This window comes from Phocoena sinus, chromosome 1, assembly GCF_008692025.1.
Source record: "Phocoena sinus isolate mPhoSin1 chromosome 1, mPhoSin1.pri, whole genome shotgun sequence".
In the NCBI taxonomy this organism is placed as follows: Eukaryota; Metazoa; Chordata; class Mammalia; order Artiodactyla; family Phocoenidae; genus Phocoena; species Phocoena sinus.
In genome coordinates, this window is record NC_045763.1 from 82,440,936 (window position 1) to 82,716,097 (window position 275,162).

Sequence of the window (275,162 nt, forward strand, 5' to 3'; positions counted from 1 at the left end):
GTACCTAAGGACAGCTGGCTGGATAAAAGGCTTTTCTCACCTACAAGGGAAAACCAAAGTCAGGTGTAGACTTTTCCTGAGGAAATTGTTTTGAGTCTTTGTAGCACACAAACTCGACTCTAAAAGCTCACATCCATAGAATATGGCCAAAATGATATTTTTCTAACTTTATATTTTCAATACAGAAAAGTTCAAAGAATAGTGCAATGAACATTCAAATAATTCTAACTAGATTCAACTCCAACATAATCTTAATATAAAATTTGAATAAAAATATTAACACCAAAAGAAAATCTTAATTAAGCATCCCCAGAATTCATAACTTTTAGTAGGGCTACTTCCTACCATATCTACCCTCTGGGTAAAGTATCTGTGATGTACAGGGAGATAATTAAACCAAGTAACTTACATAACATTGTTTTAACATTATAAACCAGTTAAAAGGTGGGAAATAGGAACTTTCCTGGTGGTGCAGTGGTTGGGAGTCTGCCTGCCGATGCAGGGGACACGGGTTCGTGCCCCGGTTGGGGAAGATCCCACATGCCGCGGAGCGGCTGGGCCCGTGAGCCGTGGCCGCTGAGCCTGCGCGTCCGGAGCCTGTGCTCCGCAACGGGAGAGGCCACGACAGTGAGACGCCCGCGTACCGCAAAAAAAATAAAGATGAGAAATACCTACTAAATACATACCAAGTGTAAATTTATTTTGCAAGTATATACCTTCTCTGGCAGCAATTACCCAAGACGGTTTTATCAAGAGCTCTGAGTTTGAGATGGTAAGACTCGTTTTATCTGCATATACAAAAGTGCTTGCTTTTTTTTTTTTTTTTTTTTTTTTTTTTACAACAGAAGGGAGTTGTCAAGCTCAGCTATGAAAACTGTTTTATTGCTCAGGTTCTTTAAGATTTAATATATGTGTTAATAGGGCGCAGCAGGATAGAGTGTATCTGTGTTAAACTTGTGTAGATGGCTCCATAACCAATTCCTGCCAACAGACCTAAAGGCTGAGAAAATGTCAAAGGAATATTATGTTGCATATAATAGACAAGCTACGTCTAAAGTCTGCCTATTCCTTATGTACAACACTAGCCAGAAAAACCCAGGCTCAGAATTTGTCAATCAAGATAATAACTCATTTTTTTGGTTGTTGACTATGAGTTCTTTCCCCATTTTATCTCATTGACTACAACAACCCTATGAGGTAGGCAGTGTTATTGTTATTACTCCTATTTTATGGGTGAGGAAACTGAAGCTGAGAGGTAACTTTGCCCAAAGTCACCCAGTTAGTTAACAGGATTCAAACCTAAGTGGATTTGATATTAAAGCCCAGATTTTTAACTCTGGTTACGCTACCCCACTATAATAAGCAAACAGACTAGATGGTCCTTTAATCAGGCTGGCTTTTTCAAAGACAGAATAAATGCTGCTCTTCTGCCAGGTATGGTCATGTCTGTGGAGGGAACAAGTCAGAAATACCTCTTGTTTATAAGGACCAGAGCTTGTGATTTCACAGCAATTGTTAAACAGCTCTAGAAATAAAGTCTTGGGTACTTTATTCTCTTTTATAAACTTTTATTGTTATATAATATATATATATATATAACATATATAAATATATATAAAAATATAGATAGATACAGTAAAAGTGCATAAATCTTAAGAGTATAGCTTGGCTAATTTTTACATAGATATACACTCAAGTCAAGATCTAGATTATTTTCAGGACCTCAGGTGCTATACTGAATTTGTATTTTTTAACCAGTTGTTTAAAGTGGGAGACCATTACTGAGCTCTGGTTAGAAATTGGCTTGGGAGCTACAAAAATCCAGGCCATTGACCATGGTCTGCAGAGTTAGGTAAAGTGAGCCTCCCATGGGCCTGCTCACATCTGGGTTGCCACTCCATCATCTTGCCTTGGAGATCATGTTCAAAGTGCCAAATCTAATGGCCTAAGTTTCTTCCAAAAGTTCATAGCAAAGAAGGTTTTATTGTTTTTGTTTTGCTTTCATGGAAAATATCAAACATATATAGATAGAATAGTAAAATGTACCCCATGTACCCATCACCCAGCTTCAACAGTAAATCTATGGCCTAACTTGTTTCATTTTATCATTTATCTCCCCATCCACTGCTCCCCTCCTCCACCTGACTATTTTGAAGTAAATCCCAAATATCATATCATTTCTTCTATAAACATTTCAGGACATCTCTCTAAAGAACAAGGACTCTACTTAGCAACAGTTTTGAGGCAAAGAAAAATTATAGATCTTTGCTTTTATAAGTAAGTGTCAGGTAGACATTCCAGATTTTGGTTGTTTCATCATTAATCCTATGAAGGTTTTCTTGGCCAACCAGTAGTTCTTGACAAATCATGTACTAGGAAAGTGATACCTTCATTTTCAGGAAAACTGGTTATGAGTTTTCTACATCCAAAGCAGTTTATGTAAAATTCACCTAATGATAAATTACCAGGTGTTTGAAAGCTCTCAGCCACCTTACTCTTGTCAGTGCACCAACCACCCTAATCTAATTCCTAGGTATTACAGCTCTATGACAAGGATGCTCTTAGTTAAGCCAGAGAAGAGAAAATTTTATATGTAATCCAGAGTATTCGTTCTAAGGGTGGTTAGCAGCATAATAATAATATATGTTATAACTACAACATATGATGCAAACTCTCAGATTAAAGAGGAATATTTCCCCCAAATTTATTCAATACTACGTTTCCATTTACAAAGAATATACATCTTCAGTTTCAATTAGCCTGTTCCCAAAAGTACACTCTGTAAGGAAAATGAATATCCTTTTATAGTACTAATGAGAATGTTAATTTGCCGAGGATAAATTGGCAATATGTGTCAGAAAAACGTATTTAAAATATACATACTCCCTGATGTGGGAATTCCACTTCTAGTAATATATCATAAGGAAGCAAAGATGTGTCACAACTTATTTTAAGCGGTTTCATGGCAATAATAGGGAACACATGCCCAATAACAGAACATTGGTCAAATAAATTAAAGAATGTTCATGTGATGTACAGCCATTAAAATATGTAGGAAAAGGTAAGTTTAAAAAATCAGGTCACATGACAATGTGTACATCTATTCCCAAGTTTGATAACTAACTAACTAACTAAATAAATAAACAAATAAGGAAAACGAGAGAAAAAGACAGAAAAATAAGAGGAGCAATCCAAGGGTCCCACTATCCCACGGATAGAATAGAAAGGAAATTATCACAGAGATCAGGACAATGTTTCCAAATCTAAAGGACATAAGTCTCCTTATTGAAAGGATCCAGTGGAGGCCCAACACAATGAAAGAAAAAAGGCCCTATATCATAGGATATCATTGTGAAATTTCAGAACCCCAAGATACTGGGGGACATCAGGCAGTCTGTATCATATTGCCCAAACTATCAATCAAATAGAATAAAAAAGAATAAAAACATTTTCAGACTAGTGACATCTCACAACATTTAACTCCCATGCACCTTCCTTGGGAGGTGACTGAAGGATGTAGTGTAATTTACCTAGAATTTTGGATTGATGATAAAGATGAGAAAAATTCCATCACTTACTAGCAATATGACCTCGGGTAAGTTACTTAAGCACTTTATGCCTTTATTTCCTCTGTAATGTGAAGATAATTATATTGTTGTGAGGATTAAATTACTTAATATATAAAAAGTACTTAGCTAAATGCAATGCTTTATCCTGGATTAGATCCTGGAATAGAAAAAAAGTACATTAAGTACATAAGTGGAAAAACTGGTGGGATCCGAATAAAGTCTGTAGTTTAGTTAAACCTATTGTACCATTTAAAATGTCTTATTTTGACAAATGTACTATAGTTATGTTAGACATAAGGGGAAGCTGGGTGAAAGGTATATGGGAACTGCACTATCTTTGCAACTGTACTGCAAATCTAAAATTATTCCAAAATAAAAGATTTATTGTAAAAAGAAGTATTCACCCCTACCTCACACCATATTCAAAATGGATCATCAACCAAAATGTAAGAGCTAAAACTATATAACTCCTTTATATAAAACTATAAATCGTAGTGACCTTGAATTAGGCAATAATTTCTTAGATGTGACACCAAAAGCACAAGCAACAAAAGAAAAAACAGACAAAATTGACTTCATCAAAATTAAACACTTTTATGCTTCAAAGGATACCATTAAGAAAGTGAAAAGATAGCTCATGGAATAGGAAAAAATGTTTGTAAACCATATATCTGATACGGGACTGGTATGCAGAGTATACAAAGTATTCTTACTAATTCAACAAATTAAAAAAACAAACAACCCAATTAAAAAATGGACAAGGGATTTAAATAGACACTTCCAAAGAACATATGAAAAGATGCTCAATATCACTAATCATTAGGGAAAAGCAAATCAAAACCACAGTTAGATACCACTCCACACCCAACTAGGATGCCTAAAATAAAAAGGACAGACAATAGTAAGTGTTGAGGATGTGGAGAAATTGGAACGCTCATACATTGTTGGTGGGATTGTAAAATATGTATGGTAGTTCCCCAAAATGTTAAACAGAGTTACCGTATGACCCAGAAATTCCACTCCTAAGTATACACCCAAGAGAACTGGAAACCTATGTTCACATACAAATGTGTACACAAATATTCAAAGCAGCACAATTCACAATAGCAAAGAGCTAGTAACAACCCACATGTTTATCAACTGATGAATGGATAAACAAAATATGGTATACTCATATACTGGAATATTATTCAGAAAAAAATAGTTGCCTACTAATAGTAGGGGCTGGGGAAAGAAGAGAATAGAAAGTGACCGCTAGTGGGTATGGGGTTTCCTTTTTGGAGTGATGAAAATATTCTGAAATTGATGTGAATATTCTAAAATTGGTGTGAACCATTATTACTAGTGGTGATGGTTGAACAACTGTGTATATACTAAAAGTTATGTAATTGTATACTTTAAAAGGCTAAATTTTTTTCAAAGTTTTTTTTTGATATGGACCATTTTTTAAATCTTTATTGAATTTGTTACAATATTGCTTCTGTTTTATTTTTTTATTTTTTTGGCCGTGAGGCATGTGGGACCAGGGATTGAACCCATACCCTGTGCACTGGAAGGTAAAGTCTTAACCACTGGATCGCCAGGGAAGTCTCAGGCTAAATTTTATGGTGTGTGAATTATATCACAATAAAGCTGTTATTTAAAAATAGTTATTGGCACAAAGTAAGTACTAGGTTTCCAAATATTTACTGCCTCTCCTTGGAGGAGTCTTAGTGGTGTGACTTAGCCAATGAAATGGCTAAGTGATATACATCAATGAAAATGATGTATATCACTTCCCAGCAGAAGATTTGGGAGCCAGCATATTGTTCACCATATCACTCTGCCTTAACAATCAACAATGTTCAAAATAGAAGTGGTGGGCTTCCCTGGTGGCGCAGTGGTTAAGAATCCACCTGCCAACGCAGGGGACACGGGTTCGAGTCCTGGTCCGGGAAGATCCCACTTGCCGCAGAGCAACTAAGCCCGTGCACCGCAACTACTGAGCCTGCACTCTAGAGCCCGTGAGTCACAATTACTGAGCCCGTGTGCCACAACTACTGAAGCCCGTGCCTAGAGCCTGTGCTCCACAACAAGAGAAGCCACCACAATGAGAAGCCCGCACACCGCAACGAAGAGTAGCTCCAGCTCGCTGCAACTAGAGAAAGCCCACGTGCAGCAATGAAGACCCAACACAGCTAAAAATAAAATAAATAAATTTTAAAAAAGAATAGAAGTGGCTTCATCAGCCTGGTTCCCAGAGTAAAAACGATGTAGGGCAGAACAGCAGCCAACTTTTGATGGACATGTAGCAGGAGTGAGACACGATGTTGTAAGCCATGAGATTCTAAGGTATGTGTTAATAACAACAACAAGTAGTATAATTACCACTACGGGCAGAAATTAGGAAACAGAGAGTGTTGGCCCATCACCTCAAACATATTTATGTGGAAATACCATGTAGATAGTGGAAGTAGAGAACTGGAGTGCAGATGAGAAGTCAGGGCAGGAGAAGGGACATTCAAATCCATGAATACTAACTGAGTGGCCTGTACTGGTTCTGGGGATTCAGAGATGCCACGCACTATCTCGCTGTTAGCTAACGTTGACTGAACACTTTCTATGTGCCAAGCCCTTCTGGGCTCTGGGCCTTGTGTTGTCTCCAGTCTCATCAAAGAGCAGTTTGGTGATGAATAAGAAGCTTCTCCAATTTTGACCCACAAATAATTCTATTTTAGAGAAATTAGTGAAGCAAATGAAAGGCTGTGGGATCTGTTTAAAATAGCTACAGAGTGTCAAGGGCTGTGAGCCAGACCAAACAACACACCTTCCTGCACACCCGACTTGGGCTTGTGATTACTCAAATCCCAGCACTGGCCTGGGGAGCTGCCTGCCAGGGACATCCCTCCACTGAGCACAACTGGAAGGCAGTTCGCCAGAATAGGGCAGAGCTGGACCTGGCCTGAGCTTTTGAACTAAGTTAACTGGGGGGAAATGCCTGACACTTTTCTTTATAACTTTATGCTGAACATCACGACTCCTCACTGTTGGGGTTTCCACCACGTCACCTGGCAGATTGCTTTTGCAGTTCTGGCAGCAGCTCAGTGGGCTGATGAGGCAGGGGAGAGGGACATGGCTCAGAGACTCCTTTAAGCTGAGCAGCTTAAGCCTGACCAGAAGCTTATCTGTAGAGAGAAGGCTGCAGAGACAAACATTTATTCATGCACCAAAGGTTTTAAAACTCTCTTTGTAAATGGAGTGTAGTTGGCCCAATCCTGAGCTCCAGTGAAGGGCACGAGGGTAGAAGCTGGACTTCGAGACATGCAAAATAGAAGGGACAATGCAGGGCTGTGGGGAATAGCTGTTGTCTCTTCTACCCACGGGGAAGAATCAGCCTGGTTGCGGTTAGGCAGGTCCACACACAGTTGTGCCTTGAAGACTGAAGTACAGCAAACACCAAGGAGGGGTCCCTACTCCAGACCTGGATGGGAGTGACAAAGATGATACAAGAGACAAGGAAAGCCTTTGCCTGGAGAGAAAGAAGAGTCCTTGGTAGGGGAGGAGACGAGATGCTATGACTTGATGGGCTGCCCTGGTCTGTCTGCTGTGGAGGGCTGTACGTAGTTGCTGCCTGTCCCACCCCCTGCGGCAGAGGCAGGGAACAGTTAGGCGCTCCCAGGTGCATCTCAACTGCCACAGCATCTCTCAGCCTTGGAGTCTCTCATGTGTACAGTATGCATTTCCTTTAAAAAAAAAAATCAGAGAAACAACATCTTGAAAGTCAACCAGTTTCTTTCCACCTGCCCTGCTCTCTCCTGTTAATGAGGACAGCCTCAGAAGAAGATCCCTTGCAGTCTCTGAAAAAGTGGCCAGCCCTGGGTGACAAAGCGGGGGCTGCTGTGGACACAGTAGTAGCTACTTTGTTAGAGTCAACTCAGGATACAAAAAGATTCTCTGGGCCTGAAATCCCACATGCTGGTTTATGATGCATCATTTCTAGACACCCTTGGTAAAATCTAGAGTGCAGAAGAGATGAAGCCATACACCCAGATCAGGAGACATTAGCACCTAGGTAAGAGCAAGTCATTGGGTAGGAGACAATGGGACTTACAGAACAGTTGTTGCAGGCATCACGGGCCCTGCCCTGGTGCAGGGTGGGGCTTTTGGATGGGCAGAGAGCAGAAAGCAGTATGAAGGAGGCCCTTCCACCAAGTTGGATGTGATCTCTGAATTCCGATGGCACTGTATCCATACCTTTGTATCTCTCATTCCATGTGTGAGGACAGGAGTTGGTCTGGTTCATCTTTGCCTCCTCAACAGTGCCTGGTGGGTGTCTTCCACCAAAGCAGTATTCAGTAATTAGAGGACTCCGGAGTCAGGCTGGCTGCACTGAGATTCCACTAGGTTTTCCATTGATATTCATATTTCACAGATGTTGTTTATCCCATTTTAATAGTGAATAAACTGAGGTACAGTGATTTATTCAACTGTTCATTCACTCATTCAACAAACATTTATTGTGAGCCAAGATACTGTCCTGAATACTGGGGAGAGAGACAAAAATCATAAAGCTTGCATTCTAGTGTGGGCAGACAAAAACAAATGATGATGTAAAATGCATAGACAGTTATCAATGCAATGGAGGAAAATAAAGCTGGGAATGGGCTTTTTAAAAGGGTCAGGAAAGGCCTCCTGTGCAGGTGATACTTGAGTAGAGAAGAGTAGTTAGGGAGCTAGTCTTGTGGGAATGTGGCAGAAGCCCATTCCAGGAAGGGCAAGGCCCCAGGAGTCTGGTGTACCAGCAGCAGCAAGGAAGCCATAAATTTCTGTGATTTGTCCAGGTTTCAACAACACTAAAGCTCGAGTCCCAGTCTAGTGCCAGAATTCTACACCTAAATAAACCTTTTTATTTCATGGACACTGCAAATTTTATAAGTCTTCAGGTATTAGGTTTTTTTTTTTTTTTTTTTTTAAACATCTTTATTGGGGTATAATTGCTTTACAATGGTGTGTTAGTTTCTGCTTTATAACAAAGTGAATCAGCTATACATATACATATGTTCCCATATGTCTTCCCTCTTGCGTCTCCCTCCCTCCCACTCTCCCCATCCCACCCTTCCAGGCTGTCACAAAGCACCGAGCTAATATCCCTGTGCCTTGCGGCTGCTTCCCCCCAGCTATCTACCTTACTACGTTTGTTAGTGTGTATATGTCCATGACTCTCTCTCGCCCTGTCAAAACTCACCCCTCCCCCTCCCCATACCCTCAAGTCCGTTCTCCAGTAGGTCTGCGTCTTTATTCCTATCTTACCCCTAGGTTCTTCATGACATTTTTTCCCCTTAAATTCCATATATATGTGTTAGCATACGGTATTTGTCTTTTTCTTTCTGACTTACTTCACTCTGTATGACAGACTCTAGGTCTATCCATCTCATTACAAATAGCTCAATTTCATTTCTTTTTAAGGCTGAGTAATATTCCATTGTGTATATGTGCCACATCTTCTTTATCCATTCATCTGATGATGGGCACTTAGGTTGTTTCCATGTCCTGGCTATTGTAAATAGAGCTGCAATGAACATTTTGGTACATGACTCTTTTTGAATTTTGGTTTTCTCAGGGTATATGCCAAGTAGTGGGATTGCTGGGTCATATGGTAATTCTATTTGTAGTTTTTTAAGGAACCTCCATACTGTTCTCCACAGTGGCTGAACCAATTCACATTCCCACCAGCAGTGCAAGAGTGTCCCCTTTTCTCCACACCCTCTCCAGCATTTATTGTTTCTAGATTTTTTGATGATGGCCATTCTGACTGGTGTGAGATGATATCTCATTGTAGTTTTGATTTGCATTTCTCTAATGATTAATGATGTTGAGCATTCTTTCATGTGTTTGTTGGCATTCTGTATATCTTCTTTGGAGAAATGTCTATTTAGGTCTTCTGCCCATTTTTGGATGGGGTTGTTTGTTTTTTTGTTATTGAGCTGCATGAGCTGCTTGTAAATTTTGGAGATTAATCCTTTGTCAGTTGCTTCATTTGCAAATGTTTTCTCCCATTCTGAGGGTTGTCTTTTGGTCTTGGTTATGGTTTCCTTTGCTGTGCAAAAGCTTTGAAGTTTCATTAGGTCCCATTTGTTTATTTTTGTTTTTATTTCCATTACTCTAGGAGGTGGGTCAGAAAGGATCTTGCTGTGATTTATGTCATAGAGTGTTCTTCCTATGTTTTCTTCTAAGAGTTTGATAGTTTCTGGCCTTACATTTAGGTCTTTAATCCATTTTGAGCTTATTTTTGTGTATGGTGTTAGGGAGTGATCTAATCTCATACTTTTACATGTACCTATCCAGTTTTCCCAGCACCATTTATTGAAGAGGCTGTCCTTTCTCCACTGTACATTCCTGCCTCCTTTATCAAAGATAAGGTGTCCATATGTGCGTGGGTTTATCTCTGGGCTTTCTATCCTGTTCCACTGATCTATCTTTCTGTTTTTGTGCCAGTACCATACTGTCTTGATTACTGTTGCTTTGTAATATAGTCTGAAGTCAGGGAGCCTTATTCCTCCAGCTCCTTTTTTCGTTCTCAAGATTGCTTTGGCTATTCGGGGTCTTTTGTGTTTCCATACAAATTGCAAAATTTTTTGTTCTAGTTCTGTGAAAAATGCCAGTGGTAGTTTGATAGGGATTGCATTGAATCTGTAGATTGCTTTGGGTAGTAGAGTCATTTTCACAATGTTGATTCTTCCCATCCAAGAACATGGTATATCTCTCCATCTATTTGTATCATCTTTAATTTCTTTCATCAGTGTCTTATAATTTTCTGCATACAGGTCTTTCGTATCCTTAGGTAGGTTTATTCCTAGATATTTTATTCTTTTTGTTGCAATGGTAAATGGGAGTGTTTTCTTGATTTCACTTTCAGATTTTTCATCATTAGTATATAGGAATGCCAGAGATTTCTGTGCATTAATTTTGTATCCTGCTACTTTACCAAATTCATTGATTAGCTCTAGTAGTTTTCTGGTAGCATCTTTAGGATTCTCTATGTATAGTATCATGTCATCTGCAAACAGTGACAGCTTTACTTCTTCTTTTCCGATTTGGATTCCTTTTATTTCCTTTTCTTCTCTGATTGCTGTGGCTAAAACTTCCAAAACTATGTTGAATAAGAGTGGTGAGAGTGGGCAACCTTGTCTTGTTCCTGATCTTAGTGGAAATGCTTTCAGTTTTTCACCATTGAGGATGATGTTTGCTGTGGGCTTGTCATATATGGCTTTTATTATGTTTAGGAAAGTTCCCTCTATGCCTAGTTTCTGGAGGGTTTTTATCATAAATGGGTGTTGAATTTTGTCGAAAGCTTTCTCTGCATCTATTGAGATGATCATATGGTTTTTCTCCTTCAATTTGTTAATATGGTTTATCACATTGATAGATTTGCGTATATTGAAGAATCCTTGCATTCCTGGAATAAACCCCACTTGATCATGGTGTATGATCCTTTTAATGTGCTGTTGGATTCTGTTTGCTAGTATTTTGTTGAGGATTTTTGCATCTATGTTCATCAGTGATATTGGCCTGTAGTTTTCTTTCTTTGTGACATCCTTGTCTGGTTTTGGTATCAAGGTGATGGTGGCTTCGTAGAAGGAATTTGGGAGTGTTCCTCCCTCTGCTATATTTTGGAAGAGTTTGAGAAGGATAGGTGTTAGCTCTTCTCTAAACGTTTGATAGAATTCACCTGTGAAGCCATCTGGTCCTGGGCTTTTGTTTGTTGGAAGGTTTTTAATCACAGTTTCAATTTCAGTGCTTGTGATTGGTCTGTTCATATTTTCTATTTCTTCCTGATTCAGTCTTGGCAGGTTGTGCATTTCTAAGAATTTGTCCATTTCTTCCAGATTGTCCATTTTATTGGCATAGAGTTGCTTGTAGTAATCTCTCATGATTTTTTGTATTTCTGCAGTGTCAGTTGTTACTTCTCCTTTTTCATTTCTAATTCTATTGATTTGAGTCTTCTCCCTTTTTTTCTTGATGAGTCTGGCTAGTGGTTTATCTATTTTGTTTATCTTCTCAAAGAACCAGCTTTTAGTTTTATTGATCTTTGCTATTGTTTCCTTCATTTCTTTTTCATTTATTTCTGATCTGATTTTTATGATTTCTTTCCTTCTGCTAGCTTTGGGGTTTTTTTGTTCTTCTTTCTCTAATTGCTTGAGGTGCAAGGTTAGGTTGTTTATTCGAGATGTTTCCTGCTTCTTAAGGTGGGCTTGTATTGCTATAAACTTCCACCTTAGAACTGCTTTTGCTGCATCCCATAGGTTTTGGGTCGTTGTGTCTCCATTGTCATTTGTTTCTAGGTATTTTTTGATTTCCTCTTTGATTTCTTCAGTGATCACTTCATTATTAAGTAGTGTATTGTTTAGCCTCCATGTGTTTGTATTTTTTAAAGATCTTTTCCTGTAATTGATATCTAGTCTCATGGCGTTGTGGTCGGAAAAGATACTTGATACAATTTCAGTTTTCTTAAATTTACCAAGGCTTGATTTGTGACCCAAGATATGATCTATCCTGGAGAATGTTCCATGAGCACTTGAGAAAAATGTGTATTCTGTTGTTTTTGGATGGAGTGTCCTATAAATATCAATTAAGTCCATCTTGTTTAATGTATCATTTAAAGCTTGTGTTTCCTTATTTATTTTCATTTTGGATGATCTGTCCATGGGTGAAAGTGGGGTGTTAAAGTCCCCTACTATGAATGTGTTACTGTTGATCCCCCCTTTTATGGTTGTTAGTATTTGCCTTATGTATTGAGGTGCTCCTATGTTGGGTGCATAAATATTTACAATTGTTATATCTTCTTCTTGGATCGATCCCTTGATCATTATGTAGTGTCCTTCTTTGTCCCTTTTAATAGTCCTTATTTTAAAGTCTATTTTGTCTGATATGAGAATTGCTACTCCAGCTTTCTTTTGGTTTCCATTTGCATGGAATATCTTTTTCCATCCCCTTACTTTCAGTCTGTATGTGTCTCTAGTTCTGAAGTGGGTCTCTTGTAGACAGCATATATAAGGGTCTTGTTTTTGTATCCATTCAGCCAATCTGTGTCTTTTGGTGGGAGCATTTAGTCCATTTACATTTAAGGTAATTATCGATATGTATGTTCCTATTTCCATTTTATATATTGTTTTGGGTTCGCTACTATAGGTCATTTCCTTCTCTTGTGTTTCGTGTCTAGAGAAGTTCCTTTAGCATTTGTTGTAAAGCTGGTTTGGTGGTGCTGAACTCTCTCAGCTTTTGCTTGTCTGTAAAGGTTTTAATTTCTCCATCAAATGTGAATGAGATCCTTGCTGGGTAGAGTAGTCTTGGTTGCAGGCTATTCTCCTTCATCACTTTCAGTATGTCCTGCCACTCCCTTCTGGCTTGTAGGGTTTCTGCTGAGAGATCAGCTGTTAACCTTATGGGGATTCCCTTGTGTGTTATTTGTTGTTTTTCCCTTGCTGCTTTTAATATGCTTTCTTTGTATTTAATTTTTGACAGTTTGATTAATATGTGTCTTGGCGTGTTTCTCCTTGTATTTATCCTGTATGGGACCCTCTGTGCTTCCTGGACTTGATTAACTATTTCCTTTCCCATATTAGGGAAGTTTTCAACTATAATCTCTTCAAATATTTTCTCAGTCCCTTTCTTTCTTTCTTCTTCTTCTGGAACCCCTATAATTCGAATGTTGGTGCGTTTCATGTTGTCCCAGAGGTCTCTGAGACTGTCCTCAGTTCTTTTCATTCTTTTTTCTTTATTCTGCTCTGCAGTAGTTATTTCCACTACTTTATCTTCCAGGTCACTTATCCGTTCTTCTGCCTCAGTTATTCTGCTATTGATCCTATCTAGAGTGATTTTAATTTCATTTATTGCATTGTTCATCGTTGCTTGTTTCATCTTTAGTTCTTGTAGGTCCTTGTTAACTGTTTCTTGCATTTTGTCCATTCTACTTCCAAGATTTCGGATCATCCTTACTATCATTATTCTGAATTCTTTTTCAGGTAGATTGCCTATTTCCTCTTCATTTGTTAGGTCTGGTGGGTTTTTATCTTGCTCCTTCATCTGCTGTGTGTTTTTCTGTCTTCTCATTTTGCTTATCTTACTGTGTTTGGGGTCTCCTTTTTGCAGGCTGCACTTTCGTAGTTCCCGTTGTTTTTGATGTCTGTCTCCAGTGGCTAAGGTTGTTTCAGTGGGTTGTGTAGGCTTCCTGGTGGAGGGGACTAGTGCCTGTGTTGTGCTGGATGAGGCTGGATCTTGTCTCTCTAGTGGGCAGGTTCACGTCTGGTGGTGTGTTTTGGGGTGTCTGTGGCCTTATTATGATTTTAGGCAGCCTCTCTGCTAATGGGTGGGGTTGTGTTCCTGTTTTGCTAGTTGTTTGGCATAGGTTGTCCAGCACTGTGGCTTGCTGGTCGTTGAGTGAAGCTGGGTGCTGGTGTTAAGATGGAGGTCTCTGGGATATTTCCACCGTTTAATATTATGTGGAGCTGGGAGGTCTCTTGTTGACCAGTGTCCTGAAGTTGGCTCTCCTACCTCAGAGGCAGAGCCCTGACTCCTGGCTGGAGCACCAAGAGCCTTTCATCCACACAGCTCAGAATAAAAGGGAGAAAAAGTAGGGAGAATTAGTAGAAGTATGAGTAAAGAAAGAAGGAAAGGAGGAAAGGAAGGAAGGAAGAAAGAAGCAAAGAAGGAAAGAAAGGAGGGAGGGAGGGAGGGAGGGAGGAAGGAAGGAAGGAGGGAAAGAAGGAAAAAAGACAGAAAGAAAGATGATACAGTAAAAATAAAATAAAGTATAATATAGTTATTGAATTAAAAAATATTTAGAAAAAAAAAAAAAAGGGACGGATAGAACCTTAGGACAAATGTTGGAAGCAAAGCTATACAGAGAAAATCTTACACAGAAGCATACCCATACACCTTCACAAAAAGAGGTAAAGGGGGAAAAATCATAAATCCTGCTCCCTGAGACCACCTCCTCAATTTGGGGTGATTCGTTGTCTAAAGGAGGGAAGGAAGGAAGGAAAGAAAGAAAGAACGAAGGTAAAGTATAATAAAGTTATTACAATTAAACTTAATTATTAAGAAAAAGAATTTTTTAAAAAAAGTCATGGACGGATAGAGCCCTAGGACAAATGGTGGAAGCAAGAGTATACAGACAGGATCTCACACAGAAGCATACACGTACACATTCACAAAAAGAGGAAAAGGGAAAAAAACCATAGATCTCGCTCCTAAATTCCACCTCTTCAATTTGGGATCATTCCTTGTCTATTCAGGTATTCCACAGATGCAGGGTATATCAAGTTGATTGTGGAGCTTTAATCCGCTGCTTCTGTGGCTGCTGGGAGAGATTTCCCTTTCTCTTCTTTGTTCTCACAGCTCACAGGAGCTCAGCTTTGGATTTGGCCCTGCCTCTGCGTGCAGGTCGCTGGAGGGCGTCTGTTTTTTCGCTCAGACAGGACGGGGCTAAAGGAGCCGCCGATCCGGGGCCTCCGGCTCACTCAGGCCGGGGGTTGGGGGATGGGGGTAGGAGGGGCACTACGTGCGGGGCGGGCCTGCGGCTGCAGAGGCAGCGTGACGTTGCGGCAGAGGCCGGCGTGATGTTGCACCAGCCTGAGACCCGCCGTGCGCACTCCCGGGGAAGTTGTCCCTGGATCCCGGGAACCTGGCAGTGGCGGGCTGCACAGGCTCCGCGGAAGAGGGGTGTGGAGAGTGACCTGTGCTCGCACACAGGCCCCTTGGTGGCGGCAGCAGCAGCCTTAGCGTCTCCCGCCCGTCTCTGGGGTCCGCGGTTTTAGCCGCGGCTCGCGCCCGTCTCTGGGGTTTGCGCTTTCAGCCGCGGCTCGTGCCCGTCTCGGGGGCTCGCGCCCTCAGCCGCGGCTCGCGCCCGTCTCTGGGGTTCGCGCTTTTAGCCGCGGCTCGCGCCCGTCTCTGGAGTTCCTTTAAGCAGCGCTCTTAAACCCCTCTCCTCGCGCACCAGGAAACAAAGAGGGAAGAAAAAGTCTCTTGCCTCTTCGGCCGGTGCAGGCTTTTCCCCGAACTCCCTCCCGGCTAGTCGTGGTGCACTAACCCCTTCAGGCTATGTTCAAGCCGCCAACCCCAGTCCTCTCCCTGAGCTCCGTCCAAAACCAAAACCCGAGCCTCAGCTCGCAGCCCCGCCCGCCCCGGCGGGTGAGCAGACAAGCCACTCGGGCTGGTGAGTGCCGGTCAGCACCGATCGTCTGTGCAGGAATCTCCCCGCTTTGCCCTCCGCACCCGTCGCTGTGCACTACTCCGCGGTCCCGAAACTCCCCCCTCTGCCTCCCGCAGTCTCCGCCCGCGGAGGGGCTTCCTAGTGTGTGGAAACCCTTCCTCCTTCACAGCTCCCTCCCACTGGTGCAGGTGCCGTCCCTATTCTTTTGTCTCTGTTTTTTCTTTTGCCCTACCCAGTTACGTGGGGAGTCTCCTGCCCCCTGGGAGGTCTGAGGTCCTCTGCCGGCCTTCAGCAGGAGCTCTGTAGGAGTTGCTCCACGCGCGGATGCATTCCTGGTGTATCCGTGGGGAGGAAGGCGATCTCCGCGTCTTACTCCTCCGCCATCTTCAAGGTCCCCCTCCGACCAGGTATTAGGTTTTTTTCCTTCTATATATCTTTACTTGAACATATTTAGTTTATAAGCTGACTCTAAGTTCTCAACATGCCTATTTTTAGAAAACTGTTTCAACCATTTAAAGAAAATTTATTTATTTGGCTTTGTCGGGTCTTAGTTGGGGCATTCGGAATCTTTCATTGCAGCGCTCAGGCTCTTTGTTGCAGCACACGGCCTCTCTCTAGTTGCGGTGCAAGGGTTTACTTGCCCTGCCCGTGGGATCTTAGTTCCCTGACCAGGGATTGAACCTGCGTCCCCTGCATTGGAAGGCGGATTCTTAACCACTGGCCCACCAAAGTCCCTATTTCAACCATTTTTAAGTGTACAATTTGGCAGCATCAAATCCATGCAGTGTTGTGCAACCATCACCACTATCCATTTCCAGAACTTTTTCATCATCCCAAACATAAGCTCTGTATCCATTAAACAATAACTTCCCTTTCTCCTACACCACTATCCCATGGTTAATGTCTACGTGTTAGACATGTACAGAAGTACAGAAATACTTGTGTTGATATATCTGTCTATAAATTTGCTATTCTAGGTACTTCAAATCAGTGGAATCACACTCTATGTCTGGTGTATTTCACTTAGCATTTTTCAAGGTTCATCCATGTTGTAGCATGTATCAGAATTTCATTCCAGGGAATTCCCTGGCAGTCCAGTGGTTAGGACTCAGTGCTTTCACTGCTGGGGCCCAGGTTCAGTCCCTGATGGGGGAACTAAGGTCCCACAAGCCGCATGGCGCGGCCAAAAAAAAAAGAAGAATTTCACTTCTTTTTATACTTGAATAATATTCCATTGTAGGTATATACCACATTTTATTTACCCAATCATCTGTTGATGGTCATTTGTTGTTTCCACCTTCTGGCTATTGTGAATAATGCTATTATGAACATTGTTGCACAAATATCTGAGTCCCTGTTTTCTTTTGAGTATGTATCTAGAAGTGGCATTGCTGGATCACATGGTAAGTCTATGGTTACCTTTTCTGAGGAACTGCAAAAACTTTTCCACAATGGCTGCACCATTTTACTTTCCCTGCAGCTATGGACAAGGGTTCCAATTTTCCCATATCCTTACCAACACTTGTTAGTGTGTGTATGTGTGTGTCTTAATAGCCATTCTAATAAGTGTGAAGAGGCACCTCACTGTGGTTCAGGTTTTACTTTTCTCACCAGCTACTAGAAACAAATTTGATATCCATCTTCAATAGATGTACATATTTTTAGTTTTAGCCCTAGTGGCTTTTTGGTTTTTGACTCACTTCTAAATATATACCAGAGATTCTCAACCAGGGGTGATTTTCATTCCAGTCCTCCCTACTTTTGGCAGCTAGAGACACAACTAACTGAAAGAGAGGGTGCTACTGGCATTTAGTGGGTAGAGCTCAGGAATGATGATAAACATCCTACAATGTACAGGACAGCCACTTGCAACAACTTGGCCCCAACTGTCAATAATGCCAAGGTAGGAAACCCTGGATTATAAATTACATTTTATACAATTGCATATATAATATATATATATACAATGAACTACTGCTTCTGAATTAAATGATTATTAACATTGTGATGATGCAGAAGGCATAACTTTCTTTTTATAATTACCTACGTATATTCAAATTATATATTTAAATATATTTATTGAATTAGTTGCTAGTTAATTTAATAACCTAAAACACAATGTGAGATGAAAATATTGCCATTACTATTTTCAAAAAATTACCATGTTACTGAAGGAAATAACAAATCCAGGTATTAGGCCTTTCATTAAACTGAAAAATATATACTAGGCTCTCTGTCTGGCACTAGTTTACATAGGTGGAACAGGTGGATATGGTCCCTGTACCCACGGAGCACAAGCCTTACTCATGAATATCTGATGTTAGGCCACACATTTTTAAACAGTTTTTTTTTTTGATGCCTATCCCCTTTTAAGTTGAATAGTTTAAGGAAACAGAAATTCTTATAAAATGGAAAACTTTAATTGTTTAAAGCAAAGGCACAAGTAAACATTTCAGGTTATCATACAATGTTACAATAAGAAATTCCAACAGTAAAATGAAATACATTATAATTTTGCATCTCTATAGTATATCTAATGTATTATTCTATCCTCTCTTTGGAGTGAAAAGAAGGGGTAGGTAGATCAATGGATTGATGTAAAAAGTTGGATTATAAATAGCATTCACTCCATTTTTAATCAGAAAATTTAATCTCAGTAGAATGAATTAAATTAAAATTAATTTTAAAAACTTACTGTTTCATTAACGACAGAGCAGCAATAATTTTCAGGCTAAAGCTCATTGTTTTCACAAAGTAAATCACTGATTTCATGAAATGTTAGCTGTTGACACTTGGTACTTACACAAAAATCAAGCTGGTCATAAAAGGGCTTTACTAACACACGATTCATACACTCATTTTACTTTAAATCTGAAAATTATAGTGCACTATGTAAAGATAAAGAAGAACGAGGAACCAAATCATTTCTTATGATGTCAGAAATAAAATACTTTAAAAGGTCTAGACCTTGTTTTCAATCAAAGGCACTATCTGGAGAGTAACAAGCTGCATTACATTCCAGAGCTAAGAAAAAGTTGTTTTTTCCTTCCCCAAATAGCCAACCAGTTAGTTAGGACTTGATGTCTCAATTAGTCATCAAACATTGAATGCTTAATATTGATCAATAAAAAGGGTAGAAATTGTGTAAAGTTACATCTTTGACTTATTTTTCCAGGAAGAAAAAATTTACCACTAATTTTTTAAAAGGCTGTTGAAATATTTTCTTGATCTTTAAGGCCTCTGTTTCATCACCTCAACGCAATTTCCATTTTATTCAGGTGACCTGTAGCCTCTCTCAGCATTTCAACCCAGGATGGCAATGACACCAGAGAGTAACTATCCCAAGGGAGTAAGTTATCCTATTACATCCTAGAGGCCAGGAAGATTTTAAACCCTTCTAAGGAGTATTTGAATCAAAGATCTTGAATGAGAAGATTGTCGTTTCTAGTTTTTCATTATCCAAATTACAAGAGTCTCAACAGAGTAAGGTTTACTTACCATGATTCTTTTAACAACTCATTCCTAACCAGAAACAGTACTTAGGAAATTCTTTAAGAATATCTTTCAAAGTTTAGAATTGAAACATGGTTCTAGAAAGATGTTCTTACTTTTAAAGTCAAATTATAACACTGACTCAGTGAAGCATAAAGCATAAACCTAAAGGTCAATCAATGATGCATGCTTTCAAGAACAGTGCTAGGATTCTGGTATTCTTTCCTTTCTTTCTCCATTTCCAAAGGCACAGATACCCTTCCAAATTTGTCTATGGCTTCGAAGACTTTGTAATCTAAAATAGCTGGCACACTCTCCATGTTGAATAGTTATAAGTACAGGATCCACCAGGAAATTTTAGGTTTCCAAACCATTAGCTCAACAGCAAAAGCAAATGGTTCAGTCTTCTACTTGAGACAAACTGAAGAGGTAAACCTACATTTTAGAGTATCTAAATTAAGGTCTGCAAACTTTCTCTAAAGGGACAGATAATAGATATTTTAAGCTACTCAACTTTGCTACTGTGGCACAAAAGCAGCCACAGACAAAATGCAAGTGAATAAGCATGGGTATGCGCCAATAAAACTTAGACACTGAAATTTGAATGTCATGATTTTCATGTGACACAAAATATTATTATTTTGATTTTTTCCTCAACTCTTTAAAAAGGTAAAAATCATTCTTAGCTTGTGGGTCACGTGAAAACAGGATGTTGGCTGGAACTGGCTCATGGGCTGGATCATTCGGATTTCTTGATGTGGGGGGTCAAAGCAATCATGTGGCCATGAATCACCTCATTTCACTTGGGCATCAACAGCCTCTAGACTGATAGCAATGAACCCCAAGAGAGAATCTCAAAGGCACCAGTCAGACAATTCTAGGAGTAGTATCTATGTTCATGAGCTGCGTAAAGCTTATGAGTGTTGATACTTGCATATCTATACATATAGATACATATCTATATAATATATTCAGGAAACAATTTAAATCAAACTTATTTAAATCACATTAACTGTCAGAAAAGCAGGGAATTGAGAAATTCATTAGCTGAGCCTTTTCAAATGCTTTGGTGTCAGAGCAATTTGGATTAAAATCTTGGCTCTGATCACTTACTAACTTGTGACCACAGGTAAATTACTTAACCACTAGAATTTAGCCTGGAGCTATGGAGACAATAGGCATGTTTTCAATCTTGTTTCTCAAGCAAAACGGCTATAAAGGGTTTGCTGGGAAACTCTGGTCTACAATGCACCATAAGCCTTAACTCCTTGGTTTAGACAGAAAACTATTTTTGTCTCTTCTGTTCCATTGTGTCATGTAATTTTTTTTTTCTCTGCATGCAACATATCGTGCAAAACTGTACCTCCATATTTATTGAATTCTACCTTCCTCTTATTCTTGAAGGTTATTTTTTTTTTTCCGTAGGCTGCTGTTGAAAATGAGAGTAGAAAGCATCCAGTCAACACATTTTTGTAGTCTTTCCATAGTACAGGTGTAGTTTGGGTGTTTCCTCTAATTTATCAATGAGAGGCATTCAGTTTTCTAGGGAAAAAAAGTCTAGATAATAAAGAATTGGTAGGAAAGGATTCTTATGGCTTGCTTTATCTATAGATTAGTAACTAGAGAATCTGAAGATAATGTTCATAGATTATTTGCAGATACAATTGCTGTGTATTGTGGACCTCAGTCCATTGATTAAATTATATTAAGTAGAATATTAGCACTAAGTAATGTGTGCTATTACCTCTCTAATCATGAAAAATTTATTAGTTACATACATATGAAGTAAAAGATTTCATCAATAGTGTCTTTGAACAAGCATCAGTTATGAATCTGCTAGTGTTGCATGCTAAGCAAAATTCTAAAGCTATTAAAATATTAGTGTTTGGTTTTATTTTCAATTTTCTTTTAACCTTTTACAGAGGTCCTTTTATAATGCTGAAGGCAGTCATCTTGCAACAGATACATTCTCCACATAAAATGTTCAATGTTGCATGGTGCAGATTTATAAATATGTACAAAAACCCACTATATTTGTAGTTAACTTACTACTCTGACTGGTAGGCAACATACAGAAGCATCAGGTGCACATAAAAATCTGAAATTAAAACAAAATTTAGAATTCTCAAGACAGATAACCATTAATTTGTGTTTATAAAATTATGTGAAAAAAAGGCTTTGCGTTTGGGAATTTTCAATGACCCATTAATAAAGCAATAATTTTAGTTGAAAAAAAAAATTCCCCAAACACAAAAAAACCAAGATAAATCAGATGTAAATCAGTCTTGGTCAAATGTGTGTAGACAGCCACCCTGAAAACAAACTGATAAACATAAATATACAATTTGTTCACTGAGCATAAAATATTGCACAAGAACAGTTTTGTCTGAAGAAAATTCAATTTTCCACAGTTCTGAACTTCAAAATGGTTCCCACATATAGATATAATTGCATTTTCTAAACAAGAAACATTAATATTTAGTAATACTGCTAGAACCTTATTTTTCCCATTAACCATATTCCACTCTACTTTATAGCAATGGTAAGTCAGTGGTGAAGATTTGGCAAAGATAAAAAGGCAGTTAAGATTGTAAAATATATATATTTATATATATATACATATGAAACAGATGTGTTCCAAAAACCCTTAGTCATGATAACTGATCCCTTAAAAAAATCCACAGTCTAGGTCACAGTGATGGTCAGACAGTGGTTGAGTACGACTCGCTTCTCAGGGGCCGCTCCTTTTGAACCACTTCACTGCTCTCTCTGGTCTTCAGCGCACTGTCTTCTGCTTCGCTTTCACTACCATCTGCCACAGTAGGGTCCAAAGACATCAGGCCAGATTTTCTGCGCAAAGGAAAACCAATGCCACTTTCCTGTAAGGAATTACCTATGAACTCTTCATCAGAGGAATGGAATGATTCATCATCTCCTATTAAATGGCTGACGATGTGGATTCCATCAAAAGGGGGTTGGCCGGAGAAGCCCCTCTGGCCTTTTAGGCACCTGAGCTGTTGAAACAAAATCCAAGTTAATATACTCAACTTGGGGAAATATACGCACTCCAAGAAAGCAAACATTTCATGTTTAAGTAAGAAGATACCCTGATCTTTTTCCATTTATGGATATAAATAGTAACTACCAATTTTTTAGTGACTCTCACCTGTTATGCAATGAGCAGATAACTTATTTTAATTGAATCACCACAACAGTCCTGTGTGGTTGATTTTATTATCTTCATTTTAGACATTAGGAAATAGAGACTCAAGTAGTGTAGCTTGCTGAGGACACATAGCTAATACCCAAGTTTAGATTCAAACGGAACCTTTGTTATACTAGAGATAACATGAACTCCATGTGCCCATCACTTAATTTCAACATCTAACACATCATGGACAATCTTGTTACAATATGCCTCTCTTGTTCCTGGATTATTTTGAGGTAAATCCCAGCCATCCTATCAGTTCACCTGCAAATATTTCAATGTACATCTGTAGAAGATATGGACTTAATAAAGACAATACTCTGAACTATCACACACACTGTCTTAGAGCATGTCTCCATAATTTTGTGAATGATGATAATGGTTTACAAATCAATAAAATTTGCTAGGAGTCTCCATCCTGTTACAATATCCTAAAGACCACCATACCACTATCACTCAATTAGGGCAGAAATGCTTCTTCCCACTATTGATATGTCCTTCTGTGTAGAGGGAAGGCCAGGGATGTATAGCATTTTTGCCTTCTCTCCCCTATTCCTCCCAGGGAGAAGGAGTGACTTCTTTCACCAGGGTTAGGGAAGAGGAATGGCACATATTGCTCAGCTCTTTTCCCTCTCTTTCCATCTTTGGGAACCAGGTTCTGTTTCTCTATCCCTGGAATTTTATAGGGCCATACCCTTGTGTGGGAAGGGCTATGCAGATCAAATGCCACCTATTACTCGGGGTGGGGGGGCAAGTCTGACAAATTCTAGAGTTCAGTATTGAAAAACCCATTGTTGCACACATCAAAACTACATTCTCCCAAACCAGTTTTATCAGTATTAAGGGTGATTTCTTTTCATCATCTGCCACTTCTTTGCCTAAATTCCCACAAATTCCCAAACCCACCACCATAGATACTACCACATCCACTATCATATAATTAAGACATCAGCTTCTCCTCAAGGGCTTATGTTTTAAATATAAAATTTAATTTTGATATCACCTGTTTAATTTCTCTCATACACCATGAATTTTCTCCTACGATAAAGTAGAAGAGTTAAAAAAAAAATCCAAAACAATAAAAACCATTAACTATCAAAATCTACCTTTATTATCAAGAATTTGCTAAAAATATACTCCATGTCTCTTGTCCTTATCATTACTATCAACCTGCAATTTTGTTTCTCCAGGACAAATTCCTGGTCACTATCTTTCGAATCTTGAGATAAAGACAATGTGAAATATTCAGGAAATATTACATACACTTTCAAAACTAACGGTTCTGAGAGTAAAGACATTACAGCTTTGCCATAACACCTCCTAGCTTTCCTGATAGACTTCCAGGAAGAAGTGAAGAAACGCTAGTACTTCCCTGTTGGTACGTGACAATGGGAAACAAGAGGGATGCTAGGACTCAACACAATGATGTCTGCCTCAGGTAAACCTTCAGCCACTAGGAAATTCCTGTGCCCTAGGCTAAGAGAACATCATAGTGAGGTACAATGTAACTTAAGTAAAACCTTCCTCTTTGGCATAGCAGAAGGGATACAAACTTGGATATAAACTTGGAGTTGAATCTTTAGGGAAAGGGCACAGAGCACCACAAAGACCTCTCTGTGGTTGTGATACACACTGCATTACTACAACTGCCACACTCTGATGCAACATCCTATCACCATATTGCAACACATGATTTAAAGCTCCAAGTGTAAAATTAAGTCAGTTGATTTCTTCCTTTTTCTTGTCCCCAAACCCTTTTTGAAGAAATAATATAGAGCACGTGTCTTCCTTCTTCCTGGCTATAAAGGAGGAGTATGGCAGAGGAACCACAACTTCCCAATTGTTTGGAAAGCTACAGCTTTTCTTTGCTCTACCAAAATTTATTGCAATTAAAACATTGTACCCTCATAACAAATGTAATAATCGACCTCAAATATTATATAAAGTGGATTACAGATTGAAGGGTCATTTATTCAATGTCAAAGGAGATGCAATTATTGCTTCTTTGAGAACTGCTAATGTAGAACAGCGAAGACATCGAGAAATTTTTTGGTGGAAAGAAGAAAACTGTGAAGGTAAGGGACGGTAAAACTGAAGCTATATCCTAGTTATCCCCTGGACCTAGGAGTGTGCATACTGGTTCTGAAAGGGAAGAGGCCTGTGGTAGGCCCTGAAGGTAGACATCTGGGCAAGGAATTCCAGGGTACTGAGTACGTAGAGTATGGTCTCAGAGGGGTTAGACTTCAGGTGCGATGTCCTCTGGGAGGGCATCCTGTGAAAAGGGGTTTGGCTGGGAGAGGACCAGAGCTGGGCCCTCTAAAGTGCTGTCTTGGTTGCCTGCATCTAAGAGCTGTACTGCTTACCCTTATTACTAGACTCTTGGGAACTAATTATATTTAAACAACAACAGAGACTTCCCTGGTGGTCCAGTGGTTAAGACGCTGTGCTTCCACTGCAGGGGGCATGGGTTTGATCCCTGGTTGGGGGGGAACTAGGATCCCGCATGCCGCATGGTGTGGCCAAATAAAAAGAAAGAAAGAAAAAAGAAAGAAAACAACAACAACAAAAAGCAGACAAGTAACCTTAACCCAACCCCCCTAGAAAAACTTTCAGGGATATTACCAATAACAAACTTAGATTAACATATCTCAAAACATGGCCCACTGATCATTAGCATTAGGATAACCAAGTATGCCTATTAAAAATGTAGAATCGCTCCCCAGATTTAAGGATCCCAAATATGGGGAGTAAAACCCCAGAAACTATATTTTTTACAAGCATCTCAGGAGACTTTGATGTATTCAGAGAATCACTGTGGCAGATCCTATGTTCAAACCAAATGGGGCTGACTCAAGAAAGGAGTTGATTTATTTGAAATACAACTATCAATTATGCAGGACAAAAGTGCTCCTGAACTATGAACATCTACCTGTTTGTGCCTGGTATACACAAATGGACACCATCTTTCAGCAGTACAACCAAGCTGTTCTGGGCCAATTCTACTACCTGGTGGTTGAAACAAGGAGCGGTCTGTTGAAACCTCTTTTCCTGAAACTTTCTTCTGGTCTAAGGGTAGAGTCTACAAATGTGTATGTTCAAAAAAGCTGAGTAATTTTGATGTACATCCTAGGATAAGGACCACTCTTTAGGCAATGTTTTTTTGTTTGGTTTTGTTTGACATCTTTTTTGGGTCAATCACAGGATAAAGAATCTGACAAAAGCTACTGCCTTTTGTCTTGAAAAGTATACATACATACTAGATGGAGCATACCCTTTTGAGGCTCACTGTCTTTCTAATTTTAGGTTAAAGACTATAGGAATATCTTCATGACACTGGGAACAGCAATGACAAAAACTTCAATTGTGAAATACACTCATATCGTGGAAAAGAAAAAAATGTATTATTTTTCTGGGTGAAATTAGACATAGGTTTTTAAAGTCAATGAATGTGCCTAGAAGTACTTTTGAGATTCACCAAGGAAAAAGAGGCACCAGGAGTCTCTGAATTGTATGTAAAGGGATTCAGGAATCTCTGGATTCCCCAAAGAAGAATATCAGCAGGACCATCCTACAATGATGGTCATAGTCAATGAATCCTACCCAGGCATTCAGAACTTCCTGTCAGATTTTTAAGTTCTTTAGTCTTTTTTATTTTTTTTATTTTTGGCTGCGTTGGGTCTTCGTTGCTGCGCGCCGGCTTTCTCTAGCTGTGGTGAGCAGGGGCTACTCTTCATTGTGGTGCGCGGGCTTCTCATTTCAGTGGCTTCCCTTGTTGCGGAGCATGGGCTCCAGGCATGTGGGCTCAGTAGTTGTGGCCCATGGGCTCTAGAGCACAGGCTCAGTAGTCGTGGCACACGGGCTTAGTTGCTCCGCGGCATGTGGGATCTTCCGGGGCCAGGGCTCGAACCCGTGTACCCTGCATTGGCAGGCAGATTCTTAACCACTGTGCCACCAAGGAAGTCCTTAAGTTCTTTAGTCTTAAAGTTTGAGTAGAGAGTAAAGTATTATCAGACATTTGAGGAAAGCATCTAAGAGAAACCAGAAAAAAAGAAACTAGAAGTTAACAGACTATCCGTGGAGAAGAAAACTTGATGCTGCATCCATGTAAAAAAAAAAAAAAAAGTGATATTCTAAAAAAGGGTCTTAGACATAAATTTCTCTGACCTGAAAGACATGTGCTTTGAAATTGAAAAAGCTGTCAAGTGCCCAGGACAATGGATGAAAGTAGACCTATACTACAGTACATCACAATGAAATTTCAGGACACTGGGAACAAAGAAAAGATAAAGTAGCCAGCCCAAAACAACAAGTTTTACATAAAAGATTAAGAATCAGAATGGTATCAGACAATTACAGCAATGCCTTCAAAATTCTGAGAAAAACATTTCTAACCTATATTTTTAAAAGTTGTAATTACCTTAAAATTTTTTTTTATACCCATACAAACTATCAATTAAATGTGAGGCTAAAAAATGAGTTAAAAGCTTAAAGGACTTGAACCGGAATCAGATAAATCCTTTTTATAGTTTATATTCCATCGTTTTTCTCCCCCTCCCCCACACCGAAAGGTAGGTGATATGCTCCACCAAAATGAAGTACACCAAGAAAGACATCCTTTTGTTTTTGATCCAGGAAAAAGGAAGTCTAATACAAAAGTGAGGCAAAAGGAATTCCTAGAATAATAAAAAAAGCTCCCAAGATGACATCTGTGCAGGAGGCCTCCAGGCAGTCAGACCTCTTTGAAGAAGAACAGCAGGCCAGAGGAAAGATTTCTTCAAGAAGGTGAAATTAGTAGTACACGTAAATTGTTCGAAAAGAAAAGATTAACACATAACAGGAGATTTACACTGTATTAGAGGAGAGTTACGCATAAGAGACCACACCAAGAAAATGAAAAAACTAAGACAATCATTTGAATAAATGTACGCAGATAAAATGATCACAATAAGACACTATTTCCATACAATTGAATGCTATTTGGCAATAAAAAGGAATGAAGTAGTGATATATGAACGAACCTCAAAAACATTAAGCTGAGTCAAAGAAGCCAAATATAAAAGACGACATATTGCATGATTCCATTTATATGAAATGTCCAGAACAGGCAAGTCTACAGAGACAGAAAGTAGATTAGTGGCTGCCTGCGACTAGGGAAGTGGGGGGAGGACAAAGGGAATGGCTGAAAATGGACATGAGGTTTCTTTCTGGGGTGATAGAAATATTCCAAAATTAGATTGTGGTTATGGTCACACAACTCTATAAATATACTAAGAGCTACTGAATTTTTCACTTAAAATGGAAGAACTTTATGATATGTAAATTATATCTCAATAAACCTGCTTAAAATAACTAGAGCCAGAAAAACAAACTCTCCCCAAAACATTATTTTTCAAACTTCCCTGATAAGACCATCTTGGAAATTTGTTAAAAATAAGATTTTCCAGGCCTGTCTTTGGTCTACACTCTAGAGGAGAGGCCTCTAGGGAAACAACTCAGGAGCTTTAACACACACACACACACACACACACACACATGAAATGTACCTTTCTTAGGAGTGGACCCCTTCCAAATCTTTGAGTAGGGTCCTGGTTTCTCTCCAAATGACTGAGCCTGTACCAGTAATTCTTTCTGGTTAGAAAATATCGCATGGTGTCACACACATTGGAAAGGTCCCATTAAAGAGATGAAGCGTGTACTAAAAGTATGGAGGCAAGAGAGAGGTCTGAAGAACTGTTAAACAGTTTAATATTAGGCTGCTAGGGGTGTTGGGCAGTGCAAATTGCTAAGTCAAAGAAGTCAATCTGAAAAGGCTAAATACTGTATGATTTCACCCATATAACATTTTGGAAAAGGCAAAATGATGGAGACAGTAAGTAGACCAGTGGTTGCTAGAGGTTCAAAGAGAGAGAAGGAAGAATAAATAGGTAGAGCACAAGAGATTGTTTGGCAGTGCAACGCTTCTGTATGATACTGTAATGGTAGATACAAGTCATCATACATTTGTAAAAACCCACAGAACGTATTGTACAACACAAAGAGTGCATCCTAAAGTAAATAAGGACTTTGGTTAATAATATATCATATATTAGCTTATGTATGACACTAACACAAGATGTGCATAGGGGAAACTGTGGAAAGGCATTGAGGGGGTGTACCTGTGCATTTTCTGATCAATTTTTCTGTAAGCCTAAGACTGTTCCCCAGAATAAATCTATCAATTAAAAAAAATGAGATGTTCTGTGGTATTCTTCTATGACCACAATGCTATAATATCAAAACTGCTTGAGAAAATTTTGAGAGTATGTTTGTTTCAAGGTAATGTTTAGGCTCATGTTCTTTAACAAGATAAAACACAGTAAAAAGCACACAGATTTTAAGTGTACAGGCTGATAAACTTTTACTTATGTATATGCCCATGTAACTACCATCTGGATCAAGATACAGAATGCTTCCAACACCCCAGGAGGCTTCCTTGTATCCCTTCTTCTCTGAGTGATAACCCTACATTCCCTCAAAGGCAGCCACTACTCTGACATCTATCACCATAAAATAGTATTGCCTGTTCTCAGACTTAATATAAAGAAACATGTGGTATGTACTCATTTGTGTCTGGCCCGTTACTCGACATTATGTTTGTGAGATTCATCTATGTTGGCATGTATAGCAGCTGTTCACTCTTTTTCAGTGCCACGTTGTATTCCACTATGTGAACATATCAAAATTTAACTATCCATTATAATGTTAAAGGCTTTCTGGGTTGTCTCCAGCCTACTGCATATAAGGCTGCTAGAAACATTCTTAAATATTTTTTTTTGGTGAATATAAGCACTCATTTCTCTTGAATATAATTGCTGGGTCATTGTGTTAAGCTCTAGTAAACTGCCAAGCCATTTTCCAAAGTGCTGTAACATAAGCTCTTTAATTTTTGCAAGAAAACTTTTGCCTTACCTTCTGCCAGGTTGGTCATTAAAGCAAATTAATGGTCCCTTAACGGATCATACTGATTAAATTCATTCCAGGTTCTTATTAGAAAATACAACACTGAATTTTCAGCTATCCAATCACATTAGCGAAGACATGGAATGTAAACTGGTGGTAGAAGTGTAAATCGGTAGAAGCACTTTTGAACATGGTTTGGCAGTATTTACTAAAGTTGACCATCTATCTACATACCCTACACCTAAAATAATCACAGGTTACAGTTTGCTTGGGACAAACTATTTTCATTCTCAAAAGTAGCCTGGTTTCAACGATAAATAATAAGTCACCCAGCAATTCCAATCTTAAGTATATGAACAATAGAAATAAGTATAATACACTAAAAAAATTTATAACAGGGTTCATAGCAATTTTATTCATAATAACCCCAAATGGAAATAACAGTAGAATGAGTAAATAAGTTATGGTATAGTCATATAATTGACACAATAGAGTAACAAAAATGAATGAACAATTACTGCTACATGGAACAACATAAATCTCACAGTACTGAGCAAAGGAAGCCAAACACAAAATAATTCATTCTGTATGATTTCATTAGTATAAGGTTAAAAACTAGGCAGTGAGTGGAAGAGTGACAAGGAGACGTTTGAAATGCTGGCAAGGTTCTAGTTCTTGACCTTGGTGGAAGGTTAAATGGGCATGTTCATTTTTGTGATAATTCATCAAGCTGGACACTTAGGATTTATGCATTTTTCTGTATATATCTTACACTTAAATTAAAATGTCTATTATTAAATAAAAGTCCAAGAACTAATTATTTTAACTGTTAGATTGAATCATATGATATTGTCATTTTTGTAAGTGAAAGTCAAGTATCAGCAATTTCATTTGGCTTAATTAACCTAATTTTTGGTTATTTTTGTATTATATGTATTCATGCAAACTGCCTCAAAATCTTTAGGGAACAAGGAGGGGTATAAATCTAAAAACAAACATTATCCACCATGCATATTAAGTTTCTTAGTTTCAATTATTTGTTTAGTTGTATCCCAAGACTAGGTGATCAATAAAGCCTCTCAAATATGCTTCCAAATTTATTTGTAGCTTGACCATTTTGATAATAAATTAGTTACATTCACCAGAACAAAACCCCCAAATAATCCTATAACAAAAAAATCAAAATTGCTTTTATTTTTGAAAGTATATTTTTGTTTTCCAGTATTATTTTGATATTAATACTTTAAAATATTAGCATTTTTACAAACCATTTTTATAACTTTTATAACATTTTAAATAAATCAACAGGCCTAAGTATATTCACACACACCTTAATATTGTAGTGATTCACACACACATGTATATTTGACTTTTTATTATTATTACTATTATTATTATTATTGGCTGTGCTGCACAGGCATGACGGATCTTAGTTCCCTGACCAGGAATCCAACCCTCACCCCGTCTAGTAGAAGCATGGAGTCTTTACCACTGGGCCGCCAGGGAAGTCCCTGAGTTTATATTAATAGATATGTTTTTTCCAAATGATATGATTTAACACTGGAATTAAATATTTAAAATCAGTACTGTCTGGAAAAATATGGAATGGTTGGTTGCTGTACATATATTTTACCTCTTGTTAGCTCCTGATGATGGGGATTATTTCTTAATCATTTTTGTATCCTAGAACTTAGCATTCTGACTTGACCAGAGTAGGCACCTAAGAATGTTGAAGAACTACACTGAAAAGACAGCAGGATTCTTGAAAAAACCCTGGGGTACTGATTATTCATCCTGTCCTTTTAAATGCTGAATGAGAATACTAATAAGCAGACAGATAAAAGTGCTAATATACAAAATCCAAATAATGTACTGTTTCTTACCTGATGTGGATTGCTTCATCATGTTATGCATTAAGAGACAGAGTAAAAAAAAAGTAAAAACATGTAGAATTTATTTAAATAATGCTTAAGACATTCCGATATACTCATTACAACTTAAAAAGTTAACAAAATCTTAACCTCTCACTATCAACAAAGAGTTTGGACTTAAGGATTTCTCTGCATGTATTAAGCAATGCTGACCCAAGAAAGTATTTAGTAATTAGAAAAGGAAAGTGATAAGCTAAGATATTATACAACTTATAAAGAATAAAGCACAAAATGCACTATAGGTAATAAGAAAACAGGAAACTGTCATGTTCATAGTCTGATGAACGTAGGTTTTGACAGGAAACAGCAGAGTTTCTAACTGTATGACAGTAAAAGTACAAACACTAAAAAAGAGTATTAAAAACTATTACAGTTGTTTCACAGAAAAGTTATATTAAAATTTTAAAGCAGGGAAAACCTGCAGGGGTGAATATTCTGAAGCCCCAAGGGACTTCATAATCATTAAGGATATAGAAGTATTTTCTGTAATTTTTCCTTAGTCTACTTCATTCGCTAAACAACTAAAGGTTAAGATAGAAGTTTCTTTTGTAAAACAGAGAAGTGTGATAGTTTTAGAGACATACAGCTTTTAAATATAACTTCTTAAGAAATAATAGGAAAATCTGTCCTAAGAAAACTTGATCATTTGGGCTAGTGACCATGTAAACAGAGGACACAACATGTTCTCTATGTGTTTCCTTTCTTTCTGCACATTATAGAACAGTGATAACTTGAAAAATGTTAGAGTTGATTTTATAGTTGATTTTAAAGAGACACAACAGGTTATTCTTCCTCCATTTTCAACATGTAGAGGTAACAGAATTAATAATGAACCCTTATATTTATATGATGCTTTACAGTTAAAACTGCTTCCATGTATATTATTTCAAGTTAAAAATTTTTCCCAGTGTGTATGCTTGGAGGTTGAATTGTGCAGGCAACTACTACTTTCTGAGATTCAGAAGAATAATAAGAAGGACTGCACTGAGTATTTTGAAAGACAATCAATCCACAACAAAGTGGAAAAAAGTCATCCACACACCAAAAAAACCCCTAACCAAATGAACTTTGATCGCTACTAGACAGGGTTTAAACCATTGAAGTGAGTCATGTGATACCAAGTGAACTGCAAAACAGTTGCAGTAAGTTTCCAAGACTGAGTCATATCAGATTATAAAAGCTCCTATTTGTACATTTGGGTTTGTATAATCAATCTTTGTAAAACACAGAGCTATAGCTTTTAAAGTTAAACGTAACATTTCTATAAGTGATGTATAATATATACATATATATATGGGCAGATGTACATAAAGTCCAATAACATAGATTTGTGTTTCTAAGTTATAAAGGCTTTACTCTTTTTTCCCAAAGTTTAATCAGTTATTTTGTTGGATTCCTTACAGAATAATTTTAATAGTTTTCCTTATTTTCAAAATTTAAAATAAATGTCAATGGGAAATAATACACTACATTTATTCTCAATTAAACACACAACAAAGATTAAAACTAACGATAACGTGCCCGTCTGGGTAGCTCAGCTGGTGCTGGGGACGGAGGTAGGCTCCCACCCTCTGCCCGCGAGCTCGGGCACAGCGGGCAGCCCGCCCGGCCTCCCACGGGCTGAGGGGGCGACACTCCCAGCTTTAGGTCCAGAAGAGAGTGGCATTCAGAACACAGGTCACTCGTTCAGACAACAGAGCCAGTGTAGACCAAGTCCTAAATGTGACAGGGAATGACCTAGGAAACTTTGGGTTTTTGAAGTCAATTCTTAATGTTCTATATTGTTAATATCTTGAAAATTTATTAAATGTTGAAAGCCTTATTACTATTTTCAGATCCTTTCAATAAACAGGCTTGTTTAAAAACAAAAACAAAAACACCCAAAAAACTAGCGATAAACATAGACAACAGCCAAAATTCAGTAATTACCTACAGTAATTAAAAATCAGATTAAGTTTAAAAATTCAAGAATTTTATTGAAATAATATAAAACAGACAATGCTGAAAATGTATTTGGTTTTAATATATGTAAATCATTTTTTAAAAACTGATAAAACACTTAAAATTAAAAAAATATAGATTCTATGTTAAATGTATAAAATGCAATAGTTAAAACTTACATTATTAGAAGCAAAGAAAAAAAGTACATATCCACATTAATAAGTGAAAAAGGAGAAAAGTAAGGTTTGGAACTGAAGAAATTTATACCGTGCATTTGTTACCAGAGAAGGAGAGAGGGGGAAGAAATAAAAGTCATTTACAAAGAACTCTTAATCTTTCTGTAGCACATACTTAGATTTATCCAGTACACTTGGGCAAACAAAATGAAACTGCCATTGCCCTCTTCCTGGCAGCTGACACATCCTGATAAAATTGAAACCATTAACATTATTTAGAAGGTACTCTAATGTCAATGGTGATGAGGTTAGGAATATATGAGGTTCTATGTAAATTTATGACCAATTACAGGAAATAAATCACTTCACACTTGTTTCACTCTGAACTTTTAAAGCTACATCAAAGTACCACGTACATTTCATATGATTTAACCTTTAGCTGGAGCACTGAAAAAAATTCAAACCTTTAGCAAAACATCCTCATAAAAACGAAGCATTTCTTTTCTATCTGGATTGAATTCTTAAGAGGAATTATTCTTCTCTAAAGCTAAACCATGGGTTTTATCAGTCCATCCAATCAACCAAATTTTGAATCATTTATCTGATAAGGGATTAGTGTCTAGAATATATAAAGAATTCTTACAACTCAATTATAAAAAGACTACCCAATTTGAACTGGGCAAAGGGTCTGAGCAGATATTTCTCTAAAGAAGATATAAATGGCCAATAAACATAGGGAAAGACGCTCAATATCATAAACCATCAGGAGAATACAAATCAAAACCAAAATGATATGACATTTACACTTACTAGGATAGCTATAAAAAAAAAGAGAGAATAACAAGTATTGGCAAAGATGTGAAGAAACTAGAACCCTCATAAACAGCCAGCGGGAATATACAATGGTGCAGCTTCTTTGGAAAACAGTATGGCAGTTCCTCAAATGGTTAAGCATAGAGTTACCACATGACCCAGCAATTTCATTACTAAGTATACATTCAAGACAAATGAAAATATGCTCACAAAGAAACCTGTACATAAATGCTTGCAGCAGCATTATTTATAATAGCCCCAAAGTGGGAACAACCCAAATGTCCATCAACTGATGCATAGGTAAATAAATTATGGTATATCCATATGAAGGAATATTATTAGGCAATAAGAAGGAATGAAGTACTGATACATGCTACTATTTACATGGATGAACTTTGAAAACATTATGCTAAGTACCAGAAACCAGTCACAGATGACCACATATTGTATAATTCCATTAAATGAAATGTCCAGAATAGGGAAATCAATAAAGACAGAAAGTAGATTACTGTTTGCCTAGAGCTGGGGGACGGGAACTTGGGGGAAATGAGGAGTGACTGCTAATGGGAATGTGATTAATTTTTGAGTGATAAAAATGTTCTGAAATTTATTGTGGTGATGACTGCACAACTCTGTGAATATATAAAAAACTACTGGATTGCACATTTTAAATGGGTGAACTGTACTGTATGTGAATTAAAGCTCAATAAAGCTGTTATATATATATAAATATATTAAATATCTACATCTATATCTATATTTACATATATATCAGATAGCCATTTTGTGGATATGTTTTCAATGGAGATATTGCCAGACTGAAAAGAAATAATTTTCTATTTAGGAAATGCAGAAATTTTAATTGATTAAAAAAATTCAACAACAATATTAACCTTTAACATCTAGTTTTTTTCTCAACAGAAAAAGAAATGATGGCTACCTTCTACAGTCTCATTTTAAACAGGCAGAAAATATTTGCAATAAAATGTTTAATCCTTTAGACTGAAGTTAAAGGAGATGAATGCATTTATAGTATTTATTTTCTTCAGAAACTAAAACTCCTGATGGAAAAATAATTTTAAATATATACTATATATATATGGCCACACACCCACACTATTTTATCACTGAACACAAAATAAACTTTCAAACAGACAAGGTTAGTATCCCTTTCTTCCTCATTCGGAGGTGCTCACAGGCTGCTTAGTTAAGATTGGGTACTTGCAAACCACATGATCTCACGAATGCTATCTTATGATATCACAGGTTCCTCACACTGACCACAACAACTTAAATCAGACAGGCAGGAAAGGAGCACTGAGTCTTTGACAAGTATTATTGGTATGACATTTTCAGCTGTTCAGCTTGTGGGGAGTGAAAATCTGATTATCTCACGTCCAACTGCATCTGTGAGATATGGTCCATGAAAAGCACATGATTTACTGCACTAAAGACTTCCAACCACAATGTAAAACTTAGTTTTTGTAAATCAGAGAGAGTTAGCTATTCATCTTTTATCGATTTTCCTTTAATCGACACAGTAAATTTATGGAGCACATTTTCAAATGTTCCTAGTTTGAAAAACTGTCAATACTATGTTACTGTTTCTTTTTTTTTTTTTGCGGTACGCGGGCCTCTCACTATTGTGGCCTCTCCCGTTGCAGAGCACAGGCTCCAGATGCGCAGGCTCAGTGGCCATGGCTCATGGGCCCAGCCGCTCTGCGGCACGTGGGATCTTTCCGGACCGGGGCACGAACCCGTATCCCCTGCATTGGCAGGCTGACTCTCAACCACTGTGCCACCAGGGAAGCCCTGTTACTGTTTCTTTTAAAAACTAGCATTTTAAAATTGAATTACGTGATGCAAAAAAAAAAGTTTTTAAAAATGACTGACTATATTTCAAAATCTTAGTGTAGTTGAAGAAACTGGACTAATACTTAAGAATAGAGCACTAAAAAACAAGTGTGAAGTACTGGATAGCTTGGTGAATAATAGCACAAGAATACCTAAATTAGATTGAAAAGATTCAAATTGGCTCTGAAATGCATCATTTGAACCAAGGCCTTAAAAGGAAAATAACTCATAATCAAGGAAGAAGATTGTATTTTATGGATTTCCTCTTGTTTGATTAAGCTTTACCCTCAGCCATCAGATCAATCTCTACAAATGATTTTTTCACTACCACACACTAAAAACAGACTGATCAGGGGAAGGCTCTCTCTGGTTTCAGAGGTGTCCCTCTTTACTGATTTCCCTCCTACTTTTTTAGCTGTTCCTTCCTTACTTGCTCTCTACTTGTCTCCAAACCTTTGCATATGATGGCTTCTCTACCTGAAATATCCTTCTACTTTCCTTTTCCTGGTTATCTTCTATTCTTCCTTCAATACAGAGTTTAGGCAGCCCCACGCCCAGAGGCTTCCTCACGTTTCTGGGCCGTGGTACCATACGGTTCTACCACAGCACTGCCCATACTGACTGACTCTCCCTACCAGTCTGAATTCCTTAACAATTGGGACTATGACTTTTCTACACCTAGCACAGGACTGGGATGGAAAGGACTTTAAAGATCATTTAGTATAACTGTTTTGGGATGTAGAAACTGAGGGAAAGCCTGAGGCATGCCTGGGAGCTAAAAGATGTCCAAATGTTCACTGAATGAATGTATGAAGTAAATTGGCATCCTAAGGTCACACAGTTAATCAGTGGCAGAACTAGGCCTACAATCCAGGATGACAGTTTCTCAACCACCTGCAGTAAGATGGAGAACAAAGACACAAAATTCAGAAACAAAACTAAACTTATCAAATGAAAAAACCCAAAGAACAACAAACAAAATCCGGAAATGCTATTAAGAACCTGATAAATTGCATGGGTATTTATTTTCCCCCTCTTCTCTATTTTATGAATGTGTTTAGCAGTAGTGACATGATAGTGAAGGAGAAAGTAAGAGGTGAAGAGTAGGGATAATCAGCTTTCAAATAAATGAAGGAAATTTAAAAACTGAATACTGAAGTCTTGAAACCTGAGTATAAGAGTAAATTCACTGGATTTCAAAATCATAGCTCATTTTGGTTGCCCCATATCAGGTTGAATGAAATCTTCAAGCACACCTTATTAGTATCATTCTAAATGTCAACAAGTAATACTGTAGTCGTGCTAAAACCTTATTGGTATCATACATATGATTGAAATGGCTTTAGGCATTTATATCTTATTTTCCTCATGTCTTAGATCTATTAAATCATTTCTATTAGATCTTAGATACTATTAGATGGCCTCTTCGTGGGAAGGCTGAAAGCAAGTCTCTTCCACCCCTACTGAATTAAATCTGTTTAAGAACTGCTGTAAGTAACTATAAAAACTATCACTCTAGGCTTTATAGTTAGCTCCATTTCCTTTAAAAAAATGCTTATTATCATCTACCTTTATTTCTCATAACCCAAGTGGTATTTGACATGCAGTTTCCCTTGAAGTGGTTTCTTGTGAGGTATGTTTCCAATCTAATAGTCATAAGAGTAATTGTTGGGACCATTTATTAAGCAATTTACAGATCAGTACAGTTGTCCCTCAGTGTCCAAGGGAGATTGGTTCCAGGACCCTATGGATACCAAAATCCACAGATGCTCAAGTCCCTCATAGAAAATGGTGTCGTATTTGCATATAACCTGTGCACATCCTCCTGTATAATTTAAGTAATCTCTAAATTAGCTATAATACCTAATACAATGTAAATGCTATGTAAATAGTTGTAAATACAATGTAAATACTATGTAAATAGTTGCATGTGTGACAAATTCAAGTTTTGCTTTTTGAAACTTTCTGGAATATTTCTTTTTCGAATATTTTCAATCTGAGGTTGGCGGGATCTGCGGATATGGAACCCGAGGATGGTGAGGGCCGACTATACTAATAAACACTGTTTCACTACCTTACATTTGAAAATCCAGCTATACTCATTTGATGTAAAGTACTATTAGTGCCAGAAAACGCAAAAATGCTCAAAGACTAATGGGTTTGTAAAGAAAAAAAAAGATACTGAAGCTAGCCTTAAAGAGCTCCCACTGGTCAAATTCAGGACAATCTGAACACCATGAGAACTAACTGAATCCATCAGTTTATGGTACTGCGTCAGGACTTTTGAAAGACTCTAAGAAATATAAGGTTGAATAAGACAACTTTTGCCATCAAGGAATGCACAGCTTAGCTTGCCCTGGAGGATCAAGGACAGTATAACAGTAACTAATTAAAATAAATGAAATTAAGTGCTGTGTTTGCTCCCATTTCTGAACTATCAAGTATTATCAGTACCAACCACATAGTCTTTATCAAATTAACTGTTCTGCTTCTTCCCATCAGACTGTAAATTCCTTGAGAGTAAGACTACACTGTACTTCCTATAGTGTCTGGCACAATATCAGAAAAAATTCCACCTGACACAGCTTAATATCCAAGTCTGACTTTACACTTCTAATGGGTTCTGTTCCTTGGCCAGTGTGATAATATCTCTTGAGGATGTTTACTTGGTCCTTAATTCTGAGTACTTGGTCCTTAATTCAGATCTAAAACCCTAGTTCTAGATTGCTTCTGTACTCTCTAAATTGGCTGCTCACCCAGAGTTTATCCTAGAAATCTCATTACAAACCCTTCTAGAGGCATGTCCTACTTCAGTCAATATTCCTAAGAGTCTTCTTTCCTTGGTATCTCATCTTTTCTACGTTCTAATTTCTTTTCCTGCCTTGTTTTCTTTTTTTCTTTAATTTATATTGGAGTATAGTTGATTTACAATGTTGTGTTAGTTTCAGGTGTATAGCAAATTGTTTTATATTTTTAATTTTTCTTTCCTAAGTGATTTCAAAGGTCTCTCCTACCAGACCTTTTTTTTTCATATTCTCATGATTCAACTCCAATTCCTTAATGAAATTACCATTATTAGAAACACATTTTTCATTGACAAATTAAAAAAATCTCTTTTTACCTACAGTAGGAACAGGATACACAGATGCATGTAATTAGGTAGAAAACACTCTTTTTATGAATGTAACATAAAACTAGAAAATGGTCTAAAAGTCTTGAATAAAAGTAAGGTATCCTGTGTGGGATTATTATAGATTTCTTTATATGAATGTGGTATCTCTTTTTGGAGGCAAAGAACGAATGGAAAGACATATATCCCTGGAGATTAAAAGAAAAATTAATCTAGAAACAATTGCTGGAAGTTTGGTCACCAGTTAAATATCAAACTCATATATATATATATATATATATTCCTATATATGTATCTCTGAAAATCATATATATATGATTTTCAGATTATTTTCCATTATAGGTTATTACAAGATATTGAGTATAGTTCCCTTTGCTATACAGTAGATCCCTGTTGTTACCTAGTGTATATATAGTAATGTGTATATGTTAATTCCAAACTCCTAATTTCTCTCCCCCTTTCCCCTTTGGTAACCGTAAGTTTGTTTTCTATGTCTGTGAGTCTATTTCAGTTTTGTAAGTAAGTTCATTTGTATCATTTTTTAAGATTCCACATATAAGTGATATCATATATTTGTCTTTCTCTAAATAACAGACTCTTGAAACAGAATGTATTGAATAGCTAAGCTAATTTATGTCCTTGAGTAAGCTTGTATTTCTTAAATAATATGTATATATAAAATTGGGTTGACTATTTTTACCTGGTTTCTAGAAATGTCAGATTTGGCTAAAAAATCTCAGTTGCCTCTGTTTTCAGAAAATCATCTAATATTTAAAAGCTAAGATTTTAGTGGTAACCACTGGAAACTGAAGCAGAATCTGAAGAGTCAAGTCCCCAGTCTCAGATCAAATAAAAGTTCAGATCCTGAAGCTGAAGGAAAAGTAAAGAATACTAAGTGAGAGTAAATTTCTACTATCTAGACACTGGGTTCTCATCTGAGAGAGGTAGTTAATTTTAATTCAGTTAAACATCTATGAAACTCCTACTCTATCTACCATGAGACAGCTAAATTGGTCGGCAGGACTGGTAGGGCAGTGGGATGTAGTAAATCAGAGGCCAGAGCTCCTGGGCAAGTAGTTCCGTCTCTGCCACCAAAGAGCTGTGCAACTTTGGGTAAGTCCCTTTAAGTCTTGGGCCCTCAGCTTCCTCATTTACCAAGTGAAAAACTAGATAAACTTTAAGAACATGCCTGGTTTAAAAAAAACATAAATCTGAAATCTCAGCTTTAAGTCTTTTACATAGTGATATTATTCCAGACATAAAATATTGTACAGTAATTTTTTTAATCTTATGACTTCAAATAAGATAAGCTGCTTACCGAAGATAAAATGGAACATATAAGAGAAACAGGAGTAATAACACTCATTTAAATAAGTCATTAAGAATCAATTTTTTTATCAGTAAATGGAGGTTGTAAGATTAAAAACCACTGCTAAATGTTTCATTCAAGGGCCTTAAACCAATTTTCATAGGAGTACAATTATAATCTCTCATTATCTACATAGGACCTTTTTTGGGGGCAGCAGAGAAAAAGAATTTACTTGCACTGAGGCTTGTGTGAGCTCCTGCATGGTACTTCACATTGTTCTAACTAGAGAAAGAACAAGTTGAAGAAAATAATTTCTTTTATTAAGAAGCTTCTACACTGAGAAACCTAGCACTTTTCACTGTAAAAACATACATGAAGGCTTAAAATTCCACGTTTTGAAAAATTTCTTAAACAATAACCTTAAAATTAAAATTCAATTATCAGGGCTTCCCTGGTGGCACAGTGGTTAAGAATCCGCCTGCCAATGCAGGGGACACAGGTTCAAGCCCTGGTCCGGGAAGACCCCACATGCCGCGGAGCAACTAAGCCTGTGCGCCACAAGTACTGAGCCTGCGTTCTAGAGCCCACGAGCCACAACTACTGAGCCCGTGTGCCACAACTACTGAAGCCCACGTGCCTAGAGCCCATGCTCCTTAACAAGAGAAGCCACCACAATGAGAAGCCCGCACACTGCAATGAACAGTAGCCCTTGTTCGCCGCAACTAGAGAAAGCCCGCACGCAGCAACAAAGACCCAGTGCAGCCAAAAATAAATAAATTAAAAAGTAGTTGTATTTCTAAAAAAGATAATTCAATTATCAACAGCCATCAGTACAAACAGAAAACACTATTTTTGATTCTTATTTCTGCCTCCAGATACAGATTGTTGTTATCAAAGCTGTTTGTAAGAATGTAAATTTTATTCTAGGTTACCACTCTGTAAACTAGGTAATATACTCAGAGCTTTGCAAGATTTAAAAGGAAACAAACGCTGGTAGAAACAGTAGCATAGAATAAGCATCCAGTTAAGAAAACAAAACCAAAATCATTCAGTTGGACAAAAAGAGGAAAAAATAGCTGCCAATACCTACAGAGCCAAATGACTTAAGTTCTTTTCTACCTTTATTCTGGTTTTAATGCCTAGATGAAAATCAATGTTTATTGAGTCTTTAAAAAGCTTCTTCTTCTTCTTTTTTTTTGTTTAAATTCAAGTTCAAGTGGTTTTATTAACTATTTTTAAACTGAAAAATACAGGGAAGAAAAAAAGACTCAAACAGTACCAAAGGGTCATCTGTCATTTGACTCTTAAAGATCCTTATTTCAAAAATTCTAGCTTGATAACAAAATGAGTATACATATTAAACATATTAAGAATGTTTAGGACATTAAAAATACAGCTTGGTAGATATTTAATTAAATCCATAGCTCAGGTATATATAAACAGAGTTATCAGAATTTAAAAACTTAAATATTACATGTATAAATATTTCCTAAGCAAAACTGCAGTAAGGGCTTTGTTTAGATTTCTTTTTATTTACTCAAACTCCTAATTTCATACTTGGCTAGAAGAAAAAAAAGAAGATTCTAGTGACATACGACGGCTTAACTTAAAAAACCTGCCTCCCCAACAAAGGAGACAGGAAGACAGAAGACCTTTTGGAAACCAGCACAATGTCTATCCTTCGAGAGAAAGTTGGTTCCACTTACCCGGATTGTACGTTGTTTAGAGCATCCTGTAATAGTTCTTTCTTTTTTTTTTTGTCCTGAAATAGCTAACAGTTCTCTAATTTCTTCATGAAGGAGGTGTTAGTAACCGTTCAGTGATAGACCATAGATCGATCCTTCTCAAGTTCTTTCATAAATCATCCACCGTTTTCTGATAAATGGTGAAAAATGATGACAAAACCTCTTTACATAAATTCATTCTTCAGATGGATCAGGGAAGTTTAAAAATCTAATTAAAACAACTATGCTGAAATGCTTCTTTCTTGAAAGTCTCCTTTTGGGGGGTTCCTATATCTTCACACTTCCCAGTTCCCCTCCTATCCCACTGGTGGTTTTAGTCTCCTTTGCTGGCTCTCTTGACCTTAAAGGTCAGGAGCCCACAAACTTGCTACTGGATCTCCTTCTCTTTATCTACGAATGCCATTTATATGCCAATGACTAGTAAACCTATTTTTCCGCCCTGACCTCTTTTTTAGAACCTCATACTCACATACCCATTGTCTACCTGCTATTTTCATTTTAATGTTTAACAGGAAATCTCAATCTTAACATAAACAAAACAAAGCTTTGGATCTTCTACCCTTCCCTAACCTCAGTAAGTGGCACCAACCATTCACTCAACTATGAAGCCAAAAATCTCTGGAGTCACTGACTGCACTCTCATGTCCCTCATACAATCCATCTGCAAATTCTCTGCCTCTAAAACATATCTCTAATACATGCACGTTGCTAAGATTTCCACTTCTGCCATCCTTCTAAGTCACCTTTGCTCTTACCTTGACTATTTTATTTTAACAGCCTCCTAATGAGCTTCCCTATTTCCATTCTTACTTTCCTACAATCAATTCACCATATAGCAGGCAGGGCAAATCAAATCACATCATTCTTTGCTTAAGACCATTACCACTCAACCAAGAATAAAACTCAAATGATTTATCCTGGCTTACAAAACACCGTATATGATTTGACTCTGTCTTCCTCTCTAATCTTACCTCATACCATTTTTTCCCGCCCTGTGCTACACTCCAGCCACATTAGTATGGTTTCTCAAAAAGTCCACTTCATTTTTGTCTAGGGTCTTTGTGCTAGGTGCTTCTTCTGCCAGGCATGATCTTTCCACTGCTTTTCACACATCAGGAAGCTTCTTAGCATTCCTATCACAACTTATATGTTATGTTATCAGCAAAGCCTTTCACAATCATTTCTTCATTAAAAACGTTTTCATGGAGTAACTACCACATGCCAATATTGTTCTGGATGCTGGGGGGAAGGTACCCAATCTTATTAGTAATTAGGGAAACACACATTAAAACCATAATGAGAATCCTCTTCACAGTCAGTGACTAAAATTAGATAAAGATTGACAATCCTACATGCTGATGAGGATGCAGAACAATAGAAACTATCTTTACTGCTCATGGGAGTATAAATAACAGTAATGTTCTTAAAAGGCCAAAATAGAAGTAATTCAAATATTCACGAACAGAATAGATAAACTGTGGTATATTTACACAAAGAAAAGTTACACAGCAATGAGAATGAATAACCTATAGATACATTTAAAAATAACATGGTTAAACTGCACAAACAACTTTGAGCAAAAGAAGACACCAAAGAAAATATACCATAAGAAGCCATTTATATAAAATTCAAAAACTTAAAACCACTGTATTAGAAGCTGATATTGTGGTTATTTTGGAGGAGGAGGTAGTAAGGAGAGGTTGTGACAGAATATGAATGGAGTTCTGGGGTCTATTTCTTGGACCGGATGGTGGTTACATGGGTGTGATTACCGTGATAATTTACTGAGCAACAAACTTGTCACCTGGGCACTTTTCTGTAAGTTTTACTTCTATAGAAAAGTTTTAAAACAGTTTGTGTTCTTTAGACTGTTCAGTTTTTATGATTATGAACCCATACTATTACAGAATGTTAAGGATAATAGCTGATGGACTCATACTAGAAGGTCTTCTTTATGAAAAGAGCCATGAAGAAACTGTTGTTTGGTCTTAGTATCAGGAATAGGTGTGACCTTGGACAAGTTATTTAGCCTTGGTGAGCCTATAATATGGGAATAATAATTTTCACAGGATAACTGTGAAGATTAAAATAATTATCCAAAAGATCTATACCTGGTTTAGCAACAACATAGAAAGCTTAATAAAAATGGGGAATACTTGCTTTACATTGAAAAGCTACTAAGTGAATAGAACTAGAATTACTTTTGTGAGACTTTATGGATATAAAGCACATTAAAAATATTTTATTAAGACATAAAAATTGAGCAAAGCTGTATAATGGGGAAATATTTTTTAGTATAAGTGAACTACCTTCAGTCTGGAATAAATTTACCTATTCCTAGAACATCCACTGGAACACATCACCATCAAGAACAAGTGAAAACATAAAATGTGTATTCCAAAAACATTTTCAAATCAGCTGTTTAGCGTGTATTTTCGCGTGAAACAATGCCGTAAATGGTAGCAAGGCTTCAAGGAACCCAGAGGAGCTTAGTCAACTGATAATTTGGGTGAACCATATGATTATACTTCTCAATATGTCAATACATAAATGAATTCTGAGTACATTTCCTTTGGCTTATAAATGAGATTAACTTTCTACCTCCTTCTATCTCCCTTTCCTGGTATTTAGAAAATATTCTTTGTCTTTAGTGGTCGGCAGCTGCAAGAAGACAGATCAGCATTGAAAAAGTAGATGGCTTATTCATTTCTGGAATCTACATTTTTGTTTTATGGCTCCGAATGAAATGTTCCTGATGTCCAATCTGCCTGAAAAAATTTCATTTTTCAAAACCCAGCCCAGATGCTGTTGCCATCTTATCCCTGTATGTTTCAAAGAAGGCTATATAGCATATGGTAGTTAAGTGCATGGATGGGCTTAAAGTTATATAATCTAACATTCTACCTCTATCACTGACTAGTGTATGACCATGGGGAGTTATTTAATACCCCAGAACCTCAGTTTTATGACAAGTAAAGCATGAATAATAATGATGCTACCTATTTCAGAGGACTGTTGTGAAGATTAAAAGAAATAAAGGAAGTATAATACTTAGTACAGTGTCTGACACAGAGCAGCTGTTGAATGAATGGTAGCTACTATAATGCTATACTTTTCATTATGTATTACAATTTGTTTATTTGTACGCCTATATCCTTTGTTAGACTGTGAGCCCCTTGAGGCTATGGATTGTGTTTCAATCTTCTTTCTCTTCAGTTCTAAACCCAGTGCCTAGTACAGAGTAGGTGATGTGAGGATAGATGGGTGAAAGGGCAGGAGGTGGGAAGATGGGATAACGAAAGCACTTAAATTGGGACCTTGGGTCTTTTCTATGTCTCCCATGAGGACAGAATGTAGGGTTAAGGGGAGGATTTAACCACAGCTCCTGCCAGGTCTGGGGCAGCAAGAGTTTCCACAGTGGCTTCTGTGAAGCTCTTGGCAGGGTAAAAGGCTTCAAATTAAAAGACTGCTATGGTAGGTAGGTAATACTAGGAGCAAAATTAGGTGGTGAGGGTAGGAATCGCAGGAGTTGGGAGTCATAGAAATCACATGGATGGATGACAGTAAGGTGCAGAAAGTGAAGATAAATCTCTATTTGCAATGTTAACAGAGAGAGCCCTTGTGGCTAGGTCAACTGCAGAATTTACTTACTGGATATATGCAGATTCATGTGTCAAGGAGGACAACACAGTTAAAATATTGTCATTAATTGACATTCTTAGGATTTTAAACATCGATGACATGTTTTCTAATCTAATGTCTCTGTAAGCAGCACAGAAAAGAACAGGCCAAACTGGATTAGATCCTGGCTCAACCATTTATTATTTGCATCATCTTGGGAAAAGTTACTTAATCACTGTGAGTCTGTTTCCACATCCATTCAACTGAGGATACCACCATCACATGGGATTATTATGAAGATGAGTAGTAATAAATATGAAGTATCTGACACAATGCTTGGCTGACAGACCAATGAATAGTATCTATTACTGTTATTTTATAGATTAACAATATATTCAGCCATTCATAAAAAATAACCTGCTTAATCCTCTTTACTATTTCATACAGCTAACTATGCTAAGTGGTCATAGCTGTTATAACATGTACAACATTGCTGTATCTTCAGGAAGATGAATCTACAAAGTTTGTCTCACTATTTCCTTCAATATTTAGAGAAGTACAAAGATCAGCTAACAAAGTGACTATTAACAGTCACATGCTCAAATACAACATTAACACTTAAAAGTCAATTCTTATGTTGAAAGCCAAAGATTCTGGCAAATTTTAGCATACAGACAAAAGTTAAGTTGGAGCAATTAGATTGACTTCAGTTATCTTTTTTTTTTTTACCACTGTGAAGTGCTATACACAAGAATGAAAAAAACACTAAAGAAGTGACAACTTGTTTAAACTTCTCAAGAACCTGGTCCAAAAAAGAGTAATTTTTTTTTTTTTTTTTTGCAGTACACGGGCCTCTCACTGTTGTGGCCTCTCCCGTTGCGGAGCACAGGCTCCGGACGTGCAGGCTCAGCGGCCATGGCTCACAGGCCTAGCCGCTCCGCGGCATGTGGGATCTTCCCGGACTGGGGCACGAACCCGTGTCCCCTGCATCGGCAGGCAGACTCCCAACCACTGCGCCACCAGGGAAGCCCAAAAAAGAGTAATTTTTATAGTAAGTTGACTACAACCATTTATCTCAGTTTAAACGTTCACTTGTTTTCACTTATCCTTTCTTTAGTTATAAAACTTTGAACAGGTGCATATATTAAAATCTGCTCAGAAAACATAATGAAAAGAAGTCTCCAACTGGAGACCTATAGTGGTTTCACATTATCTATAATAGTAAACTTAATCTCTTCTAGCTTTGAAGTTTCACCATAAGCTGGCTCTATTCAGTCTAACCTTATTTCCACAACGCAGTCGCGTTAATTCTTTTTTTACATAAATTTATTTTTTTATTTATTTATTTTTGGCTGTGTTGGGTCTTCGTTGCAGCATGTGGGCTTTCTCTAGTTGTGGCATGTAAGCGGGGGCTACTCTTTGTTGCGGCGCGCAGGTTTCTCACTGCGGTGGCTTCTCTTGTTGAGGAGCATGGGCTCTAGGAGCGTGGGCTTCAGTAGTTTGGCACGCGAGCTCAGCAGTTATGGCTCATGGGCTCTAGAGTGCAGGCTCAGCAGCTGTGGCGCACAGGCTTAGCTGCTCTGTGGCATACGGGCTTTTCCCGGACCAGGGCTCGAACCCGTGTCCCCTGTGTTGGTAGGTGGATTCTTAACCACTGAGCCACCAGGGAAGCCTAGTCACATTAATTCTTAGTCAAATCTGGCCTCCTCTAAACTCCCAACCCCATACCCACTCTCACCTCTGTGTGCTTGTGTGGTCCCCAGCTGTACTCATTCTCCTCTCTACTATGCTTTCTAACTGGGACTCGGTTAAGCCCAGGACTCTGGCCTATTCTGAATCACCTAATTAGCATCTTATCACAAACTGTTCTAGTTTTTAATTTGCACAATCTAGCTCTCTATTTTAACAGAAGAAACTTCTACCTGTTAAGTAATTTTCTTTTCATGTTTGCATAAGATAAAAGATTGCTTTCACAAGCCACAGAAAAAACCCTACCTACATTAAAGTTAAACCTCATAACTATTATATTTTCTGCCATTCCTGATGGGGAGAATATCATTATTTATTTATTTATTTATTTTTTGCAGTACGCGGGCCTCTCACTGTTGTGGCCTCTCCCACTGTGGAACACAGGCTCCAGACGCGCAGGCTCAGCGGCCATGGCTCATGGGCCCAGCCACTCCACGGCATGTGGGATCTTCCCAGACCGGGGCACGAACCCATGTCCCTTGCAGCGGCAGGCGGACTCTCAACCACTGTGCCACCAGGGATGCCCGAGAATATCATTATTTTTAGTTAAGGTACATTCCTTATCACTAGATGTCAAAATTATAAATGGGAGATTGCTTTATTTTAGTCATAATTTCGTTTGGGAAAATCTTTGAACATAAGGAATAATTCTTAGGGTTCTCAAAAGAATAAGGGTTTCTACAACATGCTTATTTGTAACTCGTTCTTTCATTCATGGCTACCAGATCAGAACAGATTATAAAAAATGCACACGAATAGGTAAAGATTATACATGATCCTGAATCCCTCAAATGTTATCAGAGCTGAAAATCAATATTTATAGGCATGACCTCCCAAATTTCAGGACAAATTAAATTAAACCACATCTAAGATTTATCATTTTTGTTAATGTTTTGTTTTTTCATTCAGATTTTACTTAGATTGACTGCCTCCAGGAGGTATTACCCAAAACACTTAGACTTTCACTGAAGAGTGTAATACCAGGAAAGGGTAATATCCAAACTTTTTCCTTTGAGGTTTAAATTAATTTAGTGAAGAAAATGAGTTTCTTTCTTAACAAATGAGGTTTATGTTACCCATTCAAATCTCATCACTGTGAATAAACATTATTATATAAATAATTCAAGGTAAGAAACACACTTTTCCATTCATGTTTAGCCAGATATTTATCATTAAAATAAAAAGGAAACTGACCTAGAGCCACATTAATAAAAAGTGTCTCTCTAATCAAAACACATTATTTTAAATAATTTAAATTACCTAGTATAGTATCTAGTAAAACTATCTGAAAATTTCATGAGCTGAATCTCACAGATTCAAGGCAGTGCCAGTTTAAAAAGTATTCAGATACTAAGAAATCTGTTAACTGATATTAGGCAAGTATCCTTTTTTGCAATCTCGGTAATACCGCTTGGGAAAAAGAAGAGTAAAAAAAACTTCCCTCTGTCCACAACGGTAAATACCACAAATCTACTATAGAAGTAAAAAGAAAATTTTCGTTTAATTTAAGTAACTTTGACACCTAGACAAACTACCTTTTCAGATCACAATAAACAAGTGAAATATTTGCCATACAAATATTAATTGATCATTTCAGATCATGATTAAAGAGGTTTAAGGAAAATAAATCCTCAATATTGGAACAGAAAAATTCATGTTAAAAAGAAGGTAATCTTCCAAAATATTATTATTAATCATAATTAAAGATTCACAGAAAATACTTACCATGAAAGAGTCAGTCATAAGCAATAATAAAGTGCTGTGTCAATACAGAGGAAGGAAGAAAGAAATATGTGAAGATCAAAATTTATCACTTACCTCATGATTCAGCTCTGCTATCTGATCTTTCAGTTCCCTAATGTACTGGTTAGAATCAGACTTGTTAAGCTGCCCTTGAAGCTTTCCTTCTTCTTTCTGTTTTGTGACAATACAACAAAGCAAAATCAAGAGACAATTTTCACAGCATATACTCGAACATTTGAAGATACAGGACAGCACAAGGGTATATCCTTTAATCGGCTAAATTCTGAACAAATCTATTCTCAAACTATTTCTGTACAATAATTAATAGTAAACTATATTGAATATTTCTAAATAGTGCTTATTATATTAATACAATTTATAAAATGTACCTTTTGAGAAACTCTTAGAAATCAATAATCAAATGGGTCTACTAGTGAAAAAAATTACCCTAGAATTCAGAAGCCATTTATCCAGTTATTTTGAGGGCAAATGCTTTTCTATCCGTTCTATAAGAGATTCAATGCTTAGCTGAGAAGGTTGTAAGCCTCCTACAGCTACACTACAAACCTGCTTTTGCTGGGGAACAGAGAAGGAAATAAAACAGGTTCTCCAAACCACTCTTAAAAGGGGAGAACAGGGCTTCCCTGGTGGCGCAGTGGTTGAGAGTCCGCCTGCCAGTGCAGGGGACATGGGTTCGTGCCCCGGTCCGGGAAGATCCCACATGCCGCAGAGCGGCTGGGCCCGTGAGCCATGGCCGCTGAGCCTGCGCGTCCGGAGCCTATGCTCCGCAACGGGAGAGGCCACAACAGTGAGAGGCCCGCGTACTGCAAAAAAAAAAAAAAAAAAAAGGGGAGAACAGCTCTGAATCTCTTCTGTTTAATTAGTTCAGGAATGTGATTAAAAGGTGCTCCAATCCTAAGAACTAGTTCTAGAATCATGCTGGGATCATTTTCCAGGGAAGTAGACTAGGAAGGGGAGGAGCTGCCTTTTTCTTATACCACCTGAAAACAAATGTACTTTGAAGGTAAAGAACTTATTAAAGAGTGAAAACAGGATTGTTTCTGTTATCTCCAGATTATTTGTTTAGGAAGTTGATGCTTAAAATGTTAAGAAGCTCTGATGCAGAAACATCTACTGAAACTACTCATGCCAGAAAAGTACCAATTCACTTTCAACAGTCATCACTCAGTTTCCTTCCATGGAGACAACCACTGTTGACAGTTTTTTTAGTGTAGTCTTTCCATGGTATTTTCTACATATATAATCAAACACACATGTATACCCACATATTTTTACTCATATTATCGACACTATACAAGCTGTTCTACACTTGCTATTATCTCTCAAGAATACAACTTGAAGATCATTCAATATCAGTATACATAGAGCAGAAAGATAATACATTTTGATTTGGAAGAGCTCTGAAGTTCCTGTAAAAGTTATCTTAGTGGTATCTAAATATTTATAGGTTTTTTAAAAGTGGTTTAAAAAGGTGCCTTAGGTTCTGTACAATTACCTTGTAATGGGTTGTAGTGAAGAGCATTTTCCAATGTGGAAAATGTTTCTTTCCACTCACAGTAAGAAGGGACCTTGGACATTATCCGGTTTGGACCTCTGAATGCAGCCAAATCCAGCCTCTACTTTTCTTCTACACACCTTCCCCTAACATCCTTGGCAGAAAGAAGAACTAGACAGAGCTGCTCCGGCAACAGAATGCCTCTGCAGAGTCAGGGCACCATGCCAACAGGATTGCTCTTCTGTGTTAAACTATCTTTGCCACCTTGATTTCATTCTTATGTACCCTTAGCGTGTTCTGCAAATCCTTTCATCAAGTTACTCCTATACATACCTTTTTTATTTTATTTTTTTCTTTTGGCAACCTGCCTTAAAAACCTTTTACTGGAATTTGGCCTGCTAAAGCAGTCTGATGTAACCAATGTTTGTATAGATTTAAAAGAAAAACTACTGTTTCTACAGGCTTTAAAACTTTTCTTATACATTTAAACACATGAATATCACATATAATCATCTAAGCAAAGAACTAACTTAACAATTACTATATTCCAAATATGCAGGGCTTCTTAAATATATACAAGAGACACCTTATGGTTTTCAGCCACATTCCCATATATATTTTTTTGCGGGGGGAGTTCGCGGGCCTCTCACTGTTGTGGCCTCTCCCGTTGCGGAGCACAGCCTCCGGACGCGCAGACTCAGTGGCCATGGCTCACGGGCCCAGCCGCTCCGCGGCATGTGGGATCTTCCCGGACCGGGGCACAAGCCCGTGTCCCCTGCATCGGCAGGCAGACTCTCAACCACTGCGCCACCAGGGAAGCCCCACATTCCCATATTTAAGAAAAAAATTTTTTTGAAGATTTAGTTAGAAGTATTAGTATGATGGCCAGAGAAATGATAGCAGAACCAATAGAACAGCAGGGATACCAAGTCAGGATCCTAATCAAACCATCTCTGAAGCCTTCCTTACCTGTTTTTTCAGGTATATGAACCAATAAAGTCTCTTTATTATTTAAACCAGTTCGAATATGGATTTGTCCCTTGCAACCAAAAAAAAAATAAAAGCTAACATATCTTGAGCACTTATTAGACCTTCACAATTGAGGTTCCCCACAGGAATTAAGCCCTAATGCCTAAAGCATCATTGTATGTAATGATTTAACTTACCCCCATGCATCTAAAATCGTACTAGCTATGTACCATCCTTAGAAGAATCGAGAAAATAGTTACTCAGTTTTCTGTAGGACTTAATTCTCTTGTGGAGCTGTGGTGGAGAAAGTCTGGGGCTTACAATGAGCTAGGAATTGTTCTAAGTCCTTTATACGTAATCATCACAACAACCCTGTGTAATAGGTATTATTTTTATTCATATTTCCTAGATAAGGAAACTTAAATGAAAGACTGAGTGAACTGTCTGTGTAAGAGTCACAGCAACAGTTGACACATTTTTCACCTTAAATTTACTGCACTATGAGAAATAATGAGAAATAATGAAACATGAACATGAGAAATAATGAAACAGAAGAGAATATATGGAAATCTATGCAAAGGATCACACAAATTAGCTTTCTTGGATTTGTTACAAAAATCTTTATGTATTTATTTCAGCCTCTGCTGATTTAAACGGTAATTGCAATATCAAAAGAATTAAAGATAAAATGCTATAGCAGGGACTTCCCTGATGGCGCAGTGGTTAAGAATCCGCCTGCCAATGCAGGGAACATAGGTTTGATCCCTGGTCTGGGAAGATCCCACATGCCACGAAGCAACTAAGCCAGGACGCCACAACTACTGCGCCTGCGCTCTAGGGCCCATGTGCCGCAACTACTGAGCCCGCGTGCTGCAATTACTGAAGCCTGCGCACCTAGAGCCCATGCTCCGCAACAAGAGAAGCCCGCCCACCGCAAGGAAGAGTAGCCCCCGCTGCCCACAACTAGAGAAAGCCTGCAAGCAGCAACAAAGACCCAATGCAGCCAAAAAAAAAAAAAAAACTATAGCAACTTGCATTTATGGCCCTAAGCTAATGACCCATATTATCAATTTACAGTTGTCCAATACCACTTACATGTACTTATACCTGCATCTTACTTTTAATCACTCAACTTTTTAAATGAAATATTTCAAAGGCACAGAATAAGAACAAAAGAGTATTATAATAAAGACTAATGAACCCACCACCCAAATTCAACCTGTTTCATAACCATCTCATTCTAAGATTTTCCCTGGCTCTAGACTTCCTCCGCCTTAGTCCTGTATATCTCAAAGATGGCAAAGATGATGTTAAGCAGAACGGATTAAGTAGTGAGTGCATGAGAGAAGGAAGAGAAGGAATAATGTAGGAAAAAAATTTTTGGAAGAAGAATAGTCATTGACGTAAATAAATGAAGCCTTTATTCTTATAGAAAGTACTTTCTAAATCCCATGTGTGACATGAGAAATGGCAGCAGAAATTTAGTAAGTAAATATACTTCCAAAACAGGGTAATTTGATAAGAATTACTCATTTTAACATGTGTTCAGCTGTCCTTTTTGATGGCTTTAAATTTTAGTCTAATTTTACTATCATGTCATACTAATTCCCTTGAAATGGTTGATTAAATGTAAAGTGCAATCCACTACTAGGGAGAAATCCTTCTGAATGAAATAAGCTAAATGTTTATGGTTTGGAATCAGACTTGGAGAAAGGTGATTTTAAATCAGGTCCCCAATAAAGGCAAAGGTCTTGAGGATTTTGAACACTGCATAGCAATATCATCATGTGGGATAACATAAAATTTTCAGGGCAAATAAAATGACAAAGTCCAAGGTAAGCTCTAATATTGTAGGAAAGAAGCTCAAGAACGCAGAAATGCTTTCGGTCTGAATGGCTGTAGAATGACCAGTAACAATAATTAATACCATTTCTTCCCTACAGGAAAACTTGCATGAAAAAAATGCTTGGCAAGATAGAAATCATTAAATCTGTTTTACAGAAAGCGATCAAGGGACTCCCCTGGTGGTGCAGTGGTTAAGAATCCGGCTGCCAATGCAGGGCACACAGGTTCCTTCCCTGATCCGGGAAGATCCCACATGCGGCGGAGCAACTAAGCTCGTGAGCCACAACTACTGAGCCTGCGCTCTAGAGCCCGTGAGGCACAACTACTGAGGCCGCGTGCCACAACTAATGAAGCCCACACACCTAGAGCCTGTGTTGCGCAACAAGAGAAGCCTCCGCGAGGAGCCCACACACCACAACGAAGAGTAGCCCCCGCTCGTCACAACTAGAGATAGCCCATGCGCAGCAACGAAGATCCAACGCAGCCAAAAATAAATAAATAAATTAAAAAAAAATTTTTTTTAAAGCGATCAAGTGACTCCAAAGATTTGTTTCTTCCAAAGGTGGGTCTTTGTAGGGTTTGGCTAAAAAGTTTGTTATAGCAGTTTGATTTCTTTGGAGGAAAGGTAGTGTTTAGTGAAAAACGGCAGTTAAGAAATTTCACAATAAAAAATGGAATGCTTTTAGCTTAGAAAAAAGACTCCTGAAAGATATTTGTGAAAATCAAAGAAGCCCTCTTAGATTTTATGACTAAAAAAATGGTGTTCTTTGAATTTCTATTAACTGCAGAAGAAAAGCAGAATTTCAAAGAGAAACACTTTATATGTTTGATCAAATCTAATTGCATGTAGTTGTTCTTTTTAGATTTAAATACAAAGGTTACTATTGGGTTTTTTTTTTTTTTGCAAAATTTTTCCAAACAAAAAGATTCTGATGCCCATCAAACCACTGTTTCTGTGGACAGACAGACAGATACCCCAATAAACAAACCACTGTTTCTGTGGACAGACAGACAGATACCCCAATAAACAACCTATAAGGCACACTGGCTAAACTGAAGAAAGAGGAAGGGTGATTAAGCAACTCCAGGCTCTAGCAGTGACCCCAGGAAAAGACAATTACCATCCTGGCACACTTGTCACACACTAGTAGCACACCAGTGTGACAGACACAACAGCTGGAAAGCTCTGCTTGGGGCATTTTGATTCAATAGTCTGCTTTAAAGGAATATAGCTGATATTTCAAAAATAGAAGTAAAAACTGAGAGATGTCCTAAATGCTATTTAATAAATTGAAATGTATAAAAATGACCTTTTATCTAAAAGTCTGTGATTTTTATGTTCTACAAATAGGGTCTCATTTAAATATGTTAATATAAAGCCTTTTAAGGATCCTTTTTAAATCTAAACACTGAGTAACTGTATATTTCTAACATCCCAAAATACAATTAACTATTATATTCTAATAAGGGGATATCAATTTAATTTCACTTCTGAGGCAGTTCATTCAATTTTCTAATGTTTAAGATTTTTTTGCAAGTAGTTTTATAGCTTTCTATTTTCAAGCAATGTCCACATGGTTCTTTCTGATAAGCAGGTGGGAAAATGTCAGCTACGCTAATAAATTTACCAGGAACCTGCATTTTCTTGAGGTTTTCTTTTGGTCCAGCTGATAACAAAAACAGATTGCCAGTTAACTGGTTTCCTAAGCAAAACTAATAAGGTAAGTCACAAACTTAAAGAGATCCAACATATAAACAATTTTGGCAATTGTCAGTAATTTCAGTGAACAGATCTTAAATATATCTTTTTTCACACAGCAAAAGAAACTATATCAAGAGAGCACAAAGTAACTTTATGAAAGTTTTAAATGCATATTTCACTCTTAGATCTATCTTTGAATGATTATTTTAGGAATTACCATTATGAAGTCTAAAATAATCTAATTCATATTAAGGCCTTAAGCCATGAGCTTTATGTATGAGCCTCTTAGTCAAAAGGTCATTAATAACTCTAGTTAATAATACGTAAGCTTAAGTGACTGGGGTAAAGTATGACAACTTTAACTTACTCTGACATGCATCAAAAATATAAGTGAGCTAGAATGGTGGATGGGTAAGTATCTGATAAAGCAACATTTAAAACATATATCAAAATATTAGTTTTAGAATGGAGGTGGTGAGTTTATGATGTTCACTATACAATTCTTTCAACTTCTGTATGTTTGAAATTTTTCATAATAAAATATGGGGAGGAAGTCATCAATACAAAACAATTAATTTCCTCTCCCTCCCCAGCCTGCTAAAAAGTAAGCACTTGGTCCACACTGTTCTTCATTTACATATGTGAAAAGACACATATCTACCAAAGGTTACTTAATGTTTCTTCATTTAAAAATCCATGTTTTGCTCTAGAATGGATACTACTTTCTTCACATTTTACTAAAAACTTAAGAAACTAAAAAGCAATATGATTAAATCATACAATTAGTACTTCATTAAAACAATATAATTTTGGAGCAGGCTAAATTATAGTTCATCTCTATATTTTGTAGTAGATTTTATGGTTGTTACCTCAAGATCCATTCTCTCTCCCTCATTATGTAGTGGTGACAGAATTGGAATTATCCTGATCCTTAACTCCACAGGTATGCCCTGATTGGTGGGGTTTAACTCAAACAAGATGATCACATCTATTTTGCACAGTGATTGGTTCAGGGGTTTCTCAAAGTGTGACACTCAAAAGTTTTGCTGGAAAGTATGGGGTACAGTTTCTTATTCTGGATATTACGATATGTGGGTATAAAGCTCACTGGTAAGCCATTTTAGCACAATAAAGAAAACCTCCTGAAGATAAAAATGACAAGGAGGGCTGAGCCTTAAGAATCATGGTTAAATACAACAAAATGGAGCTCAAACCAAACTTTTCACACCCTACTTCTGGACTTTTCAGGCATGTAAGCCAATAAATCCCCTTTATTATTTAAGCCATATTATTTATGCCATTAACAAATCCAGAATTGGGTTGCCTGCAATAAAAACATCCTAATAAATATTTTTAAAAATATGGCTAAGTAAATAAACACCATGATATAAAAAACATAATCTATGAAACGCTTAAAACAATGATTCCAAATGATGATTATGGAAAAAAAAAATCACTTTGGGAGTTTTGTAAACATATAGATTAAGAGAACCAATTTCTGACCTACTGAATTCTAAATGTCTGAGAATGGAGCTTGAAAATCAGTATACTTTGAAAGCTAAACAAGTGGTGATTCTGACATAACCAGTGTGACGTAAACTACACTTGAAACGCACTGGTTTGAACCATCTTTGAAAATTAACTATTTTTTTTAAACACAAATTCAAAATTCTATTTATATGCCAATTATAAAATGCTTAATTTTTACCCTATTTCTTAAGAATCTCTAATATTTTATGAGTTGACACTCATTACAGAATTTACTTAGTATAATTTTACATAAAAAAAGAGTTGTTTTTACAACTACCACAATGGTGAATGTGGTAAATGACCAAGACTGATAAACTTATCTACAAATAGTCGCTACATTTCCAGAGAGAATATATTTAAAAACAAAAATAGAGGAAAACTGTCAAGGGTTCTTTAATTTCTTTCAATTCTGCTATCAGTTTCACTTCACATTATTTCTGTGATAGTTTCAGCTGGTCAGTTCCCTGTTTGCAGAGGTTGGTTCAATTTTGAACTCAAATCCCTGTCTTGATTAACGCAGCTCTCAAACAGAAAATATGATTTAAAGTTTGGTAATGCATGATGAGGAACTAAATAAAATGTTTAGGATCTGAGAAAATTCCACATGTATGACCCCTATGACTGAAAACTAATTGTTCTAAAGAATGAAGAAAAACCAAAGATTTGGGGACCAACAAAATAATTCTTTTACAACTTAAAGTACCAATATTATGAGGAGATATGGCAATAAATAAGGCAAATATGGAGTCCAATTCTCTAAACTTTTTTTTATCAGGTAACAGACTGTTATAGCCCCAAAGCTATGTGCTTTAATATAACACATATAAATGTGTATAGAGGAATATTTTACTTAGAGCAGTGATTCGGTGTTCAACTACCTAGACGGTTGATTAACGACCTTCGGCATATACCTTCACCTGTTTTTGTCCCTGCAACATTTGGGAGCTCTAATCACAGAAAGGATGAGGTAGAGATGGACTGTGCTCAGGATATGTAAAATATTCTGTTGCCTGAATATTTTCAATCTGTTGATTGAAAAATCATAAATGCTGTGCTCAGCAGGAAATAAGTGAATTATGTATTTGTGTAAGTCACAGCAGAAAGTGGACATTTTAATTAGAAATACCTTCACCTACGTCTACTGTACTCCAACATACTATTTAAAAAGGTTGAACAATTAAGTATGGTAATGCATATCAAGCTAAAAGATTGAAGAGAAAACATGAAATGTTTACTGTATAGCTCTAAGCAGCATGTTTTTACATGTTATGTTGCAGCAAAACTGAGATAAATATGTTATTAAGTTGCTTTGAACAAGTGTTTGAGAGAAAAGTGTGGTTTAGCAGTGGACAACATTAAAAAATATTGTGGCAGTGAGAAAAGAGGAGGCAGGGGCCCTGGTTTGTTTAAATTCATGAATTAGCCTCATTTTAAAAGAGAAATTGTAATAGGCATGCCTAAGAGTCCATTCTTGTTTGTTTGTTTCTTTATCTATGTTTTTAAGGCTGGTTATAACTTACCCCTATCCTGCCACAGGAAGGACACTTCCTTAGACAGGAAGATAGCAGATTTTAAAAAGCTGTGTTTCAAGCCATAGACTTTTTAATGCTCTACACAACCAGATAATTTGCTTAGAGGGTTGTTTTTTTTTTTAAAAAGAATTTAACCAGTTAACACCCACTTAATATACTACATGTGTAGATGAAGGTAGCAGAAAGCACCCTATATGAAATATAAAAGCATCTAGTCTATCATTAACATCTTGCAAAATTTTTCTCTAGCTTTTTAATTTTTAAAATTTTCAAATCTACAGAAGAGCTGAAATAATAGTACAATACCCATATACCCCTTAGTTATAGTCACCAATTACTATTTTGCCACATTTGCTTTTGTTTTTCCTATTTGTGTATTTTCTGAAACATCTGAATGTAAATTGCAGATATGACATTTCACTACTATATATTTCAGCATGCATCTCCTAAAAGTAACCAAATGTCCTTACAACACCTAAATTAACAGTAATTTCACAGCATCATTAAACATGTACTTCCTATTCAAACTTTCCTAAAAGGGCCCAAAATGTTTTATTATTATCCACAATTGAACCAAGGTTCATGGTTACATTTGGTTATTATATCTCTTTAGCCTTTTTTAATCTAAAGTAGTACTTTTGCCTTTTTTCCCCATGATATTGTTGATATTTTAAGAGTCAAAGCTGAAATAGAAAAATTTCCCATTCGAACGAAAACAAGTACTGTTTTTCTTCCTTTTTTCAAATCAAACAGGTAACAGAGTAAAACTAATATAATGTATATTTAATGGTTGGTTGGGTCAAGGGAGTAAATATAGAAGACATGGGCACAGAAATTTAAATATCTGAAGCCAAAGACTCAGAATATTTATAGGAATATAGCATTTTATATATTACCCTTGTAAATATTTATTCTATTATTTATATGTATTTGGTAAAAGATAAACATTATAAATATTAGCAGTTATGATTTCTTGCCTCTTATTAATAGATTAACGTGTTTAACATTTCACTCCTATGAGGTCCAAAAACTCTATTTTTTTTTTACAGGCTCCTGATGCGCAGGCTCAGCAGCCATGGCTCACGGGCCCAGCTGCTCCGCGGCATGTGGGATCTTCCCGGACCGGGTCACGAACCCGCGTCCCCTGCATCGGCAGGCTGACTCTCAACCACTGTGCCACCAGGGAAGCCCAGAGCTCTCTATATTTAACATCACTTTAAACACACAAAACCCTTTGTAAAAATATTCTATAAAGTAGGTAGATGACTTTAAATTCTGGGAAAAGCATAGTGTTCATCACAAAGAAATCTCTAAGAAAGAGAAGACTTGTCATAAAAGAAAGCATAAAACAACCACTCATTAAGCTTTATCTTGCTCACTGAGAGAGTGCTCACAGCTGGAAAACTGTGTAACTGAAGAAAATGTGATTCACCTTCTGGAGAGGTGGAACTGTCGTATTTTAATACCCTTATACTCCATGTCATGGGGGCTATCATCTCAGTGAAAGATTTATCTCTATTTTTGTTTCTTGGTTTTGTTTTTTGTTTCTAATACCACAAACTTAAATTCCAAATAGGTACTCTTATGCACTGTAAAGCAGCTTCTGTCTCACTTGTTCCTTATGAGGAAAGGATATATGGTAATGTATCCCATTTACTAAGGATAAACATTGTTATGCCAGGCTGAGTAAACACCTGACAAACCCTTTGGGGGAGTACTGTCTTGGGAAACCCAAGACTTTCGAAGAATTAGTTACAAAAAGCCTTTCTAGATCTATGCAAACATCATTTCATCGCTTTGTCATTCTACTGCCCATCACTTTTATTTCTCTAGATTGTCTTCTCCCAGCTTGATGATGATTATGATCTAGGCCTGTTATTTCCATCCTCTGGATTCTTATCACCACTTCCTTCTCTTAGCCAGATTTTCTCCAGACTGACAGACTAATAATAAGCCCTCTCTTTTGGCCTGGTGCTTTACCTGATTATTGTCCTCACAGGTGGTTTGATCTAAGCACAGCCTGGCCTCAACAACACTAAAAGGTTAGACAGACTAGTGGCTTACCTGTCAAAGATCACATGGCTAGCCAGGGACAGAAACCAGATTTCATTCCTAGTGCCTTAATTGTAAGACAAATCACAACAGGATATGTGCTAGAATTATTTTCCCAAAATTGGTGTTGCTTATGTTACTCATTTATCTTTTTCTGGACCCTCTGTACAGAGTGTTAGTAAGCCAAAGTTGGGGAGTTCAGTCCTTAGCTGTCAAAATTTCTCATCTACCTTCCTTAGCATCAGATGACCATATACATGGCTCATTCACCTCATGGATAAAACATGTTTTTCTGTGCCCTGTTTAAAGAATCCATGCAGAGCTGATTTTGCCAAAAAGCATCTTTATCAACTTATTAGACTGTTAGAGTATTAAACCTTGATAGGGGGACTTTCCTGGAGGTCCAGTGGTTAAGAATTCGCCTTCCACTGCAGGGGGTATGGGTTGGGGAACTAAGATCCTGCATGCTGTGCAGCTCAGCGGAAAAACAAAACAAAACAAACAAACAAAAAGATAAATCAAAGACAGCCCATGTAAAGATAATATCAATAATACTTTATAAATTTCAAATTAGTAACTCATATATAAAATTAATTTCCTTTCCAACTATTTCAATGAGGTGGTCTGGTCTGGCTGTGATTAATACAGTAGAAAAAAATAGGAAAAATATTTTAATTGAAAGAAAAACATAAAGAGAGTAACAATCATTTCTATTCATACTCCTCAGAATTGATCAATGTTAACATCTTGGAATACATGCAGCCAGATTTTTTTTTAATAAAAGTAACTGTTTCTGTAAAATTATATATGTTTGCCTTAAGCAACTTGGACAGTGGTAAAAATACAAAAATGAAAATTAAACATTAAATATTAGCTAAAATTAATAGGAAAAGAAAGTACAGTGAATGCCAAGTGTTTCTTCAATATAAGAGAGGTAATTTCCTTTTTTTAAAAAAAAACCTCTAAATTTAAGGGATAACAAAAAAACATTAAGATGTTAGAAGTCTGCATTTTTATTACATGTTTTAAATGTATGTGGTATTGATTGACTATCTTGCTGGGATATGAGTGCATTTATACCTGCTTTCATATCCCCTCTCCCTCCACTTCCAGATTTTTGTTAGCTGTTATTTTTACACTGTCAAAGTTTATTTTAAAAAAACTCTCTCACTTGTAATCATTATTCCCATATTTGTTTAGTATTAGTTCTGTATTTAAACAGATTCAATATTTACCACCCGTCTTTTCAAATAGTGCCCTCATTTCATAGTTCTTTATTTTGACTTGTTTTAAGCTGGATTTCACTATCCAGTAATTTTTTCAAGATTATGAGAGTAGTATCCTAGCAATCTTTTCACACTGGAAAATGACAATCTATTTCTTCAAAATATCTGGATGACACATTGTTTAGCTATAACATTTTTGGGTCAGCCAAACTCAGAATGTTGTAGACTAGTACTAAGATAACTTTCTGTGGTGATGGAAATGTTCTCCATCTGCACTGTCTAATATGTTAGCTAGGAGCTACTGTGCAAAATGAGGCTATGACCACATTGGCTGGCTAGTGGCTATCATATTGTAGAGTGCAGCATAGCCATTGCTCTGTTGATTTCTGGCATTGAATATGCTGTGAGAAATCTGGAGGACAAGTCTTAATCTTCCCATACAACTTTGTAGGTAATTTGCTCTAAGTGTTTAAGGAGCATTCTGTGTCAAATTTTCCTAGAACAGTCACCTAGCCATGAGGTTTTCTTTTAATTTGCATCTTAGAATCTTCATTAATTTCAAGGACCTCTTCTTGCTTATTTTTGAATATATCTTCCTTCTATTTGTTGTGGGATACCAATTATTCTTAGTGTTAGATTATCTGTCTGTCATCCATAAGCATTAGCTAACATACTTGGTTTTCATTCTTAACCTCTATATTCATTGTGATTATTATCTCAAGCTTTTCTTCTATGCCAATATTCCAATTTTCAGCATTGTCCATTGAATAGGCTATTCTTTTGTGGTTTCTGCAATGGTGTATTGGGCTTCAATTTATTCCCTTAGTGGTACAATCCCCTCCTTCTTACCTCAGTGCACTTTTTAATTATCTTATCTTTTGATTTCTTAATTTTACTAAATTCACATTTAGTTGTTTTATAGTATGAAGTAATTGTAATTCCTCTTACCCTTGAATTACCTTTCTTCTTGGTTGGGATGTTTCTGAATAGTATTTCTTTCTCTTTTCTCTGCTATAATAATAGAAACCAAGTTGTTGTGCCATTTCTTCTCATCATGCTCATGGCTAGGTGACTGTCTAGATATTCTAAATGCTCTAATGATATGAGTTCCTTATTAACTCTCTTTCCATCATATTTAAAATCTATTTTCTGTGCCCTCCAAGCTCAAGTTTGTTCCCATATTTCTATGGCCTGAGGGACAGCAAGGGGAAAAGAAGAACCTGGTTAAACAGGGGCACTCTTTATTCTTCTGAGATTCTGTTAGATATTTTGTATTACCTAACTGGGGGCATACATGCCAAAACCTGGGTTTTAGGATTCAGATCATTTCCCAAATAGAGTGTGTTGTCCCAGGGCCTTCACTTTAGTTAAGATTCAGATGTTCACTTTCTAATCTCCTTCACTGGGTTGTTCCTTCTAGAAGTGTCTACAACTTCTCAGTCAGACAAACTCATTTTCCTTCTCTCCACATTTGGGATATGACTGAATCTTCCGGGGGTTTTGCTGACTTACCTATATATACAGCGTGGTGACATAGGAGAGAGGGAGATAGTTGAGGTTAGAAGCCAAGCCCTGCTAGGCCTCTCTGCTCTTAAATAGTTTATTTCTTTCCTTAACTGTCACTTTTAAAGTTTATTGCATTAGGGTAAGATCCTTTTCCTCTCAGGCTGCTTTTAGTGGGAAAGTATTTGCCTTTAAAAAGAAATTTACTATTTTGTTAGACGGTTAAGGTAGGAAATTATGGGATCAATTTCAGTCCACCTCTGGGGCAGCATTTAAACAAATGAATCTTTACACCTGATATTTATGTAATATTGTACATCAACTATACTTCAATAAAAAAAAGGTACTTTGAACCTACCTGTTCTTATGGCATAATAATATTAAATTCTCATGTACATGGCTGCCGCCTAAGATTCATTCAACAATTATTTTTTGATCACCTGTTACATGCCAGGCACAAGGCATACAGCAGTATGTAAGACAAACCAAGTTCTAATATATTACATGTGGGTGTGAGTTGATTTTTAAAGTGAAGGTAATTTCAGACACTAATAAGAACTACAAATAATATGGAACACAATGATGAAATAGAGAGTTACGGCATTAGGGTCCTACTTTATAAAGGTGGTCAGGGAAAATCTCTATGAGTTGGTGACTTTTTTTTTTTTTTTTTTGCGGTACGCGGGCCTCTCACTGTTGTGGCCTCTCCCATTGCGGAGCACAGGCTCTGGACGCGCAAGGCTCAGCAGCCGTGGCTCACGGGCCCAGCCGCTCCGCGGCACATGGGATCTTCCCAGACCGGGGCACGAACCCGTGTCCCCTGCATCGGCAGGCGGACTCTCAACCACTGCGCCACCAGGGAAGCCCGAGTTGGTGACTTTTAAGTTGAGATATAAATGATGAAAAGGAACGAGCCATGGGAAGATCAAGGAGCATAGCATTCCAAATGCAGGGAAGAGCAAGAGCAAAAGCCTGTAGGAATGAATGAGCTTTGGTTCTAGAAACAAAAATAAAGTTGGTGTTGCTAGAGCATGACATGAAGGGGAGTGTGGTTTACGATGCAGTCAGAGAAGTAGGCAGGAGCCAGACAACTCAAAGACTTTAAGGCCAGAGAAGGAGGGTGGCATTTTTGCTAGGTTGACCAAGTTTTCTACATTGCTGTTTTCCAATGATTCTTATTTCCATTCTAGCAATGGTTACCTCAAGTTATTTTAATGTACGCACATTAAAAAATTATAATGGTAATCATATAAATTCATATGGTATAAAAACTGAAGTTTCCCTTTCTCTTTTGCACCAAGCCCTTTATGCTCCCCAGAGGGAGCTTTGACAGGTATCACAGCAGACATCCCAATCTACTTAAACACATACACACACACATATACTTTTTAATATACACAAATGGAATTATCACTACATTCTATAATTTTTCCCATTATTATGTCTTGCAGATCTTTCTTTATTCTTTCTTAAAGATACAGACTTTTCCAAATATGGATCTACTATGGTTTAACCATTCTCCTAATAATGAGTAGTTATCCTTGTTTTTAAATAATAATGTTAGATTTATGCATCCATCTTAAGAAGTTATATAAAGAACACACACCAAAGCTAAAATAGACAAAAGGAAATAATAAAAGAACAGGAATAAAGCGGGAAAAAAAGTTGATTGTTAAAATTTGCAATTGTTTACTAGTACTGTGCTGGCCAGTGGTATTAGAAATATTGGCTACTGCAAGTACCATTGCTTTCTCCTTTCTTGAACACCCTACAGATGTCTAACATACCACCCAATTCTGAACTGAAACTTATCGTTAGTTATTAAACTTTTATATAGTAACTTTAGAATAGGAAATCAGTACTTAATATACTTTAACATTTTAAGCCTGACAAAGTAAAACTTAAAACATGGTTTACAAATAGACATCACACCCTTAAAGGAAATAACAGAAACAATTAGTAATCTCTCTGTGCGCTCTTCATAGAGATTTCAAAATAAATCTAAGGTTATACATAGGATGTGGGTTTTTCGCTGGGAGTAGTATTACAGAAGGTTTGTGGTATTAGAAGGGTCATGACACAATGCAGGTTGCTTAGTCTCAAATGCAAGTGTAAAGCTTACATTAAAAAAATATTTTAAATTACACCCACAGATGAGAAAATGTAACGAAAAGAGAGATTACGCTACAGAAAGATATATACAAGCTCTCTCTCTCCTTTGTAAAAGTTTAACTACTTTAGAGACCATTAAAAGGCATTATCTTGACTATTTTAAAGGTTAAATGATGCTTTTTTTCAAGGCTATATTATGAAACTATGTTCAACGGTCACAGAGGCAACCATATTAACTTGAGCAGCAGGAGCACAATTTCTAAGTTCTAATTTGATATTTCAATTAAAGCAAGCTATATTAAGCAAATTATGACTGCATATGAGATGACGATAGTAGCAGAAAACACAATGATTTGAGTAAGTCTGTGACAGTCGATAAGCAATCACCGTGATTAATCAACATAACCTTACTGAAACATCAATAGCAATCACTAAGCTTTAGTAAGTTTTTACTGATTTGTACTTTGCCTTAAGAAAAATTAATCAGAATAGTAAATGTGGTAAATGGTAGCCTCTCCATGACTTCAAGGTGACTCATTTGAAACATCTAAAACCAAATCGTACTCATATCACATACTATTGCTAAGTTTCTAAAACAGTTTCCTGTAATTTCAAGTCACAGACAAAAAGGTTTGACTATTCTTTATGTTTTAGTAACTAGAAAAAAAGTACATATAAATACTTTTAAGAAATAATAAGGTAAGTTGAAAAGTATGGAAGGGAGGAAATAAATCAAAATTTTTTCTCACTACTAAGACTGATTTAATTCCATTTCAGAAGAGAAGTACATCCCACACATCGTTAAAGTGATGTTTCTTACAGGATCAGCTAAATACACACATGATAAATCAGCATTTGTACAAGGTCCAAAAGCTAGAAAATATTTCTTATAAATCAGTTTAATTAAAAACAGATCAAATTTTGTGACCAATATTTAAAATTCTATCTAATTCCAGGGGTTCCTAAAAACCATGGAATTATATAAACTATTTTTTAATTTTTAAAAAAATTTTGTTGTTTTTTTTTTTTTTTTTTGGCCACGCCACACAGTTTGTGGGATCTTAGTTCCTTGACCAGGGATTGAACCCAGGCCCCTGGCAGTGAAAGTGTGGAGTCCTAGCCACTGAGCCACCAGGAAATTCCCATAAACTATTTTTTATAACAGACGTTTTCTCAAATAGTTAGATTTACAGAAAAATTGAGAGGATAAGAGTACTATATACTCCCTTGCACTGTTTCCCCTGTTAATAATATCTTCCATGTTGTTACAATTAATGAACTAATATCGATACATTGTTACTAACTAAAGTCCAAAGTTTATTCAGATTTTCTTAGGGTTTTTTTTTTTTTAAACCCAATGTTCTTTTTCTGTTCTAGGATCCTATGCAGGATACCACATTACATTTAGTTGTCATGTCTCCTTAGGTTTCTCTTGGCTGGGACAGTTTCTCAGACTTTCTATGTTTTTGATGACCCTGACAGCTTAGAGGAGTACTGGTCAGGTGTTTTGCCAGATGCCCTACTACTGAAATTTGTCTGATATTCTTCTCATAGTAAGAATGTGATTATGGGCTACTGGAAGACCACAGAGGTAAAGTGCCATTTTGTCACATCCTATCAAGAGTATATTACTAGCAGTGTGATTTACAACTGGTGATGCTGATTTGATCATCTGGGTGAGGTAGTGTTTGTCAGGTTTCTCCAAAAAAGTTACTTTTTTTCCTTACCCTTTCTATATTGGACCCCTTGGAAGGAAGTCACTGTGCACAGGCTACACTTAAAAGAATAGAAATTTATGCTTCCCTTCTGAAGGCAGAGTATCTACAAAAGTTATATGGAATTCTTCTGCATAGAGATTTATCTCTTCCTCCTCATTTATTAATTTATTCAATCATTATTGATATCAGTATGGATTCATGGATATTTATTTTATACCTTGAATTATAATCCACTACTATGTTAATTATTTTTTCCTATTTTAAATATTGTTCCACCTTTGGCCACTGGGAGCTTTTTCAGTTGGCTCCTCTCTGTCCCTTTAACATATTCCTGTTAATGTAGGGTTTCGTTTTGTTTTGTTTTGGAACACTTCCATACTTTCTGACACTGCAAGATACTCCAGGCTCATCTTGTATATTTCCTGTTCTAGTCCTGGAATCAGCTATTTCTCTTAGGAACCTTGGTTTCTGTTATTGGAGAATGGTATTAGAAACCAAAATCTGTGTGCTAGGTGTACATAAACTAATTTTTATTTTTATTTTGAAAAGTTTTTGGCCACGCCACATGGCTTGAGGGATCTTAGTTCCCCTACCAGGGACTGAACCCGGGCCATAGCAGTGAAAGTGCCAAGTCCTCACCACTGGACCACCAGGGAATTCTCTAAACTAATTTTAATAACACCAAGATGATCACTGGTAGCATGGTACTTTAAGGGTCTAACCTATCTTCACTAATTCTTTAGATACTATTATGGACTGGTCTTGAGTAAGTGAATGATATCCTTCATTCCTAGAGATAGCAAATTTAAAAACCTCTAGATACTTAATCTCTTTATATTTAACTGCATACTAAAGTTGGAGATCAGAGAATCATCTCTGAGCACTTCAGTAAAAAAAAAAAAAAAATTTTTTTTTAAAGTTTTTAATACCTAATGACTAGATAGCAAGCTGAGTAAAATATTCTGTATACCTAACTCCCTTTGTTGAGAATCAGCATTAAGACTAGATAAGATTATAGAAGTTATTTTTCTAATTTAAAAATGCTTAAAATTTTGAGAAAAATCATTAAAGAAAAATGAAAAATATTTTAATGTTTAAATAAGTTGCTCAAAACAGAAACCACTGTACTTAAAGGGGGAAAAAAAAGTCCTCCAAAAATAAGTTTGTTAGTCAAGAGGTGGCATATAAACTACCACCTGCTGTGAAACTATTAACAAATGAGCTCAGGAAATCAGAAAGCACAAACTGATCACAAAGCTTCATGCTAAACTCCATCCTTTAGTAATGTCATTGTAATTTTACATTATTAAAATTTTATTTGTTAAATGGTAAAGATTTTTATCACTTCCTCTCTATCTCTGTCAAAACTGCACACTGAGCTGGGCACACTGATTTAAATCTAACTCCCTCATTTTATGTCAGAACAGAATTTTGAGTGGGTGTTTCTTAAGCCAAGAGCGGTTGGGGTATTGCCCATCTGAGGCATCCCTAGAGGTTATCTGTTGGGCAAAGTAATGAAAATGGGTAAATGTTACTGGGTACCAGGAAAAGAACACAAAGTTGGATTTGCGTAGAACTAAACTGTTTTAAACTTAAAACTTTTCATTATTTATAACAAAGCAGCATTAACTTTATAGATGTGCTCAGCCCACAGAAGCTTTTAATATGGTTATGACAAATTAATATGTTTACCTTTATAAAAATCAAAACACAAACTCAATTCCAGGTTAAATATCACAAGGCTTGGGTTCAATTTTCATCTATTTTCCTCAACTAACTGAGCAAAAATTAACTTTTCTGTGTTTTGTTCCACTACTTGGAAAATGGAGAAAGTGTGATTTAGCATTAACGTAAAAATAAAGTCCTCAACTAATAAATAACATTTGGATCAATAGAATAAAGGTGGAAAATTCCACTAAGAGGAGGAGGAAACAATTTTTAACCACCATTTCCTCCCATCTAAATACTATGAATTCCTACAAGCATTTTTTTCTGAATCAAGTTCAAATGAATCCTTTTAATAGGTTTAAATGTCATCTAACTGATGACTCCTATGCTCAAAACCCTCCCATGACTTTCTACCTTACTCAGAGAAGGGCCAAAGTTCTTAGGCCCTATGTAATCTGCCCTATTTACCTCTCATACTTCCTCTAACTTCCTCTCTTACTCCACTCAGGGTCTCAGAGATGCCCCTGGCTTTAGGCCCTTTGTCCTTACTATTCCCTTATCAGGGTATTTCTACCACAAATCTGCATGAATCTTTGTTTAAATATCCCCTTCTAGCGAGCTTGCCTGACCACATTATTTAAAATAGCAATGGTTCCCTACGCTCAACACTCCAACCCTCTCCTTTTCCTACATTTTTCTCTCCGTTGTATTTATCATCTTCTAAATTACACACTATACGATTCATTTATTTTGTTCATCCTACTTCTTCCTCTACCATTAAGCTTGATGAGGAAAGGGACTTTTCGTGTGTTTTGTTCACTAATTCTTATAAAGTGTGTAGAGTAGTGACTAGCACATAGTAGGTACCCCGTAAGTATCTGTTGAATTGAAACTGATACCACATTTAAATTAATAATTTAATCTGTTCTTCACATCTAGGCTTTTAAATGAGAATGATTAAAATAATGTGAGATGGTATAAGAGAGATCTATAACAAAGGGGGTTAAACAGCAGAGACACAACAAAATTGGCTGGATTGGCATCATCAGGGAAGGCTGATCACAGCATGTCAAACTTAATCTGACCTTTGAAATGATAAGCAAGAACAAAGGAGGAGAGAAGAAAAACAGAGTGAATCTCAATGACATATTTAAAGAGTTCTTAACTAGTTTATTATGGCTCAAGCACAGGTATATGCTGGGAAAAGTGGGAAATGAAGCTAGAAAGGGAGGCAAGAATCAGAGCAGGAAGGGGCTCGTGAGTACAGCCAGAATTTGAACTGTGTCCCGAAAGCCATGGGAAGCTACTGAAAGATTTAAGTGAGGAAAAGGGAACCAGTAGTAACAAAGTTATAGGAGGCAGTTGATCTACCAAGAAAATCCATATAACTAACATGACAGTACCTGTAATACTAAAGAAAAAAACTTTCATTTTAATCCTGGGAAGAATTTAAGTTAGAGGGGGTTCTTAAACATACAACAAAATCTCATTTAAAAATCTTCTTTATGCTTCAGTTTCCTCCACTATAAAATGGGGATACTAACAATAATGTCATATGTAAAGATTAAATAAGTGAATATATTTAAATGGCTAATAGTACTGCCTGGCATGTTTTAAGTATTCAATGATGCTAGCTATTAATACTTTAATTATTAGTATTCTGGAAGAAATAAAGTTATAGATAATATGGTAAAACATGATAAATACATAAAAAATGAAGAGTAAGTTAAATAGGGCTTACACTGGACAGAAACAAGTTCAATCAAAAAAAAAAAAACCAGCCAAAACAATTCTTAATTTCCAGCTATATCTAATTCTTAGAAAGGGATAAATTCATTATCTGGGGTGGGTAAACACTATCTTGAAGGAAACTCAAAAGACTTTCTGCACTTTCCATTCTGGTTGTAATTTTTGGAAGCCCTTACAATGCTGAGTGTGATCTTTTATAAAAGGTCATTGATAAACTGATTTGCTGGAAACTAGTTAGGGAGGAAAGAACACTTGACACTTGCTTTCTCATTTAATACCAACTCTAAAGCAGATAACTTTAGGACCCTTAGTTTTGAACGAGTAAATTCAAAATCAGGTTAAATAACCTGTCAGACAAGACAGCTAATAAGTAGTTTGTCTTCAAAATCTACTCTCAACCAATCAACAAAATCTCTAGCAATTATAAGAAAACAGAAAGATAAAAGTTGTGACCACAGAGTTATTTAGGATTCTAAAATCCTCTTGTTCCCAATAATAATTAAATTTATTGACTTTCTATTCTGATCAGGGTATGTCATATATTTATTTTTGCAGGCTACTTATAGAAATTCCACTTAGCCTGAGCCATTCAATTAGCTTGTAAAGTATATGTACAGGTAGGAAGAAAAAAAATTCTCCTTTAAAAGACAACAATTGGCATCCTCTCACAGGTAATTAAAGCCATTAACACCAATAAATGTACATAAATTTTCAGAGGTTTAAATTCTACTCAATGATATTGCAAAGAAGGGACCCAGACTCAATCATTCCTTCTGTATAATGATAAATGCACTTAGGCAGAGTCTGAATTCATTTTATCCTTCCTAGTCAGTAGTGACCTAATGATAAAAAAAAATGCAAATTGATGCATGTGTGAATACAGTGATAATCTCTGAATTTAAAAAATTTGGGGCTTCCCTGGTGGCTCAGTGGTTGAGAGTCCGCTTGCCGATGCAGGGGACACAGGTTCGTGCCCCAGTCCGGGAAGATCCCACATGCCACGGAGCGGCTGGGCCCGTGAGCCATGGCCACTGAGCCTGCACGTCCGGAGCCTGTGCTCCGCAACGGGAGAGGCCACAGCAGTGAGAGGCCCGCGTACCGCCAAAAAAAAAAAAAAAAAAAAAAAATTGAATGCTCAAATTACATACATTAAAAATCACTTATTGTAAAAACAACAGATGAGCAAATTATTATATTAATTTCTTCAAATATAAATATTTGAATGATGGTTATATACTAAGCATTATATACCAACACTGAGAAATACAGCAACTGAATAAAACAGGCAAAAATTCCTCTCTTACGGAGCTTCCATTCTGGTGGGGGGATGTGGACAACAACAACAAACATGTATAATTTATGGCAAGAAATAACTGTTTTGAAGAAATATAAAGCAGCATAAGAGTACAGTGATTAGGATATGAATATTATTTTAGATAGAAATTTGGCCAAAGGAGCTTTATGTAAGAAAACAATAGAGATCTGAATGAAGTGAGATTATACAGTATTTGAAGTTCATAATGATAACTCTGAATTGTCAAAAAATATTAAAATGATATACATGATATATTTTTAAATATTTCATGGCACCTTGGAGTTCAACCTCTTAATTCTATTATAGGGGTATGATCTGCTCTAAATAAGTATTACAGTAGATGGTGACTAAAATCCATTAAGAAGTGTAATTCTGTTTGAGAAGGAGGAAACCTCAGCAATATAACTTTTACAAATAGTTCAGGAAAATGGCTAGAACCTGAAAGCTGTTACACTTTAAAAAAGGTTAAATTCACTCTGAGACACTAATATAAAACAGCTCCTCCAAAGATGGTGGGAAAGGCATTATTATAAAGAACATTAAGTATATTACAAATGTAGTTATCTCAGATTAACATGGGGAGGGTGGTGATTATGAACTTTAATCCAGACCTGAAAGTTTCAAGTTGACTGAAGGATCTTTGAAAATAAATTTAATAAACTTCAACCTCATAAGTATATCTACTACAGAATGCTACAGTGTGCATAAAAATGAGTATTTCCTCATCTAAATGAAACATTCACGAAAGTACAATTTTCATAACTACATTAAAAAAAGCAGGCTTTAATTTTATCAACAACTAATTACATAATTATGTAATTTATTAAATGAAGGGTTTGAAAGAATTTGGTTTGTGGGAAAAAGTTTTATTCACAAGAGAGCAGGAGTAATTGGAAGAGTTGGTCTGAAGAGATCTGAAGTACAAAAATATTTGACTGAGTTCTCCCCCTAGTGGAACTTGAAAATGATCTAAGATATTTCCATGAATAAAAATAACCTAAAATGTATTACTCTTACAATTGAAAAGGAGTTTCAGGTTTTAACAAAAGATCTATTTATGGATCTTAACCTGCATATAATAAATAAATGAATGAATGAAGTTTGAATCGTTAAGATGTTTACTGAAAACACATTTATCAAATGTCTTAATGGCAAACTAGCCATGGAGAACTCAGTAAAAGCAGAAATACCTAAAAAGCAGAGGACTAGGGGATACAGAAAAACACAGCAATTTTTTGAAGACATAATAGCATGTAGAATGATACAGAATTTTAAAAGAATATAGAAACTTTGTAAAGAGGGGTGTGTGTGTGTGTGTGTGTGTGTGTGTGTGTGTGTGTGTAGGAGGTGGGGAGAGAGGATGGGGTGGTAATGGTCAAAGAAGAGGCTAGAAATGCAAGTCTGGACAATAATGAAAAGATAAGGTTTTTATGTTTTAGAAAGAAAATTCTGGTGGCTCTGTGGAAGAGCTCAGGGTGGAGAAAAAGAAGCTGGACAGGAAGTTGTGACGTTCAGGTGGGGACGAAGGCAGATGAATGAAGGGAGTGGCAGGGGGGAATAGAAAGGCCATGAAAGATTTTTTTTAAAGTTTCTGAAATGAGTAAAATTACCTTTGATTTAGTTTTAGATTTACTCACGACTTTTATCTTTTGAAGAAATTGAAGAGTTGGACATGGTACTTTAATCTGTACGAATTATCAAGAATTATCTGAAGGCAAATCTATATGAGTAGGTGAGCAGGTGAAACGCTGGTAGGCATGTTAGCTAGCAGAAGCACTTTGTAAAAATAATTTGGTACTCCCAAGTGAAGTTGAAAGTTTGCATACGTAGCCTTGATAAATATGGCATAACGTTAAGAAAAGCATAAGTGAAGTTCCTACTAAGCTGAATAATTCAAGACGAGATGATACCACTGAACAAGCCTTGAGATACAAAAGAATAAAAACATTTTGGCTGGAATAGGAACACATTTGATTTTAAACGTGTTGAATTTGAAGGTCCTGTACAAGTTCCAGGAGGAGTTCTCTACTGTCCATTAAACATACTGGTCTACTGATCAAAAGACACAATACATTAAAAACAACAATGACAAATGACAAGTTACAAAGTGGGAGTAGCTATCTGTAAAACATAAAATCAACTTGGAAAGAACTACGCGTACATAAGAAAAAGATAATCCTAAAGAAAAGACATACACAAAAGACTTTAATAGGCACTTTATAAAAGATGAAATCCCAACTGCCAACCTCATTAGTAATCCAGCAAATACAAATTAAAACCATGATGAAATACCATTGCATACCCACCAGACTGGCACAAATTAAAGCTTCTGACACCACCAAGTGTTGGGGAGGATGTGGAACAACAGGACTTTCGTAGGCTGTGGTTGGCAGTTAAAGTGGTACAAACACTTTGGAAAATAAAACTGAAGATCTGCATGCTTTATGACCCAGCCATTCCACACCCTGGCATCATGCTACAGAAACGTGTGCACACGTAGTCAGTATAGTGTACAAGATTGCTTCCGATCTCAGCATTGTGTATAACAGTCCCAATCTGGAAATTTACAAATGACCACTAATATCAGAGTGGATATGTACACTGTGACATATTCATGAAATGGAACATGTTGCAACAATAAAAATCATGACTCATTAAAACAGTGCTGAACAAAGAAAGAAGAGAGACAAATGAAAATATTCAGCATGACTCTATACGAAATTCAGAAATAGGGAAAACTAAACTGTGTGGATGAGAGATGCATACAAAGATGACACCACTAAAAGGAAAAGCAGAGGAGTGACTGCTATAAAATTTGGGATAAGGGAAAAGGGTGTGATTGGGTAGACTTCTGGAATATAGGCAATATTCTGTATCTTGACCCAAGTAGTGGTTACATGGATACTGTTTTTATACATATTATAATGTAGCTTTGTTTTATGAACTTTTCTGTTTACTGTCTTCATAATTTTTTTTTTAAAGGTGTAAGATTATTGATTAGGGGAAACATGCTAGGATGGAGATAGATTAGAATTCATTGTTATACACTGAGTAGTTTTTAAAAAGCCAAAAAACTTGGATGCTCAGAGGAATACAAACACTCAGAACTGAGGAAAAAAAGACTGAAAACAAAGTTCAACAAGAAAGAAGAAGAGAGTCAAAAGAGGGTGGTGCTAGGAAAATTCTGCAGCCCACAGAATGAGAGGAAATATCTGCAAAAATATCTCTTTATATCTGATATGGGATTGACACTGAGAATATATAAGAAACTTCCACAACTCAACAACAACCCATTTAAAAACTGGGCAAAAGACTTGAACTGCCATTTCTCTGAAGAAGACATAATGCCAAATAAGCACAATGAAAAGATGGTCAACATTATTAATCATTAGAGAAACTCAAATCAAAACCACAATGAGATACCACTTCATATCCATTAAGATGGGTGTTAAAAAAAAAACAAACAACAGAAAATTAACAAGTATTGGTGAGGCTGTGGAAAAACTAGTCCCTGCGCATTGCTGGTGGGAATGTAAAATGGTGCAGCTGCTGTGGAAAACAGTATAACAATTCCTCAGAAAATTAAACATAGAATTACCACCTGATTCAGCAATTCCACTTCTGGGTATGAATGAAAACAGAAATGAAAACAAGGATTCAAACAGCTATTTGTACGCTCACATTCATAGCAGCATTATTCACAATAGCCAAAAGGCAGAAGCAATCTAAGTGTTCGTCAATGAATGAATAAACAAAACGTAGTATGCACACACAACAGAATATTATTCAGCCTTTAAAATGAAGGAAATTCTGACACATATTACAACATAAATGAACCTTGATGACGTTATGCTAAGTGAAATAAGCCAGTCGCAGAAAGACAAATATCCTATGATTTCATCAATACTTATATGATACTTAGAGTAGTCAAATTCAGAGACAGAAAGGACAATGGTGGTTTCCAGGGGTTGAGGAAAGAGGGGAATGGGGAGTTGTTTAATGGGTACAAAGTTTCAGTTTTGCAAGGTAAAGAGTTCTGGAAATTGGCTGCACAACAATGAGAATGCACTTAATGTCACAGACTGTATACATTAAAATTGTAAATTTTACAACAATACGTGAATTTTTACCACAATAGAAAAAAATGGACTTGGAAATGAATAAGTGTTGAAAATAGAAGCATAGTCATTAGGATGAAGACATAAGTCACTATTCAGGTGCAGAGGGAAGGGGAAATAACTGCATTATTTTTACATGTACTTTATTATTTTCATGTGTTACCTGGATTTCAAGCTCAGCAATGTGCTGCTGTAGTTCAGCCACAGCAGCTATGCTATCTGCTTCCCGGAGTCTCACAGCCATCACTTCTTCCTTGTTCTAGCGTGGTAAACAAACCAAACCAAAAATAAACCATATAATAAACCAAACCATTAATAAAACATAAACACTTGTAACATGCCTCAAATTTAGAAAGTGACAAATAAACCCATGATTAAATGAGAGAAAAAATGCCATTATATCCTGAACTTGGTATAAAAGGAAGAATAAATGTACAGAATAACATTCCATCTCACGGTAGTGGCCTCTCCCGCTGTGGAGCACAGGCTCCGGATGCGCAGGCTCAGCGGCCATGGCTCACGGGCCCAGCCGCTCCGCGGCATGTGGGATCTTCCCGGACTGGGGCACGAACCCGTGTCCCCTGCATCGGCAGGCACACTCTCAACCACTGCGCCACCAGGGAAGCCCTGCTCAAACTTTTAAACTAAAAGTTAACTTAATTAAAACTGGTGACTGTGAAAGCTGTTAATTTTTTAACCAAGAACAATTACTGAGAACTTTCAAACACGTAACTAGGACAACAGATTAACAGGGAATATAAAAACTAAGAGTATGATAGCTAGATAATATTTTTTAAATTACATTTTTTCTGAGGCCATGAAAGTTAATGAGTATTTACGTTATACTACATTTTTTCTGAGGCAATGAACTTTAATGAGTATTTACATTACACTACAAAGGAAAGTAACAGAAATTAGATTATATCATAATTCTAATCTTCCTAGGAAAAGCATAATATCAATTCTACCACTTCAATATTTCACAAACAAAAAGCTCTAAAATTGTATTCTACAATATCCATGCTAAATAATAATGATCCAGCAGTAACAAAATATGAAGAAAGACAGAGGAAAATGGGGTATACAAAAATATTTTGCTCCTTCATTAACTTCAGTTGAAATTTAGCAATCATTTAGTATCAAAAATGTGCATCATGGTGACCATAGGAGAAATTTAGCACCTGACAGTAATATAATATCAAAAATTTAAAAATACTAAATTTAGTAAAAATATAATAATTAAACTTTTAAATTAAAAAAATAGGGCTTCCTTGGTGGCACAGTGGTTGAGAGTCCGCCTGCCGATGCAGGGGACGTGGGTTCGAGCCGGTCCGGGAAGATCCCACATGCCGTGGAGCGGCTAGGCCCGTGAGCCATGGTCACTGAGCCTGCGCGTCCAGAGCCTGTGCTCCGCAACGGGAGAGGCCACAACAGTGAGAGGCCCGCGTACCACACACACACACACACACACAAAAATATATATATATTTTGCCGCGGAGCAACTAAGCTCGTGCACCGCAAGTACTGAGCCAGCACTCCAGAGCCCCCGCACCACAACCACTGAGCCCCCATACCACTACTGAAGCCCGTGCTCTTAGAGCCCGTGCTCCGCAACAAGAGAAGCCACCTCAACAAGAAGCCTGCACACCGCAACAAAGAGTAGCCCCTGCTCGCCGCAACTAAAGAAAACCTGCACGCAGCAACAAAGACCCAATGCAGCCAAAAATAAATAAATTTTAAAAATATATAAATATATATATCAATCTTATACTGGTACATCACTACAAGCAAATACTGCTTTAAATATTTTGCCATTTTGTACATGGCCAGAAAGTGTAGTCTCTGTACCCAGTGCTGTGATGGAAAGTGCTTAACGACCAGCTCTCAAGCAAGTGTGTGTACGTGTGCGTGTGTACACATGTGTTTGTATGTACATTTATTATATATTTTAATATAGACTGAAATAGAAGATGTATCATATACAACACACAGTTAATAAGATATATAATGCTATTATAAATTCTATGTAGTCAATATACTCTCAGAGAATGCTTTCACTAATTTTTGCAAAACTATTGTATCCATAGGTCATCTACCACTGAAAATGAGGAAAAGTGAAGTATGGATATGAACGTTGGTTAATTTTTGTTCAAGTTATCTATTCTGATAATAGAATTATTATCATTCTGATAACAGTAATCAAACACTGAAAGATGATTTCCTCAATATTTTTGTGCTATTCATAATGTAAAGACTAAAGATACAACAGATTTTTAAGCTTTAATCTGCATTAACAGTCTAGAGCAGGAGTCAAAAACTTTTCCTTAAAGGGCCAGATAGTAAATAATTTTAGACTTGTGGGTCGTACAGTCTATCACAACCACTCTATCTGCCACTGGAGTGTGAAAGTGGCCATATACAATATATAAATGAATGGGAAAGGTTGTATTCCAATAAAACTTTATTTACAAAAACAGGCAGCCAGACAGATTTGGGACATGGTCTATAGTTTGCCAACTTCTGGTCTTGATAATCCACAAAACAATAAATCAAGCCCTGATTTGTAGTTTGCCAATGTATGTGGTGTAAATACTCCCATCATGGCTCCTTTCAAGTTAACATAGCATTAGTGAACATTAATGAATATAACATGAGTAGCACACATTGGTATTTCCACTAAACAGATACAAATAGGTATAAATAATCTTAAAAGCACAGATAATAGTAAAATGTAAAAATAATTAGGAAATGATGACATTTGAGTATTTACTACCATAATTTGTCTAATCATGTTGAATAATTTAATTTTTAATATGGCTGTTTAACAAATTTGCCACTAAATTCCTGAAAATTTACTGGGGTGGCCAAAAAGTTCGTTCAGGTTTTTCCATAACATCTTGTAACAATCGGTTCTTGCAAGCCTTTACTAGCCAGCTCCAGCACACCTCTGTGTCTATGTTTAATAAAGTTCAAATCTCTTTCTGTCACTCTCTAACTTTAAACACTTTAATGGTACTCCACAGATCTTGAGATAACAGGTTCTTTTACTGGTGTCCAAGATTCTGTATGATTTGGCTCCCTATTTACTGCTCTAGCTTTATATCTCACCAGTATTCCTCACCACACACTTCCCTCCAACTAGAATGAACTTCCTCAGTTCAAGCAAAAAACCTATTGTTCCTTTTCACTTTTGCTCTTCACATGTGCTATTCCCTTTGTCTACTGAACTCTGCTGCCTTTCCTTGACTACTTCCTACATATCCTTAAGGTCTCAGCTTAATCATTCCTTAGTTAGCTTTGCTTGAACCATAACCGTAACACTAAATGCCCATTATAGTATTCTATATACCTCCTCAATCATAGCACTACTCATACTGCATTGTAACGGTGTGTTTGTCTATATCCTTTGCTAAGAGAAAGCCCCTTGAGGACAGTGATCTCTCTCCAACAGCCAGCACTACCTTGCAACCATGTGAGTGGGACACCTAAAAAACCTCATCCTTTAGCTTTAGCGAAGCCTTTAGATGACTGTAGCTTCATGAGACTCTCAATCATAACCACTTGATTAAACTGCTCCTGAATTTCTGATCCACAGAAACCCTAGGATATTAGTGGTTACTGCTATTTTAAGCCACTAAGTTTTAGAGGTAATTTGTTAAATAGCAATAGATAACTAATTATACTCTACAAATTTTAACATTGTATAAAAACATTATATCCATCAAGTAAAAAAACAAAAATCTGGGCATCAGTTTTCTCCCAATCTTCCCCCTCTCCAATCCAATCACCAAGTCTCTACAAAAATTACTGAACTGATCTACTCTGCTTTAGTACCACTGCCAACACCTGAGCCCAGGCTAGCAACTCTGTCTTGTATTCAATACTATTACCTGATGATCTCATATCAAATCCCTCTCCAACCCCGCCTCAAATCCATCTCCACACACAGTGGCACGTGTGTTCTTTTAAAAAATAATTACAGGGCTTCCCTGGTGGCGCAGTGGTTGAGAATCTGCCTGACAATGCAGGGACACGGGTTCGGGCCCTGGTCTGGGAAGATCCCACATGCCGTGAAGCAACTAAGCCCATGAGCCACAACTACTGAGCCTGCGCATCTGGAGCTTGTGCTCCGCAACAAGAGAGGCCGCACAGTGAGAGGCCCGCGCACCGCGATGAAGAGTGGCCCCCACTCGCCGCAACTAGAGAAAGCCCTCACACAGAAACGAAGACCTAACACAGCCAAAAATAAAATAAAATTTTAAAAAGCTAAAAACAACAAAAAAATTATATTAATCGCTACAAGCATTATCCCCTAATAAATGCTAAAATTAGTTGCTGAGGGACTTCCCTGGTGGCGCAGTGGTTAAGAATCCACCTGCCAATGCCAGGGACACAGGTTAGATCCCTGATCCGGGAAGATCCCACATGCCGCAGAGCAACTAACCCCGTGTGCCACAACTACTGAGCCTGTGTGCCAGAACTACTGAAGCCCACGTGCCTAGAGCCCATGCTCCATAACAAGAGAAGCCACCGCAATGAGAAGCCCATGCACCGCAACGAAGAATAGCCCCTGCTCGCCACACCTACAGAAAGCCCTCATGCAGCAACGAAGACCCAACGCAGCCATAAATAAAATGAAATAGAATTAGTTGCTGAAACCTTAAGGATATTTGCATAAACTCAAAATAGTTCCTCCAAATACTTATTATTGTCCAACTCTGGTGGTCTTAACACATGCCCACAAGTTCTTTGATACTCTTTCCTTCAGGAGTTGTGGCTCAATGCCCTTTCCCCCACTCAGACCATTGTCTAGGCTCAGTAACTTGTTTGTAAGGACAGAATATGAGGGGAAAAAGCTTTGTAGTAGAGAAAGCTGACAGATAACCAACTTAATCAAATGACCAAAGTTAACACCACTAGATGTAAGATATATCAAGACAGTATGTCCCTGATATGATGCACTGGGAAAAACACTTCATCTCTGTATACTTTCCTAAAATACATAACCTTGGTCAAAGCATGAGAAAACATATGACAATCCCAAACTGAAAGATTTCTACAAAATACCTCACAAGTATTCTTCAATAGTCAAAGTAATGAGAGATAAGAAAACACTGAGAAACTGTTGCAGCTCAAAGAAGAATGAGACACGATGGGGAAATCTAAATAAAATCTGTAATTTAGTAATAACATTATACCAATGTGCATTTCTTAGTACTGATAAATGCATCATGGTTATGTAATATGTTAAAATTAGGAGGGGCTGATTAAAGGGTATATGGGAACTCTGTACTATCTTTGCCACTTCACTGTAAACATAAAATTACTTCAAAATTAAAAGTAAAAAAACTGAAGCAAATATAGCAAATCAAAAAATATATCATGTTTCTTTCCTGCTTAAGACCTTTTTAGTGGCCTCCCACAGCATTTAATAGTAAAACTCAAACTTGTTACCAAGGCCTATAAAAATCTACCATAGTAAGAAGTGGAGTCCTAGCTTACCTCCCTGACTTTATCTCATTCAGCTCTGCATTATACATGAGACTCAGCAACCAAGTTCTTTCCTGCTTTTGGGTCTTGAACTCTGACCCTTTTCATGCAAAGATCTTCCTCCAACTCTTCATATGGCTGCTTCCTTCTTATTCTTCAGGTCCCAGCTCTGCTACCATCTCCTGGCATTCAATCTTAATTGCCACTTCCCCTAACCTCCCATTCTATAGTACATCATTACCAATGATCTTTCCTATTTTTTACTTATTGTCTCACGAAACATTATGCCCACTTTCTCCATTACAGTATCCCCAATGCCTACAAGAAAAACTGACAAATAGAAGACACCCAAATATTTGACAAATATGTAAGTACTGATAGATGCCATCATTCTTTAAAGTCTCATAATCTCACCTCTTCCCATCCCTATTTGAAAATCACTGTCTTAGAACATATAAATTATATCTATTTAAAATGAAAAGATTTGGTTACACAATTTGCAAGTAACATGATGAAGAAACTGGTACTATCATGCCCTGCAGGTCAAAGTACAAAATGATACAACCCTAAGCGGGGTAATTTGACAAAATCTATGAAAGTACAATTGACCAAACAATCAAATTTACAGCAATTCATCCTACAGGAATGTGTAGATATACTTCTATACATCTGAAATTATGTATGTACAAAGTTATTCACTATACACTGCTTGTAGTAGCAAAACACTGGGAACAACCCATGTGCTCATCAGTAAGGACCTAGTTAAGTATACTATAGTATACGCATGAAATGGAAAACAATGTACCTTAGTAACTAATGAGGAGATTCTTTAAGCACTGATAATTGAAAGCTCTACAAAACATACCACCAAAAAAAAAGCAAAAAGTAGAATATATTACTGTCTGCTAACTTTCACATAAGAAAGTGAGGAGAAGTATACACTTTTAATTGTATAAAAGTGTATATTTCTAAAAGTATACATTTTAAATTGTTAGTATCTGCCTAAAAGAAACTCTAAAAGAACTTATCAGAAAGTAATAAAAGCAGTTACTTGGGAAAAAAATAAAAGGGTATCTGGTAGGGTCAGGAAGAAACTAAAAGGGGAATGCTTTCATTTATATTTTAGTTTAAAAATATCGAAGCATTATGAAAAAATGTGTAAGTATTAAGCTACTAAAATTTATATGAGGGACTTCCCTGGTGGTCCAGTAGCTAAGACTCTGTGCTCCCAATGCAGGGGGCCCAGGTTCGAACCCTGGTCAGGGAACTAGATCCCACATGCTGCAACCAAAGAGCCCGCATGCCGCAGCGAAGATCCCGCATGTGGCAACGAAGACCCCGTGTGCAGCAACAAAGACCCAATGCAGCCAAATAAATAAATATTTAAAAAATAAATAAGCAAATAAAATGTATATGAAATATAAGCAAGAGGTTTATTTCTTCTTTTTTTCTTCCTATGATTATTCCATATATGCACAGTATTATAATCATAGTATAATACTTCACTCAGCTTTCCTCTTAACATTATTTATTACACAATTTTATGTTTGTATATGAATAGAGACTAGAAAATCTTTCTATAATCTTCAAATTTAGATTTATGTAGGAATCCTACAATCTTATTACTAAAATCCTGAGGGCCAGGTGTGTTACGGAATTTCAGATTTTTTAGACTTTCTAAGAGTAGTAAGGTGCATAAACCAAACATTAGTACTCTCCAGTGGGATCTGAGGCAGCATCCATAATGAAAGAGTATACTCAATGCTTAACACAATGAAGCAGTGAAGTATAAATACCCACACCAAGTGGGATAAATAAAAATTATAAATGCCTGTAAATTAATTCAAATCTGGTTTTGCTTCCAAATGGATTCGTGTGAAATTTATGAAAATGTTTAAATTTCAGTGTTTTGGATTTTCGTATTAGGGGTCTTAGACTTGTACTGTTTCATCTTTAAGTGGGAACATTCAAATTCAGTTAAAGAGGGAAAATAACACTAATATTAAAAACAGTATCCTGACATATTTTACATCAATGAAAATAATATGAGCTTTAATAATTACTTATCAGCAAATCACAAGCCATAATCATATAAAACTAAATGAAAATGAATCAGATTTATATAACTGAAGGACTAGTTCCCTTGAAAAAGTTAGGTTTGTTGCTGAATTGTTCCAACATGACAAAATAAAATATGTACACTTAACCAGAATGTACTAGATGCTAGGGTGACAATTAACACTGATCATTCTTGAAATCTGCAAAAGGCATTAAAAAGACTGAATATGTCAATATACACCTTAAACATGGGGGAGATCTCAGAGTCAGTATCTGTAACATACTTTACAAAGGTACTAATGAAAAGTTAAAACTAAATAAAATCTCATATCGGTTCTGAAAATTCTGAATCTGAGCCCATTACTTAGATAAATTCAAAGAAAACCATTATTTTCATCAGCAAACTCCCCAAATATTTATTTCCAAAGAATACTGTACTTTGATTAAAAGGTGCTAAGGCATTTGAGGAGCAATATTAAATCCAGTAACAGTGTTAACAACATGTTTAAAGGAAAACTTATACCAATAATAAAAAAGACTAAATTTAATTCTTTATTAAAAGTAAGTCAGCACAGACACTGTAGCACCAAAAAACTCAAACAGATAATTAGTATGATAAATCAAATTGATGTAACCTCATGTCACATCATTTTATTTTTAAATTAGTCTAGGGAATTCCCTGGCAGTCCAGTGGTTAGGATTTGGCACTTTCACTGCTGTGGCCCAGGTTCAATTCCTGGTCCAGGAACTAAGATCCCACAAGTTGCACGATGAGGCCAAAAATAAAAGCCTAGTCACATCCTTCAAGAGGGACTACTCTTATGTCAGTACAAACTTCAGTACTGCCTACAGATTTCTGTCAGTGTAAATTGTAAGAGCCATGCATATTTATTAGGATGTAATTTCATCTCTGGATTTCAGTGACACTGATAAACCACTCAAGCTTCACTCTTGGTTTTTAATGACACCAGAACAAGTTGATGGAATTACAGCTTTATATGTGCCATTGAAAGTCTTATTTCTTATCATAGAATAATAAGGCTGGAATCTTTAAAGGGCATCATTCCTACTATCTCACCATGGAAAGATGGATGTCTAGTTTATTTTTAAAATCCCATTACTTGTCCTCAGTAATCCATTCTAATGTTCACACCACAGTCTTCTCTTCAGTTACTTCACACACACACACACACAGTCCCTCTCCTTCCACCCCATTTCCCAACCTCCTCTTCCTCTCACCATTACTATATTGTAAATTTATTAAAGGAAAAAACGTCTACTTGCATTCAAAAACTTTTACACGTTTTACGAATCTAAACACTTCACAAAAAATTTAAAAACTGATTAAAATAGCAATGTGAAATGTACACAATTTTCCCAACCCACTGGTACACGCACACCTCTTTTGCTCTCTAGCCAGAAAACATATATTAATATTGACAGCCTGCCAATAAGGTACCAAAAAAAGCAGAGTTGCCCCAACCTTTCTAAATTACCTATCTTTTTGGTTGAGACATTAAAAGCTTCGGTTTTAAAGGGCTATGGGTAAAAAGAGATACCAATCTTCAACCACTTGGTTAACTTAATTTCCTGCACTGGCATTTAACCAAGTGGTTGAAAATGAAGTTTCCTGACTGAAATCCACCCAGAGCAAGATGAGCTAACCTGGCCTGAAAGCAACTGCCAAAGTAACTTCAGGAAAAGTAGGAAATAAGACTAGCTTTTTTTTGGTTTTATGATAATGTACTCAAATGATGAGACAAAAACAAAAAAAGTATTATTATATTGACAAAAACATAAACTTGCTAAATGATATATTTACCTTGCATTCAATCTCTGCTTGTTTGCGCTTTGCTTCACTTAATTGGGTAAGTAGCCCTTTGTTCTGTGCAGAAAGATACTGCACCTTCTCCTGTAGATTGATCACCTCTTGTTCTGCTCTTCGAAGATGATTACTATTGATCTGGTTCTAATAATTAAAAATATAAAAACTCAGAGTATAGATAAAAGGCCTGAAAAAATTTATAAATTTCTACCTACGCATATTATGCCTCAACAATATTCTTAATATTATTATTAGTTATAGGCCTATTTTATTCAACAAATAGTTAAATACATTAAAAAAACTATAAAACTGCTTTAAGAATCAAATCATCCAAAAGGATGCATAAGGTTCATATTAGAAATTCTCATTAGAGGTCCATTTACCATTTATACAATAAATATCTATAAACTATAAGGATGTTTACATAGAACTTGTAGGTATTAATTTCTGAAATAGGCAATATGGTATAAAATAGATGTGATACGATGAATTTAACTCCCTTTTCCAGTTCCCAAAAGAAAACACAGACTAATCAAAAGGTATCATCACCACTTACTGGACTGTAAACTTTTTAATGTCACAAAATATATCACATGAACTTCTACATTCCTAAAATATATATAGCACAGTCTGTTTTTATGGAGGATGGACTGGTTTTGAATTCTGGCTTGCTATTTGGTGAGTAAGTAAACTAGTTAATATCTAGTTTCTATTTCCTCATTTGAAAAATGTACATAAAAATACTATCTATTTCTCATTTGGTTATCTTTAGAATTAAACAAGATAATAATACATGTTAACAGAGCTTAATATATAGTAAGAACTCAATACATGCTAGCTGCTTAGTGTATTATAACTATAGGACATGATAAAAAAATAGATCTTTTATTTATTTTTATTGAAGTATATAGTTGATTTACAATGTAGTTTTAGTTTCTGGTGTACAGCAAAGTGACTCAGTTTTTTACATATGTATTCTTTTTCATATTCTTTTCTATTATGGTTTATTACAGCATATTGAATATAGTTCCCTGTGCTGTACAATAGGATCTTGTTATAGATCTTGAATTTACTGACACGAGGCAGTTTTCACATTCAGGATTGACCCAGCTTGAATTCTCTCAAAGCTAAATTATTCTATTAGAGGACTGAAAGAAACAGTATGGATTTTCATAACCAAAGACAGGCAAAATTAGGCTCTTCATTTAACCGTTCTTCAAACTTGGTCAAGTTAACTAATGCCATCAAATTATAGTACACTGATAGAACCATAGATATTACTGCTTGTCTTTTAAGGCTGTGTTTTGAGAATTATGTGAGAAAAGTTTATGGAAGGAGTTCTCACCTAATGCCTGAAATTTAAGACATTTAATAAATACCCAGTTGTTACTATTATTAAACCTATTCTATCTCACTCTATGAAGATGATCCTGCCTCCAGTTTTAATTTTAAAATCTGGATCATCCAATAGATTTAAGCTCTAAAACTTTCTACTACTTCCAGGTTTCTTCATCTTCACCACTCATCTTCCTGACTCACAGAAGAAATGCCTCCTTCCTAAGACCATCCTCTATGTCACCCCCTTCTTTCTCACTTTCAATCAATGAACACTGTCTACAAAATTAAGAGTGAACTTCTTAGTACTGTATTCAAAATGTTCCACAACCTCTTTTTACTGTCTTACCTCCTACCATTAAGACAAATAACTATACTACAGAGGGACACAACTTCAACATAAGCTGCAAAGAATTCCCACAGACAAAACTCCTCCCTACACCCCTGAATACCATTCCACGATCCAAAATTACAAAACAAAACACTCACACATAAACAAAATCCAAGAACTGACTATGAGTGAGAAATGGTAGACAAAAAAATAAATAAATAGCAAGAATAGATTTTTAAGAACTCTAGATAGTAAAATAATCACATAAGGGCTTTATACAAAATAGTTTATGTTTAAAATTATTAGACATAGACATAAAAAGAGGAAGCAAAAACATAAACAAAGAACAGGTCACTGTCAAAAAAGCATTCAGCAAATTTGAAAAATAACCAAATATAATTTTTAAAATTAACAGACACTGCTGTTAAAAATTCAATTATGTTGAGACACAGAAAAGAGAATAAGGGGGTATAAAATACACCTATTAGGTGTTTCAGGATAAAATATACCTAACAGGTGTTGCAGAAAAAAAAGTGAGACACGATGGCCTAAGAAGATGGTAATAGTTGGGAATCTTTTACAACAACAACTACATATGAATCTACAGCTCAGGAAGCACAACTAGTCCCAAACAGGATAAATATCAACATAAATAAAGCCTCATCAAAATACATTATAACAAAACTTATAAAATGCTAAAGAAAAGAAGAGGCAAATCAAGGGGAAAATTGAGTATCTGTGAAGGCGGAAAGTGAAATAACCAGCAGACATCTCAACAGGAAAAATTGGTAGTGCTTAAAAAAAAATTCATTCTATAAAAGTATACTCAGCTAACAACATACAAGAGTGAGAGAAAAGTACATTTATTTTAAGAAAGTGAGAGAGTTTACAACTCATGATCGAAACTGGAAAGAAACTGTTTGATAAAAGTAAGAAGAGAGCAAAAAATTGGCATGCAGGTAGACAAATCCACAGGAGTACTGACTCCATAAAACAATAATAATGCCTAGGAATTTGGAGATATAAAAAAATGTACAATAATCGTAAGATGTAAGAACAACACGTGGAGTTATTCTAAGGCCCTTATATAGTTTGGAAGAATGACAGAGATAATTACTAACTTTAGACTTTGTTCAGTCAGGCAAGCATTTTCTTCCTTTTTTTTTCCTTTAGGTAATAAACACTAATAGAAAAGAAAAGGAATTATAAAAGTCAAACTAATAGAAGGAGAAAGAAAACACTAAATCCAATAAAAAGCAAGAAAGGAAGAAAACACATAGAAAGAAAGAAGAAACAGAATACAAAATAAAATAATTTCAAATACATCATAATAAAGACTTTTTGGGCTTCCCTGGTGGCGCAGTGGTTGAGAATCTGCCTGCCAATGCAGGGGACACGGGTTCGAGCCCCGGTCTGGGAAGATCCCACATGCCGCGGAGCAACTAGACCCTTGAGCCACAAGTACTGAGCCTGCGCGTCTGGAGCTTGTGCTCCACAACAAGAGAGGCCGCGACAGTGAGAGGCCCGCGCACCGCGATGAAGAGTGGCCCCCACTCGCCGCAACTAGAGAGAGCCCTCGCACAGAAATGAAGACCCAATACAGCCATAAATAAATAAATAAAATTAAAAAAAAAGACTTTTGATTTCTGATTGGGGATATAGAGAATCAGAAAGAACATTGCTTCCACCTTTTCAATTAAAAAAAAAAAAAAGCCAGCCAAACTCTAAGTTCACAACTAATGTGGAACCCAGAGAGGTGAGGTCACAGGACAACCAACTAGCTCAAAATCTAAGAGACAGGGCAGATGCTGCTAGAAGCTGTTAAGAATAATTCAGCTAGAATAAACATTGAATTGGTGGAGCTCAAGTATGGGCTGGCTAGAGAGCATGGAGCCCGTGGGGAGAATAGAGTGCATAAACTCTTATACACTTTTCCCTCATGGACCCCAACAGGTACACACGAAAAAGACTGGTGGGAGTCCTGAGAAAGAGATCTCCATGGTACAGGCCGCAGGGAGGGGGAAAACAGCTGATATGTGAGGGGCACTAATCCTTGCTTATCTCCTCTACAGAACAAAAGGTTTAATCTGCTTGGAGCAGGGCAACAAATATTGTTGTCTCTGGGGCATGGGAAATATCAGTGCATCTGGGGAAGGGGCAGGACTATAGCTTGGGGGTAGGACAGGAGCACTAATGAGACCAAACACCCCAGATCCAGGGACATGATGCAGCCTAAGACTGAGGCTTTATCAGAACAATAGGGCAGAAGTGTTCTCTGACCCTCCAATTTCCTGCAACAAGTAACAGTGGAATACTGCTGGGGACCCTGAAGTACTGTATGAAGGGAAGACCTAAAGATATTAAGAAAACCCTTTGGCAAACCAACCCCTGATCTAAAAATAAGATATTGCTAGAGGAATCTGAAGCCCGTGGTGCAATGAGGGTAACCACAGAAACAACAAACCTCAAACCAGCCCAACTCCTGACTATATCAACTCAAATCCCCCACATTAAAGACCTAGTAGAAGGAAAGATGTACCCATTTCCAGGCAAGAAACTATTTACCTTAGTCTACTGCTCTACACAAGATACACATCTAGTTTTCAACAAAAAATTACACAGCATAGGAAAAGGTAAAAAACAAAACACTTCCAAGAGACAAAGTAATCAACAGAACCAGCCTCATATATGACACAGATATTGAAATTATCTGACAGGGAATTTAAAATAAGGGCTCTATGGGAAAGGTGAAAAATATGCAACATCAGATAGGTAATATCAGCAAAGAAATGAAAACTATAAGAATTAAACAGAAATACTAGAAGTAAAAAACACAGTTAACAGGTGTAAAGAATACCTTCAACAGCTCATCAGACAACTCACAAATTGGAGGAAAGAATCAGTGAACTTAGTGATAAATCAAGAGAAATATGTCAGTCAATAGAAACTGAAATACAAAGAGAAAAAATAATGGGAGGAAAAAGAGTAGAGCATCCAAGAGTTGCTGGACAACATCAAACAACCTAACATAAGTGTAAATGGAATCCCTGAAGAAGAGAGTGTGGGAGAAGAAATATGTGATGAAATAATGACCCAGAAATTTCCAAATTTCATGGCAGTCACAAATTCACAGGTCCCAGAAGCTCAAGAAAAAAACCAAAGCAAAAATCACATCAAGTCAAATTATATTTCCCTAGGAAACTGCCCATTTCATCTAAATACTCAAATTTCAAATGTATCACTTAAACTTGTTCAGAGTATGTTTTTAAAAAATATTTTCACTGGATCTATATTTATGTCCCTTTTTCTCATTCCTAGTAGTGTTTATTTGTGCCTTCTTTCTTTTCTTAAAAAGTCTTGAAGAAGTTTAGCACATCTTACAGCACCAGACTCAAGAAGAAACAGAAAACCTGAAAAGATCTATAACCCTTCAACAACTAGGATCAATAATTATTACACCCACAAAACAAAAACAAAAACCAAGACTGTTTAAAGGAATGAATTCCAGGGACTTCCCTGGTGGTCCAGTGATCTCGTGCTTCCACTGCAGGGGGCACAGGTTCAATCCCTGGTCGAGAAACTAAGATCCCACATACCGCCTGGCCCAAAAAAAAAAAGGAATGAATTCCAGCAAATATTCAAGTAATGGGTAATTTCAATCTTACATAAAACTTCTGAGAACAGAAAAAGTTAAATACAACCCAACTCATTCCCCCAGCTTACCTTGGTGCCAAAACCAGATAAGAGGCTCCCCCAAAAGGAAAATTATAGCACAATCTAATTTAGGTACAAAAAAATCTAAATTATGAAAAACCTGATTCCTGCAATGGGAATATGTTGTGTATGTCTCTGTTTGCATTCCATATTACAAACTTGTTCTTCAGTATTTTGATAACTGTACCTCAATATAACTGGTTTTCTTTGAAATCCTATGTAGTTTATGCATCAAAAAACATTATTTTGAGATGGAGTCCATAGGTTTCAGACTGCCAAAGGGGTTCATGGCACACAAAAAAGATAAGAACCCCTGTACTAAAGAAACTCTTAGAGATATACACAAGAAAACATGCAAGAATGCTCATAGCAGCCCTGTGTGTAATAGCAAAAATCGGTACGAAAAGGAAAGTGGCTCCATAAACCAAGGTATACTTATCAGGTGGACTTTTCTAAAAGTCATTAAAATGAAAGAACTGGAGCTACATGTATCAACAAGGACCTATCTCTTAATCTGGATGCTGGATACATAGGTGTTTGATGTAATATTCTTTAGATGACTAATACAGCATTAACATCACATGACACTATCTGTTTTTATTTTCCTCACTTTGCAATGAGAAAACTTCATGGATCATCACCAGTACATGCACTGACATTTAGGAGCCATGATCATTAGTCAGGCACAGTGCAAAATACACATTCCTTAGGAAGCCTTTCTCCAAACCACCAAGTTGCAATTAACTGTCCTGTCCTATTCTCCATAGCAATTTCTATCTAACTCTCTACTTACAAATTTCTGAATTATATATTGCTTCCAGTTTTACTGAGATATAATTAACATATAGCATTTATAAGTCTAAGGTGTACAGCATAATAACTTGACTTACATATATTGCGAAATGATTACCACAGTAAATTTAGTTAACCTTGATTATCTCACATAGTTAATTATATTAAATACAGTTTGTGCTTGCCTGATTTCTCAAGTGTAAGTTTTTTTTTTTTTTTTTTTTTTTTAAGTGTAAGATCTTTGATGGCTGCATACTGCTTTGTAGTCACAAGTTCCCAAAACCACATTTGCTGAGTTTGATCCATTCACCTATAGTCACTCTGAAATAAATCCTGAACACTGGCTTAAAAGTTGTGTTTGCATCTTTAATATCTATACTGGGATAAAATCTGATTATAAAAATAAAACTTACCACCACAAAGCTGGATTTCTACTTTTCATAATCTTACTGTTATTTTTATTTACAATGAACAATACAAGAAAATAACTCTGAACAATGTAAAACAAGATACGTTTAATCTAAAGGATTTACATATCCACATTACCATGTTCAAGTTGGGATAACCATTTCCATGTTCAAGTTGGGATAATCATTTTTTAAATATCTTCTATGTATTTTTAATTTTTTTATTAAGGCATAGTTGACATATTAGTTACAGGTATACAACGTAGTGACATATAAATGCCATATGGTATGGCATTTATATACACTGCAAATTGATCACCACAGTAAGTCTGATAACATCACTGTCCAAAGTTATTGCAATATTATTGACAATATTCCCTACACTGTATACTATATCTCCATGACAACTATTTTATAATTGGAAGTTTGTACCTTTTAATCCCCTTTACCTATTTCTACCAACCCCAATCCTTCACCCCTCTGATGAACATCAGTTTGTTCTCTCTATATATAAGTCTGTTTGGGATAATCATTTTGCAGTAAGTATACAGAATGATATATGAGTTAACTATGCCCCCTACTGACTGAATAAGTATTTTGAAAACTGAATAACATTACAGAGAATAAAGAATATAGTCCACACAGATGTACCACATAAAAACCAAATGTACCAAAGGTACTTTTATAATGTAAATGGGTTACATAAAAAGGACTTTGCAGATCTTAAGTCAAGCATATTTGAGATAAGATTTATTAGAGAAAATGGGACTTGAGAAGAAAGAAGTGTAATTTCGGAATTGACTGCTCAGAGTCACCACGCTACACAACTTTAGGAAGCATCATTCACATTATATTCTACATCAGTGGTTCTCAACCAGGGGCAATTTTGCCCCCCAGGGTACATTTGGCAATGTGTGGAGATGCTTTCGGCCATCACAATGTGGCAGGGGCGTGGTGCTGAGTAGAGGGTAGAGGGATATGGTAGTAGGTAGAGAGGCCAGGGATGCTGCTAAACATTACTACAATGCACAGGCCAGTCTCACAATAAAGAATTAACTGGTCCTGACTGTTAATATTGTTGAGGTTAAGAAATTTTACTCAACATGAGTATTCCCTTTCAGGTTGTACAACAATGAAACAAAGTCATATAGAGTTTTATGACTTGTTTAAACTTTGTTGAAAGAGTCAGAGAAGATATTAAATCTCTGCTGTCAAGGAATATACTTTTAGCCCTTTTTATCTGGGCTAGAAAACTGCAGTCTAGACAGTTTCATATGTCCACCTTTTGGCTCTGTTCTAAGGATGATACAATTTGTGCATAAACTTTTAATGGGCTAACAGTATTTTTTAAAGCTATTAGGCTTTCCCATTATACCTGTGTTTCCATTTCCATCATCCTTTGTTTTATTTCTCTTATTTCTGCCTGTGTTTCAGCTTCTCTAAGTCGAATGGTCATCAGTTCATCTTGTAACTCATTCACAGCATTTTTCTTAGGTGGGTCTTTCCATCTCCCAGTAGTACGAGCTAAGTGGCGCTGAAATACAAAAAAATTATATCGCAACAAATATTCCCAGTATTACAGTAAGAGTATTTCAGGACCAGTACTGTATAAGGCACTTTATATGAATCATTTTATTTAACCCCCAGAAAATCTTAAAAGTTAAACACTATTATTTTAAATATAGAGGTGAGAAAATGGAAATTGTGAGTAAGTAACTTCAGAAAGGTCACACAGCCAGTAAGTGGTAGATGTGCGATATAAACTCAGATATAGTTCAATTTTTTTTATACTGTGGATTAATTATTGTAAAGAATACATTTTTCACCCTAATTTTTTTCTGAGAGATTTTTACATTATTTTGTAATGAAATCCCAAGAAAAGGGGAAAATTGGGCCTTTCATGAATTAAGGAAACAATATTAGAAGTTGAGAGTAGTGTTCTCAAAATATCTGTGGTGAAGGACAGTTTTGTTTCATTTGTTTCTAATCTCTAATGCCACCTGATACTTCCTAAAAAAAAAAAAAAAAAGCCATGGCAACTTAAAGGACTAACTTCATTCTTTGCTAGATGCATCCCCCATCCCAAATTCATACCAAGATCACTATTCTGAAATGATGTGTAGTTTTTTTTTCTTCCTTCTCTCCCTTCTCTCTTATAGATTGCTTTGTTTTGTTTTATTGCTACTTATCAATAGTTTCCCTCATATGTGAATAAATTTGTGGGTGAATAAATCTGTGGGCATATAACTAACTGAATGTCTGTTTTATTTTGTGGGAAAACCATTTTCAAAAGAAGTTACAAATTCATAAACAAATTTATATTGGTGTCACCCTTCTGATGTTTCATACTGACCAATGAATTTAATATCAACAGGAGAAGAAATAAGTACTATATAAAGAAGTATTTTCTTTTAGTTCTTTAGAAAAAGTTACACAAATCACAATGGTATAACAACACAATAAAAATGACTTGATCTCTATTTTATCTTTTATTTACTTATAAGAATCAGAAAGGGAGAAAAAGCCTAAAGGTACTTTCAATTTATAAATGCTCTCAGTTTTGTATATTAAACAGGGTCTTTCTCACTTTAAACTCAGATCCTAGTGTTGGTCATTAACTACTTCAAATTCACACAAAATGGATATTCAGGTTTTACCTTTCTTTTTTAAAGCACACAAAATATTTTGATATACCTGCCAGTGTTCCTCTAAATCTTTGACTTGTTGTCTAAGTTCTTTTAAACCCGTAATAGCTTCTGCCTCTCTCAGTTTCACAGCAATGAGTTCCTCCTGAAGCCTTGCAATGTTATTCTCATCAGGAAACGAGTTGTTTCTCTAAAGCAAGAGAAAACTTAATTGGGGATTTTTTTTAATTTGAAGAATAAAATACAGCATATATAACAATAAAATACAACAAAATAATGAGCTGTTTTCTCCCATATGTAATTGTATTTAATTTTATTGAGATATAATTCACAAACCATAAAACTTACCCTTTTAATGAACACTAGTCAGTGGGTTTTGTTTTGTTTTGTTAATTAATTAATTATTTTATTTTTGGCTGTGTTGGATCTTCATTGCTGCACATGGGATTTCTCTAGTTGCAGCAAGTGGGGGCTACTCTTTGTTGCGGTGCGCAGGCTTCTCATTGCAGTGGCTTCTCTTGTTGCGGAGCATGGGCTCTAGGCATGCAGGTTTCAGTAGTTGCGGCGCGCAGGCTCAGTAATTGTGGTGCACAGGCTTAGTTGCTCTGCGGCATGTGGGATCCTCCTGGACCAGGGCTCAAACCCATGTCCTCTGCATTGGCAGGTAGATTCTTAACCACTGCACCACCAGGGAAGTCCCTAGTCAGTGGTTTTAAGAGTATTCACAGGGTTGTGCAATCAACATCACGAACTAATTTCAGAACATTTTAATCACCCCCAAAAGAAACCCTATACCATTAGCAGTCACTCTACTTTTCCCCTACCCCCAGCCCCTGGCAACCACTAATCTATGTCTCTATGAATTTGCCTATTCAGAATATTTCATATAAATGGAATCATAAAATACATGGCCTTTTATGACTAGCTTCTTTCACTTAGCATGTTTTCAAGTTTCATTTTTTTATTGCCAAATAATATTCCATGGTACAGATATACCACATTTTATTTACACGTTCATCAGTTGATGGAAATGTGGGTTGTTTCCACTTTGGGGTTACATGAATAACACTGCTATGAACATTTATGTAAAAGTTTTTGTGTGGATATATGTTTTTAACTCTCCTGAGTATATATGAAAGAACAGAGATGCTGGATCAGATGGTAATTCTAATATTTAACTTTTAAGAAATTGTCAAACTTTTCCAAAGCAGTTGCACGTTTTACATTCCCACCAGGAAGGTATAAGGGTAACTGTACTTAATGTTGAGGACACAGAAAGTCTAGCTCTGTTTTGTTTAATAAAATACTAATTATGGAGCAACAGGATTAAAAATGTTTTTCAATATGGCAGTGAACATACTAACCTCTGATTAGGACTACAAAGCATGAACATCATTTATGTTTTAAAGATTTATGGAAGAGAATAGTCCAAAATCTGTTTTGTTATGTTTTCTCAGCATATCATTTTGAAAGGGGAGTGTAAAACATCTGTACCTTAGTCACTATTTATATCAATATTCAAGAAATAAGCACCAAGGTGACCTAAATATTTGCTTCAAGGGTACAAGATTTAATCTCCTACCATGCTGAAAGACCCACCACAGGATATAGGGTTGCCATATTAAACTGCTCTGGGCAATGACCAAAGAATCCTAAATTAGGCTCTAGTAAAAGCTCCTTAGGTAAACTGAAGTACTGTTGAAATATCAAGTCCTGAGTCTATGAAATTTTCTATCTGAAATATTTCATGAAGATTTTAGCCCACAGAGATGATGGAATAAAGTTATTCTTGCCAACTACACATTTTTATGATGGACTTGAAATATTTTCTCAATTGAAAACCAGAAATTTACTGTATATGCATTAAAAAAAGTATCTTGCATGAAGAAATTAACCACAGGAAGCATGAAACCTTCCAATTTCCTTTCTACTCTGTAACATGAATACCAACAAAGCTACTTAAAAATTTATTTTTAAATTGGACCCAAGGACATTTCTTTCTACCAAATATTCAAAACTAAAAGATCCAGGTTCTTACCTAAATCAAGGAGCCCAGAATACTCTTAATTAGGCAATTTTTACAGCATTCTTGCCGGCTTTTTTCTCAGCAAACAGGAGAATAAGTTTTCCAAAAATAATATAAAAATAGCAAGTAGATTTCTAGCAAAATTATTCCACTATTGATTGTAGTTATACCCTATTCTAACAGTTAAGAACAATTTGAGGGTATCTTTCATGTCCATTATTTATGAGTTTTTGACTCAATGGCTAGATACTACCCAAGGGCCAAAGAAACAAACGCAACACAGAGCCCAAATCATCTATGATTTTATAAATGAGAAAACAGAGATTCAGAGTTTGTGATTTGGAACAGAGACTCTCAAGTCAGAGGGTTGTAAGAAACCTAAAATCATTTCTATTTCCACTACTAATCTGTTCTTTAATAACTTTGAAAAAAGGTAAGTTAGCTTCTGTAAGTACACCTCCAGCTAAGATCTTCCTATGTATTCGGAGGTGGTTTTTTTGCAGCTTGGAAAGCTGTAACAGTTACACTCAGATGAAATTTTCGCTGAAATGTTTATGTATTGGTCTATTTCTACACCTCTTGCAGATGAAGGTATTATAATATTTGAAGATGATGGTTAATTTCTTTTTTCTCTTTAAAAAAATTATTTTTACATGAAAACAAGGTATATTTGCAATGTGTTTCAATCAAAATATTCACTCCTATATCTCAGATCTACATATTTCAAAGTAAAAATGTTCACTTGTCAGCTGAAATTTCTGATTAGACCTAATATTTGTGTACTTTTGTGCTTAGTCAGAATGCAAATTTCACAGTGGATTTTTTTTTTGAAATTTACCTTTTATTTGGATAAAAGCAACATGATGTATTTATATACTATAGGGATAAAAATGGTAATTTTCATTTTTTAAAAAAACTACCAATGTGATTATGTTTTTAGTTCTTTTTACTTGTGTTTAGCACAGGCTTTAAACTAAAAAATACACTACGGTCTGGATTGACCCAAAAAGTATTCCATAAATTAACAAATATATGGCAAGTTTTTCATAGCTAAATCTAATTCTTCTAGAAGTTGTTGTCTTCTGTTTAATTACATTAATTGAAATGTGCTTAAGACAAATACTTTCAGCATATTTTATATACTAAAAAACAAAACAAAAAGGGTTAGTACTGGGCCAATGGCCAAGAGGCAATATTACTACCTTGTAGACTGTTACAGTTCAAGTTGTCCCACTTGCCCCACAATTTCAGAAACGAGAAGTCTGGGAGATACTGTACCAGCTGCATTTGGGTGATAGTCTAAATGCTGTAAGTACTATTCATCTTGACAATGGTTAATTTTTATCCCCTAAGTTTCTCTTCTCTGACACTTAAACATTATTCATATCAAAATTATCCTGGTTGTTTTCCTCTAAAAGGGCTCTAATCTCCATTTTTACCCTAAATATGGCAATTTGAGTAGTATGGCAACAACAAAGAATAAATGGGAATCATGTATTTTTTTCCTTTCCTCTCTTATAATACGTAAGATTTTTAATGTGCAAAAACACCAAGTCCAATTTCACTACTCAGTAAGTACTTAACAAGTATCTATCACATGTTCCATTCTAATTCGGGAATGAAAGCATTTATGTTGTTCTTACCTTTTCTATATCCAGAACTTTATCCTGCATTTCCTTTAGTGCACACTGAGACTCAGCTTCACTCAGTCGGGCTTGGACCAATTCCTTCTCTAGCTGTAGCACAAAATCTTCATTGTAGTTGGAACTGCATTTATGCTACAAGTTACAGACATACACTGAAATTTTTCATAAGTATGAACATGTATATATAATAAAAATAAGTGCAATTACACAATACAACTATTGAGGGCAACCAGACTGTAAAAGTTCCATCCACCTAATATTTCCAGCTTATCTCCTCCAATTAACTTTCCAATGAACAAAAAATTCCAGGTTTGATATCTATAAAGATGATCATATTATTGGGTGTTCATAATCAGTTATTACACTAACTGAATCCAATTTATAGGAGATAAATATGTCTTTTTATCTGTCCATCCATCCAGATACTAAGAATTTGTTCCAGCTCTATAGACCTGAACTGGACAACAGTGTAACGACCAGCCATATATGGTTACAGAGCACTTGAAATGTGGTAAGTCCAAATTAAGAAAAGTTTTCAGTGTAAAATACAAACTGGATTTTGAAGGTTTAGTGTGAAATAAAAAGGCAAAATATCTCAGTAATTTGTATACTGATTATATGTTGAAATAATATTTCAAATGTCGAGTTAAACAAAATATTAATTTAATCAAATAAAATTTTTATTATTTATTAATTTCATTAATTATTAATTACTCCTTTTAACATGGCATTTTAAAATGCATCTCTGGCTCACATTATATTACTATTAGACAGCACCATTACAGACTACAGAAGTACGTATTTACTGAAAATTCTATTTGAACCTAATAGAAATAAAAACAAAGCATCCACAATTAACGTGAACCATCCTAAATCCCGAAAGAATAAAAATGTATTTGCTGTCAGAAATGTAGATCTATTTAAATATACTCATGAAAATGACTGCTGGAAGCAAAGAAAAAGAAGATGCTGCATAAAGAAATTAGCCGTGGAAGCATGAAACCTTTCCATTTCCTTTCCTACTTTATACCAATACAGCTACTTTAGAAATCCCTTTTTTTAAACTAGTTTCTACACAAAGCTGTTCAAAACAGCAAAAAGATATTGAATTCACCATTATAAAAGACGTCCTAAAATAAACTATCACTTCACATTTAACTCACATAGTAAAAAAATAGCAACAACTCAAAATTCCAACATAGAGTCATAGGGAATAATCTCCCACTGAACTAGCACAAGTAAAGAATGGTTCCTTTTACTATTCAAGACATTAGGAACAAAATAGACATCAAATTAAAACTCTATTTAAAAACTATTAAATACTTAATTAAAACATATGGTACTCCCTTGCCCCAGTTACCCAAAAAGATATTTTTTAAAATGCACCATTCACTTATTAGGCAAATGAGAATTTTTTAATTCAGTGTACTACATGTTGTTTCTCCTAGTAATTTTCTGATACTATTAAAACAATATTTCAATACAAGAAGTACATCTGCAATAGGTATAACACCTTAGCAAATACTTACCTTACCAAATAGGAGAATGGCAATTTTGGAAAGACCACATCCAAAATGCAGGTGCCATAATTTTTGTTTAATTAGTCATAGTTACTTTATGAGTAATACTAGAATTTTTTGCTTTTAATCTAAAGCTCTATGTTACTTCACACTTATTTTCCAAGACTCTATCAGGAGAGCCCCAGGAGTACATCAAACCCAAATGGCCAAAATGAGAATGAAACCATTGATCTGGTATAATCCAACTGATCCAACCAAGTAAACAAAAAACTGTACTAATATTGGGAACAAATTTTTATCAATAAAATTTACAAAACTTCTAATCATCCTCTATTGTTAATGGGATACATTCTATAGTGTACATGCTATTTCTCTTCTCATATATCCCATTTGTTCCTCAACCCACTGCAAACTAGCTTTAGTCTTCATCCTTTGATGAAACTGCTCTAATCGCTAACAATATTAATACCCAATAAAATATAAAAACTCAATGGAAAGCCCTTTTGCTCAGCTCTTACCTTCACCAGAAGTCTATGGAATTTAAAACAACTGACAACTCAAAAACTTCTCCTCCCTCAGATTCTGAGGTATTACTGTTTCACGGTTCTACCTCATATCTTCTCTGTCTCCTCTGTCAGCTGAACTACTTAATTATAGGTATGTATGTCTACGTGTATCTGTGTGTGTATATGTCTGTGTGTATCAATCAGTAGGCCCCAGGGTTTCAATATTGTGTGTTTTTTCTCAATCTTCCTGTTAACTTTCTTATTTTGTAGATTCCTCCTATGTGATTTCATCCACTAATACAGTCTGTATAAAGACACTATCAGATACTGTGTACATGTAAATAGTAAAAAAAAAAAAAAAAAAAAAAAAAAGGAGGGAAAGAGGGACAGGAAGAGGGAGGAAGAAAGAACACAATAATGGAACTCTAGGGACAATAAATATATAGATATTGACAGATATACAGATACATAGAAAGCGATGACTCTCAAGTCCATATTCTCAGCTCTTTCTACTAAGCTACAGATTCATATTCACAACTTCCTACTGGTTTTGTTCATCTGTTTAGCCTCATACTCACCTCACATTCAACATGTCAAAACTGGACTCCCCATCTTTTCCTCCTCATGTATTTACTACTATATGCTAAGGATTCCACCATCTAACAACTGACCAAGTCAAAACTTCCCCTCTTATACTCAACCCATACCAAATCAATCACAAAGTCTTAGTAACTTGCACATCTCTTGAATTTGTCTGTTCCTTTCCATCTTCACAGTCATTGTTTTTATTTATGCTCTCACCTCTTTCTTTGAACCACCGCAATAGCCTTATATATCACCATCTGTTAATAGTGCTTACAGTGGGTATTATTTAATAGAGGCATACCTCATTTTATTGCTTCTCGCTTTATTGCACTTTGCAGATACAATTTTTACAAATTGTAAAGGTGTGTAGCAGCCCTACTTCAAGCAAGTTTATCAGTGCCATTTTTCCAACAATTTGCTCACTTCAAGTCAGTGTCACATTTTGGTAATTCTCACAATATTTCAAACTTTTTCATTATTATTATATTTGTTAGGATGATCTGTGACCAGTGACTTTTGGTGTTACTAATGTTGTTTGTGTTCTGACAGCTCCACAGACTGGCCATTCCCCCCATCCTTTTCCTCGGGCCTCCCTATTCCCTGAGATACAACACTACTGAAATCAGGCCATTTAATAAACCACAACGGCCTCCAAGTGTTCAAGAGAAAGAAGAGTTGCATGTCTCTCACTTTAAATCGAAAGGTAGAAATGATTAAATTTAGTGAGGAAGGCATGTCGAAAGCCAAGATAAGCCAAAAACTAGGGCTCTTGCACCGAACAGCCAAGTTGTGAATGTAAAGGAAAAATTCTTAAAGGAAAATTTTTTTTTTCTTTGCGGTACGCGGGCCTCTCACCACTGTGGCCTCTCCCGTTGCAGAGCACAGGCTCCGGACACGCAGGCTCAGCGGCCATGGCTCACGGGCCCAGCCGCTCCGCGGCATGTGGGATCTTCCCGGACCGGGGCACGAACCCGTGTCCCCTGCATCAGGAGGTGGACTCTCAACCACTGCGCCACCAGGAAAGCCCCGGAAAAGTTTTTAATGTTTTTTTTTGACAATGATCCTGACTTTTAAAAAATATTTATTTATTTTTGGCTGCGTTGGGTCTTCACTGAGGCACGCGGGATCTCTGTTGCGGCATGCGGGATCCTTTTGTTGCGGTGGGCTGGCTCTTCACTGCAGCACGTGGGCTTCTCTCTAGTTGTGGCGCGCAGGCTTCTCTCTAGTTGTGGCGTGTGGGTTTTCTCTCTTTAGTTGTGGCACACGGGCTTCAGAGCGCGTGGGCTCTGTAGTTTGCCGCATGTGGGGTCTCTACTTGAGGTGCGTGGACTCAGTAGTTCTGGAGCGTGGGCTTAGTTGCCCTGCAGCCTGTGGGATCTTAGTTCCCCAACCAGGGATTGAACCCGCGTCCCCTGCATTGAAAGGCGGATTCTGGACCACCAGGCAAGTCCCTCTTAAAGAAAATTAAAAGTGCTATTCCACTGAACACACAAATGATAAGAAAGCAAAACAGCCTTATTGCTGTTAATGGAAAAAATTTTAGTGGTCTGGATTAAAGATCAAACCAGTCACAACACTCCCTTAAGCCAAAGCCTTATCCAGACCAAGGCCCTAACTTTCTTCAGTTCTATGAAGGCTGAGAGAAGTGAGGAAGCTGCAGAAGAAAAGTTTGAAGCTAAAACAGATTGGTTCATGAGGTTTAAGGACAGAGGCCTTTTCCATAACATAAATGTGCAAGGTGAAGCAGTAAGTTCTAACGTAGAAGCTGCAGCAAGTAATCCAGAAGCCCTAGCTAAAGTCATTAATGAAGGCAGCTACATTAAACAACAGATTTTTGATGTAAATGAAACAGTCTTCTATTGGAAGAAAATGCCATCTAAAACTTTCACAGCTAGAAGAGAAGTCAATGCCTGGCTTCAAAACTTCAAAGAACAGGCTGATTTTCTTGTTAGGGGCTAATGAAGCTGGAAACTTGAAGCTGAAGCCAATGCTCACTTATCATTCTGAAAATCTTAGGGCCATTAAGAATTAGGCTAAAACTACTCTGCTTATGTTCTCTAAATGGTAACAAAGACTTGACGATAGCACATTTGTTTACAACATGGTTTATTGACTATTTTATGCCCACTGTTGAGACCTAATGCTCAGAAAAAGACTCCTTTCAAAATATTACTGCTCACTGACAATGTACCTGGTCACCCAAAAGCTCTGACGGAGATGTAAAATGAGATTAATGCTGTTTTCATGCCTGCTAAAACAATATCCATTTTGCAGCCCATGGATCAAGGAATAATTCCAACTTTCAAGTCTTCAAAAAATTTAAGAAATACATTTCGTAAGGCAATAGTTGCCATAAATAGCAATTCCTTAGATGGATCTGGGAAAAGTAAATTGAAAACCTTCTGGAAAGGATTCACCATTCTAGATGCCATTAAGAACATTCATGAGGGCTTCCCTGGTGGTGCAGTGGTTGAGAGTCCGCCTGCCGATGCAGGGGACACGGGTTTGTGCCCCGGTCCGGGAAGATCCCACATGCCATGGAGCGGCTGGGCCCATGAGCCATGGCCGCTGAGCCTGCACGTCCGGAGCCTGTGCTCCGCAACAGGAGAGGCCACAACAGTGAGAGGTCCGCGTACCGCCAAAAAAACCCAAAAAAACAAAACAAAACAAAAAGAACATTCATGATTCATGGGAAAAGGTTAAAATATCAATATTAACAGGAGCTTGGAAGAAGCTGATTCCAACCCTCATGGATGACGTGGAGAGGTTCAAGTCAGTGCGAGAAGTAACTGCAGATGTGAAAACAGCAAGAGAACTAGAATTAGAAGTGGAGCCTAAAGATGAGACTGAATTGCTGTATTCTTCTCTCGTCGTACTAATTGCCACTCTAATTAAATAATTTTCACAATATCTATCTCTATAAATACTATACAATCAATGCCAAGGATAGTGTGATTTACCACTGTATTGCCAGAATTAAACCGTACTTTTCATAGTAAGTGAGAAACCTTATTTGCTGAATCAATTAGCTAGTCAACTCTTGGTTTAAAAAACAACAACAGACCCCCCCCTCTATCATAAACCATATATTAAACAATGGGAGTGGAAATTCAATGCTGCAAAAATAACCCATAAGAATCTATTTGGGGGCTTCCCTGGTAGCGCAGTGGGTGAGGAGTCCGCCTGCCGATGCAGGGGACACGGGTTCGTGCCCCGGTCCAGGAAGATCCCACATGCCGCGGAGCGGCTGGGTCCGTGAGCCATGCCCGCTGAGCCTGCGCATCCGGAGCCTGTGCTCCACAATGGGAGAGGCCACAACAGTGAGAGGCCCGAGTACCGGAAAAAAAAAAAAAAAAAAAATCTATTTGTTTCAAAACGAAACAAAATTTGTAATAGTGTGGGGATATGGTACATTTCCACTGTTACATCCAAAGCATCTGAGAAAATGCCTGTACTATCAAAGAGTCCAGAATGATTCTATGCAAGACAATATTAAAGGAGAAAAAAACTTAAATAAAAAGTTGCTCTCCCACCCAGCATATGATCCCAAAAAAGATGTTTGTAATCCCCTCTACCACATGTTCCAATGAGTCTTTTTTTAAAAATCCAAGCAATATGGATGTACTATTTAAAGATTTGCCACACTAAACTTTTTTGAGAAATTGGGGGCTTTCCTGGTGGCACAGTGGTTAGGAATCCACCTGCCAATGCAGGGGACACAGGTTCCAGCCCCGGTCCAGGAAGATCCCAGATGCCGCGGAGCAACTAAGCCCGTGCGCCCCAACTACTGAGCCTAAGAGCCACTACTACTGAGCCTGCATGCCATAACTACTGAAGCCTGCATGCCTAGAGCCTGTGCTCTGCAATGAGAAGCCACCGCATTGAGAAGCCCACGCACCTCAACGAAGTGTAGCTCCCGCTCTCCGCAACTACAGAAAGCCCGTGCTCAGCAACGAAGACCCAACGCAGCCAAAAATAAATAAATTTATTTTTTAATTGGTATATCATTTTTAAATTATTTATTCCCAACATCTGAAAAATCACACACATCCTTTAAAAAGTGGAAGATTATCTCTGATTATTTATACACACAAACTGCAAGATAGTTTGATGAAGAAAATGTTAACAATTATTTCCACTAAAATGAATGTTCACTTATTATTTAAGCTGAAAAGAGATGATTATATATGAATATAAAACATTTAATCTTAGACTAAGGCCAAAATTAGTTTGGAAGAAAGCTTCTGTTCAGATTTCTAGGCATACTGAGAGCTTATGAAGCTTAATGTGTTAAGTCATCAGTCTAGTTTGGATTTTTAGGAAGATGTACATAAACTTACCAATAATTACAAATTAAATGGCTTTTTCTTGAAATGTCACCAAAGTAGAGTTTAAGAGTGGTTATAATGCAGGAAGAAATATTAAACATTAATTTCCATATTCATAAAGAAAAACAAACCCACTAGGTAAATCAGGTGTGGGGCAATTCTAAATGCTGCTTAACAAACACACTTTCTAAAATAAATTATCTAGACGATTTCACAACTTGCACTAATGGATAGTTTTTAGTTTATTAATGTTTATTCATGTGTTTAATCTAAGTAAGATTAGTTTTTATTCCTCATATCAAATCCTTGGTTCTTAAAAGTATCACATAATTATTTCATATTTTCTTCTAGAATTATAGGAAGAGGAAGGAAGATCGAAAGAAATCTTGCCTAGCCTCCTGTTAAGTACTTCCTGGTACAAAGGTCCCAACAACCTCAAAAGGCAGTCATTTCAGTGCTCAGCAGCTTTAAGTGTTACAGTCCTTCTTGTATATGCTGATCCTAGCCAACAAACTGCTGGACAACAATTACTTATTCAGGACACCTGAATGATAAGCAGTCAGGTATAGGGCAAAAAGTTTATAAATAGATTAAGCAAGACTCAGACAGTTGGTCTCATCAGGAAAAATCATCCAATATAAACACATCTGTGCCCCATCACACTCAAAAAGGACAAAGTCAGACATGCAACTGTATGAAATATCATTGGATCATTTCTACTTCTATGGGTTTCCTAGAAAAACTGGCATGCAACATGTATAACAAATACTTAAAGGGATAATTTAATCTCAATGCTTGGTTTATCTTGTGCTTAGTTTAATATCTATTATTTAATTTAAAATTACTAAATATAAGTAAATATTAAATTTTATTTAGTGTAAATACTAAATAATAAATTAACACAACATATTGTATAGCACAGGGAAATATAGCCATTACTTTGTAATAACTTTAAAGGAGTGTAAGCTCTGAATATATATGTTGTACACCCGAAACTAATATTGTAAATCAACTATACCTCAATTAAAAAAAATAACACGATCGTTTTTGAAAACCAGCAATATCAGGTTCAAAGTATCAAGAGCCAGCATAAAATGCAATGATGTGTTAAAGACAATTACTCAATGATTGAGTACTGCACAAATGCTTTTTAAAGCATATCAATACTCAAAATTTATTAAAAATAAAATTTACCTTTTAAAAACTGCTCCTCAGAAGTTTAATATATATCATTGTACCAATAGCATTAAAATCATTAAATATGATATGAAACATCAAAACAAACAAAAGCCCATGAGTCTGGAGTGATAGAAAAGTATTCATAGTGAGTAAGAGAGAGAGATTGAAGGGGAAAAAGAGAAAAGTCTCTTTTACAGAGGAACATTAGCTAACAGTGTAGAAAAAAATGAGAAAATATGAAAATCTCAATTTTGGAAACCCAATCAGAGAATGCTAAAACCATAGGTAAAAGGTGAATAGAGGGCAAGATATTTATTTGGTACAGAAGTATTTCCCAATGTATTACTTAATCGTTGCAAAGAAGAAACCATACCTTTACAAGGGAAAGGCTGTGTGGTAACCAAACTTAGCATGGTGATCAAACTCAGCAGCATCACTAATAGTGGGAACTTACATAATGTGATTCCTGATTTAAAGCACAGCATCATCTATAATTTAAATGTTAAAAATGTTTAACTGAATCTAGTTTACAGGAAATATGACCCCATGAGAAAGGAATCAGACAAATCCAGGATATGAGACAAGACAACTTGGTTACATCTGTAAAAAGTCAATGTCACCCCTAAACTGGCTTTTGTTTTTTCTATCTTTAGTCAGTCTAGACAGTTTTATCAACTTTATTGATGATTTATAAGAACCAGCATTTGATTTCACAGATTTTCTCTATTTTTGTTTTATACTGTTTTCAATTTCATTAATTTCTACTCTATTACTTGTTCCTTCTTGCTTTAGGTTGAATTTTCTCTTACATGTCTAGTTTCTTAAAGTAGAAGCTTAGATTGTTGGTTTGAGACTTATTTCCTTTCCTAATATAAGCATTCAATGCTATAGTATTTCCACTAAGCACTGCTTTAGGCAGATCTCACAAATTTTGATAATGTTGTGTCTTCATTTTCATTTAATTCAAAACACACTCTAATTTCCCTTGAGATGTTCTCTTTGACACAGGGGTAAAAATGTGTTGTTTAATTTCCAAATATTTTAGGGATTTCCCAGGTATCTATTATTAATTTCTAACTGCTGTTAGAGTCAAAGAAGATACTTCTTATGATTTCAGTTACTTTAAATTTGTCAACATTTATTTTATGGTCCAGAATATGTTCTATCTTTGTAAATGTTCCATGTGCCCTTAAAAATAACATGTATTCTGTTATTAGGTGAAGTGTTCCATAAATGCCAACCAGGCCAAGCTGGTTGGTCTTTGATATCCATTCCATAATGATTTTCCACTTACTTGTTTCACCAGTTACTGAGACTGGGGTATTAAAGACTCCAACTGTACCTGTGGATTTGTCCATGTCACTTTTCAGTTCTATCAGTTCAGCTTCATGCTCCCCTATCATTAGGAGCATACACATATTAGGAGACATATATTCCTAAATACATAACAATCCTAAGATTGTTATGTCTTCTTATGGAACTGACCATATTACCAACATGTAATGTACCGCTTTAGTCCAAGAAGTCTGAAGTCTACTTTATCTGATATTAATACAGTCACTCCAGCTTTCTTTTGCTTAGTGTTTGCATGGTATTTCTTATTTATCTTTTTACATTTTTTTCTAGTTGTAATTTAGTATACTGAAGACCACCTTGATCCTTTTCACTGTAGGAGTGTCACCCTCATTAGCTATCATACTATCCACATTCCCAATATTCATATAATAGCCTACTTGGCCTCTGTCACTTCCAGCCCTTTTAAGTGAGACCATCTCAGATTCACTGAGATTCTGGGAACAACCTTATTCCTAAGTAGAAGGACATAAAAAAAATAAATAAAATATAAAAATATGTCTGCTCTACTCTGGCACATTAACAGAGATGGCCTATCCTAACACCACATCTTCCCAAATTACGTAAATCACAGCTATGGATAATAGCCTCCATGTTCAACACTTGCCCAAGCTGCTCTCTCATTAGCCCACTAAACTCCTGATAATCCAAATTCTTGTCTCTTTTATGTCTTAAACTCCCTTGCCTTGGGCTACAGTTCCTATAGGGTATTCATCTGACAACCTACTGTAAGTCACTTCTGTAGTTGCCAACCTTGACCTGCTCTGCGCTACTCCACATTGCATTCTCCTTTTAGTATCAATGCAAACCACAATGCTGATTAAGACATGCCCAACTCCAGCCCTGAGGGCTCTTCCAATCCTCTCAGCCTCTTCATACAAGCTAGCTCACTTGCTTCTGGTCCTACCCTGACCTCAACCAATGGGTTTCAGCACTGGGATGTTATATGTTCTCCCTTATTTCTACCTTCTACCACAATTACTCAAACTAAATGCGTCATTTCCTTGAGCCATATACCCTTCAGTTCTGTAGCCTTCTTCTTTAGACAATTAGGCAAAATTCAAATAACACTTTTAAATGAACAATTCAGTGGCATTTAGGATATTCAGAATGTTGTACAACCACAAATTTTTATCTAGCTCTAAAACACTTCCATCAGTCCACAGTAAAACCTCTTAAGCAGTTTCTCACCCTTTTCCCATTCAACCTTCTGGCAACCACCAACCTCTGTTCTGTTTCTATGGATTTATCTATTATGGATATTTCATACAAATGGAATCATACAATATGTGATCTTTTGTGTCTGGCTTCTTTCACCTAGCTTAATGTTTTGGAGATTCATCCATATTATTCATAGCATGCATCAGTACTTCATTCCTTCTTATGGCTGAATATTTCATTGTATGTATATACCACAATTTGCCTATCTATTCTTCTGTTGATGAACTTTTGGGCTATGTCCACTCTTTTGTGAATGATGTTGCCACGAACATGTGTACACATACTTGTCTGAACATCAGTTTTCCATTCTTTTGGGCATACATCTAGGAATTGAACTGTGGGTCATATGATAATCCTATGTTTAAACTTCTGAGGAACCACCAGAGTGTTTTCCACAGTAGCTGACCATTTTATACTTCTACCAGCAATATACAAGGGTTTCAATTTCTCCATCTCCTTGCCAACACTCCTTTTCGTTTTTACTTATTATAGATATCCTAGTGAGTGTGGAAACCTCATAGTGGTTTTGATCTGCATTTCCCTAAAGCCTAATGATGTTGAGCATCCTTTCATATGTTTGTTGACATTTGTATATTTCTTTGGAGAAAGGTCTATTCGAGTCTTCTGCTTACTTAAAAAAAGTTTTATTGAAGTACAATTGACATATAACATTATATTAGTTTTTAGGTATACAGAATCATGATTCAGTATTTGCATATATCGTGAAATGATCACCACAATGTCTAGTTAATATCCATCATCATAGGTAGTTACAATCTTTTTTCTCGAGATGAGAACTTGCAGTATCTACCCTTTAGCAACTTTCAAAAAGGAAATACAGTTGCCTATTGTTAACTATAGTAACCATGCTGTACATTACATCCCCATGACTTATCTATAACTGGAAATTTTTACCTCTTGACCCCCTTAACCACAATTCACTCACCTTCCCATCTTTTGCAACCACCAATCTGTTCTCTGTATCTATGAGCTCGGTGGGGTTTGTTGTTTGTTTTTAGGTTCACGTATAAGTGGGTCATGTGATATGTGCCTTCTCTATCTGACTTATTTCATTTTGCCCAGCATAATTCCCTCAAGGTCCACCCATGTTGTTGCAAATGGCAAGATTTCATTCTTTTTATTGGCTGAATAATATTCCAGCATGTGCACTATGTGTGTGTGTATTCATGTGTATCATTTTCTTTAACCATTCATCCACTGGTGGACACTTAGGCTGTTTCCATGTCTTGGTTATGGTAAGTAATACTGCAATTCTCTGTTCATTTTTAAATTGAGTTGTTTGCCTTTTTGTTGAAAGAGTTCTTTATATATTCTGGATGCTAAACACTTAAATATGTGAGTTTCAAATATTTTCAACTCTGCAGGTTGCCCTTTCATTTTCTGGATAATGTCCTTTGATGCCCAAAAGGTTTAATTTTGAAGTCCAATTTATCTGTTTCTCGGTTGTTGTTGTTGCTGCTGCTCATCCTTTTGGTGTCAAAGAATCCATATCTAAGAATCCACTGCCAAAAATCTAAGCTCATGAAAATTTATCCTTACGTGTTTTAAAACCATAAAGATCACTGATCCATTTTGAGTAATTTTTTTATGTGGTGTGTGGTAGGAGTCAAAGCTCATTTTTTCACATGGTGATGTCCTGTTTTTCAAGAACCATTTGTTGAAGAGAATATTCTTCCTTATCAAATGGTCTTGGTACGCTTGCTGAAAATCAGGTGGCCATACATGTATGGGTTTATTTCTGAACTCTCAATTTCTATTTCATTGATCTATATGTCTATCCTGTTGCCAGTACCACACATAGAATTTGATTATTCTATCTTTGTAGTCAGTTTTCAAATTGGGAAATGTGAGTCCTCCAACTCTGTTCTTTTTCAAGATTGTTTTCACTATTTAGGGCTCCCTGTAATCCCATATGAATTTCAGGATCAGCTTTCCCATTTCTGTAAAAGACTGACCGGGTTGATAGAATTAAATCTATACATCATATTAGGTAGTGTTGACATCTTAACAATATGAAGTCTTCCAATACAAGAACATGAGATCTTTCCATTTACTTAAATTTCTTTATACCACCTCACACCTACTACTAGCTACTAGGATGGTTTTTAATAAAAACACAGTAAAGAAAAAAGAAAAGAAAAGAACAAGAGTTGTTGAGGATGTGGAGAAATTAATTGGAACCCTGTACACTGGTGGGAACGTAAAATGGTGCAGCAGCTGTGGAAAATAGTCTGCTGAGTCTCCAAAAAGTTAAACATGAAATTACCATTTGATCCAGCAACTCTGCTTCCAGGTATATACTCAAAAGAAGGGACTCAAACAGATATGTGTATGTTAATGATCACAGCAGTATTATTCATGACAGCCAAAAGGTAGAAACAACCAAAATGACCATAAACAGATGAGTGGATAAACAAAATATATACATACAATGGAATATTATTCGGCCACAATAAAAACTAAGGAAATTCTGATATTAATGCAATGCTACAACAAGGATGAGCCTTGAAAGCATTATGCTAAGCGAAATAAGTCAGACACAAAAGGACAAATATTGTATGATTATTATACGAGTTACCTGGAAGAGGAAAATTCATAGAGACATAAAGTAGAACGGAGGTTACCAGGGGCAAAAAGGTGGAGGGGGGGAAGGAGAGTTATTTTTTTTAATGGGTACAAAGCTTCTGTTTGAGATGATGACAAAGTTCTAGAAATATAGTGGTTATTGTTGCAAAATATTATAAATGTACTTAGTGTCACTGAACTGTGAACTTAAATGGTAAATTTTATGTTGTGTCTATTTTACCACAGTAAAGAAAAAAAATTGCCAAGAAGAAGAAAATTGAGTGAATGCGTTAAGTGAATGAAGCCAGACACAAAAGCCTCATACCTTACAATTCCATTTATATGAAATTCTAGAAAAGGCAAAACTACAGTGACAGAAAGCAGAGAGGCTGCTGGGATAGAGAGGTGAACTGCAAAGGGACATGAGAGAAATCATGGGGGGTGATGGAAATACCCTACATTTTGATTGTGATAGTGATGGTTATACAACTAATATCAAAACATATCAAACCATACATTTTAATTTTAATTTGATGAATTCTATTACATGTAATTTATACCTTAATAAAGTTCATTTAAAATATCAAAAAGAGGGGCTTTCCTGTGGCGCAGTGGTTGAGAGTCCGCCTGCTGATGCAGGGGACACGGGTTCGTGCCTGGTCCAGGAGGATCCCACATGCCGCGGAGCGCCATGGGCCCGTGCGCCATGGCCGCTGAGCCTGCGCGTCCGGAGCCTGTGCTCCACAACAGGAGAGGCCGCAACAGTGAGACGCCCGTGTACCGCAAAAAAAAAAAAAAACCAAAAAGAAAGACTTGAGGTGATCTAGCCTTATGTAATCATTTTAGAGAAAAAAAGAAACCCAATCCTTGAGTATCCAAGGTCACAATGTTAGCAAAACAGGATTAGAATTTAGTTCTGTATATGAAATCCAAAGCTATTTATAGCATATAAAATGACACTACTGGCAGTAGAGGGTGGTGGTGGTGGTTGATTATACTGGTAATTCAATACCTCCTGCTGGAATAGACTTGAAACCCTTAGAGAATTCTGAAGACTTCATGTTGTTATATTGGAAGGCTGTAATCAAGACAATTAGCAATAGATGGTAACTTTCTAGCAGTAGTATGCTCACTACTTTGCAAAGAAACTACTCCATTTGTCAAAATTCCGATTGGTAAGATTTTGTATCTTTGGATCTTAAACACATTCTGCCCTCTGAAGCAATATCAAAAGAGACTAACCACTTTTCCATAAGATCACTTCACCTCTCAAATACTTTAAAATGACCATAACTGTGATGTTCTTATAAAAATCTTCTTTAGTAGAGTCTAAAAATATCCAGGGATTCCACATCTTCCTATACTTGCCGTAACACAGTCTGTAAACATTTCATATGAGTTTGGGTATTCAAACCAGATACAACACTACAAATTTTCTACAAGCTACTTAGAACTGAACTGGATTATTATACTTCTAGAAGACTATACTTGGGATAAGGAACACAGAGAGTCTCATTATATTATTGGTAATTCCTGATCCGCTGTCAATTTCTCAATTTTGCTACATAAAGCATCACTAAGATATATCTTTAAGTTTTAAACTTAGAGGCAAGGCTATAGATTTACTTCTATGAAATAATCTTTTATTTAGTTTCTTATTCTGAATAGACTGTTTAAATATTTTAAAATCTTGACTCACCATTAACATATTACCTACATTCCTAGGGGCTTCCCTGGTGGCGGAGTGGTTAAGAATCCATCTGCCAATGCAGGGGACATGGGTTCGAGCCCTGGTCTGGGAAGATCCCACATGCCATGGAGCAACTAAGCCCATGAACCACAACTACTGAGCCTGTGCTCTACAGCCCGCGAGTCACAACTACTGAGCCCGCGTGTCACAACTACTGAAGCCCGTGTGCCTAGAGCCCGTGCTCCGCAACAAGACACTGCAATGAGAAGCCCGCACACCACAAGGAAGAGTAGCCCCTGCTCACCACAACTAGAGAAAGCCCACGTGCAGCAATGAAGACTCAATGCAGCCAAAAAAAATAAATAAACAAATTTATATATATAAAAAATATTACCTACATTCCTGAAATACTTCATGTAGGAGACAAAGACCTCTGACACCTCTTTACTTCAGCATGAACAGCCATTTTGATAGTCACCTATAAAGCCACTTAAGTTTACTATTTTCATCTGTATTTCTCTACCTTGTCAAGAATATCATGAGAGACACTACCAACAACTTGTAAAAAATTTTTGTTTGTTATAGAAACAAAGTTAGTTTGTTATGACTTATGCATAGTCAATTAGCTTTTAGCAAGTAAAAGTTATCTTTCTAATTGTTCACAAACCAGATGTTCCAGGAATTTTTAATGAAGCATCAGCAAGGTCACTGATCCTCTTCTGAGATATCTAACCACTATTACCTAACTGCAGTTGCCAACCTCAAAGCCTTTAGCATCTCTTATTTTCTAAAATCCTTTTTAAAAAATAATATTCCTGGGCTTCCCTGGTGGTGCAGTGGTTGAGAGTCCGCCTGCTGATGCAGGGGACACGGGTTCGTGCCCCGGTCCGGGAAGATCCCACATGCCGCGGAGCGGCTAGGCCCGTGAGCCACGGCCGCTGAGCTTGCGCGTCCGGAGCCTGTGCTCAGCAACGGGAGAGGCCACAGCAGTGAGAGGCCCGCGTACCGCAAAAAAAAAAAAAATAATAATAATATTTCTATGATCATCTTGCAAGTTACTTTAATATCTAATATCACTTTACTCTGAAACTAGAAATTTAACGAAGACTCTGTTACTTCACCTATTTTTGTGCATTACTGCTTTATATGTCTGCTTTACAGTTTATTTCAGTTTAGGAGAATGTCTGCTTAGTGAGAAAAAAAAATGGAAGCAAAATCGAAGTAGAGATTTGATTTCTACTTGTTGTATCATAGCCCCACAATATGGGTCTATCTTGTCCTTTGAATTAGAGTACAAAGATTCTTTTTGTTATACTTAACTATTTTCAAAAGCTTCAGTTCATTCTGGCTGTTTTTGCTTGCCCACTTAGCTTTTTCATTATAAACCAACATTTTTTATCTTTGATACACATCTATACACAGGTCTTACTATATGAAAAACTATGCAAAGAAACTAATAATTTATGACTCCAATGTATTAAAGACTGTAGCTTATACTAAATGTAAATATAATACTTATCTTTTCCAATAACAAAATCACATTACACTGATAACTCAGTTCAGCTTAATTCTCAACATGACCCTCTAATTCTGCTTTTCCTATTTTTATGCTTTGATATTACTGACATTTCATACAAAGGCAAAACGAAACCCATCTCTTTAGTACAGTCAGCCCTCCACAGCCACAGCTTCTGCATTTGCAGATTCCACCAACCATGGATTGAAAATATTCAGGAAAAAAAAATCCAGAAAGTTCCAAAAAGCAAAATTCGAATTTGCCATACACAGACAACTATTTACCTAGCATTTACACAGTATTAGATATTATAAGTAACCTATAGATGATTTAAAGTATATGGGAGGCAGCATGAAGCACTAATGTAGTAGAGACTACAGCAACAATGTGTGTGAATATGAATTTTTAAATATTTAACATACAATATAAATGTTTATAATGAAATATTCATATACCAATAGCAATTCCAAGATTTAAAGGGAAAAAATACACAATCTCAATTTGTTTCACATTGTGCTACTCTTGTATATATGTTCAAAGCTATACTTCAAGAATTTTCATTATAAAAACATATTTACTAAGTGCAAAAAATTTTAAAAAAAGTATATGGGAGGATATATGCAGATTAAATGCAAATACTATGCCATTTTACAAAAGGGACTTGAGTATACAAGAATTTTGGTATCCTCAGGGGTCCTGGAACCAGTCCGCCACAGATAACAAGGGATGAATGTATTCTCTTACCACTCTGCTATTCATTTTTTGTAACCATATTCAATTAACATTAATAGGAAAAATTTTATGTTGTTTTTTCAAATACCAATTTCTTTTTGCTTTTAGTTTTCTGCTTTTCATACTCAGATGATAATGTTTCTTAGTTTTTCTGAATAAAAATAACATCCAACCTTGAAGTCATTCTATTTGCCTTTCAGACCTATATAGAATTCTAGGTTTACCACAACTTTTTCCACCTGTTACAATCCAACTCCTACTTGAAAACAGAAAACTGAAACAAGAAATATCTTTTCAAAGATAAACAGCTGGCTTTCTTTTTAACTCTCATATTCTTTATTAATATCACACTTGTCTGAATTTGCCAATGGAAAATAATATCTAAGTTACAAAAGATACCTGAGGATAGCTGTACAATCAGAAGCTGTTTAGTACTCTTAGTTAACATAATATTTTAAAAGTCCATTTTTTTCATTTTCACAACTTCTCTCTTCTTGAAAAAAATGTAAGCATATAACTGAACCCATAATTTAATGTCTTGATGTAAGAAGACTATAGTATTTCACAAGATATAAATCACCATATTATCAAAGACTTAAATGAGATAGTTACATATTTTCTGCATGTTGGGTAGTATCTCGTGTACACAATTAACAAAAACTATCAGAAGATTTAATAATTACCCATGGAAAAATATCTTTTGTAAATAAACAGATTTCTAAAACTAAAAAGCAGGTCTGACATACATCACTTATTTGCTGTGACTTAAAATATAATGTAAGGAAAGAAAACATTACCTAATTCTAACAAAACTGTGTAGACAGAAAAAAAAAAAATGTTAGAACAAGGAGTCTTTAGGCCACAATGAGACCTGTAAATATTACAGAACTTAAAATTGATTAAGAATTCAATTAAAGTAGAAAACAAAATTGTTTAAAATAAGAGCACACAAGTTGTGCTTTAAAAAAAAAGTTTAAAGGAAGGGGATGAGAAAGGTGAGAAAAACCACTACCAGACTCCTTACCCATTGCTGTTGGTGCTGGAGCTTCCTGATGGTATTTTCAGCTTGCTCCAGTTTAGCACTGGCCTCATCACTCTGCTGTTTGATGTTGGCCAACTCCCGTTTTATGAGGTAGTTTTCCTCAGCCTCCTGGGCTCTTGTCACTTGTCCCTTAGGACATAATTTTTTTGTGTGTAAAGCAATTTAGGATAGATTCAAGAAAGACTGCCTTTGTGAGGTTTAGTTACTTACTTTGACATGTTAAAAAAAAAAAAAAAAGATCACCTCAGAGAACAGAACAGCCTGAGTAATTATTAGCCAGCAGCTCATTATTGCTCCAGCAAATTTTGGGAAACCAAATGAAAAATTCATCTGATAATCTTAAGAACAATTCTTCTTTCAGTCAATAAAAATTCAATTCATGCAATATTATTGTACATGCAGGACTAATGTTTTCAATGAATAGTGGTTAATTTCGCAGAATCCACTGATTGCCATTTTGGAATAAACTTTAAAATAAGGTTAGCTCTAAAACGTGCAAAAGATGGGTTTATTTTAATAAAGGTAACACACTATTATCAAAAATTAAGTTTACACCCATAGATACCACCCCAAAAATTATTTCTAGATAAATGCATGTAAAATTGCATGCATTAAAATATGAATTTCTAGGTTTAGGACTTTCCTTAGATGTTAGAGGAAATGCTTAAAAAAAAAAAACTATACCTGTATCAATCTATCTGCCAAGGAAGCACTTTCCTACAAAAGGAAAAATTCAGATAGAAATATAAGAGAAAGAAACAAAATAAAGGTGATAAAATTAGGAATAAGAAGGAACAACACATACCCAAATTCCACCTACGTTTCACTGTAATTAAGATGGACATTTAGATTTTAAAATTATTTTGTATTGCATGTGTTTCCATTCTTAAAAAAGAATATATCAAAATAAGGATTAACTGCAGAAAATCATGTGCTTCTAGAAGAGATCAAACACAAATTCCAAGAGGGTTTTCATTATTTGGGACAAGCTAATATCTTCTTTTTAAAGCATACTTTAAGTATTTTTAGCGTCAGCCATACTGTCAAATCATTTATATGAAAGGGAGAAGGAATTTGAGTAAGCAATATCACTTATGAAGTGTGACAGCAATTTGTGCAACAGCCACTTCCAAAGAAGCAAAGCAAGGAAAATATGACAAATGAAATTAATGAGCTCAACCATAATAAACTCTAGCAATAACTGAGTAAGTAAACATTTCAGTTACAGACTTTAATTGGTATCTAAGTATTTACAGAATTCTAAGTGCTAAAGAACACACCTAGGCCATCTAAGCCAGTAAAAAGGTACTTAATTTTCTAGAAGCAAAATCCAAACTTAACTCTTTCAGACAGCACCTTTATTATTCTTAAGGTTCAATGAAATAAAAATGCTTTCTCTGTGAAAATGTCTTACTCCAAAGATAAAAGACCACCTAGGAAGATGTACATTTTACTATAAACTGAGTGTATAGTGGAAAAAATATATATTGATAAAATCAAAATGACTTAAAAACAATTAAGCTCAACCTTTTTGCAGTCGCCAAAAAAGCAGAATTATCTTCAAACTCTAATAAGATGAAAGAAATATATCCTTAATATAATGTACCTGCAATTATTATATAACAAAAATATACATGTAACAAAGATCCTGTCCTTCTGCCATGCTATTTAATATGAAACCATCAATACTTTCAAACAAAAGATAAACATGCAAATAATCTATATCTTCATTCATTTAATTCCTAAATATTGACCTGTAGACTTTCAGGGAAGATTTTAAGATACTTGGCAATATCATGAGGACTATTTTTTAAACTACTAACTTTCATTTTTGGTAAAAAGAAACAAAAAAAAAAACCCAAAACAGTTTGTGAATTCAGATGTTTCTCCTTTAATAAACCAAAACTCTTAGGCTATACTTCTATTACTTAATACATTCTTATAGCATCAGGAACAAGACTACAAAAGACACTGCATCAAAAGCACAATAAGAAAAATAATGCAAGATTGACACATTTACCCAGTTATTTTATACGAAACAGAGAGGAAGAGGTAACAAGCGGTATCAAAACAATTCTAAGAACCAAAAGTTTAGTCACAATTCCTGTGTTGAAAATCAACAAACATCATGGTGAATTTTTATATAAGAAATCAGTCAGTCATTTTGACTAAACTTAAAGCAATCCTAGGCCTTAAAGAAATCACTGCCACATTTAATATATGGCTCGACAGGGCAACATTTGAAATTCATCTTTAAAATACTACACAGAATGGATTCTCAATTAGGTTACCCCTAAAGAACACACTTTTCAGAGATTATGTAACAAAAACAAATGACATCACTATGTTACTCTAATAATCTCAGTTTGAAACTGTAACCTTAAGAGTTCAAGGACTAGTAATGATCAATTTTTATTGACAAGTTATTTAGTTAAGTAGTAAGTTATGCAAGCTAAGCAGTCAATACCACAACTTCAGAGACATGTGCCAGATTTCTTGAGCCTTTATTTAAAATAGAAAAATTATTGTGCATTCAACTGAAGTTTACATAAGTAGCAATTTACTTACTTTTTCTAATGTTTCAATGTGCTGTTTTAATAGTCTGTTTTCTGTGCGTAACCTCTGCAGAAAAAGAAAACAAACAAAGGTTTGCTTGCAAACATTCCTGAGAAGGAAAAATGACAGTCGATAAAATGTACCACCTTTTATAAGTAGGAAAGAGTCCAAGAAATGGCTACATTATCATCTGTGAAATTCTTAAAGGCTCAGAGTAAGAAATGCATGGCAAAGGAAATGACCACATTCATCATTCCAGCTGTGACTGAATTTTAAATATAAGCTAGAATACATACAAAATAACCCCTTCCTTTTCTGTACCTAGCATAATGACTCATAATCAGTATTTTCTTTTTTTTTTCCTGGCTGCGCCTCATCACTTGCAGGATCTTAGTTCCCTGACCAGGGATTGAACCCAAGCCCTTGGCAGTGAAAGCGCAGAGTCCTAATCACTGGATCGCCAGGGAATTCCCAGTATTTTCTTATATGTCTTAATATCCCTATTAGATAGAAAAGATTCTAACTCATTTATCTCCTACAAAGATTACACAAATAATATTCAAATGTCTATCAAATAAACAAGAAATCTGAAAAATGCATGTTCATAGGATAAATATCAAATTGTCAGTTTAGAACTAGATAAGCCTCCATTTATGTGTTATATATGCCAAGTTGCAAAGTTCCATTCTGAAAATATGAAGAATATGTTATTTTCAGTGAATGAATTATTTATCATGAGTTGTTTTCAATTTAAGAAAATTACTAGCATTTTCTTGTAGTTAAAAGAGTAAAACCAGATTAAAAAAAAAACACTTCACCTAATTGCTCAATGCCCAACTCCTAAAACCCTGTCAAATTACTGCTATTAAGTATTAAATTTAAAACACCCTACATTATAAACTGGTGCAGCCACTATGTAAAACAGTATGGCAGTTCTCAAAAAAACTAAAAATTGAGCTGCCATATGATCTAGCAATCCCACTCCTGGGCATATATCAAGACAAAACTATGATTTGAAAAGATACACACATGCCTTTGTTCATAGCAGCACTATTTACAATAGCCAAGACATGGAAACAACCTAGATGCCCATCGATAGATGAATGGATAAAGAAGATGTGATACACACACACACACACACACACACACACACACACACACACACACAATGGAATACTACTCATTCATAAAAAGAGAATGAAATAATGCCATCTGCAGCAACACAGATGGACCTAGATATTATCATACTAAGCAAAGTAAGTCAGAAAGAGAAAGACAAATACCATGATATTACTTATATGTGGAATCTAAAATATGACACAAATGAACATATCTATGAAACAGAAACAGACTCACAGACATAGAGAACAGACTTGTAGTTGCCAAGGGGGAAAGTGGGGTTGGGGAAGGATGGATTGGCAGTTTGGGATTAGCAGATGCAAACTACTATATATAGGATGGATAAACAACAAGGTCCTACTGTATAGCACAGGGAACTACAGTTCTTTCCTGTGACAACATAATGGAAAATAATATGAAAAAAACAAAACACGCTACATTAAAAAATCATCTCCTTTTTGTATAGTTCACCAATATAAGTTATCCCTTCATTTTGCCATCATAATTTCAAACTCCCTCTGACCTTTTTGTACCAATTTGCTCTAGAGTGCAATCCAGCCTTCTTCCAACCCTGCCTTCCTCTAAATTCCTGCTAAAAATGTCTTCCTCAGAAAATTCTTCTATTAATTCAACCTATTATTTTGCCAGTAAAGACTAAAATATAGTTTATATGACATATAAAATCTCAGAACAAAGCAAATAAAAGACTATGAATTATTGTTGTCTTATTAAGTGGACCACAAATTGGAACAAATAAATCTTACTTATTACAAAGACAGTTTGCAAATTAAATATTTTTGCTCTATTCACTAGAATATATTTGGATGAATTGAAATAGATATTACTTTATGTGTGATCTCAAGCTACAAAATAGTTTGAGAAAAAGAAAATATTTCTCATTTTTTTGCTACTCACATTATGTATAGCATAATGGTCTACACAAATAAGCAATTATTAAATGCTCTTAAAGTCTGGAAAGCCAAAGAAATAAATGTGATTCTCAAAATCTTCTCAACATACTTCATAAAAAAAAAAAGTAGCGTTTTGTTTTTCTAAAAGACTTAGGAAGTTAAGTTCAACCAGACAATTGAGTGAATAAAGTTAATATTTCAATAGAAATAATGCTTAAAATTTAAAACTAAAAACATTCACTTGGATTTCCCTCCCCACCCCTTTAAATCTTCTGAAATTTTGCTATAAAAACCTGAATTCATTTTCCCCCCAAACACCTACACAAATGTCTTAATACCACTTTTTAAATAAATCAATTCCTCATTTGTGTGATACCCACTTCATTATGAGTTGAAAAATATAATAGACTTTACAGTTATTAAAGACTGTTTCAGGGTTACCTTCACAGTATTTTGGTAATTAGAGCTTTGTAATCTCTTTTAACATCTGTTATAGGTAATTTCCCCCCTTCTTATATTGTGTTTTTTATCCTCCACAAACCTTTGCTAGTAGACTAGTAGTTTAGAGACTGGGTTTTGAAATGAGGTAGGTTTAGGTTCAAATCCTCACTGTACAATTAACACCTGTGGATATCATTCAGTGCCCTGGAATCTCCATTTCCTCAACTAGAAAATTACACTAACAAAACCTACAATGATGCTGCAAGAATTCAACGAGATAGCACACTGCCTAATATATACCAAATACTTGGTTAATGATAAGCATTGCTATAATATTTTTAAAGTTAGGGCATGAATATAATTTTATTACTTTTGTCTATTTTTTAAAATAATTATTCTTTAGATTGTTTTTATACAACATGTAGTTGTTTTTGTCTCTCCCCTTTACTCATCCTTTAAAAACACCCTTTGCAGTTTTCTCGGTGTTCGTTAGGTTTTACACTATTTTTCATTTAGGCTATTCTTAAATATGCTTTTTTAAAAAATTAGTTTAATTAACTAATTAAATTTTGGCTGAATTGGGTCTTCATTGCTGCGCGAGGGCTTTTCTCTCTAGTTGTGGTGAGTAGGGGCTACTCTTCACTGCGGTGCACGGGCTTCTCATTGGGGTGGCTTCTCTTGTTGTGGAGCAGGGGGTCTAGGCACGCAGGCTCAGTAGTTGTGGCTCGCAGGCTCTAGAACGCAGGCTCAGTAATTGTGGCTCGCAGGCTCTAGAGAGCAGGCTCAGTAGTTGTGGTGCATGGGCTTCGTTGCTCTGTGGCATGTGGGATTTTCCTGGACCAGGGCTTGAACCCATGTCCCCTGCATTGGCAGGCAGATTCTTAACCACTGTGTCACCAGGTAAGTCCCAAATATGCTTTTATCTTTATTTCAAATTGAATTTCTTTTTTCCAAGATACTTTTGAAATGTTTATTGCTGCTATATAGGAAAGTTAATGACTAAAATCTATCACTTGACTGATTTCTAATTTTTTTTTTTTTTTGCGGTACACGGGCCTCTCACTGTTGTGGCCTTTCCCATTGCGGAGTACAGGCTCCGGACGCGCAGGCTCAGCGGCCATGGCTCACGGGCCTAGCTGCTCCGCTGCATGTGGGAACTTCCCAGATCGGGGCACGAACCCGTGTCCCCTGCATCGGCAGGCGGACTCTCAACCACTGCGTCACCAGGGATGCCCTCTCATTAATTTTGAGTATCCTTACTTTTAATCACATTTCCTAGAATTAATTAAAAAGGTGTTTTCTAAACTTTAAAGTGAAAACCACAAAGAGAAAGAGCAACAGATACATAACACTTAAAAAGAGAGACTTTTTTGACCTACCAAATTAGAAAAGAAAATGAGACTAAGGGTGAGAACAAGAATGAAATATCTAATGTACGCAAGGTATTAGTGAAATGGAAACGCTGCCAAGAACATATCCTGGAAATATTCTTTAGGAAATTTACTTAGTGCATATTGAATGTAAAAATACTAATATCCTATAATTCAGTAATTCTACTTTTTACAACTGACTATAGAAATAGAAGGTACCACAAAACTTTATATACAAAGATGTTAACATAAGCATTATTTTTTAATGATGAAAAACGAAAAACCACCTAAATATGCCAAAATAGGGGAATCTGTTTCAAACAAACCACTCTATTCTTTCCAGCTTACTCATTTCATGAAGAAACCCAAACTCAATAATCCTCCTTCTTGTTGGGATAATCCATGGATCCTACCAACTTTTCACTGTCCCTCACTGCCTGATATCCTCTCTTCACAAACAAAGTTTAATTTCCAATCATTGCAGACTTTCCCTTGCTTTTAACCCCCTTTCCCTTCTCTTCTTTAGTAGTGAGCATACTTGCCTGGGAAACCACTAGTCTGGGTCAACACACTGACAACTCTTGAGTCTGCACCTCAGCCAGTAAATATGACCAAAGAAAAATAAAACGGTAAAGTTTATTTCAATTAACAATCACTAAATTCAGTTGGACTCTTAATGCATCCTAGAGTAATGTGTTTCCTTAGTCCATTCCTTCTCCCACCTTCTTAGATCACTATTTCATACTTTCTCCTCTGTCTTCAAACCAGCAACCCTCCACCCTACTGTCGCTCTCAGATGATAATCTTGTTTCTGATTTCAGTGAAAAAATTGAAGCAATCACAACAGAACTGCACAACATCCCACAACCAACATCTTACCTACAGTTTTGCCCATATATTTTACATTCTCTCTTGTTCTTTTTTAAAAATATATTTATTTATTTTTGGCTGCATTGGGTCTTCGTTGCTGCACGTGGGCTCTCTCTAGTTGCAGTGTGCTCATAAGATGTGGTTGTTTTGGTATTGATTCTTTTTTTGAGCCGGGGATACTCTTCGTTGCGGTGCACAGGCTTCTCATTGTGGTGGCTTGTCTTGTTGTGGAGCATGGGCTCTCGGTGCGTGGGCTTCAGTAGTTGGGGCACGCAGGTTTCAGTAGTTGTGGCTCACTGGCTCTAGAGAGCAGGCTCAGTAGTTGTGGTGCACGGGCTTAGCTGCTCCATGGCATATGGGATCTTCCCAGACAAGGGCTCGAACCCGTGGCCCCTGCATTGGCAGGCGGATTCTTAACCACTGTGCCACCAGGGAAGTCCCCTTTCTTTAGCATTTGACACAGTAAATGGCTCTCTTTCTGAAACACTCTTTTCTCTTGGCTTCTAGGACATTATATTTCCCTGGTGTTCTCCTACTTTGCTGATTGGCTCTTGGTCTTCCTAACTTTTAAATGTTGGCTTACTCTCGGGCTTAATTCTTGTACTCTTCTGTTTTATCTACATCCATTCCCCAGGTAATCTTATCTACTCTCATGGCTTTTAATATGATCATGTCAATAACTGTCAAATTTTTATTTCCAGCTTGTCCTCTCTTAACTCTAACTTTAAATAAGTCCCCTACATACGAACCTTCAAGTTGTGAACTTTCAAAGATTTGAACGTGTGTTCTTAAAACTGCAGTTTGCCCTCCGTCTCTTATTGCTGACAATCCTTCAGCTCTACCATCTTCCACCTCCTCTCCCTCCTCCAGTCAGTAATTCTTCTTGCCTGTTCACTCAAAGCCAGCCCCTGTATGCCAGCTGTGGTACTGTACTACTGGACTTTTCAGGGTACTGTACTATAAGATTAAAAATGTTTATTTTTTTGCTTGTTTCTTTATGTATCATTTGTGTGAAAAGCATTATAAACCTATTACAGTACAGTACTATATAGCTGTGTTAGCTGGGTACCTAGGCTAACTCTGTTGGACTTTACAAACAAACTGAACTTACAAATGCACTCTCTGAACAGAACTCGTTCATACACAGGGGACTTACTGTATTTCGAGGAGCTACTTGAACAGCTCCTGGGCATCTCATACTTAATATAACCAAAACTGGGGCTCTTGGTATTCCTCCTGTAGACTTTCCCATTGCAGGTACTGGGAACTGCATTCTTCTAACTGCTCAGGCCAAAGTCCTTGATTTCTGTCCCTCTGACACCTCCACAATCAGCTACACCTTTAAAACCTATTCAGAATCTAATAATTTCTTAACACTTCAGTCCAAGCCACCACCACCCCTTGCCTGCATTACTTCACCAGCTTTCTACTTAATATCCCTGCTTCTGCTCTTACCCCCTGCAATATACTCTCAACACAGCAGCCAGAACATGCACTGAAAACTTAAGTCAGATCTTGTCCTTCTGTACTGAAAACCCCAGTGGCTCACCAGAGTTCAAGTCTTCACATGTTCAGCAACTCCCTACATTATCTGCAATGTGCAACACCTTACCTCCTTTCACTTCCCTCATCTTCATGTTGTCCCATCACTACTCCTCATCAGCATGCTCCTGACCAGACCCTGCTCTCCTTATATATCTATCTCCCTCACTTCCTTCAGGTCTTTATTCAAAGGTAACCTGGTCAACTTCTCTAAACTTTTAATCCGAACACTATCATTTTATTTTCCCGTCCCTATTTTTTTCCTCTGTTTAACACTTATCACCATCTAAAACACTGTACATTTTACTTATTGTCTGATTTCCATACTAGAGTATATAGTACCACAAGGGCAGGAATTGGTCTGTTTCATAAACACATATCAAGTGCCTAGAACAGTGTTTGGGCATGTAGCAGGCACTGTAAATATCTGTTAAATGAACGACTTCTTAAATAAATTAAGTTATTATATCCCCATTGGATTTTTTTTTTTTTTTTTTTTTTTTTTTTGCGGTATGCGGGCCTCTCACTGTTGTGGCCTCTCCCGCCGCGGAGCACAGGCTCCGGACGCGCAGGCTCAGCAGCCATGGCTCACGGGCCCAGCCGCTCCGCGGCACGTGGGATCCTCCCGGACCGGGGCACGAGTCCGCGTCCCCTGCATTGGCAGGCGGACTCCCAACCACTGCGCCACCAGGGAAGCCCCCCATTGGATTTTATTAAGTAGCTATTCATTTTTTAATGAAAAGTTTGTAATGCCACAAAAAATGGGCATCCAAATCCTTCCTACATCACAATACATTAAAGTCTCTCTTGCAAAGTGGTAGTGTGTATACACTGAAGAACATGTATGGGTCTAAGACTAACCCAAATCAGAGTTCAAACTCTTGACTTCTACCACTTTCTGTCAGTATGACCACTAGCTTATTATTTGAGCTTTCTGAACCTTAGTTTCTTCATAGAAAGATAAACAACCCTTTCATAAGGTTACTGGAAGAATAAAAGGAGATAATGTACGTAAATTATCCTTCATATATTAAGTGTTGAATAAATGTGTCAGTACTAGTACTTTATATTGATTGTTCAATATAATTCCTGGATGACTTAGATTATACTTGTCACGTTTTTTTACGTTAGGCAGTGAAAACACAGATGTTTTTATATTACGCTCTAGTTTTCAGCATATCTGGAATATTCCATAATTTTTGAAATAAGAAAAAATATCCAAATTCTGACTAAAAACCAGTCAGAATTTCTAACTCCTCTTCACAGGGCTTAAATCTCTATACCCCAAAACATAAATTTAAACATAAACTCATATGTCTATCTTAAATAGAGTAGGGGATAAAGGCTCTTCCTTTTTTAAAGATCTGTGGTTTATCCCAATATAAGCTAGAATCTTAATATTTCTTACCTCCTCCCCCTCAGGTGGAACATCAAGAGATTGGAAGAAGATACTGACAAAGGTGTTTCTATTAACAAAAAATTTCGCACAGTAAAATGTAAGATCTACCGTATGAAATCGTTATTATCAAAATCTTCCTGTAACACTTTCAGAGAAGGAATGGAAAATACCTGAAAGTCACCGTCTTGATTAGGGAGTTGACAGGTATAATTCCTAGCGTAAAGGTCACTGACCCGAAGGTCAAACCTTAAACACATGTCACAGCATCAAAGGCTGATTTTTACTTCTATATCAAAACATCACATAATTATGATCATACTACTTGCGTAAAGAACAGTGTAAGATTATCTCCCTGAAGGCTTTTGAGGAGAACCAAGGCAAGAAAGTACTAGTTTAACAGAATTCATTCCCTTGTAAAAGGGCCCTTGGGGGAGGGGAAGGGAATTGAATGAGGAAGTGACATTTCCCAAAGAAGAGAGAGGCTCCATTATACATGGCTAATTAATTGTAAATAAGGTGGTCTTCTGGTTGGGAATGAGATGAATTGCCAGGTCCAACTTAAAAATCAGACATATGCAAACATGAAGTTAAAAAAGTAGAGTTACACAAAAATTGTTTTGGCTTTGCCCTTCAGAGGGCAGGAGGAATGAAGAAAGGAATGAAAATGGTACAAGAGTAAAAAAAAGAACTATGTGGAAACAAGATTTTATAAAAGGAACTATCTCTGAGATCAGCGTATTTATTTACCCAATGCACTCCACTAACTTTTTAAACTTTTTCCCCCCCAGATTCTTCTCTATAAACAACTTTGTGCCATCTGTTTTTGCCTAAGACATACTCAAAAGTATTTTGTGAGGTATATGAACTATAACTTTCCCCCAAAAATCAAAATTTGAAAAAAACTGCAAATATAGGCTAATGTCTGCTAGATCTTTTTGAAAAGGGCTTTGCTATTCCTACATTCATGTGACTTAATTTAAAAAAACTTCTTCAAGAGCAAGGATTGTTCATAGAACTGTTATTTTTATTTTTTTATTTTTTTATTTTTTGCAACTACAAGCATGATGAAATGAATAGGATGGCTTCCCCATCCTCAGATTCTTGATTTGCAGTTCCAAATATTCGTGGTATGCAATAACCCATACTCTCTCCCCACTCATCAGGATGATGTACTTTTTACTTTCAGTAGGTTGAAGTGGAGGGTATGATTTAATATTACCCTTACTCATGGAACCTAAAAGAAAAGCAAATGGTAGAGCAGCAGGTGGGTGACAGAACAAAAAAAAAAAGAGGGAAAAACATCCACAGGGATCTTTTCCTTCTCTCCTCCTCTCTCTCTCTGAAGAAAATGTATAAGTATCTATTTCCAACAGATAGTGAGTAGGTGATAGAAATGGAAATAAAACATCTATAAAAGGGAGACAGAGTTGATGAGGGAAGAGACTGTCTCCCAGGAGGCTTCTGAGCAGGATTATGGTAAGAAAGAGTAGTAATTTAACAGAACCCATTCCTAGTAAAAAGGCATGTGGGGTGTGAGTAATGAAGTATTATTTTATAGCAAGGCAAAATAACACACAGGTAGAGAATTGTAAATAAGATGGTCATCAAATGTCTTGCCAGGTTGAAGTAAAAAATCAGACACATCCAAATATACAAAAGTGGAGTCATTCAAGAAATTTGTTTCTTTTTTTCTTTTTTTTTTTTCTTTCAGGCAGCTGGGGGGAAAATAAAAGGTAAGGAATTGGATCTGCCACTCACTGAGTTCCTTCACTAACTCATGCTTCTACTCATTAGCCCCATCCTGAAATATCAGCATAAATGCCAATTCAATTTTCCTTAACACCCAGCTCACACAATGCCAAAGATCCTCAACAATTTCTGGCCTACAGGGATACAAACAAGAATTTTAAGGTACACGTGGGAATTTACATGTCCTTCAAATTGAAAATCTACCTGTTTCTCTGAACAGTAATTCAAAAATAATCTTTGGTTAGCGATGAGAAAATTTAATTAGTCAAAGCTTTCTGCATCTTTAAGGCAGCCATAATTAGTTCTAATGCAATGATCTACTCTATTAGGTCTCCTTTATACTATACTGCTGTTAGTCTCAGCATGTTACAGATTATATTCTCTATAACTTTTTAAAACATGCTTAAATGAAATGATAATTATCTTCCCCAAAGAAGTATGTTCTCCTGATGACCCACCAATAAATCCAGAAAAAGGAAGCTGCTTTCTTTCAAACTAGAACAAAAACCACTTCAGATCAGTTTTTGAAATGTCTGTTTTTAACTATAATCTAGTGGGATGGTAAATTTATCAATCAATAAATACAAACATCATTGTTAAATTTATAACAGGTAATAAATATATCAACATAACATCTACTGCCAAATAACTGACTTTAATGAATTTATGTTCAGTACTTTTAAAAGTCCTAAGATGCTTACTTTAATTTCAACTTGTTCTTCCATTTCTTTAGTTTTTATTGTAGTATATTCCTTTTCAAGCCTGAGAAAGAAAAAAAAAAAGTTAAAGGTATGCTTTCATTCCAAACTAGTTACGGAAATTATAAAATTTAAAACCATATATTAAGACAAAATACAATTTTGTTATGTTCCCCCAACTTATGACTTGAGATACTTGAAATCAGAAACACCATCTCAATAGTTATACAAGCTACCACGAAAAAAAAAATTACTTCAAAAATAACAAATGTAAGAACCACACAAAAGTAAACTTTAGAAAGTAAAATGCTATAAAGCACTAGAGAACTGAGTTTAGAGATTCTATTCAGCCCTTAACTTACAGAAGAAGCACAAACCCTTCCCTCTCAAATTAAAATACACTGATAAAGTTCAAATGGATCTTAACTAAACTTGACTAGAAATTTGTAAGGGGAGAAAAGGAACAACTCTTCCTAACAAAAAATTCCAGTTAATAAATGTAGAAAGAATGAGGCAAATATAAAAATCACCATTAGAACTCCACAATAAATAACTGCCAATAGGCAAGAAAAATGAATGAATGCTAAAATTAGTGGGTAAAAGTTTAAGCACAGTCTCAAAGTATCTCTCCCCAAATATTTACTAATTACAAAGGAAAAAATAGTAAATTTATAGTACAGGATCTTAGCAGACAGCATCTGAGCCAAATGATGAAGGTTAACATCACCGGTAATGCATACTGACATGACACACCCCCTGTTAAAAAGTACTGAAAAAGGCGGCACCTCACCTCTGTGGTATCCTTCCCAATAATGCATATCCTCAATCTAATCAAGAGAAATCATCAAACCCCAATTGAAGGACATTCTAAAAAATATTTGACCAGCTCGCATCAGAAGTGCCAAGGTCAGAAAAAACAAGAAAAGACTGAAGAACTGTCACGGACTGTAGGAGAGTAAGAAATGACAAACAAATGCAAGGTACTATTTTTGCAACTCTACTATAAACACAAAATTATCTTAAAAAATTATCAGCCATCCAAAAATTAATCCTACCAAATTATTTTTATACCTTACTCTCAATCAAAAATGTTAATAACAAGTTAAACCCTCCAAATAATAACCAGGTCCCACAAAACTTATAGCTTCTTTTAAAAATCAAGTTCTCCCTCAAAGGACAAGAATCTATTATGTACTATGTATAATTTCATTTATCTCACAGAACATTTTTTTTATTGTGGTAAAATACACATAACAAACTTTACCATCTTAACTATTTTTAAATGTACAATTCAGTGGTATTAAATACATTTATAATGTTGTGCAGCCATCACCACCATCATGTCCACAGCTTTTTTCATCTTATAAAACTGAAACTCTGTACCTATGAAACAGTAACACCCCATTTCCCCCTCTCACCAGGCCCTGGCTACAACCATTTTACATTCTGTCTGTGTGAGTCTGACAACACTAAGTATCTCATATAAGTGGAATCATACAGTATTTGTCCTATTGTGACTGGCTTATTTCACTTAGCATAATGTCCCCATAGTTCACCCATATTATACCATACATTGAGCATCTCTTTATGTGCTAACTGACCATTTATATCTCTTCTTTGGAGAAATGTCTATTCAAATCCATTGTCCATTTTTTAATCCAGCTGTTTTGGTTTTGGCTGTTGAGTTTTAAGAGTTCTCTATATATTCTAGATATTAATCTTTTATCAGATATGTGATTTGCAAACATTTTCTCCCATTCTGTGGGTTGCCTTTTTCTGTTGAATGTCTTAGAATACACAAAAATTTTCTCAAAGTACAGTAATACTTTATTTTTAAATTTTATGAGCCTCTAATGGATAGAACTTTTCTGAATTTTTTATTTTTATGTTTTCTCCCAGTTTTATTGATATAACTGACATACAGCGTCGTATAAGTTTAAGGTGTACAGCATAATAATTTGACTTATGTACATCATGAATTATTACCACAATAAGTTTAGTGAACATCCATTACCGCATATAGATTTTAAAAATCAATTATTTATTTATTTACTTTATTTATTTTTGGCTGCATTGGGTCTTCGTGGCTGCCTGCATGCTTTCTCTAGTTGCGGCAAGCGGGGGCTACTCTTCGTTGCAGTGCACAGGCTTCTCATTGTGTTGGCTTTTCTTGTTGGGGAGCACGGGCTCTAGGCACGCGGGCTTCCGTAGTTGTGGCTCGCGGGCTCTAGAGTGCAGGGTCAGTAGTTGTGTCACATGGGCTTTGTTGCTCTGTGACATGTAGGAACTTCCTGGACCAGGGCTTGAACCCTTGTCCACTGCATTGGCAGGCGGATTCTTAACCACTGCGCCACCAGGGAAGCCCCAACCTGTTACATTTTTAAATTAAAGTTGTTCCGCTCTAGGGCTTAAAATAGAAAAAAAAAATTTTTTTCCTTGTGATGAGAACTCAGAATTTACTCTCTTAACAACTTTCATATATAATGTACAGCAGTGTTACCTATCTTTATCATGTTATACATTACATCCCCAGTACTTACTTATCTAAAAACTGGAAGTTTGTGCCTTTTGACTGCCTTTATCATTTCCCCCTCTCTTGGCCCCCACCTCTAGTAACAACAAATCTGATCTCTTTTTCTATGAGCTTATTTGTTTCTGAAATATAACCGACCTACAACACTATGTTAGTTCCTGGTACACAACATAGTGATTTGACATTTCTATACATTTCAAAAGGATCACCTAACAAAGCTATTACATAACTACTGACCATACTCTCCACACTGTACACTTCACACTGAGGACTCATTTTGTAACTGAAAGTTTTTACCTCTTAATAATCAAATTTAAAATTTTTCATGAACTTTAGTTTGTCTATTTTTTCTTTTGTTGTCTGTGCCGTTGGTGTCATATGCAAGATATCATTGCCAAATCCAATGTCATGAAGCTTTTGCCCTATGTTTTCATCTAAGAGTTTTAGTTTTAGTCCTTAGATTTTTGATCCATTTTGACTTAAATTTTGCATATGGTGTTAGGTGAGGGTCCAACTTCATATTTTCGCATGTGGATATCCGGTTTTCTCTGCACCATTTGTTGAAAGACAGTCCTTTCCATGTTGAATGGTCTCAGCATCCTTGACAAAAATCATTTGATCATGTATGTAAGGGCTTATTTCTGTCTTTATTCCAGTGCCAACCTGTTTTGATTACTGTAGCTTTGCAGTAAGTTTAGAAATCAGGATGTGTGAGTCCTCCAGATTTGTTGTTCTTGTTCAAGATTATTTTGGCTATCTGGGGTCCTTTAAGGTTCCATATGAATTTTAGAATGGGGTTTTCTATCTGCAAAAAAAAATGTCATCAGTATTTTGATAAGTGTTGGGAGCCAAGAAGTTTTCGCCATTAGAAGATGGCCGACATCCTGCTTCTCTTCCTGCTTAATGAGATAAAAGCCCGCGCCTAAAAACAAAAGCCCGCGCCTAAAACGAAAGCCCGCGCACGCAGCACCAATGATAATTTGCCAAGTACTTCCCTTATTCTGGATCCCGCCCCCCTTTCTCTGTACTGTATAAATACAGCTACTGCAACAATAAAGGTTTGAGGCTTGATCAGGATTTTGTCTTGCCTCCATTCTTTCGCGTCTCCTGCCCCTTCTTCTCTTTTCAACCCCTACAGGTTCCTCCTCGGACTCACAAGGATTTGTCCTGCTGGTCGGGACTCCCGGGGACGCCCGGGGCCGAGCACAATTGGCGCCCAACGTGGGGCCCGAGGAACGGATCCTAACGGAGGTAGCACGCTTACGAACGCCTGGCCAGGCACCCACTGAGCCGCCGCGAGAGTGAACTCGAAAGTGCGGCTCGATTAGGTCCCCGGAGGACTAGCCGCCCTTCGGCAGTTGTGACCGGTAGAGAGTAAGGTAAGTGGAGCTTAAAAATGGGACAGGAATTGAGTTCCCACGAACTCTTTCTTCAGGGGATCGAGGATTCCCTCAAGATGCGAAAGATTAAGGCTAGAAAAAAAGATTTGCGTGATTTTTTTATATTTTTGTCTGATGTTTGCCCATGGTTCCCACAAGAAGGGACGATAGATAAAAAATGTTGGAATCGTGTAGGAGATTGTTTAAATGATTATTATAAGGCTTTTGGGCCTTCTAAAGTACCTGTGACTGCATTTTCATATTGGAATTTAATTAGAGAGATTCTTATGGGTCATTCTTTTGACCCCGATGTCCAAAAGGTTGTTGAGACCGGAGAAACAATTCTTAAAGCAGCCTCTCGCCCCCCTTCAGTTTGTCCATCCGTTACCATTGATATGGGTTCAAATGAAGATTTCCCAAAAATTCCAGAAACTGATCATCAATGTCCCACAGATAATAAAACTGTCCCAAGGATTTATCCTTCCCTTACTGCTATTAAGGGTGGTCCCAATGATGACCAGCTTTCCCCCCAAGACCAGGAAACTCTTGATGAGCAGGCTGCTCGTTATCATCGCAAGGATGACCCCTGGGGATTTCCCCTTTTGAAGCCTCCGCCATCTTATAATACTTCTCACCAGATGCCTGCCTTTAGTGCCCCTGCTCCCATTGCCCCCCTAACTGATCCCCTTCGACAGGCTAAGACAGCCTTAACCCAGGAAATTTCCTCTTTGAGAGACGTTTTACAACAAAAACGGGAACGTTTAGATCTCCTAAAGGAGCTTAGAGCCCTTGAAGTGGAGCTTACTTCTTTAAATTTCTCAGGAAGTCCCAACAAACCCCCACTTCGACAAAAATCAGGACCCATTAAATTAGCTTTCCCTGTTACTCGCAGTCAGAGTCTACCCACCCAAGGTGGGATTCAAGCTGAGGATAGTGAGGAAGGAGAAGAAGAAGAGGGAGAAGAATCTCCTGAGCCTGATGAGGGACCAGATATTCATGATCCTTCTAGGGGTGGTCATTTTGAACATAAATATCGCCGCCTCAATTTAAAACATATAAAAGATCTAAAATCTGCTGTTAGCAATTATGGGCCCACAGCCCCTTATACATTGGCAATCTTGGAGGGATTAAGCGATCGCTGGCTGACCCCAAATGATTGGCTTACCCTGGCTCGCGCCACCCTTTCTGGGGGAGATTATGTTTTGTGGCGCACTGAGTTCGTGGAAAATTGTAGAGAAACTGCTCAACGAAACGCTGAAAGCAGAACTTCCCGGACATGGACCCGAGATAAATTACTTGGCCGTAGCCCCTATGATTCCAATGAGGCTCAGGCTGCTTTTCCCCCTGGTCTGTTGGCTCAAATACAAAATGCTGGCCTTAAGGCCTGGCGCCGCCTTCCGCCTAAGGGTTCGGCCACAACTTCTTTGGCGAAAATTCGCCAGGGACCAGAAGAGCCTTATTGTGAGTTTATTAGCCGCCTCACGGACGCCACCGAACGTCTGGTGGGCGACAGTGAAACTGATAACGCCTTTGTTAAACATTTAGCTTATGAAAATGCTAATCCGGCCTGCCAGGCTGCCCTTCGGGCTCATCGTGGTGGTAGCCTTGCTGATTATATTAAATTGTGTTCCGGAATTGGTCCCTCCCATTTTGTTGGCCTTGCAATAGGAGCCGCCCTAAAAGATTTTATTTAAAGACACATCCGCCCTAGACAAACAACAAAAAACTTGCTATAATTGCAAACAACCTGGACACTTTGCCCGGGATTGTCCACTATATAGACAAGGACAGTCATCAAAGGCTAACCCACAACAACCCCAACATAAATCCCGAGCTCCTCCCACCACCGTTTGTCCTCGCTGTAAAAGAGGCAAACATTGGTCTTCGGAATGTTATTCAAAAACGGACATAAATGGCCAAAAAACAGGGAAACTTTTCACGGGGCCAGCCCCTGGCCCCTTCCTTGGAACCGAACCAAGGGGCGATTCGGTTTGTTCCTCAAAAATCTGGACAAGTTCCCCTCACCCAGACGTTGGCTGCCCGAGCGTCTTATTAAACCTATAAATTCTATGAAATAATGAAAATTATCCAGGGCCCTTTTCCCTGAGATTGTATTTCTTTTCCTTTTCAGAAAAAGATGGAGATCCTCTTGGCATTGAAAAGACGACAAAGACAACAAGGACTATCCGTTGTGACCCTGATCCTGTCATCTTTGCTGGTTGTCAGCCAGGCTGAACCCCCTCCACACTTGCCTCAGAATTTAACCTGAAGCAGAACCAAAAGATGATTCTGGCTGCCCCTCCACTGGAGCGGCATGAGACAGAGACATGCCTACCCCCCTCTTTGATGGGAGGGTATGGGTACCGAGTTGAGTGTGACAGCAAAGCATGCACAAGGGAAAACCTTTATACATAAGGTAATCTCTGTTATTCCCTGTGAGTATACCTGAATTATGAAAGAGGCTGGTATCTAAACATTGTTTTTGGCTTCAGTATCTAAGATTATTCTTGGCTCTGCCTCTCCTCCCCAAAAGATACCAAGAGCCAGCAATGGTGGACACACATACATTGTCCACGGGAGGATTCAGGTCACTACTCCCTCACTCGGTTAATGCCCACCTCCTTAAAAGAAATAAAAAGGGAGGAGATGTTGGGAGCCAAGAAGTTTTCGCCATTAGAAGATGGCCGACATCCTGCTTCTCTTCCTGCTTAATGAGATAAAAGCCCGCGCCTAAAAACAAAAGCCCGCGCTTCCAACGAAAGCCCGCGCACGCAGCACCAATGATAATTTGCCAAGTACTTCCCTTATTCTGGATCCCGCCCCCCTTTCTCTGTACTGTATAAATACAGCTACTGCAACAATAAAGGTTTGAGGCTTGATCAGGATTTTGTCTTGCCTCCATTCTTTCGCGTCTCCTGCCCCTTCTCTTTTCAACCCCTACAGGTTCCTCCTCGGACTCACAAGGATTTGTCCTGCTGGTCGGGACTCCCGGGGACGCCCGGGGCCGAGCACAGATAAGGACTGCACTGAATCTGTAGATCATTTTGGGTAGTACTGACATCTTAAGATTAAGTCTTCCAATCCTTGAATATGGGATGTGTTTCCATTTGTTTATATATTTAATTTCTTGCAGTAATGTTTTGATGTTTTCATTGTACAAGTCTTTTGCCTCCTTGGTTAAGTTAATTCCTAAGTATTTATTTTGATGCTACTGAAAAATAAAACCTTTTCACTGATCCACTGGTTGTTTAAGAGTGTGTTGTTTAATTTCCAAAAAATTGCTGTTTCCGGTTTTACTTCTGTTATTGATATCTAACTTCAACTTGTTATAGCTGGAGATGATATTTTGTACATCTCTTAAAATCAACTGAGACTTAATAGTGTTGTTGTTATTGGGTAAAGTGTTCTGTGTATCTCTATTAGATATAGTTGGTTTATTGTGTTGAGTCCTCTATTTCCTTACTTATATTCTCTGGTTGTTCTATCCATTACTGAGAGTGGGATACTGAAGTCTCCAACTACTACTGTAGAACTGTCCATTTCTCACTTCATCTGTCCATTTTTGCTTCATATATTTTGATAGTCTGTCATTGGTGTATAAATATTTATAATTGTAACACCTATTGCTATATTGAACCTTTCATTAATATATATTACCTGTCTTTGTCTCTTGGAAACATTTAAAATTTAAAGTCTGTTTTGTCTGATATTACTATAGCTACCTCTGCTCTCTTTTGTTTACTATTTGCATGGAATATCTTTTCCCAACCTTTTGCTTTCAATCTATTTGCATCTTTGGATCTAAAATGAGTCACCTGTAGATAACATGTAGTTGGATCATGTGGTTTTCCCCATTCTGCCAATCTATGTCTTTTGGAGAGTTTAATTCATTTACTTTTTTTTTTTTTTTTTTTTTTTTTGCGGTATGTGGGCCTCTCACTGCTGTGGCCTCTCCCATTGAGGAGCACAGGCTCCGGACGCGCAGGCTCAGCGGCCATGGCTTACGGGCCCAGCCACTCCGCGGCATGTGGGATCTTCCCAGACCACGGCATGAACCCGTGTCCCCTGCATCAGCAGGCGGACTCTCAACCACTGCGCCACCAGGGAAGCCCATTAATTCATTCACTTTTAAAGTAAGTACTGATAAGGAAGGACTTACTGTAATTTTGCTATTTGTTTGCTATATGCCTTGTAGCTTTTTTTGTCCCTCATTTCCTGCATTATTGTTGTCTTTAGTGTTTAGTTGGTTTTTTTGTAGTGAAATGCTTAAATTCCTTTCTACTTTCCTATTGTGTATATTCCATTGTTATTTTCTTTGTGGTTCCATGGAGATTATATTAACATTCTAAAGTTATAATACTCTAATTTGAATTTATAGCAGCTTAACTTCAATAATATACAAGAACTCTGCTCTTTTATAGCTTCTTTCCCACCCCTTTTGGTTACTGGTCACAGAAACATGTATTTATACATTGTGTGCCCCAAAACACAAACTAATGATTCTTTTAAATCTATTAGTCTCCTAAATAATGCAGAAAACAAGATTTGGAGCTATAAACAAAAATTACAATACTAGTAACTTTTAGACTAATAATTGCTTTTTAAAAAATGTATTAATTTATTAAATCATGTAGAAAACAAAAAGTGGAGTTACAATCCACTGTGATAATAATAGTTTTCATAATTGCCCATGTGTTTGCCTTAAGAAGTTCATTTTGTGAGATGACTTTAAGTTACTGTTTCGTGAGTGTCCTTTCATTTCACCCTGCAGGAATGAGTATTTCCTGAGGGGCAGATCTAGTGATAAATGAGCTTAGCCTTCATTTACCTGGGAATGTCTCGATTTTCCCCTCACTTTTGAAAGACAGTTTTGCCAGATACAGGATTCCTGACTGTTTTTCCTTTTAGCACTTTGGATATAAAGGCCCACTTGTCTTCTGGCCTCCAAAGTGTCTGATGAGAAGTATGTTTATAATCTTATTGAGAACCCCTTGTACATAATGATTGGCTTCTCTTTTGCTGCCTTCAAGATTTGCTCTCTCTTTGCCTTTTGCAAGTCTGATTATAATGTGTCTTGGTGTGGGGTCTTTCTTACATCACTTTACTTGGAGTTAATGAGCTTCTTAAATGTTTATATTCATGTCTTTCAACAAATGTGTTAAGTTTTCAGCCATTATTTCTCCAAACATTCTATCCTGCCACCCCACCTTCTCAGATTCCCACAATATGTATGTTGGTCCACTTGATGGTATCCCACAGATCCCTTAGGCTCTGTTCACTTTTCTTAGGTCTTTTTTGTTGTTGCTATTCCTCGAACTCAGTTATTTCCAGTATCCTATCTTCAGGTTCACTTATTCTTCTACCTGCTCAAATCTGCCTTTCAATCACTCTAGTGAACTTTTCATTTCAGTTATTGTACTTTTCAGATCCAGAATTTCTTTTTGGTTTCTTTTTAGATTTTCTATCCCTTTACTGATATTTCCATTTTGTTCATACATCTTCTTTACTTTTCCCACAGCTTCCTTTATTTCTTTGAGCCTCTTTTAAAGTTTCTATCTACCAAATATGCAAAGAAGTTTCCTTCAGATACAGTTTATTTTTTTCCTTTGAATGGGTCATATTTTCCTGTTTCTTCACATGCCTTGATTTTTTTGTTGTTGAAAACTAGATATTTGAATCTAGTAATGTGGTAACTCTGAAAATCAGATTCTCCCCCTCCCCAGGATTTGCTGGGGGGTTTTTTGTTTTTGTCTTTTTGATTGTTATAGGCTGTCTCTGTGTTGATGACCAACCTGAGCTGTAAACTTACGGTATCCACAGGTCTTTTCTGAGCCTCTCCCTTGGGCATACACAGTCACATTTTAATTTTCTCCATATACGCAGTTGTTTTTGAACGTTCTAGTCTTTTGTGTCTGGCTCCCAAAAGCGGAAAAAGAAAAAATTGAAGGGGAGAAAAGGGCACGAGCCCTTTAAATCTCTTGGCAGTCTCTTCAGCCAGATGAAGAGGTGCAACAACAGTGGAGAGACGTGCGACATCAACGGGGAGATGTGCAACAACAACTTCTTTGCACCTGTCCGATCAAAAACAGTGATCAGGAATCAGAGCACAGATCCCCAATATGTGGAGGACATGGTCTTTCTTGCCCACCCTGACTCCCATAAGCTGCATGCAGGCTGTTCCAGGAATACAAGCACAGCTGCCTGTCAGTGGCTAAGGGGTAGAGAATGGGTAATGTGCTAAGAGCTGAACTGATCAAATTAACTGCAATTTACCATGCCTACCCCTAGAAGTTACAAGTCTTCAATAGACTTCAGAGTTCCAAAACAGTTAACATCAGACAGATTCTGCCAGTGCAACTACTGTCTAGGTGACAGACAGATTCCTGGTGCTTCCTACTCTGCCATCTTTTCACAATCTTCTGTCCACAGTGCCTATGTAATATGCCAATTTTGAGGCTTAGAAAGAAGGAGAAACTTGCCTAAGGTCACACCCTTAACTGCTACACTGCTATGTCTCTTACTTTGGTATGTCTAAAAGAATACAGGATATCCAAAAAATTTTTGATTCTAAAAAAGTGTGAAACATTTTGAGCAATGGCTGCACTGTTGAAATAACTTTATAGCCTTCACAAATGACTACTGTGAAGCAGATATTTTGTAATGTATTGTGATAAATGTCATCATTACTCATTCACAAACCTAAAACAAAACACTACGAGTTATCATTTAATCCTTGATTCCCAATTCAGTCACCACATGTTCAATTCAACCACCTTAACACTATCTAAAATTCAATATTACTTTTTCATCTGCATTGATAATTTTTTTAAACAAACTTTATTTTTTAGAACTGTTTTAGATTTACAAAATAATTAGAAGAGTATAGAATTTCTATAAACCCCATCCCCAGTTTCTCCTAGGTTTAAACCTTACATTAGTATAGTACATTTATGACAATTAATGAACCAATATTAATATATTATTAACAACTAAAGTCCATACTTTATTCAGGTTTCTGAAGTTTTTGGCTCATGTCCTTTTTCTACTCTAGGATCCCATCCAGGATACCACACTACATTTAGCTGTCACGTCTTCTTAAAGTCCCATGGTTAGGACAGTCTCTCAGACTTTCCAAGTTTTTGATGACCCTGACAGTTTGAGGAGTACTGGTCATCAGGTGTCCTGTAGAATGTCCCTCAACTGGGATCTGTCTCATGCTTTGCTCATGATTATATTGGTAATATGGGTTTTGGGGGAGGAAGACCACAGAGGTAAGTCCCATTTTCATCAAAGGTATAAACTATCAACAGGATACCACTGTTGATGTTGACCTTGATCACCTGGCTGAGGTATGATCAGGTTTCTGCAAACCTACTTCCAAGTAGCTGCAAAGCTACCTCCCTCTCCCTTCACTGGTAGTATTTTTAGGCCTTTGTTATGGTTTATCTAAATTACTAGAGGAATCTTTTAATTGTTCTTGCTACTTGCCAGTTTCTTAACTCAATTTTTCTAAACACTATTACCAGAGTGGTATTTTTGGGGGACTTCCCTGGTGGCACAGTGGTTAAGAATCGGCCTGTCAATGCACGGGACACGGGTTCGAGCCCTGGTCCGGGAAGATCCCACATGCTGTGGAGCAACTAAGCCCATGCGCCACAACTACTGAGCCCGCGCTCTAGAGCCCGTGAGCCACAACTACTGAGCCAACGTGCGACAACTACTGAGCCAACGTGCGACAACTACTGAAGCCCGTGCACCTAGAGCCCGTGCTCCACAACGAGAAGCCACCACAATGAGAAGCCTGCGCACCACAACGAAGAGTAGCCCCCATTTCCCTCAACTAGAGAAAGCCCATGCGCAGCAACAAAGACCCAACACAGCCAAAAAATAAAAACAAATAAATTAATTAATTTTAAAAAATCAGGGCTTCTCAAAAACCAGTCTGAAAACCACCTAGTAGTTCTTAATTTAAAAAAAAAAAAAAGACGACTCAGTGGATTCACACAGATATAAATAAATAAATAAATAAGCAAGCAAAGAGATAAAAAGAGAAAGAAGGGAAACCTCTTACTTATGCTAGAATGCCAATTAATAAGGAAGGAATGAGGGAGTGAGACAATCATAAACAGAGCCAAATATGGGGAGGGAAAGTTTGGTAAGGAACAGGATATTATATAACCTCAAAGTACCTTGACACAAATTACTTACTCATAAAAGACAAAATAATAACTTTATAGTAGTGAAATCTGGCAGACATCACCTTATTAACCAAGTGATCAAAGCTAACATCATCTTCCTTAAAAAAGTAAAAGTAGAGCTACCATATGATCCTGCAATCCCACTCCTGGGCATATATCTGGAGAAAAACATAAGCTGAAAAGATACATGCACCCCAATGTTCATAGCAGCACTATTTACAATACAAGACATGGAAGAAACCTAAGTGTCCATTAACAGCTAAATGGATAAAGAAGATGTAGTATATACACACTATGGCCTATTACTCAGCCTTAAAAAAGAATGGAATAATGCCATTTGCAGCAACATGGATGGACCTAAAGATTATCATACTAAGTGAATTGAAGTAAGCCAGAGAAAGACAAACAGCATATGATATTGCTTATATGTGCAATATAAAAAAATGATACAAATGAACTTATTTATAAAACAGAAATAGACTCACAGACATAGAAAACAAACTTATGGTTACCAAAGCGGGGAGGATAAATTAGGAGTTTGGGATTAAAATATACACATTACTATACATAAAATAGATAACCAACATGGACCTACTGTATAGCACAGGGAACTATACTCAATATCTTGTAATAACCTATAATGGAAGAGAATGTAAAAAAAGAATAAATATACACATATATATGTGTGCGTGTATATATATATATATATATAGATATAGATCTATATCTATATATATATATCTGAATCACTTTGTTGTACACCTGAAACTAACACAACATTGTAAATCAACTATATTTCAATAAAAATTTAAAAATAAATAAATAATTGTTTTTAAAAAAAGGTAACATCATCAATATTGAGACAAGCCAAGACTGATGAGAAGATACAATATTATTGGTATACCTGCCAAAAATGCGCAACCTGAATCTAATAATGAGGAAATGTTAGATAAACCAAAATTGTGGGATCTTCTACAAAATAACTAGCCTGTACTCTTCAAATATATCAAGGTCGAGAAACACAAAGCATTGAGAGAGCATTTCAGATTAAAGGAGACTGAAATGACACTATTTACAATACAAACATGGAAGACCTAATGCAATACACAGTACTTTCCTGGTGGCGCAGTGGTTAAGAATCCACCTGCCAATGCAGGGGACATGGGTTCGAGCCCTGGTCTGGGAAGATCCCACATGCCGTGGAGTAACTAAGCCCGTGCACCACAACTACTGAGCCAGCGTGCTGCAACTACTGAAGCCAGCACGCCTAGAGCCCATGCTCCACAACACGAGAAGCCACCGCAAGAAGTCTGCGCACCACAACGAAGAGTAGCCCCCACTTGCTGCAACTAGAGAAAGCCCGCATGCAGCAATGAAGACCCAACACAGCCAAAAATAAATAAAATTAAATCTTTAAATAAATAAATAAACAAATTGCAATACATGATCCTGGAGGGTCTGGAGTGGATACAGGACCCAGGGGGGTAAGGGATTAAGGGTGGGGAGTGGGTAGAAGTTGGGGATGGGAGGAGGAGATCGTTGTAAGGAATATTATTGGGACAAATTTGAACTTCTTTTATGGATTAGAATACTATTGTATTTATGATAACTTCCTGATTTTGATTAACTGCTGACTTCGGTTTAAAGAAAAAAAAAAAACCTCTGTTCTTAGGAAGTACATATTCAAGTATTTAAGGAAAAAGGGCACAATATCTCAACTTACTCTAAAATGTGTCCTCCCAAAAATAATGGGTATGGATTTTACTTACACACACACACACACATATTATTTTATTTATATATATGCACGTGGGGGGGGAGGAAAATAAAACAAATGGGGCAAAATGTAAACAATTGGTGAATTTGGATAAGTGGCATAAGGGAGTTCCTTGTAGTATATTTGTAACTTTTTTGAAAAGTTTAAAAGTATACCAAAATAAAAATTACAACAAAAGAAGCCAAAGGCTAAGACTGCTTGCTTGCAACATTCATATCTTAAAGAAACCTCTAAACCACATGTGAGTGATTAGTGAGCAGTTGAAACATGGCTAATACAACTGATTTAATGAATCTTTAATTCTATTTAAATAGCCACATACAGGTAGTGGCTACCATACAGGACAGCACAGCTTTAAATACCTCTAGGTTCCCACCATGTTTCAAACTTCACTGCCTATTACACTCCCATTTGCCTACAGTACAGTCACACTGGCTTTTTACTGTTCTTAAATACATCAATCATTCTTATTTCATTACATTTACTGCTCTCTCAGCATGAAATATATTTGCTCAGATAATCACATGGCTCCCTCTCTCACTTCCTTCAGCTGTCTGCTCAAATGGTGCTTTATCAGTATGTGTGCCCTATCCTGAGTTCTTTATCTAAAAAAAGCACCCCATCACTTCCATGTCCTTCATCCTCCTTTACTTTTCCTTCATGGCACTGACACTGATGGACATGATACTGTATATTTGTTCAGAAGCTGCTCCATTTGATATTTCTTGCTTTGCTCTCTCAGGGCACCCTCCTTCTGGGGCAAGTCATTCTGAAATTGTACCTTTCGTTTGGAACTCCAGAGGTTTTTATATCTCAAAGTCAGTCTTCTGCACTTCTGTAAGTTCCACAAAGGAGGAACTCCCTCTCTGTAGTCATCATTTAACCCCAGCAACTGGAAACATAAGTTTTTTAAAACTATACTCTGGTGCCCTCTCCTTCAGAAAACAACCTGAGGGCTTCCCTGGTGGTGCAGTGGTTGAGAATCTGCCTGCTAATGCAGGGGACACGGGTTCGAGCCCTGGTCTGGGAGGATCCCACATGCCGCGGAGCAACTGGGCCCATGAGCCACAACTACTGAGCCTGTGCGTCTGGAGCCTGTGCTCCGCAACAAGCAAGGCCGCGATAGTGAGAGGCCCGCGCACCGCAATGAAGAGTGGCCCCCCCTTGCCACAACTAGAGAAAGCCCTCGCACAGAAACGAAGACCCAACACAGCAAAAATAAATTAATTAATAAACACCTACCCCCAACATCTTCTGTTAAAAAAAAACAACCTGAATCTTCATCTTCTGCCATCCTCCTATCCAGCCATGTCAGTGGTCTTCAACTTTTTTTCTCATGTACCTGATAAAAGAATGTTGCCCCTTATATACTTTAAAGAAGTCTAAAAAATTTTTGTTACCTAAGTGCATATAGTTGCAAAGGATGTGATTTATATATGCTTAAATTTTTTCACTAAAGCTTTAAATGAGACTTATTTGATTTATGGATGTCTACTCTATAACCTAAGCAGCAAAGGCAGTCACTGTTACTAAACCAATGAGTCAAATTATATTTACTTTCTCTATCACTAAAGTTCATGTTCTTTTTCAACTCAAATAAGTATATATGAATACATAACCCCATAACCACCATTCTATTTTTCAATTCTAACTATAAGCAAGATAAGGCAGCCTTGCCAAGCATTTGTCAGCTGGATGAAATAAGAAGCTGCTCCATTTGATTTTTCTTGCTTTGTTCTCTAAGGGCACACTCCTTCTGTAGCAAGGCATTCTGAAATTGTCCCTTTTGTTTGGTACCGCAGAGATTTTTATATCCCAAAGTAATGTACCACAGTAAGAACTGGAGTGACAGGTTTGCCTTACTTTTATAAAGTGGTAGAAGGCAGATTGTAAAAGGGGAGCTAGAAAGGAGAACAAAGATACTGTAACAAAGAAGAACAAACCTGACTCCATATTGGATCTATTCCTTTAGCTCTAACCTTTGAGCTCTGTTGCCTGTTTTTAGTTATGCTGGCTCTGCACCTTTGTAAAAGGATGTTGCCTATAGCCTAAAATATACATGAGAGCCCATTCTCAAGGCTCTGCCTCCCAGCCTTGATCTTTAAAAGTATCAGTATAACACTTTTCCATTCATACAGAGATAAAAAGTTGCAGAACAGAGAACAACATTTGTTTTGTTGAGGGTTGATAGGAACATTGCAGCTAGACTCAGGTGGAAAGCTGGAAGAACAAAGGATTCTGGCACCAAGAAGTCTGCAACAACCAGCTACACACTCTCCCCTTTTAGTATTAAAGAGACCTAAATCCTAACTCGGGGAAAATGGTTCACTGGGACACCAGTCCACCATCTTCCTGGTCTTCCGGCTTTGCAAATAAAGTCACTATTCCTTGCCCCAACACCATGTCTCTCAATTTATTGGCCTGTCATGTGGCGAGTACTACAAGCTTGAACTCAGTAAAAGTACCTCTACCATAGGAATATTATCAGGGCAGATAAAAGTTAGGAAAGATGAAAATCTAGTTACCATGCTCTGAACATTTTCCTGGGCCCCAACAGACTAGACTGTGTATGCAGTTTAAAGACACATAGTTTAGGCATCTCTTACATGTTATATTAATAACATGTTATATTGACATCTACCAGACTGTAATAGGCTATTTAATTCTGTTCTGCCACCATCCTACCCACAGGAAATTTGAACCTTCTTCAGAGCCAGGTCCAAGTCTAAGTTCATACATTCTGAGAGTGATACTTAGTAGAAATGGATGACACTCATCTTTTAATACTGATGAAGTATTATTCTCCAGAATATGCATAAACAACTAACCACTAAGAAGTAGTCAATGCAGTAAGAAGTAGATACTGCAACAGAAAAGGAAGGGAAGTACCAACAAAAGAAAAAAAAAGGAAGGGAAAGAAAACAGAAGCATATTTGTTACGGTGATCTATAATCAGTGATCTTTGATGTTACTATTGTAAAAAAGATTACAACTTGATGAAGGCTCAAATGATGATTAGCAATAAAGTTTTTTTCTAATAAATTTATTTATTCATTTATTGATTTATTTTTGGCTGCACTGGGTCTTCTTTGCTGCACATGGGCTTTTTCTAGCTGCGGCGAGCAGGGGCTACTCTTCATGGCAGTGCATGGGCTTTCCATTGTGTTGGCTTCTCTTGTTGCAGAGCACAGGCTCTAGGCATGCAGGCTTCAGTAGTTGTGGCACACAGGCTTAGTTGCTCCCCATGGCATGTGGGATCTTCCCAGACCAGGGATTGAACCTGTGTCCCCTGCATTGGCAGACGGATTCTTAACCACTGTGCCACCAGGGAAGTCCCAATGAAGTATTTTTAAATTAAAGTCAACAGGCAGAAATTGAGATGGTGCCTAAGATTTTATCAATTATAGAATAGAACAGCTTTTCGGTCAGTAATGTCTCAAAATGATGGTGTGATGTGATTGATTATTAGAAATTTCACAGGTAATTTATTAACAATAATAGTTGAATATGATAAATTGTCTTTTTTCAAATTAGAGCCAACTAATTTTAATAACATAATTCTTACTCATATTCTAATATACTTTCTGGAGTAGGAATCTCCATGGGAATAGTTGTACATGTTAATGTAATTTCACCTTGCAGCAGCAGAGATACTGAGAACAAGTGTCAGGAATGCTAACAATGACCTCAGGCTAAGATTTATTTAATTACTGGAACCTAGAAGAGTAAGAGCTGTTGTTCTTAATTAACACCTTTATCATATTTCAAAAATTAACCTTTACAGGCCAACACTGCATATCTTGAACTTTTATGAAATATATTCAAAGAAAAGTTTCACTAGAAAGTAATACACAGTAAACAAAATTTTAACTTAATGCATACTTCATGCCTATCTTGCTGGTTATGCTAATCTTGAACTTAAGTGATAAACTGGGATCAACTAAGAGGAAAAGAATGTCAGTGACTCAGACCACACCATAAAAGCAGTTTCTAAAATAACAGCACACTCACATATATACACTTACCAGGTTCCTAATTCTAATCAATGTGGAATGGAAAGGGGAGTTTTAAAAGTAATACACAATAATCCCATGCACCACTAGAGCACTATAAAATTCCAACATTAAATTTAGGTTATATTGAAACCAATACCAAATAAAACATTACAGCTCTATAAAATGAGGAGGAAATCTGCACTCACCACTAGAATGTTTTGCTTCTTCCATTTAATTTCCTAAATGCATCAAGAAACCCCCATAACTAAAAAAAACAAAATATAAAATACTTACTTTTTCATTTTTTTTGAGTTATACTTGACTTGGTAAGCTGCCTGGATTAATTTGTCTGGACCACCATCAAACTGATGTGGAATGACCTTCTGAAAGTGCTAAAATACAATAGAAGAAAAACATAAGAATGACTTAGTACCGTTTATTATCAATTAATTAATAGTAAAATCTAGAGACATTCAAGAAATCATGGCCTGGCTTACCTGTAACATCCCTTCCATGTCGAGTTGCATCAGTTCTGCCTGATTCATTTGAAGAAGCGCTAATCCTACCCGAAACACTATTTCTAAACCCTGAGGAATCAAATTATAAAGTCAAATTTATCTTATTCTTTCAAACCAAAAACTAATCATTCAAAAGAATACTAAGGTAAACATTTAGGTATCTAAACAGAGGTGCGCACACATTTTCTGTAAAGAGTTGGAGAACAAATGTTTTAGGCTTTATGAGCCCTACCTATGGTTGCTGTCACAAATAATCAACCCTGCCATTGCAGCTCAAAAGCAGACACAGACATCACATCAACAAATGGTCACGGCTATGTTCCAAGAAACTTTATTTACAGAAATAAGTGGAAGGACAGATTTGGCATGCAAACCAGAAGAGATTAGTACATGAATCATAGCTTGCTGGCTCCAGACTAACCTAACTTAGCTACATTATACAAACTGATCTTCCCAAGATGTAATTAATAACAATTAATAATATTCTTAGGTGCTCTCCATCACTGATCACCTACCCTTACCTTCCTACCTTCTCACTCAAAATATACAAGACAAAGGATCACTACTACATTTCACTGACAATTAGAAGGACTGCCTGCAAGGTGTTCATGGAATAGAAGAAACTTAATTATACTCATTACTTCTTCCTCTTTGGGTAACAGATGCATTGCAACAATATTGACTGTAAGGTAGATTTTACCCCTCACTAATTCTCACTAAATCAAAAAGGAGGTGAAACAGAGGTCTGATTAAGAGTGTGGGCTCCAGATTTTGAATGCCTACATCTGAATCCTGGTTACTATACCACTTATGTGTCCATAGACGAGCTACTTAATCTTTCTCTAAATATTGGCTTCCTAATCTCTCATCTATCAAATGGGGAGATGAATAGTACTGATAGGGTTGTTAAAGGATTAAATGAGATTATTCAGGTAAGCAGTTTAGCATGGTACACATGGGTCTCCTTTGTCATTGGCCTCATTGCCCAGCTCTCATTAACCCAATGATTCCTTTGCTCAGTCTGCCCATTAACTCACCTCAGACATAAAGATATCAAATATCCTTGTAGCAATTGGTAGTGGAAAAGTCGTAAGGAAGATAGTCAGAAACCAAGATGATGCATACATTGAGGTATGAAAACTCTGAGACTGAAAATGCACAAAGAGCTCTGGAAGATGCTCCTAAAGAGATGAAAAGAATTTCTTAGTTAAAACATGGTAAAACTGAGTATTTTAAGCTAGACCATTGTATACATACTAAAGTAGCTGATAGCAAACATAAAATTTAGGCTTCATACAGAAGAGTTAAGAGGCAGAAACTGACACATTCTGGACAGTGGTTATTGTCTGGAAAAGAAAGAAGGGAAAAAGGATGTGGAGTTGGAACTTAAAAAGTTGGAACTGGGGGCTTCCCTGGTGGCGCAGTGGTTGAGAGTCTGCCTGCCGATGCAGGGGACACGGGTTCATGCCCCAGTCGGGAAAGATCCCACATGCCGCGGAGTGGCTGGGCCCGTGAGCCATGGCCGCTGAGCCTGCGTGTCTGGAGCCTGTGCTCCGCAACGGGAGAGGCCACAACAGTGAAAGGCCCGCATACCGCAAAAAAAAAAAAAAAAAAAAAAAAGTTGGAACTTTTTAATGATTTATTAATAAAAAGAAAAATTACAATAAATAAGTAAAAATTTTATATTTCTTTAATCTTATTTGTGGGTACACGGGTATCTGATATTTTCTATACTTTTCTATAAACTATAATATTTCCAAAAAATTTTTTTCTTTTCTTTTTTTTTTTAATTTGCAGTATGCGGGCCTCTCACTGTTGTGGCCTCTCCCACTGCGGAGCACAAGCTCCGGATGCGCAGGCCCAGCGGCCATGGCTCACGGGCCCAGCTGCTCTGCGGCATGTGGGATCTTCCCAGACCAGGGCACGAACCTGTGTCCCCTGCATCAGCAGGCGGACTCTCAACCACTGCGCCACCAGGGAAGCCCAAAAAAAATTTTTTAAGGGAAAGAAATATTATCTTGAAATACTTTCAGGTGCTATCTACCATTGGTCACCTATCCTAAGCTTCCGACCTTCTCACCCAAAATACAGATACTTCAACACTCCAGTAATTCAAAACATAAATGACACATTAACTGAAAATAAACCAAGGGAGTTTAAGGGTGATAAAAATAAGCTTACTAGTTCAAAAAGAAAAAAAATTAAGAATCACCAAGACCTACTTTGTCTTTTACTTTAAAATATAAAAACATTTTGTATATCCCCTTCATCTCATCACACACAGAAAAGATAAGAGAATTTTAAAATTGCTGTGGGTAAGGCTGCCAGGGAAAAGTAGACTTGTGAAAATGGCTCTTATGCCAGCTGAATAATTAACCTATATTCTTAAATTCTGCTTACCTAACTGAAATTTAAGTAAATGAAGAATATTTCTACCATTACATTACAGGACAAAATAGTAAACTGATTTATATATATAAATATAAAATTAAATCCAGAAAGATGAAATACTTCAAAGGTATTTTTTACTTGGTTTTGATTCCTCTCTTCCTCCTCTTCACCCTCACAGTCACTAAGACTCTGACTTTTAAACTAGTAACATAAAAGGATAGAAACAATATATTTTTTAAAAGATTACAGGCTAGCAAAAAAAGTGATGAAAAGGGAAAGGCAGGGGAGAGGACTGAAAGAGATAAAAGAGATAGTCTCAAAGGAAATGAATTGATATCAGTGTCCAAATGTCATGGGCTTCTGTAAGAGAGCAAAGTCTACGTAAAATAATAGGATACAATATGGCATAATAAAGAAATTCATGCATCTAGGTTATGATATACTATATTTGGCACAAATGCTTAAGGTCTCAATATAAAAACTAGTCAAGTTCCAGACTGTGATCTACCTGCAGACAGCGCCTAACTGAGAAGTAGGTCTAAACTGTGGATTAACTGAACAACAAATGATGATGTGATTAAAACATTTTTTTTCTATTGCTTTAATGCTTTTAACATTAAATTTGCTTAGTTGTCACTCAAACCAAGATGACAAAAAATATAAAGGCAATATGTTTTTGGTTAACACCACACTTTTACCTGTATCATGCATTCAAACTGGTACATACAAAGGCCTAATTCTGCCATACTTGGTTTAAAAAGTTCACGAAGTCTATAATCTTGCATTAATTTAACAAATACACAGAAAGCTTCTTCTTCTGGCATCTGCATTAGGAGGAAAAAAGCAACATAGGTTAATGTTCTGTGATATGCAAATAAGCTAAACACATTTAAACTAAGTACCCATCCAACTATAAACAATGTTGTTATTTTGGTTTTTATTGTCATTAACGTTTTCTTCTACTGGAGCATAATTGCTTTACAATGTTGTGTTAGTTTCTGCTGTACAATGAAGTGAATCAGCTATATGTATATATATATCCCCTCCCTCTTGGACCTCCCTCCCACCCATCCCCACCCATCACCCCACCCATCTAGCTTGTCACAGAGCACCGATCTTAGCTTCCTGTGCATTATAGCATGTACCCACTAGCTATTTTACACATGGTAGTGTATATATGTCAATCCTGAGTGCCATGTGGTACAATATTAAGAGCAATGGACTAGAAATCAGAAGCTTCTAATTTCCCATTCTATCACCGACAATGAGAAGTTAGACAAATCTTACAGCCTCTGAGACCAGCTGCCTCACTTGCCTTACTCATGAATTCAACCAATGATTATTCATTTAAAGCCAGATACTTCTCTCTGAGTATATACCAGTGAACAAAATAAACAGTATCTACAAGGAGACTGAACCTTCTAGTTGGGGCAGACAGATAATACATGGAATAAATCAATTAACATATATGTCAGATGGTGAGAAGTGCTATGGAAATAAAGCAAAGTAGAGCAACAGGGAATCCCAGGGAGCTACAATGCTATTTATATATAGATAGGTCAGGGAAAGTCTCTTGATAAGGTAACATTTGAGCAAAATACTGAAGTAAGGGAACAACTGAAGAAAGAACAGTCCTGGGAGAATAATACAAAGGTCTTGAAATGGAATCACAATTGGCATGCTCAAGGAACAACGAATAGGGGACTACTAAATTAGTAGTAATGTTACAAATGAAAGTATGGTTATGGAGGAGAAATAAAGAGAACCAAATTACATAGGATTTTAGAAGCCACTGTAAGGATGTGGACTTTTACCTTAAGTGAGATAGGAAGCCTTTCAAGGGTTCCAAGCAGAAACAATATGGCGTAAGTGTTAAAAGAACTTGTAAAATAAGTTTTAAAAAAACCTATAATTAGAGTTTTAAAGGTTCCAATTTCACATTTTATGTGTAACTCACTAGATAATCATATCAACTAAGATAATGAACGTAAAAGCTCTGTAATAAGAATATGTAGGCACATAACACATATACAGATTATTTTGTGGTCTTTTTTTTTTTTGGCCTGCCACATGGCATGCGGGGATCTTAGTTCCCCAACCAGGGATGGAACGCATGCCCCCTGCAGTGGAAGCACGGAGTCCTAACCACTGGACAGCCAGGGAATTCCCCTGTGTGGCTTTTCTTAAAATAAAATTTTCTAATGTTCATTCACTCACATTATACCAGTGTGTTTCAAAAGACGAAACCTCAAAGGGTCTCTAGGCACTCTTCTTACTGAAGACTACTTTTATTAACAATACACTTTTCCTGGACTTGACACAGCCATGGACAGGAGCCAAGAGTTATTCTTGGCAAAACCCATGCTTCCTTCCTTCCTCCCAACACACATAGCCACAGTTTTGCCTTGGAGACCATCCTTATTAATCCTGTCAAGGTTTATAGCCCCACTGATTTTTGTATCAGTTACTGCAAGAAACCACACCTCCCAGAACTCTCATCCCATGTGCTTGGTTCTACTGCTCCCATAATTTAACACCATTTCCAATATTCCCGAAACCTTTTCCACAGTACTTTCTGAAACTGATAATACACCATCAACAAAATATCCTACCTATACCCTCAATCTGTTTACCAAATATTCTTTCACTGTCTTTCTCTAAGTGAAACCTGATTCCCCCGAAGAATACTTCAACACCGAAACCTGGCTCTCTCCTGAGGTGGCTGTTTTCTCTCCCAGAGCACTGGAAGAGGCCTGGGGTAGAGAGGTTTATGTCCCTCCTTGGACCTCAATGCCTCACTGCCATTGCATTAACTGCCCCTTCTCTCTGAAACATATACCAGCAGATATTACCCTTTACTCCTCTTTTTTGCAGCATCTACAAACCTCTGGATCAACCCCCAACCCCAAACTCCACTCATTTTCATGAGGATTAATTCCCTGGCCTAGCAGATCTTTGACTCCTTTCCTCCAATGATCCTGGCCGGTAGTTACTAGTGCACACTCTAGGGCCACACCGCCTGAGGTTCAAATCCCAGAGTGATACTTTTAAAGTATGAATCAGATCACATCACTCCACTGCTCAAAACACTCCAGTGCCTCCCCATATCCTCAGTAAAAGTCAAAATGCTTACAAGGTCCTACATGATGTGGCCCCTTACTACTTCTCCAGACTCATCTCCCACAACTACCTTCCACTTTCCACTTCTCCCCCCACCCCTCAACTCCAGTCACAGTGAGAATGAGTCAATTTATCTCCCTTTTTTGCCTTGTAAGAACTTCTTCTCCTCTGAACATATCAAATAATTCATTCCCTCTCTCCTCCGCAATAGCACTGATATAGAAATTGGGAGAAGGTTTTAAAAATGGTGATATTTTAAAAAATAAGTTGAAATGATTGAATAAAAGACCAAAAGGAGGTAGAAAAAATACTATTACTGGGTCCCTCTCAAAAAGATTGAAACGATAGTCACAAAATGAAAAAGTGACACCAAGTAAAATATAAATATGAAGAATTACCCAGTTGTTTTACAGTCATTCCTTTTATTATAAAGAAATCTGCACACTTGAGTCTTACAGCAATGTGTTGCTACATACTTTCTCTATGACACTGAGTTAATAAGAATCACTGAGTTCTGAACTCAGTGCAGAATTGAGTTGCAAAAACAAGCTTACATGACTCGAAGTTATCTTCAAGGTTTCTTTTCAGATCAAATTTTAGTCTGAGACTAAATATAGAGTATGATACTTTTCTTTTAAATTTCAATAAGGCTGGAGAGGTAACATAACATACTATTTCCCTTCAAAGTTATGACTGATTGTCCCTGTCTTTGACTTCTGAAAACACCCCACCCAAAATAAGTCACTGCCAATGGAAATACATGTTATATCCCCAGGGCAGTAAAAGTGACTGAGTACCTCTATTTTAGAGCCTATAGTAAAACAGGCATAACAAGTCCTCAGCTCTGTGACAAATAAAATTACTGTATAAATTTCCAAAGACGTTGTACATCATAAGTAAGATTTTCTTTTCTTTTCTTTCTTTTTTTTTTTTTTGTGGCTGTGCCGCACAGCACGTGCGATCTTAGTTCCCCAACCAGCGATAGAACCCACCAGGGAAGTTCCATAAATAAGATTTTCATACCAACACTTTAATCAGTCCTCCTTGGCTGGGAAAAGATTATTCCTCGTTAAATATTGACATATAAGTTAAGATTTAAAAGTAGATACAGGCTTTAGAGAATATTATGGTCCAAATGTGGATAAGGTGAAATTTGATTTAGTGGCAGCATATCTATTGTATGTTACTTTCAATACTTTTAATATTTTAAAATGCAAACTAAATGTTCCTATTTAGACTATGTTTAGGGGGAAATACCCAATATCCACTTACTAAAACAAGGATGATATTTAAGTTCTCCAACTTTAATAAAGAACTTAATTGGACATTTAATACTTGTACTAACTTACCTGCATAAGCAACAATCCAACTATAAAAGCACTTCCTTGACAGTAACCAACCTCACGATCCACTAAAGAATAGGCCTAAAAAGTAAAAAATGTTGTTCAAAATACTTTCACATGATATATCATACCTTCCTTCTCTAAAAGCCTAAAGACAGTAAGAAGGTAGATTAAAGACCATTTTTTTTAGAGAAGCTCTTGCTTGCTTTGCTGTAGATGTTATCCTATCCTGTAAGTATTTTAAAAGCAAATAATTTATTACATAAAATTTTATTTTGATGATTTCCCAATTAGGAACTGACAACTCCTAAGGACAAGAAAATAAAGGCATTTGTACTCAGGAAAGTGACAAAGCTTAAAAATCATTAAAAATATATATCTGACAAAGATCAAAACTAGAGTAGGATGAAGGTAAAGCACTGACAAAATTGAAATGATTTAACAAGTAATCAATATTTCACAGAGGAAGCTAGAAGGAAAAGGAATTATGCAAAGGGAAAAAGCAACATTGGAGAAAAAATTACAATGGCACACACTTTTAAGGGCTAAGAGCCCTTAGCAATGCTGGCCACAGCAAGCGAAAAATTTGCTCCCAGATTGTGACTCATAGAAGGTGAATTATTCATTCTCATGGAAGATCTTCTCTATGGTATGTATAGTGATTTATAGGTTATTTGATTTCAGTCAACTAATACCAAGCAATGTGAGGAATTTTCTAAGAGTTCTCCAGAGTAGACAATAATCTAGCACCAGAATTAAAGCCAAAATTATGCTAAAGTCAAATTTATTGCCAAAGGCAACTGATTACTGGGGTGAGAGTTCATATTTCATTATGAGAAATGTTTAATTTCAACCTCCTGAGAATTCATTTCATCTCAAAAAATGAATAAATAGAACTTACCTTCATTACATTAAACAAAACCTCCTGTCCAAGACTATCTTTTTCCTTAAAAAAATTGTGTTCAGGATAAGTTCTAGCAATGTCCCTTCGGATCAATTTTTCACAAGGTGAGGTCATTTTCAGGAGTTCTGAATACTGATCCTTAATTGGCATACTTTGTGCACTGCACAAAAGTTGCCAAACTATTGCTCTAAAATGATGGGGTATCCCTTTACGAACAAGTTCCTACAAATAAAAATAAAAATAAAAATGTTTAAGTGACTTATTTAGGCTTCCTACCTTGAAAGCCAAAGAAGACTTATTGGAGATTGGAGTAGAGTAGATGACTTTCTCAAATTTATAATTCACAAAGCTACTTTTATAAAAATAAGACTAGGGAACTTTTTAACCAAGCCTAAGATTTGGCTAAGATACGGGTATATTCTGTTCTGATCAGAGGGACAACAATGCCATGGATAAATTCTTGTCATTTCACTCAGAGTATGGCCTCTAAAGGTATTAAGGACCTGATAATCTGCAGAGCTGTGAATGATGGCACTGTAACCATCATCTTTCAAAGGGCTGTTTTATGTTTTAAAATAAAAAAAGTAAAATACTGGTAACTGAAGGATGTAGGATGTCACAACTTCCATTTCTGAATCTATAAGAGAATTTAATGTCTAAAATAATTTTCAGCTATATATTTCTACAATTAGGAGACCTCTATAACAATTGATAGCTACAAACCAAAACTTCTACGGGCACAAATATATAAAGCAGACCTCTTCATCATAGTACTTGGGAAGTACTAGAATCTGATTTTTTTTAATCCTCTATTAATTGATGCCTCATGCCCTTTCAGATAAGAGGAAGGACTTAAGCAAAGAGTATGAATACCTTAACTTGCTTTTCCTTCTTTTTGCGCACATCTTCCCATTCATTCACAATTCTTCCCCAAAGAATCCAAGAGTCTTCTTCAAGGTGACTGAGGTTGCTGGAGGCTGATGAACTTGATACAAGGGAGGAGCCACTGTTTCTTCTTGATCCATTTACAGATCTTAAAGATTTACTATCTGTTTCTAACAATCTAAAACATAATTTAAAATTGCTCAACATCTCACTGTGACACTAGATGACATGATGATACTTAAGAGCTTCACTACTGCAATTTAGCCATGGTTTTAAAATATATATAATTTCAATAATATTTGGTCGGCATCTATAAAATTAACTGCTGTATTTTTTCTACTAAGCATAGCATTTTCAAAATTTGAAATAGTAAATTATGTTAAATATTTTACTATTAGTCCCCTCATAATTTCCCTTCATCACCACTAAAAATTCAAATTAAAAGAAATCTTCTGGTGAGAAAAGTGATTGGGAGGGCTTCAGGAAAAAAAAACTACTTGGAAGAGGTATAACCAAGTCTATGAAAGAACTAACCCTATCATGTTTACAATGTGTCTAGGGCTAAAAAAGTAAGGCAGACACACAAATTAATCAAATCCCTAGTCTTTTTTCATTTTGCTTTTACTGATGCGTAACTAACCTGCCCAAACAAAAAGTGTTTTGTTTGGCCCATGCAATGTTTGAGTAAAAAACTGAGTAATTACTAAAACTAAAATTAGAAGATTTCATTTATCTGTTTATATACACATATATTTATATTTATTTACAATTCTGGATTCTCTTGAAAAATAAAAAGATAGGGACTAGGCCCACATTCCTAAACAGAAACAACAGGATGTAGCAGAATAGGAGCTTCTCCCTTTAAATGAGAAAGGACTTTAATCCACTAACTCTCCATAATCCCTACTATCTCCCAAAAACTCAGGCCAACTAACAGCTGTCATTTATCATTGGACTTGCACTTTTAAACTGAAACGTCTTTACTCTTAAGGCCCTGTTTAAGGCCTCTTCCTTATCTGTAGAATGATGGGTTAAGATAATTTCAGAGATCCATTCCATGACTCATTACAACATCAAATCCATTATTTCTTTCACATGTACACAGGCTATTAAAAAAAAAAGGCTGGAAAAATGTGGCTCTATCATTATAAAGATGTAAATTATATGTCATTCAATAGATTATTAAAACATCTACTTGGGTATTTAACATGGCTACTATTTACTTCCAGTAACTCCTTCAGAAAATCATCTGCTTAGACAAGAAATGCTCCCAATACTAATTTATGATATATAAAAACTAATTAAGAAAAGAAACATATGAGTCAAATTATACCAAGCAGATTATAAAAACACCCTTTGTGAGCCATATTTATATCTTGCTCAACTTTATATCCCTTTATATCATTTTGTATTTAGCTCAATACAAAGTACACTGAACACTGACTGAGTCGAAATAAAGTCAAAATCCCCGTATTAAAAAATACCATCAAATACCAGATAGTCATATTCAATAACACAGTAATATAAACAGTACTCATTCTATCCTTATTCATGGGATGATTTAATACATTTTTATGGCAATAATAAATTAAATAAAATGTCCCAAATATTTCTAGGAACAGAAAAACTTACAAAACAGCCAAATTCAGGGTCAACTCTTTGCTATAAATATTCTTTATCAGAAAAAACTAATTAGGACTTTTCCCTGGTGGCACACTGGTTAAGAATCCGCCTGCCACTGCAGGGGACATGGGTTTGAGCCCTGGTCCGGGAAGATCCCGCATGCCGTGGAGAAATTAGGTCCGTGCTCCACAACTACTGAGCCTGCGCTCTAAAGCCCGCGAGCCACGACTACTGAAGCCCGCGCGCCTAGAGCCCATGCTCTGCAACAAGAGAAGCCACCACAATGAGAAACCCGCCCACCGCAAGGAAGAGTAGCCCCCGCTTGCCGCAACTAGAGAAAGCTGGCATGCAGCAACGAAGACCCAATGCAGCCAAAAATAAATAAATAAAATAAATTTATATAAAAAAAGAAAAAACTAATTAATGATAATGTTTTGCTTTAAATACTATTTTTCCCATGTTATTTTAGTAAGTCCATAATATATCTTATGAAAAAATTAGTGTATGTATATAAATAATTTTATGTATGACTCTAAACCTTAAGAATTATAAATGGAATACAGAAACAAACTTTACAGAAATAACCTGAACCTAAGTTCTTCATTTCACTTATTCACTGAATGCTTGCTATATGCCAAATAATTAAATTGCACCACTACCATTAACAAAGAGACACGCAGTTAAAAAGAAAATAATGGTATTTCCTAAGCTAAACATAAATTTGAGATATAATGAAAGTATAGATGAAAAAGTACCCAAAGAGAAGTTTTCTTTTATTTTTTCTTTTAAGAGTCAGAAGGGTCTCAGAGATCCCCACGTTGTAACTTTAAGTTTAAGCAGGAAAGCCAAGTGAATTCATGGGTGGATTAGAGAAAAGGGTTAAGCAGTTCACCTTCAGAGGACAATGAAATAAGTAACATAAACAAATATACAAAACTGTGAAAAACATTTACAAATGAAATATTCCAAGTAAAGATATTACATTATATTGTCTCTGCCTTAATTCACATATTTAAAAAAATGACTCAAAATGGACAATAGGCCTGAATAAAAAACCTAAAACTATATAACTCCTAGAAGAAAACAGGAAAAAGTTTTCACAACCTTGGAATAGGCAAAATTTGTTAATGGGACACAAGGAAACACTAACAATAAAGGAAAAATCTGATTAAAAAAATACTAAATTGGACTTCAAAACTTAAAAAGCTCTGTTTTAAGAAAATGAAAAGGTACGTCACAAACTGAAAAAAAAAATCCTTAACATATGCATCTGACAAAAAGGACTGGTATCCAGAGTACATGAAGAACACTTAAAATTGATAATTAAGAAGGCAAACAACACATTTTTTAAAAAATGAGTAAGAGACTTAAACTGACACTTTCCAAAACAAAATAGTCAAGTAGTCAATAAGCAACTGAAAAACATTCAACATCCTTAGTCACCAGGGAAACCCAGGGTAAAACCACACTATGTACACATTAGAATGGCTACAATTCTAAAGACTGGCCATACCAAGTGTTGCTAAAGATGGGAGCAGTTGTGACTTTCATATAACCATGTCAGAAGTATGTAAGAGTTCAACCACTTTGAAGAACTGTTTGGCAATTCTTTACAAAGTTAAACACATTTTTATATGACACAGCAAGAGAAATGAAAACCTACATCCACAAAAAGACTTGCAATTGAAAGTTCAGAAGAGCTTTATTTCTAGCCAAAGCCCAGAAACAACCCTAATATCCAGAAAAATAATCAAATTGTGATACATTCATTCACTGCAACACTATTCAGCAATAAAAAGAAACAAACTTTGATACATACATGAATCTTATAAACATTAGGTGAAAGAAGTCTGATGCAAACAAGTACATGCTATATGATTCTACTTATAAGAAGTTCAAGAACAAGCCTTCACATATTGTAGAAGAAAAGCCTTCCTAAACATGACACCAAAAGAACAAGTAACAATAAAGAGTATGTATAAATTGGACTCATCAAAATTTTAAATGTTTTGTACCTCACTGGATGCCATCAAGGAAGTGAAAAGAGGGACTTCCTTGGTGGTGCAGTGGTTAAGAATCCACCTGCCAATGCAGGGGACATGGGTTTAAGCCCTGGACCAGGAGGATCCCACATGCTGTGGAGCAACTAAGCCCGTGCGCCACAACTGCTAAGCCTATGCTCTAGAGCCCGTAAGCCACAATTACTGAGCCCATGCGCTGCATCTACTGAAGCCCGTGTGCCTAAAGCCCATGCACTGCAACTAGAGAAGCCACCGCAGTGAGAAGCCCGGGCACTGCAACAAAGAGTAGCCCCCGCTCGCCGCAACTAGAGAAAGCCCACACGCAGCAACGAAGACCCAACACAGCCAAAAATAATAAATAAAAATAAATTAAAAATTCAAAAAATAAATACATAAAAATAATAAAAAATAAAAAGAAAGTGGAAAGAAAACCCACAGAATGGGAAAAATATTTGTAACCCATGAATCTTCTATCTAGACTACATAAATAACTCTTACAACTCAGTAAGAAAAAGACAAACAAACCAATTTAAAAATGGGCACAGGGACTTCCCTGGTGGCACAGTAGTTGAGAATCCACCTGCCAGTGCAGGGGCCACAGGTTCGATCCCTGGAAGATCCCACATGCTGCGGAGCAACTAAGCCTGTGCACCGCAACTACTGAGCCTGCACTCTAGAGCCCACAAGCCACAACTACTGAGCCTGTGTGCCACAACTACAGAAGCCCGTGAACCTAGAGCCCATGCTCCGCAACAAAGAGTAGTCACTGCTTGCCACAACTAGAGAAAGCCTATGTGCGGCAATGAAGACCCAAGGCAGGCAAAAATTAATTAATCTTTTAAAAATAAAGCAATCATTTAAAAAAGTAAAAAATAAATAAAAACGGGCACAGAATAAGAAAAGACAAGTCTCCAAAGATATAGAAATGGCCAATAAACACATAAAAAGATGCTCAACATCACTAATGATTAGGGATATGCCAATCAAAACCGTAACAACACACCGCTTCACAACCACTAGTATGGCTATAATCAAAAAGACAAATAATAAGTGTTGGTGAAGATATGGAGACACAGGAACCCTCAGACCCTACTGATGGGAATATAAAGTGGTTAAAACCACTTCGGGAAATAGTCTGGCAATTCCTTAAATGGTTAAACAAAGAATTACCATACGAATCAGCCATTCCACTCTTAGGTATATATTCAAGAGAAATGAAAATCTATGTCCACACAAAACTTATACAACGAATGTTCAATGCAGCATTATCCATAATAGCCAAAAAGTGGAAACAATCCAAATGTCCATCAAGTGCTGAATGAATAAAAACACTGGTATATCCATAAGGTGTAATATCATTCAGTCTTGAAAATAAATGAAGTAGTGATACATGTTACAACATGGATGAACCTTGAAAACACTATGCTAAGTGAAAGAACCAGTCACAAAAGGAAACATATTGTACGATTCCATTTATAGGAAATAGCTAGAATTCAGAAAGTAGATTAGATGCTGCTGAGGACTGGAGTAGGAGTAAGGGGAACAAGAAGGAATGGGCAGTGGCTGCTAATGGATACAAAGTTTCTTTGGGGGGTGATGAAAATGTTCTAAAATTGATTGTGGTGACTGGTTGCACAACTCTGTGAATACATGAAAAAACACTCAGTTGTACACTTCATATGTGTGAATTGCAGTATATGAATTATAGCCCCCAAATGCTGTTATATCGAAAAAAGAACAAATGAAATATATCCATGGCAATAAAAATCAGATGAAAAGTTTCAGGTGGTGGGGTTGCTAAAAAGGGCACAAATGAATATTCTAAGATGACAGAAATTGTCTCCGTGTTAATGGCCTGTGGGTTATACACAGGTGTATACATCTATCAAAGCTCTAACTGTACACTTAAGAACTGTGCATTTCTCTGTTGCAAATTATACATCAACTATATAAAAATGTATTAAAAATACTGTCTCTGGTTAATGACATTAGGGGTAATGAGAATTAGGTGAGAAACTACTGCTTTTTATTACTAGAAGCCCTTCAGAATTGTTTTAAAAACCATGACTATTACTATCACAAAAAACAGTAACTGTTTTTGATATATTAAGTGTATCTATTTCATAAAGAAAGGGAAGTATGAACACTACTTCCTTTCTCTTTTTTCAAATTTGTTGGTCACTCTATCAAAATTTAGAATTTTCTAAGGAAAGATTTTATAATTTTTTTCCAGTGCTATGGATATAATGAAATCCTTCTGAGAGAACGTTAACATTTTCCAAAAGAAGTAACACTTGAATTGATACTATCAAGTCTCTCCCCACTAGCTACTTAGTCATGGTATGTAGAAGAATTTACATACTAAGAATATGTAGACCTTACAGAATGTGTAATTAGAATCAGATATTTTTATTTCTTTTTCCTAAAAGCAGTGATTTTAAAAAAAAAAAAAAAACCACCTCAGGAAGACTCCTAGACAGGTTGCCACCTAGTTTAAATTCAATTAAAATACTCCTGACATGGCAGTAGAGGCACAATGCCTGAAAATGCCAACAGTTTCCAAAGACTTTAGCCTGGCAACTGAGAAAGTGGTAATACAACAACATTACTCATGATCCATGGGCTAGTGAGAAGTCTATTCAAAACTTACTCAGTTATCTTCCTCTTCCCAGAGCACATGGGTTCACTGCCTTGCATGGATTTACTGTAATTTTTTAAAAAAAAAAAAAAAAAAGGAAACTACCTTCCCACCCCAACATAATTTCCTTATGACTAATACAAGAAGAAATTTATCAAATTAAGGAAAAGAATACTGGCCTGGTAGGAATATTGTATGCGATAATCAAAGGCATTCCCCATAGGTATGTGTGGCCTGCTGCTATACAATAATTCAGAGGCCCAAATTTATTCATCCTCCTAGAATGCTGCCAGACTAAGACATCAGAGTTGAATCTCTACTGACTGGGGAATAAATACATAGTCCTCAGTCTCCTAGCTAAGCAATTCCAAATTTCTGTACCTCCAGCTCTAAGGGCAGCATTCAAAATGGCTACAGCTCCACATTATCTGAGGTGGAGGTGCTAAAGCCAATTATCAGTTGGACTTCAAATAGTATCAAGGATGGAAAAAGTCTAGGATTGTTTGCTTGCAGAAGCTTAGAATACTTGGCAGAGAGAAAGCATTTCCAGTTCCCTAATAGATAGGACTAGGGACTAAAGTGAGAACAAGGGAATATGCCAACAAAGAGAGTAATCAGGGTCTTTGGGTCTTATTTTAGAGAGATTACCTTCACCATATTCCTGCTACTGAGAAGTGAACTTTCACCTCACCAAGGGGTTACCTATCTGAGAAAAATGGTACTCTGTGCACTTCAATGATGGGTACATGAAAAAAAAAAAGTAGCTTATGTATAGCAGGATATATTTGACAAACATGAAAGAAAAAAAAACCCTCTACTTACTACAATACTATGAAAAATACAAAGGAGGAGAAGATAAAGAATGGGTTCCCTTTTGGGTTATTTGGAATATGAAGTACTTGTGGGACTTATCCACGTAGATAAGAAGCCCAGAAGTTGAAAAGTCTACAAATGGAAACTGGGCAATTATTTGACGAACTTTTTGAATATCCTGCTGTACTCAGTATAATGCTTTCCTATGGATACCAGAAATAAGAGAGCAGGATACAAAAATGACAGGTCAACATGCCATTTGGGAATGTGTAAACTGCTAAGTTAATTTATAAAGAACTAAGGAAAGATCTAAGAAAGCTAAGGAAAAAAACTGCTATACAAGAAAAACACTTGGAAAGCTATATACACTGGCACTTTATTGCAGAGGGAGCAACCTTTCAAACATAGAGTCAAACACTCTTGTAATGTTACACCAAACAAACAGGATATGAAAGTGCATGGAGAAAGACAGCAGCTTGCTGGCTAAAAGAAAGGCAAATCAATAGCAACAAAATACACTTCTGACTCACAGGAGTCACACCCTTTCACAGCAACATCATCAAGCACATATACAAGTCTCAGAACAAGAGAAACAAGAAGGGACAATTAAGAGAAAAGACAAGAAATTAGCACAGGAAACAATTCAGAGACAACTCAGGAGGGAGGTGCCTAGACGACAACAATCTCTCCAGTTCTGAAAGCATAGGGGTTTTCTTTGGCCTTTGTTTCCTTAAGATGAGATCTCAGAGAAGGTGAATGCATGAGTCTTGCAGCCCGCTCTCAAATATTCTGATCAGAAACTGATGGTTGGCAATCTGTATATCTTCTTGGGAGAAATGTCTATTTAGGTCTTCTACCCATTTTTGGTTTGCGCTGTTTGTTTTTTTTGATATTGAGCTGCATGAGAGGCTTGTAAATTTTAGAGATTAATCCTTTGTCAGTTGCTTCATTTGCAAATATTTTCTCCCATTCTGAGGGTTATCTTTTTTCTTGTTTATGGTTTCCTTTGCTGTGCAAAAGCTTTGAAGTTTCATCAGGTCCCATGTGTTTATTTTTGTTTTTATTTCCGTTTCTCTACGAGGTGGGTCAAAAAGGATCTTGCTGTGATTTATGTCATAGAGTGTTCTGCCTATGTTTTCCCCTAAACTTTGATGGTGTCTGGCCTTACATTTAGGTCTTTAATCCATTTTGAGTTTATTTTTGTGTATGGTATTAGGGAGTGTTCTAATTTCATTCTTTTACATGTAGCTGTCCAGTTTTCCCAGAACCACTTATTGAAGAGGCTGTCTTTTCTCCATTGTATATTCTTGCCTCCTTTACCAAAAATAAGGTGACCATATGTGCATGGGTTTATCTCTGGGCTTTCTATCCTGTTCCACTGATCTATCTTTCTGTTTTTATGCCAGTACCATACTGTCTTAATTACTGCAGCTTTGTGGTATAGTCTGAAGTCTGGGATCCCGATTCCTCCAGCTCTGTTTTTCTTTCTCAAGATTGCTCTGGCTGTTCGGGATATTTTGTGTTTACATATAAATTGTGAAATTTTTTGTTCTAGTTCTGTGAAAAATGCCATTGGTAGTTTGATAGGGATTGCCTTGGGTAGTATAGTCACTTTCACAATGTTGATTCTTCCAATCCAAGAACATGGTATATCTATCCATCTGTTTGTATCATCTTTAATTTCTTTCATCAATGTTTTATAGTTTTCTGCATACAGGTCTTTTGTCTCCTTACGTAGGTTTATTCCTAGGTATTTTATTCTTTTTGTTGCAATGGGAAATGGGAGTGTTTCCTTAATTTCTCTTTCAGATTTTTCATCATTAGTGTATAGGAATGCAAGAGATTTCTGTGCATTAATTTTGTATTCTGCTACTTTACCAAATTCATGGATTAGAGAACAGTACGGAGGTTCCCTAAAAATCTAAAAACAGAATTACCATACGACCCAGCAATCCCACTACTGGGCATATACCCTGAGAAAACCATAATTCAAAAAGAAACATGTACCACAATGTTCACTGCAGCTCTATTTATAATAGTCAGGACATGGAAGCCACCTGAGTGTCCATCGACAGATGAATGGATAAAGAAGATGTGGCACATATATACAATGGAATATTACTCAGCCATAAAACGAAATGAAATTGAGTTATTTTTAGTGAGGTGGATGGACCTAGAGACTGTCATACAGAGTGAAGTAAGTCAGAACGAGAAAAATAAATACCGTATGCTAACACATATATATGGAATCTAAAAAAAAAAGGTTCTGAAGAGCCTAGGGGCAGGACAGGAATAAAGATGCAGACATAGAGAATGTACTTGAGGACACGGGGAGGGGAAGGGTAAGCTGTGACCAAGTGAGAGAATGGCATGGACTTATATATACTACCAAATGTAAAATAGATAGCTAGTGGGAAGCAGCCCCATAGCACAGGGAGATCAGCTCAGTGCTTTGTGACCACCTAGAAGGGTGGGATAGGGAGACTGGGAGGGAGATGCAAGAGGGAGGAGATATGGGGATATATGTATATATATAGCTGATTCCCTTTGTTATAAAGCAGAAACTAACACACCATTGTAAAGCAATTATAATCCAATAAAGATGTTAAAAAAAAAAAAAGAAACTGATGGTTTACTGATTGCTTTATGCAGACACTCCAGACAGAAAGCATAGACACTGCAGACTGAAGCTAAGCTAGCTGCAACAGAAATAGTACAATAAATTCTTTTAATTAATCATATCATCAATTCCTCAGGAAATCAGACAACCAATTAAAAATTTAAAACAATCCTATGAAAAGAAAAAGAATAAAGAGTTCGAGTGAAGATCTAAAGGCTTCTTCTATGATTAAAAATACATGAATTTTTAACGCAAAGACTTGAAAATACATGTTTTGTTCAGAAGCTTTTTACTACTTCCTTAAATGTTCATGGCTGTGTTATAGAGAATATCCTTAGGAAAACTGAGGTAATGCTGTGGTGGTAAAATTATAAACATAAAAGTTAGATCACCTAGATCAGCACTGTCCAATAGAAATATAATGCAAGCCCCTACATAATTTAAAATATTCTAATAGCCAAGTTTAAAGTATAAAGAAATAGTTGCAATTAATTTTAATAATTTATTTGATCAAATATAGTCAAAATATTACATATTTTTAGTATGTAATCAAAATTTTTTAATTAATGAGACTTTTTCCCCCCCAAAATCAGCTCTTCAAAATCTAGAGTATATTTTACTCTTACAGCCCACCACAATTTAGACCAGCAACATTTCAGGAGCTCAACTGTCACATATGGCTAAAGGCTTCCATATTCGACAGTGTAGACTTAGATATTGGTAGGATACAAAGATATATAAATTAAGGTTTCAAAGATTCCTGCTTACCGTATTTTAAAAAATAAATAAAATACATTTACTTTAGTTTAGAAGAACCATTTCCTCATCCTCATATTTCACCCCCCAAAATCTGCTAAAAAGTAAAATCTGATTCTAAATAACAGAATGCAAAAGGAAATAAACATGGTAGCAATGCCAAACTTTTAAACCACACAAATAATGGCCCGTTTAAAATTTAAATTAGCACTATTCCCCTCCTTAATTAAAATGCATTGCTATTACACTTGAACCTTACCTTCTTAAATTCATCTCAGCCAAAGCCTTCGTATTTTTAAAATGAAAAACACACTTAACACAGAAAAAAAAATAGCTGTCCCATTTCAACTTCAAGGCTATCAATAATTAACTTTCATCAAACAGATCTTTGACATTGTATTGAACCATTTCTTCACATCTTCCTGGGGTTGCCAGATGCACTGATTTTTAAAAAGTGATAACTGCAGTAAAACTATGGGAAGGAAAAACAGTTTCTTTATAGAATTTGGTATTTTCATGTTTCCTCAATTTTAATTTTCTAAAATACTGCCAAAGTATTTTATACTTTCTTAATCAAAGATGGTTAAACAACACAAGAGATTCATCTACATTTGCAAAAGAGAAGAAAACATCCTAAATAAAAGCATTTCCCCTGTTAGAAGTAACAGTTGTGTCTCAGTTTTTACTTTAGATATATAACTTGCATATCTACATTACAAACCACAGAAGTGGTCAGAGAAAATTTAGTTTATTATTCTTGCAATTTTTTCTTGGACTTAATACATTGCTGGGGTACTAGAGCAGAACAGGGGAAGGTGAGCTAGATCTTAGTGTTTGTCATTTTATTCTTTATTAAAGTCAGAAAGATGTGTTTTTCCACCAGGACTGTTCTCCTAAGGCAAAACAAAATATTGCTACATTTACCCATTCTCTACACATAAATCCTTCCCATGGATTCTGGGTTTTAATGATTTTTTTAAAAAGAGTGAGAGACTCAAAATGTGAACTCAAAAAAGTACAAAGTTTTGAGTAACTCCACACAAGAACAAAGGGTGAAAACCTTCTGCTTCTTTTACTTCTTCGAAGTCTTGTCAAAATTTCTTTTCTAGACATCTTTAAACAATTCTAACAATTATTATTTAATTGTTAAGATATATGCCAAGCACATCTAGTATTCTGGAATAAATTGTGAATTACGTGAGAAAAAGTTCATCTATACACACATCACTTGCAACAATTTTTATATGGTGTTTTCTATATTTTAGTTATACAGTAATTATTGATCATAACCATAAAAATAAATTCAACTTTGGTCACTTACAAACTCAGGGCCAAAGTTATCTTTTGTGCGAACTACTTTTCCCTGTAAGAACCAATTCAAAACTTATAAATTCTTCACATCCTTTAGCACTATCTGTGTTTTACTTTGCCAGTCCTGCCCTGGTTTTATATTCCACTAAGTTTTCCACACCATACACCTCCTTTTGAGAGTCCCCGCCACTTTGTTTTCTGTGAGCATCTATTTGCTCATAACTGCCTTCATACAACCCAACACTCCACTCTGCTCTTTCATGAGCCTCTTCCAAATTCATCTTATCCAAGAAACTTTGCCAATCTACATATTATGCTAGAAAACTACCTCCTCCTAAAACCCCAACCAAGAGACTTTGCTCTAAATCTTTCAAATGTAATAAGCAAAGGGGCACAAAGTTAATACCAATACACACATAAAACTGACATAAAGTTATCATCACGTGGCACACCAAGTTTTCTATCTTACCCATCAAATGCTGAGAGCCAAAGAAAACGCTTTAAAAGCACTTTCTAGGAAACAATAATCAGAAGGGGACAATTTCTATTGCCAGGTTTGAATGGGCTAACATTAGGTCTTCTTCTAGTTGTTCATTTGGGCCAGGTTCAAAATCTCTAGCTTGTAAATTCTATTTCCAGGTAATTTCTTTCACGTCTCTATTTTCTGTCTCCATATCAACAGAAAGGGACCGAACCTGAGGACAGGTCATTTGAAAACAAAAATTTCAACAACTACCTCAGCAATAAATTTTTTTAAAGCTGAGCAGAGTTAATATTCAGAATATATAAGACTTTGGCCAACAGGCAACAATGGACAGCAATTTCTGAAACTCAGGAGATAAGTGAGGTAAGACCTATGACTGCCATCTTACCTCCCATGAGAGAGTTTCCAGATTCTGGCATGCGTAGGAAAAATTCAACAGATCCTAGTGAACTTTCTCAATTGAGTAGACAGAGCTGAGAGCATGAGGAGACCAAAGTGGCTAGAGTCCAAGGAAAAGAGTATCAGAGAGGTAAGAAGTACACAAACAAGACCTTCAGAGATTGACACAGGATACCCATTAAGTATTCAGCTGGGAACTGATCAGCACATGTATGTAAGGAAGCTACCCAAAGCTAGAGGGAAAAAAACACCAGAAAAGATTAGATTTAACAGTGGCCACCATTCACACAGGGCCAGGAATAGTATCTGTCCCCACCGGCCAGACTGGAAAACCTGTTTCAAGGCATATTGGGTAAAGTACACAAAAGGGTCGTGCCTCAGTAGGAGGGAATAATAGCCCTAGGCTGTGCACTACTCCAGAGCAAATTCTTTCCAAGTAACTTAACTGCATTCTTGAACAAACCTCAAGAATATTTATAGGAAAAAAGCCAAACCAAGTGAGGTAAAATTCACAATGTGAGACATCCAATCAAATATTATCAGGCATGCAAAGAAGCAGAAAAATATAACCAATGAGAAGAAAAAGCAATTAATCAAAAGCAAACTGGTATTGATAGAAATGTTAGAACTACCAGACAAGGCCATTAAAAGTTATTAAGACTATACTTCTGTATATTCAAAACTTAAGTAGAGACAACACAAACAACAATACAAACAACACTCAGCTCCACCTTCTAGAGATGAACAATGTGACAGATGGAAAAACACACTGGATAGGATTAATGGCAAATTAGACATGGCAGATCACAATACAGAGAACTTGAATACAAAGCAATAAAAATTTTCCAGAAAGTGAACACGATATCAGTGAGCTGTGGAACAACTTCGAGTGGCCCAATATTTATGTAATTAGAGTCACTGAGGAGGAGGAGAGAAAGGAACAAAAAAAATTTGAAGGGGCTTCCCTGGTGGTGCAATGGTTGAGAGTCCGCCTGCCGATGCAGGGGACACGGGTTCATGCCCCGGTCCGGGAAGATCCCACATGCAGCGGAGCGGCTAGGCCCTGCACGTCTGGAGCCTGTGCTCCACAATGGGAGAGGCCACAACAGTGAGAGGCCCACGTACCACACACACAAAAAAAGTTTGAAAAAAAAAATGGTTGAAAAGTTTCCAAATTTGAGGAAAATTATTAAGTCTACAAGAAGTTCAACAAAACCCCAAAGTAAGAAACATGCAGAAAACTACAATAAGGCGCCTCAGAATCACTGCTTAAAACCAGGGATAAAGGACTTCCCTGTGTGGCTCAGTGATTAAGAGTCTACCTGCCAATGCAGGGGACATGGGTTCGAGTCCTGGTCCAGGAAGATGCCACATGCCGCATAGCAACTAAGCCCGTGTGCCACAACTACTGAGCCTGCGCTCTAGAGTCCGCAACCCACAACTACTGAGCCTGCATGCCGCAACTACTGAAGCCCAGGAGCCTAGAGCCCATGCTCCACAACAAGAGAAGCCACCGCAGTGAGAAGCCCACGCTCCACAACAAAGAGTAGCTGCCGCTCACCACAACTAGAAAAAGCCCGTGCACAGCAATGAAGACCCAATGCAGCCAAAAATAAATACATTAATTAATTAATTAACAAAACCAGGGATAAAGAAAAACTCTAAAAGGAGACAGAGAGGAAAAATGGCACATTATATACACAGGAACAAAGATAAGGATTGCATCAGATTTCCTGATGTAAACAATACAAGAGTGAAGTCAATGACACATCATTACAGTACTGAAGGAAAACAAACAAACAAAAACAAACAAAAAGCCCTGTCAACCTAGAGGCCTATACTCAGAAAAAATATTTTTAAAAATCAAAGGCAAAATGAAGGCTCAGACATACAGGAGTAACCCACACTACATGAAATAAAAAAGCAAGTCCTCCAGACAGAAGGAAAATTCTATCAGTTGGAAATCTGGAGCTAAAAAAGAACCAAAGAGGGCTTCCCTGGTGGTGCAGTGGTTGAGAGTCCGCCTACCGATGCAGGGGACGCGGGTTCGTGCCCCAGTCCAGGAAGATCCCACATGCCGCGGAGCGGCTGGGCCCGTGAGCCGTGGCTGCTGAGCCTGCGCGTCCGGAGCCTGTGCTCCACAACGGGAGAGGCCACAGCAGTGAGAGGCCCGCATACCACAAAAAAAAAAAAAAGAACCAAAGAGCACCAGAAATGGAAGCTATGTAGGCAAATATTAAGATTTTTTTCTTATTATTTCAATCTCATTTAAAAGATAATTGACTACTGAAGCAAAAATAATAATGTAGTATGGGGTTTATAACATATACAAAAGCAAAATGCATGATAAAACTAGCACAAAGGATTGGAGAGGAGAAATGGAAATGTACTATTCTAAGTTCTTACACTACGTGTGAAATGGTATGAGATCTCTTGAAGGCATACCATGCTAAGTTAGTTAAGGATATATACTATGAACCATAAAGCAACCGCAAGAGGGAAGAGATATGGGAACATATGTATATGTATAACTGATTCACTTTGTTATAAAGCAGAAACTAACACACCATTGTAAAGCAATTATACCCCAATAAAGATGTTAAAAAAATAAAAATAAACAGTTATAGCCAATAAATCAACAAAAGATAAAACAGAATCATAAAGAACATTTCATTCAGTCAAAAGGCCAAAAAATTAAAAGATAAAGAACAGTAAAACAAGATGACAAATATAAACATAACCATATCAAGAATTACATTAAATGTAAATGATCTATTTTCCTCAAAACCTAGAAAATACTATGTTAAGTAAAAGAAGCTAGTCACAAAAGACTACCAATGAAATGTCCAGAATAGGCAAATCCATGGAGACAGAAATTAGATTAGTGGTTACCAGCAGCTGGAAGGAGGGAGGAAAGGGGAGACTAATGGGTACAAAGTTTCTTTTGGGAGTCATAAAAACGTTCTGAAATTGAATAGTGGTAATGTTTGCACAACTCTGTGAGTGTACTAAAAATACCACTAAATTGTACACTTTAAAGGGATGGATTTTATGGTATGTGAATAATTAAGAGCACAATAACAATACAATAAAAATACTGGAGAAGGTGCTGAAATAATAATAAGTATGTATTTTCTAAGATCCAGCAAGAAGATTTTAATCCTCACTTCACTCTATAAGGAGTGTGAGTATGTGATCTGCTTTGGCCAATAAAATGTGAGTTGAAGTTATGTGTATCACTCTCTAGCAGATGTTTTAAGATATATTTCCACTATTTGCCATGAGTCTGGTTTATCCTGCATAAGGGCTGGTCACTGTTCCAGAAATGAAGTGTGCAGCAAAAATGTACTCAGCCTGCAGTTTGGGATGAACGTTAACGTGAGCAAGAAATAAAATTTTGTCATAATTTTTTTAAAAAGTGATCTAATTACTGTAATTAAAAGGCAAAGATTGTCAGATTGTACTTTAAAAAGCAAGAGCCACTATATGCTAACTGACAAACTTTAAAGATAAAGAAAAAAATAGAATAAAAGGATGGAAAAATATATAAAATTTTAACATTATTCAAAAGAAAGCTACAGTGACTAGATGAGATAAAGTAGATTTCTAAGCAAACAATATTACTAGGGATAATGAGTGCATTTTACAACAGGACATAACAATTCTGAACGTTTATATACACAATAATAAAACTTCAAGTTACATGAAACAAAGACTGATAAAATTTAAACAGAAATAAATCCACAATTATAGTTGGAGGTTTCAATACTCTTCTCTCAACATCTGAGATCAATATCTGATACAACAAGTAAACATAAAACCAGCAAAGATACAGTAGACTTGAACAACACTATCAATCAATTTGAATCAATTAACATTTATAGAATACGCCACCAAACAACAGCTAAATACACAATCTTCTCAAGTGCACATAAAATATTTATCAAAACAGACCACACTCAGGACCATAAAATTTAAAGGGATGTTGCTAAAGCAGAGCTTTAGGAGAAACGTACAGCACTAAACACTTATATTACAAAAGAGGAAAGATCACAAAGACATTACAAGGACACAAGACATTACAGATAAAGGTCAAAGACATCGGAAGACAACTACAGACCAATTTCCCTCCTGAAAATAGATGCAAAAATTCCAAACAAAATTTTAACACATCATATCCAACAATATTTTATAAAGACAGTAAACAATACTTTATAAAGACAGTATATAATGACTAAGTGGGGTTTATCCTAGGAACGCAAAGTTGGTTTAACATTTAAAAATCAATGTAATTTGCCATATTAAAATAAACTAAAAGAGGAAAACGATGTAATCATTTCAAAAGATTCAGGAAAAGCATTTGACAAAATCCAACTTCTGTTTCTTATAAACTCTCAGCAAATGAGAAATAAAAAGGAACTTCTTCAATTTGATAAAAGTCATCTACAGAAACCTACAATTAACTTCATATTTAATGCTTTCCCGTTAAGATCAGGAAAACAAGGCTATCTGTTCATCGCTTACACTCAAATTTGTACTGGAGGTACTAGTCAATTGCAATAAGGCAAGAAAAAGATATAAAAGGCATCCATATTATAAAGGAAGACACAAACATGCTTTTATTCACAGACCACATGCTCATCTATGTAGAAAATCTAATGGAATCTAAAGAAACAACAAAACCTACCAGAACAAATGAATTTATCAAGGCAGCAGGATACACGAATGACAAAAGAAAAATGATTGTATTTCTATATGGTAGCAATGAACAATCAAAAATTAAATTTACAAAAACAATAGCATGCACAAGGAATAAGTAAATGAGAAATATATTGTGTTCATGGGTGGAAGGCAATACTGTTAGGAATTCAACAGCATTCTGATTAAAATCTCAGTAAGCATTTTTGTACAAATTACTTCATGTAAAATTCACAAGGGTATGATAAACAGCAAAAATAGTCAAAAGAACAAAGATGGAGGATTAATACTATCTGATTTCAAGACTTATTAGAAAGCTACAATAATCAAGACAGTGTCATACTAACATTAAAGTAGACAAATAGATCAGTGGAAAAGAATCCAGAAATAAGCACATAACGTATACAGACAACTGACTTTTGACAAAAGTGCAAAAGTAATTAAGTGGAGAAAGGACAGTCTTTTCAACAAATACAAAAACAATTAAACATGCATATTCAAAAACTGAACTTTGATCTATGCTCTGTTTCATACAAATAAATTAACTCAAATGTACGACAGTAAATCTGAAACTTAAAAATATAAACCTTCTCTAACACAGGAGTCTACCTGTGTGACCTTGAGCCATCAAAAGCAAAGTCCATAAAAGAACAACTTCAAATTGGACTTCATTACAATTTAAAACTTTTGCTCTTCAAAAGATAATGCTAAGAGAATAAGCCACAGACTGCAAAAAAATATTTGAAAAACATATATATGGATAAAGGACTTGCAACTGAAATATATAAAGAACTCTTAAAACACAATAATAAGAAAGCAAACAACCTAATTTTTTTTAATGGGCAAAAATTTCAGACAGACATTTAATCAAAGATGACATATCAATGGCAAATAAGCACATAAAAAGATGCTCAACACCATTAGGGAAATGAAAATTAAAACCACAAGATACAAATACCTATTAGAATGGCTAAAATTAAAAGACTGTACCAAGCATTGGTAAGGATGTAGAAGAACTGAAATGTTCATACATTGATGATGAGAATGTGGAAAACTATAGGCCCTCTGGAAAACAGTTCGACAATTAAATGTACACCTACCATATAAACCAGCCATTCCATTCCCAGGAGAAATGAGAGCATAAATCTATACAAAGGTTTGTACACAAATGTTTATAGCATTTCACAACAGGTGAGTAGGTAAACTGTGATATATCCATACAATGGAATACTACTAAGCAAAAAAAAGGAATGAAGTATTCATATGTGCTACAATATAAAAATTATGCTAGTGAAATAACCCATTAAAAAAGAGTACATACTGTATGATTCTATTTCTATAAAACTGTAGAAAATGCAAACTAATCTACAGTGACAAAAGGCAAATCAACGGCTATCTGGGGATAGAAAGGCAGATAACAGATATGTTCATTTTCTTGATTTGGTTGATAATTTCACAGGTATATACATATGTCAAAACTTATCAAATTGTATACCTTAAGTATGTGTACTTTATTATGTACATTATATATCAAAAGAGCTGTTAGAAATTATCTCTCTTATTACCCTTAAAGCCAGTGGTGGTATATATCTTGACTGAACGTAAAAGGACGCTCTTCCAATAACTCTTTAATAGCTGATGCCCTAGAGAAATTCTGATAGTAATATTAGTGAAGGGGTACCCAGGGTCCACAGTACACATTAATAACAGAGTAAACAAGTATTCTATATCACACCATTAAAAGAAAAGAATACTTTGCCTTCCATGAATAAATTTATGAAGAGATTTCCCACTCTAAATCACAAATCAGATATCCATCCTAAATTAAATAATTCTACAGCTTAACCAAAGGGGACTATTTAGAGAGTTTAAAAAACAAAAATGGTAGTTTTATTTGCCTTAAAAACCTTTTCTAAAATTCAGGAAAAATTTAGATAATTTGCTATATTAAGAAAACAAATCTCTACAGCTATCCAAGGCAGAAGAAAATTTTAGTCCAACTTTAGTTTTAAGACCAACTCCTCCAAAAAAGACTTGAATACTTTTGTTAAGTAGCTTTGATAAACAAGGAGCCAAAAACTAAACATTCTTCTTTTTTCTTTGGCCACGCCACACAGCTTGCGGCACCTCATTCCCTGACCAGGACTAGAACCCGGGCCACAGCAGTGAAAGCCCAGAATCCTAACCACTAGGCCACCAGGGAACTCCCCTAAACATTCTTAATTTGAACAAATATTTAAAATTTTGATTATGGCATATATACATATATGAATGGTTGACTCTGTATGATAATTAAAAGAAAGAAAACCCAAGCAACCTCACTTACCTATTTTGTTCCTCCAGTTTAGCCAGGAGTTCTAAGTCGTCTGGACTCAACTGTGACGGGGAAGATGGTGAAAGGGCTGGCGTTGACAGTGTGGTAGATGAGGATGTAGTGTGTAATGAAGCAGATGGACTTGCCACCTGACTGGCCATCTGACTGACTGTATGTGACACTGTGTTCTTCACCCATGAGAGAGTAGAACTCAACTTTTCTGCAACCTTGTCTGTCGCCACCTAAGGATAAAAATAATAGTTGCATACGTCAATTGTATTGTATGCATTACCAAGAATTTGATAATCCTGGTTAGTTTTACTTTATAACCACCATCAGAATATTTTCTTTGAGTTAATAAAGGTAAAACCTGTTTTAGCAATGACTGTCCTAACATACAGCTTTTGGAAACTCCTTATTTCAGTTCTGCAACATGAACAAATTAGAACAATGTTTTCCAAACTACAGGCTAAAATCCATCAGGGAGTGATAAAATCAATTTAATAGGTAACACCACCGTTTTTAAAAAATGAAAAAGAGCAGAAAGTGTCAATGTAAAGGTATGTTGTCTTATAAAATTTCTGTCTCAGTTGCATATATGTATTAAAACTACATACTACATGTATGTTGAGTTGGGATATGAAATATATTCTTTATTTGGGTTACAGTCAAAAACATTTGCAAGCCGAGGAACTAAAACATGTCCATTAGGTGATGAGGACAGGGAAATCCTATATGACCAACAATTCAACAAAATCTGGGCTTAGTATAAATAAGATGAAATGAGACTCATGATGTATCTTCAAACCACTAAAGAGTATTTTTATTGAAGAGGATTTAGCTCTAGAAGAACAAAATTATGATAAATGATTGATTTAACAGAGTAAGAGAGTTTCAGGTACAATTTTCAAATAGCTAGAACTAGTCAGAAATAGAATGGGATGCCTAGAAAGAGTAGACATTTCCTACCAATGGCTACAATTAAGAATCCATAACACAACATTGTAAAGCAACCATACTCCAATAAAAATTTTTTTTAAAAATTCATTATAAGAGTCAACATGGAAACCTAAATGTCCCGACAGATGAATGCATAAAGAAGATGTGGTACATATATACAATGGAATACTACTCAGCCATAAAAAGAATGAAATAATGCCATTTGCAGCAACATGGATGCAGCTACAGATTATCATATTAAGTGAAGTCAGAAAGAGAATAACAAATACCATATGACATCACTTATATGTGGAATCTAAAATATGACACAAATGAACATATCTATGAAACAGACTCAAGAACATAGAGAATAGACTGGTGGTTGCCAAGAGGGACAGGGTTAGGGGAGGGGTGAAGTAGAGTGGGAGTTTGGGATTAGCAGATGCAAACTGGTATATATAGAATGGATAAACAACAAGGTCTTACTGTATAGCACAGGGAACTATATTTAATATCCTGTGATAAACCATAATGGAAAAGAATATGAAAAAGAATGTTTAAAAAAATTAATGAGTCAAAAGTCAAGAGTTGGTTGAAGATGAGATTCTGTTTTAGATGGGCAACCAGGACTAAAAAAGCCTTTCAAATCCCTCCCATCTCTAAGATTCAATGAACTATACAAACATCTATATATTCTTCATAAATCATGCCAAAGTCCTAAGCAGATATGCCTACAGCGAATTCATTTGAAACACAAAATATACATAAGTAATATTCAAACAGGCATTATCACTTCAGTAATGAAAAACAATGTGAACAATAACCATATTTGAATATCTATATAAAACTAAACATTCTTAATTTGAGTTTACAAAATAAGGTACAGTAGTTTTTTTAAGGGATTATACTTTTTTGAAACTATCACAAAAAGAGCTTTTTTTTTTTTTTAACAGATCTTTATAGGAGTACAGCTGCTTCACAATACTGTGTTAGTTTCTGTTGTACAACAAAGTGAATCAGCCATATGCATACATAAACCCCATATCCCCTCCCTCTTGAGCCTCCCTATCCCACCCCTCTAGGTCGTCAAAAAGCACCAAGCTGATCTCCCTGTGCTATGTGGCTGCTTCCCACTAGCTAACTATTTTATATTTGGTAGTGTATGTATGTCGATGCTACTCTCACTTCACCCCAGAGTGAAGATAAGTCAGAAAAAGAAAAAGAGCTTCTTGATTGTGAAGTTCTTAGACAAAAACTATGAAGTGCTTTTTTTTTTTTTCTGCTGTACGCGGGTCTTTCTCTGTTGTGGCCTCTCCCGTTGCGGAGCACAGGCTCCGGACGCGCAGGCTCAGCGGCCATGACTCACGGGGCCAGTAGCTCCGCGGCATGTGGGATCTTCTCAGACCCGGGCACGAACTCGCGTCCCCTGCATCGTCAGGCGGACTCTCAACCACTGCGCCACCAGGGAAGCCCCTATGAAGTGCTTTTACGTGCTTTGAGAAGATCTTAAATTTTATGCAACAGAAAATGACTAAAGCACTATAAAGTTGTTTTCTAGATAGACATATTCTCAGCTAACCTTGGTTACATACAGCAACTTATACACATAAAAATTAAACACCAACTTATATACACAAATAAAAATGCCACCTAGACTATCTTAGCAGATACTACTCTCTCCTCATGGGTTGTCCAAGTCTTTCCTTCTCACTTCATCAACACATACATGTCCCCAATTCCTCCACCTCACCCAGAAGCAGAAAAATTCAATGTAGGGAAAAGGAATTCTAAGGTCATAGTTATGCCACTCAATGTGAGGCTGAACTTCTGAGACAAAGATTTGATTACAAGTGAATAGGGGCAAGAGTTTCATTAACTTAAAGATACCTCTCATTTTCTTTTCATTTTCAGTAACTTTTTCATTTTAGAACTTACTTTCCTTGGAATGGCATTATAGAAGGGATCAGGGAGCTCTTACTGTTGAGGGAAGAACCCCCAAGAAAGACAAGCAGGATGAAGTAGGTGAACCAAGGAAAAGAAGTATGGGGACGATCATTTAGGCTTCCAGGCCAAAAAAAAAAGTCCTCGCCAATGAATAGACCAGCAGCACAGTTTATTAAGGCAAAAGGCCAGATAGTAACAAAATAATTTAGCCAGAACTTCCTTTGTACCAGGAAATGGTAAGAGCCATGGCAGACAACAAGACAGCCTGTTGTAGTTTGTTATCCTATTGATTTTCTCTACTCAGTTACAACTACAAATTCAATTGTGAAGATGGCACTAATTTGCATCCCACAAGCACACTATATTGTAAAACAGAAAACCTAACACATAAAATTTACAGAAAAATGTTACCCTTTACTAACACTGATGACAAATTTCAAATATACTCACAACTTTCAAAAATTAATGCTAAAAAAAAAAAAAATTAATGCTTACAACAAGGACCTACTGTATATATAGCACAGGGAACGATATTCAGTATATTGTAATAATCTATAAGGGAAAAGAATCTGAAAAAAAAAGAATCAAAGGATCACTTTGATTTATACACCATAAACACTATAAATCAACTATACTTCAATCTTAAAATTGAAGTATATGGAAATAAATACGGAAAAAAATTTTTAAAGAAAGAATTAATGCTTTACATTTCCATTATATAAAAGTTCTCTACTCAAGCTAACTGTAGCTAAGCAAAAGACACCTATTATTTGCTTTAATTTGTTTTTAAAAATAAAGTTATCACACCCTTTCTGCACACTGTAGCAACAGGCTTCCATTTAAAAAATTTTTATAACCCGGAGCACAATCCTGACATCCTTTCAACCTTGATGAAATGAGATTCAGTCTATAACTACTGAAGGCTCAACAACCCATCTTTACAATTTAAAATTCTTAAATATAACTGGAGTATTTAATTGCAGTTGCACTTTAATAAAGTTTAATTCTCATGGTTCTAGAAATCCCACAGGATGAGTTATTTTTCATATATCATCATGTCCTATTTTTCCTTTAACTCTACTTTTCCAAATCTCTAACCTGCCACCTCTAAACCTCTTTCCCTCATCCTATGGTAAACTGAGGTCATGAGGACACAATAAATCTGACAACGCAATTATGTCACAAAGGTTGTCACAAAGTTCCTGTCTACCTCATAGAGGTGTTATGCATTTATTTTTAAACATGAACATACTTTGGAAAGATTAAAACCATCATTAAAAAGGCTTAGTAATCAGACACAAAAGGCCATACATCGTATGATTCCATTTACATAAAATGTCCAGAATAGGCAAATCCAGAGACAGAAAGTAGTTGGGTGGCTTGGAGGGACTGTAGGAGGGGGGATGGGGAATGACTGCTAATGGGTACAGAGTTTCTTCCTAGAGTGATGAAAATGCTCTGGGATTGGACTGCAGTGACAGTTATATGAACCTGTGAATATACTAAATGCCACTGAACTGTACACTTGAAACGAGTGAATTTTATGGTATGTGAATTATATCTCAATTTTAAAAGAGCTTAGTCAATCTGAAAAATCTACATAATGTATAATTCCAACTATATGACATTCTGGAAAAGGCAAAATTATGGAGACAGTAAAAAGATCAGGATTTGGGCGAGGGAAGGGACAAACAAGCAGAACACAGAGGATTTTTAGGGTAGTGAAAATGCTCTGAATGATACAAAAATGGTAGATACATGTCATTATACATTTGTCCAAGCCCACAGAATGTAAACCATCAAGCGTGAACTATAATATAAACTATGGACTGGATGATTATAATGTGTCAACATAGTATCATCAATTGTAACACAGGTACCACCCTGGTAGTGAATGCTGATAATGGGGATGGGTCTGCATGTGTAGGGATAAGGGGTAGATGGGAAATCTCTGTGCTTTCCACTCAATTTTGCTGTGAACCAAAAACTGCTCTTAAAAAATAAAATACTAATAAAATAAATTAAATAAGTTTAGTAAAAGCCTTAGATATTACTATAATATTTGAATAGGATCTCCCATGAGAAACAATCATGGTTCCTTTATCACTTTATATTTTATTAGAACTTATAAAGATGCTCTTAACTCCCCAAAAGGACTGTTTTTAAAGATTCCAATTTTAGATCCAAAATCTAAAATACTCTAAAGCAGGTATCACTACTTTCCCCATTGTAAAAGTGATGACACTTTTTAAATGATGACCCAGAGAGGTAACACAACTTTTATATTAGAAAGCTATTAAGAGTGGAACGTAGACAGTCTGGTTTGAGATTCTCTGCTCTTAACCACTGTCAAGAGTGAATAAGACCCGTGATTTCCCCGGTGGTCCAGTGGGTAAGACACCACACTCCCAATGCAGGGGACCCGGGTTTGATCCCTGGTCGGGGAACTAGATCCCGCATGCATACCCCAACTGAGAGGTAGCATGCCACAATTAAGAGTCAGCGTGCTGCAACTAAGAAACGTGTGTGCTGCAACTACGAGCCTGCATGCTGCAACAAAGATCCTGCAATGCCTCAACTAAGACCCGGTGCCACCCAAAATAAATAAATAAATAAATGTTAAAACAACAACAACAAAATAAAGTGTACAATTCAATGGTTAAAAAAAAGAAAAAAAACAAGAGTGTATTAGACCAAAAGTTGGCAAGAGATGTAGTCACTAATGACCTCAATTAATCCCTTCCACAGTGAAGGAAGCAGAAACCAGATTACAGAAGGTTGAGGACCATCTTAGAGAATTAGGAGCTGCAAAATAATCCCATTTCTATCACCATGACCTTTATTCTTGAGACAGCTTGATTCAGTCTGATTCCTGAAGGCTGGAGGTTCCAGTAAGTTGGTCAGGATTTTACTATGTAACAAACCTCACTTTCCAAAAATGCCTTCAAACACACTAACTTCAGTTGATTTTATGAAACAAAGAAAAAATTGATACACTTCAGATAACTAGACTCTTTTTTTTTTTTTTTCTATCATTTTGCAGTTACTTTGTTTTATAGTATCAAGGCTGGGACTTCCCTGGCGGTCCAGTGGTTAAGACTCCGTGCTGCCAATTCAGCGGGCATGGGTTCGATCCCTGGTCGGAGAACTAAGATCTCACATGCCGTGTGGTGTGGCCAAAAAAAAAAAGAAAAAAAAAAAAAAATCAAGGCTGATTCAACAATTTAGCATATTTTTTTAGGACTTTTCAAAACAACTAGTATTAACGCTTTTTTTTTTTGGCCATGCCAAATATATACATATATGTATATGTGTATATATAGATATATATATCTATATATACACATATATATGTATATATTTACATATATTCAGAATAGATAAGGAACTCCTAAAATCAACAACTCAAACAATCCCATGAAAAATGGGCAAAGGACATTTCTCCAAAGATACACAAATGGCCAATAAGCATAACAGGCATATGAAAAGATGCTCAACATCACTAATTAGGGAATGCAAACCAAAGCCACAATAAGATACCACTTCACACACATTAGGATAGCTGTTTTTTTATTTTATACTGGAGTATAGCTGATTAACAATGTCGTGTTAGTTTCAGTTGTACAGCAGAGTGATTCACTTACACATGATTACATATACATGTATCTATTCATGTACACACTGCTATATTTAAAATAGATAACCAACAAGGACTTACTGTACAGCACAGGGAACTCTGCTCAATACTCTGTATTAACCTAAATGGAAAAGGAATTTGAAAAAGAATAGGACAGCTACTATAAAAATTAAAATTAAAAAAATAAAAATGTAAAATAACAAGTATTGGCATTGCTGATAGGAATGTCAAGTGGTAAGAAAGTACAGCTGCTGTGGAAACAAATATGATGGTTTCTCAAAAAACTGAACATAGGATTACCATATAACCCAGCAATTCCACTTCTGGGTATGTACACAAAAGGATTAAAAGCAGGGATATTTGTATATCCAAGTTCGTAGCAGCATTATTCACAACATCCAAATGGCAGAAGCAACTCAAGTGCTCATCAATGAATAAATGGATTTTTTAAATGTACTATAGGGACTTCCCTGGTGGCGCAGTGGTTAAGAATCCACCTGCCAATGCAGGTGACACGGGTTCGAGCCCTGGTCCAGGAAGATCCCACATGCCACAGAGCAACTAAGCCCATGCGCCACTACTGAGCCTGCACTCTAGAGCCCATGAGCCACAACTACTGAGCCCGCGTGCCACAACTACTAAAGCCCGCACACCACCACGAAGAGTAGCCCCAGCTCGCAGCAACTTAAGAAAGCCCGCATGCAGCAATGAAGACCCAACACAGCCAAAAATAAATAAATAAATAAAATCAAAAAAAAAAAAGTACTATATACACATTGTTACGTGTAATGGAGTATTATTTGGCCTTAAAAAGGAAGAAAATTCTGACATATGCTACATGAATGAACCCTTAAGGCATTATTTTAAGTGAAATAAGCCGGTCACAAAATGACAAATATTCTATGATTCCACTTACATGAGGTACCAAGAGTAGTCAAATTCATAGAGACAGAAAGTAGATTGGCTGCCAGGGAAGTGGGGAGTGGGGAGTTTAATGGGTACTCTGGAGATGGAGTGATGACGGTCATACAACAATGTGAATGTACTTAATGCCACTGAACTGTACACTTAAAAATGCTTAAAATGTGGAACTTCCCTGGTGGCGCAGTGGTTAAGAATCCGCCTTCCAATGCAGGGGTCACAGGTATGAACCCTGGTCCAGGGAGATCCCACATGCTGCAGAGCAACTAAGCCCATGCGCCATAACTACTGAGCCTGCGCTCTAGAGCCTGTGAGCCACAACTACTGACCCCGTGTGCCACTACTACTGAAGTCCGCGCGCCTAAAGCTGGTGCTCCACAACAAGAGAAGCCCATGCACCACAACGAAGAGTAGCCCCTGCTCACCACAACGAGAGAAAGCCTGCATGCAGCAACAAAGACCCAACGCAGCCAAAAATAAATAAATAAAATAAATTTATTTTTTTAAAAATGCTTAAAATGGTAACTTTTTTGTTATGTACAGTTGGTCCTTGAACAACATGGATTTGAACTGCATGGGTCCGCTTATACAGATTTTTTGCAATAAATATGTACTACAGTACTACAAGATCTGCGGTTGTTTGAATCCGAGGATGCAGAACCATGAATACAGAGTTCCAGCTGTAAAGTCATACATGGATTTTCAACTGTGGGAGGGTCGATGCCCTTAACTGCTGTGTTATTCAAGGGTCAACAGTGTATTTTATCATAATTAAATGAAAAAAAGAAATTTACATCTTTCATTCCTTATATTAGTAATCTGTGTCTTTCTCTCTTTTGGTCTTTGTTAGACTGGCTAGAGGTCTATCAATTTTATCAATCTTTTCAAAGAACCAGCTTTTAGTTTTGTTGATTTTCTGTTATTGTCTTCCTGTTTTTGGTTTTATTTATTTATGCTCTAATTTTTATTCCTTTCTTCCACTTGCTTAAGGCTTATATTGCTCTTTTTCTCTGGTGCTCTAAGCTGGAAGCTTAGAAACTCATTTTATATCTTTCTTCTTTTCTAACATATACATTCCACGCTCTAAACTAATCTCTAAGCACTGCTTTTGCTGCTTTCCATTTTCCTTTATTTCAAAATATTTTAAATTTTTCTTTGGACTTTTTTTTTGATCCATGTGTTATTTAAAAGTGTGTTGTTTAATCTCCAAATATTTTCAGATTTTCCAACTAACTTTGTCTTATTTCTAACTTAATTCCATTGTGGTCTAAGAGCACATGTTCAGGTATGTTTTATGACCCAGAATATAGTGCATCTTGAAGACTGTTACATGTGAGCCTGAAAAGAATGTATATTCAGTGGTTGTCAGATAAACATCATTAAATACACTTGACTGATGGTACCGTTCAGCTATATCCTTACTGATTTTCTGCCTCTGCTGTATCTATAAATTACTGAAAGACAGGTGCTGAAGTCTCCAACCATAACAGTGAATGTATCTATTTCTCCTTGAAGTTCTATCAGTTTTTGCCTAATAAACCATGTCTTTTAGGAGACTTGACCCCTTTATCAATACATAATGTCTGAACATTTTCCTTCTCAAGTCTGCTTTGCCTGAAATTAATATAGCTACTCCACCTTTCTATAGATTATACAAAAAAGTAAATAAATAATTCATACAATACATGGGTGGGTTTGAAGGCCATCTGGTTTCCAGTTTCTGGCTGTTTTTGCCTGGGTTATTTCCCTTACCTTCCTGGAAATACAATTTTGCATTTAAAAAGATGTTTGCATTTCTAGATGCTTTATATAGGAAGAGTTTTTCTAAGCTATGTAGTGAACCGTACTGCTAAAAGCTGAAGTCCTATAGATTAGGTGAATTTTTTTTTTATTATAGAACTTCTCAGAGACATAACTATAGAAGGTAGAGGAATGTACTTTCCAAACTTAACTGCCCGTAAATCCTTTTTTCACCATTATCTGCAAAACATATTCTGAGAAATGCTGTTTCCAAACAGTATTCATTCTTTAAGGCATTTGTAACTTCGTGTTCTCACCTTTCCCTTCATTTCTATGGTACATTTTGTCTACATAGTCAGTCCTCTGTAAACGGTGGTCCCACATCCACCAATTCAACAAACCATGGATAGAAAATATTGAGGGGAAAAAAAATTCCAGAAAGTTCCAAACAGCAAAACTTGAATTTGCCCCTCACTGGCAACTATGTACACAGAATTTACATTTTATTAAGTATTATAAATAATCTATATAAGATTGAAAGTATTCAGAGATGTGCATAGGTTTTATGCAAATACTGCGCCAATGAGTATCCCAGAATTTTGGTCTACAGGGGTCCTGGAATCAATCCCCTGAAGATACTGAGAACAACTGTACTGAATATTTTGATATTCATTAGTAAAGTAATACCAGTTAATATTTACTGAGTGCTTATACTCAGATACTTGATGATATCACCTAATTTAACCTCCAACCCTATGGTATACGTGTCATATTGCCCTTATATTGTTACATTATTAACCATTTAGATGTACTGCCTCTTAGTTCCTTAAAAAATAAAAAGAATATTTCATATATATTCATATTGTCACCAAAAAGAGTATAATAGGTCAAAGAGACTACTCTCTACTTTTCATGAATCCTCTTGATGACTTAAGAACAAACCTATGTGTACAGTAATCAAAACAGAATGGTACTGGCACAAAAACAGATACATAGATCAATGGAATAGAATAGAGAGCCCAGAAATAAACCCATGCACCTACGGTCAATTAAACTATGACAAAGGAGGCAAGAATATACTATGGAGAAAAGACAGTTTGTTCAACAGTGATCCTGGGAAAACTGGACAGCCACATGTCAAACAATGAGGTTAGAACATTCCTTCATACCATACACAAAAACAAACTCAAATATAAGACCTGAAACCATAAAACTCCTAGAAGAAACACTCTTTGACATAAATCGTAGCAGTATTTTCTTGTGGCACTCTCCTAAGGCAAAAGAAATAAAAACAAAAATAAACAAATGTAACTTGATTAAACTTAGAAGCTTTTGCACAGCAAAGGAAACCACTGACCAAACAAAAAGAACACCTATGGAATGGGAGAAAGTATTTGCAAATGATGTGAAAGACAAGAGGTTAATATCCAAAATACACAAATAGCTTCATACAACTCAAAGTTGAAAAAAAAAAACCCAATCCAATCAAAAAATGAGCAGAAGATCTGATTAGACATTTCTCCAAAGAAGTCATACATATGGCTAACAGGCACATGAAAAGATGCTCAGCATTGCTAATTATTAGAGACATGCAAAGCAAAACCACGACGACATACATCATCAAAAAGTCTACAAATAGGGACTTCCCTGGTGGGCCAGAGGATAAGACTCCATGTGTCCAATGCAGGGGGCACGGGTTCGATCCCTGGTCTGTGAACTGAGATCCTACATGCCACACAGCACGGCCAAAAAATAAAACAAAAATTTTTTGTTAAATAGTTGAGTTGGGGGACGCCTTCAAGATGGCGGAGGAGTAAGACATGGAGATCACCTTCCTCCCCACAATACATCAAAACTACAGCTACATGTGGAACAACTCCTATAGAACACCTACTGAACGCTGGCAGAAGACCTCAGACTTCCCAAAAGTCAAGAAACTCCCCACCTACCTGGGTAAGGCAAAAGAAAAAAGGAAAAACAGGGACAAAAGAATAGGGATGGGACCTGCACCTCGGGGAGGGAGCTGTGAAAAAGGAAAAGTTTCCACACACTAGGAAGCCCCTTCACTGGCAGAGACAGGGGGTGGGCAAGGGGGAAGCTTCAGAGCCACGGAGGAGAGCACAGCAAGAGGGGTGCAAAGGACAAAGTGGAGAGATTCCTGCACAGAGGATCGCTGCGGACCAGCACTCACCAGCCTGAGAGGCTTGTCTGCTCACCCACCAGGGCAGGTGGGGGCTGGGAGCTGAGGCTCAGGCTTCAGAGGTCGGATCCCAGGGAGAGAACTGGGGTTGGCTGCGTGAAGACAGCCTGAATGAGGTTAGCACACCACAGCTAGCCAGGAGGGAGTCCGGGAAAAACTCTGGACCTGCCTAAGAGGCAAGAGGTGCACCTCGGGGTGCACGAGGAGAGGGAATCCAGAGCACTGCCAAAACAAGCTCCAGAGACGGGCGCGAGCCGTGGATATCAGCGTGGACACCAGAGACGGGCATGAGACCGTCTGCTTCTTGGTCTGCTGCAGCCACCAGGAAGCCTGTGTGCAAGCACAGGTCACTATCCACACCTCCCCTCCTGGGAGCAGGTGCAGCCTGCCACTGCCAGGGTCCCATGATCCAGGGACAACTTCCCTAGGAGAATCCACGGTGTGCCTCAGGCTGTTGCAACGTCACGCTGCCCTCTGCCACCGACCTCGCCCAGGCCTGAGTGAGCCAGAGCCCCCTAATCAGCTGCTCCTTTAACCCCGTCCTGTCTGGGCGGGGAACAGATGCCATCAGGCAACCTACACGCAGAGGTGGGGCCAAATCCAAAGCTGAACCACAGGAGCTGAGCAAACAAAGAAGAGAAAGGGAAATTTCTCCCAGCAACCTCAAGAGCAGTGGACTAAATGTCCACAGTCAACTCGATGTACCCTGCATCTGTGGAATACCTGAATAGACAATGAATCATCAAAAAATTAAGGCGGTGGACTTTGGAAGCAACTGTAGGCTTGCAGTTTCCTTTCTGAATATAATTTGTTTCTGGTTTTATGTTTATTTTAGTTTAGTATTTAGAGCTTATTATCACTGGTATATTTGTTTACTGATTTGGTTGCTCTCTGCCTTTTTAAAAATATATATATACATTTTTTTCCTTTTTCATTTTATGTGAGTGTGTTATGTGTATGCTTCTTTCTGAGGCTTTGTCTGTATAGCTTTGCTTTTGCCATTTGTCCTAGGGTTCTGACTATCATTTTTTGTTTCTGTTTTTTTAGTACAGATTTTAGTGCTTGTTATCATTGGTGGATTTGTTTTTTGGTATGGTTGCTCTCTTCTTTCTCTCTTTTTTTAATTACTTTTTAATTTTAACAATTTTTTCCATTTTAATAACATATTATTTACTTATTTCTTCTTTCTTTCTTTCTTTTTCTCACTCTTCTTCTGAGCCGTGTGGCTGACAGGGTCTTGGTGCTCTGGCTGGGTGTCAGGCCTGAGCCCCTGAGGTGGGAGAACTAAGCCGAGTTCAGGACACTGGTCCACCAGAGACCTCCTAGCCCCATGTAATATCAAACGGCAAAAGATCTCCCCGAGATCTCCATCTCAACACTAAGACCCAGCTCCACTCAATGAGCAGCAAGCTCCAGTGCTGGACACCCCATGCCAAACAACTAGCAAGACAGGAACACAACCTCACCCATTAGCAGAAAGGCTGCCTAAAATCATAATAAGATCACAGACACCCCAAAACACACCACCAGACACGGTCCTGCCCAACAGAAAGACAAGATCCAGCTTCATCCAACAGAACACAGGCACCAGTCTCCCCCACACCAGGAAGCCTACACAACCCACTGAACCAACCTTAGCCACTGGAAGCAGACACCAGAAACAACAGGAACTACGAACCTGAAACCTGCGAAAAGGAGACCCCAAACACAGTAAGTTAAGCAAAATGAGAAGACAGAGAAATACACAGCAGATGAAGGAGCAAGGTAAAAACCGACCAGACCAAACAAATGAAGAGGAAACAGGCAGTCTACCTGAAAAAGAATTCAGAGTAATGATAGTAAAGATGATACAAAATCTTGGAAACAGAATGGAGAAAATACAAGAAACGTTTAACAAGGACCCAGAAGAACTAAACAGCAAACAAACAATGATGAACAACAAATAAATGAAATTAAAAATTCTCTAGAACAAATCAATAGCAGATACCTGAGGCAGAAGAAGGGATAAGTGACCTGGAAGATTAAATAGTGGAAATAACTACCACAGAGCAGAATAAAGAAAAAAGAATGAAAAGAATTGAGGACAATCTCAGAGACCTCTGGGACAACATTCAACGTACCAACATTCAAATTATAGGGGTCCCAGAAGAAGAGGAGAAAAAGAAAGGGACTGAGAAAATATTTGAAGAGATTATAGTTGAAAACTTCCCTAATATGGGAAAGGAAATAGTCAATCAAGTCCAGGAAGCACAGAGAGTTCCATACAGGATAAATCCAAGGAGAAACACACCAAGACACATACTAATCAAACTATCAAAACTTAAATACAAAGAAAAATATTAAAAGCAGAAAGGGTAAAATAACAAATAATACACAAGGAAATCCCCATAAGCTTAACAGCTGATCTTTCAGCAGAAGCTCTGCAAGCCAGAAGAGAGTGGCAGGGCATATTTAAAGTGATGAAAGGGAAAAACCTACAAGCAAGATTACTCTACCCAGCAAGGATCTCATTCAGATTCCATGGAGAAGTTGAAACCTTTACAGACAAGCAAAAAGCTAAGAGAATTCAGCACCACCAAACCAGCTTTACAACAAATGCTAAAGGAACTTCTCTAGGCAGGAAACACAAGAGAAGGAAAAGACCTACAATAACGAACCCAAAACAATTAAGAAAATGGTAATAGGAACATACATATCAATAACTACCTTAAATATAAATGGATTAAATGCTCCAACCAAAAGACACAGACTGGCTAAATGGATACAAAAACAAGACCTGTATATATGCTGTCTACAAGATACCCACTTCAGACCTAGGGACACATACAGACTGAAAGTGAGGGGATGGAAAAACATATTCCATGCAAATGGAAATCAAAAGAAAGCTGGAATACCAATCCTCGAATCAGACAAAACAAACTTTAAAATAAACACTATTACAAGAGACAAAGAAAGACACTACATAATGATAAAGGGATCAATCCAAGAGGAAGATATAACAATTGTAAATATTTATGCACCCAACATAGGAGCACCTCAATACATGAGGCAAATGCTAACAGCCATAAAAGGGGAAATCGACAGTAACACAATCATAGCAGGGGACTTTAACACCCCACTGTCACCAATGGACAGATCATCCAAAATGAAAATAAATAAGGAAAACACAAGCTTTAAATGATATATTAAACAAGATGGACTTAACTGATATTTATAGGACATTCCATCCAAAAACAACAGAATATACCTTCTTCTCAAGTGCTCATGGAACATTCTCCAGGACAGATCATACCTTGGGTCACAAATCAAGCCTTGGTAAATTTAAGAAAATTAAAATCTTATCAAGTATCTTTTCCGACCACAACACTTTGAGACTAGTTATCAATTACAGGAAAAAATTTGTAAAAAAATACAAACACATGGAGGCTACACAATACACTACTAAATAACCAAAAGATCACTGAGGAAATCAAAGAGGAAATCAAAAAATACCTAGAAACAAATGACAATGAAAACACAGTGACCCAAAACCTATGGGATGCAGCAAAAGCAGTTCTAAGAGGGAAATTTATAGCAATACAATCCTACCTCAAGAAACAAGAAACATCCCAAATAAGCAACCTAACCTTACACCTAAAGCAATTAGAGAAAGAAGAACCAAAAAAACCCAAAGTTGGCAGAAGGAAAGAAATCATAAAGATCAGATCAGAAATAAATGAAGAAGAAATTAAGGAAACAACAGCAAAGATCAATAAAACTAAAAGCTGGTTCTTTGAGAAGATAAACAAAATTGATAAACCATTAGCCAGACTCATCAATAAAAAAAGAGAGAAGACTCAAATCAATAGAATTAGAAATGAAAAAGGAGAAGTAACAGCTGACACTGCAGAAATACAAAGGATCATGAGAGATTACTACAAACAACTATACGCCAATAAAATGGACAACCTGGAAGAAATGGACAAATTCTTAGAAAAGCACTACCTTCTGAGACTGAACCAGGAAGAAACAGAAAATATTAACAGACCAATCACAAGCACTTAAATTGAGACTGTGATTAAAATTCTTCCAACAAACAAAAGCCCAGGACCAGAAGGCTTCACAGCCACATTCTATCAAACATTGAGAGAAGAGCTAACACCTATCCTTCTCAAACTCTTCCAAACTACAGCAGAGGGAGAAACACTTCCAAACTCATTATACGAGGCCACCCTCACTCTGATACCAAAACCAGACAACGACGTCACAAAGAAAGAAAACTACAGGCCAATATCACTGATGAACAGAGATGCAAAAATCCTCAACAAAATACTAGCAAACAGAATCCAACAGCACATTAAAAGGATCATACACCATGATCAAGTGGGGTTTAACCCAGGAATGCAAGGATTCCTCAATATATGCAAATCAATCAATGTGATAAACCTTGTTAACAAACTGAAGGAGAAAAAAACATATGATCATCTCAACAGATGCAGAAAAAGCTTTTGACAAAATTCAACACCGATTTATGATAAAAACCCTCCAGAAAGTAGGCTAGAAGGAACTTACCTCAACATAATAAAGGCCATAGATGACAAACCCACAGCCAACATCATTCTCAATGGTGAAAAACTGAAACTGTTTCCTCTAAGATCAGGAACAAGACAAGGTTGTCCACTTTCACCACTATTATTCAACATGGTGTTGGAAGTTTTAGCCACAGCAATCAGAGAAGAAAAAGAAATAAAAGGAATCCAAATTGGAAAAGAAGAAGTAAAGCTGTCACTGTTTGCAGATGACATGAAACTATACATAGAGAATCCTAAATATGCTACCAGAAAACTACTAGAGCTAATGAATTAATTTGGTAAAATAACAGGATACAAAATTAATGCACAGAAATCTCTGACATTCCTATACACTAATGATGAAAAATCTAAAAGAGAAATTAAGGAAACATTCCCATTTACCACTGCAACAAAAAGAATAAAATACCTAGGAATAAACCTACTTAAGGAGACAAAAGACCTGTATGCAGAAAACTATAAATACACTGATGAAAGATATTAAAGATGATAGAAACAGAGAGATATACCATGTTCTTGGATTGGAAGAATCAACACTGTGAAAATAACTATACTACCCAAAGCAATCTACAGATTCAATGCAATCCCTATCAAACTACCACCAACATTTTTCACAGAACTAGAACAAAAAAAATTCGTAATTTGTATGGAAACATAAAAGACACTGAGTAGCCAAAGCAATCTTGAGAAAGAAAAATGGAGCTGGAGGAATCAGGTTCCTGGACTTCAGACTATACTACAAAGCTACGGTAATCAAGTAATCAAGACAGTATGGTACTGGCACAAAAAGAGAAATACAGAACAATGGAACAGAATAGAAAGTGCAGAGATAAACCCACGCACATATGGTCACCTTATTTTTAATAAAGGAGGCAAAAATATACAATGGAGAAAAGACAGCCTCTTCAATAAGTGGTGCTGGGAAAACTGGACAGCCACACGTAAGGGAATGAAATTAGAACACTCCCTAACACCATACACAAAAATAAACTCAAAATAGATTAAAGACCTAAATGTAAGGCCAAACACTATAAAACTCTTAGAGAAAAACATAGGCAGAACCCTCTATGACATAAATCACAGCAAGATCCTCTTTGACCCCCCCTCCTAGAGAAATGGAAATAAAAACAAAAATAAACTAATGGGACTTAATGAAACTTCAAAGCTTTTGCACAGCAAAGGAAACCATAAACAAGACAAAAAGAAAACGTTCAGAATGGGAGAAAATATTTGCAAATGAAGCAACTGACAAAGGATTAATCTCCAAAATTTACAAGCAGCTCATGAAGCTCAATAACAAAAAAACAAACAACCCAAACCAAAAATGGGCAGAAGACTTAAACAGACATTTCTCCCAAGAAGATATACAGATTGCCAACAAACATATGAAAGGATGCTCAACATCACTAATCATTAGAGAAATGCAAATCAAAACTACAATGAGGTATCAACTCACACCAGTCAGAATGGCCATCATCAAAAAATCTACAAACAATAAATGCTGGAGAGGGTGTGGAGAAAAGGGAACCCTCTTGCACTCTTGGTGGGAATGTAAATTGATACAGCCACTATGGAGAAAAGTATGGAGGTTCCTTAAAAACTAAAAACAGAACTACCATATGACCCAGCAATCTCACTACTGGGTGTATACCCTAAGAAAACCATAATTCAAAAAGAGTCATGTACCACAATGTTCATTGCAGCTCTATTTACAATAGCCAGGACATGGAAGACTGCCATACAGAGTGAAGTAAGTCAGAAACAGAAAAACAAATACCGTATGCTAATACATATATATGGAATCTAAAAAAAAAGGCTCTGAAGAACCTAGGGGCAGGACAGAAATAAAGACACAGACGTAGAGAATGGACTTGAGGCCACGAAAAGGCGCAAGGGTAAGCTGGGATGAAGTGAGAGAGTGGCATGGACATATATACACTACCAAATGTAAAATAGATAGCTAGTGGGAAGCAGCCACATTGCACAGGGAGATCAGCTCGGTGCTTTGTGACCACGTAGAGGGGTGGGATGGGGGAGTGGGAGGGAGATGCAAGAGGGAGGAGATATGGGGATATATGTATAGGTACAGCTGATTCACTTTGTTATAAAGCAGAAACTAACACACTATTGTAAATCAATTATATTCCAATAAAGATGTTTTTTAAAATTTATTTAACGAAGTCATTACTGAGGCTCAGTCTTGGAACCCAGACACCATGCTGTTGAGAAGCCTAAACTAGCCCACACAAAGACCATATGTAGTTATTCTGGCTAACAGCCCTGCCGAGGTCCCATCATCAACCACCAGACATGAGTGTGGATACATTATCAAATAATTCAAGGCCCTAGATGAAGGGTCTTCCCAGCTTCTCAGCTTCACAAGCATTATGAAGCAGAGACAAGCCCTCTCCATAAGGCTCTGTCCAAATTCCTGACCCAAAGAATCTACAGACATACTAAGATGACTGTTTCTAAGCCACTAGGTTTTATGGGGGCTTGTTACACAGCTATAACTCACAAAATAAAATTAAAATATTTAATAATGCTTAAAATAAAGCCAGGAAGTTGCAGTATAGTATATTATTAAAGACTTCTTACTGCACTTGTTTTTGTTTTTGAGAGAATGGAGGACACACATAATTGAGAAAAATCATCTTTTTACATGGCTGTAGTGTGCTGTGAGTAGGTACAAGGACAGTATACTAGGAAAATATAAGTAAATAGTAGAACCAGAAAATTATATTAATGCTCCAAAGGCCTGAGAGAACAGTATTTAATTAAGTTAGAAAAATGTATCATTGATTTACACCTCATAGTCAAATGCACTGAAATCATGTCATTACTTTTTCACTGCTATTAAAATGGCATTTTGATTAGTATGTTAAAGCAATGCCAAGAAATAAGATATTCAAGGAAGCCTTCTGTTTAACAAGTAGGCTATTCTCTTGAAATAGGAATCTTGTTTTTTTGAGTAATATAGGATATAATTAGTTTGAAGATTTAATTGTAAATATTTATATTTTAACTAAAACAAGTGAGTAAAATAGAAGAGAAATCTTTCAGTAAAAATATCCAAAAGAGGGCTTCCCTGGTGGCACAGTGGTTGAGAGTCCGCCTGCCAATGCAGGGGACACGGGTTCGTGCCCCAGTCCGGGAAGATCCCACATGCCGCGGAGTGGCTGGGCCCGTGAGCCATGGCCGCTGAGCCTGTGCGTCCGGAGCCTGTGCTCCGCAACGGGAGAGGTCACAACAGTGAGAGGCCCGCGTACCACAAAAAAAAATCCAAAAGAGCTTAGTTCAATGGCATCAGCAGATTTATTTATTTATTCATTCGTTCATTCACTTAGCTGCACCGGGTCTCAGTTGCAGCGCACAGGATCTTCTTTGGCGTGTGCGCGATCTTTGTTGCAGCATGCGGGATCTTTTTACTTGCACCATGTGATCTCTTGGCTGCAGCATGCAGAATCGAGTTCCCTGACCAGGGATCATACCCAGGCCCCCTACATTGGGAGCACAGAGTCTTAGCCACTAGACCACCAGGAAGTCCGGGCATAAGCAATTTCAATTAAATTTACATTTAAAAAAATAGGTCGCAGACAGTGAGAGGCCCGCGCACCGCGATGAAGAGTGGCCCCCGCTCGCCACAACTAGAGAAAGCCGTCACACAGAAACGAAGACCCAACACAGCCAAAACTAAAATAAATTAATTAATAAAAAAAAAATAGGTTGCAGCTAAAAATGGAATGAAGTACTAATACAGTCTATAACATAAATTAATCTTGAAAACATTATGCTAAGTAAAAGAAGCCAGTCACAAAATACCACATATAATGACTCCATTTATATGAGATGTCTAGGCATTACCTATAGACAGAAAGTTGATTAATGACTGCACAGTGCTGAGGAGGATGCAGGGACAGGGAGTAATGGCTAAAGGGCGCAAGGTTTCTTTTTGAGGTGATGAAAATGTTTCAAAATTGACTATGACAATGGTTGCACATACCTGTGAATACACTAAAAGCCATTGAATTGTACACTTTAAATGGGTGAATTGTATAGTATGTGAATTACATATGAAGAAAGTTGTTTTAAAAATTCAGGTCAGGGAATTCCCTGGTGCTGGAATTCCAGTGGTTAGGACTCTGTGTGCTCACTGCCAAGGGCCCAGGTTCAATCCCTGGTTCGGGAACTAAGATCCCACAGGCCACGCAGCACAGCCACACAAAAAAAATTCAGGTCAGTACTATTAATACTGGATATATTTTATTCCATACTTGATGTATTTTCAATAAAAATGAGTATTATATTGTATATAAAACAACAACAACAAAATTTAGGTCAGACAAATTTCTCCATAAAATAAAAAAGACCAGATTATGATGCAGACAATGCTTGACAACGTTCCTCACCTCTAATCAAATCTCCTATCTTCCTATCTTCATGTCTTTCCCCAGCTTGCCTCACCATCTGGTTCTTTAGACATTCCCAAGCAAATGGCCTCACCTTGATGAAGCAGAAGTGGTCTAATATTATGTTCCTCATTTACTTCTCTACACACCTCAAAACATCTTTGTCTCTTACTTTAGAACAAGGTACCCCTTCTATCTGCCAATACACCATATCATTTCTAACATTTTTTAAAAATAAATTTATTTGTTTTTATTTTTGGCTGTGTTGGGTCTTCGTTGCTGTGTGCGGGCTTTCTCTAGTTGCGGCAAGCAGGGGTTACTTTTTGTTGCAGTGAGCAGGCTTCTCATTGTCGTGGCTTCTCTTGTTGCAGAGCACAGGCTCTAGGCACACAGGCTTCAGTGGTTGTGGCAGGTGAGCTCAGTAGTTGTGGCTCACGGGCTCTAGAGCGCAGGCTCAGTAGGTGTGGCGCACGGGCTTAGTTGCTCTGCGGCATGTGGGATCCTCCTGGGCCAGATCAAACTCATGTCCCCTGCACTGGCAGGCATATTCTTAACCACCGTGCCGCCAGGGAAGCCCGATCATTTCCAACTTTTTAAAAGGCAACCATTCTATAATGCGAACAATGAAGCCTGAGCAGTCATAAGTTCTCAGTAAGGTTTTTCTCAGTTTCATCTGCTACTTGACTTCCCCCAAAATAGAGACTGTGTCTTGAATATCTCTATATCCCTAGTACCAAAGACTGTGTCTATCATAAAGAAGATATTCAAGAAATGTCTGTGCAGTAAAGAGTAAGTTATATATATAATAAATGGGAGAGTAATAACTAGTACATATAATGAGTATTCATTTTAATTAGCTAAATCATGCTGACGTCAGACAGCTACTAGGGGGAAACTCCCTCCCTATTTAGAGCACATGAAAGCATTAAGAAATAAAGTAGTTTGCTAATCACTCAAATTATCATTAAAATGCATATCCAAACTTACCATATGCCATATACCTCCTGGTAAAACTGGGCCCACAGCCTCAAATTTCCAAATACCCATACTAATTCAGGTTTACATAACTGCTCTTTAAGTGTCTTTACTTAAAATGCTCAATCAAGCGGACTTCCCTGGTGGCACAGTGGTTAAGAATCAGCCTGCCAATGCAGGGAACACAGGTTTGAGCCCTGGTCCGGGAAGATGTCACATGCCGCGGAGCAACTAAGCCCGGGCACCACAGCTACTGAGCCTGCGCTCTAGAGCCTGCAAGCCACAACTACTGAGCCCACGTGCCACAACTACTGAAGCCCACGTGCCTAGAGCCCGTGCTCTGCAACAAGAGAAGCCACCACAACAAGAAGCCCGTGCTCTTGCAACAAGAGAAGCCACCACAACAAGAAGCCCGTGCACTGCAACGATGAGTAGCCCCTGCTCGCCACAAGTAGAGAAAGCCCACACTCAGCAATGAAGACCCAATGCAGCCACAAACAAATAAATAAAAATAGTTTTTTTAAAAAAATGTTCAGTCAAGCCACCAAAGTTGACCCAGATGGAAATAAGCTCACAGCACGGCAACGAAGAGTAGCCCCGGCTCAAAAACAGAATCAACACCAAAACAACCACATCTTATGAGCATGCTGAAGAATAACATCATCACCGTATCATCCCCTACACCTCTCTTACTAAGGCATAAGTTTGGACATTTTAGGGTCACAAATCCCTTTGAGAACTTCATGCTCATATAGACAAAATTTTGCAAATAGCTTTGAGGTTCACGTAATCCACAGACGCAGTAATAAGAATACCGGGTCTTCCTTCAGCTAATGTCTGCTTCATCACTGTTTTTTCCCCTTACTTAAAATTTTTTACCAGTTATATGAGGCCTATGACCAAAAAGAAACTTTTAAATAATTTATCTATTGACCTCTCACTATGAAAAAAGGACAATTTAGTTCTCTTCCGCTTCACCCATACCATCCATTCCTTGCCCACCATAACACACATACACTTCTTACATCTCACCATCCCTATATAATTAAAACATACTTTCGGTTGGATCAAGATTCTGTGTATACATTAACATGACTATGTAACTTAAGTCACAGCTATTCTATGAAGTATGCTGTGATTAGTTTTACTTTCTTAGCCCAACTTTTTACATTCCCTTGAGTTAACAAATGCTTTAATTTTATTTAGCTTTATATGTACATATTATTAATTCATGCCTAATTTGTTCCCCAATTCATCCAATTTTATAAGCCTCCACAACACATTTATCACGTGTTATCAATTTTTGAACATGTCCATTCTGAAACCTGACCTGCTCCATTCTGGACTGTTTGCTCTCACACCTGGTATACAATTGTCCTCCAGGGACTTCCCTTCAGTGTGATCCACCTTGCACTTGGCTTGGATAATCTGTTTCCTAAATCCTGTCTTCCTTTTTCTTGGTACATACTCTCATTTTGGTGGGTTAACGCCTTCAAAAGCTTCCTGAGAGGGATTGAGCGAGAGGTAAATTTGAGACACTGCATACATGAAAAAAATATATTCTACTCTCACACTTCAAAATCTGGCTGCACTGCAAACTACATTAGAAATAATTTTTTGAGATTTTTGAAGATATTGCCCTCAGTTGCCTTTTACCTTTCACTATTCTTATTGAAGAGTCTGTAATCACTCTAATTTTATTAATAACTCATTTTCCCTTCATCTCTGGGAACTTCTCCAACTCTTCTTTGGCTCCTTAGTTGTCAAAGTTTGCAATGAAATGCCTTGACACAAATCTTTTTTCCATCCATTGTGCTTAGCACTATGATGGGTCCTTTCAATTTTTTTTTAAAGATTTATTTTTTTAATCTATTTATTTATTTTTGTCTGCATCGGGTCTTAGTTGCGGCACGCGGGATCTTTGTTGAGGCATGCAGGATCTTCATTGTGGTGCGTGGGCTTCTCTCTAGTTGTGGTGTGAGGGTTTTCTCTTCTCTAGTTGTGACGCACAGGCTCCAGAGCATGTGGGCTCTGTAGTTTGCGGCTTGTGGGCTCTAGTTGAGGCGCGCAAGCTCAGTAGTTGTGGCACGCAGGCTTAGTTGCCCTGCAGCATGTAGAATCTTAGTTCCCTGACCAGGGATCGAACCCGCGTTCCCTGCATTGCAAGGCGGATTCTTTACCACTGGACCACCAGGGAAGTCCCAGATGGGCCCTTTTAATTTAGAAATTCATATCCTTCGTTCTGGGAAGTTTTCCTAATTTGTTTCTTTGACAATATCTTTCTTAAACTCTTATTATTCAGTTACTGTACTTCTTGGGCTGGCTTTCTAATTTTACCTTTCCTCCCAATTTAATCACTACTTTCTACAAACCCTCATATTGTTGCAAAGCAGGACGGCTTAGAGATTGGGCACCTGGGCTTTGAAGTTAAAGGCCTGGGTTCAACACCAGCTCCTCTACTTAATACTGACATAAGCCTCAGCTTCTTATCTATAAATAGGGATAATAGTAATAAAATGTAAACAAAGCACTTGGCATATACCTAGCACTCAATAAATGCAGCTATTTTCATACTAACAATCTTTCTTTTTTTCTTCTCTCTCTTCCTATAGCTTTTATGACTGCATGTCCTTAGGTTTTTCCTTCTACTTCTCAGGTATCTTTTTTCCTGGATCCTTTTTATGCTTTATCCGATGTTGTCCTCTACAAATCCATCTTTGGCCACTTCTCTTTTTACTCTATGCTAGATCAAATACAAACTCTGTACCCAGGTGTTGCTGTGTGACCTTGGGCAATTTGTCTTACCACTTGATGCCTCAAACCCTCATCTGAAAAACTGGGTTAATAAGCATATCTCCTATGGTTTTCGTTATGTTTTTATAGACTTAGAAGGCTACCTGGCATAGTAGGCACTCAAATTTTTGCCACTATTACTACATTAGTGCTACCTCTACTGCCTCTGCTGCTGCTGCTACCACTGCTATTACTGCTATTTAAAAGGCTCGTGATGTTCTCCCCACCTATATCCTAAGCTTTTACAGAGGTTTAAACTAACTACCTATATTGAAATTATACTTAAATCTTGCTTGTTTCCTTTCCCCATCTCTAAGAGTTTAAAAAGTAAGAATTATCATTCTTCTCCAGATCTCTGCTGCTATTCATGGGCTTATAATCAATATGTTACAAACTACGTTAGTGAACCTTTATTTTCTTAAATACAAATACATAGCTGTGAAATTACTGAAGAACAAAATCAAATTAAATTTTCTTTTTGACAAGAATTCTTCCTTTGGAAGTAATTTCTTAAAGAATTTTATTCTTACGTTAGCAAAGGTGATACCTGTATACTGACTAAAATACTGAGTTGTATTCTGATAATCTCAGCACATTTAAGGACCAATTTCTTCCGCTTCTCTACATATAACACTGGTACAGCCCTTTACAAGATATTTTCACATATTTGATCTTACAACAGATCTGAGAAGAAGGTATTCCAGCATTACTCCTTTGACAAGTAATTATTTAGAACCTACTCTGAAAAAGCACTTTACTGGTTGATGAATATACATGGATATGTAGCCATAAACAAAAGAGACATGTTCTTTACCCTGATGGAACTAGTTAAGAAGTCAGACAAATAGTGAACAAACAAATACAGGGAAGGATATATGGCATGAAAGCAACAAACTAGAACTTAATTTGATAGAGCATTTAAAGACTGCCTTTCCTAGGAGGCAATATTTAAGTTAAGATCTTCTAGATGAGCAAGAAGCCGCCAGCTACACAGCGGGCTAGGCAAAGAAAGCAACGACATGTACAAAGGCCCTGAGTAATTTAAAAATTCAATGGGTTAGATAAGGAATATCTATCAACAGAAATATAAGGTGAGCCAAATGCAAGCCACATTAGTTATTTAAAATTTTCTAGTAGCTATACTTTAAAAAGTAAAAGCAAGTGAAATTATATCTTTTATTTAACCCAAATATATCTAAAACATTATTTCAACAGAAAATGAACATTTAATGAAATATTTTACATTCTTTCTTTAATACTAAGTCTGAAATTCAGTGTGTACTTTATATAGCACATCTCAATTCAGACTAGTCACAGTTCAAGTGCTCAACAGTTACACATGGCTAGTGGCCTCCATACTGAATAGCACAGGTTAGAACTAAGAGGAGATCATTATGGCTAATGCACAGTAGTTTAATGGGAAGTGCAGAAAGATGAAACTAGAAAAGTCAACCAGGGCCCAGTCAGTAAGGATCTTATAAGAAAGGAATTTGGACTCTATCTGGAGTATGACTGAGAGTCACTTAAGATTTTAAACATGTGAAGAATAATATGGTCTTTTCTATTTTATAAAAAAGTACTCTCCTGGGACTTCCCTGGCCGTCAAGTGGTTAACACTCCACGCACCCAATGCAGGGGGCACAGGTTCTATCCCTGGTCAGGGAACTAAGATCCCTCATGCCACACAGCATGGCCGGAAAAAAAAAAAAAAAAAGGATTCTCCTATTTAAACAAATTATAGAGAAGCAAGAGCAGAAGTAGGGAGACTAGGCAGGAAACTGTTACAGAAATCTAGGTAAGAATTAAGATTTAAGTTATTATGGGATAGCAGAGACAAAGAAAATAGATGTATGCAAAATAATTTTGTGGAGGTGGAAACAAAATGACTTCCTGATGAAGTGGATAGAGAGAATGAGGGTGAAAGAAGAATCAAGAGTACATTCTATCCTGACTTGAGCAATTGATTGTACCATTTACTGAAACCAGAGAAACTGGCATTTTGTTGTTATTTGGCAGGGGGTGCTAGAGTTCATGAAAATGAAATCAGGAATTTTTCCAAAGAAGAAGATAAGTTCAGAGAGGCTCACACTTACAAATAAATACTAAAAGTGAAACTCAAACCCAGATGTCCTAAAATTAGGTATATTACTCTCTGTGGTAATATACTGTGTCTCCAAAATCTATAAATAAAAATACTCCATTAGGATGTAGCTAAGAACTGCCTCCTGTGACACCATCAGCAAAATCCTCAACTGAAAGGCCCCTTTGGGTCTTTTATAATTCTTTCATATTTTGAAAAATGAAAAGAAAAAATTTACCTTCAGTTTAATACGCCCAGAAGGAGTCTGAAATCAAAATCTTCTACAGAAAACATTTTCTCCTAACCCAAGCCCCAGAGAACAATAACAAAATAGAAGACAAATGCCAAGACTTCAAAATCAGTGCCAAACTCCTACAGACAAAGTAACAGTAGTTCAGAAGCTTACTGTGACTACTCTTCAGAAGAAACAGGGTGGTCTATACACGTTAACAATGACTCAAAAACCTCGCTATCTCAGCTTCAGGAATTTAATATTCCTTCTAAATTCTTTACCTCCACAAAAACCCTATCAATTTCACTCAACAAATATTTACTAGGCATAGGTATAGGGCTAGGCACTGAGGGGGAGAGGAATATGACATGTGGTTCCTGTCTTGCCCTGTCCTCAAGTAGCACCATCCATGGAGTGTGAGGAGACAAACATGGAAACAACTATAACACAATGTGACAAAGGCCACAGAAAAGTATATATAAGATAACACAGAAACAAGTAAGAGGGGCAGCTAATTCTGCAGCTTTGGGGAGAAGTAAAGGGTTCAAAGGTATTTTTGAATGGCTTTGGTCACACAGACAGAAGATCCTAGCTGATCTGTATTCCTCCCACTCCATTATTCCCATTCTTGTCATTCTCATCATTCACATTAGGGTACACTCTTGGTGTTGTACACTCTATTGGACAAATGCATAAAGATACGTTCGGTATCCACAGTGGACTGGTTCCAGGAACCCCGCATGGAAACCAAAATCCGTGGATGCTCAATTCCCTTATATAAAATGGCATACTATTTGGATATAACCTACACATATCGTCCCGTATACTTTACCATCTTTACATTATTTATAATACCTAATATAATGTAAAGGCTATGTAAACAGCTGCTGAGCTGGGGCAAATTCGAGTTTTGGTTTTTGGAACTTTCTGGAATTTTTTTCGAATATTTGTGATCTGTAGTTGGCCAAATCCATGAATGAGAAATCCAAGGATAAAGAAGTCCAACTGTATTATACAGAGTGGTTGCACTGCCCTAAAAGTCCTCTGTGCTCTGCCTCTTCATCTCATCCCTCCTTCCAATGCCTGGCAATCTCTGATCCTTTTACTGTCTCCATAGTTTTGCCTTTTCTAGAATGTCATATAGTTGGACTCCTACTGTGTGTAGCCTTTTCAGACTGGCTTCATTTACTCAGTAATAGGTATTTAAGTTTCCTCCATGTCTTTGCATGGCTTGATAGCTCATTTCTTTTTAATGCTGAATAATATTCCATTGTCTGGATGTACCATAGTTTACTTATCCATTCACCTACTAAGGGTATCTTGGTTGTTTGCAAGTTTTAGCAATTATGAATAAAGGTGCTATAAACATCTGTGTGCAGGTTTTGTGTGGACATTTTTCAACTTTTCAAATCCTTTGGGTAAACACTAAGGAGCATAACTTCTGGATTGTGTGGTAAGAGAATGTTTAAGTTTTGTAAAAACTGGACAAACTATTCCAAAGTGGCTGTACCGTTTTGCATTCCCACAATTAATGAATGAGAGTTCCTGTTGCTCCGTATCCTTGACAGCATTTGATGTTGTCAGTGTTCTAGATTTTTGGCTATTCCAATAGGAATATGGTAATATTTTATAGCTGTTTTAATTTGCATTTCCCAGATGACATATGATGTGGAACATCTTTTCATATGTGGTTTTTTTTTTTTCATATGCTTTTTGCCATCTGTACATATGGTGACGTGTCTGATAAGGTCTTTGGTCCTTTTTTTAATCGTGTTGTATTCTTATTGTTGAGTTTTAAGAATCCTCTGAATGTTTGGGGTAACAGTCCATTAGTGATAGGGATAAAGTAGGGTAATTAAATAGCTCATTTAAAAATCCTGCTAGGCGGGGCTTCCCTGGTGGCGCAGTGGTTGAGAATCTGCCTGCCAATGTAGGGTACACAGATTCGAGCCCTGGTCGGGGAAGATCCCACATGCCACAGGGCAACTAAGCCCGTGCACCACAACTGCTGAGCCTGTGCTCTAGAGCCCACGTGCCACAACTAATGAAGCCTGTGCTCTAGAGCCCACGTGCCACAACTAATGAAGCCTGCACATCTAGAGCCTGTGCTCCACAACAAGAGAAGCCACCGCAATGAGAAGCCCACGCACCTCAACAAAGAGTAGCCCCCACTCGCCGCAACTAGAGAAAGCCTGCGCACAGCAACAAAGAGCCAACAACGAAGACCCAGTGCAGCCAAAAATAAATAAATAAATAAATTTTAAAAAATAAAAATCCCACTAGGGGATTAAAGACAGGGAATTTTAAGGGAGTTTTGGGAAACTCATGTAAGCTAATGACACTCAAGAATCCAGTAACCTAGCAACAATCTACACTACCTTGAAAGAAGACCAGGCACATTCAGGCCACAAATCCTGATGGTTAAAACAAAACACAATAGATAAGGGGTCTGAATCTCGTTACATGAAGTCAGAGTTAATGGTCCTTGAAGAGTAGCATCTCTGCATGTAGCCAGGACAGGAATATAGGTGAAAGGGGACATTATAATGAAACCTGAGATGAATTACCATATTTTAGTATATGTTACTACCCTTCTGCTAATACACATATGATTTAAATAGCGCCATGACTGTGTTGGTTAGACCATACAGGGTCAAAGGAGGAACTAATGATATAAGCCTTGATATAATTCCTTACCCAAGAATAAGGAAGAAAGTGGTCTTCTCCCCTCCCCACTTTTTCTTTGATTATAAAAACGTAGCCCTCGAGCTTCCCTGGTGGCGCAGTGGTTGAGAGTCCGCCTGCTGATGCAGGGGACACAGGTTCGTGCCCCGGTCCGGGAAGATCCCACATGCCGCGGAGCGGCTGGGCCCGTGAGCCATGGCCGCTGAGCCTGCGCGTCCGGAGCCTGTGCTCTGCAATGGGAGAGGCCACAACAGTGAGAGGCCCGCGTACCACAAAAAAATAAAATTAAAAAAAAAAAAAAAAAAAAAAAAAAAAAAAACGTAGCCCTCTTTGTTCTCCAGACTGCACTCCCTTGCTTGCAAAAGCGTCCTGTGCTAATAAACTCACTCTACTATCACTTTGCCTCTCGCCAAATTCTCTCTGCATAGAGACAAAAGAACCTGAGCTTCAGAAAGTCCTTACACCAGGTGAGCAGTTTTAATTAAAAGACAGTGGGTTCGAGTGCCAGCCCATGGGTTCAAGTTCCAATTTGAGTTTTGGCTAGGTTTGAGTCCCATCTGAGTAAGAGTGTAGTTTCACTATCGGATATGTCTTCAGAAAATATTTTCTCCCAGTCTGTGGCTTCCCTTTTCATTCTCTTTAAAGTGTCTTTCACAAGCAGAAATTTTTAATTTTAATGAAATTCAGGTATGAATTCTTTTTTTCATGGATTGTGCCTTTGGTGTTGCATCTAAAAAGTCACCAAACCCAAGGTCACCTACTTGGGTGACCTATTTTCTACCATGTTATCCTCTAGGAGTTTTATAGTTTTGCCTTTTACATTTAGGTCTGTGATCCATGTTGAATTAATTTTTGTGAAGGATGTAAGGTCTGTACATAGGTCTTTTTTATTTATTTTTTGCATGTGGATGCCTAGTTGCTCCAACACCTTTTGTTGAAATGACTATCTTTTCTCCATTGTATTGCCTTTGTTCCCTTGTCAAAAATCGTTGACTATTGACTATATTTATGTGTGACTACTTCTGGGCTCTCTATTTCATTCCATTGAGCTATATATCTATTCTTTAATCAATATCATACTTTTTTTTAATTGAAGTATAGTTGATTTACAATGTTGTGGTAATTTCTCCTATACAGCAAAATGATTCAATCATACATATATATACTTTTTCATATTCTTTTCCATTATGGTTTATCACAGGATATTGAATACAGTTTCCTGGGCTATACAGTAGGACCTTGTCGTTTATCCATCATACTTTTTTTTCTCCCCCCAGTCATCATTTAGAGTTTGTCTGTATAACCCCATCACCTCCTTCCTTTCTCCCTTTAGAAAAAACAAATTTTTAAAATTTTTATTGGAGTATAGTTGATTTATAATGTGTGTCAGTTTCTGCTGTAGAGCAAAGTGAATCAGTTATACACACACATATATCCACTCTTTTTTAGATTCTTTACCCATATAAGGTCACTACAGAGTACTGAGTAGAGTTCCCTGTACTATACGGTAGGTCCTTATTAGTTATCTATTTTATATATAGTAGAGTGTATATGTCAATCCCAATCTCCCAATTTATCCCTCCCCCCTCCACCATACTGTCTTGATTACTGTAGCTTTATAGTATATCTTGAAGTTGAGTAGTGTTAGTCTTCCAGCTTTCTTCTTCTCCTTCAGCAGTGTTGACTATTCTGGATCTTTTGCCTCTCCCTATAAATTTTAGAATCAGTCTGTCAATATCAACAAGATAATTTGCTGGGATTTTGATTGGGATTGCACTGAATCTACAGATCAAGTTGGGAAGAGCTGACCTTCTTAAAATACTGGGTTTGGTAGAATTCACCAGTGAACCTGTCTGGGCCTAGTGCTTTCTGTTCTGGAAAGTTATTAATTATCGATTCAATTTCTTTAATAGAAATTGTCTATTCTTGGGACTTCCATGGCAGTCCAGTGGTTAAGACTCCGTGCTTCCACTGCAGGGGGCACAGGTTCAATCCCTGGTCAGAGAACTAAACTAAGATCCCGCATGCCGCGTGGCACGGCCAAAAAAGTAAAAAATGATAAATAATAATAAAAAAGAAATTGTCTATTCTGTGTGAGTTTGGGCAGATCATGTCTTTTAAGAAATTGGGGACTTCCCTGGCAACGCAGTGGTTAAGAATTCGCCTGCCAATGCAGGGGACATGGGTTCAAACCCTGGTCCAGGAAGATCCCACATGCCACAGAGCAACTAAGCCCATGCGCCACAACTACTGAGCCTGCACTCTAGAGCCTGTGAGCCAGAACTACTAAGCCTGCACACCACAACTACTGAAGCCCATGCACCCTAGAGCCTGCGCACCGCTACTGAGCCCACGCACCACAACTACTGAAACCTGCACTCTAGGGCCCACGTGATGCAACTACTGAGCCTGCATGCTGCAACTACTGAAGCCCACACACCTAGAGCCCGTGCTCAGCAACAAGAGAAGCCACCGCATCGAGAAGTCCACGCACCACAACAAAGAGTAGCCCCCGCTTGCCACAACTAGAGGAAGCCCACACGCAGCAACGAAGACCCAATGCAGCCAAAAAAACAATAAAGAAAAAAATTGGTTTTATGATCTAGAATGCAGAATGTAGTCTGTCTTGATGAATATTCCATGTGACCTTCGGTAGACTATGCACTCTGTTGTTGGATGAAGTAGTCTAAGATGTCCATTCTATTTAGTTGATTGATGGTGCTGTTGAGTTCAATTGTGTCCTCACTGTCTGCTGAATGTGTCCATTTCTGATAGAAGGGTATTAAAGTCTCCAGCTGTGATAATGGATTCATCTACTTCTCCCTGCATTCTATCAGTTTCTGCCTCACATAGTCTGATGCCCTGTTTTAGGTGCATACATATTAAGGATTGGTATGTCTTCTTAACGAACTGATCCCTCTATCGTTATGTAATCCCCCTCACTCTTTATCCCTGAAGATATTCCTTGGTCTGAAATCTGCTGTCTGAAATTAATATAGCTATTCCTGCTTTAATTAGTGTTAGCAATGTTGTACCTTTTATATATTTCTCCATCCATTTACTTTTTTTTTTTTTTTTTTTGGCGTTGGGTCTTCGTTGCCGGGCGCGGGCTTTCTCTAGTTGCAGCGAGTGGGGGCTACTCTTCGTTGTGGTGCACGGGCTTCTCATTGCGGTGGCTTCTCTTGTTGCGGAGCACGGGCTCTAGGTGCGCAGGCTTCAGTAGTTGTGGCTTGAGGGTTCTAGAGTGCAGACTCAGTAGTTGTGGTGCACAGGCTTAGTTGCTCCACGGCATGTGGGATCTTCCTGGACCAGGCCTCGAACCCGTGTCCCCTGCATTGGCAGGCAGATTCTTAACCACTGTGCCACCAGGGAAGCCCACTCCATCCATTTACTTTTAATCTATGTTTTTTTTAATTGAGGTATAGTTGATTTACAATATTATATGAGTTCCAGGTATACAACAGTGATTCACAATTTTTAAAGGTTATACTCCAGTTATTATAAAATATTGGCTGTAGTCATCCACTGTGCTGTATAATATATCCCTGTAGCTTATTTACTGTACACATAGTAGTCTGTACCTCTTAATTCCCTATCTATATGTGTCTTTATATTTTAAGGGGATTTCCTGTAGACAACATAGTTGAATCTTGTTGTTTGATCCACTCTACCAGTCTTTGTCTTTTAATTTGTGCATTTAGACCACTGATGTTCAAAGTGACTATTGACATAGTTGGACTAACATCTACCAAATTTGTCACTGTTTCCTATTTGTTGCCCTTCCTTGTTCTTCGTTCCTATTTTTGTCTTCCACTCTTTTTCTGCCTTCCATGGTTTTAAGAGATTTTATATGATTCTATTTTCTCTCCTTTCTTATATATTGGTTATACTTTTTTTTTACACTTTCCCTAGTGGTTGCCTTAGAGTCTGCAATATACAATTACAGGTAATCCAATTCCACTTTCAAATAACACTACACCACTTCATGGGTAGTGTAAGGTAAGTACCTTATAGTAACAAAATAATCATATATCCTCCCCCCTGTGCCCTTGTTTCACTGGTGTTATTCATTGAACTTATGCATAGCACACATACATACATAAGTATACATAATGAAATCACAGATGACATTACTATCTTTTTATTTTTTTTATTTTTTTTTTTTTTTATGCGTTACGCGGGCCTCTCACTGTTGTGGCCTCTCCCGTTGCGGAGGACAGGCTCCGGACGCGCAGGCCCAGCGGCCATGGCCCACGGGCCCAGCCGCTCCGCGGCATGTGGGATCCTCCCAGACCGGGGCACGAACCCGCGTCCCCTGCATCGGCAGGCGGACTCCCAACCACTGCGCCACCAGGGAAGCCCGACATTACTATCTTGAACAAACTTATCTATTAGATCAATGAGAACAAAAAAACTAAAGTTTTTATTTTACCATCACTTATTCCTTTTTCCCATTTCCTTACTCTTCCTTACTTTACATAAGGAAGTAAGGTATGAGTTTCTGACCTATATTACGTCCCTTCTCTCTAAAGAATTTATTTTAACTTTTCTTGCAAGGCAGGTCTACTGGCAACAAATTCTCTTAATTTTTGTTTGACTGAGAAAGTCTTTATTTCTCCCTCACTTTTGAAGGATAATACTGCAAGGCACAGATTTCTAGGCTGGTGTTTTTTCCTCTTCTCAGCACTTTAAGTATTTCACTCTACTCTCTTCTTGCTCACATGGCTTCTGAAAAGTTGGGTGTAACTCTTATAATTGCTTCTCTATAGGTAAGGTGTTATTTCCCTCTGGCTTCTTTCAGGATTTTTTTTTTAATCTTTGATTTTCTGTAGTTTGAAAATGGTGTGCTTAGGTGCAGTCTTTTGGGCACTTACCCTGCTTGGTTCTCTCTGAGCCTGCTGGATCTATGATTTGGTATCTGACGTTAATTTGGGGCAATTCTCAGTCATTAATGTTTCAACTATTTCTTCTGTTCTTTTCTTTCTTCTCCTTCTGGAATTCCCATTACTCATGTATTACACCTTTTGTAGTCCCACAGTTTTTGGATATTCTGTTCTGTTTTTTCAGTCTTTTTTCCTCTTTGCCTTTCAGTTTTGGTGGTTTCTATCTAGCTATTCTTAAGCTCAGAGATTCTTTCCTGAGGCATATCCAGTCTACTAATAAGCCCAACCAAAGGCATTCTTCATTTCTGTTACAATGTTTTTGATCTCTAGCATTTCTTTTTGGTTCTTTCTTAGAATGTCCACCCTCTACTAACATTGCCCATCTGTTCTTGTCAGCTACCTATTTTATCCATTAGAGTCCTTAGCATCTTAATCATAATTGCTTTAAATTCTTCTTTTGGGGCTTCCCTGGTGGCGCAGTGGTTGAGAGTCTGCCTGCCGATGCAGGGGACACAGGGTCGTGCCCCAGTCCAGGAAGATCCCACATGCGGCGGAGCGGCTGGGCCCGTGAGCCATGGCCGCTGAGCTTGCGTGTCCAGAGCCTGTGCTCCGCAAGGGAAGAGGCCACACAGTGAGAGGCCCGCATACCGCAAAAAATAAATAAATAAATAAAATTCTTCTTTTGTCCGATAATTCCAACATCCCTACCATATCTGTGTCTGGTTCTGATGCTTGCACTCTCTCTTCAAACTGTTTTTTGTCTTTGAGTATGTCTTGTAATTTTTTTTTGATAGTCAGTTATGATGTACTGTGTAAAGGAACTACTGTAAATAGGCCTTTAATAATGCGGTAGTAAGGTGTGGAGGGCAGGGAAGCATTTTATAGTCCTATGATTAGATCTTAGTCTTTCAGTGAGCCTATATCTCTAAACTCTGAACTTTACATGTGCTTCTCAGTCATCAGCCTCTCCCATCACTCCACTCCCCTCTTGTGGCACAAAATGGCTATACTAGGCCAGAACTGCTTATTTCCCCCAGGTCAGTTAGGCTCTGATCAAACCCCAGCAGATGAGGCTCTGGTTAAGTAGTTTCTCCTAAGGGCAGACCTTGTTAAGAACAGAATACTCTGGAGTATTTCAAAATACTTCCTTTTCCTTCCCACAGCTGGACGCAAGAGGGGATTTTTCTCTGATATTCATTATGAGAACGTGGCCAAGTTCCTGGAGGCAAAATTCACAGAAGTGTGCGGGCATCCAATGACTGGGTCCCCCTGGAGTTTTTATCTCTCAGACTTGTCCACACTGAGCCTGCAGCAATTCATCAGTAGTTCAGGTTTCCCTTCCCTACCACTAGTTCCCACAGCGGTTTCAACTCACAGGTTTCTCTCCACTAAGTTGTAATTCTCTGTATCTGCCGTCTGTCTTTCCAATTCAGGGGGAGGTGCTTTGTCCTGTGACCTCACCTCCCTGCTGAATCTAAGAACTGTTGATTTTTCAGTTTGTTCAGCTTTTTTACCTGTTGTTAATAGGAAGTGGCAACTTCCATGTTGGACTAGAAACTGGAAGTTGTAACTTTGTTTTAAAAAGATGGTTAGGAAGATAATAAGGCAGACCACATGCAGAAGGCTAATGCAGCAAAAAATGAAAAAAACTCAAATTATATATAAATTCTTATTAGAACAAAGATATAAGCAAGAAGAGAATAGAAAAAATACATTAAAATTAAAAACCAAGAAACTCAGTGTTATAGTAGTGAATTTGGGGATGGGAAGAATCCCTTCTTTTTCCAATTATCTCCAATTTGGTTATATTAAAAACTGTAAAATTAAGGAATGATACATACATGCAAAAAAAGTGAAAGATGATCAAGAAGAGATAAAGGATAAGAGAAAGAAAAGAATACTATATAGTAAGCCAAAGAAGATAAATATTTTCTGACTTGATTTTGTTTTTATTTATTTATTCATTTATTTATTTATTTATTGGCTGCATTGGGTCTTCGCTGCTGCATGCAGGCTTTCTCTAGTTGTGGCAAGCAGGGGCTACTCTTCGTAGCAGTGCACATGCTTCTCATTGCAGTGGCTTCTCTTGTGGCGGAGCACAGGCTCTAGGCGCGTGGGCTTCAGTAGTTGTGGTTCACGGGCTCTGGAGCGCAGGCTCAGTAGTTGTTGTGCACGGGCTTAGTTGCTCCACGCCATGTGGGATCTTCCCAGACCACGGATCGAACCTGTGTACCCTGCACTGGCAGGAGGATCCTTAACCACTGTGCCACCAGGGAAGTCCCCTGATTTTGTTCTTAAAATAAGTCTTATTTATGGATATTTTCCTTATAAGTGATCCATATTTATGGAAAAAAGGAAAGAAAAAAGAAAATCATGAAGATAAATGAATCATCCAGAAACACCACTCAATCAGTGCTGGTCTTTTTTTTTCAAAAACAATGGAGCATGAACAAGGGAAGCATGAATGAGCAAGACCTCAGCCTCACTTAGAAGTAAAACTGTGAACTAGCCACAAGCCTCTTGCAGGTTCCAAACAGCCTGTTTCCTAATTGGGGTAAAATATATAGAACATAAAAACATGCCATTGTAACAATTTTTAAGTGTACAATTCGTTGGAATTAATTACATTCACAGTGATGTACAACCATCACCACTGTCAATTTCCAAAACATTTTCATCACCCCAAACAGAAACTTTGTATCCATTCCTTTCTCCACAGCCTCAAGTAACCTCTAAACTACTTTCTGATTTTTATGAATTTACCTATTCTAGATTTATAAGTAGAATCATACATACAATATTTGTCTTTTTGTGTCACGGCTTATTTCATTCAGCATAATGTTTTCAATGTTCATCCACACTGCACCATGTATCAGAACTTCATTCCTTTTTATGGTTAATTAAGATTCTATTATATACATATACTTCTCACATTCTTCAAGGTGCTAGAAACTCTGAGCCCATGAAAAACTTGGTCTATTTAAGGCTGGAACACAGAAAGGAAAAAAAGAAGGAAGGAAGAACTCTACTCATCTGATGTTTATCCATTCATCTGTTGATGGACATTTTGGGTTGTTTCCAACTTTTGGCTGTGAATAATGCTGCTATGAACACCGGCATACAAATGCCAAATAGACTTTTAATAGTTTGCTCTGGCTGGAAAGCCAGAAAAGGACTATGAAAAAAACAGCAACAGAAGCTGCCAACAGCAATTACCACAATAGAACAGAATATAAGACATTAACTTCATGGGTTTTCCACGCAGCATGGGGGATCTTGGTTCCACCACCAGGGATCAAACCCGTGCCCCCTGCAGTGGAAGCACAGAGTCTTAACCACCGGACTGCTGGGGAAGTCCCAACTTTATGGTTTTTAAATTATTTATACTTCTGATTTTTCCAAATTTTGGAGTCCTTCATCATGACAGACTTCATATGTTCTAATCTGAAAAATATACAAGAAGGAAATAAAAGGGAGAAAGCAACAATGCTTAAGTAACATATTAACAAATCATTACTAAGGTCAGGATTGCAGGTTAGGAGCAATATTGAGAAGGGAGCAGAGTTATAGCCTGAAACAGTATCTTCTTTTTGTTCTGACCAAAGAGAAGGTATTACTTTGCCCTCCTTAATGCCTAGCACAGAACCCAGTGTATTCTAGAAACTCAACAACAAAAGTTGGCTGAAAAAAATAGATGGATAATTCTATAGGTATCTGAGTTCTTCCAAGTACATCATGTTTTTTTTAACTATTTATACTTAGTCTGAAACAGATTATTAGGAGCATCTCAAGTTTCACAGGAAGTTTTATACGAACCCATAAATTTATGGGGAAATTGGCCAGTAGATGAGCGACAGGAAATTGTATCTCTGGGACCATTATTTAAACTACAACTCTGACTGATTACACAAGATTACAAGCCCAGAAAACTCACCAACTTACAGCATCATACTTTTTTAGTGGCTACTTGCCTAAGTGTTTGTAATGCCAAATGGGTCCAGAGAGATCTTTTCTTATTTGCTTCCAAAATAAACAGCAAACGTATCAAACTTAGAAGTATATCTAAAATATATGATCAAATTTCAAAATGGTCTATGCCAATATAAATATAAAAAATAATTATCTGTACACACCGTTACTTCAACATTCTTCAAGGTGTTGGAAATTTTGAACCCATAAAAATCTTGGCATACAACTGAATAAACATGTAGAAAGCAAAAAAAAAAAAAAAAATTATTTATACTCAACGTTGTCCCAGTAGGATTTAAGCTTGGGGCAAATGTAATATCTATTTTCAATCTTTTAAGCAGGTTATAAGGAAGTGTTATTCCAACTCTGCAAACATGGGAATAAACAACATTATTATATAAATAGCAGTGTCTTGCATGTTTTGAGTATTATCAATAAATATGGAGTGCAGATTTTAAAATACAGTCTATAAATATCCTCAAAGAAGAACTGCAAATTATGTCTTTCACTTTTTTTTTTCTTTTTTTTCCGGTACGCAGGCCTCTCACTGTTGTGGCCTCTCCCGTTGCGGAGCACAGGCTCTGGACACGCAGGCTCAGCGGCCATGGTTCACGGGCCTAGCCGCTCCGCGGCATGTGGGATCCTCCTGGACCAGGGCATGAACCCGTGCCACCCGCCACTCAACCACTCTCAACCACTGCGCCACCAGGGAAGCCCTGTCTTTCACTTTTTAAGTTAACAGTTGTCACATGGAAGAAGAGAAAGATACAGAGCACTGGCTTCAACAGGAATAGAAAAAACAGCAAACAGGAATTACACTGAAAGGGAAAAAAACAGGAAATAAGGGTAACACTGCTGACAAGTCTTCTTCCTTTAGATGTCTATGTAACAAATTTCTCTGAGTTAATTTATTTTCTATAGGCATACAGCATATATTCATCTCTCTCTGATCCTTCCTACCTCTAGAACAAAATTTCAGAAAAGGAAAACTTGCAACTAACACAACATTGTAAATCAACTACACTTTAATTTAAAAAAAAAAAAGAAAGAAAAGGAAAACTTTGTACACAGTGATATACTATTGCTGCTGCTACCACCATCATCTACTGTAAGTTTTACTATGTACCAGGCACTTCGACAACACTTACATTCATTATCTTATTTAATCCTCACAATAATCCTGAGACAGATTTTACTGAAGTTTATAGAGGTTAAACAACTTGCCCAAGAATCCATTAGCTAATAAACGATGGAACCAGGATACTAAACATTAAGCCCTAAAACAAAAACATCCTGACAAGTATAAATCATTGATAGGAAGGTGAGCTAAAACAGAAGAACACAAAAGTAAAAACACAGAACGTCAGAACATGTCATGACTCTAAGGATTCTGACAGACAGACAGGACCTGCCCAAAACCAATCTGATTACCTACTTAAGCAATTTAATTAACTAAAATAATGAGATGAAAATTATATTTGAAAATGAAGGACTTCCCTGGTGACACAGTGGTTAAGAATCTACCTGCCAATGCAGGGGACACGAGTTCAAACCCTGGTCCAGGAAGATCCTACATGCCGCGGAGCAACTAAGCCCGTGTGCCACAACTACTGAGCCTGCACTCTTGAGCCCAAGAGCCACAACTACTGAAGCCCGCACGCCTATAGCCCGTGCTCCACCACAGGAGAAGCCACTGCAATGAGAAACCCACACACCACAATGAAGAGTAGCCCCCGCTCACCGCAACTAAAGAAAGCTCCCATGCAGCAACGAAGACCCAACACAGCCAAAAATAAGTAAATAAACAAATAAATTTATTTAAAAATTTGATAATTTGAGCTGCACCTAAAATTGCTATAGCCAAGGTGTTCAAGTTCATGAATAAGGAGCTAATAAGCCTATCCCCTGACCTCAACCTTCCACTGTTACAAAGACAAAATTGTTTTTTTAAAAAAAAAAGGCATATCTACACAATTTTTTTCCTGGCAGCAGCAAGAGTACTAAAATACCTGTTTCCTTAGGTCTTAATCTAGTCCAAAAAAAGCACAAATTCTGAACAAGTACCTCTTAAAATATATCACATATTATGCAAATTTTTTATTTAATATACACAATACATCAAGCACTGTGTCAAGAAGTGTGTTAAGCACCATCACCCCATACCCAGTGTGAAATAAAAATGAACTGCCAGGCTTCCCTGGTGGCGCAGTGGTTGAGAGTCCGCCTGCTGATGCAGGGGACATGGGTTCGTGCCCCGGTCCGGGAAGATCCCACATGCCACGGAGCAGCTGGGACCGTGAGCCATGGGCGCTGAGCCTGCGCGTCCAGAGCCTGTGCTCTGCAACAGGAGAGGCCACAACAGTGAGAGGCCCACGTACCGCAAAAACAAAAACAAAAACGAACAAACAAACAAAATGAACTGCCACAGTTCTGAAAAATCCTAAAATGTCAATAAGGAATCTTCAACATAATTCTCCAAATAGGTAAATAATGCACAGATCATGGCAAGGCCTTAAAAACTGTATTTTAAATTGTCATTTTAATTAAGTTAATTACACTGATACTGATGAAAGAAGAGTGATGAAATTAAGAGGTGGAAAATGTATGTTAATTGGAATTGGATAGAAGGACACATGAAAACTCAGGAAATCCTGGCAGAAATATAGTATCAATGAAATAATAATTTTTTGAAAGGTCCTCAGCATCTCAGCAAGGTAAAGTACCATGTTCTTTTGACAAGGTGCGTAAGGCCTTCACAAGTTATTTAAATTTTTTAAACCTTGTTTCCTTGTCAGGAACTTAAAAAAAGGTTGGAGTGAATGGTACCTCTAATGTTTTCCTGTTGTGACACTGTAGAGTCAAGAGAAAATTGATAAACTCATATAAGCAGATTTTTATGCAATGATTAGTTTCAATAATAACAGGGGGGGAGGAGTCCTCAGAACGTTGCACTAGAAAACTAAGGTCTCATTCCCTGAACCTCATATACTCATATACTATGAGGCTACAGGAATAATCAGAAACCAACAAAATGAGAGTACATTAGCAAGACTAAATTAACACAGGTACACAATAACTTTGGACTTTAACAAAATGCCAAAGAAGCATTTAGGACTACAAGAGTTTGTGGGTTTTTTTAATCTGATAATATTAAAGAAAACGAAAATGTTATAAACTTAACTACTGTCCATATCCACACCTCTCTAGTCTCACCTGCCACAGGTAAGTGGGTCTTCTGTCTGAAGTCAGAAGACAGGCCTCGTGCTCTGTGAATTATCCTGGAACTCAGGTGGTCTCTCTCTTCTTCCCAGTTTCTGCTCTCAACTTTTAAACAGGCTGCTCTGCCATATTTAGCGCTCTCACTGGACCTTACACCCCACTAAGTACCCCCTGTCTCACAGTATCGTCCCTCCCCCATAGCTAAGCAACTGGACAGATAGCTTTAGCTTTCATTCTTCCCTTCACCTCCCACTTTTTCACTGCAATGTGGCTTCTACCATACCATTTTACTAAAACCACACTTATCAAGGTCACTCACCAACAGCCTCTTTGTGCTAAATCCAGTAAATGCTTCATAGTCCTTATCTTACTTACAGACCTCTCTGTAACATGTGACCCATACAGTACTTTTCCTGTTATTTATTTTTTATTTTTCTGATTAGCAAATACATGTTAAGAATTGAAATATCACAGAAAAAAATGGAAAAGTTTGAGTACTCTGTAATCCCACTCTCAAAGACAGCCACTGTTAGCTGTACAGTATATATTAAGATTTCTATACATATGGTAATATACAGGTATATGTATTTTTTTTAAGTTCACAAAAATTAGATCATACTTGGGGACTTCCCTGGTGGCCCAGCGGTTAAGACTCCATGCTTCCACTGCAGGGGGCACAGGTTCAATCCCCGGTCAGGGAATTAAGATCCCGCATGCCCTGCCTGGTGCAGCCAAAAAAAATCAGATCATACTATACATTTTTGAGAATTTAATTTAATGTACTTTGATCTTCTGTCCTTGTATTATGTGGCAGACTAATTAATGGCCTCCTAAAGAGCACATCATAAAACACAGAACCTGTGAATGTTACCTTAAATTGTAAAAGGGACTTGGCAGAGGTGATTAAGGGAAGGATTTTTTTTTTTTTTTTGTGGTACGCGGGCCTCTCACTGTTGTGGCCTCTCCCGTTGCGGAGCACAGGCTCCGGACGCGCAGGCTCAGCGGCCATGGCTCATGGGCCCAGCCGCTCCGCGGCATGTGGGATCTTCCGGGACCGGGGCACGAACCCGTGTCCCCTGCATCGGCAGGCGGACTCTCAACCACTGCGCCACCAGGGAAGCCCTAAGGGAAGGATTTTGTGATGAGGAGATTATCCTGAACTATCTGGGTTGGGCCCATCGGAAGATGCTATGCAGTTGACTTTGAAAATGGAGGAAGGGATCAAGGAATGCAATGCAAGGAACACAAGGAATGCAACTGGAAAAGGCAAGGAAATAGATTCTACCCCAGGAACCAGCTGGGTCAATACCTTGACTTTAGCCCCATGAAACATTTGAGACTTCTGGCCTCCATAACTGTAAGAGACTATATTTTTGTTTTAAGCCACTAAGTTTGTACTAATTTGTTACAGCAGCAATAGAAAACTATATAATACTCTGTGTATGTGTGTGTGATACCTTTCCACATTTGTCTGTTTCTCTAGAAGTTATTCCACAAAGTGCAACTATTGGGTCAAATAATAAAAAACAGTTAACCTCCAGAAAGGCTACACTTATTTTTTACTCACATTAACAACATTCAAGCCCCTCCCTCCTTTTTCAAAGTTCTATTCTTTCAGTTTGTTAAATCACTTCCCTGGTTTCCCTTCTGTGGTGGCTACTCACTCCTGCTCCTTTGCAGACTTCTCGTCATCAGCTCATTTCTTATATGTCAATGGTCCCCAAAATTCCAATTCCATCCTGGGCCTTCTCCTCACTATACACAGTTATTTAATCTACTTCCTTTTGCTACTTCCTTTTATTACTACTTACAAACATAACAGATTTACTTCTCCCTCTTCCCTCTAAAATCTACTCCTCCACTGTATTCTCTGTTAATGACTGACACACCAATATCCAACAGCCTATGGCAGATGCATGGGGATCACCTGACCCCTGCCTTATCCTCACCCCACATACCACAGGCTCCAGAATCTGTAAGTCTCTCCCTCCCTATCAATTCCTTAGAACAAGAATACATCAATTTCAATTGTATTACTTAACTGTGTGTGTTCCCTATCTCAAGTCTCATACCCCACTGCACCAGCACAGTCTTTCTGAAACTCAATTCTGATTTGTCACTCAAGCAGACCTTTCACAGACTGCTGGTTGCAATGTAACATGATATATTCCCTTGGGAAAACCGTTTGGCAATGTCTTCTAAAGTTAAACATACATCCGCTCTATGAACGAGTAAGTCCACCACTAGTTATTTATCCAAGAGAAACGAAAATGTATGTCTATAAGAAGACTAATAGCTATGTGTTCATAACAGCTTTCATAATATCCTAATGGGAAAAGGGATAAACAAACTGTGTTATTGTTATACAATGTTATTACTATACACCAGTTAAAAAGAACTACTGAAAGGAGCATTAACATGGATGAATTTCAAAACATTATGTTGAACAAAAGAAGCCAGCCAGAAAAGAATACACACTAATTCTACTATTCTATTAGGTGAAGTTCAAGAACATGAAAAACGAATCTGTGGTAAAAGACAGCGGAACAGGAACTGACTAAAGGAATCATGTGGGATTACTGGGGAGGGAGAGATTAACACAGGAGTACACATTCGACAAAATTCATTCAATTGTAGAGTTAAGTCCATTTCACTATACGTAATCTTTACCTCAAAAATTTTTAAAGCAAATATTAAAATTTAAAACTTTTACTTCACTCAGCATTTTTCCATACTAATTATTTAAAAAGCCTCACACCTGTCAGAACAGCCATCACCAAAAAGTCTACAAATAACATGCTGGAGAGGGTGTGGAGAAAAGAGAACACTCCTGTACTGTTGGTGGGAATGTAAATTGGTACAGGCACTATGGAGAACAGTATGGAGGTTCCTTAAAAAACTGAAATAGAATTATCATATGAGGGACTTCCGTGGTGGCACAATGGTTAAGACTCCATGCTCCCTATGCAGAGGGCCCAGGTTCCATCCCTGGTCAGGGAACTAAATCCCATATGCATGCCACAAATAAGAGTTTGCATGCCACAACTAAGGAGCTGGCAAGCCACAACTAAGGAGCCAGCGAGCTGCAACTAAGACCCGGCACAACCAAATGAATAAATTAAAATTTAATTTAAAAAAAAGAATTACCATATGATCCAGCAATCCCACTTCTGGGCGAAAACTCTAATTTGAAATGATACATGCACCCCAATGTTCACAGCAGCACTATTTACAATAACCAAGATATGGAAGCAAACTAAATGTCCATCGACAAATGGATGGATAAAGATGTGGTATACACACATACAAAGGAATATTAGCCATAAAAAAGAATAAAATAACTTGCAGCAACATGGATGGACCTAGAAATAATCATAAGTGAAGTAAAATCAGACAAGGAAAGACAAATATAATATAATATCACTTACATGTGGAACCAAACAAATGATACAAATGAACTTATTTACAAAATAGAAACAGACTCACAGACATAGAGGAAAGCGGGGGAGTGATAAATAGGAGTTTGGGATTAACAGATACACACTACTGTATATAAAACAGATAAACAATAAAGACCTACTGTAGAGCACAGGGGACTATATTCAATATCTTGTAATAACCTATAAAGAAAAAGAATAGATTCAGTATAACTGAATCACTTCTCTGTACACCTGAAACTGACACATTGAAAATCAATTATACTTCAATTTAAACAAACAAAAAAAAAACCTCAAGATTTAAGACAAATTAATCACTTAATTACCCTGGTCTGCAGTGGTCCCTGGTGGTCCAGTGGTTAGGACTCAGTGCTTTCACTGCTGGAGCCAGGTTCAATCCCTGGTCAGGGAACTTAGATCCCACAAGCTGCACAGCATGGCCAGAAAAAAAAAAAAGTAAAGAAACAAGACTATACCAACTGTGTGTTCCCCTGGTTTATAAATTTTGTGAAAGCAAAGATTTTTGTCTATGTACTATTGATCACCGTTGTCTTCCCAGTACCTATCATTATGCTTGACACATAGGAGATGCTACATATGTGTTACCTTTGGTGGTTCTTACTGACTTACTGACAATGTTCATAACTTCATTAAATTTCTAGATCATTTACTGACTCAGTTTTCTGATCTCGTGTGTTAAATGCTCGACAACATTTATAACCTTGTTCATCCAGCAGCAGAAAAGAAGCTTCTCCACATTTTCAAAAAAGCAGCCAAGCTGAGTCTTTAACTTTGTGCTCCTCTCTTACATGTATTTTAAATTAAATGTTTAAAGGCATTACACTTTTCATGAGATTATTCCCTAAGATTCGTTCTCAATTTACTTCAAGGTCTACCTCCTCACCAGCAAATTCTGGCTCAGTCTTCTAAACTATCCTGATTCTGGTATACTTGAAGATATTAAATTTTTCTTCTTTCTCTTATGTATCTCATTCAAATATCATATTATACAGTGGTTCATTCAAGTGAAACTTTTATCCAGTATCTTTTTTTCTAATATTTATTTATTATTTGGCTGCGCCGGGTCTTAGCTGCAGCACGCAGGATCTTCATTGCCATGTGCGGGATCTTTAGTTGTGGCATGTGGGATCTAGTTTCCTGACCAGGGATCAAACCCAGGCCCCTGCACTGGGAGCATAGAGTCTTAACCTCTGGACCACCAGGGAAGTTCCTATCCAGTATCTGTTAACATTGTTCTAACAAACTTACTAGCATAATTTATGAGAATGCTGGATTCATTTTTAACATAGCAAAAGATCTGTATCAGGCCAAATACAGCAACTAATCATTTGAATACCAATTCAAAGGTAAGACAAAATCCCCATCTTCACTTCCCTATCAGTGCTTCCACTTTCTTATGAAAAACAAAAAGAGCAATGATCCATAATAAAACCATTCTGCTCCTATCTCTATCAAGATTCCTTCCAAGAACACAGGAGCTAGCAGTTCCTTAAGGAGAGAGCCCTAATCATGAACCCAAAAGACAATGAATAGCAAAACCAACAATGAAGACCCAGATAATGGCCAGTTTAACCAGCTTTAGGGAACATTTTTCAAAGTACAATTGTGAGCAGTTGGATTAGTACAAAGAACAATTAACAAGCACTAAACCCACATTCTCTGGCCATTTAAACAATAAACTGCCAACAGCACAGGCAGGGAATGCTCTCATGAAGTACAGAGACAGTAATAAACATCTGGGAATGGCAACAAATAAACACACCAGGCAACTTAGAATTATGAGAAATTGGATGACCCTTTCTGAGCAAACATATGAGGCCACAGTCAACAGCTTCTAGCCACAAAACACACATTAATTAACCTACATGTTTCCAATGAGGAAGGACTATCATACCGCCAAAACAGATAGTAATAACTGCCAATGTTATCTTTAATTGATAGCTTGAATTTTATATGCAAACATATAAAACTGTGTGCAGTGATAAGCAGACTTTTATATTTTATGTAACTTGTTCAAAATTAATTTGAAGAGTAACAAAGGGCTAAATAAGGGCATTACAGAAAATAACAAACAAAAAAACCCACTCACTATCTAGCATAAATCTCAAATGTAAAAGGATACTGTAACACAGAAAAGGATGGACACAATATAAAGGTAAACACATAAAATTTTATAAATTTAGCCTAAGAAAAAACAAATTATATTGAGAATAATATTTTCATTTCATCATGAACTTTATGATAAAAAACTCTTATCTCAAAGAGCATTTGGAAACATACTTAGTATTTTAAAGAAAAAAGGAATGCAAAGCATAACAAAGTTATCAGGAGCTTAACAGAGAGGCTTTAATGGGTGGTTCTAATTAATTTACCAGTTTACATTAACTATAAGATTTCTACAACTTTAGCAATACTTTTCAATTTTTTCTGGAATATAATCTTTTTCTCAAAACAAAAAATACTGGACAGCAGAATGGTCAGTCTCCCAGCGGTGTCTGGGTAGGGTCAGCATGAGGCCGCGGGCTCCAGGGACAGCGGAGGCGGCTGCTGCCGGCTGGGCTGGGGACCTGGGACTTGAGAGTCCACACCACCCACGCAGTGGGCACCTCGGGGTGAAGCTGAGGCTCACGGAGGCTCCACTGAGCACCTGGGGCCGCCGCCACACACAGACCTTGTTCCTGGTGTGCCTCACTTCCCAGCTGCTCAGGGCTGTTCCCGGGTAGGCTGCAGTGGGTCTTGGCCTGTCTCAGGGGTGCTGGGCAGGCATGCCTGCAGGCCTCGCTACAGCACGCAACCAACAGGCCCAAGTGGCGTTGCCTCTCTCCCTGGCAGACGGGTCCATCTGGAGCTTGAGGAGATGCTGCTGTTCAGGAATATATCCATCAGCCCCCTGGAGAGCTGGCTGACCTAGAGAGCTGGCTACCTCCTGCCCAGACTGGACGCTGGGGTCCTAGGGACTGTGTCTCCAGCCCAACTCTGAGTGTCCGCCCAGCCAGGTGGGGGAAGGGGTCGAGCAGTGGGGTAAGGAGGTCTGGGATGCACCCCAGATGCAGTGCAAAAACACACTCAAGATCTGCCAGTACAAGATGAATCATCGCAAGTACTGCAAGCTGGTCAAGAGGACCCAGCACCTACTGCGGAAAGTCAAGGAAGGACGCCTGAAACGGCAGCAAATCAAGTTCAAGAGAGACCTGAAGCGCATCTGGTGGAAGGCAGGCCTGAAGGAAACCCCCACAGGCTGGCAGACCCCCAAGATCTACCTGAGGGGCAAATGCATCTCCTATCTCTCTCCAATACCCCTATTACTGCTGATGACCCGTTGTAATAAGTATTCAGAGAACTCAGCTAAAAACAAAAAAAAAAACCCAAAAAACAAACAAAAAAAATTCTAAGTATTACCTCCCACCCATGACAGTAGCTGGATTTAAGAATTATTGATTAAAATAACAAAACCACCACGACTTTTTGATAATTCCTGTATGTTACAAATATGCAAGATCTATTATTTGTTCTTTCAATATTAAATGTTTAACGCACATATTGATTTCCAGACCCACTGCAGAGATCCACAGCCCACTCTGTTTCTCCAGTCATTTCTCTCTTTATAGCGAGTTTCCCACTACAGAAAGTATCAAATAGCTCACTAAGCTGGCTTATCTTTAAAATCATTTCCAATCCTGAGATTATAAGATTCTGGGACAATGTAAACTTCTCAAAAGAATTTAGAGGTTTCTAGGGAAATTACAGTTTGATCCAACATTTAAGTGCTCTCCCTCCTAACATTCTATGTAGATAACAGTAAAGAAATTTTAACAGCTACAACCCCACAGGGAGGAGAAAACAGTGGTGGGCAGATGGCAGCACATTTTTGTATGATGAATGGAAAGCAGATGAGGGACTTGCACGTTAAGACTGCAGACTGAACCCACACATCTAATTTTGCTCCCTCACGAAACACTACTAAAACAAGATAAAGAAAATGTTGCTGTTGTTTTGTTCTGTTTTTAGGACACAAACCATAAGGATTGAGAGAATGGAAGAAACAACAGCAACAAAATTTTGGAAGCTGGAAAGATGGATGAGTGATAACTGATTTGGTCAAAGATAAATTATAAGACAGCAGTGCTGACAACTAAGAACAAACGCACTTTGCGCTAAAGAATCCTCAAAGGGTTCAGGAACTGCCAGAACACAGAGAGGGAAGGGAGACTAAAGAAAGAAAGGATCAGGTGAAAGCTGTTTGAACAGTTAGAAACCTAGAGCCCATGCCTCTCCCGAGGTGCTGAGTGACCCAACCTCAATGAGGCAGCAGGTTAGAGATTTATTCTCTAAAAAAGGTAAATCACACATGGTGGAAGATGAAGGTATCCTAACAAAAAGAGGCAAATTGTATGTCCCTTCATATTAAATGCTCTATGGCTCATTACCCAGCCCTCTTTTCCTGAGTTCCCAGACCACTGGCAACTAGACCTCTGGCCTCCAAGCAGAAAACTGGGATACTCTCTGGGAAATCTGACCAGGCCAAACGGAAAGACAGACACTGGAGAGAGCCTCAAACAGCCCACCCAAACCAATGATTTCAATCCTGACCACACAGTGGAATCACCTGGGCAACTTTAGAAAATACTGGTGCTAATCTATGCAGACAGAAATCAGAATAGTGGTTGCCTCTGGGCAAGGAGTGGGGAAGATAGAAGGGATATGAAGGAATTTTCTAGGGGTTTCACTATGCTCTCTACCTTGTGTTCATTACACAGGTGTACACACAGCAAAATCATCAAACTATACACTTAAAATCTATATATTTTACTGTGTGCAATCACACTTAAATTTTTAAAAAGTACTGCTACCTGATGTATTTGGTCCCTCAGTCACAAGCAAACAACCAAGGAGGATTATCAGACCTCTGAAGAGGGCCTCTACTGCTGAGACTATACCAAACAGAAAAAAAGTAACTTGGAGGAAACAAGCTATGCAAGGAAAAACAAAGCTTAAAGAAACTGTCTTTAACAATCTCAGGTAGGTAAGAGAGATACGGCATCTATGAAACAAGAAAAGAGACTTTTTCTTGTTTCATAGATGCCGTAAGTAACTGAGGAATAAGTAACTAAGTAGAGGATGGGAAGCTAAACCTACAGGCCTGCACAAGGGAATATGGTCAACGGGCTGATGTGCCTTGCTCACAGAGCCCCAGAAGGCTCAGCCCTTGAGAGTCTCGAGGGATATAGTCAGTGGGGAAGAAGTATGGGGCCGAAGAGCAGGTTAGTGGTTTAAAGTCTGGTAAAGTCTGTACATGGACCTCCAGTTTCCCTTCTCCACTATTCACATCCTCTCACAAATTTATTCTCTGGAAACAGTGACTTGGAGAGACTCCAGACTCAAGAAGAGTGGAGCAAGGCTCAAGGCTGAAAGCCAAGGAATAAAGCAGAAGTATGTGTGGTAATAGCAGCCCTCACCCCCAGCCCAATTCCTCCATGCAGCTCTCAGAACACCGGGAGCCAGGCACAGTACGTGCCCCACACTTGGATTTAAATGCCCCTTTTGCATGCAGCCAAACCAATTTTCATCACAGCACTTCTCCTAGTGGAGGATAAATAAAGGTCTTCTGAATTTCTACAACTCCTCTTAGACTCTCAACTTCTTAAAGGCAGGGGCAGCATCTTAATCAGCTTCATATCCCCAGAGCCTAACACAGTTACACTCCATGTTAAACACTCTATAAATCCTTAATTGGTCCCAGACACTGGAGATAACATACAAGAAGAGATTTTAAAACCTTGGAAAACTAGAGCATACAAGGTGTAATTTGGACTAGGTCTTGAAGGGACATTAAAGATTTAGGATTTATTGATGAAATGACGTCTGGGATTTGTTTTAAAATAATCCCAGAGCCACTCTCCCCACCCCTCAAAATCAGCTGTATTTCTGTATACTGGCCACAAATGTTTTAAAATATCACTTACAATAATATTTTAAAAATCAAATACCTAAGAATAAGAAGAAAAGATGTGGGACTTCCCTGGTGGCACAGTGCTTAAGAATCCGCCTGCCAATGCAGGGGACACGGGTTCGAGCCCTGGTCCGGGAAGATCCCTCATGCTGCGGAGCAACTAAGCCCGTGTGCCACAACTACTGAGCCTGCGCTCTAGAGCCCATGAGCCACAACTACTGAGCCCGCACGCCTAGAGCCTGTGCTCCGCAACAAGAGACGCCACCTCAATGAGAAGACTGCACACCGCAACGTAGAGTAGCCCCTTCTCACGGCAACTAGTGAAAGCCCATGTGCAGCAATGAAGACCCAACACAGCCAAAAATAAATAATTTTTTTAAAAGATGTGGAAGACTTTTATACAGAAAACTACAAAATATTAGAGAAATTTTAAAAGACATAAATAAGTGGAGAAATATACCATGTTCATAAACTGGAAAACTCAATATTGTTAAGATGTCAATTCTCTATTTCCAAAATTTGTAGCAATGGACAAGATTCTGAAATTTATGTGGAAACTCTAAGGACCAAGAACTGCCCAGACAATCTTAAAGAACAAAATAGGAACAACCATCAGGACTTCCCTGGTGGTCCAGTGGTTAAGAAGAATCCACCTTCCGATGCAGGGGATGCAGGTTCGATCCCTGATGGGGGAACTAAGATCCCACATGGCCACAGGGCAACTAAACCCACGCGCCGCACCTAGAGAGAAGCCCACAGCGAGGAGCCCGCGTGAGGAAACTAACACCCAGCATAGCCAAAAAAAAAAAAATATATATATATATATATATATATACACGAACAACAGATATCAGAGCTTATTATAAAGTTACATCAGTTGATAGTGATATTGGTGCAAGGATAACAAATAGACCAATGAAACAGAATATTGTCCAGAAACAGATCCACACTTATACAGTCACCTGATTTATGAAAAAGTGTCACACAGTGCAGAAGGGCAACGATGGTATATTCAGTAAATGGTGCTGGGTCAAATAGATACCCATATGGTATAAAGTGAACTGGACCCCTACAATCCATCTGGAATTTACTGTAAATTGTCCATCTTAAATACGAAAAGTAAAACAAAATAAAACTTCTGTACAGTAACATGGGGAAATATCTCCATATTCTTAGGCTAGGCAAAGATTTCTTAAATAGGGCACAAAAAGCAGTAATCATAAAGGGAAGGATTAAGTATATTTCATTAAAATTAACAATTTCCGGGCTTCCCTGGTGGCGCAGTGGTTGAGAGTCCGCCTACCGATGCAGGGGACACAGGCTCATGCCCCGGTCGGGGAAGATCCCACGTGCCGCGAAGCGGCTGGGCCTGTGAGCCGTGGCCGCTGAGCCTGTGCGTCCAGAGCCTGTGCTCCGCAACGGGAGAGGCCACAACAGTGAGAGGCCCGTGTACCGCAAAAAAAAAAAAAAAAAAAAACCAATTTCCATTCATCAAAAAAAGGCCATTAAAAGAGTGAAAAGGCAACATACAGAGTGGAAAAAGATTAAGTCCAGAAAGGACTCATGGAAGACAGATGTGTATACACACACACACACACACACACACACAGAACTCATAAAGAATTACAGACCAATTAAAAAAATAAAAGTGAGACTTGACAGGCACTTCACAAAAGACGACATATAAATGGCCAACAAAAGATACCCAACCACAATCAGAAAAATGTAAGTAAGACCACACATATATTACTACACTTTTACCAAAACAGCAAAAATTTTTAAAACTGACAAGCATTAGCAAGGATATGAGGTAAATGGAATACCATTCCCTGATAATTGGGAGAACACTGGGAAAATGTTCAACTGTATCTAATGCTAAAGTTTTATCATTTACATACCTCATAAACCAAGAGTTCCACTCCTAGACATAAACCTCAACCTAGCAATGTTCTGTTTCTTGATCTGTGATAGTATACTTAGTAAAAATTCTTTACCTGCATACTCAAGATTGTGCACTTTTTAAAATATATTATACTACAATAAGTTTTCTAAGATTTCTTTGACACAAATTTCTCAGAGACATTAATACTAGCATTTTAAAATAGAAAAGGAGCTTCTGGTTAACAGTCGAAAGTTTATTAATAAAATGTTTTTAAAAAACAAAACAAAGCTGCTAACACATTTCAACCCAGAACAAAGGTAAAAACTATGAACAGATAACTTTTCTTGATCTTCACGAAGCACCGGATTTCTTTCAGCAATAAAAGGAGTCTGTTATTCTACACTGTAACCCAAAGAAATCTTTGCAAGAAAATGCTACTTTTTGAAATCACCTCTAACAACAACAGATAGGAAAGTGAAGAAGCCATTCCAAAAGTTTTGGTTAACTCTTCGGTGAGAGAATGCCAGCTGAGTTGATCTGTGTAGCCCAAAAGACAAAAACGAAGCCACAAAGAAATCACAGCAACTCTAAAGCAAACACCAACACCACAATCCAACCTACCGGAAATACTGTGGTTAATTTGAGGCTTGCCCCGCTAGTCATAAGGTGATTCAGTGATGGCTACAAACGCTCCCCAAGTGCATCCTTGGGCGTCATCTAGCACACCTGGCTCGCCCATCACCTGCCTGGAGACACGGCCTTGCGCAGAATCCCAGAGGCCAAATAAAGACGCCAACTTTGCAAGAGGCGCGGACGGTCTCGCCCCATCAGGTCACCCAGAAGGAACAGACTCCTGGCCTCGAGGGCGGGGGTGAAGAGTCAGTATTCCCCCACAGAATTTACGAGGAAGCGCTCCCGAAGCTGCCTAGTCCCTCCACCTCGCCGGGACTCCACTGGAAGTCCCGCGGGAGAGTTTCTTCCCTAGCGCCCACGGCAGGAGGGTCGCGGCGACCACAAGGAACTTAGGCCCCGGGGGGCTGGGCGCGCCCGCCCCACTCGCGCCGCAAGTTTGGTTGGCGGCCCCCGCTCGCCGCGCCTCGGCCCGGCTGTGCGCCCCGCGGAACCCGGGCTCGCGGCCCGCCCGGCCTGGCGCGGCGCCCCTCACCTTGGAAACGCTGGGTGGACTCCGCCGTAAACATTAACTTCCCATCCAGCCGGCAGCCGCGCCGCCGCGTCTCAGCGCCTCGGCCTCTCTCCCGGCTCCGCCGGCCGCCGTTCGCGCCCCCACTTGAGCGCCGCGCTCACTCAGGAACTCGGGGCCGCCTCAGACGCTAACCCACTCCCCCCGCGCCGCCGCGGTTTCAACTACCACCCAACCCCTACTGTGCTCGCCGCCGGCTCCTCCCGGGTCCGGCCCGGCCGCGTCAGGAAGGCTCAAGGCGCAGGCGCGGCAGGGCCTTAAAGAGACCGGGCCGCCCTAGCGCTTAATGGGTTCGAGCAGGTTAGGGGACGGGCGGGCCGGCTGAGAAAAGAAGCCGAAGGGATTGGACCGTGGGGAACGGGGGCGGGGAACTCCCGCTTGTTCCTCCGCCTCTCTTTCAAAGTTCCAGCGGTCAGACCCACAAATTGCTGACTTCCCCAGTCTCTGGAACCGCCCCTTGCCTGTAAGAGCTGCACCAGACACTCCCCCCGCCCCGAAGCGACCCCGCGCTTAAGGCTGCGGGCCTCGCATTGCTGCACTGCTTATGCGCATGTCGCTTGGTCGCGGCCACGGGATGCAGACGCGCAACCTTCGAAAGGCCGTCCGTGCTTCCCCGAGAGGTGACCTGGTCACTCCCAAAAACAATAATTAACATGTAAATGGCACTTGTGATTGCAAATCACTCTACCATCAGTCGTCTCGACACATTGGATTTATGCGGAGTCCGGCAGGGACATGGGCACAAATATGTGAGGTCCAGCCGGGCAGTCATCCAATATCAACGAAGAAATTGTTAGAAGGAAAGTACTTAAGAACAGAAACAACCTACTAATTCCGGTCTAATCCCAGGAAAAACAGGCAAAAAATAACAATAATAATAGCAAAGGCAATGTAAATTACTTTCATTATACATTTAGAAGTGACAAAATGATAGTAATTAGCACAAAAAAATTGCCTAGAAATTAAATAGTCCTGGTTATTACCTAATTTAAATTTATAATCTCCAGAGGGGGTTCCACTGTAATAAGTATTTCAGAAAAAGAAAAATCCTCTATTTTTTTTAAAAAACAAGATTAAGAAATACCAGAAAATAGGAAGTAGAGCCATGCTCTCCACCCAGCTAAAAACTTGAAATTGCATCTGAGGCAAAATTTTGCATAACTTCAGATTATGCCATTATTTAAAGTAATTTCAACTAACAGTTTCATTGCAACTGAATCCATCTTGTATAGGAAGCTAAGAGACATTTTGTTAATCTACCTTTCCTTCCTATATTCCATCTATCAGCAAATTCTATAGATTTTACGTCCCAAAATTTCCTTGAATCTGTCCTCTACCATCTCCTGCATCACCACCCTAGTCCAAACTCCCTTTGTCTGGGAGGGCCAGGGGCCTGGGAGGGCTACAAATTTAGTCTCTAATTGGTTTACCCTCATGCCCCCTAGCCCCTCTCTAATCTCTTCTCCACACAAATGGCCGTGGGATCCTTTATCTTCCCAGCATGTACCACTTCAATGGCCTCCCACTTCCTTAGACAAAACCTCTTAACTAACCTGCATGGTCTGGTGGCCTGCCCACCTCTCCACCTCTTCTCACTGCTCAGACCACATTCCATCCTTTCTCTGTTCCAGCCAGACTGGCCTCTTCCAATTCCTCAGTTTTCTCCCTGCACAGACCTGCATATGCTTTGCTTTGTGCCTGGAAGTCTCTTCCAATCCTCATCCTTCTAACCACACCTCTAGTCTCTACCTCTGAGAAGCATCTTCACACTTCCCTATCTTGGTCCATTCCTATCACATGACACTGAAACTGTAATTATATGATTATTTTGGTGAATTTTTGTTTCCCCTCCCCCACTGGACTACTTACATCAATAAGGCCAGGAGCTTGGTTTTCTTTGGTTCATGGTTGTACTTCCATATTTGTTCAATATTTTTTTGTTTCATCAATAAATGAGAATCATAGGATGCCAGAACTTGAACTAGATATGGCTTGAAGGTTACCTAAGTCATAGATAGGTAAAATGTCACAATCTGACATTCGGAATCAGAGTCTAAAAAGAACTCCAGTTATTTTTAAACTGATTTTATATTGTTTTAGCTGGGCTGTCAGAAGATCCTTTGGGTAACCTTTAAAACTGAGTTCTCAAAGTACCTGTGTAAAGCCCTGAATTAATAATGATAGCTATGGGATGGGCCCACATAAATCTAATAATAATTTTTGCTTCAAGGGAGGAAGATTGAATGATTGGGAGTCAGGGCTGGGAAGGAGACTGCCTGCTCTTTTGTATACCTTCTTAACTTAAAGCCATGTGAATACATTACCTATCTGAAAATAAATAAGTGACACAAAAGAGTGCATACTCTATGATTCTATTTATTTGAAATTCTACGAAAAAAAATTGTAACTGGTTGCCTCTGGCCAGAAATTGGCTGGGAAAGTGTATGAGAGAAATTTCTGAGTCATAAAACCCTCCCGCACTTGAGCTAGGCTGGGACCTGGGACCCTTTACTAAAGTGCTTGCACCTGCACAAATGTTTCCTTGAGCAACAGAATACAAAGAAACTATAAGGGACTAAAAATAACTGTGCACATGTGCAGTTGGGGCAGTTAGGACACAATACAAAAAGGCCCCAAACGAACTGCTGTTTCTGAGATGCCAGGAGCAGAAGCAGGGTACTATTCAGGACCCCTGCACATAGCACCACCAAGGGGGTGGACAGACCACCTAAGCTATGCCTCCTGCCCAAGGGAACCAGCTTGCCCCCTGACCCCTAGGAGTGAGTAAGAGCACCTGTTACTTGGTTTTGCTCCCTCATGCTGCACCAGGAGCCCCAGTAACTTGCCTGAATTTCTTGTCTGGCCTCTTATCAATTTCTATTGATTAGAGAGTCCAAGTACTCAAATCAGTAGCACACTATTGGTGGGAATGTAAATTGGTGCAGCCATATGGAAAATCGTATGGAGATTCCTCAAAAAATTGAAAATAGAAATACATACAATCTAGCAATTTCACTTCTGGGTATTTATCTGAAGAAAATGAAAACACTAATTTTAAAAGATATGTGCAGGGAATTCCCTGGAGGTCCAGTGGTTAGGACTCCGTGCTTCCACTGCAGGGAGCATGGGTTCGATCCCTGGTCGGGGAACTAAGATACTGCAAGCCTTGCGGCATGGCCAAAAAAAAAAAAGGGTAAAAAAGATATGTGTACCCCAAAGTTTACTGCAGGATTATTTATAATAGCCAAGATACGGAAGCAACCTAAGAGTTCATCAGAAGGTGAATGGATAAAGATATTGTATATATATACACAATGGAATATTAGGCATAAAAAAGAATGAAATCTTGCCATTTGCAACAACATGGAAGTACCTAGAGGGTATGTATGCTAAGTAAAATAAGTCAGGCAGAGAAAAACAAATATCATATGTTTTCTCTTACATGTGGACTCTGAAAAACAAAACAAACAAATAACAAAATAGAAACAGACTCAAAGATACAGAGAACAAACTGGTGGTCACCAAGGGGGTGGAGGATTGGGTAAAATAGGTTAAGGGGATTAAGAGGTAAAAATGTCCAGTTATAAAATAGATAAGTCATGGGAATGTAATGTAGAGAATATAGTCAATAATGTTGTGATAACTTTGGTGACAGACTGTAACTAGACTTATTGTGGTGATCATTTCATAACATATAAAAATATCAAATTGCTATGCTGTACACCTGAAACTAATATAATATCCTGAGTCAATTATACTTCATTTTAAAACAAATAAGCTAACACACGGTTGAGCACTCTCTGTGTGTGAGTATTGGCTAAGGGCTATACATACATTATTTCTTTTAAGCCTCATACTATCCTCATGAGGCAGATATCATTATAACCCCCTTGCATATGAGAAAATTGATACTTAGTAAATACAATGTAACTTGCCCCCATTTATACCAATGGAAAATGGTGGGGCAGGGCTTTGAAACCAGTCTGTCTAATGTCAGAAGTGGTTTATATTACTTACCCACTAGATCAAGAGCTTTGCAATGACTGAAATCATATTTTGTCTTAGACTATTCAGTTGCCCCAGCACTTTGCATAGTAGCTGTTCAATGTATTTTGAATCAATGATAAAGAGCAAGCTTGGTGTTAATTTTATTGGTACAAATTACACATTTTTAATTGGTAAAAATTGTACATATATATAAAAAATATTCTAATCAGTACCATTGTGCTAAGTGCCTGAGATGTACTATCTCTAATGAGGTCATGGGCCTGAGGAGAGAAGCTTCTACCATTAGCTCTGACTTTCCAATTTATTTGATGAAAGAGCTTGCACATTTATTTTACTGAAAAATTAAAATTAATATTTTTATTTTTAATAAATAAAATTTGTATAAATTAACATTAAAGCTAATTCTAACTAGAGAAATAGCTAATTCTAACCTCTCCCAAGTGCTTGAGCACTCGCGTAAGTGAAATCCCACTGTGTGAATTCCACACCAACACCGCCTCTTCTCCAGCTTTCTGCCCTCGGCTGTTCACACCCTGAAACTAGAGTAGAAGATAGAGGAAGTATGGGGGCAGTGGGCAGGGGCACCGTCCTCAGAGACAGTTGAGTATGAGGCAAATTCAGTTAGCAATTCAAGATTCCCTATGTTCTAATATCACACACCCTTATCATTGATTTGTTTCACTGTCCAGGAGGGGAACAGAAGGAGGGTCTGAGCTCTAATCCCCTCTAAACCAGGCAAGGGTTAAGTATCAGAACACAGTGCTCTCAACTGCCAAGTGTTTTATAAGTCAGCCATGTGAGCCTCATTGCTCACAGAAAGGAAAGGCAAGGGAGGCATTCCCCTGAGAGGCAAAAACTACCCAGAGTACAGAAAAGGAACTCACCAGTGGAGTCAAACTCACTGCCCACTCTCACTTTGAGCAGCTGGCATCTGGAGCTTCCAGAGAGAACCAGGGCATCTCAGTTACATTCTAGGATTGCACTGTCCAATACATCAGCCACTGGTCACGTGTGACTATTTACATTTAAACTTAAATTAAAATTTCAGTTTCTCAGTCGCGCTCACACCTTTCAAGTGCTTAATAATAGCCACATGTGGCTGCTTGTTACTAGGGCAGCACACATAGACCATGTCCATCCATCAGAAAGTTCTCTTGGCAGAACTATTCTAGAAAAAGGAGAAACAACACTCCATTGTGACCTCCAGCTAATATTCAGATTTTTTTTGCCTTGAAAACTGAAGGCTCACAATGAAATAGTGAAAGCTTATTTCACTCGGCTCAATGCTTTCCACAGCACAAATCCAAAAGCCACTCAAGTGCAAAAACTGTGGCCTCTCCTTATACCGAGTTTAGAAGAATGGCTTTAACGTCACCACTTCACCTCCACTGCATTCTGTTGTTTGCAAGACACATTATCTTAGGAAAGAACATTGTTTGTTAAGAGGAACACAACTCTATTGCCATCTCTTGGCGTTTGTGTACAGGTAGGGACAATATCTGCCACAGTTGTGGTAAAGAACCTGCTCTCAGGCTCTAGAGGTTGGACATCATTTCTACGTGTGATATCAGACATTCACATTATCAACCCAACAACAGCTTTTGAAATTGTGCCACCAAAATGGGACATCAGTAGAGTGCTAATTTCCACCTCACCCACCAGAGGAGAAGTCTATTCTTTTCTTTTTTTTTTTTTTTTTTAACATCTTTATTGGGGTATAATTGCTTTACAATGGTGTGTTAGTTTCTGATTTATAACAAAGTGAATCAGCTATACATATACATGTGCTCCCATGTGTCTTCCCTCTTGCGTCTCCCTCCCTCCCACTCTCCCCCTCCCAACCCTCCAGGCTGTCCCAAAGCCCCAAGCTAATATCCCTGTGCCTTGCGGCTGCTTCCCCCTAGCTATCTACCTTACTACGTTTGTTAGTGTGTATATGTCCATGACTCTCCCTTGCCCTGTCAAAACTCACCCTTCCCCCTCCCCATATCCTCAAGTCCGTTCTCCAGTAGGTCTGCGCCTCTATTCCTGTCTTATCCCTAGGTTCTTCATGACATTTTTTCCCCTTAAATTCCATATATATGTGTTAGCATACGGTATTTGTCTTTGTCTTTCTGACTTACTTCACTCTGTATGACAGACTCTAGGTCTATCCATCTCATTACAAATATCTCAATTTCATTTCGCTTTAAGGCTGAGTAATATTCCATTGTGTATATGTGCCACATCTTCTTTATCCATTCGTCCGATGATGGGCGCTTAGGTTCTTTCCATCTCCGGGCTATTGTAAATAGAGCTGCAATGAACATTTTGGTACATGACTCTTTTTGAATTTTGGTTTTCTCAGGGTATATGCCAAGTAGTGGGATTGCTGGGTCATATGGTAATTCTATTTGTAGTTTTTTAAGGAACCTCCATACTGTTCTCCATAGTGGCTGAACCAATTCACATTCCCACCAGCAGTGCAAGAGTGTCCCCTTTTCTCCACACCCTCTCCAGCATTTATTGTTTCTAGATTTTTTGATGATGGCCATTCTGACTGGTGTGAGATGATATCTCATTGTAGTTTTGATTTGCATTTCTCTAATGATTAATGATGTTGAGCATTCTTTCATGTGTTTGTTGGCATTCTGTATATCTTCTTTGGAGAAATGTCTGTTTAGGTCTTCTGCCCATTTTTGGATGGGGTTGTTTGTTTTTTTGTTATTGAGCTGCATGAGCTGCTTGTAAATTTTGGAGATTAATCCTTTGTCAGTTGCTTCATTTGCAAATGTTTTCTCCCATTCTGAGGGTTGTCTTTTGGTCTTGATTATGGTTTCCTTTGCTGTGCAAAAGCTTTGAAGTTTCATTAGGTCCCATTTGTTTATTTTTGTTTTTATTTCCATTACTCTAGGAGGTGGGTCAGAAAGGATCTTGCTGTGATTTATGTCATAGAGTGTTCTTCCTATGTTTTCCTCTAAGAGTTTGATAGTTTCTGGCCTTACATTTAGGTCTTTAATCCATTTTGAGCTTATTTTTGTGTATGGTGTTAGGGAGTGATCTAATCTCATACTTTTACATGTACCTGTCCAGTTTTCCCAGCACCATTTATTGAAGAGGCTGTCCTTTCTCCACTGTACATTCCTGCCTCCTTTATCAAAGATAAGGTGTCCATATGTGCGTGGGTTTATCTCTGGGCTTTCTATCCTGTTCCACTGATCTATCTTTCTGTTTTTGTGCCAGTACCATACTGTCTTGATTACTGTTGCTTTGTAGTATAGTCTGAAGTCAGGGAGCCTGATTCCTCCAGCTCCTTTTTTCGTTCTCAAGATTGCTTTGGCTATTCGGGGTCTTTTGTGTTTCCATACAAATTGTGAAATTTTTTGTTCTAGTTCTGTGAAAAATGCCAGTGGTAGTTTGATAGGGATTGCATTGAATCTGTAGATTGCTTTGGGTAGTAGAGTCATTTTCACAATGTTGATTCTTCCCATCCAAGAACATGGTATATCTCTCCATCTATTTGTATCATCTTTAATTTCTTTCATCAGTGTCTTATAATTTTCTGCATACAGGTCTTTCGTATCCTTAGGTAGGTTTATTCCTAGATATTTTATTCTTTTTGTTGCAATGGTAAATGGGAGTGTTTTCTTGATTTCACTTTCAGATTTTTCATCAATAGTATATAGGAATGCCAGAGATTTCTGTGCATTAATTTTGTATCCTGCTACTTTACCAAATTCATTGATTAGCTCTAGTAGCTTTCTGGTAGCATCTTTAGGATTCTCTATGTATAGTATCATGTCATCTGCAAACAGTGACAGCTTTACTTCTTCTTTTCCAATGTGGATTCCTTTTATTTCCTTTTCTTCTCTGATTGCTGTGGCTAAAACTTCCAAAACTATGTTGAATAAGAGTGGTGAGAGTGGGCAACCTTGTCTTGTTCCTGATCTTAGTGGAAATGCTTTCAGTTTTTCACCATTGAGGATGATGTTTGCTGTGGGCTTGTCATATATGGCCTTTATTATGTTGAGGAAAGTTCCCTCTATGCCTACTTTCTGGAGGGTTTTTATCATAAATGGGTGTTGAATTTTGTCAAAAGCTTTCTCTGCATCTATTGAGATGATCATATGGTTTTTCTCCTTCAATTTGTTAATATGGTTTATCACATTGATAGATTTGCGTGTATTGAAGAATCCTTGCATTCCTGGAATAAACCCCACTTGATCATGGTGTATGATCCTTTTAATGTGCTGTTGGATTCTGTTTGCTAGTATTTTGTTGAGGATTTTTGCATCTATGTTCATCAGTGATATTGGCCTGTAGTTTTCTTTCTTTGTGACATCCTTGTCTGGTTTTGGTATCAAGGTGATGGTGGCCTCGTAGAAGGAATTTGGGAGTGTTCCTCCCTCTGCTATATTTTGGAAGAGTTTGAGAAGGATAGGTGTTAGCTCTTCTCTAAACGTTTGATAGAATTCACCTGTGAAGCCATCTGGTCCTGGGCTTTTGTTTGTTGGAAGATTTTTAATCACAGTTTCAATTTCAGTGCTTGTGATTGGTCTGTTCATATTTTCTATTTCTTCCTGATTCAGTCTTGGCAGGTTGTGCATTTCTAAGAATTTGTCCATTTCTTCCAGATTGTCCATTTTATTGGCATAGAGTTGCTTGTAGTAATCTCTCATGATTTTTTTTATTTCTGCAGTGTCAGTTGTTATTTCTCCTTTCTCATTTCTAATTCTATTGATTTGAGTCTTCTCCCTTTTTTTCTTGATGAGTCTGGCTAGTGGTTTATCTATTTTGTTTATCTTCTCAAAGAACCAGCTTTTAGTTTTATTGATCTTTGCTATCGTTTCCTTCATTTCTTTTTCATTTATTTCTGATCTGATTTTTATGATTTCTTTCCTTCTGCTAGCTTTGGGGCTTTTTTGTTCTTCTTTCTCTAATTGCTTGAGGTGCAAGGTTAGGTTGTTTATTCGAGATGTTTCCTGCTTCTTAAGGTGGGCTTGTATTGCTATAAACTTCCCCCTTAGAACTGCTTTTGCTGCATCCCATAGGTTTTGGGTCGTTGTGTCTCCATTGTCATTTGTTTCTAGGTATTTTTTTATTTCCTCTTTGATTTCTTCAGTGATCACTTCATTATTAAGTAGTGTATTGTTTAGCCTCCATGTGTTTGTATATTTTACAGATCTTTTCCTGTAATTGATATCTAGTCTCATGGCGTTGTGGTCAGAAAAGATACTTGATACAATTTCAATTTTCTTAAATTTACCAAGGCTTGATTTGTGACCCAAGATATGATCTATCCTGGAGAATGTTTCATGAGCACTTGAGAAAAATGTGTATTCTGTTGTTTTTGGATGGAGTGTCCTATAAATATCAATTAAGTCCATCTTGTTTAATGTATCATTTAAAGCTTGTGTTTCCTTATTTATTTTCATTTTGGATGATCTGTCCATGGGTGAAAGTGGGGTGTTAAAGTCCCCTACTATGAATGTGTTACTGTCAATTTCCCCTTTTATGGCTGTTAGTATTTGCCTTACGTATTGAGGTGCTCCTATGTTGGGTGCATAAATATTTACAATTGTTATATCTTCTTCTTGGATCGATCCCTTGATCATTATGTAGTGTCCTTCTTTATTCCTTTTAATAGTCCTTATTTTAAAGTCTATTTTGTCTGATATGAGAATTGCTACTCCAGCTTTCTTTTGGTTTCCATTTGCATGGAATATCTTTTTCCATCCCCTTACTTTCAGTCTGTATGTGTCTCTAGTTCTGAAGTGGGTCTCTTGTAGACAGCATATATAAGGGTCTTGTTTTTGTATCCATTCAGCCAATCTGTGTCTTTTGGTGGGAGCATTTAGTCCATTTACATTTAAGGTAATTATCGATATGTATGTTCCTATTCCCATATTCTATATTGTTTTGGGTTCGTTATTATAGGTCATTTCCTTCTTTTGCATTTCTTATCTAGAGAAGTTCCTTTAGCATTTGTTGTAAAGCTGGTTTGGTGGTGCTGAACTCTCTCAGCTTTTGCTTGTCTGTAAAGGTTTTAATTTCTCCATCAAATCTGAATGAGATCCTTGCTGGGTAGAGTAGTCTTGGTTGCAGGTTTTTCTCCTTCATCACTTTCAGTATGTCCTGCCACTCCCTTCTGGCTTGTAGGGTTTCTGCTGAGAGATCAGCTGTTAACCTTATGGGGATTCCCTTGTGTGTTATTTGTTGTTTTTCCCTTGCTGCTTTTAATATGCTTTCTTTGTATTTAATTTTTGATAGTTTGATTAATATGTGTCTTGGCGTATTTCTCCTTGTATTTATCCTGTATGGGACTCTCTGTGCTTCCTGGACTTGATTAACTATTTCCTTTCCCATATTAGGGAAGTTTTCAACTATAATCTCTTCAAATATTTTCTCAGTCCCTTTCTTTTTTTCTTCTTCTTCTGGAACCCCTATAATTCGAATGTTGGTGCGTTTCATGTTGTCCCAGAGCTCTCTGAGACTGTCCTCAGTTCTTTTCATTCTTTTTTCTTTATTCTGCTCTGCAGTAGTTATTTCCACTGCTTTATCTTCCAGGTCACTTATCCGTTCTTCTGCCTCAGTTATTCTGCTATTGATCCTATCTAGAGTACTTTTAATTTCATTTATTGCATTGTTCATCGTTGCTTGTTTCATCTTTAGTTCTTGTAGGTCCTTGTTAACTGTTTCTTGCATTTTGTCCATTCTACTTCCAAGATTTCGGATCATCCTTACTATCATTATTCTGAATTCTTTTTCAGGTAGATTGCCTATTTCCTCTTCATTTGTTAGGTCTGGTGGGTTTTTATCTTGCTCCTTCATCTGCTGTGTGTTTTTCTGTCTTCTCATTTTGCTTATCTTACTGTGTTTGGGGTCTCCTTTTTGCAGGCTGCACGTTCGTAGTTCCCGTTGTTTTTGATGTCTGTCTCCAGTGGCTAAGGTTGTTTCAGCGGGTTGTGTAGGCTTCCTGGTGGAGGGGACTAGTGCCTGTGTTGTGCTGGATGAGGCTGGATCTTGTCTCTCTAGTGGGCAGGTTCACGTCTGGTGGTGTGTTTTGGGGTGTCTGTGGCCTTGTTATGATTTTAGGCAGCCTCTCTGCTAATGGGTGGGGTTGTGTTCCTGTTTTGCTAGTTGTTTGGCATAGGTTGTCCAGCACTGTGGCTTGCTGGTCGTTGAGTGAAGCTGGGTGCTGGTGTTAAGATGGAGGTCTCTGGGAGATTTCCACCGTTTAATATTATGTGGAGCTGGGAGGTCTCTTGTTGATCAGTGTCCTGAAGTTGGCTCTCCTACCTCAGAGGCAGAGCCCTGCCTCCTGGGCTGGAGCACCAAGAGCCTTTCATCCACACGGCTTTGATACTTAATTATCGGAGTATCTTGTGCCCTCTGCCTGGCATGAAATCTCTCAGAACATGCGCACGGGAGAGCGTTCCGTACAGTGGAGCCTCCTTTTCTTCTCCATCGAGGTTCAGCCTTTCCCGATGCGGCAGGTAGAATGCTGCGGGCAACCGGCCAGGCTGCACACACAATCTCTACAACTTACTACTGGTACACTTTTAAACTCTTAACCACTCGTAGCTTCCATTCTTCCGACGGAGATAGTATCACTGAACCAGGTTCCTTTCGCCCGAACCACAGCAAGCCAAAATGCTGAGATCTATTCTTTTCTTGACTGTCTGAAATATCTGTTTTACCGCAAGACAAAATTTAGTGCAACTATAGTAGCAATTCTAATCTATCCAATTATCTGGGAACTAGTAACCTCCAAATTAATGCATGTGACTAGACTGTGACCTAAAATTTCAAGTGTGCTTTCCAAAAGTGTGTTTAACCTCACTGAGCTCCAATCTTCTCATCTATAAACTGGAGATAATAAAAGTATCTATGTAAGTGTTGAATTAAATGAAATAATATATGCAAGGCACAAAATAAGCATTCAACGAATGGTAATGGCTATTATCCAAAGCCACAAAGCACCAACACGCAAAAAATTTTAAACAGACTCTTAAATAGAAAACTCCTGACTCTACCACCTGCTAATTGTTTGGTCTTTGACCTCTGTAAGCTTCAGTTTCTTCATCAGACAAATAAGGATAAGAGTTGCCAACAATAGATGTGTTATTTCATGTGAAAATTGTCTAATAACAGTAAAGTACAAACTTTAGCTAATGTTAATTAGTACTCTGTCCCCACCTCTACCAAAAAGGAAATTGGGAAACTACATTAGGAAGGTGTTACTTTATGGTAAAATTAATTTAGTTTTTATTATGTCCTGTGCTCCTAAACAGGACTGGGAAGCAACCACTGCTGAAGTCATCACTGAAAGGCCATACAGCCATCAACATTAGGACCAAATGCTGGTAACCAGCATTTTCCTCAGCTAATCTTTTTCTCCACGTGAGAAATTTGAAACCCATACAGACACATTGTCTCCTCTGAGAAAGCACATTCAAAAAAGATAACCAGCTGCCAATTACAGCAAGGAGAGAAATGGTATTGAATTACAAAAGGCACTTACTAAAATAATCTTTCTTACAGGTGTGGAATTAAACCTAACCCTTCATAAATTTTTGTTCCTCACTCAAATGGCCACAATACAATGAGATAACATTCTCAAAATAAAACTGAAATGTTCACAGCTGTTCCTGTGATTTGAAGATTAAGGAAGGTATATTAACCCTAACTCAGTAACAAAATATCTTCTGCACAGTAACTACATTTTTATAAGTTTTAATGTAAAATCGAACATTGTTAGACATTTACCTGTTTCTTATTAGGGTTTCTAAAGGCAGAAGTCATTTTGGTGGTAACCATGATAAGCAAAGACAGGGAGACTGGATTTGAATTGAATTTATAGCTGACTCATAGGGAGTGTTTACAAGACATTGCCACTGGGATCCACCCACTTAACACCCTTTCAGTTCCACCCTGTACATTTGCTAGGTAGTATCCTTAGGTGAAGCTGAGAATGTGGAGGACTAGGAATGCAATAAACAAAGCTTTCTGGGCATGAGTGCTAATTGATTTTGTTTCTCTTCCACCTTTCCTTCTTTTATTCCTCCATCCCTCCCTTTTCTTTCTTTCACTTTCCTTCCTTCAATGAATTGATTGGTCTCAGAATGACAATTGTATACTAATTGTTACTGTGTTTGGGGGTGCCCAGTCTGAGGCATTAGTTAGAAGCTTCTATATATTAGGTGGTTTCAGCACTTGAATTTGACATTAGACAAAATTACTAACTTGGTAGAACTTACCCTTTTGGGTTTTTTTTTAACTCTTTAACTGAGGTTTTGGAATACTGTAGGCTTTTGTGTTCTATTAATCGGTATTGCATTTGTGTTATTCAGGACTATTAATTGAGAGTTTCTATGAAATACAAAGGCAAGTGATGCACCTTGTGAGAGAAATCTAAATGGAGATATTCCATTCTCCGTGAACTGGGCTATGGAAGCACTTTTTATCTATCATCTCACTTAATCTTCACCATAACCCTATTATTGTCCTCATTTACAAGTGAACCCAAGCAAATCACTAAGAATGCTTCATTTATTTATTCATTCAATCATTCATTCATAAAGGTATTAAGGACATACAATTGTGTCAGGCACTTTCCTAACAGGAAGGATAATAACTAACATTCTCAGCTCCTACAACATGTCAGCAATAATATAATGTGCTTCTTAATGAGGCAGCCATCATTAGACCCATTTAAAAGTTGAGGAAGCTCTGGCTGGTCCAAAGTCACAGTGACAGAAAAATGAAAAGCAAAAATACAAGCATAACTCTGTCTTCACTACAAAACCTGTGTCGTCTGGAGTTACAAAATGTAGTACCTGTGTTCAGACTTTAGTTTAAGAATATATGGTCTGGAGTAGAAGACAGACATGTGAACAAATAAATGGACAATACTGATATGTTCTATTATATGGACATATAGTATGGCGGGAACATACGGTATGGGGGTTACCTAACCTGGCCAGGGAGTTGTACTATTTTTATTTGTCCACATCCCCTTCCATCTTCTATGAACAATTATAGGCACCTGACACAAGCTAAACCAATCACATTACCTTAACCCTCTGACCATAGTAACTGGGTCAAGGAGGTAAGACTGGGAGAGTCCTCACCGAGAATTTTTCAAACCAGAGCTGCAAAAGTAAAGTCCCTTTGCCCTCTCATTATGAAGCTCTAGGGATTTGAACCCAGAGATCCTGGCTATTCTCAGAAAACTAAAAATGAAATGGAGAGCATCCTGAAGATATACAATCCCTCGTTCCAGTCAATCCTGCCTTTCCTAAGCCTCTGTTGCTCTGATTTTTCTTTTTCTTTTTTTCCCCCTTCTAAATCTTTTTTGCCTTAATGCCTGGCCTGTTTTGGGGTTTTTTTTTTTTGAATTTTATTTTATTTATTTTTTTATACAGCAGGTTCTTATTAGTCATCCATTTTATACACATCAGTGTATACATGTCAATCCTAATCTCCCAATTCATCACACCACCACCCCCCACCACTTTCCCCCCTTGGTGTCCATAGGTTTGTTCTCTGCATCTGTGTCTCAATTTCTGCCCTGCAAACCGGTTCATCTGTACCATTTTCCTAGGTTCCACATATATGCGTCAATATACGATATTTGTTTTTCTCTTTCTGACTTACTTCACTCTGTATGACAGTCTCTAGATCCATCCATGTCTCCACAAATGACCCAATTTCGTTCCTTTTTATGGCTGAGTAATATTCCATTGTATATATGTACCATATCTTCTTTATCCATTCGTCTGTCAATGGGCATTTATGTTGCTTCCATGACCTGGCTATTGTAAATAGTGCTGCAATGAACATTGGGGTGCATGTGTCTTTTTGAATTATGGTTTTCTCTGGGTATATGCCCAGTAGTGGGATTGCTGGGTCAAATGGTAATTCTATTTTTAGTTTTTTAAGGAGCCTCCATACTGTTCTCCATAGTGGCTGTATCAATTTACATTCCCACCAACAGTGCAAGAGGGTTCCCTTTTCTCCACACCCTCTCCAGTATTTGTTGTTTGTAGATTTTCTGATGATGCCCATTCTAACTGGTGCGAGGTGATACCTCATTGTAGTTTTGATTTGCATTTCTCTAATAATTAGTGATGTTGAGCAGCTTTTCGTATGATTCTTGGCCACCTGTATGTCTTCTTTGGAGAAATGTCTATTTAGGTCTTCTGCCCATTTTTGGATTGGGATGTTTGTTTTTTTAATATTGAGTTGCATGAGCTGTTTACATATTTTGGAGATTAATCCTTTGTCCATTGATTCGTTTGCAAATATTTTCTCCCATTTTGAGGGTTGCCTTTTCGTCTTGTTTATGGTTTCCTTTACTGTGCAAAAGCTTTTAAGTTTCATTAGGTCCCATTTGTTTATTTTTGTTTTTATTTCCATTACTCTAGGAAGTGGATCAAAAAAGATCTTGCTGTGATTCATGTCAAAGAGTGTTCTTCCTATGTTTTCCTCTAAGAGTTTTATAGTGTCTGGTCTTACATTTAGGTCTCGAATCCATTTTGAGTTTATTTTTGTGTATGGTGTTAGGGCGTGTTCTAATTTCATTCTTTTACATGTAGCTGTCCAGTTTTCCCAGTGCCACTTATTGAAGAGACTATCTTTTCTCCATTGTATATCCTTGCCTCCTTTGTCATAGACTAGTTGACCATAAGTGCATGGGTTTATCTCTGGGCTTTCTATCCTGTTCCATTGATCTATATTTCTGTTTTTGTGCCAGTACCATATTGTCTTGATTCCTGTAGCTTTGTAGTATAGTCTGAAGTCAGGGAGTCTGATTCTTCCAGCTCCATGTTTTTCCCACAAGACCGCTTTGGCTATTCAGGGTCTTTTGTGTCTCCATACAAATTTTAAGATTTTTTGTTCTAGTTCTGTAAAAAATGCCATTAGTAATTTGATAGATATTCAATAGAATCTGTAGATTGCTTTTGGTAGTATAGTCATTTTCACAATATTGATTCTTCCAATCCAAGAACATGGTATATCTCTCCATCTGATGTATCCATCTGTTGTATCATCCTTAATTTCTTTCATCAGTATCTTATAGTTTTCTGCATACAGGTCTTTTGTCTCCCGAGGTAGGTTTATTCCTAGGTATTTTATTCTTTTTGTTGCAGTGGTAAATGGGAGTGTTTCCTTAATTTCTCTTTCAGATTTTTCATCATTGGTGTATAGGAATGCAAGAGATTTCTGTGCATTAATTTTGTATCCTGCTACTTTACCAAATTCATTGATTAGCTCTAGTAGTTTTCTGGTGACATCTTTAGGATTCTCTATGTATAGTATCATGTCATCTGCAAACAGTGACGGTATTACTTCTTCTTTTCCAATTTGTATTCCTTTTATTTCTTTTTCTTCTCTGATTGCTGTGGCTAGGACTTCCAAAACTATTTTGAATAATAGTGGTGAGAGTGGGCATCCTTGTCTTGTTCCTGATCTTCGAGGAAATGCTTTCAGTTTTTCACCATTGAGAATGATGTTTGCTGTGGGTTTGTCATATATGGCCTTTATTATGTTGAGGTAGTTTCACTCTATGCCCACTTTCTGGAGAGTTTTTATCATAAATGGGTGTTGAATTTTGTCAAAAGCTTCCTCTCCATCTATTGAGATGGTCATATGGTTTTTGTTCTTCAATTTGTTAATACGGTGTATCACACTGATTGATTTGCATATACTGAAGAATCCTTGCATCCCTGGGATAAATCCCACCTGATCATGGTGTATGATCCTCTTAATATGTTGTTGGATTCTGTTTGCTAGTATTTTGTTGAGGATTTTTGCATCTATATTCATCAGTGATATTGGTCTGTAATTTTCTTTTTTTGTAGTATCTTTGTCTGCTTTTGGTATCAGGGTGATGGTGGCCTCATAGAATGAGTTTGGGAGTGTTCCTCCCTCTGCTATATTTTGGAAGAGTTTGAGAAGGATAGGTGTTAGCTCTTCCTAAATGTACGATAGAATTCACCTGTGAAGCCATCTGGTCCTGGACTTATATTTGTTGGAAGATTTTTAATCACAGTTTCAATTTCATTACTTGTGATTGGTCAGTCATATTTTCTATTTCTTCCTGGTTCAGTCTTGGAAGGTTATACTTTTCTAAGAATTTGTCCATTTCTTCCAGGTTGTCCGTTTTATTGGCATAGAGTTGCTTGTAGTAGTCTCTTAGGATGCTTTGTATTTCTGCGGTGTCTGTTGTAACTTCTCCTTTTTCATTTCTAACTTTATTGATTTGAGTCCTTTCTTTCTTTTTCTTGATGAATCTGGCTAATGGTTTATTAATTTTGTTTATCTTCTCAAAGAACCAGCTTTTAGTTTTATTGATCTTTGCTATTGTTTTCTTTGTTTCTATTTCATTTATTTCTGCTCTGATCTTTATGATTTCTTTCCTTCTGCTAACTTTGGGTTTTGTTTGCTCTTCTTTCTCTAGTTCCTTTAGGTGTAAGGTTAGATTGTTTATTTGAGATTTTTCTTGTTTCTTGAGATAGGTTTGTATAGCTATAAACTTCCCTCTTAGAACTCCTTTTGCTGCATCCCATATGTTTTGGATCATCGTGTTTTCATTGTCAATTTTCTCTAGGTATTTTTTTATTTCCTCTTTGATTTCTTCAGTGATCTCTTGGTTATTTAGTAACGTATTGTTTAGCCTCCATGTGTTTGTGTTTTTTACAGTTTTTTCCCTGTAATTGATTTCTAATCTCATAGCATTGTGGTCAGAAAAGATGCTTAATTTGATTTCAATTTTCCTAAATTTACTAAGGCTTGATTTGTGACCCAAGATGTGATCTATCCTGGAGAATGTTCCATGAGCACTTGAGAAGAAAGTGTAATCTGCTGTGTTTGAATGGAATGTCCTGTAAATACCAACTAAATCTATCTGGTCTATTGTGTCACCTAAAACTTGTGTTTCCTGATTAATTTTCTGTTTGGATGATCTGTCCATTGGTGTAAGTGAGGTGTTAAAGTCCCCCACTATTATTGTGTTACTGTCAATTTCGTCTTTTATAGCTGTTAGCAGTTGCCTTATGTATTGAGGTGCTCCTGTGTTGGGTGCATATATATTTACAATTTATTTTATCTGATATGAGTATTACTACTCCAGCTTTATTTTGATTTCCATTTGCATGGAATATCTTTTTTCATCCCCTCACTTTCAGTCTGTATGTGTCCCTAGGCCTGAAGTGGGTCTCTTGTAGACAGCATATAGGTGGGTCTTATTTTTGTATCCATTCAGCAAGCCTGTGTCTTTTGGTTGGAGCATTTAATCCATTCATGTTTAAGGTAATTATTGATATGTATGTTCCTATTATCATTTTCTTAATTGTTCTTTTTTTTTCTTTTTTTTGTTTTTTAGTAAATTTATTTATTTTGGCTGTGTTGGGTCTTTGTTGCTGTGCACGCACTTTCTCTAGTTTCAGGGAGCGGGGACTACTCTTCATTGCTGTGCGTGGGCTTCTGGTTGTGGTAGCTTCTCTTGTTGTGGAGCATGGGCTCTAAGTGAGAAGGCTTCTGTAGTTGCAGCATGTGGGCTCAGTAGTTGTGGCTCATGGGCTCTAGAGCACAGGCTCAGTAGTTGTGGAGCATGGGCTTAGTTGCTCCGCAGCATGTGGGATCTTCCCGGACCAGGGATTAAACCCATGTCCCCTGTGTTGGCAGGCAGATTCTTAACCACTGCACCACCAGGGAAGTCCCTTTGGGTTTGTTTTTGTAAGTCCTTTTCTTTTCTTGTGTGTCCCACTTAGAGAAGTTCCTTTAGCATTTGTTGTAGAGCTGGTTTGGTGGTGCTGAATTGTCTTAGCTTTTGCTTGTCTGCAAAGCTTTTGATTTCTCCATGGAATCTGAATGAGATCCTTGCTGGATAGAGCAATCATGGTTGTAGGTTCTTCCCTTTCACCACTTTAAATATATCATGCCACTCCCTTCTGGCTTGTAGAGTTTCTGCTGAGAAATCAGCTGTTAACCTTATGGGAGTTCCCTTGTATGTTATTTGTCATTTTTCCCTTGCTGCTTTCAATAATTTTTCTTTGTCTTTAATTTTTGCCAATTTGATTACTATGTGTCTCAGTGTGTTTCTCCTTGGGTTTATCCTGTATGGGACTCTCTGTGCTTCCTGGACTTGGCTGGCTATTTCCTTTCCCATGTTAGGGAAGTTTTCAGCTATAATCTCTTCAAATATTTTCTCGGGTCCTTTCTCTGTCTCTTCTCCCTCTGGGACCCCTATAATGTGAATGTTGTTGCAGTTAATGTTATCCCAGAGGTCTCTTAGGCTGTCTTCATTTTTTTTCATTCTTTGGTCTTTATTCTGTTCCGCAGCAGTGAATTCCACTATTCTGTCTTCCAGGTCACTTATCCATTCTTCTGCCTCAGTTATTCTGCTATTGATTCATTCTAGTATATTTTTCATTTAAGTTATTGTATTGTTCATCTCTGTTTGTTTGTTCTTTAATTCTTCTAGATCTTTGTTGAACATTTCTTGCATCTTCTCAATCTTTGCCTCCATCCTTTTTCTGAGGTCCTGGATCATATTCACTATCATTATTCTGAATTCTTTTTCTGGAAGGTTGCCTCTCTCCCTTCATTTAGTTGTTTTTCTTGGGTTTTATCTTGTACCTTCATCTGGTACATAGCCCTCTGCCTTTTCATCTTGTCTATCTTTCTGTGAATGTGGTTTTTGTTCCACAGGCTGCAGGATTGTAGTTCTTCTTGCTTCTGCTGTCTGCCCTCTGGTGGATGAGGCTATCTAAGAGGCTTGTAGAAGTTTCCTGATGGGAGGGACTGGTGGTGGGTAGAGCTGGCTGTTGCTCTGGTGGGCATAGCTCAGTAAAACTTTAATCTGCTTGTCTGCTGATGAGTGGGGCTGGGTCCCCGACCTGCTGGTTGTTTGGTCTGAGGCGACCCAACACTGGAGCCTACCCGGGCTCTTTGGTGGGGCTAATGGACGACTCTGGGAGGGCTCATGCCAAGGAGTACTTCCCAGAACTTCTGCTGCCAGTGTCCTTGTCCTCACGGTGAGACACAGCCACCCCCGCCTCTGCAGGAGACCCTCCAACACTAGCAGGTAGGTCTGGTTCAGTCTCTGTGGGGTCACTGCTCCTTCCTCTGGATCCCGATGAGCATACTACTTTGTGTTTGCCCTCCAAGAGTGGAGTCTCTGTTTCCCCCAGTCCTGTCGAAGTCCTGCAATCAAATCCCGCTAGCCTTCAAAGTCTGATTCTCTAGGAATTCCTCCTCCCATTGCCGGACTCCCAGGTTCGGAAGCCTGACGTGGGGCTCAGAACCTTCACTCCAGTGGGTAGACTTCTGTGGTACAAGTGTTCTCCAGTTTGTGAGTCACCCTCGCAGCAGTTATGGGATTGGATTTTATTGTGATTGCGCCCCTCCTACCGTCTCATTGTGGCTTCTTCTTTGTCTTTGGATGTGGGGTGTCTTTTTTAGTGAGTTCCAATGTCTTTCTGTCGATGATTGTCACTCTGATTTTTCTTTAATGCTGTGACCTCACCAAGAACCTCCAAGTGACTCATTCATCATCAAGTATTTTCTGAACATTTACATATATATACTGCTTATATATAATATACTACTTATTATACCAGGTTATTATTCTAGGCACTGTTCTAGGTACTGGAGATATATACACATGGTAGCCGTCCTCTAATTTGGCCCCCAGTGATCCTTGCTGCCTGTTCTTTATGTCCTTGTATAGTCCCTCCCACACTGAGTAAGGGCTGGACTGTGTGATCTATAAAATACGGCAAAAATGATAGAGTATAACCTCTGAGACTTAGTCATTAGGACACCGTCGTTTTCTCCTTTTCTGTTAGATTGCATGCTTTGGGGGAAGCCAGCTGCTATATGTGAGCAGCTCTATTAAGAACAAATATAGGATTTCCCCGGTAGTCTAGTGGGTAAGACTCTGCACTCCCATTGCAGGGGGCCCACATTTGATCCCTGGTGGGGGAACTCGATCTCGCATGCATGCTGCAACTAAGACCCAGATCAGCCAAAATAAATAAATAAATAAATATTTTTAAAAAACGGGAAAATGTTTATGACATTGGATTTCTTAAATATGACACCAAAAACACAGGCAACAAAAGAAAAAATACATAAATTGGATTTCATCAAAATTAAAAATGTGTCTGGACTTCCCTACTGGCACAGTGGTTAGGAGTCTGCCTGCCACTGCAGGGGACACGGGTTCAAGCCCTGGTCTGGGAGGATTCCACATGCTGCAGAGCAGCTGGGCCCATGTGCCACAACGGCTGAGCCTACGCTCTGGAGACCGTGAGCCACAACTGCTGAGGCCTGTGCACCTAGAGCCCATGCTCTTCAACAAGAGAAGCCACCTCAAAGAGAAGCACGTGCACCACAAGGAAGAGTAGCCCCTGCTCGCTGCAACTAGAGAAAAGCCCACGCACAGCAACGAAGACCCAATGCAGCCAAAAATAAATAAATAAATAAATGTATTTTAAAAAATGTGTCTGCATCAAAGGACACTACCAAAAGAGTTAAAAAATAACTCATGGAATGACAGAAAATATTTTCAAACCATATATTTGATCAAGAATAATATCTAAACTATATAAAGGACTGCTACAATTTAACAACTAAACACAAATAAGCCAATAAAAAAATGGGAAAAGAACTTGATCAGACATTTCACCAAAAAAGATATACAAAAACACACAAAAGGATGTATAATATTATTAGTCATTAGGAAAACGCAAATGAAAACCACAATGAAATACCACTTCACACTCACTATGATGGCTATCAAGAAAAAACCAGAAAATTACAAATGTTGCTGAGGACATTGGAGAAATTGGAACCCTTATACATTGCTGATGGAAATGTAAACTGATGCAGCCACTGTGGAAAACAGTTGGCAGTTCCTCAGAAAGTTAAATAGAATTACCATATGACCCTGCAATTCTACAACAAGCTATTTAAAGGAATTCAAAACAGGAATTCAAACATATACACCAATGTTCATAGCAGCATTATCTACAATAGCCAAAAAGGGAAACAACCTAAGTGTCTATCAACAAATGAATGGATAAACAAAATATGGTATATCCATACAATGGAATATTATTCAGCTGTAAAAGGCAATGAAGTTCTGATACATACAAGATGGATAAAGCTTGAAAATATTATGCTAAGTGAAATAAGCCAGATACAAAAAGAACAAATATTGTTTGATTTCACTTGTATGAGATATCTAGGTACTCACAGAGACAGAAAGTAGAATAGAGGTTACTAGTGTCCAGGGGAGGGGGACACGGAGAGTTAGTGCAAAATGGGTACAGAGTTTCTTTATTTTTTTAAAAATAATGTACACATACTTCCTTTCTTTCCTTTTTTGATTTAATTAAATTAATTAATTAATTTATTTATTTAGCTGCATTGGGTCTTCTTTGCTGTGCGCGGGCTTCCTCTTGTTGTGGTGAGCGAGGGCTGCTCTTTGTTGCAGTGCTCAGGCTTCTCATTGCAGTGGCTTCTGTTGTTGCGGAGCACGGGCTCTAGGCACGCAGGCTTCAGTAGTTATGGCACGTGGGCTCAGTAGTTGTGGCTTGCAGGCTCTAGAGCGCAGGCTCAGTAGTTGTGGAGCACGGGCTTAGTTGCTCCGTGGCATGTGGGATCTTCCCGGACCAGGGCTCGAACCTGTGTCCCCTGCATTGGCGGGTGGATTCTTAACCACTGCACCACCAGGGAAGCCTGAGAAAGAGAATCTTGATTTGACATAGTTGAAATAATAAATTGAACACATAAATAACCACCCCCCCAAAATATATAGTATATGAGATGGTGTAAGTATATGGAGAAAACAAACAGAAGTGAAGGGGTATGGGGGAGGGTTATTACAATTTTAAATAGAATAGTCAGGGAAGACCTCACAAATAAGGTGGTAAGAGAGCAAGAGGTCTGGCAAAGAGCATTTCAGGCAGAGAGAGAAGCAAGTACAAAGGCTCTGAGGCAGGAATGTGCCTGGTATATCCAAGGAACAGCAAGGAGGCTTTGGTGTGGTTAGAATGGGAAGAGCAATATAGAAGATGCTAGGATATGAAATCAGGGAGAAAATGGAACCAGAATACATAGGGGACTCTGCCATCTTTAGGACTTTGGCTTTTACTCTAAGTGGGATGGATATGCAGAGTGACGTGATCTGATCCATGTTTTACATTTAAAATCATCAGCTGGCTGCTGTGCAGTGAATTGACTCTAGGGAAGGGTAGAAACGGGGAGACGAGTCAGAAGCTATTGAGAAAAGTGAGTGCTTGGACCAGAGTAGGAAGTGCAAGAGGGTGAGAAGTGATCAACGTGGATGTATTTTCAGTCAACATGATTTGTCTTCAGATTGGCTATGGGAAAAAAGAGAGAGAAATCAAAGATGACTCCAAGATTTGGGGGCCGGGCAACAGAAGGATGGAGTTGCCATTTACAAGACAGGGAAGACTGAAGGATGAGCAGCATAAGTGGTGGTGGGGAACAAGTTAGAGTCGGGTTTTTGTCATGTGCAGTCAAGAGTCCTGACTAATACTGAGGTAGTCCGAAAAGTTTCCACAAAGTAAGCGATATTTGAGGCAGATCTTAGTGAACAAAAGTTCTGTTCTGTTAGGTAACTGAAGAGGGTGTAGATGTATTTAGTCAATGCTTATTGAGCTCACTTTCTTTGGAATCTCATCTATTGGGCTGTATTCTATATGTGCATATTATTGTATATGCTGTATCATCAGGCTTTTGCTGAGTTATGCAGTAACAAAACCCTCCAAATCTTGAGCAACAAAAGTCCCCCAAATTTTGGCAGCTTACACCAACAGAGATTTATTTTCCACTTATGTTTCCTTCCATGGCAGGCTCTGCTCCACACCAGCTTCATTTTATCTTTTAGATGGTGACATGTAATACTTGGAGAATTGTTGTATGGCATCACTATGTTCACTCATTCATTCAATCAGCAAATGTTTATTCAACACCTGTTTCATGCCAGGCAAGGTTAAGTACTAGGAATACAATAATGAACAAAACAGACAAAACCCTAGATATTTTGGAACACATATTGAAAATGAGCAATTAAACATATGAAATAACTATAATAATAAATATTGTATTCACAAATAAAAGCTGTAAGTACCTCATTTAAATTAGGCCAATATAAACATAATTAGAGGGCTTCCCTGGTGACGCAGTGGTTGGGAGTCCGCCTGCAGATGCAAGGGACGCAGGTTTGTGCCCTGGTCCGGGAAGATCCCACATGCCACGAGGCAGCTGGGCCCGTGAGCCATGGCCGCTGAGCCTGCGCATCCGGAGCCTGTGCTCCGCGGCGGGAGAGGCCACAGCAGTGAGAGGCCCGCGTACCGCAAAAAAAAAACAAAAAAAATTAGAACTGGGAATTCCCCAGTGATCCAGTGGTTAGGACTCCAGCTTTCACTGCCCAGGGCTAGGGTTCAATCCCTGGTCAGGGAACTAAGATCCCACAAACTGTGAGGCCAAAAAAAAAAAATTTTTTTTTAACTTTAAAGATAATAATAAAAATTAGAACTAAAATCTATTCAATTTGTAAACCTTACTTATTTATTGTTTCCCAGAAAGCTGAAAGTGGTTTCCCTGCCCCAATACTACTCATTCTGTAAAAACTGGGGAGGATGAAAAAGAACATTTTATCTTTGTTTGTAATTAAGTATAAGTTATGGGCAACACACAATTTACTAGTCTTGGATCCTAACTTGTGCTCATTTCAGCATTTAATATTTTTTTCTTTTATTGAAATATAGTTGATTTGCAATATTGTGTTAGTTTCAGGCATACAGCAAAGTGATTCAATTATATATACATATATTTTTTTCAGATTGTTTTACATTATAGGTTATTACAAGATGTTGGCTATAGTTCCCTGTGCTACACAATAAATCCTTATTTACTGTTGCTTATCTTTTTTATGTATAGTAGTTTGTATTTGTTAATGCCATATTCCTAATTTATCCCTCTCCCCCTGCCTTTCCCCTTTGGTAAACATAAGTTTGTTTTCTATGTCTGTGAGTCTGTTTCTGTTTCATATATAGATTCATTTGTATTATTTTTTAGATTCCACATATGTGATGTCATATAACATTTATCTTTCTCTGTCTGATTTACTTCACTTAGTACGGTATTCTCTAGGTCCATCCATGTTGCTGCAAATGGCAATATTTCTTTTTTTTATAGCTGAGCTCAAATTTTAAGACTTTAATCTTTTGAGGTAGACCTGAAACAATGGCACAGAATTCTATTTTCTCCATCATATTATCTTTTAAAGGGCTTAACTCCCGTTTAGTTATGATCCATAAAGTTTTTGTAATAATTAAGTATACTTAAGTATAAAAAAGGCAAAACTGTAGCTTTGTGAGTCTCAAATAATATCTAATTCAAGTCACAATTAACATCCAGCAATAAGAAAAACACTATGTAATTCACTTTTATTGTATATTTTTGCCTGAATGACAATCAGGTCTGATTTATTACCATCTATATGTAGCCAAGAAATTATCAATCATTTGTAAAACTATCACCTGTGACTCCATGAGCTCTATCCACTTATTTTTTTTATATAACTATTCACTCTAGATTTTTATCTTAGATATTCCCAAATCTATACCACAAGGAAAACTCCTAATCTATCCAAAGCTGAAAACATTGTAGTGAAACAGAATAGTGTCAAAGAAAATATCTCAGTAGCAGCCAGAGAGAAATGAATGGTAATTAGATAAACAGCAAGTTTAAAAGCAAATAATTTAGAAGACAGAGAAATGAGGTCATTAAAAATGCTAAGAGAAAATGATTGTTAATGAAGAATTGTGCTCCCATTCAAGAAGAATGGTGAAATGAAGATCTTTTTGGACAAATAGGAACTGAGAATGTTTACCATAAGAGACTTGCACTAACAGAATTTTGAAAGGGAATTCTTTGGGACAATGCTTCTCAAACTTTAACATGTATACAAATCACCCAGGGATTGTATTAAATGCAGATACTGATTCAGTAGATCTTGAGGAGGAGCCTAAGAGTCTGCATTTCTCATAATTGCCCAGGTGATGCCAATGTTGCTGGTCTCAGACCAGGAGCAGGAAAAGAAAGAAGGAAAATAATCCTAGCTAAAAGGTGGGAGATGAACTACTGAGCAAAGATATAGGTAAGCAGGTAGTCAAATCTAAACAAGTATCTGTATAACAATAAATATTGCTAATTTGAAAGACTAAAAAAAAGGGTAAAACAAAAACTGGAAAAAATAGCATTTAGGTTGGTAAGGTGATGACCAAAGTTAAAGAGTTCAAAGGTTCCTTATATTGTTTCGGAGGGAAGAATTAACTTGGGATATTGTTACGAATGCTTCAAGGGTGACCACTAAAAGAACAAAAATAGAATATGCAATTTCCAAGTTAGTAGAAGGGAGAAAATGGAATATGATAACATACTAGATAACAATAATTTTTAAACCTTAATATGAAAAAACAAAGGGTCATGAAGAAAAAAACAGGAGAAAAGAATAGAAAGTGGAAACAAGTAGAAATGTTAGTAGTTTAATAAATGTAAATGGAATGAACTAGCCTGTTAAAGTAGATTGGATTAAAGAATAAATGAAACCTAACTATTTACAAGAGACATACCTAAAACATAAGAATATAGAAAGGTTTAAAGAGATAGAAAAAAGACAAATCATCAGTGTCTGTAACCTGGTGATGATATACCATAGTTTTGCAAAATGTAGGAGAAACTGGGCAAACTATACAAGAAATTTCCGTGTATTATTTCTTACAACTGTGTATAAATGTACAATTATCTTAATAGAATTTCAACTAGAAAAAGAAGTCAGGCAAATATCAACTAAACACAGCTGTGGTAAAATCTCAACCTTTAGTGTGCATCAGAAGCACCTGGAGAGTTTGTTAAAACAGATTGCTGTGTTCCATCCCCAGTTTCTAATTCAGTAGGTTAAGGGTGAGACCAATTTATAGCAGGTTCCCAGGTAGTGTTGATGCTACTGGCTGGAAGACCACGCTTTGTGGAACCTTGCTATGATGTAATGAACCTCTAAGTACTAAACCATTTGGGCAATTTTTTTCTTTTTTTTTTTTTGCCTGCACTGCGCGGCTTACAGGGGCCACCGCAGTGAAAGCGCTGGGTCCTAACCACTGGATCACCAGGGAATTCCCCATTTTGGGAATCTTGTTTAAGATATCTCTGCAATTTTTTTCTGAGGGAGTAAGAGGAACTGGAGTATTTTAAAACAAATTTTTTTAACTTTGTATTGTGTGCAATTAAAATAATATATTTATTTATTTTAGGCTACATCGGGTCTTAGTTGCAGCGTGTGGGCTCTCTAGTTGTGGCCCGCATGTTCAGTAGTTGTGGCACAGGCTTAGTTGCCCCGTGGCACGTGGGATCTTAGTTCCCCAACCAGGGATGGAACTCGCGTCCCCTGCATTGGAAGGTGGATTCTTAACCACAGGACCACCAGAAAAGCCCCGAAAGCAAATTCTTGCAGCAAGTCATTTCATCTGTAAACATTGTTTTAAACATTCTTAAAAAATCTTAACCTTGGCAGTGCAGTGGTTCAGACTCCGCACTTGCACTGCAGGGGGCGCAGGTTCCATCCCTGGTCGGGGAACTAAGATCCCACATGCCTCAAGGCGCCAGCAAAAAAAATAAATTAAAATTTTTTAAAAAGTAATTAACCTTGACTTATTATGGAAAAATAGAAACCTGTCTCCAGTAATTTTGAGAGTACTCATATGTCTCAAGCACACACTGAACATTTCTAAAAATTGACATGGAACATTTCTAAACATTGACCACTTTTCAGACAATAAAGCAAGTCTCAACAAATTTCAAGCAATTGGTATCATATGGAATATTTTCTCTGACCAAAATGCAACTAAATTAGAAGTCACCAGCAAAAACTTTATCTATTTACCTTTCTATCTTAAAGATAAGAAGATAGATAAATCAAATTTTTTTTTTTTTTTGCGGTACACGGGACTCTCACTGCTGTGGCCTCTGCCGTTGCGGAGCACAGGCTCCGAACGCACAGGCTCAGCGGCATGGCTCACGGGCCCAGCCGCTCCGCGGCATGTGGAATCATCCCAGACCAGGGCACGAACCCATGTCCCCTGCATCGGCAGGCGGACTCTCAACCACTGCACCACCAGGGAAGCCCAGATAAATCAATTTTAATCCCTAGAGATCTCAATATTTGAAAATACACTTCTAAATAACTTCTGTTTTCCAGCAATAACTCTACACTATGGAAATGTATGAACCCCTAACCATCTGTGCCGTATAGGTGTACTGAACTGCAAAGTAAAATATACTTATTGCTTGGGTTGCAGTGAAAAAAGCCTGAAAGCTATTGGCCCAGAAAAACGCTTACACATGTATATTAGTTTCAAGAAAGTTCATAGCAGCATTGCTAGTAATAGAAAAAATTAAAAACAAACCAAATATCCATTGACAGGTGAATGTGTATGGAATATTAACAAAATGGGATATTATGTAACAGTGAAAATGAATGAGCTACAGCTCCACACAACAGTGTAGATGAACTTTAGAAACATAATATTGAGTTGCAAAATCACCTTGCAGAAAGCCTCATAAGATATACTATTTTTAGGAAGTTCTAAAAAGAACTAAATAATACATTGTTTAAGAAAGTATACATACCCAACAAAACTATTAAAATAGATATGAAAATGGCAACGACATCAGGTTAGTGGTTTTTTCTTCTGGGGAGAGAGGTAGGGGAATAGGATAGGAAAGGAGTGGCCCAGGTACATGCAAAGGTATTGGTGATGTATAGGGACCAGGTAAATTTCTGGGTTGTTCCAGGCCATCTGTTTTGTTGCTGAGTTTCATTACACACAGATATCCTTTTTTTGAGGAAATATTACATACCAAAACAATTTTAAAGAGGAAAACTCTGATTTAATAAACAAGAAGTAATACTATTAAAATTTTATTTGTAGGGAACAAAATATTCAGTGAATTTTTATTCTACATCAGAGGAAATTCTGGAGCCTAAGTACTCAAGGACTGGGATCCTCAAGCCTTCAGACTTTCCCATTGTCCTTCCCCAGGAGAATGACTGTGACTCTCAGTCATTCAGAGCTTGGGAAATATAAAAAGCTCCCGTCCTGGACAATGCAAGCAAGTTGGCATAGTTTTTGCTGACCAAGGCTTCTTTTCTCCCACTCTTAAAGAATCGCTTCAAATCTGCATGCCTCTCATTATTTCCAAAGCGTTCTGATGCTTAGGTTGGGAAAAGAATGTTTGAAAGTTTTTTGGGGTAAATCTCTCTGCATCCCTCCAGCCATGTATCCTTCTTTTTTTAAAATCTGATTACAGAAACATGTTAATTGTATAAAATGTGATTACAGAGATTAAAATCACTTGTAATCTCATCACCGAATGATAATCACCCTTGACTTCTTTGGTCTCTTTCCTTTCTGTCTCATTTCTGAGTAAATGAATACCTATAGTTGGTTAATTTATAAAAATGGGATCATAGTTACTGATACGATATGTGGAAAGCCATAAGATTGAACTGAGTGAGTATAGATGAAAAAAAGAAGAGGTTCAAAGACTGAGTCTTACCTAGGGCACAATTAGAAAGGTTGAAGAGAAGAGGAACTAACCAAAGAGACTGAGAAAGAGCAGCCAGTGAAGTGGAAGGGAAACCAGGAGAGTGTATAGTGTCTGGGAAGCCAAGAGAAAAAAGTATTTAAAGAATACTGAGTCAATTGCTATTGATGGGTAAAGAGAAATGACCATTTGATTTAGCAAAATGGAAATGATTGGTGACCATGAGATGTTTCCATGGAACAGTGTAGGCAAAAGCCTGACTGGAGTGGGACCAAGAAAAAAATAAGAGGAAAGAAAATGGAATCAGAGAAACAGACAAACCTTTGAAAGAGCTTTGCTGTAAAGGAAAGGTGAGGAATGGAGGAGTAGTTGTAAGAAAGTGTTTTTTGTTTGTTTTTAAAGTGAGATAAATAACACCTTGTTTGGATGCTAATGGGAAAGATCTATCAGAAAGGGGAAATTGAGGGTGCAGGAGAGAAGGGAGAGAATTACTGGAACAATATCACAGAGTAAGGTGCTGGCATGGAAGAGTTAGCCTCAGATGGAATCATGGGCAATTCATCCATTGTTACAAGAGAAAAGGCAGGGTATCTGTACACAAAAGTGTTTAGTTGGGTAGAGATGCTGGGAATTTGTGCTTATTTCTCAGTGAAACAAGAGGAGAAGTCATCTTCTCTAAGCTAAGAGAATGCTTGCTTTGGCAGCACATATACTAAAATTGGAACAATACAGAGAGGATTAGCATAGTCCCTGTGCAAGGATTATATGCAAATTTGTGAAGCATCCATTAAAAAGGGGAAGGAGAAGAAGAAGAATAAGGGGAAGGGGAAGGAGAAGAAGAAGAAAGAGGAGGAGGAGAAGAAGAAGAAGAAGGGGAAGAAGGAGAAGAAGAAGTGGAAGATGTAGCTAATAGGAAAGTATGAAATAGTTGTCTAGGAGAGTGAAAAAATAAATTCACTAAAGAAATATAATATGATTGCCAGGCATCATCAATGGCCCACTTGATGTGCATAGTCACAAATTTAAAATGAGAACAGTCAGTATGGTTGTGCTTTTACCTCAAACACACTGAGCCACCTGGATGTAGACACATAGTAGACAGAGATACAAATGAAATCAAAACTCAGATTTTGGTCAAATGAACAGCATTTTCTCTATGATTTTACAGCTTCATTCTTCGTCAAATTATTTCTTTCATGGAAAATAGGATGAAACATATTTCTACCAATACAAAATTTTATCAATATCTACTCAATACTTGCCTCTTCATTTTGGTCTTTCAGTTTCACGGACCTCAGTTTCACTGTCTACCCATTCTGACCCTTCAATTTGATTCTTCAGGTTAGTCATCCAAGATTTTATCAACAGTTTTCACACATTGATTAATTTCTCCTTCCTTATTACTTTCTTTTGTGCTTTTTGGCTTAGTAAATTCTTGAGTATCCTAAGGATCACATCTTTCCATGCTTAATCTTGTCCACAGACCCTTTTTCCCTATCCTTGATTAGGACCTGGGAAACATATGAACACCTGATGGGACGTAATTAGTTCCTAACTCAGCTAAAACTTTTTCAAAATTAGTTTGTCCAAACAATGACATAATTTCCAATAAATATCCACTGATATTGTAATGATCTTGATCTATCTTTGGAAACACTTTTTACAAGGGAAGAAAGTTTTATAGAATTTTAATTAGAAAATATAAATATTACTGTTTTATGTACCCAGGTTTAAATCAGAGGAAGCTCATTATTAATCATGATCTGATAAAGCTGGAATTTCAGAAAGGTGAACCAATGGAAGTAAGGAGAATAGATGGAGGTAGAAGATGCTAATGACAGGTTAGAAAGTTACCCGTGGTGCAAGAAACTTAAGCGAGACAAAAGAGTGTGTATAATTGGCCATGTTTGATCAGCTAAGCATTTGATGTTTGTAATACAAAGAAAAGCTTCTCACTGAGACAGTCCACACTGGTACTGTGCCTCTTAGGTTTCCCTTTATTCAGATGGTCTTCAAAGCATAGTAATGCCTTGATGTTTAAGTAATTTTAAGCAGAGTATGAAATGAGTGGTTCCTGAGTCATTTGACAAGTTGAATTTTAAAAATCTGAATCTTTAATATGAGTATTATCTAAACAAATTCTGCTTAATTAACTGCTTCATTGCCCAGAAGCAGCAGTTATTTTATCTGAGTTCTAATTAATAGCTGGGTGCCCTTTGGGACTCTAAGAGAGGAATTTCCAACTCTGATTCCAATCACTATGTTATATCTGTAGTATTTTTGGAAACATATAACAGTAAGTGACACACAGCAGGAGAGAGTCCATCCTTGGAATCCTTAGGGGTTGGAGGAGATTTTTGTTCCCATCTGACTTTCTCCAGAGCCACTAAGGAATAGGAGGCTGAGAGGGCCAGTGTTCCTGCAATGACTGTGGTACAGCATCTTTCAGTCCTCAGTCCCTGAGCCAGGAGGAAAGAAGCACCTCTGACGGCTCCTCCCAGTGAATCCCATAGGACCACAGAGGAAGGGGTGTGGTTGAGCAAGCAACTCAGAGTGGAAGAAGATCCTCAGTAAGAGCGAGTAGAAGTTCCTCTGGGGGGACCAGGCCCAGCTTTGTGCAGCCACTTTGGGTTGCACACTAGTTGAGGGACTCCCACTTCCTGTGGAAATTCTAATTGGGTTTATGGAGCTGTTTAGAGGATCCTATTTTTCTTATAACCTCTCTTGCCCTCTCTCCTTCTTTCCACTCTCTCAACTGGATTTTCTAAGCCTCTTGTGTTGATCTGTGCCCATAGTATAACCCATGTATCAGTCAGTGTCCTCCAGAGAAACAGAACCAATAGAATACACAAACACACACAATTCCTTTATTTTAAGGAATTGGCTCATGTGATTGTGGGGAGTGGCTAATGTGAAATCTTGCAGGGCAGACTGGCAGACTAAAAACTCAAGCATGATTTTATGCTACATACTGGAGACAGAATTTCTTCTCCAAGAAATCTCAGTTTTTGCTATTAAGTTCTTCAACTTATCAGATGAGGGCTATTCACATTATCAGGACCATCTCCTTTACTTAAAGCCAACTGATTGTAGATGTTAACCATATCTATAAAATACCACTGCAGCAATACTTACATTAATGTTTGACTGAATAAATAGCATAGCCTAGCCAAGTAAGACAAACCATCATACCTCCATATAAAAGTGATTACAAAAATCCTCTACTTTTTTGGGCATTTACTATGCACCATATATAATGCTAGGCACTTCACATAAACTGTATCATTTAATATTCACAGCCCGACTTCTGGGAAGATGGCGGAAGAGTAAGACGTGGACCTTCCTCCCCACAGATACACCAGAAATACATCTACACGTGGAACAACTCCTACAGAACACCTACTGAATGCTGGCAGAAGACCTCAGACCTCCCAAAAGGCAAAAAAAACCCCACATACCTGGGTAGGGGAAAAGAAAAAAGAATAAACACAGACAAAAGGATAGGGACGAGACCTGCACCAGTGGGAGGGAGCTGTGGAGGAGGAAAGGTTTCCACACACTAGAAGCCCCTTCGCGGGCGGAGACTGCGGGTGGCAAAGGGGGAAAGCTTCGGGGCCGCAGAGGAGAGCACAGCAACAGGGGTGCGGAGGGCAAAGCGGTGAGATTCCTGCACAGAGGATCGGGGCCGACCGGCACTCACCAGCCCGAGAGGCTTGTCTGCTCACCCGCCGGGCCGGGCGGGGCTGGGAGCTGAGGCTCGGGCTTCGGAGGTCGGATCCCAGGGAGAAGACTGGGGTTGGCTGTGTGAACACAGCCTGAAGGGAGCTAGTGCACCACAGCTAGCCGGGGGGGGGGGGGGGGAGTCCGGGAAAAAGTCTGGAACAGCCTGAGGCAAGAGACCATTGTTTCGGGCTGCACGAGGAGAGGGGATTCAGAGCACCACCTAAACGAGCTCCAGAGACGGGCACAAGCCGCGTCTATCAGCGCAGACCCCAGAGATAGGCATGAGATGCTAAGGCTGCTGCTGCTGCCACCACCAAGAAGCCTGTGTGCAAGCACAGGTCACTCTCCACACCTCCCCTCCCGGAAGCCTGTGCAGCCCGCCACTGCCAGGGTCCCATGATCCAGGGACAAGTTCCCCGGGAAAACACATGGCGCGCCTCAGGCTGGTGCAAAGTCATGCTGGCCTCTGCCGCCACAGGATTGCCCCGCACTCCGTGCCCCTCCCTCCCCCCCGCCTGAGTGAGCCAGAGCCCCCGAATCAGCTGCTCCTTTAACCCCATCCTGAGTGAAGAACAGACGCCCTCAGGCAACTTACCTGAAGAGGTGGGGCCAAATCCAAAGCTGAACCCCAGGAGCTGTGTGAACAAAGAAGAGAAAGGGAAATCTCTCCCAGCAGCCTCAGCAGCAGCGGATTCAATCTCCACAATCTACGTGATGTACCCTGCATCTGTGGAATACATGAATAGACAACGAATCATCCCAAATTAAGGTGGACTTTGAAAGCAAGATTTATGATTTTTTCCCCTTTTCCTCTTTTTGTGAGTGTGTATGTGTACGCGTCTGTGTGAGATTTTTGTCTGTATAGCTTTGCTTCCACCATCTGTCACAGGGTTCTATCCGTCCGTTTTTTTTCTCTTAATAATTATTTTTTATTTTAATAACTTTATTAAATTTTATCTTACTTTATTTTATTTTACTTTCTTTTTTTCCTTCCTTCCTTCCTTCCTCCCTCCCAACTTTCTTTCTTTCTTTCTTTCTACTTCTACTAATTCTTTCTTTCTACATTTTCTCTCTTTTCTTCTGAGCCGTGTGGATGAAAGGCTCTTAGTGATGCAGCCAGGAGTTAGTGCTGTGCCTCTGAGGTGGGAGACCCAACTTCAGGACACTGGTCCACAAGAGACCTCCCAGCCCACATAATATCAAACAGCGAAAATCTCCCAGAGCTCTCCATCTCAACACCACACCCAGCTTCACTCAACAACCAGCAAACTACAGTGCTGGACATCCTATGCCAAACAACTAGCAAGACAGGAACACAACTCCACCCATTAGCAGAGAAGCTGCCTAAAATCATAATAAGGCCTCAGACACCCCAAAACACACCATCAGATGTGGACCTGCCCACCAGAAAGACAAGATCCAGCCTCATCCACCAGAACACAGGCACTAGTCCCCTCCACCAGGAAGCCTACACAACCCACTGAACCAACCTTAGCCACTGGGGACAGACACTAAAAACAATGGGAACTACGAACCTGCAGCCTGCACAAAGGAGACCCCAAACACAGTAAGATAAGCAAAATGAAAAGACAGAAAAACACACAGAAGATGAAGGAGCAAGATAAAAACCCACCAGACCTAACAAATGAAGAGGAAATAGGCAGTCTACCTGAAAAAGAATTCAGAATAATGATAGTAAAGATGATCCAAAATCTTGGAAATAGAATAGACAAAATGCAAGAAACATTTAACAAGGACCTAGAAGAACTAAAGATGAAACAAACAATGATGAACAACACAATAAATGAAATGAAGAATACTCTAGATGGGATCAATAGCAGAATAACTGAGGCAGAAGAACGGATAAGTGACCTGGAAGATTAAATAGTGGAAATAACTACTGCAGAGCAGAATAAAGAAAAAAGAATGAAGAGAACTGAGGACAATCTCAGAGACCTCTGGGACAACATTAAATGCACCAACATTCGAATTATAGGGGTTCTAGAAGAAGAAGAGAAAAAGAAAGGGACTGAGAAAATATTTGAAGAGATTATAGTTGAAAACTTCCCTAATACGGGAAAGGAAATAGTTAATCAAATACAGGAAGCACAGAGAGTCCCATACAGGATAAATCCAAGGAGAAATACTCCAAGACACATATTAATCAAACTGTCAAAAATTCAATACAAAGAAAACATATTAAAAGCAACAAGGGAAAAACAACAAATAACACACAAGGGAATCCCCATAAGGTTAACAGCTGATCTTTCAGCAGAAACTCTGCAAGCCAGAACGGACTGGCAGGACATATTTAAAGTGATGAAGGAGAAAAACCTGCAACCAAGATTATGCTACCCAGCAAGGATCTCATTCAGATTTGATGGAGAAAATAAAACCTTTACAGACAAGCAAAAGCTGAGAGAGTTCAGCACCATCAAACTAGCTCTAAAACAACTGCTAAAGGAACTTCTCAAGGCAAGAAACACAAGAGAAGGAAAAGACCTACAGTAATGAACCCAAAAAAATTAAGAAAATGGGAATAGGAACATACATATCTATAATTACCTTAAATGTAAATGGACTAAATGATCCCAGCAAAAGACACAGATTGGCTGATTGGATACAAAAACAAGACCCATATATTTGCTGTCTACACAAGAGACGCACTTCAGACCTAGAGACACATACAGACTGAAAGTAAGGGGATGGAAAAAGATATTTCATGCAAATGGAAACCAAAAGAATGCTGGAGTACCAATTCTCATATCAGACAAAATAGACTTTAAAATAAAAACTATTAGATGAAACAAAGAAGGACACTACATAGTGATCAAGGGATCGATCCAAGAAGATATAACAATTGTAAATATTTATGCACCCAACATAGGAGCACCTCAATACATAAGGCAAATACTAACAGCCATAAAAGGGGAAATCGACAGTAACACATTCATAGTAGGGGAATTTAACACCCCACTTTCACCAATAGACAGATCATCCAAAATGAAAATAAATAAGGAAACACAAGCTTTAAATGATACATTAAACAAGATGGACTTAATTGATATTTATAGGACATTCCATCCAAAAACAACAGAATACACATTTTTCTCTAGTGCTCATGGAATATTCTCCAGGATAGATCATATCTTGGGTCACAAATCAAGCTTTGGTAAATTTAAGAAAATTGAAATTGTATCAAGTATCTTTTCCGACCACAATGCTATGAGACTAGATATCAGTTACAGGAAAAGATCTGTAAAAAATACAAACACATGGAGGCTAAACAATACACTACTTAATAACGAAGTGATCACTGAAGAAATCAAAGAGGAAATAAAAAAATACCTAGAAACAAATGACAATTGAGATACGATGACCCAAAATCTCTGGGATGCAGCAAAAGCAGTTCTAAGAGGGAAGTTTATAGCAATACACTCCTACCTTAAGAAACAGGAAACATCTCGAATAAACAACCTAACCTTGCACATAAAGCAATTAGAGAAAGAAGAACAAAAAAACCCCAAAGTTAGCAGAAGGAAAGAAATCATAAAAATCAGATCAGAAATAAATGAAAATGAAATGAAGGAAACAATAGCAAAGATCAATAAAACTAAAAGCTGGTTCTTTGAGAAGATAAATAAAATTGATAAACCATTAGCCAGACTCATCAAGAAAAAAAAGGGAGAAGACTGAAATCAATAGAATTAGAAATGAAAAAGGAGAAGTAACAACTGACACTGCAGAAATACAAAAGATCATGAGAGATTACTACAAGCAACTCTATGCCAATAAATTGGACAACCTGGAAGAAATGGACAAATTCTTAGAAAGGCACAACCTGCCAAGACTGAATCAGGAAGAAATAGAAAATATGAACAGACCAATCAAAAGCACTGAAATTGAAACTGTGATTAAAAATCTTCCATCAAACAAAAGTTTTAGCCACAGCAATCAGAGAAGAAAAGGAAATAAAAGGAATCCAAATTGGAAAAGAAGTAAAGCTGTCACTCTTTGCAGATGACATGATACTATACATAGAGAATACTAAAGATGCTACCAGAAAACTACTAGAGCTAATCAATGAATTTGGTAAAGTAGTGGGATACAAAATTAATGCACAGAAATCTCTGGCACTCCTATATACTAATGATGAGAAATCTGAAAGTAAAATCAAGAAAACTCTCCCATTTACCATTGCAACAAAAAGAATAAAATATCTAGGAATAAACCTACCTAAGGAGACAAAAGACCTGTATGCAGAAAACTATAATACACTGATGAAAGAAATTAAAGATGATACAAATAGATGGAGAGATATACCATGTTCTTGGATTGGAAGAATCAACATTGTGAAAATGACTCTACTACCCAAAGCAATCTACAGATTCAATGCAATCCCTATCAAACTACCACTGGCATTTTTCACAGAACTAGAACAAAACATTTCACAATTTGTATGGAAACACAAAAGACCCTGAATAGTCAAAGCAATCTTGAGAATGAAAAACAGAGCTGGAGGAATCAGGCTCCCTGACTTCAGCCTATACTACAAAGCTACAGTAATCAAGACAGTACGGTACTGGCACAAAAACAGAAAGATAGATCAATGGAACAGGATAGAAAGCCCAGAGATCAACCCACGCACATATGGTCACCTTATCTTTGATAAAGGAGGCAGGAATGTGCAGTGGAGAAAGGACAGCCTCTTCAATAAGTGGTGCTGGGAAAACTGGACAGGTACATGTAAAAGTATGAGATTAGATCACTCCCTAACACCATACACAAAAATAAGCTCAAAATGGATTACAGACCTAAATGTAAGGCCAGAAACTATCAAACTCTTAGAGGAAAATATAGGCAGGACACTCTATGACATAAATCACAGCAAGATCCTTTTTGACCCACCTCCTAGAGAAATGGAAATAAAAACAAAAATAAACAAATGGAACCTAATTAAACTTCAAAGCTTTTGCACAGCAAAGGAAACCATAAACAAGACCAAAAGACAACCTTCTGAATGGGAGAAAATATTTGCAAGTGAAGCAACTGACAAAGGATTAATCTCCAAAATTTATAAGCAGCTCATGCAGCTTAATAACAAAAAAAAACCCAATCCAAAAATGGGCAGAAGACCTAAATAGACATTTCTCCAAAGAAGATATACAGACTGCCAACAAACACATGAAAGAATGCTCAACATCACTAATCATTAGAGAAATGCAAATCAAAAGTACAGTGAGATATCATCTCCCACCATTCAGAATGGCCATCATCAAAAAATCTAGAAACAATAAATGCTGGAGAGGGTGTGGAGAAAAGGGAACCCTCTTGCACTGTTGGTGGGATTGTAAATTGATACACCACTGTGGAGAACAGTATGGAGGTTCCTTAAAAGACTACAAATAGAACTACCATATGACCCAGCAATCCCACTACTGGGCATATACCGTGAGAAAACCATAAATCAAAAAGAGTCATGTACCACAATGTTCATTGCAGCTCTATTTACAATAGCCCAGAGATGGAAACAAGCTAAGTGTCCATCATCAGATGAATGGATAAAGAAGATGTGGCATTTATAAACAATGGAATATTACTCAGCCATAAAAAGAAACGAAATTGAGCTATTTGTAATGAGGTGGATAGACCTAGAGTTTGTCATACAGAGTGAAGTAAGTCAGAAAGAGAGAGACAAATACCATATGCCAACACGTATATATGGAATTTAAGAAAAAAAAATGTCATGAAGAACCTAGGGGTAAAACAGGAATAAAGACACAGACCTACTAGAGAATGGACTTGAGGCTATGGGGAGGGAGAAGGGTAAGCTGTGACAAAGCAAGAGAGAGGCATGGACATATATACACTACCAAACGTAAGGTAGATAGCTAGTGGGAAGCAGCCGCATAGCACAGGGAGATCAGCTTGGTGCTTTGTGACCGCCTGGAGGGGTGGGATAAGGAGGGTGGGAGGGAGGGAGAGGCAAGAGATATGGCAACATATGTATATATATAACTGATTCATTTTGTTGTAAAGCAGAAACTAACACACCATTGTAAAGCAATTATACTCCAATAAAGATGTTAAAAAAATATTCACAACCCTATGAGGTAAGTATTATTAACCCTGTTTTACAGATGATGATACTGAGGTTTAGAGCAGTTAAGTAATTTGCTTAAAGTCACACAGTGAGTAAGCCGTTGAGTCAGAATGCAAACCTAGGCTTGTCTGACTCCTGAGAAGTCCATGTTCTAGGGAATCTTTTTGGTCTCGAATAGATCTCCTGTGTATGCTTAGTCCCCAAGTCTCTGGTGAAATCACAGAAACTACCTCAAAGCCAAGAGTCCCAGGTCTGAGAGTGGCCAGCGCACTCACTGTTACCCTCAGTTCTAGCTCTCAATTTCCAAGACCACATGATTTTCCAGAGAAATTAGCTCAGATAAATTCTGGTGGTGAGGTTAAGCAGTTTAAGAGTGAAAGGAAAGCAAACCTAACCACTCACTCTGGTTTCGAAGACAACACCCACAGACTGAAATATCCACTCTCCATGTTGGCTTGTCTAACACTGCCCACATTCATAATCTGCTACACTATCAGGATTTTGCAAACAGACTCTCTTAACTATTAACATTTGAATCACTAAATCCTTCAAGTTTGTCTTTGAGGCCCACCTCTTCTCAATTTTCTAACCTTTTCTCTCTTTTTATGATTATCAGAAGTCTGTTCATTGCCCCCATATTTTCTCCTTCATAATCTCATTCAAAACCTCTTCTTAAGAAAGGAAGGTTTTAAATTATTCACTCCATGGTTATCTTTACCAGAAGTATTTGTATTTACATTTGAATAAAACATTTATTTATTTAATTTTTGCTGCTTGTGGTATCTTAATTCCCTGACCAGGGATCGAACCCTGGGGCCCAGCAGTGGAAAGTGCGGAGTCCTAACCACTGGACCATCAGGGAATTCAAGCCTTTACTTAAATGACTAGATCTCTTGTATGTGTGTGTATGTGTGTGTGTGTGTGTGTTTTAATTTATTTATTTTATTTATTTTACTTTTGGCTGCATTGGGTCTTTGTTGCTGACGCGGGCTTTCTCTAGTTGCAGCGAATAGGGGCTACTCTTCGTTGCGGTGCACAGGCTTCTCATTGCGGTGTCCTCTCTTGTTGCAGAGCAAGGGCTCTAGGCACGTGGGCTTCAGTAGTTGTGGAAGCCCGAATGATTAGATTTCTGATCCCGGAATATTAGGCAAGAGCTGAGGAGGCATTTGGTAGTTATGGAGCCTTCAGGCTGTGGTGTTCTGAATAATCGCTTGTTATCATTTGCCTGCGCCTGCCTTGTTTATGTCTAGCTCTATTCAGGAGAAACTCCTTTTGTGTTCAGGTATACTGACACTTTCCTCCTATCCATTTCACAAGATAAACCCGAACACTAAGAAGACTATGAAACATCAGCATAGAAACTGGGTTTATATGTATTTCCATTAATATTTCCATCAATACTGCTAATAAGAATGAACATTGAGTATTCATTTAATTCTCACTGTAACTCTGGGAGGTAGGTACTATTATTATTGCCATTTCTCAGATAAAGAATTTGGGGCTCAGAGTGAAGTAAGTCAGAAAGAGAAAAACAAATTCTGTATGCTGACAAATATATATGGAATCTAAAAAAAAGAATGGTTTTGAAGGACCTATGGGCAGGACAGGAATAAAGACGCAGACATAGGGAATGGACTTGAGGACATAGGGAGGGGGAAGGATAAGCTGGGACGAAGTGAGAGAGTGGCATGGACATATATACACTACCAAATGTAAGGTAGATAGCTAGTGGGAAGCAGCTGCATAGCACAGGGAGATCAGCTCCGTGCTTTGTGACCACCTAGAGGGGTGGGATAGGGAGGGTGGGAGGGAGACACAAGAGGGAGGAGATATGGGGATATATGTGTATGTATAGCTGATTCACTTTGATATAAAGTAGAAACTTACACACCATTGTAAAGCAATTATACTCTAATAAAGATGTTTAAAAGAAAAGAATGTGGGGCTCAGAGAGATAATAAGTGGTGGAGCCATGCTGAAATCTAGAAGCTGCTCACCCTAAAACCCAGGCTTTCACAGGTACAGCTTAACATTCATCCCAGAGAAACAAGGTGCAGACGAATACAGTAAATAATAATGGAGCAGAACATAAATCAGTTCTGGGGAGATTTACCAAAGTTGATACTTGGGCATATCAGAATTCCATTCTTAAGCCCCAGTTAACTGCTTAAAAATGAGATATATTTCTCCAAAATTTTGGAGATGGAAGAGAAAATTAAAAAAAACACAATTAGTAGATTATTTAAAGTAATACAAAAAAGCCAATTCTAGGGACTTCTCTGGTGGCACAGTGGTTAAGAATCTACCTGCCAATGCAGGGGACACAGGTTCGAGCCCTGGTCTGGGAAGATCCCACATGCTACGCAACGACTAAGACTGTGTGCCACAACTACTGAGCCTGTGCTCTAGAGCCCACGTGCCACAACTACTGAGCCCATGTGCCACAACTAATGAAGCCCGTGTGCCTAGAGCCCATACTCAGCAACAAGAGAAGCCACCAGCCCTTGCTCGCCGCAACTAGAGAAAGCCCGTGTGCAGCAAGGAAGACCCAGTGCAGCCAAAGATAAATAAGTAAATAAATTTATATTTTTTTAAAGCCAATTCTTATTACATGGGTTTAAATTTCCAAATTATGAAGTTAGGCAACAATTACCCTTCCTTCTGACAGGAACTGTCAGGTTTGACACTCCGTGTTAGGCAGTCCTCTACCTTCCATAAAAAAATTCTCTTCAAGGAGTAGTTCAGATTCAGCTGGGGAACCTCATTTCCTCTCAGAGAGCTCAATCCCTCAGTTTCTTTTATTTTATTTTATTTTTATTTTTATTTTTTTCATTTTAACATCTTTATTGGAGTATAATTGCTTTACAATGGTATGTTAGTTTCAGCTTCACAACAAAATGAATCAGTTATATATATACATATGTTCCCCTATCTCTTCCCGCTTGCGTCTCCCTCACTCCCACCCTCCCTATCCCACCCGACCAGGCGGTCACAAACCACCGAGCTGATCTCCCTGTGCTATGCGGCTGCTTCTCACTAGCTATTTACCTTACGTTTGGTAGTGTATATATGTCCATGCCTCTCTCTCGCTTTATCACAGTTTACCCTTCCCCCTCCCCATAGCCTCAAGTCCATTCTCTAGTAAGTCTGTGTCTTTATTCCGGTTTCACCCCTAGGTTTTTCATGACATTTTTTTTCTTAAATTCCATATATATGTGTTAGCATACGTTATTTGTCTCTCTCTTTTTGACTTACTCCACTCTGTATGACAGACTCTAGGTCTATCCACCTCATTACAAATAGCACAATTTCGTTTCTTTTATGGCTGAGTAATATTCCATTGTATATATGTGCCACATTTTCTTTATCCATTCATCCAATGATGGACATTTAGGTTGTTTCCATCTCTGGGCTATTGTAAATAGAGCTGCAATGAATATTTTGGTACATGACTCTTTTTGAATTATGGTTTTCTCACAGTATATGCCCAGTAGTGGGATTGCTAGGTCATATGGTAGTTCTATTTGTAGTCTTTTAAGGAACCTCCATACTGTTCTCCACAGTGGCTGTATCAATTTACATTCCCACCAACAGTGTAAGAGAGTTCCCTTTTCTCCACACCCTCTCCAGCATTTATTGTTTCTAGATTTTTTGATGATGGCCATTCTGAATGGTGGGAGATGATATCTCACTGTACTTTTGATTTGCATTTCTCTAATGATTAGTGATGTTGAGCATTCTTTCATGTGTTTGTTGGCAGTCTGTATATCTTCTTTGGAGAAATGTCTATTTAGGTCTTCTGCCCATTTTTGGATTGGGTTGTTTTTTTGTTATTAAGCTGCATGAGCTGCTTATAAATTTTGGAGATTAATCCTTTGTCAGTTGCTTCATTTGCAAATATTTTCTCCCATTGTGAGGGTTATCTTTTGGTCTTGTTTATGGTTTCCTTTGCTGTGCAAAAGCTTTTAAGTTTCATTAGGTCCCATTTGTTTATTTTTGTTTTTATTTCCATTTCTCTAGGAGGTGGGTCAAAAAGGATCTTGCTGTGATTTATGTCATAGAGTGTCCTGCCTATGTTTTCCTCTAAGAGTTTGATAGTTTCTGGCCTTACATTTAGGTCTGTAATCCATTTTGAGCTTATTTTTGTGTATGGTGTTAGGGAGTGATCTAATCTCATACTTTTACATGTACCTGTCCAGTTTTCCCAGCACCACTTATTGAAGAGGCTGTCCTTTCTCCACTGTACATTCCTGCCTCCTTTATCAAAGATAAGGTGACCATATTTGCGTGGGTTGATCTCTGGGCTTTCTATCCTGTTCCATTGATCTATCTTTCTGGTTTTGTGCCAGTACTGTACTATCTTGATTACTGTAGCTTTGTAGTATAGTCTGAAGTCAGGAAGCCTGATTCCTCCAGCTACGTGTTTCGTTCTCAAGATTGCTTTGGCTATTCGGGGTCTTTTGTGTTTCCAAACAAATTGTGAAATGTTTTGTTCTAGCTCTGTGAAAAATGCCAGTGGTAGTTTGATAGGGATTGCACTGAATCTGTAGATTGCTTTGGGTAGTATAGTCATTTTCACAATGTTGATTCTTCCAATCCAAGAACATGGTATATCTCTCCATCTATTTGTATCATCTTTAATTTCTTTCATCAGTGTCTACTAATTCTTTGCATACAGGTCTTTTGTCTCCTCAGGTAGGTTTATTCCTAGATATTTTATTGTTTTTGTTGCAATGGTAAATGGGAGTGTTTTCTTGATTTCACTTTCAGAGTTTTCATCATTAGTGTATAGGAATGCCAGAGATTTCTGTGCATTAATTTTGTATCCTGCTATTTTACCAAATTCATTGATTAGCTCTAGTAGTTTTCTGGTAGCATCTTTAGTATTCTCTATGTATAGTATCATGTCATCTGCAAAGAGTGACAGCTTTATTTCTTTTCCAATTTGGATTCCTTTTATTTCCTTTTCTTCTCTGATTGCTGTGGCTAAAACTTCCAAAACTATGTTGAATAAGAGTGGTGAGAGTGGGCAACCTTGTCTTGTTCCTGATCTTAGTGGAAATGCTTTCAGTTTTTCACCATTGAGGACGATGTTGGCTGTGGGTTTGTCATATATGGCCTTTATTATGTTGAGGAAAGTTCCCTCTATGCCTACTTTCTGCAGGGTTTTTATCATAAATCAGTGTTGAATTTTATCAAAAGCTTCTTCTGCATCTATTGAGATGATCATATGGTTTTTTTCCTTCAATTTGTTAATATGGGGTATCACTTTGATTGATTTGCATATATTGAAGAATCCTTGCATTCCTGGAATAAACCCCACTTGATCATGGTGTATGATCCGTTTAATGTGCTGTTGGATTCTGTTTGCTAGTATTTTGTTGAGGATTTTTGCATCTATGTTCATCAGTGATATTGGTCTGTAGTTTTCTTTCTTTGTGACATCCTTGTCTGGTTTTGGTATCAGGGTGATGGTGGCCTCATAGAATGAGTTTGGGAGTGTTCCTCCCTCTGCTATATTTTGGAAGAGTTTGAGAAAGATAGGTGTTAGCTCTTCTCTAAATGTTTGATAGAATTCGCCTGTGAAGCCATCTGGTCCTGGCCTTTTGTTTGTTGGAAGATTTTTAATCACAGTTTCAATTTCAGTGCTTGTGATTGGTCTGTTCATATTTTCTATTTCTTCCTGATTCAGTCTTGGCAGGTTGTGCCTTTCTAAGAATTTGTCCATTTCTTCCAGGTTGTCCAATTTATTGGCATAGAGTTGCTTGTAGTAATCTCTCATGATCTTTTGTATTTCTGCAGTGTCAGTTGTTACTTCTCCTTTTTCATTTCTAATTCTATTGATTTCAGTCTTCTCCCTTTTTTTCTTGATGAGTCTGGCTAATGGTTTATCAATTTTGTTTATCCTTTCAAAGAACCAGCTTTTAGTTTTATTGATCTTTGCTATCGTTTCCTTCATTTCATTTTCATTTATTTCTGATCTGATTTTTATGATTTCTTTTCTTCTACTAACTTTGGGGTTTTTTTGTTCTTCTTTCTCTAATTGCTTTATGTGCAAGGTTAGGTTGTTTATTCGAGATGTTTCCTGTTTCTTAAGGTAGGAGTGTATTGCTATAAACTTCCCTCTTAGAACTGCTTTTGCTGCAT

At 37.5% G+C, this 275,162-nt stretch overlaps 1 protein-coding gene, 1 non-coding gene and 1 pseudogene across 5 annotated transcripts; 2 read left to right on the forward strand and 1 right to left on the reverse strand.

Moving 5' to 3' along the window:
* Positions 1–18,157: 18,157 nt before the first annotated feature.
* On the reverse strand, positions 18,158–229,839 carry EVI5 (ecotropic viral integration site 5). 4 transcript variants are annotated; one of them, XM_032652159.1, is made up of 20 exons: positions 229,517–229,839; positions 175,880–176,109; positions 156,179–156,368; positions 155,303–155,527; positions 154,408–154,482; positions 150,637–150,762; positions 148,585–148,728; positions 147,527–147,616; positions 147,324–147,421; positions 129,151–129,211; positions 119,061–119,114; positions 117,177–117,209; positions 116,475–116,621; positions 98,232–98,366; positions 94,612–94,752; positions 93,293–93,451; positions 85,336–85,482; positions 76,129–76,224; positions 49,486–49,581; positions 18,158–22,265 (listed from the first exon to the last, which is right to left on the reverse strand). In XM_032652159.1, exons 2-20 carry the CDS (start codon positions 176,026–176,028, stop codon positions 21,954–21,956), a joined length of 2,478 nt encoding a protein of 825 aa, XP_032508050.1. In that variant the 5' UTR covers positions 176,029–176,109; positions 229,517–229,839; the 3' UTR covers positions 18,158–21,953. The 4 variants fall into 4 exon arrangements, with proteins under 4 accessions (XP_032508050.1, XP_032508060.1, XP_032508077.1 ...); XM_032652169.1 differs by lacking the exon at positions 116,475–116,621; XM_032652186.1 differs by lacking the exons at positions 116,475–116,621; positions 117,177–117,209 and having other exon boundaries at positions 98,232–98,324.
* LOC116760167 lies at positions 223,030–229,813 on the forward strand (annotated as a pseudogene).
* Positions 229,840–259,881: 30,042 nt separating the features above from the next.
* Positions 259,882–259,984, forward strand: LOC116745254. Its single transcript, XR_004347349.1, has one exon. It is a non-coding gene; the product is annotated as a U6 spliceosomal RNA (small nuclear RNA).
* The last annotated feature ends 15,178 nt before the right edge of the window (positions 259,985–275,162 follow it).

Coding starts and splice junctions, on each gene's coding strand:
- EVI5 (XM_032652159.1), bottom strand. CDS start 176,028: ATGGCCAGTCAGGTGGCAAGTCCATCTGCTTCATTACACACTACATCC. Junction 155,528..156,178: donor AGAAGGAAAAGCAAGTTAAG/GTATTCATACTC, acceptor TTTTATTTGTAG/GAACTTGTTCGTAAAGGGAT. Junction 147,617..148,584: donor TTGATATCTTTATGTCTGAG/GTGAGTTAATGG, acceptor TTGATTCCTCAG/GGTTTAGAAATAGTGTTTCG.